The sequence below is a fragment of the Schistocerca serialis genome, chromosome 4, assembly GCF_023864345.2.
Source record: "Schistocerca serialis cubense isolate TAMUIC-IGC-003099 chromosome 4, iqSchSeri2.2, whole genome shotgun sequence".
NCBI lineage: Eukaryota > Metazoa > Arthropoda > Insecta > Orthoptera > Acrididae > Schistocerca > Schistocerca serialis.
This window is the reverse complement of record NC_064641.1, coordinates 253,010,168-253,298,525: the sequence shown is the minus strand read 5'-3', so window position 1 is coordinate 253,298,525 and position 288,358 is coordinate 253,010,168. Positions and strand designations below refer to the sequence as shown.

At 41.9% G+C, this 288,358-nt stretch overlaps 2 protein-coding genes and 1 non-coding gene across 3 annotated transcripts; 1 reads left to right on the top strand and 2 right to left on the bottom strand.

Annotated features, from left to right (window-relative positions):
* Positions 1-101,666: 101,666 nt before the first annotated feature.
* On the bottom strand, positions 101,667-103,374 carry LOC126474019 (uncharacterized). The gene is made up of 2 exons (XM_050101424.1): positions 103,337-103,374; positions 101,667-102,194 (listed from the first exon to the last, which is right to left on the bottom strand). The coding sequence occupies exon 2, from the start codon at positions 102,189-102,191 to the stop codon at positions 101,718-101,720; it is 474 nt and encodes a 157-aa protein (XP_049957381.1). The 5' UTR covers positions 102,192-102,194; positions 103,337-103,374; the 3' UTR covers positions 101,667-101,717.
* A 7,062-nt stretch (positions 103,375-110,436) lies between these two features.
* On the top strand, positions 110,437-238,670 carry LOC126473783 (RISC-loading complex subunit tarbp2-like). Its single transcript, XM_050101052.1, has 7 exons — positions 110,437-111,064; positions 118,308-118,366; positions 124,944-125,076; positions 139,321-139,481; positions 183,575-183,695; positions 213,691-213,983; positions 238,118-238,670. Exons 2-7 carry the CDS (start codon positions 118,309-118,311, stop codon positions 238,126-238,128), a joined length of 777 nt encoding a protein of 258 aa, XP_049957009.1. The 5' UTR covers positions 110,437-111,064; position 118,308; the 3' UTR covers positions 238,129-238,670.
* Positions 238,671-264,925: 26,255 nt separating this feature from the next.
* Trnas-cga (transfer RNA serine (anticodon CGA)) lies at positions 264,926-265,007 on the bottom strand. The gene has a single exon. It is a non-coding gene; the product is annotated as a tRNA-Ser (tRNA).
* Positions 265,008-288,358: the final 23,351 nt, after the last annotated feature.

Genomic DNA, 288,358 nt, shown 5'->3' with positions numbered 1-288,358 from the left:
AGGCTAACTGTAAAAAACTTACTAGTTCCTCTAAGTGTACACGAGCTAAATAATAGTTTCATAAATACTGGACAATTAGCCATGACAGATGAAAATAATTTACACAACAATGATGATAGACTTTGCAATGCACAAGAAACAGAGCTGACACTAGACTGGCAAAAATTTGGATGGAGAACTGTTTATCCTAAGGATATAGTGGATGTAGTCAGATCACTGAGCAACTCCAGAACTGAAGATATACATGGTTTCCCTAACTTATCCTAATGAAAATAATAGATACTATATGAATTCTACTGTCTTATCTTATCAAGAGGATGCTCAGAGACGGAGCATTTCCAGTTCGCCTGAAACTGTTGATTGCCTGCCCATATAGAAAACAAAAACTTACCCAAAAATACAGTCCTGTAGCAATAGTACCATCAATCTGAAAAGTTAATGAAAGTTTAATGAAATAGTGATTAAATGATTTTTTAGTGTTAAAATCTTCTTACAAGGGAATCTCCCCACTGCACCAGCCCCCTCCCCCAATGCCCCCCAGATTTAGTCATAAGATGACCCATTGGACAGCCCATCAAAAACCGATCACAGATCAAGCATGAAAACAGGAAGAAGGTGCACTGAACTGTGAAAAAAGAAGCAAAATAGAAACAGTGAACTGTCTAAGTTCAAGATGTGCAGCAATGAGCATAGTTGTGTAGCTCTGGCATCACGATTATGTGGTCACAGTGTTGGTCTGTGAAGGGGGAGATCTGTGTTCAAATCTTGCTCATGCCCCAAATACTTTTTTTTCTTTTTTTTTTTCAAAAATTATGAACTTTCCATCCTGTCACTGATGTGTCTTTTCTCCTTCTGTAGCCTTAGCAATTGTCATACTACACATTGGTTATAGAATATGTCATGTGGTAAGAATACATTACTGTCACAAGTAAATGTGTTGAATAGTGAGAGCAGACAAGATGCTGTATCAACATTTTACAGACACAAAAACAACAAATAATAGGGTGTGAACTATGTTACAACAAAGGAATTCAAAACTCAAAACTTCAAAAATGGAATGCAAGAGTCATAATATGTGGCACTTGTGTAGAACAAATGGGAGGTGCATACATCTGGAGGTCCATTTCTTACCTCGCTGTTGCAAATGGAAGTTACACCATGACACAGACACAAATCCGAATACAGTGAACGGACACATCAGTAACCTGATGGAGAGTTCATAATTTTCTGGAAAAAGGAAAAAAAGTGGAAATGAGTGAGATTTGAACACAGATCTCCCCCTTTTCAGTCCAACATCGTAAGTACATAACCACGATGCTGTAGCTACGGAAGTATGCACAGTTCTGCACACTTGATCTTGTATCATTCACTATGTCCATTTTACTTCTTTTTTCATAGTTCAGTACACCTCCTTCCTGTTTTCATGCTTCATCTGTGTTGACTAAATCTGATGGAGTTGCAATGGGGAGTTTCCTTTGTTAGCAAGGCCCAAGATGAATTCCAAAGCTGGCTATCAATAATTAAGGCAGTTCAACAAGTTGTATTATGAGTACTACATGGTTTTGAAAATAGACAGCACACCTTTGCCACTCTAGTGGATCTAACCAAAGCATTTGATAGTGTCTCATAGCATTTTAAAAAAAATGGTTCAAATGGCTCTGAGCACTATGGGACTCAACTGCTGAGGTCATTAGTCCCCTAGAACTTAGAACTAGTTAAACCTAACTAACCTAAGGACATCACAAACATCCATGCCCGAGGCAGGATTCGAACCTGCGACCGTAGCGGTCTTGCGGTTCCAGACTGCAGCGCCTTTAACCGCACGGCCACTTCGGCCGGCCAAGCATTTTAATTAAGAAACTTGAAAGATATGGAAAAACTGATACAGAACTACCACAAGTGAGATATATTTGACAAACAGAAACCAAATAGTTGATGTAAATTCGAACAAAATGTAAAATACAGAGTTCCACAACAATCTGTGCTGGAACCTTTATTAATTGTTGTCTAAGTGAATTACCTGCCCAAGGTACTGCCATACAAATGTGTGATGCACACTGTGACACAGCTTTTATCACATCACACAGTCACGTAAATGTTGTCGAAAAAATGAACTACTCTGTGAAGGAAAAGGTATCTCAGTGGTTCCATGAAAATAAGTTGCAATAAATAAAAATAATACTGAATACTCCCTCTTTTCCTCTGGAAGTACTAATAATGTACAAAATTCACTCAAGCATTCTGTAAAACTGTTAGGCATGTAGCTTGATAGTAAATTATGTTGGAATACACACCAGAAAAGCTCTGCAGTAAGTTGGAAAGAGTTTTATATCTCCTTGGGCAACTGAAGGATTGTGTGAAAAAAGAGCTATTGTATATGAAATAGTATGTCTTTTTTTTCATTCGCACTTGCTTTATGGATTACCTCTTTGAGGAAACACTGTTGGGACAACAGAGGCTTTCCTCTGGCAAAAGAAAGCCATTATTGTATTTCTGGTTTGAACAACTTAAATTCTTGGAGACAGCACTTTACAGAGCATAAAATACTTACAGTCCCCAGTTTATACATACTCAAAATACTTATGCAAGCCTAACAGAATATCTATATGTGTGAACATAGATCTAATGTGCACTCATATAGAACCAGAAAAAGGAATTTACTTAACATCCCTTTGATTAATTTAAGTAAGCTGCACAATAGTTTTTTACATGCTGGCAAAATATTTTTCAACAATATACAAATGAAACAAGGGGGTTGTATGAAAATAAATTTAAAATGGTTGTAGAAACACGTTTGAAAGAAAAATCATTCTAGAACACAAATCAATTTATATGTAATGAAAATATGGGGTTGTGAATAAACAAAATTGTAATTTGTGGCATACAGCCTAATTCTTGGTCTGTGCAGTCTGTGTAACAAAACTATTTCACAATAGTCACAACAAAAAGACTGTCAGAAAGTTAACTCTCAGCCACAAGACATTTGTCAAAAATACACACACACACACACACACACACACACACACACACACACACACACATGATCACAGTCTGGCTGCTGAAGCCAGACTGTGGCATGATGGGAGAGGCAACCAGATGGTCAGGGTAAGGAATAGGTCGAGGCAGGGAGGGGATGGATAGCAGGTAGGGGATGGGGATAGTAAAGTGCTGCCAGTGGGAATGTGCAGAGACGAGGTGGAGAGAACTTACAACTATGTGCAATCTGGAGGTTGGATGGTGGAGGGAGGGATGGGGCTGTGGGAAACGAGTGAAGTAAAAAGATTGAGGTTGCATTGGTGGAATAGTGTGGACCATTCAAACTGCCCCCAGATCACCCCTTGTTAACTTTCCTGAATTTCTTAACCTCAAACCTTCCCTCACCATCAATCCCCAAATCTCAACATGCACACCAATCATACATACACAGAAACAACTGCAATCCACCACCCAAAAACTTATCCTGACTTATAATCCTGCCTGCTGATAAAGGCTCCACCACTGTTGTTTTGGACCAAAAAGATTACAGGGCAGAAAGACTCCACCAGCTGTCAGATTGATCCACCTACAAACCATACCACAGTGACCCCATTCCAGAAATCCAATAGAATCTCCAGTCTCTTCTCAAGTCCTTAGGCCCATCCCAGAACCTCTCCCCAGAGTCCATCTCTCTCTCTCACCCCTACCGCTCCCTGCACACCTACCTTCTACATGCTTCTTAAGTCCATATACCCAACCACCCAGGATACCCCATTGTGGCTGGTTATTGTGCCTCCACTGAGAGTCTCTCCTCTCATAAACCAACACTTTCAGCCTATTGTCCACAACCTACCCTTATATATAAAAGATACCAACCATTTCCTCCACTGACTCTCCACAGTGGCTCTCAATCGGTACACCTCTTACTTTAGCAAAAGACTGCAGAAGGTCATTATTCACAATGTTGAGAATGGCTGTGATGTGGAGTCTGATTGGGATACAGTCAAGTGGGGCATGCCCCAGGGATCAGTGTTGGGGCCACTCCTGTTCCTTATTTATATAAATGATATGTCCTCTAGTATTACGAGTAAATCTAAAATAATTCTGTTTGCTGATGACACTAGCTTGGTAGTAGAGGATGTTGTGTGCAACATCGGCTCAGTTTTAAATAGTGCACTTCATGACGTAAGCTCATGGCTTGTAGAAAATAAGCTAATGCTATATCACAGTAAGACTCAGTTTTTACAGTTTCTAACACACAATTCAACCAAACCCGACGTTTTAATTTCACAGAATGGGCATACGATTAGTGAAACTGAACAGTTCAAATTTCTAGGTGTTCAGATAGATAGTAAACTGTCATGAAAGCCCACATTCAGGATCTTGTTCAAAGACCTAATGCTGCGATTTTCGTTATCGAACAGTATCTGAAGTGAGTGATCGTTTGACACAAAAATTAGTCTACTTCACTTATTTTCATTTGCTTATGTCATATGGTATTATATTCTGGGGTATCTCTTCCCATTCCAAAAGGATGTTTTTGGTTCAGAAATGGGCAGGCTGGACAATAAATGGTGTAAGTTCATGAACCTCTTGTCAACCCCTGTTCATGAGGCTGGGTATTCTGACATTGGCCTCTCAATATATATATTCCTTACTGTCATTTCTTGTTAACAATATTAGCTTATTCCCAAGAATAAGCAGTTTTCACTCAGTTAACACTCGGCAGAAATCAAACCTGCATTTGGATCAGACTTCCTTAACTCTTGTGCAAAACGGTGTGCAGTATACTGCTGCATCCATTTTCAATAAGCTACCACTCCAATTGAAAAATCTTAACAGTAATGCATGTGCTTTCAAATCGAAACTGAAGAATTTCTTCATAGGTCACTCCTTCTATTCTGTTGAGGAGTTCCTTGAAAAATTAAGCTGATTCTTGTTGCATTGTTGATTGCGTTTACTTAAACGTATGGATTGACTTTTTTCGGATTCATAAACATTTTATTTTTATCTGTTACTCCTTTTATGTTGTAATTTCATGTACTGACACGTTCCATGACCTTGGAGATTTGCTCCTCAATTTGGTCCTACGAAACTTGATGTGTAAATAAATAAAAAAAGTGAGGACACCCTATCCACATCCCTCCAGAACCTCAATAACTTCTCCCCCATTTGCTTCACCTGGTCCTCCTGAATCCGACAAGTCACCTTCCTTGATGTTGATCTCCATCTCAAAGATGGCTACAATAGTGCCTCTTCCATATCAAACCTAACAACCACCAATAATACGTCTACGTCGACAGCTGTCACGCATTCCATACCGAAAAGTCTGTGCCTCACAGCCTAGCTGCCCATGGCCATTGCATCTGTAGTGATGAATGGTTCCTGTTGAAATATATTAAGATTCTCACTGAGGCCTTCACAGACCATAATTACCTTCCAAGCCTGATACAAAAACAGTTCTCCCATGCCTTATCTTTCTAGTCACCCACCACCCCCCAAAGTCCCACCATCTGGCCACAGGAGCATTCCCCTCACGACTTAGTACCACCCAGGACTGGAGCAAGTAAATCACATTCTCAGCCAAGGTTTCAACTACCTTTTGCCGTGCCCTGAAATGAGGAATATCCTACCAACTATCCTTCCCACCCCTCCCACAGTGGTGTTCTGCTGCCCACTGAACCTACACAGTATCCTCTACACAACCACTGCTCCCAACCCCTTGCCTCATAGCTCATATCCCTGTAATAGAGGTAGATGCAAGATCTGGCCCCCACATCCTCCCACCACCACCTCCTCCAATCTGGTGACAAGCATCACCTATCCCATCAACGTCAGGGCTACCTGTGAAACCAGTCATGTGTCTAAAATATTAGCTACAATCACTATGCTGCATTCTATGTGGACATGGAAACCAACAAGCTGTCTGTTCACATGAAACTAGTCAAGAAACAGCTGCACCTTCACCTTCCCATTCCTGAAAACACCATCCAACATGACATTCTTCATTCCAATGACTGCTTCACAGCCTGTGCCATCTGGGTCCTTCCCACCAACACCAGCTTTTCTGAATTGCACAAGTGGTAACTCTCCCTGCAATACATCCTACGTTACTGTAATTGACCTGTTGCCATTCCAGCACTATACAGACGTCTATTCCACCAACACACCCAGTCTCTTTGCTTCTCTCTTTTTTCTGCTACCCCACCATTCCCGCCCTCTGTCTAACCTCCCGAATGCACACAGATGTCCTACCCTCTCTCCACCTCAACTCTGTACACTCCCAACAGCAGCACTTTAATGTCCCCCACCCCTACCCACTATCCCTCCCCCTCCCTGCCGCAACCACCTCTTTGCTCCCACCAACCGGTTGCCACTCTGGTTGCTTGGAGTCCGGCTTCAGCAGGCAGAGGCTGTGTGTGTGTGTGTGTGTGTGTGTGTGTGTGTGTGTGTGTGTGTGTGTGTGTGTTTTGCCTATTTTCGATGAAGGTCTTGTTGGCCAAAAGCTCAGTTTATGACAGTCATTTTGTTGTGCCTGTCTGCGACTCAACATCTCCGCTATATAGTGAGTAGTTACTGTCCTTTTCATAACATTGATACATTCCATCCTGGATTTTCCATTGTTTGATTTAACAAAATTAATTGAGTATAAGATACACTTGATCTCGGTAACATATTTATATATATTAACCATTATCTGTATAATCATTTGCATAATCTTGTATGTAGTGATGATGTCTTATGCAACATAACTGTTGTTTACAGGCAAATAAACCAGTGCTGTACCCTCTCACTCTCAACTTTTTTTTACCCTGCTTGTCTCACTGACAGCACTACAGTTATGTGTCTGAGCAAAACCAATATTGTTTGATTTTGTTTTAAAGTTTGCTATCGTACATGTATCGTGTTTTATAGTTATTTGTTGTCATGAATTTGTTGTGTACAGCAGTGAAGAATATACAAAGACCACAGTTGCAAAGAACAGGTAGGAAACTGTTGGTGATGAATTCATAATCACATTTGGTGATGCATACAAAAAACTCCACAGGCTTCAAACCTATGCCAGATGTGATGAGAAAAGTTATTTTGGAAGAGTGGAAGCACATGTGGGTCTTCATTCACAAGGTTTGCATTTGGTGCCATGTGTTTCATATGATCTCAAGACATACCTGAAGCAAAAAGTGATACAGTAAACAATGGTGTGTGCTGGAGAATAAAAATAAAATAAAAATTTTATTATTATTTCTAACTTAGCTTAATGAAATCCTTCAGTCCTTCTATCAAAACATTGCATACTTCTGGTACCATGTTGCATATTGATGAATAGTGAACTTTAAAGCAGTGTACTAAACTTCCATATGAATCATCAGAACCAGTAGCATAGTGAGTAGAGAAAAAAGTTCGCTAATGCCCTTGGTTCACCGGTTCTGTTGCAAGATGTCAGCTTCTCTGCTCATGACCCACAGAATTACATGTTACAATTGCAAATGCAGCAAATAGATACATTTATGAAATTTATGTAATGCAATGAAAAGTATATGGACTGAATTAACTTGTAACAAACTTGTAACAAACCATGGCTTACTAAGGGTATAAAAATATCTTGTAACCGGAAAAGGGAAATGTATCTGACAGCAAGAAAGAGTAGTGACCCAGAAACTATCAAAAATTATAAAAACTACTGTGTTATATTAAGAAAAGTTATTAAAAAATCCAGGAGTATGTGTATCATGTCTGAAATCAGCAACTCTGATAATAAAATTAAAACAATTTGGAATATTATTAAAAGAGAAACAGGTCAACCAAGAGCAGAGGAAGACAGTATTACCATCTAATTGAATGAAAACTTTACGAACAAAAAGTCAGAAGTTGAAAATATTTTTAATAATCATTTTCTAAATGTTGTGGATATAGTAGGATCCAGGTGTTCATTAGAAGATGCTAGGCTGTTAATGGAAGAGGCCATACCTACGCAATTTGATACACTTGAAATCTCACCCACTTCTCCCTCTGAAATTAGGAAAATAATAAACTTGCTTAAAAGCAAAAACTCACATGGAATTGATGGCATTTCCAGCAAAATACTAAAAACTTGTTCTCAACAGATAAGTAAGATTCTCAGCCACCTGTGTAATAGCTCTCTGGAACAGGGCATTTTCCCTGATAGACTGAAATATGCTATTGTTATACCTTTGCATAAAAAGGGGGATAGATCTGATGTCAACAATTACCGTCCAATCTCCCTTCTAACAGCTTTATCCAAAATTTTTGAGAAAGTAATGTATTCAAGAGTAGCTTCACATATCTGTAAAAATGAAGTACTAACAAAATGTCAGTTTGGTTTCCAGAAAGGTTTTTCAACAGAAAATGCCATATATGCTTTCACCAGTCAAATTTTGAATGATCTGAATAACCAAACACCTCCCATTGGGATTTTTTGTGATCTCTCAAAGGCTTTTGATTGTGTAAATCATGAAATTCTGCTAGACAAGCTCAAGTATTGTGGCATGAGTGGGACAGTGCACGAATGGTTTAATTCGTACCTAACTGGAAGAGCGCAGAAAGTTGAAATAAGTAGTTCTCGTAACATGCAAAGATCAGCACATTCCTCAAACTGGGGAACTATCAAGAATGGGGTTCCACAAGGGTCAGTCTTGGGTCCTTTGTTGTTCTTATTATATATTAATGACTTGCCATTCTATATTCATGAAGAGGCAAAGTTAGTTCTCTTTGCTGATGATACAAGTATAGTAATCACACCTGAGAAACAAGAATTAACTGATGAAATTGTCAATACTGTCTTTCAGAAAATTACTAAGTGGTTCCTTGTAAACGGACTCTCACTGAATTTTGATAAGACACAGTACATACAGTTCCGTACAGTGAATGGTATGACGCCATTAATAAATATAGACCTTAATCAGAAGCATATAGCTAAGGTAGAATATTCCAAATTTTTAGGTATGTCCATTGATGAGAGATTAAATTGGAAGAAACACATTGATGATCTGCTGAAACGTTTGAGTTCAGCTACTTATGCAATAGGGGTCATTGCAAATTTTGGTGATAAACATCTTAGTAAATTAGCTTACTACGCCTATTTTCACTCATTGCTTTCATATGGCATCATATTTTGGGGTAATTCATCACTGAGGAATAAAGTATTTATTGCACAGAAGCGTGTAATCAGAATAATAGCTGGAGTCCACCCCAGATCATCCTGCAGACATTTATTTAAGGATCTAGGGATATTCACAGTAGCTTCTCAGTATATATACTCTCTTATGAAATTTGTTATTAACAACCAAACCCAATTCAAAAGTAATAGCAGTGTGCATAACTACAATACTAGGAGAAAGGACGATCTTCACTATTCAAGATTAAATCTAACTTTGGCACAGAAAGGGGTGAATTATACTGGCACTAAAGTCTTTGGTCACTTACCAAATAGTATCAAAAGTCTGACAGATAACCAACAAGTATTTAAAAAGAAATTAAAAGAATTTCTGAATGACAACTCCTTCTACTCCATAGAGGAATTTTTAGATATAAATTAAGAAAAAAAAAACACTAAAAAAATAAAAAAAATAAAAAATAAAAATAAAAAAACACAAATAAATAAAGTTGTTATATTAACTTAAGTATGTTGTTAAATTAACCTAATTATGTCATGTATTGGAAAATTCGACTCGTTCCACATCATTACGAAATATCGTATTCATGATCCATGGAACTAGTATTAATCTAATCTAATCTAATCTCATAAGCGGACATCAGTTGTCACCTAGTTTAGGCAGTTTCTGGTTAGTCCTGGAATTTCTTGAAGACTTCAGCTCCTTCCAAATTTTTTTAGTGCCTATACAAAACTAGTATTTCATATAATGAAGGATCGGCTTAGGAACAATATTCATCTCATGAACTTTGCAGCACCCAGTGTTTGATATCTCAATACTAATGTGATCCAAACTATTCAAACATTAACAAAAAAATGTCACCCCACAAACTGTCCACGCAAAGTTTTACTGCGAAAGTGTTTTCCACCTAGATATGAACACTTTAATTGCCTTTTGATGGATAAGTGAGCAATGTTTTTCGTGTAGAATAGCAATAATCTCTAACAGATGTTAGTAAAGAGAGAGGAATCTCAGACAAATTCCCATTCAGAAGGCACAACAACTTGGCGCATTATGTGACTCTTCTTGCTTGATGCACTACGTAACATTCCAGATAATAAACTAAACATTCTTTTGCTGAGGATCTTTCAAGAATTTCTGGCATATGTTCTGGATTAGGCTGAGCTTCTGTGAAGCTGTGTGGAACACAAAGTACTTTTTAAAATTACGTGCTCCCCAAAACTCTGTCTCTGTTCTGCAAATCTCTAGGTGATGTCTGCATCTGGCTCATATATGATGTCAAAGAAAATTCATGTTTGTGTTCACAGTTTCCGCTAGAAGTAAAGAAAGTTTAACAAGAATATGAACACACATTTCATGAACCTCTTAACTTTTTGTACAAAGCATCCTGAGGAAATGAAGAGTTAAGTGCATCCATTAAGCTGTTCATATATCTAGTGAAGATTCCATTGGTTCACTGCCTTCAAATCCTGTTGCTTCAATTTCCCTGAGGACATTTGTTCCACTGGCTCTTGAGTTATCGATAACTCAAGAGCTAATCTTACATTTCTTTGTTGGAATGTGGGTGGAAGTTAACTTGTCACAAACTTTTAATCTGATGAATTCTGGGGAATTACCTCATTCATAAACTCTTCGATTATAGGTGATGATCTCATCACTGAAAAGCATCTCAGATTTATCACAAAAATTATTTCTTATGCATTTTATCGCTTGAATAGTGTCCGAAAATATCCTACTTCTTCTGGTTTCATCAGCTGGATTTGGTACAGAGCAAGTAACTTATTTTTTATGCCACTAATTCCTAGACATTGCTAGACCTTTTTATTTGGATGGCTGCCATCAGGAGTGAATGCAACAATTCTTGTTCTGGTTGCTCTAGCTGGATGTTTTCTTGAAACAATATCTGTGAGATGACATCACTATGAGTTGCACAGAGACTTGCGCACACTGGAACAGATTGGATCCAGCTATGCAGCAGGCAAACAAACATAAACACAATAGCATGATTTGCAAGTTTATTCTTACGGTCACCTAACGTATATTCCCCTAAATTTATGAAACCATCAACTTTCAATGAAGTGTTGTTGAAGTTTAGATCTTCTTGGAACTTAACTTCATCTAAAATCAGCACACATAAGTTTTTATTTTCATCTCACTCTACCCAAAAATAATTCTTAATTGCTTCTATGGCATGTGTGTTGATTACATATTTTCATTTGAGGCCCTTTACTCAATTTCAGAGATGTGTTTCCCAAGGAAGTGGTAATGATCCATGTTTCAGACAATGTCTGTCTCGTTTGGGCAACTTAATTTTTTGATAGCATGCTGGCCCGACTTAGGTAGTTGTCTGTGGCAATTATTATATTTGCTCACAGTTACTGTTCTCTGGCAGTTAAAAAATCTGTAACTGTGTTCCTGACTCCAGTTGAAGGTAGTAGAGCCTGGTGCTATTTCCAGAGAGGATAGTTATTGGAGGGAACAAGTATTTTTGTACTGCTACAGAAATAACCACTGGCCATCATGGGTTCCAGAGAGATGACAAATAATGGGATGTTATTCTCTCCATTTCTTGTAGTTCCAGAACAGGTGTCACTGATATGATGGAATCCAGTATCACGTCCGACTGTCTATTGATCATGTTGCACAACAGCATCATGAACATTGTCCAGTCAGCAAACACAATTCCCTGGCATCCCTGCGACGCAGTAAGTTCATGACACTGATACAAGCAGTACATTCTCTGAGACACACAAAGAATGTTTCTTGGGGAATATCGAAGTAAATGAATAAACTACTGGCCAGGACTCTAAATTTCCATGCTTGACTCGGGTGTCAATTTAAAAAAATTCTTTTTAGGGTTTCGTACCTCAATCAGAAAAACAGAGCCGTTATAGGATCACTTTGTTGCCTGCCTGTCTCTGTCCAAAATGTTAAAAATCATATTTCTTAGGAATGATTACACATATCAAGCTGAAATTTCTGTCGCATACTGAGGTCTATGGTCCCTTGCTGGGTAAAATATTGAAACATCTAGATCAGTGCTGTCAAAAAATAGGGCCATTTACGTTTTATATTGCAATATTCGCAAATACATTTGTGGCGTCGATATAAACATCATTTCGCAAATGAGGACTCTCTCTCCACTTCCAAGTTCTTTGTACGAAAAATTTGAGAAGATTCAGTCTGTTTATGCAACTTGTTGTATGTACACATGTAGATACTTGTACTTAAATATACATATGTATCGAAATATAAAGTGGAAGTGTTTGATTTTGGGATAGTAACCCATCACATTCCCACAGTGGTGACCCTTTTACGAATTTCGAGTACATTACATATCTCTCTCGCCGGTTCATTGTGCTATAAGTAGTTGTTCGTCGCCATGACTTCTCCATATAATGCTTACCTCATGGACTTGGAAGCTCAAACCAACTCCCCGAACATATTCATAATATCTCCCATACTGGAATTTCTCCTGCTGACTACAATCCACATTCATCCCGCTATAATGGCTATTTGCTGCTCCTCCAGCCAGAACAATGGACTCTGGATCTATATTGCCGGATTGTGTTCATCACCATTTGCAGTTCAACTCAGGTGATATTCAGAACAGTGTTTCTTGCGATTGTAATCCAAACGCATGGGTTATGTCGCCTTCGCAGCTGAACATTCATCCACAGTGTGCTCCCGCGGCCGTTACTGTGGAGCCGTGTGCAATGCCGCCATTACTGCAACATGTAACATGTTTCAATCAGCCATTCTCCTCACCCATTATGACTCCCGCGAATACTAACCAAGGATATATCATCACTAATAGTGCATCACAGGTATTCCCCAGGACTTCTTCGCAGGCAATTGGCAATAATAGTGCGAGTTCTGTCTATGGGCCAGTGACTGCAGCTAGTGTTATGCAACCGATGGATGCATACCCCCACCCCATCTGATGACATACACTACCACATAACAAACTTTGCTGCCGCCATGTGTGATGGACGTTAATTCATGTTGCACACGTTTGCAATCCGCCACCCCCCCCCCCTCTACCACCCCTGCCCACACAGAGGGTTCTAGTTCCTGCCATAAACTCGCTCGCTGTTTCCACAGCACCAGCTGTGCCTCCTGCGATGGCCTTCTGCGTTTTCTCCGAAGTCGGCCATTTCAACGCAACGTCCCTGGCCAGCATATCAGTTTCAGGGACCGCGGCTCCTACCTCCCTTCCACTCATTCGTTCCATGGTACTGACCCCGCCTACCACAATCGCCTTCCGCAACCCAAAAGGTATGTTCAGTGATCACACACATGGCTATTGTGAGAAACGTGTTTCTGGACCCATACTCCCCCCCCCCCCCCCTCGACTGTTGCGCCCGTTTTCTCCGCACCTGCCGCACCGGACTGCCGTGCTACCATTCCCTGGCCGTGATATGATTCTGTGGCTCACAAAGACAATTCAGTGTTCCCGGACAGGGGTGCCGACTTATAAAAACTATTGGGGGCAGGGGCATACTGGGGGGTCTTGCCCCGGGAAATTTTCTAAATTTTAGATGAAATATAGTGAGTTTTAAAGTTTTTTTAAGCATTTTAGAGTGATATGGTCAACATTAGAACCCCGAAAACTGGACTCTCGATAACTCGCAAAGCCTGTCAAATTTTTTTGCTTTGAAAAAAGAAACAAAACATAAACATGCACGGTATTTTCGTAAGAAGGTAATTTAATTTATAGTAATAATCATGAATGTAGACTATTACAGAGCAATGAATATATAGCTCTGAAAAGACTGAAATTATATTTAAATAAATCTTAAGCTATCATTAAAAGAATAAAACATAAAATACTTCTGTCACACAGCACTTTAATTAATAAGTGAAATAGCTAATTTAAGCTTACTTTGAATAAGGCTCAGGGTTCATTAAATAAAAACAATATCTCAAAGCTAATGCTTTAATACAGTTAATAAAGTTAATACAGTATGCCTAATACTTTCAGTCAAAAAGTATATAAATACTGGGTGTTAATTGGGTCTTACAACATAAAGATATTTAAGTATTTGAAAATAACTAATACATTACAATAGTAATATAGTAATACAATACTAAACTGGTACTAATATTTCGAAACTGAAAATTTAACATTATGTACGTAATTAATTCTCTATTTCATAAAGATTTTTAATGTTGCTCTAAATGCCATTATTAGGGCTAGCGTGCCTTTAGAAAGGTGAAAATGTCGACCATCTGACTGGATTACTGAATATGAAGTCATTGATGACTGGTCAGATATCCAATTCATCCAAAACATCTCGGTGGGCATGAGTTCAGCAAAGTTGTTCAATCACTTCTGTCCCATTGTTGACCGGAGATATCACTTCAGACATCTACGGGCGCTAAACAACCATACTGCTGTTGCTGTTGTGATTGGAAATATTTGAAGAAGCTTAAAGATGGCGTCCAGTGAAAGCATCCTTTGTGCTAAGTGCGAGAAAAACGTTAAGAATGAGGAATTCAGTGTTTTGTGTGGACTGTGGTGTGGAAAATCGTTTCACACGGACTGTGTGGGGCTCACCAACAGCGAAGATCGCATTCTAAAGTGCTCAAAAGATCCCTTAAAATACGTTTGTGACAACTGTGAAGTGAGGTTAGCTGACGAAATCTCGGAAGACATTAATACAGCGAAACATGAACAAATCTTGTCCTCTAAGCAGCAATGCAGTGTTGATCTAGTTGCATCAGTGAATAATCTTCCGACAATTGTGAAAAAAACTTACCAGTGATAGCAAACAAATGAAAGAAAAACTAGACACTGTGATTGCCACAAACTCTAAGTTAGAAATATTGGTACCACGAAGTGAAAAAGCATTTCAATCATCGAGAAACACAGCAAGACAGTGTGCAGAGGATGTAGAAAACAACATGCCATGTATTATAGCTGGAAATAAGAGGTAAACATCGCTAATCTGAGGCAAAGTTCGAATACTTTGGAGTGTGTCAGAGAAGCAGTGCCTACCACCATCACCAATCACAACAGCAGCAAAAAGCCTGCAAATTAATTACGTGGTAATTTTCCAACAAGAAATAACGTTGAAGACCCAAACATTGCTAGAGTGTCATCTAGTACGAACGTAAACAGTGAGTCTGTCAGTGAAACTCAACCCCACATTAAAAACAACCCAAATACAGACGTAAACAACCTGATGGATGAAAACTCTTCGGAAGGCATCAATACAGACTGGCAAGAAGTGAAAAACAAACGAGGAGACAGAAGAAATTCGACTGTAGCGAAACAAGAAAATGAACTGGCCAGAACCACTGAAGACACAGGAAAAGAAAACAAAGCATCTTACAAGATTGTGCTACAAAATGGAAAATCTGGTCAACAGTGTATGAGGCCCACTAAACAAACGTTTTTGAATGCCAGTACTAATAACAGAAATAAAGTCACAATAGGTATTGGTGATGAAAAAGGAATGCTGTATGGTGACAAAAAAGCCTGGTTCCACCTAAGCAAACTAAGAGGTGGCACCACAGCTGAAACTGTAACTAACTTCTTTCAGAATACTTTCCGAACTCCAACAATTTTACAGTTGAAAAACTGGAAACAAAGGCAATAAATAATAGCTTCAAAATTGGTGTTGATTTCGACCTAAAAGACAAAATAATGGACAACAATATATAGCCGAAAAACATTATGATAAAACGTTTTTTATTCTGGAGGATGCCCAGTGCACTGGTGCAATAAACTGCCAAGACCAAGAACATTCCAGTGAAAAAGGAAATGATATCATTGAAGAAAATACTGTCTTAGTTATAGTGAGTGTAAATGTGCAGTGCCTCAGAACAAAACTTGATACATTATCACTGTTTGTTGATGAAGTGAGACCTGGTGCATTACGTATATGAGAACACTGGCTAGCCCAACCACAAACAGAATACTACAGAAACATTGAATATTTAGAAATGGTGAATGCATGGTATAGAGAAACTACTATCAATGGTGGTGTGATGGTGTATGTATATAGTAAATTCAGTGCCAATAAAATTGACTTAAGTAAATTTTGTGTAGATCTAGACCTATAATTATCTGCTTTAGGACTGTCAGATGCCAACTTAATTGTTGTTTCTGTCTACCATTCCCCAGATGGAAATTTTGAAAATTTCCTCAACCAGTTGGAAAGCTGTCTGTGTTACCTAGTGCACTTAGGGACAAAAATTGCTTTATGTGGAGATTTCAACATTCATATTGGAGAAGGTAATGATAAAGAGCGTTCATGAACTTAGTAAGCAGCTATGGGCTATTCATAGGAAACTCTCTACCAACAAGAGGAGCTATCTGTCTTGGCACAACTGTGACAAACCTAAATAGTTGGGACTACAAAGTAAGTGTGGGGAACCCTATACTAGCAGATCACCATGCAGTAATCATGAAGTTATGGACAAACTCAGTAAGTGCACAACAAATTCCCAGCTGGCATACACATTATGTATTCAGAAATAGAGTTATCACAAAGAAAAGCTTAGATGATTTCAAAACTACAGTGTCTTCTATAGATTGGCACCAAATAATTGATGAATTGCCACCAAATTCTGCATTCAATCACATGTTACAAACCCTTAAAGTGAGATTTGATGAACATTTCCCATTAAAATCCAAGAGATATTCAAATGCTAAATCAAAATGTAGACAAAAAACTAACAAAGTAAAGAGATGGTATACTCCTAGACTAGCCAAAATAAAATGTATTGTCCAAATACTAAATGACAAGGTCAAAGCTGCTAGAGATATAGATATTAAGGATAGGCTGTAATCTAGTTATTTACAGACCAAAAGGATCTACAGAAAGGGAGCAGAAAAAGCAAAGAAGGAAAGCAATGCCAGATTTATTGGAGAAGCTCACAATCCTTGTAAAGCAGCATGGAATCTGGTTAATGAACACAGGAAACTGAGAAGTATAGTACCAGAACAGTACCTTCTAACTGTGTACTATGCAATGTTCCACAGCCACATCAGTTATGACTGTTGTTGTGGGGCCATTCTGCTGGCTGCAAGAACGTGCTTTTACTGCGAAAGAAAGCAATGAGGATCATTACTTCAAGCAAAAAATCAGACCACTGTAAACCAATTTCCCCAGGTTAGGAGTTCTGACTGTTTACAGCCAGTATATATTGAACTGCCTCTTCCACATAAAGAGAAACCATGATATTTACAGAAAGAGAAATGAAGTTCACAAATACAGCACTCGCAACAAAGACAGTATCGACACGCTAAGTTGCAACAGTTCATGTTGACATCGCTGGGCTCACATACCCTGTTATCTGTGCTGTGTAGCTATACAATCTGCCACTGCTGCCCTTACAATACGACAATCCTGGCAGGCATCTGTGCTGTGTGGGCGTTCAGCACATCATCTACAGGTGTGAGATTGTTCACATGACCATTGATACCAGCATCGTTGCACAACTGACACAACACAATAGTAGCAGGGCAAAGTCGCATCACCTCACTCTGCATTGTTGTCAGGTTTATTCAAGATGGCAGCTAAAATGTGGCAAAATCACAGTGATGTCATGGCAGGAAGTTCAAAATTTGGCAGGAAAGTAGATCAATCGAGCTACCTCCCTCCCTTGCCCCATCTGGGAATTGGTGGGAAAAAGACTCAGAGTGTGCTCAGCTGCTGGATAGGATGTACATAACTCTTTATACGTTTACACAGAAAGATGGTGTTCTGAAACTAAATTCTGTCACTAACCAAAGTGTGGTCTCCCAGTTGAATGAATAGTTAGATCGTGATGTAAGAAAGTACATTACACAAGAGCCTGCTGTTGGAGAAATGTTATGTGAAGTCGTTACCTTTATTACCAATTCTGTGTCATTCACCTGCCACAGCTAGACAGACAGCGTCAAGATACAACATTATGAAAATACATGAACACAACTCTACTATGATAGTAATTTAATACCGCAAGACATATTTAAGTTATGAATTAGATTACAATAATATCACAACTATAAAATAGATACAAGTATATAATGAAATTAAATATAACAGTTGCTGTTGGAGTCACGGAACTGAGCTGCAGCTCAAGTAAACACTATGCTGTTACTACAGAAGAATTCTTCAATATTGTAGAAGGGCTGCTGATTTACCTTACACAAAATAGTAGTTTTGAACTGCTCTCATGGTAAAGACTGTATGTGATCAGGTAGAGCATTAAACAATTTTAGGGCCATCATCGGGAAGTTGTTTTGTGTCTTTGGTTCTGTGCCAACAAGGACTAGCAATTAGAGGGCATGAAGATGTATAATCAATTTTTTTCAATTGTTGGAACTCCAAAAGAATGACATACCTGAGTTTAAAGATCGGTTAGGGCATCCGGAGTATAACTGGACGTCCCATGATATTCAAAATAGATCATTGATCCACTAGGAAAGTCTGTGTTGAGAAAGGTACTGGCTTCAGTCAAGAAGACTGAACATTTTTCTATTATGGTTGACGAAAGAAGTGATTCTTCGATTCACGAACAAGTGTCATTTTGTATTTGTACTGTTGATGATTCTTTATTTTGTATGCATTCTTCCCCTCCCTTCCTTCACTCAGAAATTGGTGGGGAAAGGACTCAGTCTATGCTGGTCTTGTGGATAGGATGGATGTAAGCCTTTATTTCGTATGAATTGTTTATTTAAACAATTTGACTTGTCATTGGCAGTAGCTCCAACCAATGTGTTCAGCGTGAGATCTGGAGTCCAGCTGACCTAGTTCACAGTACCGCCACAAGAGGGCACTCACACCACTCCTCCTCTCACCTCCAGTGACGTGTTCCAAGATGGAGGTTTGAGGGCAAATGGCAGGAAAAGAAGTCAGTTTGTGTCCAGCTGCTGGACTGGGAGGATGGATGTAATTGTTTACTGTGTTCAATGGATGAAATGTCTGTGCCAGAGAAGGAGTAGTATATTAGCTGTAGCCATGCATGTGTGGACATGTCGGAAACAATGATATCTGATGAAGATGAATACATTTCATGAAATAATGAAGATGCAGCAGGATGGGACTAGATCACACTTTGCAACTCATGCAAATAAGTACATGTGCTGTAACCATAGATCATTTGATAAAAGTCCAGTCAATCAGTCTTCTGAAGTGCAAGAGGGGAAATTCACCCACTCCAGCATGTGGCGTCTTCCAGTGGGGTCAGAGACTTGGGCAAGGACCATGCCAGCTTACGGCATGCCCATGTTGCAGGCGTATGGTGCGTGCTAAGCATTTTTAGTCATGTTGGAAGTGCCTATGGCCCACCGCCTTCCCATACCCAAGGATACCCCTTGGTGTTGAACACGAATTGCTTCAGGTGTTATTACATCTGGTGTTACGGAATATTGTCACATATATAACTTGAAGGTGTCACAGAGACTAGATGTACCACAGCACAAAGAGAGAGAGAGAGAGAGAGACAGCTCTGCAGATAAGGGGACGATATTCAAACATTTACACATTTTCTTCTGAGAAATACCGCGAACACCACACTTGAACACAGTCTCTAAAAAGATCACGAAACACTTGTGAAACCATCCTTGACGAACTTCGTGTGCTTTTGTGGGAAATACCCTCGTCCTTGAGCATGAGCTGCTTCAGAAGTTACTAAATCTAACTGAATACGTCTCTAAATGCACCTTTAAAAAGATCGTTGCACAGTAGGTTGCTTCAATTTTGCGATGTATACCGCTACTTGTGAAACCTCGTTGAGGCACTTTGTACGCGTTAGTCGGAAATAGATCCCGAAACCGACATCAGCTGAAATATGTGATTTTCCGCGCCAAAACGACGATATTTGGAAGTCGAAATAAATATCTCTGTAACTCTAAACAGGACGCTCACCACTTTTCGAGTTTTAGCTGCTTGTTTAAAGGCACTGCCAGAGAGAGAGAAAACTTTCTGAGTCCTACAGCTGCTATGATGTTCATTACTTTTCTGAAACAGTGAGTGGGCTTAGTTTTATAGCTATTTGCTGCTACTGGAGTCAGGAACGTTATTCTTCTCATTTCTCGAAGCACTGTCTAAACACAGACGGAAAAATCAGAAGGACTGCGCAAACAGAATTCGATGCACTGTCCTACACACGAGAAAAACGACTGGAATTTTCGGTGAATTTTCGATGTCCTACAGCTGCTGGTCTGGACACGGTCTAAAGCCACAATAGTGAGTGAGGGACAGAATGCTGCCAGACATAGATTGTCTGCTTGGATGTGCCTCTGAACACTCGAACAAAGAATGCATCACATTACTCTCAGACGTCACAGAACTTTCCCTAGATGCCCACCCTCCGTCTTGTTTGAACCAGTCTGTGGAGGCTCCTATGCCCCACACAAACGATGTCTTGTGAACAGAGCTCTTACTGAATTTACCTGCAAAACTGCTGCTGTTACTGGTGTGGGAGCACTGTCCGCCGTATTTTTTTATAGGTAGTCCGATTATGAAACTTTCAACGGCAAAACTGTTTTGTACACATTGAAAAACAAAATACAGCAGTCATATTGCACTGCAAGTTAAACCCTGCAAAATTTATCTACTGATGAAATACAGAGACTACAGTCAAAGACACTTCATCAATTACAATGCTCTGCCACTGTCGAGGAAACCTTGAATATTTCAGCATGAAACTTATCTCCAACCAGGCTATGTCACCACAGACCATAAGAACATATCAATGAGGTAAACACGCAATTCGTATCCAGTACCATACAAAATCATCACTTCTGCTCCATGCGTATAGATATCGACCAGCAGACTCTCATACATATACCGCGATGACAGACAGATTTAATAATAAAAAAAAAAAACCAGTACATTCACCGACCGTATATAATCCTCGCAGCACTAGATATTAGCCGCGAGGTCGGTTGGTCATCCAGCGCGGCCATCTGTCCTGACTCAACTATCCCCCATACATGTTGCCCCTATGTGCGATCAGAGCGCTCTCAGTTGACCGCAGCCACTCTCCAAACTATAGTACGAAGGCTGGGCTGGTTCCCCTTGGTACAAAGGCGTTAATGTTTCCGGTCCTGACCTGCTTGTTTGCTTGCTTACTGCCATGCTTTCCACTCCCATCTCCATACACATATGATTCACATGGTTTGCCAGAAAATCATACCATTTACGCGATAGTTCTCCCTATCAACCACATAACAATATCTCTTGCATATTTTAATTCTGAAGACAAAAAGTGGAAATTATTTCTCTGGAAACTGGAAACTTTAGAGAGGTGCAGCGAGGTGGAACTAAAAACTTGTCTCATATGTGAAGATCTTTACGTTAAAACTCGAAAAAATAGAGGAAACTCATAGTTCCACTCACGAACACCGATGTTAGTGATATAACAGATTCCAAACCAACTCTCTGCTTTACAAAGTCTACTAAGGTGTTTCTCATGTCTAGAGAACCAGCAAACGTCTCTTCCAGCCGTCTTTCACCAGCTAGATGCCCACAGCACACACCACAATCGATGTTCTCTCAACCAAATATAGACGGGAAATGTGTAGAAGCACTCAACTAGACAATTTACATGGTAGAGAATAATTGTCCAGCACAAACACAGGCCCCTATTGAATATTATCAAATTTCAACGGACAACACACACGACCACGAAGGCTGCCCAACACATACTGAGTATTAGTTCGCAATTCACCCACCTAGAGGGCGACAGGACTAGGTCAGTTACATTCTTGCACAGCTTCCACTGTAAGCCAGAAAGGTTAATCGTTCTGGCGACAGATCACTGCCGCTGCGCGCCCCCCACCCCAGACAGAATTGTCCTAGGAAACCAGAAACATTTTATCACTACACTTACAATTAAATATCACGATTGCAGTCTCAATCTGACCACATTCGACAATGAGTGAAGTATCGGAAATACCCCCTCCTGACGACGGTGGCTTTGAAAATATCAAAATCTGTAGCATTCTTATGACAGGGCATAATATTCCACGTAAAAAAAATCTTTCATTGCCCTTACAGCTATCACATTTTTCCACGTCAAATCCATAACTTTCGTTAAGACAGGCCGAAGTAATTTCCTTTGCACTTGCCGGAACACTGACTACAGTACACATACTTTAGAAGCCCCCTGAACACAGCGAATCTATCGTGCACCCCCTACTACAAAGTATAATAATTCGCCAATAACTAAATGCTGGCGATACCAAACAATACTGAGCGAAAATCTGCGATAGATGGACATGTCTCATACGTTTTTCTTACGAGTGGTGCCAGTGTGTCTTAGAAAGAGAGACATGATATTCTTACAAGTTGCCAGATGTTAAAAACACGATCGCAACGACTATGTTACTGTCACAAGTGGTCTTCGTTCTACAGGTACACACAAGTATCGCTAACGATATCCACGTTAAAAACTATACAAGTTTCATAAAACGAGGTATGGTATTGCTTCCGAGTGAAGTGGTTTTCCACACAAATACCACGACATTGAATATAGACAGTGATCGCCAGGATATGTATTAACATACCGACAGTGCTGGTACACGTCGCCATCAGTCTAAGCTCGTAATAAAATCACTGAATTTATAAAGTGATTCTGCTAAGGAACATGGTATGAAGCCAGTATTTGCAATTCCCTCATGCCACCGCTAGATATTTCTCCAGCATTTTTAATGCATTCTATCCCGATGCCATGTAACAGTTTCTGTGATATATCCACTGGGTTATAGGCGACGGTTGATTGAGAACGATCACACACAGTAGATGGTGTGCTATGCGACGAATCACTTAAAAAAAAATACAATGCCAGATTGTGGTCGAAAGAAGTGTACAAAATCCTATAACAAATACAATGGCTTTTACCAGATCTATAGTGATATGCTTTCCGGTTGAAATGCTGTCTGCGATTTGGAATCAAGTCTTTCCATTCATCCACATACCTGCATTGGATCCTATGGAGAAGTCGTTTAATGATTACAGCCACTAGTGAATCATATTTGTGGCACTCTTATATCTCGAAGTGAGCCACCTTTTCTGACCTATGTGCTACATCAAAACTCCAGTGCGGTTTTGTAGGCAGCCCCTATACTTCTTGTAACTGTTGCTCAGTCTCTGTTGCTTTGTACGTGTGATTCTTCCAGTTTAAGTCGGAACTGAGCAGAAGTCAGAGAGCGCTATATCTACCACCTTTTGCAACCTGTGTAGAAACAGAGTGAACTGAGCGCTACAGGATCGTGGAAATGAGGTCATTTTGCCATAGCTCCGCCAGTAGTGTATAATGTGTAAGGCTAACACCAAACGGATCTGTTTCCCCCACAACACACACACTGAATGATTTTAAATAAAGATAGTCACATCATATGGAAACTGGAAGAGTTTTGCGGCGTTGAGGACCGTTTACAATGGAAGAGGATTTTGCTACCACATTGTGGTGCATCTCCAAACTACATACAGGTACTGAAGTCTGAAGGAGATCTGTGTCCCTCAGGGTGCATTAACATCTGTCATCCAAACATTCTCTCTATCATTCTTATTTTGTACCATCCAACAGAGAAAAAAGAGAAAAAACTACAGAGTATAAAAACTCCGCTAATGTCATCCAGTAGAGGACTCAATAATATTTTTACCATGTCTGTGTCTTCCGATATTTATATACAGGGTGGTCCACTGATCGTGAGCGGACCAAATATCTCACGAAATAAGCGTCAAACGAAAAACTACAAAGAACGAAACTTGTCTACCTCGAAAGGGGAAACCAGATGGCGCTTTGGTTGACCCGCTAGATGGCGCTGCCGTAGGTCAAACGGATATCAACTGCGTTTTATTAAATAGGAACTCCCATTTTTTATTACATATTCGTGTAGTACGTAAAGAAATATGAATGTTTTAGTTGGACCACTTTTTTCGCTTTGTGATAGATGGGGCTGTAATAGTCACAAAGATATGGCTCACAATTTTAGACGAACAGTTGGTTACAGTTAGGTTTTTTTAAATTAAAATACAGAATGTAGGTACATTTGAACATTTTATTTCGGTTGTTCCAATGTGATACATGTACCTTTGTGAACTTATCATTTCTGAGAACGAATGCTGTTACAGCGTGATTACCTGTAAATACCACATTAATGCAATAAATGCTCAAAATGATGTCCGTCAACCCCATTGCATTTGACATTACGTGTAACGACATTCCTCTCAACAGCGAGTAGTTCACCTTCCGTAATGTTCGCACATGCATTGACAATGCGCTGACACATGTTGGCAGGCGTTGTCGGTGGATCACGATAGCAAATATCCTTCAACTTTCCCCACAGAAAGAAATCCGGAGACGTCAGATCCGGTGAACGTGCGGACCACGGTATGGTGCTTCGACGACCAATCCACCTGTCATGAAATATGCTATTCAATACCGCTTCAACCACACGCGTGCTATGTGCTGGACATCCATCATGTTGGAAGTACATCGCCATTCTGTCATGCAGTGAAACATCGTGTAGTAACATAGGTAGAACATTACGTAGGAAATCAGCATACATTGCACCATTTAGATTGTCATCGATAAAATGGGGGGCAATTATCCCTCCTCCCATAATGCTGCACAATACATTAACCCGCCAAGGTCGCTGATGTTCCACTTGTTACAGCCATCGTGGATTTTCCGTTGCACAATAGTGTATATTATGCCGGTTTACGTTACCGCTGTTGGTGAATGACGCTTCGTTGCTAAATACAACGCGTGCAAAAAATCTGTCATCGTCCCGTAATTTCTCCTGTGCCCAGTGGCAGAACTGTACATGACATTAAAAGTCATCGCCATGCAATTCCTGGTGCATATAAATATGGTACAGGTGCAGTTGATGTTGATATAACATTCTCAACACCAAAGTTTTTGAGATTCCCGATTCTTGTGCAATTTGTCTGCTACTGATGTGCGGATTAGCTGCGACATAAGCCAAAACACCTACCTGGGCATCATCATTTGTTGCAGGTCGTGGTTGACGTTTCACATGTGGTTGAACGCTTCCTGTCTCCTTAAATAACGTAACTATCCGGCGGACGGTCTGGACACTTGGATGATGTCCAGGATACCGAGCAGCATACATAGCGCACGCTCATTGGGCATTTTGATCCCAACATCCATACATCAACACGATATCGACCTTTTCCGCAATTGGTAAACGGTTCATTTTAACACGGGTAATGTATCACGAAGCAAATACCGTCCGTACTGGCGGAATGTTACGTGATACCATGTACTGAAACGTTTGTGACTATTACAGCGCCATATATCGCAAAGCGAAAAAAGTGGTCCAACTAAAACATTCATATTTCTTTGCGACTACAATTATATGTAATAAAAAATGGGGGTTCCTATTTAAAAAAAACGCAGTTGATATCCGTTTGACCTACGGCAGCGCCATCTAGCGGGGCAATCATAGCCCCATCTGGTTTCCCCATTCAAGCTAGACGAGTTTCGTTCTTTGTAGTTTTTTCGTTTGATGCTTATTTCGTGAGATATTTGGCGCAGTCACTATCAATGAACCACACTGTTTATCGAAAACAAATACCGTTTGTGCTGGCATTGAGGATATGTGCCAAGTTCCATTAAATACACGCGTATTGATCCACTCAGTGGCTTGCACAGACAGTGTAAAGTTTCATCGCCTGTATTGTAAGAGAAGTACCATATCCCACAGATTATACTATCAGTTGCAAGAGAAGGCCGCTGTGTCCCTTTGTTGTTGGCTCAAATGGCTCTGAGCACTATGCGACTTAGCTTCTGAGGTCATCAGTCGCCTAGAACTTAGAACTAATTAAACCTAACTAACCTAAGGACATCACACACATCCATGCCCGAGGCAGGATTCGAACCTGCGACCGTAGCGGTCACTCGGCTCCAGACTGTAGCGCCCAGAACCGCACGGCCACTCCAACCGGCCTTTGTTGTTGTTTGAAACAACGTCTTTTTCTGCCTGCAAGTGCTACATGACACAGCTTTGTAAACCACCATACATTTTCTTTTTTCCCCCACAACTTCGAAGTCTGTGCCAAGTTCTAAACTGTCATTAACATGTTTTGAGCCATTGGCTCTCACAAAAAACTGTACATCACACAGTGTAAATTATGTTGCTACTGTTCCCACAACACAAACACTGGATGAATTTAAATGAGAGACGCTCACAACATATGGAAACTGGAAGAGTTTTGCAGCATTGTGGGGTGTTTCCAGACAGCTGTCCGAAAGTGATCGATGGCCTCTACATTTTAACTCATCTTTGTTAGTGAGGGGATAGCTGATGGCTCAGTGTTCCTTTTCCATTGATTCCTCGTATTGTGGTCATGTACGTGATCACTGGTTCAGTACCAGCCATCCCTGGAAGGTGTTGCCCCTCCACCAAGACTCTTTCTCCATCTCAAACGAGTGATGGCAGTCATTCATTATGTGATAATCAACAGCTTACCAGTGGATGGGTGGGATGGAAAAGACACCATCGATGTACTGTAACAATAAGCATCATAGGTGATAGTGTGATCAATTTAAGCAATTTTACCATAATTTCAACACCAACCAATGAAGTGGCAGCATGCTTCCCAGTTTCTGTGTTATCACTAAACCGCCCCTCCACTACTTTGCAAGAACCACATACTTTATTGCGAACGTAGATAGAAGACTACGCAGTATGTCCATTCATTGTTAACACCAAAGCATACTAGACGGTGATCTACATATTTCTAGCACTTCGATCATAATGCGTAATTTACGGTCTTTCCCTATGCAGATGGAGGTCACAGAGCATTCTCGTATTCTTCGGATAAAGTTAGAGATTGAAAGATCTCCTCTCATTGTCTTTGACCAACCCTTCCTGTATCACTGTCACTGATTTAATATGCAGCTGACCAGAAGTAGACTGCTACATTCCGAGGCTTGTTAAGAAACAGAGTGAGCCAAGTCCGTAACTGCTGTTCCACAGCAGTCTTGCTCACAGTACGCATCCAGATGTACAAGATTTCTCCAGATGCGCGCATGTTGAGGATGTTAGCGCCCCTTATTGGTGTATAGTAGTAGATATGAAAATGATGTGATGTAATAGCAGACAGCTAAGAAGAAGAAGAAACAGGTGGTTTTTATGCATGATGGAGCTCCAGACAGACGGATTTTGAAGCAATTTACGTAAATCCAATGCACTATCAATTCTAAAGATTGTTCTAGTGTCTGGGATCAGTACCAAGAAGGTAATGGTAAGAGAGAACATAAACACATGCACTCCTAAGGCACCACGGCTCTACACTTAAAACGAGCTATAATGTTAGAGTGGTGCAGTTTCTGATCTATTAGTCATGTGGAATGTAGAGCTGTCAATATTCCAATTTAATAAATATACACTCCTGGAAATGGAAAAAAGAACACATTGACACCGGTGTGTCAGACCCACCATACTTGCTCCGGACACTGCGAGAGGGCTGTACAAGCAATGATCACACGCACGGCACAGCGGACACACCAGGAACCGCGGTGTTGGCCGTCGAATGGCGCTAGCTGCGCAGCATTTGTGCACCGCCGCCGTCAGTGTCAGCCAGTTTGCCGTGGCATACGGAGCTCCATCGCAGTCTTTAACACTGGTAGCATGCCGCGACAGCGTGGACGTGAACCGTATGTGCAGTTGACGGACTTTGAGCGAGGGCGTATAGTGGGCATGCGGGAGGCCGGGTGGACGTACCGCCGAGTTGCTCAACACGTGGGGCGTGAGGTCTCCACAGTACATCGATGTTGTCGCCAATGGTCGGCGGAAGGTGCACGTGCCCGTCGACCTGGGACCGGACCGCAGTGACGCACGGATGCACGCCAAGACCGTAGGATCCTACGCAGTGCCGTAGGGGACCGCACCGCCACTTCCCAGCAAATTAGGGACACTGTTGCTCCTGGGGTATCGGCGAGGACCATTTGCAACCGTCTCCATGAAGCTGGGCTACGGTCCCGCACACCGTTAGGCCGTCTTCCGCTCACGCCCCAACATCGTGCAGCCCGCCTCCAGTGGTGTCGCGACAGGCGTGAATGGAGGGACGAATGGAGACGTGTCGTCTTCAGCGATGAGAGTCGCTTCTGCCTTGGTGCCAATGATGGTCGTATGCGTGTTTGGCGCCGTGCAGGTGAGCGCCACAATCAGGACTGCATACGACCGAGGCACACAGGGCCAACACCCGGCATCATGGTGTGGGGAGCGATCTCCTACACTGGCCGTACACCACTGGTGATCGTCGAGGGGACACTGAATAGTGCACGGTACATCCAAACCGTCATCGAACCCATCGTTCTACCATTCCTAGACCGGCAAGGGAACTTGCTGTTCCAACAGGACAATGTACGTCCGCATGCATCCCGTGCCACCCAACGTGCTCTAGAAGGTGTAAGTCAACTACCCTGGCCAGCAAGATCTCCGGATCTGTCCCCCATTGAGCATGTTTGGGACTGGATGAAGCGTCGTCTCACGCGGTCTGCACGTCCAGCACGAACGCTGGTCCAACTGAGGCGCCAGGTGGAAATGGCATGGCAAGCCGTTCCACAGGACTACATCCAGCATCTCTACGATCGTCTCCATGGGAGAATAGCAGCCTGCATTGCTGCGAAAGGTGGATATACACTGTACTAGTGCCGACATTCTGCATGCTCTGTTGCCTGTGTCTATGTGCCTGTGGTTCTGTGAGTGTGATCGTGTGATGTATCTGACCCCAGGAATGTGTCAATAAAGTTTCCCCTTCCTGGGACAATGAATTCACGGTGTTCTTATTTCAATATCCAGGAGTGTATTTCCAGGGCATGACATACATTCTCCTAGACATACATTCTCATCATACATGAGATGGAAGTCTTCTGATGACTGAGAGGTTTGCTGTTGACGATCGAAGTAGATAGTGCTTTAAGTCACACACAAATCTAATTACAGGACTTGTATACAGCCATTTCGGTTGCACAAAATTTTTGTTGATTGACCACTGTTTCGATTGCACTAGAGCAATCTTCATCAGAATAAAACTTTACATGGAATACCTGTAATCACACATGGTTAAAAACATCTGAGCAAAATGCTCTCATCAAACAGAAATGTCATAGGAATAAAAACTAAAATGGAAAAGTACATTGTGATTGTCAACCAGATAAAATACTCCATGGAATATAATGACAACTGCAAGTTTGCTTAGGACCAAGACCAGCATACACAGACTGAATACTTGTCTCATCATTTTCTCCCAGACCGCCATCTTGGATTACGACATAGGATGGGAGAGGGACGATAGCATCCTCTGGTGGCAGTACTGTGAACTAGGTCAGTTGGACTCTGGACATCATGGTGAGTACTCTGGATGGAGCTACTGCCTATGACAGCTCAAGTTATTTAAATTAACAATGCATACAAAATAAAGACTTCCATCCATCCTACCCAGCAACCCAGCACAAACTGAATCCTTTTCCCACCAATTTCAAGATGGGGAGGAGATTGGAGGGGAGCAACACATACAGAATAAAGACATGTCCATCTATCTGGTAACTCGGCACAGAACTGAGTCCTTTCTCTGCTCATTTCCAGTTGGGAGGGGAGGGAATGGGGAGGGGGCAGGTAAGAGGGAATGGAGGGGATTGGGTTAGTGGAGGTAGCACAATTAACCTATTTTCCCACCAAAATTTGAACATTCTGCCATGAAATCAATGCAATGTTGCTACAGCTATGGCTGCCATCTTGGATCCGCCATCTTGAATAAATCTGGCAACAAAGCAGAGTGAGGTGACGCCCACTTTGCCCTAATACTCACGACGAACTTGTGTGGTAATTCTCCGAAAGGACCATCCAACCGCTCAGAAGACCATGCTTTAACCCCTTTCAAACTCGCTCAGTTGGCTTTAGGAGGCATGAATGTGCCTCCACTGCATAGTTACAGCTTGTTTCACACATTTACACCACACTGCGCCTATTGGCTGTGAGTATTCCCTATTAAAGGGTAGACACAAGTGGCGCCCTGGTAGCTATGCCACTACGGTACCTGTTGGTGGACGACATTGTAACCAGTATCAGTACATCTACTATACCCCAGGTGGCATATGTCGTCATCAGATCAAAATCGACGTCGTCTTCACAAGTGTGCTAATGTTTTTCTGGCTGGGCCTACTGCTCTGTCTTTAACATGCATCCTAGTAGGAAAACTAAACTGAAAATACTTCTGTGAAGGAACTAATGGTTGCAAAAATAGTTTTCAGTGGGATAATCACAATGAAATACACACATCCAAAAACATTTTACATCAGGCTGGTTCCCAGAACTCCTGAAGATAGACGTTGACTGTGGATATTGTATCACAGACACAGTCCCTTTGACTGTTCAGAGATGTCACTAAACCTGCCCAAAGATGTAAACAACCAAAACAACCATGCATGAGCAGCGCCTAATAGACAGAGGGGGTCCGACAGCTGATCAGTTCCAATCTTTCCACCAGGAAAGAGGTACATGGCTCGTGTTGTCTGTAGTTCAACCATGCCTAGACGTTGAATACCATGGTTCGATTGTGCACGCATTCTTACTTTGTGCCAGGAAGGGCTCTCAACGAGGGAAGTGTCCAGGTGTCTCTGAGTGAACCAAAGTGATGTTGTTCGGACATGGAGGATACACAGAGAGACGGGAACTGTCAATGACATGCTTTGCTCACGCCATCCAAGGGCTACTACTGCAGTGGATGACGGCTACCTACAGATTATGGCTCAAAGGAACCCTGACAGCAACGCCACCATGTTCAATAATGCTTTTCGTGCAGCCAAAGGACGTTTTGTTACGTCTCAAACTGTGCGCAATAGGCTGAAAGATGCTCAACTTCACTCCCGATGTCCATGGCAAGGACCATCTTTTCCACCACCACACTATGCAGCGCGGTACAGGTGGGCCCAACAACATGCCAAATGGACCGCTCAGGATTGCCATCACATTCTCTTCACCAGTGAGTGCCGTATATGCCTTCAACCAGGCAATCGTCGTTATTCTGAACCATCAAACATAAAAAAATTACTCATTTCATCAAATAGAGAACTCGATAAGATTTTTGCCGCATCTTTCTCCTCCCATATATCAAATCAAATACCAACTGTGTGCCGGCATCGAGCACATGTGACGGTCCTACACTACTGGCCATTAAAATTGCTACACCAAGAAAAAATGCAGATGATAAACGAGTATTCATTGGACAAATATATTATACTGGAACACACATGTGATTACATTTTCATGCAATTTGGGTGCATAAATCCTGAGAAATCAGTACCCAGAACAACTACCGCTGGCCGTAATAACGGCCTTGATACGCCTGGGCATTGAGTCAAACAGAGCTTGGATGGCGTGTACAGGTACAGCTGCCCATGCTGCTTCACCACGGTTTCACAGTTCATCAAGAGTAGTGACTGGCGTATTGTGACGAGCCAGTTGCTCGGCCACCATTGACCAGACATTTTCAGTTGGTGAGAAATCTGGAGAATGTGCTGGCCAGGGCACCCATCGAACATTTTCTGTATCCAGAAAGGTCCGTACAGGACCTGCAACATGCGGTCGTGCATTATCCTGCTGAAATGTAGGGTTTCACAGGGATCGAATGAAGAGTACAGGCACAGGTCGTAACACATCTGAAATGTAACGTCCACTGTTCAAAGTGCCTTCAATGCAAACAAGGCGTGACTGAGAGTGTAACCAATGGCACTCCATACCATTACGCCGGGTGATACGCCAGTATGGCGATGACAAATACACGCTTCCAATGTGCGTTCACCGCGATGTCGCCAAACAAGGATGCGACCATCATGATGCTGTAAACAGAACCTGGATTCATCCGAAAAAATTACGTTTTGCCATTCGTGCACCCAGGTTCGTCGTTGAGTACACCATCGCAGGCGCTCCTGTCTGTGATGCAGCATCAAGGGTAACCGCTGCCATAGTCTCCGAGCTGATAGTCCATGCTGCTGCAAACGTCGTCGAACTTCGTGCAGATGGTTGTTGTCTTGCAAACGTTCCCATCTGCTGACTCAGGGATCGAGACGTGGCTGCACGATCCATTGCAGCCATGCGGATAAGATGCCTGTCACCTTGACTGCTAGTGATACGAGGCCATTGGAATCCAGCATGGCGTTCCGTATTACCCTCCTGAACCCACCGATTCCATATTCTGCTAACAGTCATTGGATCTCGACCAACGCGAGCAGCAATGTCGCGATACGATAAACCACAATCGCAATAGGCTTGTGTGAATGCTCTGAAAAGCTAATCATTTGCATATCACAGCATCTTTTTCCTGTTGGTTAAAGTTCGCGTCTGTAGCACGTCATCTTCGTGGTGTAGCAATTTTTATGTCCAGTAGTGTATTAAATATACAGGTACTGATCCATTGTACAGACCAGTTTTAAGTTGCACCGCCTATACTGTAAGCATCAAGCGCATGTGACGGTCCTATTAAATATACAGGTATTGACCCATTGCACAGACCAGAGTTAAGTTGCACCGCCTATACTGTAGGAGGATGACCATATCCCTCAAACTATACTATAAGTCGCAAGAGACGCTCCGTGTGACCCTGTGTGGTTGTTTGAAACATTGTTTTCTTCTGCTCTAACACGATTCGTACACTGCCATACATTTTGTCTTCTCTGCCACGACTTCGAGGTCTGTGTCAAGTTCTAAACTGACATTAACACGTTCTGATCCATTGCCTCTCACAGAAAACTAGACGTTGCACAGTGTAAATCATGTTGTGGCTGCTGCTACCATAACACACCACTCACACTGGTTGATTATAAATAAAAGACAGTTACAACATAAGGAAACGAAGAGTTTGGCAGCGTTGTGGAGCGTTTCCAAACTGCTGTCCGAAGGCGATTGGCAACTTCTACATTTAAACTCATCTGTCACAGTGACAGGATAGCTAATGAGTCTATGTTCCGTTTCGGTTGATTCCTGATACTGCAGTCATGCGCGTGACCACTGTTTCAGTGCTAGCCATCCCCAGAAGGTGTTGCCCTCCACTAAAACTCTTTCTCCATCTCAAACAAGCGATGTCAGTCAATCATTATATGGTAACCAACAGCATACTAGTGGACGGATGGGATGGAAAAGATATCATCGATGTACTGTAATAATAAGCATCACAGTTGATAGTGTGAACAATTTTACAGTAATGTCAACACCGACCAATGATGCGACAGCCTGCTTCCCAATTTCAGTATCATCGCTATACTGCCCCTTCTCTACTTTGCGAGTGTCATTGCGAATGTAGATTGATGACTGTGCTGTACACCCATTCATTGTTAATTTTCGAACGTATACGTTGTCAAAGTATACCAGACAGCGATCTACGGGGGTTGGAACTTCAATAGTGGCAACTATTCATTTGCAGCTCGTACAAAATAGATGCGTGTTTCGAAGTTTTACTGACCTCCAAAGTAGTCTCCAGCTTTGTCTATTTGGGTGGTCGGGTGACTGAGATCAGTACAAGTGTCCTTTCTTTAACCCCATTTTCTTAGCTTAGTAGAGATACGCGAATTGACCTTTCTTTACCGCCAAAATTCAAACTTGGCGCCGGTTCATAAGAAGAAGTGACAGTCGGATGACACGTTAGTGGAGGTAGTCCGAGTGTCCTTTCTTCCGCGTGATTTTCTTAGCTTAGTACAGATACGCGAATTGACCTTTGTTTACTACCAAAATTCAAACTTGGCGCCAATTCATAGGAGGAAGTGGCGGTAGTGTAAATTAGGTTAGTGGAGTTAGCCCAAGTGGCCCATCTTCCCGCTATTTTCTTAGCTTAGCCAAAAGTGCAAATAGGCCAGTGAACCACTCCACCCGACCGCCTTGGTTGTATAAGAAAAATCCGGCGTCTGAGAAACGTTTGGAGATAGAATCTCTATTACACCTCATAGCTAGGACTAACAAGTTCCAAGACACAAGCGATTTAGATAAAAGTCATTGAGATTGTCTCTGTTCGCTTGTTGCCATGGGAAGCGATACGACTTTGGAGAAAAACATCTCTCCCCCTCTCCGAAAACTTAAAAAAAAGCCAGTAATTGGCGGTATCGTTTTTCTCGCAGTCGCAGGTTTCTTAACTCTTGCCCTGGTTGGACAAGAGTTTGTGCTGTCGTGTGGGAGGGGAGATTTAGTGCCTCTAGAGTCCTGTGATTGGCTCAAGACGGCGTGAAGGCAGTGTCGGTCCTGCACTTTTCGGGAAAACGGATTTTTTTTTTCTGGAGAGGTGCGATGCACTCGGGTGCATGACTTTGGTCTGGTAAAAGCACTTCTGATCGGAGCTCTGGCATGTGTGGTTGGTACTTGGGACCTGTCCTGAGACTGACTTCACTTGTGAGTAGCTAAGACTGGGGAGCCTGTCATGAAGTTCTTACTGTACCGACAGTGTGACTTCAAATGTCTCGGGCTACTCGTTTGCTGAGGGCACATTTATTCGTTTTTGGTTTACCAGTCTTGACGTTGGTATCCTTGTGCGCTCTGTCGTATAAGTGAGCCAAATTGGTCCTTGGTATGACCAGCGAACGTGTGTGTCACATACTGAAATCTACTGTGATTTCAGGGCTTTGGTAGACAGTAAGTTGCGATCCGTCTGCCTGATCCCGAGACCGTGAGATTTTTGCATTTGTTTCGTGGCTGCGATCGATTCACTGGTGCCGCCTTCACGTCTTACCTCCGCTGCATACATCTCGCCTGCTGAAAGTTACATCGCCGCACGAAGCAGACAGTGCAACGTACTGCCGCCCTGGCATTGTCAGGGCGTAGAGATCTCAATCGCCACTTGCTCTCTGCTGCCTCTATGTAGAGAAACTACAGTAGATTTGATCAGTCAAAGTCTGCTCAGCGTCAAAGCAATTCAGATTGCGTTATCCACATTTTTAAGGCCAGAGTACTTGACTCACTTCACTAGTTATACTGTCTCTGCCACCCAGGATCCTTGTCCAGTGTAGTCTTGAATCACATGTCAGTTGTTTACGGTATTCAATCAATAACTTGTTTAGCATAACTTATGCCTGTTTTAAAGAAACACTAAAATTAAGCCAACATTCTCAGTCATTTAGACAGTCCCCACCAGGTTTACCTTTAATTGTGGCTCCCCAAGCCAGGATCTTGGATTGATGGCACCTTATGTGGCCGTCAGATCGCGTTGCCTAGCGTAGTCATTCAATTTGACGTCCCTTGCGCAGAATTTTCAATTTATGGCAACTTTTGTTACCGCCACATCGTAGTTGGTATTGCCTAGTAAAGTTTATGTTTCCCATGTTTCATGTGGTGCACTGGTAGAATAGATTCACGTTGCTGGCACCTAGACATAGTACTAACTCTTAATTATTGTATGTGTGTATTTTCATGTTGTGGTTCTGACTTCTGTGTCACTTTGGTTGTTTGTTTCTGACGGCGAACGGAGTTGTGCTGATTTGTTAGGACAGATTGAGATTTACGTTTGTGAGTATAGGCAACCGTGCTGTTGTTTGAATTCGTTGGCAATTACTAGGAATCAGTAGCTCACGGGAGTGTAATTTAGAGCAGAATCTGTGTGGCATAGGAATTGTAGTATTTGAATTCGTCTGGGTCAGAATTAGAGTGCATGCTTACAAGAAGCAAGGCACGTTTGCTACAGAGTAGCGGAAGTAATTGTGTTTTGTTAACCATGGATCCATGTCAGATTATTAGCGGTGACCAGGCAGATATTACACAGGATTCTCAGGTAAATCAGTCGCATACCAGGCAGAAATGTAGAACGTAGAACCAGCAGAGTATGACGACATGCCTCAGTCAGGTGACGAAAGTGAACGGGAGACTGCAGCAGAACGAAACGTAGGCGCTGCTGGTACTAGAAGCACCATCAGTGAGACTGGAAGACCAGAATCGCGAACGAAACGTCACAGAACGATGGGATCTATTTCATCAAGTCCTGGAGGTGTCAGCGGTGGCTCTCAGTTTGAGGCTCTCATGCAATTCATGCAAGAGGCAGACAGGAAGAGACAAAAGGCAGAAAAAAAGAGACAGGAGGAAGAGGAAAAAAGACACGAATTAGTCATAAGAACGGTCACAGATGTTACAGATGCATTCAAGAAAGAGATCACAGGCATCCAAGAAAAGCTAGAGAATGTCAAGAAAACGACAGTAGAATTGCATGAGGTCACGGACAGTATTGGGGCAAGGGTGATAAGATGCCACTCTGCATTGTTGCCAGATGCATCCAAGATGGCGGCGACGACGTCATGCAAGATGGCGACTTGTAGACTTGGCAACAGCGCATGATGTCATCCAAGATAGCAGCCATGATGTCATCCAAGATGGTGGATTTTGGTGGGAAGTTTGAATTTTGGCAGGAAGGTGCAACACCGCCCTAATCCAGAAAAATGGCGGGAAGTTCAAATTCCGACTGGATAATAAATCACATTGCAGTTACCTCTACTAAGCTAAGAAAGTCGTGGGAAGATATCTCACTTGGTCTACCTCCATTAACCTGTCACCTGACCGCCACTTCTTCCCATGAACTGGGAACTGGGGCCAAGTTTGAACTTTGGCTGTAAACAAAGGTCATTTCGCATATCTCTACTAAACTAAGAAAATGGCGTGCAAGAAAGGACACCTGTACTAACCTCAGTCACCCTACCACCACCTCCTCCTAAGGATGCGTGGAAAAAGGACTTGGACATAAGTCTTTATTTAATCATTTTCATGCAGTATGGCCATCCGGTGTGTTCACCATGAATCCCGGACTCCAACTGATTTAGTACACATCGCCACCATCAGAGGGCGCTCTCATCTGTGACGTAATTCAAGATGGCGGTATACATTGTGTTCACCATGAGGCCTAGTACATATTGACACCACGAGAGAGCGCTACCATGGACTTGGAATGAATTTTCGCGAATGCCACGCCCACCTGGACTTGGAAGGAAATACTTAAAGTCCCCACCACGATCCTCAACCAACCGCCACGTCCCCTTACCAGCCCATGTTGTCGGGCTAACGTGTATTAACATGCACTGTGCATGGATGTCATCCAAGGTGGTGTGGGGAAATGGCAGGAAAACGACTCTGTCTATGATGGACATAAGTTTTTATTTTGCAAGCAATGTCTCAACCATGAGATCCAGACTCCAACTTACCTAGTACACATTACTGCCACCAGAGGGTACTGTCATCCCTCCTGTGACCTAATCCCAGATGGTGGTCTGTGGAGGGAAAATGGCGCGAAAATGACTCAGCCTGTGCTGGGCTGCTGGGGAGAGTAAGGAAGGAGTGCACTCTATTTATTTTCGAACATTTTATTTAGGAATGGAATATATTTATCTCACTGACACAAAACACTTGTCCTGATGTGCTTGGGGTCACAATACACAGTCTGCAGACATGCAAACAATTCCTAATTTACCGGAATAATTTCAGTACAGACATTCAGACTCTTCCTAAATAATGCAGTACACAGATGTGCAGATGCGAAATCAACTCACAAACTGCCAAAATAATGCATAGCACAGCCTACAGACCTGCTCGCAAAGTAATACAACAGACATGCAAACAACATACGCAAACACCGCATGCTGCCTCCCTGTCCACTAGACCGTACAGTGAAGTGACGTGGCCATCAGCTGTCGAATAACGCACAGATGCCTGCATGCATGAAGCTGCAACATTCATTTCATACTTGGTACCTGAGAAATTCCTCTCAGAATACATAATCGCCTAGACGCCGTTGATGACACGATCGGAAGGGAGACAGAATATCAATCCTAAGGGCCTGAGTTCCGTTCCTGGCTGGGTCAGAGATTTTCTCTGCTGAGGGACTGGGTGTTGTGTTGTCCTAATCATCATCATCTCATCCCCATCGACGCGCAAGCTGCTGAAGTGGCCTCAAATCAGAAGACTTCCACCCGGCGAATGGTCTACCTGATGGGAGGCCCTAGTCACGACATTTTTATCACATCTGTGTAAGGAATCGCCCTCCAACAGCCTTTCACATTCGTCCATTGTTCGTCACTTTGTTCGATTGTTTGTGTGTGTGTTCGCTATTTCTTTTATCCCCGCAAAGATGAAGACAGTTAACTCCATCTACAACACCTCAGAGTCTAGTGGGAAGAGACTTAGAGTCCAGGATACAGGATTGCCAAGTGAGTAAATAATTTCTATTTTGAGTGTGAATTTTCGTGTTTACGTTAAATTCGCCTTATTAATTCTGTCTCCTTGTTATAGTACAAATCGCGGATTATGTCCTCGAGTGTGTGGAGCGGGCCAGCCGCGGTGGTCTAGTGGTTCTGGCGCTGCAGTCTGGAACCGCGGGACTGCTACGGTCGCAGGTTCGAATCCTGCCTCGGGCATGGGTGTGTGTGATGTCCTTAGGTTAGTTAGGTTTAAGTAGTTCTAAGTTCTAGGGGACTTATGACCTAAGATGTTGAGTCCCATAGTGCTCAGAGCCATTTGAACCATTTTTTGTGAGGAGTGGGCTGGACTCCAACAGGCTCTGGAAGTCCAGCCTCCTGTGTTCGATGCATGGTCGGAATTGCCTTGTGAGTATAATTTTCATTCTAATTTGAACTTCTTCTTCTATATTAGCCATTCAAAATTTTTTCTTATTTCATACTTCTTTTTTTTTTTTGTTTCTAGATCACCTGAAACAAATTCAGATTCAGTTGGAGGCAGAGCTGGGAGATGTTTGAAGTGGCAATGCTGCAGTAGGTAAATGTTTTCAGCCCCCAGCTGTAGATAACCGAGAACAGCACTCACGTAAGTATAGAGAAAAATATCCATGTGTGTGATCTTTCAGTGCAACTAGGCATTCAAAATAACCCAGCTGGGAATCGAACCCGGGACCTTAGGATTGACATTCCGTGACACTGACCACTCAGCTATCGGGGCCGGACTGTGTGTATGCGTGTGTGTGTGTGTGTGTGTGTGTGTGTGTGTGTGTGTGTGTTTGTGTATGTGTGTGTGTGTGTGTGTGTGTGTGCGTGTGCGTGTGTGTGTCATGTAAATATTTTTATGTACCATGTACATGTGTATCATAGAGAGAGAATGTGTGGAAGAGAAAGGATTATATGGAAAAAAAGAATAAAATTTTATGTTTAAGTATGTACACCATGTGTGTGAAAAGAAAGAAAAAAAATCACATACAACAATATTAAAAAAATAGCAAAAAATTAAATGTCCATTTATTTGTTCATATACAAAAAAATACATATAAACACTATGTGCGTGTTTTCTTTTTTAATAGAAGAGCTTTTAAGTTTTCACCTGCCGCTAGCCATCCAAGTCAGAATAGTTTTTCAGTCTAAATATATAGCTCACAGTCCATCAGAATACTTACTGTAAAAAAATCCTTTGATATTGTGGTCTATTGAAATTAGATTCTAAGTGTGTGCAGTCCATCAGAATTATTGTAAAAGCTATGCTACTGGGGCTGTCGAATTTAGTTGTAGTAGTAGTAGTAAAGAAAGTATCTCCACTTTAGTTTTTTGAGCATAGATTTATAAATAAAATTCATACACTGTTAATGTTGTACTGGTTAAGTTAAAAGTATTTCTGCATTGGAATGACAGAGTCAATTTGTACCTCAATAATGCTATATTTTACCTCAAGAATACTATATTGCAACTCAACAATACTACATTGTATTTTTGTGAACTGAATAAAGCAAGAAAAAAAATTAGTTACCATACATCTTTTTTGTTGTCATTTACAAAAACCCTATCCCTATTGTATATGTATATGTATATATATAAAGACTGTACATGTATCAAATGACATTAGTTTTGCTGAAGATGAGTGCTATTAAGGAGATGAAGTTTAACATGCATGCCGGCCGAAGTGGCCGTGCGGTTAAAGGCGCTGCAGTCTGGAACCGTAAGACCGCTACGGTCGCAGGTTCGAATCCTGCCTCGGGCATGGATGTTTGTGATGTCCTTAGGTTAGTTAGGTTTAACTAGTTCTAAGTTCTAGGGGACTAATGACCTCAGCAGTTGAGTCCCATAGTGCTCAGAGCCATTTTTTTTTAACATGCATGATAACAAAATATATAGAATGGTTACATGGAATTACGCCTATCATGCAGCACGAGTTGGGTTATGGGAGCAGGAGGCAAGTGACCATGTCCGCTTCCAAAGATATATAGCAGACATGTCTAAAATTATATCTCCTACGCTTGAAGAAAAGCACAGACATAACATGTGGTTGAAAAACTGTACATTGTCACAATGGGAATAGGGTTGAAAAAAAAAACACAGAGGTTGTGAGGTAAAAATTCATTTATTTCACATCAAATTTAAAAGTAATTTTACATTTTCATAAGCAGATACAGCAACACTTTTTTTATACGTGTTCTTGAGTCGATGGAGAGAAGGACATCCATAGAATTTCAGGTGTTGATTAGTGGCAAACTTAAAAATTCAGCGCAGCCATGAAATCTTCTCCTCCCTGTTCACGTAGACAATGGTATCTGTGTGATCGAATAATTTAAGCACAGTCACCATATCTTTATAGGGTAAACCAGGATCATCCCAGTCAATTCAATGGTAGAAATGTGTTAACCACTTTGCACTCTTCCATGTCTTAGCAGATCTCACATACTTGAAAGACCTTGGTGATGCAATATTTGCTGAGAATGTCTCTATTATTCCAGCATCTTATGTGTACGCTACAAACGCAACATGTTTAAATACTAACTGACTACCCTCACCATCGTAGAAACCCTGAACATGTGCAATGATGTTCACACCTTGAGACATCATTGTGAAATGCTCTAGATATCATGCAGCGCCTATTCATTTATACAGCTCGTTGCACAACACTGGTGAGCGGGCAGTAGTTGATCACGTGGTCATGTAGAACTAGAGCATATGTGGCAGTGTGTTCTGGGAAATTTGTCAAAGATTCAAATTCTATTCGCACATCTATAGGTCCAGACTTAAATATCTAATTCTGTTTCGAGCAGTCTATTACGACGATCGGTGAAAGCTCCTTGAACTTACGTGGACTGAGTAGACACCCTCCTCCCTCTCCTTCGGCTATTTCATAATAAGATGCACGATATCTTGCATACATGTCATAAGCTAGACTGCATACATTTTGATTCCACTGCAGATGTAAATTTTCATATGGGTAGAATTCTGAATTGAAGTAGACTTTGGTATTAGTTAACTTGCAGTTGTCGAACACGGTGGAATCATTTGCTATATTAGCTCTTCTATCAGTCTGAAACACAAGTATGATGAATCTAGGTGTCTATCTGTGAAGAGGTTTTAATAGCCCATGTTTGTCTGCTCTCCATCGGTAACGCTGGGTACTCGAAAATCTCCCACGAGCGAAATGTCAGTGACAGAAATATACCGAAATTCAGGACTTTTAAAAGCTTCAAATGCTCCTCGTTGGATACACTGATGTGAGGCATTTTCCACATTATCTTGCTGATTGTGAACATATTCTCCTCATGAGCTCTTTGAATGTATGAGTTATTGTCTGTTGCACTCCATGCCAGAATGAGTTCTTGTTTAGCGTTTATAATAATCTGTCTCATGTTCTCAAAGTACTCTATAAGCATTTTTAGAGGTATGCATGCAGTAAATCGCTTGTACTCCGCAACTGTTCTATCCTCTGGATCGTCTATGAATCATCCCGCATTTTCTAAACTACGCAAATCTGCGAGTGATGCTGAGAAGTATGTTTTAAGGGTTGATTTTTTTCCGACATTGTGTGTACGGTCGATCTCAGACCCGCTGAGTTCATAGCGTATCTCTTGGAATTGGAATGCTAAAGCGTTACGTGTCAGCTTGGATCCCCCTGTATCGTTGCTGTCGGTTATCTTGAATGACCCCTCTAGATATATGAAACTCTTGCATGGAAGCGTGAGTGTGTCTTGGTGCTGGATGACAATCCAGATTTCATCGTTCTCGATAAAAGTGGTTGAAGCGTAAGGTTTATGAGAGAAGTATTCCTGCCGTATAATTCTCTCATCATACTTTACTGGACTGGTTATATTGAGTGAGGACGTCATTGCACGGTTTCAGACCAACTGATTTAAGAAACTCATAGTTCGCAAGTGTTGTCACGTTGCTGTTTGGTAGCAAAGTGGCATGTTGCGGATTGCGTGCGCTTGTTTTATACCGTATGCCCATCCTGCCTTAGATGAAATCGTACAATAATTTCCTAACCACAAAAGTCAACAAGTTGATTGTTCTGCTCCACAATACGCAGCTCCAAATAGTCCAAAGTCTGAGCTGTCACTGGAAGGTATATTGCATCGGCAGGGATCTCAATAATCTTACACGCCGTTGCAACTGATGGGAAGAATCCGTAAATAGTGTGAATCAGACTATAGTTGAGAAAGGAGTTCGTTGCAATGTTACACTCGACACGGATTGTGCTGACGGGAAGTATGTCCACAGTCTGATCTGACTTGTAAAATTTCCCTTGGATCCTTCTTCAAAACCTGCCTTTTTGGGAAACCCAGCAGGCGCCCTATTGATCAGTTCTGGTTAAAGTCAGTCGTTGCATTTACAGTCCTTATTTCAGTGTATTGATGTTTGCACGTAGTTCAATACCTTTTCCAGACTGTTTTAAGACTTCGTTTAAATCATCGATATGCACGCGGTTCAATTTCCACAATATCTTTTTCCACCGTTAATATCCAGATGCAGTTTATTGTTAGTCTCAGTGATATTTGGGATGCTCTTGTACGTCTCCAGTCCAATCAATGCAATACTCTATTCATCAACGCTCATATCAATTGGCGGGAAGCAATTTGCACGCAATGCAGATGATCGTTCTTTTAGCGTCAAAGTGTACGACATTGCATCGGAATCTCAACTGATGAATGAATGTTTAAATCTCCTCCTTATATAGCACGATTCTTCTTCTTCTTTGTGAAAGCCAAGAGAAAGGTGATGCATAGCTGTCCACAGAGGTGTGTATTAAAGTCCTGATAGCGTCGATAATTGTAGAGCACACGTCTTCTGTGAGTGAAGTAACGTTGTAATTCTTCTGGTGGTTGCAGGTCACCAAATGAGTCGAAATATTGAATGGTATCCGCATTTTTCATAACATATGATACCCAGTGGGTGCTGGGGCCTCCAGCAACATCTAAATTCACTATGCCACATTCACCAGTTTTCCACATGGTCTTCGGGAATGCACCCCTCACAAACACACCACGGAATCTTGGTATCTTTAATTTGGCTCTAACAACCTTTAGAAGATCTGTATTTGCGAGTGGTCGATCTGGTAGGACCGCTAATGTTTTTTTTTAAATTTATGAATAGATCAAGCCCTTTCCTGTATGGTTTCAAGTATAGTCCTTTTCCAATGGCTGCAGCTTCCATCATGCGGTTATGTCTTCTTGCCTCTTCTCACTGTGCTTAGGAGTTTTGCGTGTTCTTGAACCTTCGAGCGATAGCTGCAGCACCACCAGCGCGGGAACCTACCGCCGAGAGCATCTAGAGGGCCGGGATGAGAAAAGGAATAAAACCGCCGGATGTCTTGGGTATTGGTAGAACTGGAGGTACTTTAACGAATCCTCTTCTTTTATTCGTCCCGCATCTTTCTGCTTGAGTGCGTTTTTTGCTGCATACATCGCTGTGAAGATACAGTTCTTCAAACAACCCTTCTTGTTCTTGTTCTTTCTTTTGTTTAGTGCACAACGTGCATTATTGATAACTCGCTTGAAATTCATCACTACTACACCCAACTTAATTTGCAATTGCTGCAATTCGTTGACCTGTACCAGTATCCCTTCTTCTCCGTATCGCCTTAGCCTTATCAGCTAAAATTCTATCTCCAATGTGACGACTTGATAGATCTTTATTTGCAGTGGGGGCCGAGCAGATTAGCCCCCTTATTGCCTTGTGCCAAGCGTTTCTGAAGCTTTGTCCAGGTCCACAGTAGTTATACCTAGGGATGTGTAATTTCACTGGCAGTTTGTCTAGAATACCACCACCTACTCTAAAACCTCTCCTAGCAAGCATGTTATGCTACTGCAGTGGTTGTGGACTATGCACGCCCATTATATAGTAAATCGTTGGTATCAATCCAGCTGTTTTGTGTAGCAGGAAAACCAAGCCAATTGACTACTTACTGCTTTATTTCCACGACGTCTTATGACTCTCTCCATGAGAAAAACATCCGGTTTTGAGCTTTTCTGCAACTCCTCGGTGTAGAAGCAGCCTGCAATTTCTTCACCTTTACTATCCTTCAATATATAAGTTCTAGGTTTCATTCTTTGCACCTTTGAAACTGTAAATATCTCAGTTGACCAGTTCGGTAGGTACGATTTCTCAAATGCTGTCTTGTTTTTTGAGATACACACCAAATCACCTACATTAAATTTCTGTTTGCGCGGATCCAGCATCTTAATGCGATAGTACATTGTATCCATGAGTCCATTACCACGAACATGGATTGGTCTCATTTTTATTGTGGTATGTTTGGTTCGATTGTACTGAGCAATTATTTAAAACGCATCCATATTCGACCTTTTATTGTTCTGTTCAGACACTCCACGATACTTGCTTTCAGGTGAGTGAATGTTGAGTAGTGATGTATTCCGTACCCCTGCATCACGGTCTTCAAATACCTATTGTAGAACTCCCCCCCCCCCCCCCCCCCCCCCCCCACCCTCCACCCGTGATCGGTTTGGAGGTCGTCTGGGCATCGATTTGTCCCTGTCTGTAGCAAATGCTCAAAAATATCGGCGAAATTTCTACCCGTTTTTGTTTTGACAGGTGATGCCCAGGCAGATTTGGAGTATGTATCAATAACCATTAAAATATTTTTGAATCCATTATTCTCATGTGTATATTCCCTCATATCTACAAGATCAGCTTGCCAGAAGTCATCCAGCCCTTTAATGATAACATACCTATGAGAGTATGTTTTGTGTGCTGGTTTGTGCAGTTCTCGAACTACTGTCTCCATACTTATTCGATGATACCTCTCTCTCTAAGCTCCTAGATCACTGAAACAACCTCATTCGAATGAGCTGTAATTACCTGCAGCAGCTGATGCCATGAGCAGCCGTAGTCGATCTATTAGTTCGTTGGGGTGGTCATAATATACACTCCTGGAAATGGAAAAAAGAACACATTTACACCGGTGTGTCAGACCCACCATACTTGCTCCGGACACTGCGAGAGGGCTGTACAAGCAATGATCACACGCACGGCACAGCGGACACACCAGGAACAGCGGTGTTGGCCGTCGAATGGCGCTAGCTGTGCAGCATTTGTGCACCGCCGCCGTCAGTGTCAGCCAGTTTGCCGTGGCACACGGAGCTCCATCGCAGTCTTTAACACTGGTAGCACGCCGCGACAGCGTGGACGTGAACCGTATGTGCAGTTGACGGACTTTGAGCGAGGGCGCATAGTGGGCATGCGGGAGGCCGGGTGGACGTACCGCCGAATTGCTCAACACGTGGGGCGTGAGGTCTCCACAGCACATCGATGTTGACTCCAGTGGTCGGCGGAAGGTGCACGTGCCCGTCGACCTGGGACCGGACCGCAGCGACGCACGGATGCACGCCAAGACCGTAGGATCCTACGCAGTGCCGTAGGGGACCGCACCGCCACTTCCCAGCAAATTAGGGACACTGTTGCTCCTGGGGTATCGGCGAGGACCATTCGCAACCGTCTCCATGAAGCTGGGCTACGGTCCCGCACACCGTTAGGCCGTCTTCCGCTCACGCCCCAACATCGTGCAGCCCGCCTCCAGTGGTGTCGTGACAGGCGTGAATGGAGGGACGAATGGAGACGTGTCATCTTCAGCGATGAGAGTCGCTTCTGCCTTGGTGCCAATGATGGTCGTATGCGTGTTTGGCGCCGTGCAGGTGAGCGCCACAATCAGGACTGCATACGACCAAGGCACACAGGGCTAATACCCGGCATCATGGTGTGGGGAGCGATCTCCTACACTGGCCGTACACCACTGGTGATCGTTGAGGGGACACTGAATAGTGCACGGTACATCCAAACCGTCATCGAACCCATCGTTCTACGATTCCTAGACCGGCAAGGGAACTTGCTGTTTCAACAGGACAATGCACGTCCGCATGTATCCCGTGCCACCCAACGTGCTCTAGAAGGTGTAAGTCAACTACCCTGGCCAGCAAGATCTCCGGATCTGTCCCCCATTGAGCATGTTTGGGACTGGATGAAGCGTCGTCTCACGCGGTCTGCACGTCCAGCACGAACGCTGGTCCAACTGAGGCGCCAGGTGGAAATGGCATGGCAAGCCGTTCCACAGGACTACATCCAGCATCTCTACGATCGTCTCCATGGGAGAATAGCAGCCTGCATTGCTGCGAAAGGTGGATATACACTGTACTAGTGCCGACATTTTGCGTGCTCTGTTGCCTGTGTCTATGTGCCTGTGGTTCTGTCAGTGTGATCATGTGATGTATCTGACCCCAGGAATGTGTCAATAAAGTTTCCCCTTCCTGGGACAATGAATTCACGGTGTTCTTATTTCAATTTCCAGGAGTGTATAGACCGAGCGAGGTGGCGCAGTGGTTAGACACTGGACTCGCATTCGGGAGGACGACGGTTCAATCCCGCGTCCGGCCATCCAGATTTAGGTTTTCCGTGATTTCCCTAAATCACTCCAGGCAAATGCCGGGATGGTTCCTCTGAAAGGGCACGGCCGACTTCCTTCCCCATCCTTCCCTAAACCGATGAGACCGATGACCACGCTGTCTGGTCTCCTTCCCCAAAACAACCAACCAACCAGGAGCGTATATACTGCGGGATTCGATTGTTCACTGCTTTATGCTCAATGTCAATACCATCACTGCTTGATGCTGCTGCTGCTGTTGTTGTTGTTTACGCCTTCAAGTATTGGTGTTATAATGGTTTTATATTTCTTGTTTCTCAGGCTTTTCGTGATCTTGTGTACACCAATCATGTGCAGTATTTCACGGTATGTTTCCCTATCATTAACTGAATAATTTATAGTTTTTTTGGTAGGTCTTAGGAAAATAAGATTCATTAAGCCAGATGTTCTCTCAAACCGTCTATCACTAATCTGTACTGTGTCATCAGTTACAGTTATAGGATGCATACCCAACATGTGCGGTCTTCCCCTGCTAACGCCGAATGTTTTATCTATCTGACCGGGGATGTGACGAATAATGAATTCGTCAGTGGCAAAACCCTCGTTATCGTGTGTTTTTATTTTTGCTGAGAACTGTCGGAGAGATTCAGTAAGCGGCTTAAAGGTCTATCTTAGTGTTTTCTGTCGATCCATATGCCCTAACCTCAGCAACCGTAATTTCTCACTAACTGGTTTCGGAGCTTAAATCACTTTCTGCTTCATCGACATATGGGTGTATACTAATCAGACATATCCGCAGCGTTTGGCTTTATATATCCGGTAATTTTCTACTTTCCCTTACTATGTACAGTCATGCTCAAAAGTGTCCGAACGACCTGAATTGCATTTCGCCATATTCGCATGCAACCCGCATAATGCAGCTGTCTAGCAGGTCTTCTAATTGCTCCTCAGTAAAGTCGTTTGACTATTGAAAATGGTTCCAACAATGCACCACTAGAAAACACTGTACTGTATCGCAATAACTCAAGATGTAAAGTAATACCATGATACTACAAATATCAGAAAACACCTTATCACAGATAAGACTGTCCTCAAGGCTTGTAACCCCACATTTATTAATAAATGACATATCTGAAATGTTACCACTCTCATTATTATGTCAGATAGGTAATGCACATAGTAAGTTCGTCGTATTCATGATTTCCTCTTCAAAGTAACACACCATACTTATTATTTAACACAAAATTGTAATAAAAATTTAAGTTATTCACGAGCAGCTAGTTGAGAATATGTATGAACTTCAGGCGACACGACGAAACGTCTCGTTCTGCATATGGATTCAAACCCAGGTCATGCAGACTAAGCAAAGATTTCGTGACTGACGGAAACTAACAGTCATTCCTGACTAAGCTCTCTCTGAGCGGTATGGGTCTTAACATCTGAGGTCATCAGTCCCTTAGAACTTAGAACTACTTAAACCTAACTAACCTAAGGACATCACACACAACCATGTCCGAGGCAGGATTCGACTTTGCTACCGTAGCGGTCGAGCGGTTCTAGACTGAAGCGCCTAGAACCGCTCGGCCACACAGGCCGGCCCTGACTAGGCAAACAGAGAGTGATATACCTCGATTTTACACAGTATCAGTTAGCAAATATCACCTTTAAATTACATAACGCAAACATTTTTAACGGACGCGAATTCCTACCCGGCATCTATTGTCCCTGTTACTGAACTACTAGAGATGTTAAATATTGTTCGAAATGCCGTGAGGTAAATCTTTGTGTTGGACAGGGATTCGAACCCAGAACCTAATCGGATTGTTATTGAAGCACAATCAACTGTGACATATCGGATTTTCTCGGCAACAGCTAGACGTTTTAACTGAAATGACGAGCGAAACATTAAATTTCCTTCCCAGAACTCCAACTCGGCACCTATCGCTGTTATATTCTAGAGAAAACGAACGTTAAATATGGGTTTGTTACACTAGCAGCAGCATGTGAGCATGTTTGAACTAGAAATAATATGACGAAGACTTCATTGCTGACTGGGAATCGAACCCCACACATATCGTTGTTGACTACACAAAAAGGGACGTCAGCTACCGAATTTTTTCCACCAGCAGCTGGGAATAACACCCTTGAACTTACAGTGATCTCGCAAATAGTTCTGTGTCTCACTGGGAGTAAAAAACGTCAGATATCGTTAATGTTGACAACGAATGAAAATACATTAAAAATCAAAATTATTATCCACCAGCAGATAGGTATTCTCATGCTAGAGCTTGATAATAAATAATGAAAACTTTAGTGCCAGCCCAGGTTTCGAACCCATTCACGCCCAATATGTGGAGCTGTTGAGGAATCTGTAGTTTTGAACAAACAACAAATTGTAGTCGAGCTGTATTGTCACGAATGCCATTATATCTTCTTCACTTGGCGTAGCCACAAGAGAATAGAATCTGTCTCTCCCTATAAAAAATCATCGCCGGAAGTTGGAATCCAACCCAGACCATAATTATATGAACCTAGCATCAATCCACCAGCCCACCAAATCCTCTGCCCTGTGACGCATTTTTCTATCGAAGATCCATTGCGCCACACTGGATGAGAATTCTGACACACAGTCTTCCTGTAGAGGTTTACAGCATGTTCAGTACACTCCTTTATTTGGTTGACTGAATCGCCATGAACTAGTTTCCTTGACTTCCCAGTGCATACATTCGACTCTATTTTGTAATCACCAAAACAAAATCACGTAACTGCCACCTGCACAGAACTGCCAACAGTGAAGGATGCAGAAATTTAAATACGAAGTGTTCCTTTCCACTTGAGCTACTCTATTGCGCTATCTGTTTGTTGAAAATGTCGTGCAGTGCAAAAGAAAAGCTCCAACTGTCTGTCTCTCAGAAGTCTAGATCTGGCCGTATGCAGTATCTCACAGCACTGTGGAATACGGAAGTTCTGTAGGAATTTGTTGACTTCTGGAGCTGCTGTAGCTACGTGTCAACTAGCAGCGTAATCTTAAGCATCGTGCACCGTAGATAAGACGTCACGAGCTCGAGTACATTCACTGCTACGTTTTCTAAAACGCAGTTCTGCTATCTGCTGAAGTTATCAATCTAATGGAACTTTGAACATAATTCCCTTCATTTCTCAACCCAAAATAGTTGCATGTGGAAAAAGGGCTAACTTCTGCGACGTTTTGTTCTTTTTAGGTTTAATAGATGGCCAGGCAGCAGATGAATCTCTAAACTTTTGTATTATGTTTGGGGAGAGCGCATCGTGCCAAAATATGTCAGAAAAGTATTTTCTACATTAGCTGTCGTGTGGTAGTGGCATTTTATTTTTCTTCAAACCTTGTTTGACAGCTTTAACTCAGAACAAGTTTTCTACATGCGTGTAATCAATGAACTGCATGTATATTGGCAGACTGTTCTACATCTACATACATACTCCGCAATCCACCATACGGTGCGTGGCGGAGGGTACCTCGTACCACAACTAGCATCTTCTCTCCCTGTTCCACTCCCAAACAGAACGAGGGAAAAATGACTGCCTATATGCCTCTGTACGAGCCCTAATCTCTATTATCTTATCTTTGTGGTCTTTCTGCGAAATATAAGTTGGCGGCAGTAAAATTGTACTGCAATCAGCCTCAAATGCTGGTTCTCTAAATTTCCTCAGTAGCGATTCACGAAAAGAACGCCTCCTTTCCTCCAGAGGCTCCCACCCGAGTTCCTGAAGCATTTCCGTAACATTCGCGTGATGACCAAACCTACCAGTAACAAATGTAGCAGCCCGCCTCTGAATTGCTTCTATGTCCTCCCTCAATCCGACCTGATAGGGATCCCAAACGCTCGAGCGGTACTCAAGAATAGGTCGTATTAGTGTTTTATAAGCGGTCTCCTTTACAGATGAACCACATCTTCCCAAAATTCTACCAATGAACCGAAGACGACTGTCCGCCTTCCCCACAACTGCTATTACATGCTTGTCCCACTTCATATCGCTCTGCAATGTTACGCCTAAATATTTAATCGACGTGATGTGTCAAGCGCTACACTACTAATGGAGTATTCAAACATTATGGGATTCTTTTTCCTATTCATCTGCATTAATTTACATTTATCTATATTTAGAGTTAGATGCCATTCATTACACCAATCACAAGGAAGGAAATCCCAAGAAAGTACTTTCAGCTCATAGTGCAATGGTGAAAAGCTTACAATGCTGCACAACAGGTAACGCCTCTTTCCGCTGCTGACAAGCAAATTTTGGGTTTCTAGGAACACATAACTTTATTTATGAAATGCCACATTTGCATACCTCTTGAGTATGACACAGCATACCAATTAAACACAGACCCAATCGAAATCTAAGTGAGTAGTATGTTATTAATTCGTACCAATAGATGCACACTTGTGTACAGATACTCAGTTTTATTACAACAGACTTTCGTTGTAAAGTTATTGTGGGTAGTTTTATTTCATTTCTTATAATACAGAGCACAATTTTCGTAAAGTTTCTTTTAATGTTGTCAAAATAACAGTAAACATGAGAGAGAAATTAATCATCAACGATATATGCGAATTCTCTGATGTCATCTGTAATAAAAAAATCGCCAGGTCCTGATGGGATTCCAGTTCGGTTTTACAGAGTACTCTGCTGCATTAGCTACCTACTTAGCTTGCATTTATCGCGAACCTCTTGCCCAACGTAAAGTCCTGAGCGACTGGAAAAAAGCGCAGATGACGCCTGTATATAACAAGGGCAGAAGGACGGATCCTCAAAATTACAGACCAATATCCTTAACATTGGTTTGTTGCAGGATTCTTGAACATATTCTCAGTTCGAATATAATGAATTTCCTTGAGACAGAGAAGTTTCTGTCCACGCATCAGCACGGCTTTAGAAAGCATCGCTCCTGCGAAACGCAACTCGCTCATTTTTCACATGATATCTTGCGAACCATGGATGAAGGGTATGAGACGGCTGCCATATTCCTTGACTTCCGAAAAGCGTTTGACTCGGTGCCCCACTGCAGACTCCTAACTAAGGTACGAGCATATGGGATTGGTTCCCAAATATGTGAGTGGCTCAAAGACTTCTTAAGTAATAGATCCCAGTACGTTGTCCTCGATGGTGAGTGTTCATCGGAGGTGAGGGTATCATCTGGAGTGCCTCAGGGAAGTGTGGTAGGTCCGCTGTTGTTTTCTATCTACATAAATGATCTTTTGGATAGGGTGGATAGCAATATGCGGCTGTTTGCTGATGATGCTGTGGTGTGCGGGAAGGTGTCATCGTTGAGTGACTGTAGGAGGATACAAGATGACTTGGACAGACTTTGTGATTGGTGTAATGAATGGCATCTAACTCTAAATATAGATAAATGTAAATTAATGCAGATGAATAGGAAAAATAATCCCGTAATGTTTGAATACTCCAATAGCAGTGTAGCGCTTGACACATCACGTCGATTAAACATTTAGGCGTAACATTGAAGAGCGATATGAAGTGGGACAAGCATGTAATGGCAGTTGTGGGGAAGGTGGACAGTCGTCTTCGGTTCATTGGTAGAATTTTGGGAAGGTGTGGTTCATCTGTAAAGGAGACCGCTTATAAAACACTAATACGACCTATTCTTGAGTACCGCTCGAGCGTTTGGGATCCCTATCAGGTCGGATTGAGGGAGGACATAGAAGCAATTCAGAGGCGGGCTGCTACATTTGTTACTGGTAGGTTTGATCATCACGCGAGTGTTACGGAAATGCTTCAGGAACTCGGGTGGGAGCCTCTGGAGGAAAGGAGGCGTTCTTTTCGTGAATCGCTACTGAGGAAATTTAGAGAACCAGCATTTGAGGCTGATTGCAGTACAATTTTACTGCCGCCAACTTATATTTCGCAGAAAGACCACAAAGATAAGATAATAGAGATTAGGGCTCGTACAGAGGCATATAGGCAGTCATTTTTCCCTCGTTCTGTTTGGGAGTGGAACAGGGAGAGAAGATGCTAGTTGTGGTACGAGGTACCCTCCGCCACGCACCGTATGGTGGATTGCGGAGTATGTATGTAGATGTAGAACAGTCTGCCAATATACATGCAGTTCATTGATTACACGCATGTAGAAAACTTGTTCTGAGTTAAAGCTGTCAAACAAGGTTCGAAGAAAAATAAAATGCCACTACCACACGACAGCTAATGTAGAAAATACTTTTCTGACATATTTTGGCACGATGCGCTCTCCCCAAACATAATACAAAAGTTTAGAGATTCATCTGCTGCCTGGCCATCTATTAAACCTAAAAAGAACAAAACGTCGCAGAAGTTAGCCCTTTTTCCACATGCAACTATTTTGGGTTGAGAAGTGAAGGGAATTATGTTCAAAGTTCCATTAGATTGATAACTTCAGCAGATAGCAGAACTGCGTTTTAGAAAACGTAGCAGTGAATGTACTCGAGCTCGTGACGTCTTATCTACGGTGCACGATACTTAAGATTACGCTGCTAGTTGACACGTAGCTACAGCAGCTCCAGAAGTCAACAAATTCCTACAGAACTTCCGTATTCCACAGTGCTGTGAAATAGTGCATACGGCCGGATCTAGACTTCTGAGAGACAGACAGTTGGAGCTTTTCTTTTGCACTGCACGACATTTTCAACAAACAGATATCGTAATAGAGTAGCTCAAGTGGAAAGGAACACTTCCTATTTAAAATTCTGCATCCTACACTGTTGGCAGTTCTGTGTAGGTGGCAGATACGTGATTTTATTTTGGCGATTACAAAATAGAGTCGAATGTATGCTCTGGGTAGCCAAGGAAGCTAGTTCATGGCGATTCAGTCAATCAAATAAAGGAATGAACTGAACATGCTGTAAACCTCTACAGGAAGACTGTGTGTCAGAATTCTCATCCAGTGTGGCGCAATGGATTTACGATAGAAAAATGAGTCATAGGGAAGAGGATTTGGTGGTCTGATGGATTGATGCTAGGTTCATATAATTATGGTCTGGGTTGGATTCCAACTTCTGGCGATGATTTTTTATAGGGAGAGACAGATTCTATTCTCTTGTGGCTACGCCAAATGAAGAAGATATAATGGCATTGTGGTCTGAAATTCACATTATACATGATATTCCTTCTCTACCAAGTAGACGTTAGGTTGAACCACAATAAAGTCAGGAGTGGCGACATGTAGAAACTCTATCACCAGTAACCTTTCTTATACTAGTTATTTATTTGTAGTGATGAAACAAACGCTATGTAGGGTCACAGAACACTTATTCCACCTTTTATTGGAGCTTCTGTATGTCGATAAAATTGGTTCTGAACTTGGAATGCAACTCAGACCGCCCTTAACACGGAATTTGATCCCTTCGTGACAATACAGCTCGACTACAATAGGTGCCGAGTTGGAGTTCTGGGAAGGAAATTTAATGTTTCGTCTCGTCATTTCAGTTAAAGGTCTAGCTGCTGCCGAGAAAATCCGATATGCAATTGAGCATCGTACTCTGTCATAGGATTCTCGTAGAAGAGTCTTCACGAATATCACCATGGCCACTGAAATTGTTTCTGTTGACTTTCCGTAGTTTCTCGTACACTGCCCAGGTGTTGGATGTATGTCACTTTATGTTTTTCGTGGTGTCAAGACGGTAAGTCGTGCCATAGATCACGTGCGTCTCGATTTTCGGATTTGTCTCCTATGATTTTAGCGGTCCATGCTTTGGGCGTATGTCGACGTTAAGATTTGGGGAGTTATGAGCCATCACCTGTCGTGCAAGGTAGCCTGTCTCGTGGTGGAATTTTGCCAGCGTCATGTGAGCACCGTCGGCGAAATATTGTGTATGGGGAATTAGTATGGACAAGTAGAACGGCGAACCCCAGACACGGAAATAGGAAGCAGAAACGATATGATGGACCATGGATGAGATATATTAGAAAAAAATAAATGTATATATATAATGCAGTATGCTTGTGTTTAATTTCAGCAGCAGCTGACAGAGGAGAAAGGTGGCATCCTTGTACTTTGCAAAATTACGTGTACACATTCATAAAATGCCACTACAAAGGTTTCAGGCAAACCACCAATACCTGAGTGAGTAGACACACTTCCTGGCCACTTCAGCGTCAGCAGACAACACTGCCGGACATCGATACATAAGATAGCAGTATATAAGGAATAAAATGCATGAAATGTCGCTTTGGTAGTATTAGCAAAGGCTTAGGGTAATACAATAAGTTAGTATTTAGTATTTGGAGAAGTCTGCACGCTTGGTGGAGGTATAGCGGTAGCGCCAGCGTCAAATTAGAGTGCATGACAGGAGTAGAACTAGCCAAAAACCAACAAAAACACGTACACACACAAACAAAAACACCTCACACCACATAATTTACGTCCAAACAACGCTAACAGGGCCCTGCAGTCATTAAAATGTATTTTCTGGATTTTGTGTCTTTAGTAATACAATAAATAAATAAATATATTAAGTAAAAAAATTTTGTGCTCATTATTATTTTCTTTTCTGTAAATTGATTATATCGATGTACTGACATTTGTGAAAGAATATGGCACTTCACGACACTCGAGGATTGTGCAGACTCCGGAACCAAGATGGCAGGCTGGACACCACAGCTCACGCCTGCCAGCGAGGGGCGAAGTGATTGGGCAGCCGTAATGAGTCAGCTGTAGCTGCCCAGATGTGGGAGACCACCCACTGTGCAGCTGGCCACTGCCAGCTGACACACCTACGTCACACAGCCCCAGTGGAGGCAGCACATCTCAAGCCAGCACAGTCAGCACGACGCCACCTCGCGCCGACAACAACCTCCTAGTTGACGACGACCCACCAGGCCGCTAATCGAGGGACAAGCGAGTCACGTGGCACCACAGCTGACGCACGCACCGAGCCTAACCAACTCAACAGGGTGCCGATAGTGACGCCTCCTGTCGACAAGAGGCAAGCTAATCCGATGTCCCACGCCAGCAGGTGCGCGTTTTGATGCAAAGGTGAACAGGAAGAGCAGGGCTGTCCCTCGTCCTGCTAGCGCTGAATGGATTTATACGCCAGGGGGCGGGTTGCACATCCATTGCGACGCTGCCACACCAGTTCCTGACGACTGACTGTGACCTGACCAGGATGAGGCCAAGGGTCCAGCTGCAGTCCCGATGATACAAAGATGCCAGTTTCTGCCAAGATGCCGGGTGATGCCTGAGACGAGAGGGAACGCCAGAGACGTCTGCTGCCACTTCTGGCACATCATGTGCTGAGTGAGAGCCCAGTCCACTCTGGCGCAAATTGCTGATCTTCAGTCGTACCAGTCACGGTTTGTGCGAGTGCATAGTTCCATGTTCTCAATTTGTGTTACATTTTCAATTGTAAAATTTGTCTCCCCAGGGCCTCTTGTGGAGGGAGCAATAGGATAACTTTCTGTAATATCATTACGTAATATCTTTTTGTGTTTTTGTATGTATCAATTGAACTGTCTTGATTGTGAGGTATATATTTTTCAGCATATTTATTAATGCTCTGAATATGTGCCTATATTTGCTTTTTATGTCGTAGAAAATAATACACAAATTTACACAACTTAGGTAATAAGACAAAAAGATTACATATGTGACTTCCTTGTTCATTGAGAATTTGAGAATTTATGTGTTTGATGATTGAGACCAAATGAATGATAGAACAGGGGTAAATCAATGAGTAAACAACAGTCCATACTCCAGGACACTTTAAATGATTAGGGACATTAGACATTTCTGACTTCAGGGTTGGTGTGAATGGGTATATTCTTTGCAGCAAGGCCTTTTAACTGCCTATCAAATGTTTAACAGAAGTCTGTGGTGTGGCAATGACCCTGGGTCTAACGTAATTCATACTACTCACAACAATGTTTTCATGTACTCTTCCTGGCTTGCAGCTTTGTGTGAGTGAATGTCCCCTGGAATGAATGAGGTAAAACTAGGATGTGTTTTAGCCATGGGCAATCGTGATTGGCGAAGTTATCTTTTTCCACATATATATCGGTTATCAGGATGAGATTCTTCTACTATTTTCAATAATTTCCTCTGGTTCATGTCATACTAAACAATATTGAAGTGAGACACTACCCATACAAAAATCAGTGGCAGGTAGAGGGCAGTGACAGAGGACAAGTTACTCTCTCACTTATTTTCCACATACAGAGAATTATTACAGATTTTATTACAACCTGATACACTTTGAGCGAGACTGTAGAAAGTTATCAGCCTGAGCAGACATTGACAAAGCCTGGTAGGGTGCTAAGAGGTATCTTTATGCTTCTCACCTCATAGAAACGGCATGTTAGGAGTTGAAAGCAATTGGCGGCATGCTCATCCCTAAATAAATCTTGCCGGACAGGCCCACAGCCATACAGTGCAGAGATAGGTCTCCAGCAGAACAATGCCGCGATACCTGTTGTGGTGCCAGCAGAAGGCCTGGGCTGAGGCGAAGATCTGAAGGAACACGTCTACATAGTGGAGTCGTAAATCGGGAATTGTGTGCAGAGCCACACATAATAAAAACTCACAAGTTTTCGTGTTTGTCAAAAGTGCAAATAAGCCAGTGAACCACTCCACCCGGCCGCCTTGGTTGCATAAGAAAAATCCGACGCCTGAGAAACGTTTGGAGATAGAATCTCTATTACACCTCATAGCTAGGACTAACAAGTTCTAAAACACAGGCGATTTAGATAAATAACTTTGAAAATTGTATCTGTTCGCTTGTTGCCATGAGAAGCAAGACGACTTTGGAGAAAAACATCTCTTCCCCTCTGTGAAAATTTAAAAAAGCCAGTAATTGGCAGTATCTTTTTTTCAGAGTTGCAGGTTTCTTAACTCTTGCCCTGGTTCGACATGAGTTTGTGCTGTTGTGTGGGAGGGGAGATTTAGTGCCTCTAGAGTCCTGTGATTGGCTCAAGACGGCGTGAAGGCGGTGTCGTTCCTGCACTTTTCGGGAAAACGGATTTTTTTTTTCTGGAGAGGTGTGATGCACTCGGGTGCGGGACTATGGTCTGGTAAAAGCGCTTCTGGTCGAAGCTCTGGCATGTGTGGTTGGTACTTGGGACCTGTCCTGAGACTGATTTCACTTGTGGGTAGTTAAGACTGAGGAGCCTGTCATGAAGTTCTTACTGTACCGACAGTGTGACTTCAAATGTGCCGGCCGCTGTGGCCGATCGGTTTTAGGCGCTTCAGTCTGGAACTGCGCGACCGCTACGGTCGCAGGTTCGAATCCTGCCTTGGTCATGGATGTCTGTGATGTCCTTAGGTTAGTTCTGTTTAAGTTCTAGGGGACTGATGACCTCAGATGTTAATTCCCATAGTGCTCAGAGCCATTTGAACCATTTCAACTTCAAATGTCTCGGACCAATCGTTTGCCAAGGGCACACTTATTCGTTTTTGGTTTACCAGTCTTGACATTTGATATCCTTGTGCGCTCTGTCGTATAATTGAGCCAAATTGGTCCCTAGTACAACCTGTGAACAGGTGTATCACACACCAAAATCTACTGTGATTTCAGGGCCCTGGTAGAGAGTAAATTGTAAATTGCGATCTGTCTGCCTGATCCATAGACCGTGAGATTTTGGAATTTCTTTCGTGGCCATGATCAATTCACAGGTGCCACCTTCACGTCTTACCTCCACCACACACATCTCGCCAACTGCAAGCTCAATCGCAGCAAGCAGGGTAACATACTGCTGCTCCGACATTGTCAGGGCGTAGAGATCTCAATCGCCACTTGCTCTCTGCTGCCTCTATGTAGAGAAACTACAGTAGATTGGATCAGTCAAAGTCTGCTCAGCGTCAGATCAATTCAGATTGCGTTATCCACATTTTTAGGGCCAGAGTACTTGACTCACTCCACTAGTTATACTGACTCTGCCACCCAGGATACTTGTCCAGTGTAGTCTTAAATCACCTGTTAGTTGTTTATGGTATTCAATCAATAACATGTTTAGCATAATTTATGTCTGTTTTAAAGAAAAAATAAATGTTGTTAGAACATCAAAATTATGTCAACATTCTCAATCGTTTAGACAGTCCCCACCAGGTTTACAGTTCAGCATCATCAGTCAGTGCTGAAATTACTGTAAAATTGCTTAAATTGTTTGGAAACGCTCCACAACGCTGCCAAACTCTTCCAGTTTCATTATGTTGTAACTGTCTTTTATTTATAATCAACCAGTGTGTGTGGTGTGTTATGGTAGCAGCAGCAACAACATGTGTAAAATATAATTTTCTGTGAGAGGCAATGGATCAGAACGTGTTAATGTCAGTTTAGAACCTGACACAGACCTCGAAGTCGAGGAGGAGAAAACAAAATGTATGGCAGTGTACAAACCGTGTTACATCATAAAAAAACGATGTTTGAAATAACGTTACATGGTCACAGGGAACGTCTCTTGCGACTTATAGTATAGTTTGTGGGATACGGTTATCCTCCTGCAGTACAGGCGATGCAACTTAAAACTGGTCTGTGCAACCGATCAATATCTGTATATTTAATTGGACCATCACATGTGGTCGATGGTGGCACACAGTCGGTATTTGTCTTCGATATATAGGAGGAGAGAGGTGTGGCAAAAATCTTATTGAGTTCTCTATTGGATGAAGTTAGTGGAGCTTCTATAGTTCGTAATTTTTCTCTGTTGGATGGTACGGAATATCGATGATAACATGTTGGGGTGTTAGACATGAATGGGCCCTGAGGGACAGGGATCTGCTTCGGACTGAAGTACCTGTATGTAGTTTGGGGACGCAGCACAATGCAGCAGCAAAGTCCTCCTCCTTCTCCCAGTTCCCTACTGTCCTTTATACTACCTTGTGTTGCAGGCTTCCTTTGGCGCTGACCTTCCACATCGTACACTGTTGTCAGAGCTATGACAACATGTCCCCATTTCCACTGAATGGTCAAAACATGGTCCTGTTGCAATAACTCAGGTCATTCTGTAGGAGAAGGTGGTAGATACAGCTCTCTCCAACTTCTGCTGAGTTGCGACTTAAACTGGAACGACCACATGCGCAAAGCTGCAGAAATGGCAACAGTTGCAAGAGACATAGGGACTTTCTAAAATTTTCCTGTAGCAGGTAGGTTCGAGATGTGAGAGTTCCAGAAATATGATTCTCTAGTGGCTGTAATCATTAAAATTCTTCCCAATAGGATCCAACACACGTATGTGGTTGAATGGAAAGACTTGATTTCAAATGACAGACGTCATTTCTACCAGAAAGCGTAACACTAGAGATCTAAAAAGCTAGTATACATTTCTTACGACCTCAATCAGCACACCATCTACTGTTTGTGATACTTCTCAATCAACCATCGGCTATAACCCAGTGAATATATCACTGAACCTCTGACGTGGCATCAAGACATAATGCATTACAAATACTGGAGACATATCTAGCGGCAGCATGAGGGACTTGCAAATACTGGATTCATACCACGTTCCTTAGCCAAATCACTTTCTAAATTCGGTAATTTTATTACGACGTTGCACTATCAGCGTCGTGTAAACGCACTGTTGGTCCGATAATATACATCCAGCGATCACTGTCTATATTGTGTCGCGATATTTGTCTGGAAAAACCACTGCATTTATAAAGCCAGTATAGCTTTTAACATGAATACTTGTGAGCACCTGTAGAACATAGACCACTTCTGACAATAACATGGTCTTTACGATCTTGTTTTTACTTCTAGGGGCTTGTAAGACGATTACGCCTCTCGTTCTGAGACACACTGGTACCACTCGCAGGAAAAAATTATGGCACATGTGCACCCAACGCTGATTTTCGCTCAGTATTGTTTTGTATCGCCAGCAATCAGTTATTGGCAAAGTATTATACCTAGTAGTAGGGGACGCGTGATATGTTCGCCTTGAGCATCAGGCTTATAAAGTATGTGTGTGTGTGTTTCAACACGTGCAAAGGAAATAACTATGTCCAGTCGTAAGAAAGGTATAACTATGTCCAGTCATAAGGAAGGTATGGATTTGACATGGAATACTGCGTTAGGAAAGGGAATGAAGTATTTTTTTAAATTTTAGTTGGAAAAGTATGGTACAGATATCTCTATTTCCAGAGTCATTAATTGTAAGTACAGTGATCAAATACACTCCTGGAAATAGAAAAAAGAACACATTGACACCGGTGTGTCAGACCCACCATACTTGCTCCGGACACTGCGAGAGGGCTGTACAAGCAATGATCACACGCACGGCACAGCGGACACACCAGGAACCGCGGTGTTGGCCGTCGAATGGCGCTAGCTGCGCAGCATTTGTGCACCGCCGCCGTCAGTGTCAGCCAGTTTGCCGTGGCATACGGAGCTCCATCGCAGTCTTTAACACTGGTAGCATGCCGCGACAGCGTGGACGTGAACCGTATGTGCAGTTGACGGACTTTGAGCGAGGGCGTATAGTGGGCATGCGGGAGGCCGGGTGGACGTACCGCCGAGTTGCTCAACACGTGGGGCGTGAGGTCTCCACAGTACATCGATGTTGTCGCCAATGGTCGGCGGAAGGTGCACGTGCCCGTCGACCTGGGACCGGACCGCAGCGACGCACGGATGCACGCCAAGACCGTAGGATCCTACACAGTGCCGTAGGGGACCGCATCGCCACTTCCCAGCAAATTAGGGACACTGTTGCTCCTGGGGTATCGGCGAGGACCATTCGCAACCGTCTCCATGAAGCTGGGCTACGGTCCCACACACCGTTAGGCCGTCTTCCGCTCACGCCCCAACATCGTGCAGCCCGCCTCCAGTGGTGTCGCGACAGGCGTGAATGGAGGGACGAATGGAGACGTGTCGTCTTCAGCGATGAGAGTCGCTTCTGCCTTGGTGCCAATGATGGTCGTATGCGTGTTTGGCGCCGTGCAGGTGAGCGCCACAATCAGGACTGCATACGACCGAGGCACACAGGGCCAACACCCGGCATCATGGTGTGGGGAGCAATCTCCTACACTGGCCGTACACCACTGGTGATCGTCGAGGGGACACTGAATAGTGCACGGTACATCCAAACCGTCATCGAACCCATTGTTCTACCACTCCTAGACCGGCAAGGGAACTTGCTGTTCCAACAGGACAATGCACGTCCGCATGTATCCCGTGCCACCCAACGTGCTCTAGAAGGTGTAAGTCAACTACCTTAGTTGACTTTGTAAATTATAAGTATGATCTGGAATCTGGTATATCATCGACATCTGTATTCGCAAGTGGAAATATCAGTTTCCTCAATTATTTTTTGAGTTTTCACGTAAAGGTCGTCGAGATAAGTCACCAGTTACTCAGTGGTTTACGAACGCTCCACCTCGCTGCAGTTTCTGGTTTCTAGATAAATAATTTACAGTCTATATGTTTGGAATTATAGTGTGCAAGCGATCGGTAGCATACTGCTAAGTGCTTGATATAGAGAAGTATCGCGAAAATGGTATGATATTCTGGCACACCTTCTTGTAATCCCAGAGTCTGAAGATGGGTCTAGAAAGCAAGCAGGTAGGGGCCAGAAACACCTTTGTGCCGAGGGAAATCGAAGCAGCCTTTGTAGAACAGTCTTCGCAGTATATGTACGAGTGTCTGGTGGTCGCTAGCTATATGCAGAATGCAGAAGTAATGATTTTGTATGGCGCAGGATACGAACTGTGTGTTTACCACATAGATATGGCACAAGGAGATCGGTTTAACGCTGAAATATTCAAGCTTTCGTCGTCAGTGGCACAGCAGAGTAATTGAGGAAGTGTCTTCCCATATTTGACGATCTGTCAGTGCAATATGGCGATCTTTACAAAATGGTTTTGCCACTGAAAGTCTCGTCTGCAGAAAAAAAAATCGGACAGTGCTCCCATACTGGCAATATCTGTAATTTTGTGGGTAAATTCAGTAAGAGCCAATCAAAATGCTCCATTTAGTCACAAGACATCCTTTGTTCTGGGACATAGGAGCCTCTATGGACTGGTTCTAGCAAGATGGGGGCAGGGCATCTATGGCGCGAAGTTGTCTCTCATCCGCCGTTGTGGCATTGAAACATCTCCAACAGCTGTAGGACACCGAAAATTCCAGCACTTTCCTCTTCTACAGGATGATACTTCGAATTCTGGTTGCGTAATTGTTCTGATTTTCCCGTCTTTGCTTATATAGTGCTCTTTTTCCAAACAACAAGAATGCTTTTATGACTATCAGTGTTATCCCAAGCGTCCACGTACGTGATGAAGGCTTTTTGCGGTGAGAACGTTTACCGTTTCTGAGACGTATGTTGAAAGCAAGATGTCACGATTTCCAGGAAGGGTAGCACGGGATGCCTCGTTAGGACCATCTGGAAGACTGCACTCGGTGTTATTCTGAGCTATTTTCGTAAACAGGTCCTCTTAGGACAAGAATTTCTATGCAGACAAGCTGAGATACCACGAAAGCTCCTACAACAACAACTAAAGCGTTTTTAACTATTTCTGCAACACTTTAAGATTTCTGTGATGTAGACTTGGCTCTTATTTACATAGATATGTGACGTCCGTATAACACTGACAGCCTTTTAGCTGTGCCGGTGAAGGTAAACCGCTATGCAGACATCTATCGCTTGACACTGGACCGCAGGTACAAAAGCTGTGTGTCAGCCACGGTAAACACATGCACAGGTAGACGCATCTCACATGAGGGATGGACTGTCCCGTTAGGATCATTGGGGAGAGTGCAGTCTGTATTATTCTGGGAAGCATTGCAACAGATTTCTGTAGCACGTCCAGAGGGAGACTTAGCATTTCTTTATATAGACGCACAGGCAGACGGCAGCAGCATGAGAGCAATGGCTCACGTCCCTGAGTTGATCTCGACAGCGCTGGATCGCGTCCGACTGGCCCTGCAAAGTGGGGAATGCGGAGTCGGAGGCTTCAGCATCGGGTGGCGGGATATGTTTTTTACTAGCGATCTTTTGTTTAAACTGTATTCCATGGATCTACCCCACTAATAAGATGTTGGGAATGGAGAAAACTACCAAATACATGTGAAGGACATCAATTTAATTATTTTACATAATTAATATCCATAAATTTTTTATATCAACGTCGTTTTAGCGTTACAATAGTTAAGGGGAGGGGTTGAGTGGGAGGCTGACATGGAGCAGAACGCCAGGATAAGTGTGAACACTAGGTTAATTTGCATAATTAATTTGCATTATTTTCTGTGTAAAACGTGGTACTATAGTTTAAGTAGGTGGGGGTGTGTGACAAAGGAGAGTGCGCCGGAAATGGCGTTCAAAAATGTGTGAAATTCGAAAAGTGTACCAGAAAACTGTAGGAGGACATAAATAATTACTTAATTTGGTATATAACGCGGTTCAATAGTGTAAGGGGATGGGGGTGACATGGAAAACCATTTAAAAGGACAATAGGTTAACTGCCGACAAAGGGCAGAACATTACGTGGAGTCACCCAGAGTACAGTGCCGAATATTAGGTTATGTAACAGGTTTGCCCCATGTAATTAATTCTTACAAGACCTACATCTTTCCAAACAGCAGAGAATGATGAGCAGGAGAAATTTAACTACTGGAAACGGAACAATAAGTTTGACCCTGAGTGCATACCTGTCCCTGATGTAGGCAACCCACACTAACGAAACGCACTGGCGTCCTTGTTAGCCTACTACTGACGAATACAGGCATGCATAAATGCAAGAGGACGTACTACTGTGTATTAGAGGTACCAGTGTGTACAAATGGTTCAAATGGCTCTGAGCACTATGGGACTCAACTGCTTAGGTCATTAGTCCCCTAGAACTTAGAACTAGTTAAACCTAACTAACCTAAGGACATCACACACATCCATGCCCGAGGCAGGATTCGAACCTGCGACCGTAGCGGTCTCGCAGTTCCAGACTGCAGCGCCAGAACCGCGCAGCCACTGCGGCCGGCTCCAGTGTGTACAGAAATCTGGACCACCACCTCTGAAGGTCTCGCTGTATGGTGGTACAACATGCAATGTGTGGTTTTCATGAGCAATAAAAATTGTAGAAATGAAGTTTATGTAGATCTCTATTCCAATTTTCTCTATAGGTTCCGGAACTCTCGGAACCGAGGTGACGCAAAGCTTTTTTTGATGTGTGTATAAACTTCTGTACCCTCCTTCAGTCCAGCTTCTGTCCCTGCCACTTCAGGAATTAGAATGAGCGATTAAATCGCGGCCTATGTAATAAACATTGATATCTCGCACGACAGAAACTTCCGCTCGCCTGCATGTGGTGAAAGATGGCTTGGAGAAGAATGTCATATTGCTTTAGCATCAGAAGTAGTCTTTATTTCATGGGATTTGTTACTTCATTGGCAAGTCACGAACAAATGCAGGATAAAATCGTGGAAAATGATTTATCAGTGGTCGCCCTAACATATTAATTCTGTAAAGATATGGGATTATACTCAAGTGGGGAGCAAATGACGAGATTGTGTGCATGGGAAATTGCAGTGGTGGTCTGCTCATATAACTGGCAAACACACCCAAGAATCATACTTCTCTGCTGACTACCAGCTACTATTTCAGGCGCTGGAGAGGAAACACTACAGCATGGGAGGAACGGACATTCAGCAACGCTTTTCTTCAATCCAATTGCACCCGAGGTTTGATCGATACAGGCGCGCAAAACTCAAAAGCGACAGAACACAACCTGACAGGGTCTACATACCGACTTCCAGAGAACAGCGGAGGAGGTGTCCAATTGCGAAAGTACACCCACCACAGCCTACAGCCATCTACTGCAACCTCCATTCTGGCCGCTCATCCATGCTCTGTAACTACTCACACTACACGGAAAGGCCACTGTCCACAAGCCTAAGAATCACTTGCACAAATCAGGTCACTCGGTGGTACTTAAGAGTAGAGGAAAGTAAATTTCACTGAATTTGAAAGAAACCAATCAAAATCATTGTCTGAAGCTATACTTAGCTCTCTCATTTAGTATGCGAACCATTTTGCGAGTGTTAGTTTCACATCCAAAGAGAGAGGGTAAAACAAGTTAGATTCTGAAGCGCCCAATCACTACAAGCCTTATAAATCTTCATCTTTCTGTCTCTCTGCTTCTTTCCAGAACGGCACTCGCTCGGATGTAGAGGGGTAAGAGGTGACCGCTGGATTTGAAACATGCCAACTGAGGTTCATGATGGACGCGTTTCTTGTCTCTTTCCCATCCTGTACTTCTTTCTTAAGTCCAAATCTGGCTCTTTTCTTCGGAGAGGGGGAGAGAAATTTTCGTTAGAATTCGAACACAATGCCTGTGACTTTCTTCTTGGTGGTCCCATATTATGTAATCTCCCTCATCCAAAGGCATCTCTCTCGCTCCAAAGTAAGTCAGGTGGTGGGGAGAAATTTTCGTTTGTGTTTGCCATCTTCCTCATGCAAGGTCCGTCTTTGACTTGCTCAAAGCCGGCCGGGGTGGCCGAGCGGTTCTAGGCGCTTCAGTCTGGAACCACACGACCGCTACGGTCGCAGGTTTGAATCCTACCTCGGGCATGGATGTGTGTGATGTCGTTAGGTTAGTTAGGTTTAAGTAGTTCTAAGTTCTAGGGGACTGTTGAGCTCAGATGTTAAGTCCCATAGTGCTCAGAGCCATTTGAACCATTTTTGAACTTCCTCAAAGTAAGATAAAGTTTTGGCAAGGGAGAAGTTTTCCTTACCATTCGAAAATCAAACCGTCATTCTCCCCCTTACTTTCCCCCTTATTTTCCTTTCCACTGCACACCATGACGCAACTTACCCACACAATCATCGAACTGCAGTTACACATGGAGTGAGGAATAAAGGAAATTATTTGAAATAAAACGCTTACATGTGCCATCTTCCTTCCAGAAGACTTTTACTGCCATCTTCACGACGAAAGATGTACATGGCACACTCAATACAGTGTTACCAGCCTGATGCACGGATGACAGATTTCGTTAACCAATATGAAGGTGACAATCATCTTTCAAAGTTTCTGACCCTTACATTAAATAATTACAATAGTATTACATAAATGGTGATTTAAACAGTCTGAATTATTCTCCACTGATGTCTCCACTCATAACATATCCATACAGATCACCGCACGACGCCAGTGCCACGCTGGTTCTATCAGTTCAGACCACTTCTATGTCCTTAACAATCCATGTCGTCATCTCGCTTCAACTGTTAACGTCTGCTCGCTGCAAGCATGTGATTCATTCATTCACAGCCCACAGTTGACCTTAGCACTCTCTTCTAATAGCTAAACCGCTCTTATCAGTGTCATCACTACAACCTAGTGCACTCAATAATAAGTAGTGAGGTGCACTTAGTCTACAGTCATAACTGCAGCGCCAGCTCCAATCTGACTAGGCACACGTTTCACTCATAAATAAACACTGCTTTACTACTTTCCCTATTATACACTCAGTAACATGTCTTAGTCCCTAGCCTAAGTTTGATTCTGGACAGACGCATTCTTATACATTCTTATCAGGTATGTTTGCAGGTTGAAACGGAACCTCATGCAAATAAAAAAAAATCTCTATCCCTCCCACCTCCACATTGGATTTGAACTGTACTTGTATCAGCACCATCTCTTCAGTTTTGAATTCTGTAGATGATATTTTGCCATCATGCCTCTTCCTTCTTCCTACAGTTTCTCTAGACAATTCCATTTGAGCATTTTCTGTATATCTTGAATTGCACATTTCCTCAGATTTGGTAACTCTGTTTCGTTTCTGTTCACACTGCAATGTAACCGTAGTTTCCTCTGACAATATGCCTCTGGCAGCTTCACGTCCATTGACTATGGCTGAAAAGTGATTGTCGAAAGTAGACTATTTCGAATGTTGTTATCTACACCAGGTTTGCGATTCAACATCTTTAATTGCACTTTAATGTTGAATAACCTGGGGTTTATGGCAGGACCATCTCTCATCTATCATAATGTATGCACAGATAAATGGTTAGCCACATACTACACTTGAGTGATGTCCTGTAATATGATTGTTCAAGTGCAGTAACTTAACATTGTAGTGGCACAAATGTTTGTGTGGGAAATGTGCAATTAACACAGCCACTGATTTAAGTTCATAAATCATTGTCCTGAAAATCTAATAATCAAATCGAAGCAAAAACGATGTGCAACAGCAAGAATAATTTGGAAATAACACAGTTCACAGTGTTATCATATTGGCATAGAAAACACTATTGAAGATTAACACAGTTCATGAATTTAATTATGTGTTCCACAGACAATCATTGAAAACAGTCAGTGAATCCTGTGTGATCTCCCAGACATTAAATCTAGATAATTAACTAGAACGTTAAGTTCACCCCAAAAAATATGATTGCAAATTGAATTTTCAATCATGTTTTCATCTTGTAACTTGTGTTAACTTGCCTATGGTACATTTTGGACACAGCTTTTTCTTGTTATATAACCTTCTGCAGGTGGATATAACGTCCACGTCCCCAGTGAAATAATAAGAAAGGACTTAAAAATAGTATTTTAAGAAGAGACATTTAAAAATTTAATAATAAGTGGACACCAGCCGGTCAGGCGAATATACATTTTTCTCATGGATCCGCACTATAATCATTTCTCTGTGTAAGTTTCGAGGGCAAAGAAATATAACAAAATGATCTAAAGAGAAGACAAGATACGCTCTTTTGGTAATTTTTTAGTCGTCTTCACTTCTTCTCTTGTCTTGGTTGCGTGTAGACGGACATCTTGTGAATGCTGGCAATTGTAAGCATATTTGTACTAATTAAGCAGATAATTAATTTTTAAGATTATTGTTCACTTTTAATTTGTAAGAGGTGATCCAGATTTCATGTCCGCCTTCCTTGAATTAACCTCCATTCGAGTAATTTACAGTGCAACAATCGCAGCGGCAGATGCAGCCAACGACGCCATTACGTGGCGATATTGACTTATAAAAATTAGCGGAAGCGAAAAACTCCCCGCTATTAACATGATATACATTTTTCTCCACACCCGCCCGACGTTGCAGAAAATACGTAGCTTTAAGATTCTTATTTTCAGTACAACAGCCGAGAGCCAGAGCCAGGACTCCAACTACAATGCAATGGTTAATGGAGGTAAAAAAAAATACTCTCGCGCGTGTGTGGGCCGCCATTGTAATTAATAACTAAAGATTTTTTGCTTGAAAGTGAACTGACTAGCCGAGGAAATTAATACGAAAAGTTTATTCCATTGTTCAACTTATATGTTCATGTTTTAAGATTCAGCGAGTCTAACATTTTGGACACAGCTTTTTCTTGTCATATAACCTTCTGCAGGTGGATATAACGTCCACGTCCCCAGTGAAATAATAAGAAAAGACTTAAAAATAAGCTACCACAAGAACTCAAAAATCTTAGCAGTAGCCCAAACGCTTTTAAGTCTAAACTGAAGAGTTTCCTCATGGCTCACTCCTTCTACTCTGTCGAGGAGCTCCTGGAAGAGCTAAAAAATTAAGCAAATTCCAGTGTTACATTCTTGATTTTCTTTATTTAAACTAACGACGTGTCGCCTGAATATGTTTCTTATATTTCATTTTATCTGTTCCTACAATCTACAACTGAATATGTTTCTTATATTTCATTTTATCTGTTTCTACAATCGTGTTGTAATTTCATGTATTGCCTCGTTCCATGACCATGGTGACTTCTCCTTAATGTGGTCATACGGAACAATAAATAAATAAAACTATTGTAATGAATGTAATTATGTATGTGCCTAATCGTTGTAAAATATTTATTCCTATATGAATTCTTTTACATGTACGACAACAAAACCCTCTAAGGGCATCTGGAGAAGAAAAAGTGTAGAAAAGAAAAAGGATTACGTGAAAGACAAATAACAAAGGTAAGGCCTATGTGCAAGCATCCTGTGTAGCTCTGTGCGGAATATCGAACCCATCTGCACATGAGATATCTTTGGTGAAAAAATAGTAAGTAAAGTGCAAATTAAATTGTGTGTATTTGTGTGTTTATTTTTGGAGGGGATAATTATTCGTGTGTGTATCAGTGTTAAAGATTTGTCAGTGGCTTAAAGTGGATTTATTATGGGTAAGATAGGACAATCTAAAGCATCTGTACCAGACAAACAAAATTCTGTTAACATGGAAAGTGAGGATCAATTGCAAAACGCAAACGAATCCCAAGCCACCGCCTCGGATAACATAATTTCCGGAGCGGGGGGCGAGGATCTGTAGACGGTGAATGACGCACCACTGCAGAATGGGAACAGAATAACAACTCCATTGCCTGGGCGGGGGGTCAATCGAGTGCTAGACTAAGCGGGGCACCAGTATGCTCACCGATTGCAGACCCATTTGCAGAATTTCTGCGCAGGTTAGAAGAAAGAGATAGAGAGAGAGATCAGAAATTGATCAGATGCTCTATGAGAAAGAGCAACAAAGTGAACAGAAATAGAGGTAAAAAGAAAGAATGTCAGAACAGAGGGGAAAAAGAAAGAGACGAAAAACTGGCTCAGATGCTACATGTGCAGGAGAAAAAAATAACGCAAAAGCTCCATGAGCAACGGCAACAAAGAGACGAAAAACTGGATCAGATGCTACATGAGCAAGGGAAAGAATTTACTCAAAAGCTCAGTGAGCAAGAGCAGCGCAGTGAAGCGAAACTAGACAGTATCCAAAGAGAACTTGCCGAGATGCGGAACGCTTACAAAGAAATACCCGATCTTGTGCAAAGCTTAGCCGGCGAGATGCAAAAATTACAGATATCGCAGGCTAGGCTTGAAGACAATGTCCAGACTTTAACTAACCGCGTGGATAATGTGGAGATAAATGCACGGAAAAGTATTGATTCATATTTGGAAGTGCAAACTCAAAAAGTCGAAAAAGAATTTAATGAATGGCTAGAAGTGAAGGATCGTGAGATATCTGCAAGGATTGAAAGCGATGTAAAAACAGCTGTAGAACAAACGACTGCCGCCGCGAGTGTAAATATTGACGTTAGCGCTGCCACACTACACGCAGAATTAACACAGATCAAATCCCGTGTGACAGCGGAGTTGCCGAATTTGCAACAGGAGGTCGCACGGAGACTGTGTTGGAAAGCAATGTAAACAGTGGCGGACAGATAATGAATCCGACTCCGCGTACTGATTACTATAATAACGCTGACGGTATGCAGGGTGCGAGCGCGCAACCGCAACCTAATGTGAATTACGGGCACGAACAATATGCGATACCGTGCAGCGCACATCACGAAGTAATGAATTCCACAGAAGGTAGCAATCAGATGTGAAGGAGGACAATGTGATAAAACACAGGCCATTCCAACCCTTCAATAGCGAAAAACGAAATGTCCACCCTATGGTATTCATTGAGAGCTTCAGAAATGTGTTTCCCAGGACATGGACGGAAAGACAAAGAATACAGTGCGTAGTTTCCTTTATTCAAGGTGACGCAGCACTGTGGGCCACCGACGCGTCCGAAAAATGTCTAACGATGCAACAGTTTGAAGGTGCATTCTTGCAAAAATTCTGGTCCTATAGCGTCCAAGAAAGACTACGCAAGGAGTTGTACAGTGTAGAAATATACAATCCTAACTTGGGAACGTTACGCAAATATTTTGAAAAGTATATAAACAAAACCAGGTACTGGGACGAGCCCAAGTCCGATTGTGACATAATCAGATCAATGAAAATGAAGTTGCCCAGTGAAATTAAAAGATATTTCATCAATGTGCTGGAATATGATATAGAACAGTTCATGGAAATAGTGGATTCTGTTGACTTATTTATCGAAGACATGAAAACCGAAAACAAGTGGAACCATGCAAGCTGTAATCAACAAAAAGCCGATTACAATGGCAGCAACGGTAGCGGTAGTAACTCAGTACCAGATGGTAACGGGAATAGGCAAGAGCACCGGCAACAGAATCGAGGCACAAACAGTGGCAATGGTTATAACGACAACGGTTATAACCGTCAAAATCCGAGGAGACATCATGATGGACGCATGACTAATAGATATAATAGTAACGGCAATCCGCAATGGCGGAACAACCGAAACCAGTGGCGTGGTTATAATGAGCCGACACCACAGTGGCAACAAAACACAGTGCTACAATAGAACGCCAATCCAGGTCCATCACAGCACATGTCAGGAAGTTACAACCGACTACCACAAAACCAGAGCCATACTCAGAATCAAAATACATCGGGGAGGCAGGGCGGCCAACCCAACAGTAGCAACAACAACAACCAGAACCACAATGTGAGATTAGTGGAAGTGACAGACAATTGTCAACCCACTAATGCTCATCTGTTAAACTAAAAATAGCAACAATACGCTCTCCGTTGTTGGCTGCAGGATGGTGTAGTGAGGGCACATTCACGGATGACAGCCATAAACATTGTATGCTGAGATACAATGTGGGAATAAAAATAGAAAAGGAACTTGTAGACATGCCGCAGAAATGTAACCGAATCGACAAAAGTGTTGTGCAGGCTATTTTGCAAGCAGATATGTACGGAGCACCAATACAGATAATAGTCGATACCGGTGCGTCAACCAGTGTCATGAGTGCAAATTTTTACAAGTACTTGAGTCAAAATAATAGAATACCAGTATTGCCAGTGAAGGATAGTCGTGAAACGGGTGCAATAGGTGCACAATCTCATATCATAAAGCACCAGGTGCAAGTCGAGTTTACGGTAGCAAATGTAGCAATGAAAAGCTCGTTCGTAGTAGTTAAGGGGTTAGGTGTTGCTTGCATCCTGGGGATGGAATTTTTACACCAGAGGAAAGTGCTCGATAAATATTGCCGGAGCTTTCAGTCTAGATTCGAAGGAATACAGGTAATGAATTCATATTCTGACTTAAGTACAAGACAAGCATATTATAAAGAGTTTATTACTGAAGGCAGAGAGGAAAAAAGGAGACTGATAGCCATGAAAGTCATGGAGTCAGAACATTTGACTGAAGCACAACAAAACGAATTGACTCAGCTACTTAACAAATTATGAGAATGTGTTTTCGGAAAAACCCGGTGTTATCGCGAGCTACATCTATAACATCGAAGTGGTACCTCACGATATTTTCTGTCACGCAAACTACACCATCCTGTGGTCAAAGAAGGAGGCAACTACGAAGGAAATAGGAAAATTCTTGATTGGGGATAATTGAACCATCTCTATCTCTGTACAGCAACCCGCTTGTGGCAGTAGCGAAAGCGGATGAAGACTTTTGCTGAATAGAGCAATATTTCCAAGTGTAAATAATAAGTTAAGTTTATAGTGTATTTTTTTCTGTGTGAAAATGTTCAAATTTTAGTGTAACACGTAAAGCCAATGAGGCACACAGGATTAGTGCGATTCAATTTTGTAGGAATAAAAGTAATTTGAAAGCAATTGAATTTTGAAAGAAAAATAAACGTAGGTTTAAGAATATTTTACAAATTTCATTTTTTAAAAATTCTTTAAAAATATTAATAAAAAAATTTAACAGCACGTAATGATGAAGGAATTTTTCATTAATGTGTCATGAATATTTTTAACTGTAGTAGTAATATATACTATAATATATATGTTATTCCATGTATTTATGTCTATACCGAGTCTGAAATATGATCAATCATAATTTACTATAAAACATAAGTGCAGGGTGTACATCACCCAAGGTACCTCATGTGTTGTGGACAAGGTACAAAGCAAATCAGTAAACGCGTTAACGCGAAGCACTGTTTAAATATGATGCCATCTGCTAAGGCAGAGATTTGCACGAATTTATCGTGTAAACAAAAGTCACAAATCTAACACTAATCTAGGAACTTGCACGCTAGGCCTAGATTACAAAACGTGTAAAATAATGCGAGAGGCAAAGTTTTGTGAAGTAGAGCCTGCCTCTGGAGGGCAAGTACGCAATGAGTAGGCAGACATGATATGGGGACTTACGAGACGGAAATACAATTGTATAGTCAAAAGTCTGAAGGCAGGTACGACTCCATAAGTGGAAAATAGACCGAAGTAATTGGTGAGAGAGACTGGTAAAATCCAGCACGAGCCAAAATCCAGTTCAGACTGAATGAAATACATTAGTGTTTGTGAACTAATCGAAACAGTTACTTTAAGCAGTGTGAAAAACTGTGAAGGTGAAACTGTGATACGGACAGTGAAGTGCTAATATTGAACGTTCAACAGCGGTGAAGACGCCAAACACCAATATTACGCACGAAAAATTGTGAATTTGCTTATAAATGTGAACTGTTGACGTGAAGTGAACCAACAGTCAATATTTTTGGGACAGACTGTAATTTCAGTGAGTACAATAATGCGAGATTGGAATGCGATGCGTGGACTGTTGCAAAACAGCGACCGCAGAAACGGCGAATGTTTGTGCTAAGCTCGTATTGGGACACTCACCAGTGCTTGCGAGTGGGGCGAAAACATAAATAATTTTATCAAGACAAAAACTGACGTGTAATGGAAACAGTATCGCATCAAAACTGCATTCACGGGAGGAGATCCATGTCATGTATTCTGCAAGACAAAGCTGGCTGGACACTCGGAAACGGGAGAAAACTGCCGCACTAATAAATGCTTCTTTCCCACTAGCGTAACCATCTGCAGCGGGAGGGAAATATTACGTTGTTTGCGTGTATGTTTCATGTACTACGTCGGAGATGCGTAGCAGAGCTGACTCCTGCCAACAAGCGCTGGGGGCGGGTATCATTCCACTCCGCTACGCCCGGCCGAGACGGAAATGCATCGCCAACGGTGCAGCCGATCAGCTGATTCTGACGTTCCGCGACGGGGAAAGACACGCTGGCGTCGAGCGGGCGTTGACCTCTCCGCAGCCGCCGCGAACGCCGAGCACCGAACATGCCAACCGGCGCCGTCGCGAGCTAAACGTTGCGGCGTAGATCATCAACGACACCGCAATCAATAACGACGATATATTAATTGTTATAATGACCTCATTTCTTTGCATAGTGCAACGAAAAATTGTTCGTTACGTGTGCACATGGTGTACTCCAATGACATCCCAAAAAGAATTAAGTGAAAGTAACTAATGCGGTTAGTCTGTCGCTCCGCCGAGGTTTTCCCTCGGGTTTCCCTACGGCCGCGCCAAATGGGGAGCGAACAGTTGGACACCCCTGGGACTGCAGGAATTACAGACTAACTCGTAATTGTATACCTTCGAACACTGCATAAGCTGCAACCACAAAAAGAAGCAGCCAAAATAAATGTACGAATGTAACATGTCATAACATAACTGGCAAACTAATTGTATTCTATGTCCTTTTCTTTTATACATGACTATATTCGTAAGCAATTGTATATTATGTTGTTATGTAAATAACTTCATGTGTATTACTTTGTGTGCAACAAACATCATTATGTAAAATGACTAAAATATACGACGTGATATATGTAGACTGTGAAAGAAAAAACTGCGTGTGTGTGAACACTGTGCACACGAAATAGGAAATATTTATGTCTAAAAACACGAACATTTTTTATGGCATAAACATTTCGAGGGGCAATATAGCGTCCCCAGTGAAATAATAAGAAAAGACTTAAAAATAGTATTTAAAGAAGAGACATTTAAAAATTTAATAATAAGTGGACACCAGCCGCTCAGGCGAATATACATTTTTCTCATGTATCCGTATTATAATCATTTCTCTGTGTAAGTTTCGAGGGCAAAGAAATATAACAAAATGATCTAAAGAGACGACAAGATACGCTCTTTTGGTAATTTTTTAGTCGTCTTCACTTCTCTTGTCTTGGTCGCGTGTAGACGGACATCTTGTGAATGCTAGCAATTGTAAGCATATTTGTACTAATTAAGCAGATAATATATTCATTTAATATTATTGTTCACTTTTAATTTGTAAGAGGTGATCCCGATTTCATGTCCGCTTTCCTTGAATTAACCTCCATTCGAGTAATTTACAGTGCAACAATCGCAGCGGCCGATGCAGCCAACGACGCCATTACGTGGCGATATTAACTTATAAAAGTTAGTGGAAGCGAAAACTCCCCGCTATTAACATGATATACATTTTTCTCCACACCCGCCCGACGTTGCAGAAAATACGTAGCTTTAAGATTCTTATTTTCAGTACAACAGCCGAGAACCAGAGCCAGGACTCTGACTATAATGCAATGGTTAATGGAAGTAAGAAAAAAATACTCTCGCGCGTGTGTGGGCCGCCATTGTAATTAATAACTAAAGATTTTTTGCTTGAAGGTGAACTGACTAGCCGAAGAAATTAATATGAAAAGTTTATTCCATTATTCAACTTATATGTTCATGTTTTAAGATTCAGCGAGTCTAACGTTCATTAAAGTAACAAATAATTTCCACTGAAGATTAATATTGTTAAAAAAGAGAACTTCACAAAAGCATTTAATTGTAAATCAAAATGGAATGAAATATCATTTTGATTAAGGCTCACCACGTAAGTCGGCAACAATCACCGTTACCAATCAATTTGTGTAGTAAATATAAAATTAAATTACGACGGCCAACGGACGCGAGATGGACTAAAACGATTTCCAGCAGTTTGTCTTTTATAAATTTACAATAATTAAAACTGAATTTTGCTATTGTTGCTCACTAGCTTTTCACAAATTACAATTGGGGATTTACATTCCTGGGCAAATTTGTACTAAAGGAAAACTTTTCTAAATACAGACTTAAAAAAAAACAATAATTTTTATTGAGTTACCCTAACTAGTTTGCCAAAATATAAGATTCTATTTCAGTAACAATGACTTAGTTAAGAATTTTAATTACTCCAGAATCAAATGAATGTAGAAGTTGCAATCACATTTTTAACATTACCTGTATAAATGCTATAGTCCTTTACATGGTTTTTCAATCTACTTTATCAGGTAGTTAGCAGTCAGGTAGATGTATACATATCAACAATGACAACAAAGTTTTATATAATTGGTATTTTATAATCACAGTTTTTAGGTAAATTACTCACACTAAAGGATTCTAACTAACCAAAAGAATGTGGTAGATAACAAAATTAATTTGTAAGCCCTAATTTAAATATTCGGAATTTTTATGTACTTTTATGTTCTGTGTTCATTCCATATAAATGATCATATCTAAGATATTAGGAAAAAAATTATCTTGAGTGGGGGATTGAATCCACCTGCTTTCTTACCCCAGTACCGATTCTTTCTTCACTACTTCGTAAGGTGTGTGGTCTGTGCTCTTACAGACTGTATGATTGGATGCATCACCAAATAACTTGACATACTTTCTCCATGCCATATGATTATCTCAACAGTAGGTTTTAGGTTGAGATGGTATCTGTTTCATAGACTTCTCTGATGAATTGCTGTCTGAATGGTAAGCTTTTTTTGTGTTGTGTGATGGCCAGGGCTCTACCTCCGGTGGAGGTTGGTTCCTCAAGTGTAAAGAGTAGGGTTACTTACTAGGGCCACCATTTATTTGCATCAAATGAGGCAACATTTTAAACTTTTGGGAGCCTTTGGGCACAATTTATTGACCCTTGATGCCCTCATACCTGGTATTTCTGAAGAGATTTCTCTTATTCTTAAATTTAAAAACAAATCCTAACTTACACTCATATCATTAATCTTGATTTTTGAAGTGATCGCAACTTAATCATAATGTAATATAGCCATTAGTACTTTTACTTTGTGTCAGCGTGCTGGTTCAACTGTAGCTAAATCTTGGAGTTCATTGCATGTACGTCTGAGCCTATCTACCGTTTCGAAAATTTTTCTTGTGATCTCGATGATTTGCGTGTCGACCGTGGGCATGGCGAGCTCTTCAGGAATTTGGTCCGTATTTGTCCACCATGGAGAGTTAAAGGTAAGTTTGAGACATCTGTTTTGGAGCACTTGTAGTGGTCTTCTATTTGTTTTGCTTGTAATTCCCCATGACGAGTAGCCATATAGCATCAAGGGTTGTATAATTGCCTTATATCTGTTAAGCTTAGTGTTTTGGCGCATCTCCTTACTTGTGAGTAGAGGTGCATGAATTGCTCGTGAAATTCGCAGTCGTTTGTCGTCAACGTGTTGTTTGAAAATCATCTTGCTGTCGATCGTTACTCATAAGTACTTTACTTCGGTGGTCCATTCTAGTTGTCTGCTGTGTAGTTCGATTAGTTAGAATTGGTCATGAAGTATGGGTCACCAGCGAGTGACCATGATTGCTGGTGTTTTTTTTTTCCAGGTTGATCTTAACTCTATTTAGTGTAGCCTATTTTTTGGTGTTATTTACTTGTTCCTGGAGTCTTGTTAATGAGGTACTGAGTCGTCAGTGAGCAGCCAATAGTGCCGTGTCGTCAGTGAATTGTGCGATAATGGAGTTTTCTGCGGTTGGAATGTCGTTTACATAGACTGTAAAGAGTGCCGGTCAGAGGACTGAGCCCTGTGGTATTCCTTCTTGTAATATTTTGACTTTGGATCGCTTTCCATCATCTAGTACAAAGCATCTTCTATCCTGCAGATAACTGTCCACGATCTTGATGTAGCAGTTTGGTATGTTCGTACATTCCTTAAATTTTGTATCCAGATTGTCCTTCCATGCTTTATCATATGCCTTTTCAACGTCCAGTAAGATTGCTGCTGGATATCGAGAGTAATTCATGTTTTTTTGTGATGTATTCTGTGATTCTGAATACTTGTAATTGGGTGGAGAGTGTTTCTTGAAAGGCAAACTGTTCTCTTCTTATTATGTTCCCATCCAAGAGTGGTTGTCTGATCCGTGGAAGTAGCACTTGCTCCAAAATTTTAGACATGGTAGGGAGGAGGCTTATAAGTCGGTAGTTTTCTGGCTTTTTAAAGACTTTTCCATGTTTTGGAATTGGAACAATTTTGGAAATCTTTCAAATATCTGGACAGTAGTGTTGTAACAGGCAGGCATTCAGGATTCTTGTAAGAAGGACTATGTGTTTTGTTGGTAGGTGTTGTAGTTCCATGTTGGTTATGAGGTCTGGTCCAGGAGCTGAATTTCTACCAACCCTGCTTATAATTCTTTTAACTACTGCTGGTGTGATGAGTTCTGGTTGGTCGTGAGGCGGTGTTTCTCTTACGTGTCCAGCTATGGCCATAACATGTCGTTAAAACTGGATAGCATCAGTAAGGGGACAAGGGCAATGTCACCCCAAGTACCGTTATCCAAGTTGACATCGATGACGTCATCCAAGATGGCGGCCGTGCTGTCATCTGATGCTGTCATCCAAGATAGTGGCTTTTGGCGGGAAGTTTGAATTTGGCGAGAAGATAGGTCAATTGGACTACCTCCACTAACATACCCCCCTCCCCTCCCCCAGAAAATGGCGGGAAGTTCAAATTCCATCAGGACAATGCAACACACCTCTACTAACCTAAGAAAATGGCGGGAAGATAGGTCACTTGGGCTACCCCCACTAACCTAAGTCATCTGACCACCACCTCTTCCTAGGGAGTGGTGGGAAAAGGACTTGGCCTATGCTGGACATAAGTCTTTATTTTGCATCCAGTCTTCATTTAAACAATTTGATCCAGTACAGCAATCCAGTGTATTCACCACAAGGCCTGGAGTCCAACTGACCTAGTACACAGTACCACCACCAGAAGGTGCTGTCGTCAGGTCTGTGACATAATACAAGATGGCACTCTGGAGTGGAGGAAATGCCGGGAAACAGTGTGGTCGCCATGAGTCCAGTGGACCTAGTATGCAGTACCGCCACCAGAGGGCGCTATTGTCCGTTCTGTGATGTAATCCAATATGGCTGTCTGGAGGGGAAAATGATTCTGCCAGTGCTGGGCTGTTGGAGAGAGGAAGAAGTGTACTTTATTTATTTTGGAACAATTTATTTAAGGATGGAATTGAGGTAGTATATTTATCACAATGATACAAAACAAACGCTCTGACATGTTTGGGGTCACATCACACAGCCTACAGACCTGTAAACTACTCCTAAGTTACCGAAATAACGCTCTGCAGGCATGTAAACAACTGCTAAATTACAGAAATAATTTCAGTTCACAGCACACAGACATGCAGACTCTTCCTAAATAATGCAGTACACTAATGTGCAGACACGAAATCAACTTGTAGACTGTTGTGATTCTTAAAGTTTTCCCGGCCTATTGAATGTTCGATGACATTTCTGGATCTCACCTAGATAACGTTGACACTTGCCACGATATTTTGGCTGGCAATCGTCCGTCCATCTTCAGGCGAGTGTTCGACACTGGAGACTGCCAGTTCCTGGAGTCAACTTTCTAGCAAAAAATTGGCGCGAAAACGCATGCGCATTGGCCTCCATCACAGGAGAGACCTCTATCGAAATCCGCGCCCGCTGGAGCTGCTGTTCTATCTGTAGAGCGCAAGCACACATGCAAAGGTGAGAACTACATGTCCGCCCTCTGTCAGAATGCGCGCCCGCGTCGCTAAAAACAGACTCAGATGTCGCCAGACGTGTCATTATGAATGAACTGTCTTCTCTCAGAGGAAATTAGGGAGATCACCATGTCCCAAGCCCTGTCCAGATGAAAACCGCCATTACGATTTATAAGATTTTGCGCTAGGCATATATCCACAGATTCTTTAATTACTGAATCCCAAAAAGTTTTCGTTGGGGCCAAGTTTTCGTGGCAGAAAAATCCATAGCGTGTCCTGTGGTTATACAGTGCCCAGCTATGGCCGACTTACTGGGCTGCGAAAGGTGAATGTGGCGTTCATGTTGAACGCACCTTTCATGTACTGTGTGTGTCCTCTGACTAATGTAAGCTTTGCCACACTGGCAAGGAATTTTATAGATCTGGGCCTTCTGCAGACCCAGATCGTCCTTTACTGAACCAAGAAGGGCACTAATCTTCCCTGGTGGCTGGAAGATTACTTTAACTTCATGTTTCCTTGGGATCCTGCCTATTTTAGACGAAAGGTTGCCGGTATATGGAAGGAACGCCCTGGATTTGAATAGCTTCTTATCTTCTAGATGTCGTGGGTGGTCACGTTTCTTCCTTCTTAGCACTGTTCTAATCTGATGTAGAGAGTAACTATTACCTCTGAACACCGACTCTAAATGTTCCAGCTCCTTTGTAAGGCTGTCTCCATCAGAAACAACATGATGGAGAGCACCAATGTTCTAAGGATGCTGGTAGTTTGTGAAGGATGATGGCAACTCAACGCTTGCAGGTAAAGGTCCGTATGTGTTGGCTTGGGTAGACAGAATGCCATAATTACCCATCCACTCTCTTAGTAACCAAGACGTCCAAAAACGGCAAGCAACCATTCACAAGAACATCCAGTTTACGATAGAAATAGAGAAGGAAAGTCGATATGGAAGCGAAGGGAATCAGGGAAGCAGTAATTTTTTTTCCATCGAGGCAGCATTATACTGTATGTCTACTGTATTATACGGTATGTCTGCGAACTGTGACAAGGTGCCTTAGACAGCACAGCTGGTATAACAAGATGATTTATACTGTGCGATGTCTAGTTTTCTGTGAGAGTCAATGGATCAGAACATGTCAATGTCAGTTTAGAACCTGACACAAACCTCAAAGTCCTGGCAGAAAAACAAAGTGTATGGCAATGTAAAAAGCGTGTTACAGCAGAAAAAAACAATGTTCCAAATAACGACACAGGGAGCGTCTCTTGCGACTTACAGTATGGTCTGAGGGATACGGTCATCCTCCTACAGTACAGGTGATGAAACTTTAAACTGGTCTGTGCAGTGGATCAATACCTGTATATTTAATAGGATCGTCACATGTGCTCGATGCCAGCATGCATGCGGTATTTGTTTTCGATATATGGGAGGAGAGTGATGCAGTAAAAATCTTCTTGAGTTGTCTGTTGTCTGAAGTTAGTGGTGCTTTTATAGTTCGTAATTTTTTTATGGTGGGTGGAATAGAATAACGATGATAGAATGTTGGGGTGATAGTGAAACGTCCCCTTAGAAAAATTATTGAATTACTGCGCTGATAAATCTCTTACATTAGTTGATTTTCAAACAGCTGAGCAAAACTGAACGTACTCAGACATTTCGCTCTTTACCTATTCTGATCAACACTAAACTGACACACAATATTTTTTAGCGCAACGCAATCTGACTTTCAAAAATCCCTGCAAAAGAATGGCCCTGACTAACTATAACCTATACCTTTCACAAATCACTTACCTCACAAAAATCTTCGTTACTCGAACTACTGCAATACAGCGAGCGCCACTACTGCCAGCTAAATAAAAGATTCAAACTACCGAAGGCACTAACTACTGACAGGCATAGTTAGCAAATGAAAGATTTTGATACAGAACAAACAATGTATTTACCTTAATAGTGTTCAAAAATCATAATATCTATATCAGTCCATGATATCCAATATTACAAATTTACTGTCTCTGTCCAGATCATCCGTTCTCAAAACTCCGCCGTCTCACTCCCCACATCCACCACTGCTGGCGGCTCACCTCCAACTGCGCAACGCTATGCGCTGTTAACAGCCAACTGCCCAACACTACAATAGCAAATTCCAACAATGCCACCCAGCCACAGACTGCACACAGCACAGCCAGTGATTTTCATACAGAGCGCTAAGTGGCGTTACCAGTAAAAAAACCTAAACAGCCTACTTACAATAGATGTGAATGAGCCCTGAGAGATGTGGATCTATAGTACCTGCGTGTAGTTTTGAGAAGTACCACAATGCAGTAGAAAAATCCAGGTCCTTACCCCAGTTCCCATACTGTCTTTTATACTACCTCATGTTGCAGGAGCAGGCTTTGTTTCCGTCGAATGCTCAAAACACAGTTCTGTCGCAGTAACTCAGCTTCGCCTGTTTCTATACGGGTTGCAGAAGGTGGTAGATATAGTTTTCCTCTGACCCCTACTCAGTTCCGACTTACATTGGAACAATCATGTGCGCAAAGCTGCAGGGATGGTAGCGCAGAGTCTGAGGGAGCAGTTCCAGGATGCTTAGGGGCTACCTAAATCGAGGTGGGAATTTTCCTGTAGCAGAAAGGTTCGAGAAAGGTCACTCGTTTCGAGATATTAGAGTGCCAGAAATATGATGCACTTGTGGCTGTGATCATTAAAAGACTTCTCCATAGGATCCAAAGAATGTATGTGGTTGAATGGAAAGACTTGATTCCAAATCATAGACATCATCTAGCCGATAGCAGAGCACTAGAGATCGGAAAAGCTAGTGTACATTTCTTACGACCTCAATCAGCACACCATCTATTACTGTTTGTGATCCTTCTCAATCAGTCATAGCCTATAGCTCAGTGGATATATTGCAGAACCTCTGACATGGTATCTAGACAGAATATGTTACAAATACTGGAGAAACATCTAGTGGCGGCGGCGAGAGGGGGTAGAAGATAGCAGTTTCATACCACGGTACTTAGCCAAATCACTTTCAAAATTCAGAGATTTTATGACGAGGCTGCATCGTGGGCTACGTGTAACCGGACTGGTGGTCTCATAATACACACTGCAGCGATCGCCGTCTCAGTATTTGTCTGGAAAAATCACGTGATTCGTAGGTAACACCATACGTGGATTTGTAAAGCCGATATAGTTTTTAACGTAGATACTTGTGTGCACATGTAGAACCAAGACTGTTTGTGACAGTAACATACAGTAGTTGTTGGGATCGTTTTTTTTAACATCTGGCGGTTTGTTAGGCGATTAAGCCTCTCTTTCTAAGACACGGTGGTAGGACTCACAAGAAAAACTTATGAGACATGTCCATCCATCGTTGATTTTCGGTCAGTATTATTTCGTATCGCCAGCGATCTGTTATTGCTGAAGTATTATACTTAATAGTAGGGGGGTGCATGATAGGTCCGCCTTGAGCGTCAGGCTTATAAAGTATGTTTGTGATCCGATGTGTGCAAAGGAAATGACTATGTCCATTCAAAAGGAAGGTAAGGATTTATCGTTGAGTACTGTGATAGCAAAGGGAAGAGTATGTCAAGACATAAGAATGGTACTGATATTTCTATTTCCAGAGCTAGAGTTGTCAACAGGGTGTATTTCCGATACTTGGCTCATTGTCGAATGTCTTTCAACTGAGACTGTGATCATAACGTTTAGTTGTAAGTACAGGGATAAAATATATATGTGACCGATTTCTTAGGACGAGGGGGAACGAGTCCGAATTTGTAGAACAGTTCTGAGAGCGACTTCAGTCTGCTGAGGGCGCTCTGGTTACCCGTAAGGGACGAATGACCACCGACCTCACAGGGAAATATCTAGTGCTGCGAGGAGTGTATACGGTGCTGTCTGTCATCGCGGTATATGTTCAAAAGATGTAAAAGGGCTGATTTTGTATGGTGCAGGATACGAATTGTATGTTTACTATATCGACGTGGTACACGGTGATATATTGCTGGGTTTGAGATATTTTTCACACTCTAATGTTCAGGCTCCTGTCCTCAGTGGGAGAGTAATGTAATTGAGTAAGAGTCTTTCCGTATTTTACGATCTGTAGGCCACTTTGCAGGGTTTAATTGTCGGTGCAATATGGTTATCTGTACAAAATACAATCATAATGCTATATTCATTCTCAAAACATCCTTTGAGCTGGGACGTAGGAGCATCTACAAACTGATTTTTAGAAGATGGAAGCAAGGTATGTATGGAAAGTTCTGAGAAAGCAAGTGTTCAAAGCCAAGTTGAAGCAGACCATCCACCTCTGGCAGGGATGCCGTCACTCATCTGCCACTGTGGTATTAGGACATCTCCAGACCTGTAGCAGTAGGATACCGATAATTCCCACCATTTTTTTTTCTCTTCTGTAAGACAGTGCTTCGAATTCTGTTTGCGTAATTGTTCTGTTTCCCCTCTTTCCAAACAACAAGAACGCTTTTACGATTTTTGCCAGTGTGCCCAGGCTTTTAGCGGTGAGAGTGTTTAACGTTTCTGAGACGTTTACTAACAGCAGAACGAACATTTCGCGTGATGTGTCAGCCCCGCTGGGTACATGTGCACGTCTAGATGCAGCTTGCATATCCCATTAGGATCGCTAGGAACAATTCGCCCTGTGCCATTCTGTGATGTCAGTATCTGCAGGTATCGCGTCAGCAATGATAAACACACGTGCTGCCCAGAAGTGTCTGGCGTATGGGACCTGCGTGAGCGCGCCTTGGAGTTCAGTGACGTCAGTATAACACTCCAAGAATTCTAACTGTATCCCCTAAAATAGCCCCAACTTTGACCTGCTCGCTGTAGGCAGCAGCGGCGTCAGAGAGATGGCTCGTGCTGGGCTGCATCCAGTGGTGGCTCGTGGCAGCGTCATCGAGCGCGCGCCCTTGGCACGTCTGCACTCTGCAAATAGGTCTTTGATCCCGTTGGGTTGCATCAGCAATGGTGCCTAGGTGATCAAGTATTTCGAGAGGAATTTCTCCGGTGTAAAGTATGACAGGGATGCCGCCGCCGCCTAATGCTTGAGGGATCAGAACGGGCACCGGTGCGTGGCTTGGCAGCTGCCAGTGCATCCCAACTTTTGGGAGCGTGTGTGGTAGCCTCCTGTGCAGTCCAGTGGACGGGGGGTGGCATGTGCTGCATGTGCACGTTGTTTGCATGTTTATTGCATTATTTTGCGAGCAGGTCTGTAGGCTGTGCTATGCATTATTTGGACAGTTTAATAGTTGATTTCGTGTCTGCACATCAGTGTACTGCGTTATTTAGGAGGGATTTGCATGTATGTGTGCTGTGTACTGAAATTATTTCGGTAATTAAGGAATTGTTTGTTTGTCTGTGGAGCGTTATTTCGGTAATTTACGAGTAGTTTATAGGTCTGTAGGCTATGTGGCGTGACCCCAAGCAGCGTCAGAGTGTGTATTTTGTATTAGTGTGATAAATAAACTATCTCAAATTCATCCCTAAATAAATTGTTCCAAAATAAGTAAAGTACAGGCCTTCCTCTCTCCAGCAGCCCAACGCAGGCCGAGCCATTTTCCCCTCCAGACAGCCATCTTGGATTACATCACGGAATGGACAACAGCGCCCTCTGGCGGTACTGTGTACTACGTCAGTTGGACTCCGGAGCTCGTGGTGAATACACTGGATGGCTGTACTGGATCAAATTATTTAAATAAAGACTGGATGCAAAATAAAGACTTACGTCCAGCACAGGCAGAATTCTTTTTCCGCCAATCCCTAGGAAGAGGTGGTGGTCAGATGACTTAGGTTAATGGGGGTAGCCAAAGTGGCCTATCTTCCCGCCATTTTCTTAGGATAGTAGAGGTTTGTTGCATTGTTCTAATGGAATTTGAGCTTCCCGACATTTTCTGAGGGAGGGAAGGGGGGTTAGGATAGTGGAGGTAGCCCAATGGACCTATCCTCCCGCTAAAATTCAAACTTCCCGCCATAAGCCGCCATATTGGATGACGTCATCAGATGAAATCACAGCCGCCATCTTGAATGATGTCATCGCCATCATCTTTGATAATGGGGTGGGGTGACGCCGCCCTTGTCCCCCTACTAGCGTCTTGTTGTGGGTGTTCTCGCACCTTGATTGTGTTTTGTTGTTTGTATGTTGTAGCAAACAATTCCGCCTGGTGTAAGGCATCAAAAACTAGGTTGTTATCTTGTAACAAGGCCGGTTTGGTTGTTCTGGCCCCTTTGAGATTTTTGATTAATTTCCAATCCTCCCTATTCCTAAGTTGAATAATGCTCATTCTATCCTCCCAGACTTCAGCTCTCCATTCTAGTACGCAGCGCTGGATCTCTTTTGTCAGTCTGTTGACTTCTCTTCTGTCTTATGGGTTCTGCGTGCGAAGTCATCTGCGTCTTGCTTTATTTTTTAGGTATTTGAGGTCTTTGGTAAAAGGTGGAAGAGTATGGAGGTTGGAAAGCTGGAAGATAAACTTTGTGGATGCGCGTCTGTATGCTGTTTTAATTTTGTCAGTCAGCGTGCCTATTGCTTGTTCTGTTTTTTTGGTGCGAGCTGAGGTCTAATGTGGGGCGGATGTTGTTGTTGAGCCATCTTTGAAATTGTTCCCAGTCTACTGTCGTTTTGTGGCGCAGTTGAGGTGGTTCTAATGAGTTTCCTATGTCTCCGATTACTAGGATATGGTAGGAAGTGAGCTCTTCTATTGTTCTTAGGTGAAGGTCAGGATCCAGGTTTTTGGTGATGAAGATATCCAACACATCAGGTTGGTTGCGATGGTTGAAGGGAATGTAGATTACGTATTCTGGGGCCGTTATGGCAGCATGCAGGCACCCCTCTAGATCGTGTAGTTGACTGCTGCGCGAATTGTTTCTGTGTGAGTTTCATGCAGTGTTTTTGGCATTTAAATCCACGCCGAGTAATACATGGTCGCGATTATCGAAAATTTGAAGTAGGTCATTTTCATTAAAAATTTCCTTGGGGCTAAGATACGCAGCGACCAGGGTGACCTTGCCTTGCGATGTTTCAATATTGACTATTGTGGCTTCCAATGACGGCATGTGCGGTGTAAGTTCCGGGTTATGTCTGATGTGGGATCGGAGAAAGATGGCTGTCCCACCTACCTGTTTCTTAGTGTGGTCTGTTCTATAGCAAATCATATTTCGTAATTTGAAGGTTTCTGTGGGCCTCAAATGTGTCTCCACTACAAGTAGTTCGTCAGTTTTGTGATTTGCGATAAAATCATTTAGAAGGTCCTTTTTGTTCAATCCGGCGGCGTTGAAGTTGTAGGTTGTGTCGTTTTGTGGGTCTAATTTCCATGTGTGTTTGTGAAAAATTGCATCACTCCCCCAATGATGGCCATAATTTTGGATAGTAGGTCTGGTGCTGTGGTGAATTGGTGGATGGTTGATGTGATGACTGAGAAGATTTTTGTCCATTGAAACTGTTCCCATAAACTTTTTATCTGGTTTATGATGTTGAAGAAGGCTGAGGGTCCGGTGGTTGATTGGCTAGTGTTGGAATTTTGAGCTTGTTGTGGTTGGTTGCTTGAGGTAGTAACATCGTTTGTTTGCATGTTTGCCCAAGTTCTCTTTCCCCTGCGGTAGGCGTCTGCAGTTGTAGGCATTGGAATTTTCTTTATGTCAGGCGGGATAGTCGTGGTTACTGGTGTGGTCGTTTGTGGTCTTTGGGTGTGGTATGCTCTGATGGTCTTTTGGAACTTTTCACATCCTCTAAAAGAAGCAGTGACTGTCTTGTTCACAGTTGACACAATGTGGAGTGGCGTTTTTTGGTAGTTCACAATTTTCTCCACATCGTACGCACCGAGTCGGCACTGAGCAGTAATTAGCAGTGCCGAAAAATCCCTGGCTTTTTTTGCATTGAGGTAAGCCGTCTTTGCTTTGGTAATATTCTATTGTTGCTTTTGTGTCTAATAAATACCGCACGTGGTATATTGCGTCGTTCTCGGGTTTTTTGTAGAAAGTGACGCAGAAGACGTCTGTGGGGCGTAAATCTTTGGTGTTATTGTCCCTCTTCTTGTACTGATGTACGTGATGTGGGTGAAAGTTTAGTAATTTATGATCTTCCTGTGCTTCTTGTTCGGTAACCGTTTCAAGGAGACTCTTTATAACAACTTTCAAGTGTCGTTCGCTCTGTGGTTGATGTGTGTACCTATAAATGTTGTGATAGCGGAAGAAATCCAGAGCAGTTCTTTGGTCCTTGATGTATTTGAAATGGTATTTGAGTGTTAAATAGTGGCCTTCATACTGAATTGTAATTGGTGGAATTCTTGGTTTCTTCAGTGTCGTTTGAGGCGAATTTGACGGTGTTGTTACTTGTTGTGTTCTTGCAGCAGTTCTGGTGGTGTCTGTCGGTTGTACAGGTCCTGTTATGGAGTCGAAACGGTTTTCTGTTTGTACAGTAAACTGTTTGTGTGGTGCGCCCTCGTCACCTGGGTTTTGGTTGTTTTTCGGGGAGGCAGGGTTTGAATGTCCCCTTCTCCCTCGTCTTGTTCCATTTTTTCAGGTTCGGTCGGTTCCGGATCAGATGAGTGATAACAATGGGTGTAACTGTCGTCTTCATCTGTTTGGTTATCGTCGTCTTTGATCGTCTTGTGTTTGTTGTTGTGATTTGGTGTTCTGTCATTGGTTGTCTTGGTGTCGCGGCTGGCTGCCATTTGGGTGTCATGTTGTTGGATCTGTAACTTCTGAATTTGTCACCAGAGCTCCTCTCGACGCTTGTGTCCAATGTGGCGTTTCGGTTAGGCTCAGACCTACATGCGGACTCTGCCTGTTCCCTACTCCTGGGTCTTGGCCTGGAGGAACGCGAATGTAGAGTCCACGGGAGGCCGACCTCCTGTTGGTCGGGCTCCCAGTGCTGAGGCCCTGGTTCCTCTTTGTTCCCTATGGTAGCCATTCCTATCCCCAGCTAGCCTGGCTTATCTCGTTGTCCTATCTCACAACAATTTTGCTCGTAGCACGCAAGGAGGCAAGACGGGTTGTGACACCACGCTTCTTATGTGCACACACAGCTAGGCTGCTCGGAGACCGATGAATGGTAGGGTGAAATATGAATGATCTCTCTATCGTGCTAGTTAATTTATGTCTCCAGTATTTGCTGCAAATTGAAGACCATTGTCTGACAGAATAATCTTTGATTTTCCTATTTCCACTCATCTTTAGGTGTCTCAGTTCGTCTTTTCGCTTAGCTAAGTCATACAATTTTACGAATTTAGAGAACACATCTGACATTACGAGAATGTACCTACCCCCTCCGACATTCCGTGGTAAGGGGTCAAATAAATCAACTGCTACTAGATCTAATACTTCCTCTAACAAGATATTTTGCATTAAGCTTTGTACAGTTTTATTTAAACACTTCAGCCTTTGATATCTGTCACAAATGCTGATACGCTCTTCTGCGTGTTTATTAAATTCGACTGTTTCCTTTAATTTTGCCCAATTTTTTTTTTGTCCCAAGGTCTCCCTTGCTTAGGTGTATATAATCGATCATTTTGTTTATATACTTTTCCAGCTAGCATTTTTTCAATTATCTTCTTCTGTTCTTCTTCTGAATAACATTCCATTGTATATTAGGTAATGTTTTTGCACTTTATCTTCTTCCTGTTCCAGCTTTGATCAAACTAGTCTTCAGGTATGATCTCCATTCTATAACCTATTTAACTATCCACATACTGTCTTACGATTGCAGTACCTGTGTTATTCTGAATTACGATGCGAAGTTCCTCTGGACATGCATGCATGTCCAGTTGAACAGGCACTGTGGCGACTACAGCTATTATGGAATATATTAAATGTATTTGCAGTTGCGTTTATGGGCAAACATCGGCTGTAAAATGGCATGATGACAATGAAAATTTGTGCCAGTCTGGGACTCAAACCTGGATTCCCACTTGTCGTGAGTGGTTGTCTTACCATTTGGCTGTCCCTGCACGACTCATGCCCAGACCCAAACTTCCATATGTTGCCAACCCTGCATCTATAACTTGTATTTGTATATCCGTTATATACGTTCCTGATCAGGTGAGACATTTTACTTGAAAGTCAAGTGACGGCTTGTCCACATTCATTATTGTGAATAGATGTAATGTGTTTCATAATGGCTGTAATCGCCACTGCGCCTGTTCCTTTGGACATGCTAGCATGATGGATGTAGGCATACAGGCTGTAGACGCATGGTTGATGACATGGAAGTTTGGACTGGTCATGAGTTATGCATAGATGGCCAAGTGGTAACGTAACCACTCATGATAAGCAGGAAATCTGGGTTTGAGTCCTGATCCAACATAATCATTCCTCCTACAGCTGATGGTTGTCCATATTCGCAATTTTGAATACATTTAATGTATATATAGTTTAGATCTCAGCTGTCAGTGGGACTCCCTTGAGATAAATAATTTTTTTAATCAGTAGTACTTTCCTCAGTACCAGCATCTACTGGTAATCAGGATAATAATCCAGCAATATATTGTTCTCACCTTCATATACTTTATTGTCAGGTCAATTGTTGCATGAATAGTATCAACCTTAGTAATCTGCCATGTAGTACCCTACGTTCTTTAAGGTACATCAGAGCTTTATGGTCCATATTTACATTTGCCCAATTCCCCCATACATAATAAATAAAAAATTTCAGTCCCCATACGGTTGCCAAAGCTTCCTCTCCTGAGATGGTGTAGTTCTTTCTGTACTTGGATAGTCCTTGACTGAATAATGAGATGACCCTTTGATTGTCAACCATGGAGAGTGAAATTTGACGTCAGGATGACAGTACATTTGTTCAATTAATTAATTTATTCCAGCCCTCAGCCGTAGTATGTCGGGAACAGCTTCTCATATGAAACAAATGATATCTTGCATTACTGGCTGTGCAAAGAGCAGGGCCGAGCGTGACACCACTTGAATGCCGCTGTCATTGATGCATCCGGTTGCAACCCTGATGAGAGCATGGCAGTGCAGTTGATAATACTGTAGGGGTGGCTGTGACGTCTCTCCAGTGAGCGGGCTGCTGTCTGCTCTGGTGGTGGCTCTCTCGTGACTCAGGGCAGGCTGCCCTATCCCATGGTCTAACACACTGCATTCCAGGATATCGCTCTGGGCGTCACAGACTTGTGGTATAGGTTCTGATAATGAGAATATTTCAGTATACGAATGGCTGAGTTGGTTCAAATGGCTCTGAGCACTATGGGACTTAACGTCGGAGGTCACCAGTCCCCTAGAACTTGGAACTACTTAAACCTTACTAACCTAAGGATATCACGCACATCCATGCCCGAGGCAGGATTCGAACCTGCGACCGTAGCAGTCGCGCGGTTCCAGACTCAAGCGCCTAGAACCGCTCGGCCACACAGGCCGGCCCTGACTAGGCAAACAGAGAGTGATATACCTCGATTTTAGACATATAGAATTATTTTAACAATTGGTTTCGTTAATCCGATCGCTTAATCTTACACATTTCTACAAGACCCCTTGCCCTGGTCCTTAACTCAAACACCATGAAACTTATTTCATTACTATTCTCGCACAATAAATTCTAACTCACTATTCCAAAATTACAAGCTAAAATGAATCAATTGCCCTTAATGCTACCCTGTTGTGCGCTCTTCTACTGCTTTTATGCTCGGGGTACCCAATCCAATGGAATCTGTACGACCTCTGGATCCAAACTCAGTCTTGTACTTCGTCTTCTATGTACAAAACAAGGACTACGCTCAGCAGAACAAGTGCTGCTTCGGTGGTTGGAAGGCCAATAGAAAATGTTGTATCTTTCCAATACTGACTTTCCCAAAATAAATTTACATGCAGCAATAAGGTTTTCATGACGACTTGAAACATCTGGTTTTACAGATGTGTTTTTATAGACTGCGTTAATTCTGCCCCTAGCGTTTAATTTGAGCTTGTTAGATCTGCAGAAGGTAGCGCTTCCATGGGCCCGTCTGGCCAATACAAACGAGGCTGAAAAATACTGAGGTGAGTTATCCCTGAAATCGCAGCGGGCAGATGGAAAGTAGGCCCCATTATTTCGCAAGCTATTCCATTTAATAACAAACCGCTCCCATTTAATTCTAGCCTTTTTGCTGACATAAACTTTTCCTGCTTGAAACAACTAGCCACAACTACTATCTTATCAAAGAGAGAGTACAACCAATGTGCCTCGCCCTGCTGAAAGTACAATTCCGGCTCTATTACTTCTTTATTGGATTCTCTTACCTCCATTTGTCCCATTAGCATTTTCATTGCGCAGGAATCCTGCCCCCTCTGTTGTTATCATATTTGGACATACTGCGATTTCTCCTCTGTAGATTATTGTCACTTTGCTTCCTCCATTTCTACATATCTTCTCTTGTCTTTTGCAATTAATAATAATCGCTGCGTTTTTACTCTTACAAATTTCTTCACTATCCACCAGCTGAAAGGATATGCGTGAACTATGCAGCAGTCGTAACGTGATTCCTTCCCTGCTACTGGTATAGAATCAGAAATGTGAACTTTCACTCCACCAGTTCTCTCTGTTACTGTGGCTACCTTGAAATAAAAAGGTTAGTGTTTGTGCTCGAGTTCTAAAACCAACCCCAACTCCAGCGGCAGTTCCTTCTGTATTTTCCTTAGACCGTCTAAACACTGCTCCAGCGACAACAACTTTACCCCTAACTATCCTCTTACAGCCTACTGCATTGCCTCCTGTAGTTCTGTTTCTTTCCCTCATGCTTCTCAACGCTATCTTCTACGGACTGCAACCATTTTCTCATTACTACTTCCCTATGTAAGACTTCTACTTCGGTTTCTAGTTTCCTAATATTATGATTAACTGCCTCTTCTGTAGTTCTGGGATACAGCATTACTTCTCCAGTTAGTTATCGTAGTATCTGTGTGTTATTCAATATGTCCTTCTCTATGCTTGCAATCTGCGTAGTGTGCCAATCACTCACGGGTATGTTCCCTTTTGCCCACTGCTTAACCTCTTCTATGTTGTCGTTCACCCTCCGAGTATTTTCCTCATCAGCAGTGCCAAATATTGTTTTCATAAGTCGCCCTCCCGCGACTATCCAATCCCTCTTCCTTTACGTACGTGGAATAATCCAATATACCGTGGTCATCTCATTCCTGAATTTCTTGTATGTCCCTTGTACTCTCTCACACACTGTGGCACTTCCTTTGAATATCTCGTGTCTTTCCGTTCCCCTACAGAATTCGTCGAATGCTTCTTCCAATCTTCTCACCTCGTTATGCATCTCCCATGCATTGAATACCACTTGTATCACCCAGCGATGACTGGTGACCACTACATCTTCCTGCTAGGTGAACAGCTCTCCACCTTCTAGGTGCTGGTTCCAGAAAACTTCCACCCTGGCAAAGATCAGTAGTCCTGCTATGAACCATAATATCTCGCCTTCTCTGTACCTCACCTGCAGGCAGAAATACCTATCGCTTTCCTGTCCCTTAAATTTATTACTGCTCCAGACCTACTTATACTAATTGCACTTAGCCTATATATAATCTAAACAAAATATTAAATGGCTATGTCCTGGGCCTTAATCCGTACGGGTTCCTTGTTACTGTTTGATTCGCAACATTTTGTGTATCTTCCAATATCTGACTCCTCACTCTGCAACACCGAAAATGCAGATAAAATACCCTCTGCACCATCCAAAATTTTCGCCGTTTAATATCCGTTCATAACTTGCACTGTACCTTTGATTCTGAAGCTGTAAGCTGTATTACAGGAACTATACTTAATACATAATCAATGTAATTATTTTTGACAGTGTCGGCGAAATGGGGTTGGTGTGCAGCTATGCTCGCGCCAATATAGGCTTGCCTCATTCGGTAACCTGCGAGTATTAAGAGCACGGTAGGAGTTGAAAGACAGAGGAACTGCAATTCTGTTGCCTGTCCCATAATTATCCGTGGCTCTGGAGGCGACTAGGGATTCTCGAACAGCAGCAGCAGCAACAACAACAACGGCAGCTCAGCATTGTCATCGGCTACATTCTTCATCATGCACGCAGCTGCAACATCGTGAGACTGTTAAGTGAAAAATGATAAACTTACGTTGGCATTGCCCAGCGACATTTCTTTCACTAAGTATGGATAGCTTGAATAATAACTTACAATAGTTAAAACTTGCAGTGCACCTGTGTTGTCATTGTCCTCAGATGTTATTACCAAGCAGTGTCTCTTTCCTTTCCATGCAATCACCGAGTGTCGTATGAATACTAAAATTGATTAAATATTTACTGCCAATTTATGAGTTTGCTAATGACCAGTTTCAGTCAAAATTTTCTGCTTCAGTAACTGTTCATTCTTGTATTGCATGAGAGAGGCTACTTAGAGTAAAGTAAAATTTCACAGGCAAAACTAATAACTGAAGATACAGCACAAATTAAGAGTGCCCAATTTCATATATTTTGTATTTAGCTTAGTGAGTTATATCTGCTGCTTTGAAGTGTATTTTATCGTTGTTATTTTAAAAGTAAAGCCAGTTGCTCATTTGCTTAAAGTAAATTCAGTTCAATCTTTCGATAAACAAAAGAAAATTACTTGTCTTTTTATAAATTTTGCAACAAAAGGGTACCACGTAATACTTATTACAAAAATCGCTGATAACACAAAGAAAACACTGATTAGCTAAAAAAAAGGGGATAATTAAACGGTCACCAGCCCGCTAGGGCAACGAATCCCCAGAATCATGACAAAGGTAATGACAAAGAAACTTAAGCAAACAAATACTGGTGTGGCAGCAGAAGGTTGTCGCGCTTTTCCACAGCACAACAGTTCACGAGATATTGGTTTAAGAGCCACGTAAGTTGGCATGAGTTGTGCTTAATGTTTTTCTATAAGGACATTTTTGTATGTACTATACATATATGTTATGTAATTTGGATGATTAGATGATGAAAAGACACAGTATTTGGCTAGTGCAGAAGGTATATGTGTAGAGCCACGTAAGTTGGCTGGAGTTAGTTGCAGTAATGAGTAATGAAGAGCCACAGTAATTGGCTAGGAGGTTCAGTAATGTTCTATACAGAATTTTGTATTTTTTCTGGAATATTGTTTGTGAGATGTACAGAGCCACAGATGTGGCATGAGTTATGTTCAATGTTTTCTACAAGGACTTTTGGTATTCTGTACGCCAATAATGATGAGTATTCCTTATATAATATGTGTCTAACGTGTATTGCTTAAACCACAGAAGCTGGAGTAAAGTATTTTCAGTCTGCCAACCGCAATATGGCAATTTTTTGTACACAGGATCTTTGTGAGGACTTTGCTAAAGCCACAGGAGCTGGCAAGGATAATTTGCAGTAATTTTATAAGGACTTTTCTGTAGAATAGGTATTCTTTGTATACAGTAGTATGTAAGATGTGCCTCAGAGCTACTGAAGCAGACATAAGTAATTTTAGTGATTTTCTGAAACTGTTTCATCTTTTTCTGTGTTGTATATAGGAAGTGTTGCTGAGCTGCAGGAGGTGGACGGAATGGTTTTCAGTGCTTGATGATTTTGTATCTATTTGTGTAATGTGTAATGATGTTTTTCAGAGCCGCAGATGGTGGCAAAAGTAGTTTTTCAGTATATTTAATGATGTTGTGTTTTTCCTTTGTGTACAATAGCTTATTAGTGTAAACTCAAGTAGTAAATTTTGTATTCTGGAAGAAAGTTAAGAAATAGTAAAATTTTGAATTAGCAATATTTGTAGCAATAACTTGCTTAACTACACACAGACTTCGAAAATAAGATTTCAATAGTAGTGCGAATTTTGAGTGCACTGTTAAAGTTTTTAAAAGCAGTTAATTCATTTTTCACTGAATTAATTAATACTAAATGTAAAGAAGTGTTGGATTGAAAATTAATATCAATTTGCCTGAAAAAGAATTTGGATAAAAAAGAAATTTCTTTTAAAAAAAGAGTTTTACTTGTAACTTTTGAATTTGAGAGACAAGCTTTAAGAAATATTGTCTGTTAGGATAAATGTTTGTGTTAGGATTAGGCTGTAGAGATGAAGAATGGACGCTGAGACGTACTGTCTATTACAGGTGCTGAGAGAGAACCTAAGGTTGAGACAGAACTGGACGCTAAATACGAGTGATGAGCCATTTTGCGATTCAACTGTAAGTGCTTATGACTTCATTAGTAAAAACATTTGAACACCCCTCAAAGTGTCAAAAATCTAGTGTAATAGCTATAGACGACGTAATGTTTCAACTAGATTTTCAGTAAAGTTTTTGGATGTCATTAAGAGATGAAACAAAGTTAGTGTTCTTTTTTGAACATGAAAGAATTGGATTTAAAAAAGAGTTTGTTGTTTCAAAAACTTTTTTAAAAAAAACTTCTTCATGAATCTTTTGAAAATTAAAAGCATTTTGAAAAAATATAGTAATACATAAATTTTGAAAATTGAATTTTGTTGAAGTCATTCGTTGAATAATAAAGCATTAAATCGTAAATAATCCTGTAAGAACATAAGAACAATAGATGTATTATTTCTTTTCAGCTGATGAAAAATATTTTTTTTGTAAAATTAATTTCCTGTACATCCTCAAGCCCTAGCCATTAACAATTGATGAAAATAGATATGTTGGGATGTTATGTAATTTAAGTAATTTCATCAAATGATTTTTTGGTAAAAACAGTTTAATGAGAAGTGCCAGTGTAGTTAAGAAAAACATTAGAGCAAAAATTGTAAGAAACATAAAAATATGATCAGGAAAATTTTTAGTTTTTTACCGGGTCACAGCTATTACGCGATTTCAGATTTTTGCAGTAAATTTTGTTACGTTATGGCAAGCTGTTCGGGAAGCCTGCAGTATAGTAGCATTCAGCAGTGGCCAACTTGTGGCTTGCCGTATGCACCATAGCTACACCTGTCGCTAAAGCAGACCATGAGAATGCTCACTGTGGTGCATACTAAAATCACTTATTCACCTCACCTAAGAAACTAAATAACTATGTTAAAATTTATCTGTTTTATTCCAAAAGTGGTACATTACCATTTTTTTATTCAGACAAACATAGTGTCAAAATTTGATACTGCTACCTATAATAGTTTCAGAGATATGAAAAACCCATTAAAAAAGTACTTAACTGAGACTTAAGAAAGTAAATTCAGATAGGAACAATAACAGTTTATATTTCTCCTGTTATTTGAAAACAGTAATGGCACTCTCAGTGTGCTGATTTATTTTGTAAGGATTTTCAGTTCTAAGCTTTCGACAATTTTTCTTTTGTAATGAAAATAACAGTTTACAAGTTAATATCTGTATTTTTTATTAGGATGAGAGTAAATGAGAGTGAATGTGAGTGTGTATGGGAGACATATGTCAAATTTCAATTCTATATTGTATTATAGCTTACGTAACTAGCAAGTGTTACGCCACCAGGGTGTCATGAACACTGTATATCCCCCTAACTGGCGGATGACGTATGTCTACGAGTGTTTGCTTTTGTAATAATACAGCCAGAAAGGTAATAAGAGGATAATCAATTCTAAAGTATATTTCAAGCATAGTTTTCTCTTATTTTTCGTTTTGTTTGGTTTGATGGAACATTTTGTTAATATTTGCAGCATGAAATGACATTAATGCGTTTACGAATGTTGATTGGAATAAAATAGTTTAAGCGCGAATATGATCTTGAAAAATTGATCTGATTGGCTGTTCGTTTTGATCAACCAATCAGAGTAAAGTGTTTCACGCGCGTTGCAATGAATTACATGCCTTGAAAGCAACGGCATTCAGACAGTCATGGACTAGCTGCCGGACGAGAAGATCATGTTAGACGTGTCCGAAAAAGTTATTTCTAAAATGAAGAAGTGACTGTTATTTCGCATTCGGTTTATATCCCCATGCAAGCAGATGCATTTACAGACAGTTCGGTGAAGGTTGGGAGATTTTGTAATGTTTGTTGTAGAGAAAACTGCGTGTGAAGCTATTTGCCTTCGTGAAGAATTATTCTGCATGGCATGTTCGTTATGCGTTTACAGAACATTTTTTGGCGAGCATCTTCCTTTGAAGAATCCACTGAAAAGGACCGAGTGTGGAACTCATTTCGTTGCAGAGTATTGACTGTATTAATCTCGCAATATTTCGGGCTGGACTTAGTACAATTCTGGCTGTCTTCGTGTGATATAAACTACATGAACTAGTAGTAGATGTGCTATCGACGTAAATGTGGGCTTGTTGACACCATAACTAAAGACAATAAAAAACATGAGTATCGGAAAGCGGACATTTTCAGTGAAGGAAGGAAGCATCTATTTTTGTCCGTTATTACTAGAGATTTATAGGTTTATTTTGTTACCTGAGTTACGCGGACTATGCAATCGTAAGTATGGACGATGGATTTCTTCAACGCTGCTTTTAACATCGTCTGCATAGTACCTACGAATGTAGAGCAACGGATGGTGAACAATCGCTGTGCTGAGGTAGGTGTACATTAATTTGCAGCTTGCTTCACTCAGTGCTAGCGAACTTTTATGACACAGCCCCGCCACTACGTGAAACACAAAATAAGTTCTGCGATATTTTGTTAACATGCCACATAAAGTAGAACCAATTGGAAGCAAGAATTCACTCTACGTTACAAGCAGAAAGCAAGACACCACACTGTATTTGTTGTGTTCAACAGAAGCCGTTATCTGATGGGTTTTATGTTAAATGTTACACCTAATGAATATGTGCCATTTGTAAGCACAGAACACCGAATGTCTCGAGGACGAATAGTTATTGGTATGGCTTGTTGTAATAAAATGACAGGAAACTTCTCACTGGTGGTAAGGATTTTCGTATTTCATTATAACTCATATGTAATGAAAGTAATCCATTTAGGGCAACGACCCTGTTAAGATTCGTGTAAATGTGTAGTCCTTATTTGGATTTGTTTTCTTAATTAAACGTCAATAACATTTCGGCGATTGAGGTGCAGAAAATAAGGCTGATAAAAGCTAACTTTCAGCATAAAGTAGTTATATGAGGCACCATGATATGGGACTGAGAATAGATGTGTCCTGTTGTATCCAAGGTTTTTTTTCACCTTCGCGTTTCCTAAAAGGTTGTGGGAGTTTAATATGAATTTAACAGAAATACTTTGTGTAATATTTCATGTTATATAAATGTAGGCCTACGTGCACTCTCTGTTAGGACTGTGTTTGTTTGATTTGGTGAAGTTTTATGATCTGATGTCTTCCCTGAGTGTACATCTGTCTTTCATTTTTGTCTTATTAGATGTTCATGGATATTAAAGTTTTTATTTATGTATACCACAGACAAAAATGTTCAGAAAAATAAATTTTCGTTTCAATAGAACTAACGCAGGAATTATACACACGTCCATTTTTGCGAACAAAGCGTATGGTTTGCGAGCCAAATAAAGCCAACAACTGCCACTGGAGAACGCTGAAAGCGCAGAATCACGTCAATCACCTAGTGCCAAGTGCCGACAGCGCTGTGTCTCAAGCAGTGAGGTATCCCATCTGTGTTCACTTGAACATTACCTGCCTCTTCCCGTGTGTCGACAGCTTAAATGATTGGCAGTAGAATCCTGCAACAAACTGTACTAACATGCTAATTTATGGTACTTTTTGTGAGTTAATGTCAATAGTCATTGTTCCATTCAAAAAAGTACCGAAAGGTGTAAGTCACTATGTTCTAACGAAAAACGAAAATCGAATTTCGAAAACCGTTTTTCGCCGTCATGTTCATATGTTAAGTCCTGAAGCGGATTTGCAAGCTCAATTAAATACGGTGTCTAGAAAACAGCTGTTTCAGTATCTGATTTAGTCAGTACAATCGCTATTTACTAGAGGTAAACAATATCATTCTCAGTCTAGTACATATAATCCTCCTTCACTGCACAATAAGTCATCCCGTCCATATTAGACGAATATGACAGTCCAGGTAAGTCTCAAAAACTGTTATGCGTTTACATTGGACCGAACATTGACTGTGGAAGCGGAAAACCGACAGCTAGAAACGGATTTTCAGAATCGATTTTTGCGTTTTACACTTGTTTTACATGACCAACCAGAAACGGTATTGTGAAATTTGTTAACGAAGTCAAGTTCTGGGAATGCCTGTGAACATAGTCAGTGAGGTTATGAGTTCAAATCCGTGATACATAAAGCCATAGTAAAGTATCGCAAGTGAGGAACTAACAACGATAAAGTTTGGTAATGGCCAAAAAAACTTCATAACGTAGATTGTTGATCATGATCAATTTTATGTGGTAAAGTGCTGAGAAGCGAAGCATCTCAAGACACCGACATTTATTTGCTAGCGAAAATAAATACAAGGAAACACATAAAAAAATATTTATAAGAGAATAAATAGAGCCAGTTAACTTTGTGGGGACCTAACACCATGGAGTCGCCCAGAACCATATCGCTGCCCTGAGAAAGCTCAACTAACCTCTCTGGACCTGCAGTTAAGTTCGCTATGATCGATGTATGTGACAACTTACTTTGTACCACAGTCTAAAGGTGCGTTTACACTGCGATTTGTATCGGCACATGTATGAGATACATGTATATGCGACTTTGCGACATGTATCGCGACTTGTATGAGCTGACAAGTATCAACTTCATACATGTATGAGCGTGCGTTTACACTGATTTGTATCACTGTGCGATGGCTTCCGACGACGATTTGGAAGATTTCACATTTTTATGTGCTGGTACACTTGCTCTTTTGGAAGATGATAGGAAGAAAAGGCGGAGGAAGCGTAGATGGTGGCAGAGAGAGTTTCTTCGCAAACGCGCTACTCACGGAGCTTACGCAATGCTCGTTCAGGAATTAACGCTAGAGGATGGCGCATATTTTAGAAATTATGTTAGGATGAGTATGGAGGATTTCCGCGGTTTGCTATCTCTTGTTGCTCCTCTTGTGTCCAAAACCAACACAAACTTTCGGGAAGCGATTCCACCAGAGGATCAGTTGGCAGTAACACTCCGTTTTTTGGCCACTGGGGATTCCTTTTCGAGGTTAATGCATCTGCATAGGATATCAAAAAGTGCCATATGCAACATTATTCTTCGTGTTTGCGAGGCTATTGTGCAAGTTTTATCCCAAGAAGTGAAGGTAAAAGTTTTATATATATATATATCAGAGTATGTAATACATTATATAATTTTTTCATGCATCTGGCGCGTATATCAGTTTTTTGCTATTATTCCGGCGGCCTCGCGTGATAATGTTGGCAACGGATGCTAATGCCGACAATCGTGTGTGAGTCGTTGGCATTAGTAATCGCGTGACAATGCAAATGTTTTGTCATGAAATCTTCGTTTTACGAGGGCAATTACTTTTAACGAGCGGACGAGGGTACATATAAGTAACTGTCAACCAGGAACAGCAGCACAAATTTTCTACCGCGCCGTTGATGTTGCCAACATAACCACGTGAGGATGCTGGAATAGGAACTAAAATTTTAACAGCACATACCTTTTTCAGCATAAATTTCTCAAATTTTGCTGAAATGGGTTAGCTTTTAGTTCTTTGGATCGACTGACATGCTTCACTCAGTAATACAATATCACAATTTCTGAGGACACTTTCTTCACAGTAAAGATATCCAACAACATTAATTTGTATTTAGTTTTATTAAATAGTACTTGACAGCACATTACATGCATATTTCAACGTTTATACATGTTTTTAAAGAATACATAAATTATGTTGCATTTGCATTTATTAGTTCATCGTTTGCCTCCTGCAAACATCTGTAGATTCCGTTCTCAAGTCTTGCCATAATTGTAGTATGGCCATTTTCATACAGAAATCTGAGCTTATTGGCGACCAAGTCACCCAAGTGGGTAAACTGGTCCCTTTTCCTGCCTGCTAAATTGTCGCCAACTTTTCTTAAGGTCTGTAAAAGACCTTCTCGGTCTTCATCCAGGTCTCTCCTGGCTCTCTTCAGTGCACTTGATCTACCACTTCCACTCGGACTTGGAGTGGTACAGGGTGCCACGGTTGCACATCCACTTTCATGTGGAGGCACAGAGATGAGTGGAGTGGTTTCCACTTCCACAATGTCTTCTGGGGGCGTGGCAAATGTCACCTCCTCCATTTCTGTGACATCGAAAGGGAAACTAATGCTTCCTTCTCCTTCTCCTTCACCATCTCCTTCTCTGGCTGGGGCTTCCATGACCTTTAAAATACATAACACATTTCTAAGGCAAAGTGAGCTATATGTTATACATACATTATAATCAAAGTATCTTAATGTATTTAGAATTTCTTTGAGTGTCCATGCGTAAATTAAATTAAAAGAGTAACAATTTTCTTTCCAGCTTCCTGCTACTGCAGAGGAATGGCTGAAAATTGCCAAAGAATATGAAGAAAAATGGAATTTCCCCAGGTGTTTGGGAGCTATAGATGGGAGGCACATTGACACTGTGGCACCACCCAACAGTGGAACAGTTTATTTTAATTATAAAGAGCGCTTCAGCATTGTTTTGCTAGCAATTGCTGATGCTAATTATAGAATAATTTACGCTGATGTTGGCACGCAGGGGAGGATTTCAGATGGTGGTGTCCTTAAAGACACCACATTTTACAAAATGTTAGAAACAAAAACTCTAAATATACCACCACCAACTCCTCTTCCTGGTAGGAGCAAGCCTGTTCCATATGTTTTCGTCGCTGACGAAGCCTTTGGCCTAGAGGAAAATATTGTGAAACCATTTCCAGGTCTGCATGAAAAAAAATAGTTGGCAACGTATTTTTAACTATAGAGCATGCAGGGCAAGAAGAGTAATAGAAAATGTATTTGGGATTATAAGTGCTGTTTACAGAGTGCTGAGGAAGCAAATGCTTCTCAGTCCGGGGAAAGCTACAGTGGTGGCACTAGCCTGTGTTTATTTACATAATTTTCTTCAAAACAGAAAATCTCAAAGTTATTGTCCAGCAGGAACATACGACAGAGAGGGAGATGATGGCAACGTAATACCTGGGTCCTGGAGGGAAACCCCTACTGTGCTGGAGCCACTGCCCAGAACTGGCCGAAGAACTTCATTGCTGAATGACAACAGAAGAGAATATGCTGAATACTTCTGCAGTATTCAGGGCTCCATCCCATGGCAGTATGGAAAATAAGTTGCACATCATTGTTAAATGATGACATAAAGTAATATGCTCTATTCTTCTGCAGTATTCAGGACTTCAAACCATAGCAGTATGGAGAATCATGTTTTTCAGTGAAATTGTAAATATTCACATTATGTGAAGCATTAGCACGAAAAAATGTTGCCAAATATATGATTAATAAAATAATATAACAAATTTACTTACTGGTACTACTTCATGTGTGCTCCTATGAGAGAGTGGTTTGTAATTGTCTTTTATGAACTGCATACTTTCAAAAGCATACCATGAAGTGTGGTACACATTGCTTGTAGCACTTCCACTTCCTTTGCTGCTCTTCCGTTTCGCTAACTCGCGACTATATTGGCTTTTTAAATTATGCCACTTCTCCTCACATTCCTTCCTTGACACGTTAAATGCCTTGGCAATTTCCTCCCACTCGTCGTACCTTTTGTGAGTGTTCTTATAGTCTCGTATTTTCACATCCCATATACAGGGATGCCTGCGCACTGCCTCTATAAAATGCAGTGTATTTTGTTTGGACCAAGAAGTCATCGCAAATTTTAAAACACGCGGGCACAACACATGACAAAATACACAAATAACTACACAACAAACGACAGTCGGCAGCTCCAAAACTCAAAACAGCCACCAAAGAGCCTGGTACTACGCATGCGCTAAACTTCAAAATAAGCGGCAGGCGACAAGACGACAGGAAATGATAGTACTGCGCATGCGCGAGTTCTTAAAATGTCGCTCATACATGTCGCGTATATGGCCAAAAAGCGATATACAAAATGTATACGCGACATGTATGAGCTCGAGGGTCCGCATACAAGTTCCGTGAATTTTTGTATGAGGTGATGTATAGCGACATGTCAAATTGACATGTCGCTCATACATGTCGCGATACATGTATCCCAGTGTAAACGTAGCTTAACATAACAGTCGCGACACTTCGCCTCGATTTTGTTGCCTACAGCGCCAGCAGCGCCCCAAGCGGCTGGTAGGTTGAACTGTGAGTTCGGCGCGATCGTGAAAGCGAATAGTGATTATTTATTTTGATTTATACAATGGTTTTTACCATCGGGAGCGTTTGTAGCGGAATAAATTGCAGCAACAACAGGAAGAAGACACCACAGCTGTCTTTTTTTTAGGTTTCCTAAGGATCCTGAGAGGTATATACCATCATGTTACTAAACTGTATCGTCAGGATTCACTTGCAAACTATATGTGTATAAATGATGAATGTTTCGTTTTAGGAGCAGAAAATGGCTAGTTAATAGCAGACGAGAAGACCTTATGTAGAAAGACTCAGTTTACCTCTACAATAATATTAGGTTTTTGTCCACTACATTTCGAACAAAACCAGCAACGCAGACAATAACAAACTCGTGTGGAATGCAGTACCCACACTGTTTGACATTCAAAATAAGCCACCTCATCTGACGATGAAGAGGAAACTGCCACAAAGATTCGACAGTCAATCTAAAGCTGTAAAACAGTCCTATGACACAGAAGCAGCCAGTTCAACTCTCCGTGTATCAGTGCCAGATTCGTGTGAACATCAACACAGACCTGCTTTGACGATGAAGTGGTTAGATTAAGTTCAGCTGTTCGTGTCTTACAAAAGCGTGTGAAGTGTCAGAATGTGCAGATCTAGCGAAACTATTACGGAACAAGGAAAGTGCCTACAGACAGATTGTTTGAAAATTATTAAAATATGTGGTTTTTCGTGAAATGTAATGTAATCAGGTCATTATAATGTTTTCAGCATATTTCTCCCACTATTTGGCAGTTGCTTGTCCACTTAGAATAATATAGAGGTGAAGGTCGTACTTGTGGCAACAGGTGGCAATGACACACACACAGTAGGCCTACAGAACGATAAACGAGCTGTCGATCGCTTTTGCATGTAGAGGTACATGTCTGTGCTTCTCACATGTGAATCTGTGTGTTTATATTCTTTTGATATCGACGTGGTAAGCTGCAATTCTGTCCAGTGTCACAAGTGTTTCTTCACGAATGTGTTGTAGCTTGCCACTCTATTCATGGTTTTTGTCCATACTTGAGCTTATTTTAGAATCACTTTTAGAAACATATATGCCTTCTGATGCTACACAAACTCTTGGAGGCAAGAAAATAACTCGAATAATTCGGAAATTACGTAGGAAATGGAAACAAACATTATGCTTACGACGCGTCTGACGTTCACCTTACCTGCCACTTGGAGCGCTAGTGTCGCTCCATCTGTCAAACGGCAACAGCTTTTACAGCAGTGAGTGTCGCGACTGTTATGTTAGACTGTGCTTTGTACGTTGTATGATACTGAAATGTATTTGTGTGGAACCTTACGACCTCTTAGTTATTATTATACGTAACTTAAGTCCCATATTTTTTCTTACAAACGGTAACTAATAACAACATAAGCAAATGTATTTTTCTCCTTCATTAGAGATGACTTCTTCATTTAAAATATTATTTAGTCAAAATTACTTCATCGACAATATATATCGTGGGTGACAGCACTGTTATGTTACTACATAACCTAAATAATTTTTCGTGTTCAGATATATAACTTCGCTTGTGGAAGACCACACTATGGAAAAAATATTCAAGTCGTCACGGATTATTTGGAGTACCACGAAAACAAGGCACAAGAATAAAATAAAAATTAAGAAGAAACATTAGCACAAAATCCATGGGACTACTGAAGAATGGGATACAACCTGTCGGCTTTGACCAGTGACGTCAGAATTTTCCAGAAATGATTTATGATACAGATTTAACAACAAAGACAAGTGTTCAGAAACAAAGGGCTGCAGGAGAGAAAACAGGTGGTAGGCATATATCACGTCAATTAATATTTCGATCATAATATTAAGGATATTGCTTGTTTGAGTCCTAGTACATCTGTAAAAAATTAAGGAAAAAAAGGAATAGAAGTGACATTAGCATGGAATACCTCATTTGATATATAAATATGTTGTATTTCGAACTACAGTCGATCTATATAGGTTAACTGCTGTATGGGATACAAATTTAACAATTGTCGATTTCTTTGTTTTCGTTAGCATTAGTATCCTGGGTGGTACAAATTTTACAAGTGTTGCTTCTTTCACCTCAACTACTGCTACCATACATAATATTTGTAGCCCGTACTGCAGTTGGCCTTTACAGGTCAACTGAAGATTGGGATACTAGTACTAACGATAATGAAGAAATCAATGTACGCAACATTGGCATCCTGTACCTTAGCTGAAATACACAATGGCGACCTATATAGGTTAACTGAAGACTAGAATAGTAGTGCTAGTGGAGGCGAAAAATGGCGACATACGTATTGTTTGGATCCTGTTTTATTTATTTATTTATTTGCGTCCTGAATCTTTGAGTTACATATACTATACCCTAGATGTTACACAAAATGAAATTACATTAATATACTGTTACATTGCTTGTATACTTTACATTTTTAAATTGTTACATTGTTATATTGCTATATTGTTAGATTAAATTTTTATATTGTTACAACAGAAATTAACTTATTTTTCAAGATACTGTGTTATTGAGTAAAAACAATTTTCCAAGAGATATGAAGTTATAGATATTCTTGCAGTTTTTAACTGTTGTAGGAAAATACCACTTGATAGTGAAGAATTGCATATATCTAGCAGTGGTGCGAGTATCTGTTCAGCTGATACTTATAATATAGTCTGCCACATCGCCAACTATGGATGAATATTTATTTTTTAATGACTTTATGGTTTTTAACAGTTCTTCTCTACTTATCGGTTGAAGGAACATGGATGTATTTATTACACTATTTCCAGAAATTTCCTCTAATATTTTGTTTGATGTTTTTCCCATTTGTTCCTTCACTAGCTCACCAGCAATATTGGTGTAGTAAGTATTGAAGTGGTTAGCAATTAATTTTGGATCAGTGATCTTGTGGCCCGCCTGTGACAATACAATATTTTTGTGTGTTTCCATCTTTCCAGTAAGTCTCTGTGCCGTGTTCCACATTGTCTTAGCTTTGTTTGATGATTTCATAGTAAGTTTGTCATTTTCCCTTAATTTTGCTTCCCTTATTACATAACTCAGAGTTAACTTGTATTTTTTGAAGTAGTGGGCAAATTCAGGGGTGCTATCTGTTTTTGATAGTGCAAAAAGTTCTCTTTTTCTTCTACTTTGATCCCAGATGTAATCCAAGTATTGGGTTTGCTGGGGCCTTTACAAATTATTTCCTTTTTTGGAAATTCAATTTCAAAACAATGTTTGTAAATTTCCATGAAATTATCCAGCTTTTCATCTGTGTTGTAACTGTTGTAAATTTTTTTCCACAAGTGGGTACTTAGCATATGTTTGAAGTGCTCAATATTTTTATGCTGAATTTTCTCTTGTAGATAACACTTCCATTCCTAGACAAGTCAATACTTCCGCATACGACAAGTAGCTATGCATTGAGGTCACTGTAGCCAGTATTAAAGTTTTCTGAGGTGTGCATGTCTGTGTTTACAAAGATACGATCAATAAGTGTGGCACTAGTGTTTGTTATGTGTGTAGGGGAGTTTATTTTAGTGCACAGGTTTTATTCTTGAATAATATTAAGGAATTTTTCTCTTTGGGAGCTATGTGTTAATAGGTCAATATTAAAATCGTCACACAGAACTAGAGTTTTGCAAGTATTTTTAAGTTTCCCTAGTGCAAGGTCAAGTTTTTTTAAAGAAAATGTTCACATTCCTGTTGGGTGATCTGTAAACACACATTATTATAGCTTTTCCTGATGTTATTTCAATAGCTGAGGCTTCAAAGTGTTTTTCGCTTCCTAACTGATTTACACAGTCTGTTATGTTATATAGTCTATGTTTTCTTTTACATAAATGCAGCTTCCTCCAAGCTTTGATATTGATCTGCAAAATTAGTTCGCCAGAGTGAAACCGGTTATGTTTGAATACTGTAAATGGTCCTTCTCTAGCCAGTGCTCACAAAAACATAAAACTGATACCTCCTTCCACTCATTGCTAAGAAGCACATTTATTTCATCAAGTTTGTTTGGTAGGGACTGTACGTTTTGGTGAACGACTTTTAAAGTGTATGTATAGGTTTGTTCTGTAACACATTTCTCTATGGCATCCTCAGCTACTCTAAAAAACTTCTACCTGTCCCTTGGTGTGTGTTTCTTCCCAGCCAATTATCCAATGTGTTTTGGACCATTTCTGTGTTATTCGTTTTTTCCTTGTGTATCGTCCTTCCTTGTGAGTCCATTTGGATCCCTTTAACATGTTCTGCTTTGTTTTTTGGGCTTTCATTGCCTGTTATGAGCCAATTATCCAGCGTACTGGTAGAGTTTTCTAACGCAATGCTTTACAAAATTATATATTTTCTCTGTTAGGTATTGTTTACCACCACAGTTCTTCACTTAACCTATATAAGTAAATGATACCATTATATATGTCACTTTTTTCATCTAGCTAGCACCAGTATCCCATAGTTCAGTTGACCTGTATACGTCAACTGAAGTACAGGATACAAATTTTATGTATGTCGGTCCTTTCTTCTTCAGTAGTGATAGTGTAGACTCGAAAAAATTGTGGTGATACTAGTAAAGGAAAGGGAAAAAGAACAACAACTGCAAAATTTGTATTCTGTACTGCAGCTGACGAACTCATACTTAACACAGAGCAATATAATACGATAAAGAAATACATCAAAATAGACAAGTTAAGTAGAACAAAAAATAAAAAACTTACCATATGCAAAAGATGGGAAGAAAAATCACATACCCACATATGGAAGAAACACAAAATCACAAAAAAGCATGCATTCATACAAACACATAAACCCAGAAGTTCACATCAAGGAAATGAAATAAAATAATTAAACAAAAATCCACAGATGAAAACTGCTTAACATAAGAAAATAAAGAATGGTGGCTCAACCCCAAAAAAATCCAAATCAATATTTTAACCATCTCGACCAAACCTACTATGTTTCTTAATTATCAGTTACCCCCACTCGCATCCCAACCTGAAATTAAGTAACAAATTTTGGAGGATACGCTTGTCCAACACATTTAAGGAGACACTTAAACAGGCAATATGCATTTGGTATACCACATCTCCATGAATATTCATCTAAATGGCTCTGTAGTGTCGAAATGCGCCCCTCCCTACAACAGATTTTATGGCTGACCATTAACCTTCTATACTATTCGTACAAACCCCAGTTGATGAAGATCTGAATTCAGTGCTATGATTGACGACAAGATGCCTAAAACCTCTATCCCCCAAATCCTTATTTGAAGAAAAACCGTCAGAAATAACTACATAGCCCTCTGCAACATGATCTTTAATTAATTTCACCAACATTTTCTTTGTTCGAGTACAAACTACTTTAAAAACAAAATTGTCACATTCTGGACCTGAAATTACAGCCACCCAAACCCATACTCTCACCACAGGTTCCTCCCTGTTGTACTTGGTTTTGCCAAAGTGAGACTCATCGATTTCTACTCTAACACCCACACCCCCTCCCCGCGCCGAAGGCCCCCTATACTGTATATTCCCCACAAACTTCCCTACAAAACGAATACCAGTCTAAAACGGAGGCTCACTCACACGACATTCATGCACACACAACCACACAGGATACCTCAAACATCAACAATGTAAAATTGTTATTTTATCCACCAAGGCCAGTTTCGAATTCTCAAACAATTTTACTCGTCTAATTGAACGAAATAGCCGATCCTTGCTACATCTTTATATGAATAAATCGTGAGTACGATGTGCAGACACATCTATCAGGCGCGTATGTTCGTTACACTCACTACATCGAACGTAATCAGCAGGAAGACCAGACATTTGCAAAAATCGAATGGTTCCCGACATGTCTATGCCCAAAGCCTGCTTTAAGTCTTTCATATTCATGGGAATAGATAAATTCATACCTACAAACGAAAATAAAAACTAAAAATTCTTCTGAATGAAAAATTATACTTCCAAACAATCTCAAACACACTAGGAATGAAATTAAGTACCAAATGAATTGGAAAGGATCAATTTAAATCAATGCAAACGAAAAAAAACACTATACAATGTCTAGCGCTGTCGTTTAAACACACATTCATTTATTTCATTGTACAATAATAGCGCTTATCCACAACAGACAACCGATTCATTATCTCGAAAGTAGACATAATATCAATGAGTAACCTAGTATAACATACATAAAGAGGGTAACTTCCGATATTAGCAGACGATGACAGTCAAAACTCTCTTTCCGAGACCTTAACGTGATGTGAAGGCAGTGATCTCCATGGAGATCACTGGGTGAAGGGGTCTTTCGACGCCTGTGCTAATTACGCCATTTGAAATGCGTTGTACTCAGAAGGTATTTTTTCAAGAAAGATTAAGAACTTGTGCAGATGATACAGGCTGATTGGCGGAAAAGTGATGATGATCATGATGTCAGCAGCCTTTATATCTTGTGTGACGCAAGACAAGACAAACCGCTTCTTTTCATATGATTGTAATGAATCAAGGGGATTTACAAAGTTCTGTGTTGCTATCGGTCCCGTGGTGGTTGTGCATCATCGTTGATCTCTGGAACTGTATCGTTAGTTGAGGAAAGTCCGGAACATTTGTAACATTTGTTGGGGGGCTGGACAGAAATTCCTGGTAGTGAGGTCGGACAAGTTCTTTCGTTTTCCGATTCTACTCTGTTGCACGTGTCAAAATTAATCATTTGCTGAAAAACATTTGTTTGTGTTTTGTGAGTGTCGTAAATTGGTAGTGACAGCAGAAGACAACACAGCTGATGGACAGAAAAATTAGTTCGCGCAGCTGACCAAAGTATGTGAAATTACTGTTCCTCAAATTAAAGGACTGTAGTAGCAGTATTGAAATATAAAGGGTAACGCCGCAAGTGCAGGTACGTGTCCTGTGAAAGTAACAATTTGTAATTTAAGATTTATAGTCTTTAAAGAATGATTTTGTTGTGAAGAAGAAAAGGAGTGCGAAGCTTTCAATGAAAATTGCCGGTGAGCTTTATAAATTTCATATTTTCTACATTCTGTAGAGACAGTTGTTGACAAGGTTGCCGTGATTAACATACCTTTCTATATATTTTAGGTCATTGGAAAAAATGTGTCTGCAAGGTTGTTTCTCAGTTTTTCGTAAGTTTACTGCTAACGTTAGTGTTATGTAAACACAGTCATAATTTGTTTATTTATTTATTTATTTATTCATTCAGTCATTCATTCAATCAATCATCCTAAAATCTTTCCAGATTGTGGGACACAGAACAAACACAAAACAGTGTGACAACACAGTAAAAATACAGTATCATTTCAGTGTATACATAAAATGCAGTTTTAACCATAAAAGAGCTTGCTCTAATTGTAATAGCTGCTTTGTTTTGTTTTAAGTCTCGTGTTTTTCAAATTTTCTGAAAATTCTGCTACTGAATAGAGGCAATGACCATTTTAAGAATGCCCTAGAGGTTATACAAATGTGTGAATGATGATATGATTTTGACCTTATGTGAAAGACTGCTGTAAATTTGTAATCTTCTGTTTATTCTGGAAGTTTTGTAGGAAGATGTCCTCACTGACTGGCCAGAAAGCTTTCCCTTTTGTGTTGTATCTTTGTCGTGGATATTAAAGTTTTCATTTATGTTTTTTAAATTCATTTATGTTTTTTAAATTCATGTATGTCTTTTAAATTCTTTCTAATGTACAGATTTCTAGTACATACGTTCAGGGAAATGGGAGGACTGACGAGTTTACAATTCTTTTCAGTAGGATGCTATGGAATTGAGCAAAGTAAGCAATTCAGACAGTGCTAAAACTTGCTATAACAGTAATCACAGACTAAAACATACTTTTATTTAGTGTTCTATTTAATTTGTTTGTGTATGCTGTTTAATGTTATTTTGAAGCTGTACGCCTAACAACTTTGTTTCCAGAGAAGATTTAAGTTTTGTTGGAGTTTCAGACTGGTGTTACATGCACCACCTTTTAAATAGAAATTTTGGAGTTGTGTTTTTTGTGTTTATCAATAGTGTTTTTTGTGTTTATCAATAGTTTATTCCCCAGAAACCATCTGTTTAGCTGTACTGTTGTTTTATTTGCTACTGTTGTAGCTGACTTAAGGTGTTCCCTGTTATAAGGATGCTTGTGTCATGTGCAAAAGATTTGTTTGTGATCCACTGTTGAGGTCTAAATCGTTATATGCAGGAGAAAGAGGCTTGGCCCAAGAATCAGTCCCTGAGGGATCCCCCCCCCCCTTTTCTGTTTTGTGTTTGTCAGGTATTATGTGAACCAATTTAGAGCAGTGCCTCTAATGCAACAGTGTGTTGTGGTCCGGGATGTCAAAGGCTTTACTTAAGCCTAAAAAAAATGCCAGTGGTTCTTGGTGTTTTGTCCATTGTTTGCAGGGCATGGTGTATAAAGTCATAGATTGCACTGAGTGTTGATTTAGTTTTCTTGAATCCATGCTGAATATCAGCAAGAATTTTGTTTTCCTCTAAAAATTTCATTAACCTATTATATATTACTTTTTTTATGAAAAGGAAGGTTGCTGCTCACTGTAGAGCAGAAATGCCGAGTCACAGATCGGCACAACAAAAAGACTGTCACAAATAAGGTTTTGGCCAGAAAGGCCTTTGTCACACACACACACACACACACACACACACACACAGGAGACTGCAGTATCTGGCAACTGAAGCTGGCTTCTGAAAATGTGCCTGTCTGAAAAGCTGAATTGACTACATCTGAAGTGAAATGTTTGTAATACATTGCTTTATGATGCATTCTGGAATACTATCAATTCCTGATGAAATTTTCCTAAGAGCTGATGCAACTCAGTTGATTTCATCTGGAGTTGTTCTGCAAACATAGATTGAAGTGGAACAAGACTACACTTTGTCTTCTGTTTCTTCCTGGTATCTGTTTTGTCACTGATTACTAAATGTCTGCATAATAACACCTGAAAAGATTTGTGATGTGTTGGGATCAGTTACACTGTTGTTCTCATTGTTCAGTGATGTTTGCTTTCTTCTGTATTACTTTCCATATTGCTTGGCTTTTATTTGCTAACTCTGTTATGAACCTACCATTGGCCATTTTTTGCATGGTGCAGAACTTTAGTGCATTAAAATGTGTTTCTGAATATAGTTGTTGAGAATGGGAGATGTGTTACGGTTTTTCCTGTATCCAAGCAGTTCTCTCTTCCTCGCACTTGAGAAAGATATCTGTTGTTGTCCATCTCTTTGCTTTTGGGATTGTGCCTCTTATTACGTGCATTATGATGGGGAATGCAATTACAAAGTAATCTCTGAAGAAGCTAGAGAATTTATCAAACTTTTTGTTGATATCATCTGTTTGTAAAACTTCTTCCCACCTTTCTCCTGGTAATAGGGAAGTTAGTGTTTCTATATTATGTGTTGAAATGTCGTGCTGTTACAGTTCTTCTGTAGTTCTGGGTGGGCAGCAAGTACTTTTGGAGAAGTGAAATCTTGAGCTTCATGATCAGTAAGTTTTGTACTTTATAAATTTTGCGGTGCAGCTTGTTTTCACAAATATCTGATCCAAGGCAGTGACAGCAGTTTTTGTGATTCTATCGTTGTTCTGTCCCTTTTTAAGTTAAACATACCTGCACGTACTCCAGCTTATTTAGGAAGGACTCAAAATTTCCATTTGGGGAGTGATAAATACATGCTACAGCTGTATTTGCCTCACAGACTTCAGTGAATGCTAGCTCAGTCGCTTTCTGCATTGATGATGAAACTTATTAATAGATTTTAGACCTTGCTTGATTAAAATTACGGTACCTCCATTTTTATGTATTTATACAGAAACAAGTTGCTAGTATGTACCCTGGTATAGAAAAAAAAAACAATTTGGTCATTCTTGCTTGGTAAAAATTTGTCCATAATAATTCATCTGTGTGGGAGCCTAGAGTCTTTGAATTGTTAGTCTGAATCTTTTCTTCCAATGAGCTGTGGCCCACTTGTGCATAAGAGGGAGATGATTGTTTTGGTGAATGGAGAAGATGTGAAGATGCATCAGTTTCCTTTGATATTGTATATCATATCTCTGATTTCTGTACAGTGGTTTTTGGCAGAACTTGTGAGACATTTTTCTCAAAATTTCACCAATTCAAAGGGTTGCATTTCAGTATTTGGACTGAACATTTTAATATCTGCTCAGCTTCTTGTCCTGATAACAAGCATGCGTGCCCCCCCCCCCCCCCCCCCCCCCCCCCCCCCCCCCACACACACACACACACACACCTGGATTCAGTTTTACTATAAAGAACAACAACTCAACAAGTCTAATTCTCAGACATGGCATTTTGGCGCTGCTTATAAATATGGTAGTAACATTTTGAACTGTATGTGATCTTTTGACACTTACTTGCTCGTGGTGCCTCTTTGTTACAGAAGAGTCCATGTCACAGGAATATTTACTGTTCTCCAGAATAAAAAAATACTTTATTGCAATATTTTTGGGCCTTATACGTTTTCCATTATTCTATGTCTCGGCTAGAAGTCAACCCTTAACTTCGTAACTGTTATTAAGCCACTTTGTTTCCAGCTTTTAGATGTGAAGTTATGGTTCTGCAGAAAGCTATTGACATTTTCAGGAGTTGTGCCACTTTTGATCTGCTGGGATATAGCCGTGCCCTTTTTTCACCATACGGTATTTCTTATTTGTCTTCTGTTTCAGCTATTGTTTCAGTCCTGCTTTTAGATTTGGCATTTCCAGGTGCAGCAAGATTCTTTAGTAGTAAGCATGCATTCTGTCTGGTGCTTTGTAATGCTCTAGTACACAAATGCTTATGTTCTTCAGCCACAGTATCAAGATATTTTTTTCCCGTTAGTACTCACAAAAGATGACATATGTAAAAATGCCATGGAGTTGAGTCTTTACCAGGATATGAGGATACATAATTGTGAACTACCCAGGAAATTAATAGGAAAAAACTTGGATTAGTTCTATTATGGGTTATGAAAGTGATTGGTTGAACCATTGTGACATTATGACCATGGAGATAAAGCAGGCAGTCACTCAAAACAGGTTTGTTATCCATCTTGATTGTATTAATTTTTTGAGATGGCCAGTTTTAGTTGAACATGAACCATCCTCAGATCAGATTGTGTCAGTTACAAGAGTAACCCATCCAACTATCAGCATAATTTACATGCTAAAAGGCAGGTAAAATTTGCTGATATTTGGTTGGGCTACTCTTGCAACTGAACAATCAGGGGCTACTCTTATGACTAATACAATCAAATCCAAGGACGGTTCTTGTTAAATCAAAACTGGTCATTTTAAAAATTGATGCAATCAAGATGCGAAGTAAATCTGTTTAATCCCTGAATATGAGGACTCTTCATGGTTGGAAGTGAAGAATGTAAACTGGTAGTAATAATTAAAAAGTGTCCAGTGAGGAGCAGTGGTCAAGGTTGTTTTTCCTTGTGTGTGTTCACTTTATTACAAATATTTGAAGATATATATGCTAATTAAACATTATTTCATTGTAGTTTCCATACAACACAGACTACAGATATTTTTTATTCAAACTCTTGGACTTCTTTTGTCATCAGTCTTCTGACTAGTTTGATGTGGCCCATCACGATTTCCTCTCCTGAGCAACCCCTTCATCTCTGAGTAGCACTTTCAACCTATGTCCTCAATTATTTGCTGGATGTATTCCAATCTCTGTCTTCCTCTACAGTTTTTGCCCTGTATACAGCTCCCTCTAGTACCATGGAAGTTATTCTCTCATGTCTTGACAGATGTCCTATCATCCTGTCCCTTCTTCTTATCAGTGTTTTCCACTTACTCCCTTCCTCTCCAATTCTCCGCAGAATCACCTGTCTGTCTCTATTACGTACGCTTTTGTAAATACTTGCTGTGAAGCACAGAGCACAGATATGGAGCATCACTGTGTAAGGGTAGTTGGTCGGCACCACTCCTCTTCCTGTGGCAGACAGTAGCAAGACTGGGCTTGCTAACTCCTTTTCTTACAACCGCCTTCTATAAACTGCCAAATGCATGCATAATACACACAACTGGCTCTATCTTGACACCATGACAGACTTTGGGAATGGGTAAATTTCATTATGAACATTATTGGCTCAGCTTTTGACTAATTTCCTCCCACATCCATACTGTTCTTCATTGCTGCTTGAGCTGCTCTTATTGCAGATACAGTTTGTCATGCTAGATGGCAATGGGATTGTTTAAGCTCTCTTCCTAAATTTAATAGCTGCAATAGCTTCATGAGACTTCAGTCTCTTTCCCCTTCTTAATCATCCAACAGATACTTGTGTTGCTACAAGAAATAGAGTTTCTTTGCAAAGGGACGACGACGATGATGATGATGGTATATTGTATAGTTTTAACAAAAGAGCCAAATTTTAAGTAATATAAATTTGGAAATTTTAGGTAGACACCAAAGTAACTTATACTTGCATATTTTTATCTGAAATTATTAACTTTTTTGTTTACAAAGAATAACTTCAGAGGAGTGAAAATCCTGTAAAAGTGCCCAAAAATGTTAACTTTCTACCTTAAACTATAAGGCAGTGCCAAAATACCAGAAAAGATGAGCAAAGAATAAAAAATAAAAAAACATGTGTATCAGGTGCTTCTCCAATTGTTTGTGTCGGTCTCAACATTAAAACCTGCCAGAAACAGTTAAATTTCAACCCTTGCACTAATAACTTTTTCAAACTATTACAATACTATGAAAGGAAAGTTGTCACTCGCCACATAGTGGAGATGCTGAGAGGCAAATAGGCACAACAAAAAGACTTTCACAAATAAGCTTTCAGCCAGCAAGGCCTTCGTCGAAACGAAAATAGATGCCACACACGCGCGCACACACACACACACACACACACACACACACACACACACACACACACACACACACGCACACGTGCGTGCGCGGAAACGCAGACGTAGCTTGGCCAGAGACTGCAGTTCGTGTGTGTGTGTGTGTGTGTGTGTGTGTGTGTGTGTGTGTGTGTGTGAAGCCCTTGTTGGCTGAGAGCTTACTTGTGACAAGTCTTTTTGTTGTGCCCATCTGTGACTCAGCATCTCCACTATATGTTGAGTAGCAACTTTCCTTTCATCATATTGTTACAGTCCGTCCTGGATTTTCCGTTGTTTGATTTTCAAACTGTTAGTAAGATATGCATCTGTTGACTAGTGTTGTGGTGTTGTAATTGAATGTTGCTCTCAGTTCAGTCCAAACATTCACGGTAGCAGAAAATTAAGTTACTCCTATTCTCTGTAATGTGGCAGTATATGCGCACTATCAAAATTGAAACACATAATGCTGTGACACGGTGGTGCTAGAACATAAACATGGCAACATGATTTGAAAGCATAAATCATTTATTAATGTGGATATTTTACAGTAAATGTAGTTTGCTGTGTGGCATCTGATATCCCATTCCTGATAAAATTTAGGGTCCAAATAACTTTGCTGTCTCTGGCAGTTTTTAATAGTTACTTGGACTGAAAATAACCTAGACACTTATAGTTAACTGCTCCTATTGCTTTATCAGTAGCAACTGCTATGTCGGAACAGAAGTCGCCGTAAGGACTTAAAAACTGTCTGTAGAAGAACTGGAACAGTAGTAGCTTTGTAATGGAACTGCTGAAACTGTAATCTGTAACTGAATTGTAATCTATAACGGAATTGCAGGAAATGTACTCAGTAACTGTGTGATGGGGACTGAGCTCTGTAAATGAATATCGGGAATTGAATGAGTGTCAGGTGTGCATTGTCTTTTGTGCCCGTTGAGAACATCTCCATCTGTGCCTGTATTTCTTAGAAGTGAAGTAACCCGTGGTTGACAGTGCTCTCAAAGGCACTAGCAACACTATCGGCCGATAGATTTGATATGCACGGTGAACATGGTGGGGCAGCAGCAGATAGTCGTCATTAGCAAGTGCCATCTGGAGATTGCCGCTTGATACTGGAAGGCACCTGGCGAGTGATGTGTCTGAGTGCTGGTGACCTCTTGTGGTGTTACTCTGTACCTCTTGAGCTATGTAGGCACCAACTGGATATTGAAGTTCTAATGTTTACTTATAAATTTCATTCAAAGTACCACAATTTTTTTTGATGAAGTATGTTTTTTGTTGCAGGATGAATGCTGCTAGGGCAGCCCAGAAAGTCTGTAGGCTAAATGTGAATGGTACCACGGGTAAGTGTATTTATCAAATAAAAATATGTATTAATGCTGTGTAAGTAATGAAATTCGGTTTAAACATCATAGCTTAAAACTGGTGGATTATATTCTCATGCAAATAGTGCTTTTATTCTGCCTTAGCTTGAATTAATATGACATTAACGTGTGGAAATTGTAGAAATGAGGTGTTTTGTTTTTTTGAGGTAGCTGCAGAGGGAGAGCGACAGTCTGTAAAGATCATTGGCACTCTAGTACAAGCATAGCAAGAAAATATGAAATATTCACTTTTCAACATGTAGAGAACAATATTAACATGGGATACTGAATTTTGGTACTTCATTGCATTTGTTTACACAACTGACACATTTATTTGTATCTGTTGTTTGCTTCTGTGTTTTTCATGTATTTGTCCTTTGGGAGTATTCAGTTAAGCTTTGTTCATTGTCATGGGATGTAGCATCACTGTCTGCAGCTGGACTGAGCCAAGAAGACATGTCACTCTGATACTATCCATGATATACCTTAATTATTGTCTTGTACGGTCACCTTCATTCAAGTTTCTTGATGTAGTGGGCCTGCTAAGCAGTGCCACCAATTCTTGCTATCTTCTTCTTCATCTACAGAGGGTCGAGGGCTGGAAGAGAGCTTTGAACTTTTCAAGCTACTAAATGATGTAAACATCTTCCAGTAACTGTTTGCTGTATTTCATCTCCAATATATATCAACATTTACCACAGTGGGTGTACAGATTCTTGTGAATCGATAGAACAGATTGCCATATCCAAATAGGTTCTTAGAACAGAATAGAATGGAATGAAATTTCTCTTAAGCTTCTTTCAACTGTTTTCGGGTGTTGATTGTCGGCAGCACCTCTTGTTCTGTGCCTCCAAAACAGCACCAAAGTTTACTTAAATACTGTACAAACAACATTTTTACATGAACGGCTTCCATTGGCTTGAGAGGAAGAAGTGTAACATGTTATTCTGAATGTACAGCACATCACACCACAGTTTCTTCTCAAATTCTGTTGAGAATAATTTCAAGTTTGCTCTTACAGTATATTTAATGTTCTCCATATTGATAGGGAAAGACTCCTCCACCTAATATCTCTTAAATTTTTCCACATTACACTAAAAGACATAATATATCCATAACTATTACAATTGTCTTATACTTTCACAAATCCTTTATGCAATAGCTTACTCTTATCAGAGACAGTGTGCGTCTTTTACACTAATTTCACTTCTGATTTGTTAAACAAGTTAATAGCACACGACACTCATGCTGGTGACAACACTAATTCCATCTACTGCAGCCAAACATGAATGTTACACTATTTAATTTTCACTGAGCTGTTACCGTATCACAGTCCCCTTTATGAATAATGTTTGCTTCCTTCCTTTACTCCCCTGCCTCTGTCCCCCACCTCCTGCTCCCCGTTTATGTGACATCACTCAAATGTATTTTAGATCACAATACAAATGATCCTTTAGCTTACCACACAAAAAAAATACTGTCTGTGCCAGTATGTCTTTGTCTGCTACTGTGGATTACTTGTAACATCTCTCAACTTTACCTGTGAAAACAGGTTGTAGTTACCACAATGTGAATTTGAAGCCATTTTGACTAATTTTTGACTGTGACTGTCTCAAGAAATATGTAAAGGTTTTTTTAAATTACCGCTACCAGTCACAAACTATGTCAACTATTGTATTACTTATTTATTTAGCGACATGTTTCGAGGACTATACCTCATCTTCAGGCTAAATGGCATTACAAAAACAACTTTACAATAAAGTCTTACTGATGTTACATAGTCTTTTCGTAAATGCTGTGGTCATCTTCGTTCTTCTGGCGTGGCAGTCTCGTTGTGATGTGTTGAGGTGTTTCCATTTCCGTGGCTCTCTTGGTCACTGTTCACAAATTGTCACTAACATAGCAGTAACTTTGAAACATGATCACAAACAGTTCTGTAGTGCATTGGACCGCCATCTTGTCCACTGCACTACAGAACTGTTTGCGATTGTGTTTCCAAGTTACTGCTATGTTAGTGACAATTTGTGAACAGTGACCAAGAGAGCCACGGCAATGGAAACACCTCAATGCATCACAGTGAGACTGCCACGCCAGAAGAACAAAGGTGACCACAGCATTTACGAAATGACTATGTAACATCAGTAGGACCTTATTGTAAAGTTGTTCTTGTAATGCCATTCAGCCTGAAGATGAGGTATAACCTTCAAAACATGTTGCTAAATAAATAAGTAATACAATAGTTGACAAAGTTTGTGACTGGTAGCCGTAATTAAAAATATATATGAATAGAGGGAAGATAGAATTGGTACTCCTGTTGTAGAAGAATGAAATGAAAGGTAAGAAAGATACCCTCCTTGATGGGTTCATCAGTGAGATGCTATAGAATGAAGTGTGTGTGTCATACTCTACTGAGCGAACATGTCTCAGTGATACTTGTAAAAGCCCCAACTGATCCAGACTACACCCCAATGTGGAGCCAGTAGGTTGGGCAACTCTCTTTCAGTAGTAACTAGTTTTCAGTCATCAGTCTGCAACTCGATAGTCTCTTACTATATTTTAGCACTTGTCAACCCTGTCAGATGGCACACTATGAATTTCTCTCCTGTGCCAACCTCTCAGAGCAGCACTTGCAATCTTTGCCCTCAATTTTTTCCAGATGTATTCCAATCTTTGTTTTCCTTTATAGTTTTTACCTTCTACTCCCATCCCTTCTTCTTGTCAGTGTTTTCCACATATCCCTTTCCTTGCCAATTCTCCAGATGACCACCTTGTTCCTTACCAGTCCACTTAATTATCAACATACTTATGTAGCACCATATCTCAAATGCTTTGGTTCTCTTCTTTTACTTTTCCCACAGTCCATGACTGAGCAAGGTGGCGCAGTGGTATAGACACTGGACTCGCATTCGGGAGGATGACGGTTCAATCCCGCGTCCGGCCATCCTGATTTAGGTTTCCCGCTCCAGGTAAATGCCGGGATGGTTCCTTTCGAAGGGCACGGCCGACTTCCTTCCCCGTCCTTCCCAAATCCGATGAGACTGATGACCTCGTTGTCTGGTCTCCTTCCGCAAACAACCCAACCCAACCCCCACAGTCCACGTTTCACTATCATGCAATGCAATGCAATGCTCCAAATGTACATAATCAGAAATTAAGGCCTATGTTTGATACTAGTAGTCTTGCTGTGTTCAGGGATGCCCTTTTTGCCAGTGCTAATCTGCTTTTTATGTCCTCCATCAATCATGAGCTATTTTGTTGCCTAGAAAGCAGAATTCCCTACCTTCATATACTTCGTGATCACCAATCCTGATGTTGTTTCTCACTGTGCTCATTTCTGCTGCTTCTAATTACTTTTGTGTTTCTTCGATTTACTCTCAATCAGTATTCTGTACATCACACTGTTCATTCAGTTCGTCAGATGCTGTAATTCTTCTTAACTTACAATGAGGAAAGCATAAGTACCTCTGTACTTAGTGGCGTGCAGTACATACTTCACATGTTATATTACCTAAAACGCAACCATTATTCATAAGAGAAGAGGAAAGGTACAAAATCACACATACAAAGCATACAAAAGCAGTTTACTTTATTCAAAGCTTGTAAACTTTATCTACTAATGTATGTCCTTTATACTTAAATAATGTACTTTTCTTCTTATTTTCATGCTTTAGGGTAGGACAGTAAGAGATGGATGTAGATTGCAGACAATAGGGTAGTCGAAGAAATTGTTTCATGGAGAAACTAAGTATGGAGTAACAAAGTGATTAACTGTGACTGCCATTGAATTTGCAAAGTGTGCAAATTCTCGTGGGGATTTAAATTTCTTAATGTTGTTAATATTGTAAGTCTTTTCTCTTGCCCTGCTTTAGGTTCAGTCATAAATACTGCTTTTGGATGTGATATATTGACTATTTTAAATGGTCCTCAGTGTCTTGGAAAAATTACTAGTCTCTTTTTTTTTTATTATCTGAACTATGATGATAACCCTTAAACAGTACTAGTTCATCTATATTAAATGTGTTCATTGTGTTTCTTTAGCTTCTGTGTGTTTGTGTAGACTGTTGTCTACCATTTTATGTAATTCGAATATAATAGAGGGAAACATTCCACGTGGGAAAAATATATATAAAAAACAAAGATGCTATAACTTACCAAATGAGAAAGTGCTGTTAGACACAGTAAAAAACACACAAACACACACACAAATTTCAAGCTTTCGCAACCCAAGGTTGCTTCATCAGGAAAGAGGGAAGGAGAGGGAAAGACGAAAGGATATGGGTTTTAAGGGAGAGGGTAAGGAGTTATTCCAATCCCAGGAGCGGAAAGACTTACCTTAGGGGGAAAAAAGGACAAGAATACACTCACACGCACACACACATATATCCATCCGCACATGCGAATGGATGTGTGTGTGTGTGTGTGTGTGTGTGTGTGTGTGTGTGTGTGTGTGTGTGTGTGTGTGCGCGTGCGAGTGTATACCTGTCCTTTTTTCCCCTAAGTTAAGTCTTTCCGCTCCCGGGATTGGAATGACTCCTTACCCTCTCCCTTATAACCCACATCCTTTCGTCTTTCCCTCTCCTTCCCTCTTTCCTGATGAAGCAACCTTGGGTTGCGAAAGCTTGAAATTTGTGTGTGTGTTTGTGTGTTTTTTATTGTGTCTATCTAACAGTGCTTTCTCGTTTGGTAAGTTACAGCATCTTTGTTTTTTATGTAATTCATGTGATTCTGTCGGTAAGTTACAGCATCTTTGTTTTTTATATATATTTTATGTATTTCATGTGATTCTGTCTTTATAAGTGGCCATTCAAATGATTTTAACACTTGTTCCTCAATAAAATTGACAGGGGATAATCCTGTAGGCATGTGTGGTAGTTTGTTTGTGAGTCATCTGAGACTAAGTGATATGTTTCTCAGAACAATATGTTCTACACAGTCGCTTTATCTGTTTTGTTACTCATCCACGAGGGTTGGATTGAGGAAATACTCATATGTTTGACACCTTCCCATGCTAGAAATTGCTTAAAACTATTACTTAAGATCTATTACTTATCTGTTAACAACCGACGAGGTTTCCATGTATCAGAAAAGTATTCTTTCAAACAGTTTATTACAATAATCATATTTGCTTATTTAATTGGGTGTAGTTTTACATATTTAGACCAGAATTCAACAAGGACAAAACATAAATCGCTGATCTTCTACCTTCAGGCAATTGACCAACAAATCTGTTAGTTAAATCGTGTAAAGCCTTCAATATTATAATGTACAGTTTATGTGATACATCCATGTTATCTTCTTAAACTGTTTGACCAACATGCCATGTTCTTAACACTCTTCTGCTTAAATTTTTGAAATAATAAAGTTTATTTATATGTTGAAATCACTTATGTATTCCAAAATGTACATATCCTTTATGGATAAAGCATATTAAATCATTTTCTGTATCTTTTGTTAATTTCCATAATAAAACATCTTTGCCTAGTGTCTGTAGAAATTTTTCATCTGACAGTAATTGTATTTGGTTACATCGATGTAGCTTACCTCTAAAATATTCATCTGCCTTCAGGTCTTCTTTTATCCTTAAGGCTAACCTCCACACTTAATCATTGGTATAACTTAGAGGTAGAAAATGTATTGATAAAATAATGGCTGGTCCTCCTGTTCTAGTTATTTTGTTCATGCAAAATGACAGTTGTGACAATGCATCCAGCACTTATTTTGTAAACCCTTTATGTACACGATTTGTATTTGGTATCCCTAAGGAAACAATACCCATTGCATTAATTGGCTATGCAATAACCTACTTTCCACAAGGAATGCTAACGTTTAATGATCTGTATCTATGGTTATTTCAGAGCACCAAATCAACAATTGAAATTTTTGTATGCTGCATACAATAGCCAGCAGTTCTTTTTCAGTTGCAGTATAGTTGATATCATGTTTATTTGAACTTTTACTCGGAACGCAATGGTTTTATGTTTGTCTATCTCAGGATACCATTCACCTTGAAAAGAGTTCTCATGTTATACCGTGTTTAGAAGCATCTGTAGCTAATTTAAATGCTTCATTCATTACGGGATGTTTTAATATTGGAGTGTTTACTAGAGGTTACTTAGTGTTTTGAAAAGTTTCCAAAGTCCCTTCCTTCCGTAACCACTTAGACCTTTGCTTTAACGTGACAATTGTCTAGGATTGTTCTTAGGTTGACCTTGTATATAGTGACGGGAAAATCTGACAACCCTTAGAAAGATAGTGTTTTACAATTTTTGGTTCTAGGCATTCTCTAATTCCCTTCATTCTCTCCAGATCTGGCCTTATCCCATGATTCCTACTAGATACCGTGGAAAACTTCAGTTCCTCTGTTTCATAATGGAATACATCAGTTGTATGTTTCACCACAAAGTTCATTTTTTACTGGCTCTGTGTGTGTCTGTGATAATACTCTTAACATTCTTTCATGGTGTACTTATGTCATAATATTTTTTGTAACTAGTTGTTATTACTTCTACTTACATAGTATGCTGTTTATTAAACTATTCCGTATTTCTTTATTTAGTGTCAGGAGAAGGGGCAACAGAGGAAGAAGCAAGAGAGAATGTCCTTAAAAAAGTTAAAGAAATGGTCCGTCATTCGCCTGTTTCTCCATCTGGTGAGATGCTGTCAGTGGATATGAACTCAACACACTTCGGGTAAGTGTAATGAACGTAGAAGCCAACATGATCTAAATACTTAGGAAACAGCAATCATTGTGGGGAGTGATTTTTGCTGTAGCTGTCGGGAAAATAAGAAAGTGAAGGTACAACATTTACATAGGAAGAAAATGGAATCAAGAGATCTCACTCAGAACATAGTTTGAAGATACGGATGCAATGGAGAGGGATGCAATGTGTAGTAAAACTGGAAGTTGACATAGTGTGGAAGATGAAATTTAAAATACTAAAGTTAATGAAATACAAATGGAAAAATTAGTGTTCTGTTTCTTCAAAAGTCAAACAAAGGCCAGATATGAAATTTGTCGACAACTTCACAAAATGAGGGGAAAAAATTGTGCAAACGGAGTGCAGAGGTCTAGAGCATTGGAAGCCAAAAAAGAGATTAACAAGAATTAGTGTAGCTGAAGACATTATCAACTACACTTTACACTTTTTTCCTCCATCTCCATATTACCAGAAAAATGAACAGCAGTTCATAAAGTAAAGGGTACCTTAAACATATGAATGTCTTTTCCTGATCTACTTCCCAGTTTTTGAGTTTTAAGTACACAAATTTTGTTTTCTACCTTCTCTTTGTACAATTCAATCTGTTCATGAGATATAGCATACCGAAGTGGATATGCAAGTACATATTTGACAAGACTAATATCATGCAGAAGGAAAATCTGTTTTCCAGTAACAACTGCCCAGATGTTGCGTTAGCCGACTCAGTAAAGTTAACGAGCTTTAAATTATGTAAAACAAGTACAGATGAGGCAGCTAAACACCTAAAATACAGTGTTTCTATAAGTAAGTCATTCATTTTCAAAGTTCTGTATTTTACAAAATATCACATACACAAATATGATTGATGCTTTGTGTCCACCAGTTGTCATTACCTTGACAAAATGGTGACAAAGCTACAGGATCAACATTTCATCTCAGAGCTGAAGCAACCTTCCATTTATCTGTAACAATTAATCAGCAAATATGAGAGTGTGGTACTGATAATCCTCATGAAATTGTTGCGCATATTGAGATGTGCTGAAGGTTAAAGTTACCTGTGCAGTGTTGTGGACAAAGCTGTATAGGCTATTTTTCTTCTGTGGAAGTGTCTGTCACAGGTACCTCATACATTACTACAAAACCACAAGTAACTGCTGATTCCGAGAATTAAATCTTCCAACCAGATGCACCCCCCTTACTCGTCCTCCATTGGAGCATAAATGTTTGTTGCTACCTGAATGACTAACTTCTGCATCCCTGGATTGAGTGTATTGGTGAAGATGATGAGGCTCTGTTCCTTTGCCCCTCCCTCACCCTAGTCACCTGACTTAATGCTTTGTGACTTTTCCTTTGGCACCCCAAGGGGCTTGTCACCCTTAGGTGGGTTCGTGCTTGGCTACCATGGGGCCCAAGCTTTTGTAGCACCTTTCCCCTTCCATGCTGCATGTCTAGCCTCTTGTTATTCTTTTTCCCCTTCCTTTGGGAACATGTCTGGGATGTTCTTGGGAATGTGTTCTGTATTTTCAGTAGCCTGACATTGGAACAGTCTCTCCATGTTTTTTCTTTCTTCTTTCCCCCTTCTCCTATTCTTCCTCCAATTTGGTGTTTGAATTTCCTCTTTTTTTTCTCTTCTTCTTCTTCCTCCCTGTGTGCTACTGAAGGCTGGCCAACACGTATGACGCGTAATAGGTGATTGGGTAATGCTTCATTCCCAACTCCCGGTTTACAGGTAGGGTTCCCACGTACCTCCTGGTACAGGGCAGGTCCAAGGAAGGGGTGACTGCTTCAGCTGTTACTTTTGCAAATTGCCAATTTGTCCCTCTGTCAGATGTTTGGGAGGTGTCACCTGAGGTGTGAACAATCACGTAAGTCAGATGCACCCCACTCTGAGTGGGTACCCTCAGTTGGAAGGAGCATACCAACAAAGATCCTGGCGATAATGGGTGATAGTCTCTAAATGAGCCAATCACCTTCATCATTGTCTGTGACTACTAAATATAAACAGAATGAGGCCAATGATTCAAAGACCCTCCCAGCTGCCCCACAGTTGCTGAAGGAGGCCATTCCTTTGCAACAGTAAGTCCATTTCTTATTGAGAAAAGTGTTGATCAAATTGCTGGCCCTGTGAAATCCTTCTCTTGTTTGCACAATGGCATTTTGCTTTTGGAGACTACACTGATTCTTAAGCATAACAGTTGCTTGCAGCTTTGCTCCTTAATAGCTATCTTGTTCATGTTGAGGCGCATCGAATGCTGAAGTCCTTGCATGCTGTTATTTACACTAGGGTCGCTAGATGCTCTGACTGAGGCAGAAATTCAAGTGTACCTCTCTCATTGGAGTGTCATTCCAGCCCATCGGGTGACGAAAAAGGTAGCTGCATCTTTAGTGCCCACATGAACTCTTTTTCTCGCATTTCATAGAGTAATGATTCCATCAAAGATCAAAGCAGGCTCTGAAGTTATTACTGTCAGACCCAATGCACTGCTACCAGTGACATTGTTACTAAACTCAAATGTCCTGTCGACACCTGGTCATATGTGTAACCGGTGGTTGGGATGCTAATGAGGGCGATTGTCTCCATCTTCCTCCCTGCTGTATCAATTGCAATGGCAACCACGCAGCCTCCTCCTGATATTGTCCCATGTATCTCAATGAGTGGGCCATCCAGGAGATCCAAGTGAAGGAGAAAGTGCCATACCCCGTCACTCAAGTTGTTGGCTAGTCGGAAACCATGAATTTAACATCTGGCACTTACAGTGCTGTTCTTGCTACATCTCGCTCCACAATGGACATAGCAGATATGCAACCTCAAATTCAGCACCATGGTTGTAAAGTCATCCAGTGTCACAGTAGATCTCAGTCTCCTCTTCCTCCGACTGTGCAACAAGCCAGCAGACTTTCACCTCATGGGGTGAAGTCACGTGCTACACAACCGGCTGGCCGGCAAGGACAGAAGGAATACCTCTTCAAAGACTTTATGTCCCTCCAGCCAACGAACATCTGAACTGTCATCTGCCACTCGCAAAGGCTCTAAGAAATCAAACTAAAACGAATGGTCTTCTCCTTCCCCGACTCAACGATCTTCTTTAGTGGTTTTGACATGTGATACCCTCACCCAGCCGACTTCAGTGTCACCGGTGTGCATTGCCAACCATTTTTCTGCCCTGGATGCTGCAGACCGACAGAGGGAGAATGCCGATGCCTCTGTAGATCTCGTGGAAAGTGATCCTCTAGCTTCTGCACTCCGTAGCAGTGAGTCTTTGAAGGCTGGCACTCAACAACCATCCCCTATGGGTCCAGGGGTTAGAATAGGCCCGAGGTATTCCTGCCTGTCGTACGAGGTGACTAAAAGGAGTTCCACATGTTTCGGCCTTTGTGTGATGATCCCCTCGAGGGTTTGACCTCTGTTCTTCAAAATTTTCCCAAAGAGCGAGCCAATTGGGGAAGGGCACCTTACAAGGTGCATCTTGTCCATTGTGCATTGAGATTTTTAGCCTACTTTCTTGTTGTCGCATTGCAGTCCTGTCCATTTTCCAGCTCTTGGGCGAGGACACCTTCTGGGGTGTATTTTCCACCATGCACTAAGCAGTGTCGATTTCTGCCTTGACGATGACCATGGACTTCTTTGCACCTTATATCCAGCACGGTAGCCAGTGCGTGTGGTGGGGCCACCATGTACCCTGTTGGTTGTAGCCCCTGACAACACAGGGATCGCTCTGCTGATGCCTGCGCCGTTAACTCCCTACATATGCCAAGGGATAGATGCCCATCCCCGTGGGGCATCGGGACTCCCCGCAATGGCCAACCTGCCAGGTGGCCTTTGCTGGGTCTGGGTGGCGCCCATGGGAAGGGCCTTTGGTCGGAGTGAGTGGCATCAGGACGGATGACATGCGATGAAGCGTAATCCGTCAATGGTGAAACACCAGCAGTCTCTAAGCAATCACGAGCTCAATTCAACACACAGAAGTATGATCCCAAATCGTTCCCCTCCCTGGCCACTCCATGGGAGGATCGTCAGGCTAAGGACGGCTGCGGATCTTATTCGCCATGGTACCTTGTATGTTAGAGAGCTGATGGGGAATCTTTCTTGATGATGAAGCCTCAGTTTTTTGTTGAGCATTTAGGGGACAAGTTAAGGGGGTGTGGAGGGTTTGTCCAAAATGAGATCTGGGTCAGTCTTGATCAAAACAGCATCCTCTGCACAGTCATGGGAGTTACTCGCTTGTGACAAGCTAGGGGATGTTTCTATATCCATCACACAGCATAAGAGCTTAAATATGGTCCAGGGTATCATATTTCACAGAGACCTTCTTATGCAGTCCGAGGATGAGCTGCGTGCCAATTCAGAGCAGTGAGGTGTACATTTCGTCCAGCGTGTCCACCGGGGTCAGAAGGATAATCAGGTTGCCACCGGTGCCTTCATCTTGGCCTTTGAGGGTGATACGTTGCCCGAGAAGGTCAAGGTGATGGTCTACTGGTGTGATGTAAAGCCCTATATCCCTCCCCCGATGCGGTGCTTTAAGTGCTGGAAGTAGGGCCATATGTCTTCCTGCTGTACTTCCAGCGTCACATGCTGAGATTGCGAACACCCATCACATCTCAATACTCCCTGTGCTCCGCCTCCCATCTGTGTCAACTGCGGAGAGCACCATTTGCCTTCTCGCCTGACTCCAGGACTCTCCAGAAAGAAAGGAAAATCATGGAGTACAAGACCCTGGACTGACTGACCTACACTGAGGCTAAGTGAAAATTTGAATGCCTTCATCCTGTGCATATGACATCATCTTAAGCTGCCACTACAGCAGTTGTGGCACCATCAGCTCCGCCAATCTAGGTCACCCCTCAGAGCCGGAAGACTACACCTGCCCCCTTGATGGTGGGGAGCACTTCCCTCCCTGTTCCTCCTGCACCACCCCTTTCGGGAGCAACACCCCCCCCCCCCCCCCCTCCTCAAATGTTGGGGATGTCCGTCCCCACTTCTAAGCCGGAGAAGCATAAGTCTTCTTTGGCTTCTCTCGCTAGGAAGGGGTCCCTTGGGTCACTCCCTCCCAGGTTTCTTCTAGTGGGAAAGACAACCCCTGCCAGTGGCTGAAGAGCCCAAAAGCAGCTGGTTGTAGAGCTTCACGCTCATCCTCAGTCCCAGAGATTGAGCCAGTGAAGTCCTTCCATCCAGGGAAACCCAAGGAGCAGCGAGAGAAATCCAAAATGAAAAGCACGAAGACCAAGGAATTTGCGATGGCACCTACACCACCGCTACCTACAAGCTCTGCGGCTGAGGATGGGATGGAGATTTTGGCGTCCGCTGAGGACCTAGGTCTTGCCAGACACGCCGACACAAAGGATATAGACTGCTCAGGCAATAAATCGGTGGCAGCAGGTGACTGAGACGCAAACAGCCTCATCGAATGTGTCATGTCCCAGTCTCATATCATCACCCTCCAGTGGAATTGCGGCGGTTTTTTCCCCCTCCTGGCTGAGCTGCGGCAACTGTTAAGCTTTACACCTGCTATCTGCATTGTCCTCCAGGAAACCTGGTTCCTAGCAATGCGGACCCCTGCCCTCCGTGGCTGTAGGGAATATTACAGGAACCGTAGTGACTATAATTGAGTGTCAGGTGGAGTTTATGTTTATCACCTAAACTCGGTCGGTAGTGAACATGTGCCCCTTCAAACCTGTCTTGAAGTTGTGGCTGTCAGAATAAGAACGACGCAGGGAATAACTGTCTGCAATGTATATCTTCCTCCAGATGGTGCACTACCCCTGAATGTATTAGCTGCACCGATTGATCAACTCCCTAAACCTTTCCTACTTCTGGGAAATTTTAATGCCCATTTTTTTGGGGTGGTACCGTGCTTACTGGCCAAGGCAGAATGTCGAAACTTCACTGTCACAATTCGACCTCTGCCTCTTAAATACTGGGGCTGCCACACTTTTCAGTGTGGCTCATGGTAGTTACTTGGCCATTGATTTATCAATTTGCAGCCCAGGACTTCTCGCATCTATCCACTGGAGAGCACATGATGACCTGTGTGGTAGTGACCACTTCCCCATCTTCCTGTCACTGCCCCAGCATCAGACACTCGGTCGCCTGCCCAGATGGGCTTTGAACAAGGCAGACTGGAGAACTTTCACGTCTGCTGTCACCACTGAATCTCCCCCACGTGGTAACGTCGATTTGTTGGTTGAGCAGGTGACTAGCACAATAGTTTCTGCGGAAGAAAATGTGATCCCTTGCTCTTCTGTGTGCCCGAGGTGTAAGGCAGTCCCTTGGTGGTCACTGGAAGGTGCTGAAGCAATTAAGGAGCGTCGGCTAGTTCAACAGCGGCATAAGTGGCACCCTTCCTTGGAGCAACTCATAGCCTTTAAATGGCTCAGTGCCAATGTTCGCTAACTTATCAGACAGCGGAAGAAGGAGTGTTGGGAGATATGCATCTCCACCATTGAGTGCCACACATCACTTTCCTAAGTCTGGGCAAAGATCAAACATCTTTTCAGGTACCAGGAACCAACAGCTGTCCCCGGTGTTCAAATGGCGAGTTATGTACCGACGCAAATGCGATTGATGAGCACTTTGCTTGAGCCTCTGCGTTGGAGAACTACACCCCCCCCCCCCCCCCCCCCCCACCCCCCCTCCCAGCCTTTTGCACACGCAAACGGAGGCTGGAAGGGAAAGTCCTGTCATTCACTACATGCGGTGTAGGTGATTAAACATCTCTCATCTGACTACAAGCGACATCTTCTCTTCACCTACAACTGGCTCTGGTCTGACGGCATCTGTCCATTGCAATTATGGGAGAGCACCATCATTCTTGTGCTCAAACCTGGTAAAAACCCGCTTGATGTGGATAGTTATTGGGACATCAGCCTCACCAACGTTTTTTGTAAGCTGCTGGAATCTATGGTATGTCGGCGGTTGGGTTGGGTCCTGGAGTCACGTGGCTTGCTGGCTCCATGTCAGGGTGGCTTCCGCCAGGGTCGCTCTACCATTGGTAATCTCGTGTCCATTGAGTCTGCCATCCACACGACCTTTTCCAGACAGCATCTGATTGCCATCCTTTTTAACTTCCGTAAAGCATATGACATGACTTGGTGACATCATATCCTTGCGACAAGGTATGAGTAGGGTCTCCGGGGACCACTCCCGATTTTTATCGAAAACTTCCTGTCGCTCTGTACTTTCCATGTCCAAGTTGGTGACTCCCATAGTTCCATCCGTATCCAGGAGAACGGAGTCCCGCAGGGCTCTGTATTGAGTGTCTCTCTATTTTTAGTGACCATTAAAGGCTTCCAGTTTTCAGCCACAAAGTCGTCAGTCATGCACTTCTGTTGGCATCATACCGTTTATCTGGAACCCGCACGTTACCGTAATGACAATCCACTCACTGTAGTGGAGACGTATCAATTCCTAGGACTGGTTTTCGACACTTTATTGACTTGGCTCCTTCATCTTGGTCAGCTTAAGCAGAAGTGCTGGCAGCACCTCAATGCCCTCCGTTGCCTGAGAAACACCAATTGGGATGCAGATTGCTGTATGCTGCTGCAGCTCTACAGAGCCCTTGTCCAATCCTGAATTGACTATGGGAGTGTGGTTTATGATTCGGCAGTGCCTTTAGCATTGCATTTACTCGATCCTGTGCACCACTGTGGGGTTCGATTGGCGACAGGAGCTTGTAGGACGAGTCCGGTGACCAGTGTACTGGTGGAGGCTGGTGTCCCTCCACTGCAGATCAGACGTGCACAACTGCTCGCCAGTTACACAGCACACATTCATAGCTGCCCTGAGCATCTGAATTACAGTCTCCTTTTCCTGCCCGCAGCAGTGCATCTGCCGCATCGGTGGCCCAGATTGGGGCTAACGATTGTGGTTCACGTGCGGTCCCTTCTCTCCAAACTGGTGTCCTTCCCTTTACACCTCTACTTGCGGTCTGGTCACGTACGCCTCCATGGTGTACGCCTCGGCCGCAGCTTCATCTGGACCTTCTGCATGGCTCTGAGGACTCTGTTAACCCCACCGCTCTCCACTGTCAGTCACTTCCTCTAGATTCTTGACATGTTTTGGGCCTCTGAAGCGGTATACACCAATGGCACAATGTCTGATGGTCACATAGGCTTCGCATATGTTCATGGAAGACATAGTGAGCAGCACTCCTTGCCAGTTGGGTGCAGTGTTTTCACTGCAGAGCTGGCGGCCATATCTCGTGCTCATGCCCTGGCGAGTCATTTCTCCTGTGTACTGACTCATTGAGCAGCGTACAAGCTATCGACCAATGTTACCCTCGCCACCGTCTGGTAGCCTCCATTCAGGAGTCCATCTCTGCCCTGGAACAGTCCCACCATTCTGTGGTGTTTGTGTGGACCCCAGGACACGTCAGAATCCCTGGCAACGAACTTGCTGACAGGCTGGCCAAACAGGTGATGTGGAAACCGCTTCTGGAGATAGGCATCTCCAAAGCTGATGTGCGTTCTTTCTTACACCACAGGGTTTTCCGGCTTTGGGAGACGGAATGGCATAACAGCACGCACAACAAACTGTGTGTCATTAAGGAGACTATGAATGTGTGGAAGTCTTACATGCAGGCCTCTCACAGGGAATCAGTTGTCCTCTGCCAGCTCCACATTGGCCATACGTGGCTAACGCATGGTTACCTACTCCATCGCAAGGACCCACCTCAGTGTCACTATGGCTCCCAAATGACAGTTGTCCACCTCTTGCTGGACTGCCAACTTTTAGCCACTCTGTGACAGACTTTTAAATTTCCCAGCACCCTGCCTTCGGTGTTGGGTGACAATGCCTCCACAGCAGCTTTAGTTTTACGTTTTATCCATGAGAGTGGATTTTATACTTCTATGTTGGTTTTAGCACATATCCTTTGTCCCCCTGTGTCCTCCACCCTAGTGCTTTTAGGGTGGCGGTTTTAATGTGCTGCTGAGTGGCTGGCTTTCCCTTTTTATTTTCGTGGGTGGCCAGCCATTGTAATGTGCTTTCATCTCTTCTGTTTCTAGCGTCTCTATTATTTTCTTGTCCTCTTTTGTTTCTTTTAGTGTTTGTTGCCTTCCCTTCGTTGTTGTGGCTTTTCCTTTCTTTCTGTTTTGTGTTATATGTTTTGTCTGTTTTATTCTCACACTTGTGGCATTGTTTTATTAGGAACAAGGGACTGATGACCTAGTAGTTAGGTCCCTTCTCCCGCCTTTAAACCGACCAACTCAGCAGTCACTGAGAATACATTCCTTCATTTTTTTCCCTCCTCCCCTTTCCCTGTCACGACTATCCTCTAGTTGATCGTTTGCAATCTTAGATGTAATGAGGAGGAATTACTGCTGCACTTGGAATTGCAGCATCCACTTTTCCTCTTTCTCCAGGAAACAACATTCCGTCTTCACCATCGCTTTGATCTCTCGCATTTCTTTCTGATCTGCTTTGACCTTCCCCCTGGGGCAGCATTCTGTCTCATGGGGGAGTCATGCTGTTCATCTTGAATGACATTCGTAGTCAAACCATCTCCCTGACTGTCCAGTTTCAAGTTGTTGCACTCTGCATTTTCCTTCCTCACTTCACCTTCCTTTTGTATTGTTTACATCCATCCATCTTCAGTGTCACCAGACAGACTTCCTCCACCGTATTGGGCAACTCCATCATGCCTTTCTGCTGCTTTGTGACTTTTATGCACACCATCCAATTTGGGGCTCTTCCAGAACCTGTTAGAGAGATGCCCTCTTGGCTGACCTTATCACTCAACTTAACCTCATTTGTCTTAACACGGGAGCACACATGTTCCATTCAGACTCCATGCACACCTCTTCCCATTTGGACCTCTCATTCTGCACTGCCCACTTGCCCATTTTAAGTGGTCCATTCTCTGTGACATGTACTCCAGCAACCATATCCTGTGTGCTGTCAGTTTGCTGACTCCTACTCCACCTACGTGCACACTGAACTGGCAGTTTTCTAAGGCTAGCAGGAGGCTTTACTCCTCCCTGGCAATCTTCGTTGAACAACCTTCCCCTAGTTGTGGTGTCCGGATAGACTATCTTTGAATGTTATCCTTACAGCTGTAGAACATTCTATTCCTCGCACTTCATTTTTACCACACCGTGTCACGGTACGTTGGTGGACTGAGGCGTGGTGTGACATAATTCGTGCATGGAGATGTGCTCTCCTGGTTTTTAACCGTCATCCTATGAAGATGAACTGCAGTCGTTATAAACAGTTGCATGTGCAGTGTCGTCGCGTTCTTCTGGAAAGCAAAAAAGCTAGCTGGGTTTCATTTACTAGTTCTTTTAACAGTTCCACTCCCTCTTCCATCATGTGGGACAATCTCTGACAGCTATCTGGGACCCAGGTCCATTCCCCATTTTCCGGCAGATGATGTCATTATGGACCCAATTGCTATCTCCATACTTTGGGCCGCTATTTTGTAGAGATTTCAAGCTCCACACACTATCACCCTGCCTTCCTCCATCAGAAGTGGAGGAGGTGTAGGCGATAACCTTCTCTTCTCAGAAACGTGCCACTATTACAGTAAGAAGCTAGATCATGTTCTCACTTCATCCTCATCCTCTGCCCCAGGGCCAGACGATGTTCACATTCAGATGTTGCAGCACCTTTCTGTAGGGGCAAGCATTTTCTCCTTCAAATGTACAATTGCATCTTGGCAGAGGGCACGTTTCCCAGATACTGGCATGAAGCCAGTCATACCCATACCTAAGCCCAGTAAGGACAAACGCCTTCCTTCTAGCTTCCGCCCCATGCTCTCACCAGCTGTGTTTGCGAGGTGCTGACATGTGTGATTCGTGCCTGGCTGGTATGGTGGCTAGAGTCTCGCAATTTACTAACCACTGCAAATGTGTATTTCGAGCACACTGTTCTGCTGTTAACCATCTCGTCACTTAGTCAACCCACATCATGACTGGTTTTCTGTGGAAATGTGGCCATGTGTTTTGATTTGGAGAAAGCCTACAACTTCTGTTGTCCTCCGTAGTCTCTACACGTGGGGCTTCTGAGGCCGCCTGTCCCGTTTTCTTCAGGAATTTTTAAAAGACAGTGTTCAGTGAGGGTTCTGCCTTGTTGGACCCTTTATGCAGGAAAATATTGTGCCTCAGCCAACCATGCTAAGTGTCGTTCTCTTTCCTGTAGCCATTAACCTTTTATGGCCTGTCTCCAGCCAGGCATCTCCGGCTCCCTTTCTGTTGGGGATTTTGTGGTCTATTGCAGTTCTCCACAGACTTGTCCCCTCGAGTAGTGTCTTCGGCATTGTCTTGAGCATCTTTACGTGTGGGGCATCGACAGTGGCTTTGCTTTTCCATCACAAAACAGATGCTACCTGCCACTTTCCTAATGGGTGTGAACCCTTTACAGCCTTGGCTTCATGTGGCTGCTCGTGTTCACCTTGGCCTTCATTCATTTCCTAAGGACACTACTCCAGACTCGTTCTATCACTGTAAGTTTCTCGATCTTCACACGGAACTTCGTGATAATACCTTTGTGTACACTGACAGCTCTCAGGCTGACCATGGTGTTAGGTGTGCCTTTGTCATTGGCACTGACAATTTTTGGGATCTGCTTCCGGAACACTGCTCAGTTATTAGTGGGGCTCATCGCTCTGTATCAGGCCATGCAGTACATTGGTGACACAGGCTTTTCAATTGTCATTCGCTCAGACTCACTCTCTGTGCCCTTCAGAGACTCTGTGGGCTTACACTGTCCATCCTTAGTGGAACGGGTCCAGGAAAACTTTCACTTGCTCACTCTTGATGGAGCCATTGTGCTGTTTTTGTGGGTCCCTGGTCACATCAGACTGACAGGAAACAAGGCCGCTGACACTGCTGCCAAGGCTGCAGTCCTCCTATCTTGGCCTGCTAGTACTTCAATTCCCTCTGATTATCTCTGTGTTGCTGTCTGTCATCAGGTGGTGTCACTTTTGCGTGACCATTGGTCTTCCTGTCGTGGGAACAAACTCTCGGGGATTAAACAACCCCCAGCAGCTTGGCTGGCCTGCTCTTGGCCCTCTTGCCCTGAGGAGATCATTTTCACTAGGTTGAACATTGGATACTGTCTTTTTAGCTATCACCATTTGTTAAGTGGTGATCCGCCACTACTTTCTGCTCATTGTCCTCAACCTTTGACGGTTTGCCATTTCCTGACAGAGGGCCTTTTTTTAACCACTTACACTCTAATTTATGTTTGCTGTCTGAGTTATCGGCCATTTTAGTAAATTATGAGTGGGTTGTCAATCACTGTGTGCTGTGATGACCATTGATAGGATGTTGCTGCATAAGGTATGTAACAAATTTGAGTGCTGCTTGGATGTGTGTTTTGTGTTCAAAGGGTACAATTGTAGGAAGTTTCTAGAGTGCAAAATGCGCACTTGGTGAGCTTATGGCTCCATTCATACATCACTCATATTTGTGCTTGTAATATATTAGAAAATATAGAGCTTTGAAAACAAATCGTTTGTAGTAGGCCGAACAGTGCTTATGTAAGAGCTGGTATTCAACATGTTATTTCACAGGTAGCTCTCCCTTTGATAGTATATGTTTTGCCATTTGCGAGGTTGGTATGGTTGCTGGAGGGAATTGGCAACCACATCTACACACACACACACACACACACACACACACACACACACGGCATCTAATTCCCTCAAATTCCGGGAAGGTGGGCCGATAAGCTCTGACGCAGTGTCCAATCACATCAGAGATGTGTTGGATTGTGTTCAGCTCTGGTGAGATGGGACAGCACAGCAATGGGAATTCACCACTGTTTCTCGAACCATCCATAACACTCGTCTTCTTGTCACATGGCACATTATCTTGTTAAAAAATTTCACTGCTGGCGGGTAACATGATCATCACAAATGGGTGTACATGGTCTGCCATCGTGGTGCCTTGCAAGAGCTCCAGTGGACCCATGGATGCCCATGTGACTGTTTCACAGAGCATAATGGAGCCACTGCCAGCCTGTCTCCATCCCACAGTACAGGTGTCAAGGAGCTGTTCTACTGGAAGATGATGGCATGACGAAGGAGGTATCAGGATTCATCAAACTGTGTAGCACTCTGCCACTGCGCCAATATCCAGTGCCGATGGTCACGTGCCAATTTCAGTAGTGGTTGCCAAAGTCGTGGTGTTAACATTGGGATGTGCGTGGGTTGTCGGATGCAGAGGCCGTCATTGGGGGTGTTAGGTGCACTGTGTGTTCAGACACACTTGTACTGTGCCCAGATTTAAAGTCGGATGTTAGTTCTGCCACAGTTTGCCTCCTGTCCTGTTTTACCAGTCTGCCCAGCCTATGACATGGCCGCTCAACCTCACGATGTCTGGATGTGGTCTCACCATGGTGTTGCTACATGCTGAAAACGCTCGTCACAGCACTCGTCGAACACCTGACAAGGTGTGCAGTTTGAGAGATGCTCATGCTGAGCCTGTGGGCCATCACACTCTGTCCTTGATCAAACTCAAGATAGTGTGCCTTCCGCTTTTTACACATTGCCTGCATACTCGCTGATACTACAAGAACCACGCATTTGTCTTGACTAGCAAGTCATTCCTCGGCAGGTGACACTGCCGTCGCCTGGATGGGTTTCTATTGATAGAAGGTCGGTGGTCGTAATTTGCTGATTGATCGGTGTAGGTGATGGTAAGAGGGTGCAAGGGGCAAGTCTTCTAGTGGGGGCAGTCACAGAGGCAGCGCACGTAGGGGAGAAAAATATGTGCAGCAGGAGCATAGGGTCTGAAAGTATATTGCAGAGATTGAGAGGATGATGAAAAGCTGTTCTAGGTGTGGTGAGAAAAATATGACAGAATGGACCTCATTTCAGGGCTTGAATTAGGAAGTCATATACTTGTTGAAGTAGCTGATTAATACATTCGTGAAAACAATAACACTGAGTGACAAGAGGTGTACTAGTGAGTTGTTTTTTATATATAGGGATTGAGAGTATCTAGATTGGAGGTGATGCCCTAAGAAATTTGCTTTTGAATTGGGCTGTTTGGTACATTCAAGGCCTCGCCAGTCCTTTTTCTTCACCCATCAATCTCACTGGCTCCAAAAGCTTGCAGATTTTAATATTTTTGTATGTGTGTTATCCTGCCATCATTTGGTGAGTAGATTTTCGTTATATTCTTTGAAATTTTTTGAGTTCGTGTTTTATCCTAAACGGAAAAAACTTAAACATTTTTTGGGATTTTGTGTGAGATTATAGAAATGCAATATTTATTTATTGTTTTAATTTTCAGATCAGGAAGACCAGCAAATGTAAATATGGTTGGAAGACTCCAAGAGTTTTGTGTAGCTAAGCATTGGCCTCTTCCTGTATACAATTTAGTAAACGCTCAAGGCCCTTCACATATGCCTCATTTTCACATGATGTGCAGTGTCAGAGATTTTGTGGCAGTGGGTAAGTTGCATCTTGTTGCCCCAAATAAATACTGGTGTCGAAACTTTGTAGTACAAAATGTTTAAATATGTTGTTGAAAGGTAACTTTGGCTACTAACTTACTTTCAAAGCATAACACAAAATATTGGAACTGTTTGTAGTTGAATGTCACTTTACATTTTCTCCATTGTTGTAGAAGTGACATTGATGATTTTTGCCTCTTACATTCCAAATAGCTTCATCACACATGAAGGAACATAACTGCAGTAGTCTAATTAAAGGAATGGCATACACTTGACTCTGGTTTTATCTTCACTATATTACACGAGGATCATTCAGTAATTAAAGAAACAAATTAATCTGGAGAAAAAAGTGTTTATTTTTTTCAAAGCAATACTTTTTCTACTTTTCAACACAATCCCCTTGAACATTTATGTACTTGTTCCAATGGGACAAGCTTTTTTATTCCGGATGCAAAGAAATCTTTATCTCGACATTTGAACCAATTTCTCACAAACTTTTTCACGTCCTCGTTGTCCTGGAACCTTTTCCTATGTAATGCCTCCTTCAGTGCACCAAACAAAAGGAAATCACTAGGTACTAAATCAGGACTGTAAGGGGGATGAGGGGGCGGGGGGTACAGGGTGGTGACAGGAAGGGCATCCAGCCACCCCTTCAATTAACCACACCAAATCTGACCGTAACCGTGCCGACCTTGCGAAAACTGCGGGACAAAGGCACAAGCAAACGAATGTTGACACATCAGCTGGTCAGGGCTCATCCCAGTGATGTCAACTTAGAGCCATAAAAGTATCAACCTTGCCCTACTAACAGTTTTTTCCCAGACCAATTGAATGACCCTTGTAAAATAAAGCTTGACAAACTTTTACATACCCACTTATTGCAGACTGACTTCATTGCAGATCCAGACTATCTGGACACTTCCTTTGACTCAAGACTGGACTCGACAATATTGCACAGAAGTGGCAGGCTCCACAGATTATAAATCAGCGTAAAAAAATCAAGTTTATGAATTATTGTTATAAAATATAATTAAACTTACAATTCAGAGAGAGTGTGTGTGTGTGTGTGGGCGCGCGCGTGTGTGTGTGTGTGTGTGTGTGTGTGTGTGTGTGTGGGCGCGCGTGTGTGTGTGTGTGTGTGTGTGTGTGTGTGTGTGTGTGTGTGGGCGCGCGTGCGCGTTTGTGTGTGTGTGCGCGCGCGTGCGCGCGTAATTCTGATGAAAGCGTATTTGACCGAAAGCTTATTTGTTTGACAATATTTTTGTTGTGCATATCTGTGACTCGCATCTCCACTATATGGTGAGTAGCAATCTATCCTTTTCATAATATTCTTGTTATTCCGTCCTCCATTTGCCATTGTCAGTCTTACATTTCCTAGAGAGGTTTGTATTACAGGGTCAAATCTAAAAACTTCATTATCTGGGGATAAATTATCCAAACCTAGAACCCTGTTACCTAACAAGATTTCAGATTTTTAAAAAAGTGTCAGAGTTCAGAGTTGTCATGCCAGTGTCATATTGATTTATCTGCAGCATCTCAGAGGAGTAAGGTTAATGTGTGAAAGCATCCAACAGCTTGATGGGTTGTAGAAGAGCCTGTGGAACTAAAGGGTCACAGCTATTGTAGTTTTGCTGGTTACTATTGTGCTTCCCATTGGAATAAGGTTTATTATTTATTGAGCACAAGGCATTTGTACTAAGAGCATGGATGACTGCCACGATCAGGATATTGGACTGGTGGCTGCATCAACGGGATCAGCCAGATAACTAGCACCATCTTTAATGAGCTTTATGTCATTGTCTTTTTGTTAAGAAACCTATCCACAAATGGGGGCTGTTTGCAAAGAAGTTAACCACAAACAAGAACTGAGCTTATATATGACACACATGTTTAAAGTTTTGTATCGGACAGATAAAATTGTTGCTCTGACTAATTATTTGGCCAAAAACGTCAGTATAAACTTCCTATTCCCAATAAAATATTTAAATGTGTTTTTAAAGACTTCATTTGTCTGGCCATAGTATGGAAAGTTACTTTACCATTATTGAACTTGTTTTTAAAGATATTTTAAATCCATCCGTGGAATTACAAGAAAGTGTGCAGTTTGTCACCAAACATATTTCATTTTATTAATATAGTTTGAAGAGCTCCTGAACAAAAGCACCCTATGATACTGTCAGCTATGAAAAGGAATTACACCCTTACTTGGAATCACCAACCGTTGATGATGATAAGAGCATCATAAATACCCTGAAGAATAATAAAGCTCATAGGGAAGAACTCTTGAAGTATGCGAATGAGAATACAGTCGTCGAACTGATACAAACTGGAAGTAAAATTTGGAAAGAACAGCAACTTCCAAAAGGATGAACATTAACACTAATACATCCTGTACACAAAAAGGAGATAAATCGGAGCCTGGGAACTGCAGAGGAAGATCATTAATACTAGTGGCCAGTAAAAGCATTGCTGAAGAGAGTAGATAAGCAACAAAATCCACAAATTGGTGAGTACTAAAGAGGCTTCAGAAAGAGAAGATTATGCGCAGAACAAATTTTAAATCTGAAACTGGTAATCATGTATCAAAAGCAGAGATGAAAAATTTTCGTTCATGCATTTATAGACTTTAAGAAAGCTTAATATTCATGAGATAGACGAACATTGTTCCAAATTTTAGAGGAGATTAGTTTGGATTGAAGATTCGGTGAACTGATTAAACAGACTCTAAGTAACACAATATCCAATGTAAACTTCAGATGAAGTCTTTAGAAGGTCTTAGAGATTAAAGATTAAAACTGGATTGAGACTGTGTGCTTGATAAGGTGATGATTGTTTGGCAATGAGAAATGAAAGGAGTGGGTGGAATACAATTGGGGGGGGGGGGGGGGGGGGTGAGAAAAGGAATATGGATAGACCACTAACATTCGCAGATGGTATTGTGATATTGTCAAAATCATGCAACTAGAGAGACAAGCAATTAAAGCAGGCCTGTAGATCTTTATCAAGAAGACGTAGTATATGACATAGATTAAGGCGGCTCCTGGGTGGATGATAGTAGGAGGAGGGAAACTTTGGAAGGTGTAGAGGTTTAAATATGTGGGAGTATCAATAGAAACTGGGCTAAGAGAAAAAGAAGCAATGGAAGCACGAATAAACAAAATGAGCATACAAAGTAAATAAGGTCAGCAACAATAAGAAGAATGATTCAATCAGTACAAAACTGAGACAGTACCAGACAATGATCCATCCTAAAGCCTTATATGCAGCAGAGAGTTGTGACCTAGTAAGAATGAAAGTACTTAATGAGACTAGAACTGGTGGAATGGAAGATTCTCAGGAGGATATTGGGACCTCGAAGAACAGAAGATGGTTAGTTTAGAAGACAAGTGAACGAAGAATTGTATGCCAAGATAGAGAGAATCTTTGACAAAATCAGAGAATGAGCATGTTTTTCAGACACATCCTTAGAATGGTCCATGGGAGGTTAGCACAGCAAATGATAGTTTCTGGTGAACAAGAGAACCGGAATATGCTGGACCCAAGAGGTACAGAGGGATTTAGAAGAATTCAAAATACAGGAACAAGAGATGTACAACACAATGATTATAAATTTAAAAAATTCGGGCTTTCACAGGTTTTGAGGGCTGAACTAGACCCAGATCAATATAACCATGGGCAGAAGAGCGATGGATGTTGCAAAGTATGAGAATGAAAGAATATTCGACAAGGAGAAAGATCAGAAGAGACGAAGTTGACTTGAATTAACATGGTCCTCAGGTAGACAAAACAAGAAGAAGAAGAAGAAGAAGAAGAAGAAGAATATAAAATATCATTAGTGGTGGTATTTTAATTACAGTTCCCACTTGTTCATTTCTGTGTTATCTTCGTCTTTGGAATGACTGTTTTTTTTGCATAATCCCACATTGATTTGCAGCACTACACATTTCTTGAGGTGAAATGCAACACAAACAGTAATGGGCTGTATTACCACATTTCATCTCGTACTTCATTGTTTGAGTAGTGAGAAATTTCTCTCCTGCCAAGATAACATCAGTACTTTCTACATAACACTGCAAATGAACTTGACAGAGAGGATGATTCAGGGTAATTACAACAAGCACTTATAAACACAAAATTGTGGATAGAGGTCAGCATATTGGAAATAGTGGTAGCAATGGGTTTTTGTAAGATACCTGAATCCATATGTCCATTCAATGCAGCTCCCTTTGCAAAGTTTAATTGGAAACTGGAAGAGGTGGATATGCATCCACTGATGGCAGGAAATCCTGTTTTATTTGAAACTGATTGTCATCGTTAAGCATGACACTCACATCTAATGTTAAGTCCAGTGAAGATAAATTGCCAGTAAAGAGTAGTTATGTTGTTGTGCTCAAATGAATTATAGTATAGAAATTTACAACAATATGGAAAGGACAGAGCTGCTCACTACATACAGGAGGAGTTGTCGCAGACAGTCACAATGAAATTGACTGCTAAAATATTAAAGCTTCGGACAAAGTGCTTCTTTCGAAGTAGAGAACGCACATGCATTCACACAAAAACAACTTGCACATATAAGGCCACTGTCTCTGGGTACTGTGACAATTTGTGCTGACCTCCTGTGTATACTTTCGATAGCCTCCATTAGTCCTATTTGATACTGGTACCTCAACTTAAACAATGTTTTAATATGGAATGCCCAAGGAGACAATTAGGTTTTGTGGCTGTTCAGGATTTTTTGCTATTTTGACTGTAATAAACACATTCTGCAGTGTTCATGTCTGGCATGCCAATGTGAAAAAATTTAAGAATTCGGCTAAGTAAAAAAATGTGCATTTTAGACATTCATTTACTTGTAGGACAGGTCCAACTTGAAATTCTGGGTTCTGCACTCTGTTGTTCTTTTCATTTTTACATAATCTTTCATTGATTGTGTCAAGGTTTGTGCTTATATTGATGCATTTGTATTTTCAAACATTTGTGAGTGCTACACAAATTCATACTACTTCATTGGTTCGTGGGTATTGTGTCGGATAATGTAGTGAAAGCTGTACAATATTTCAACATAACAGCTGCTTGTCATCTTTAGGTACTTAATTGTGTATTACTGCAATGGCCCACCAATACATATGCTGACTCGCTAGAAAAACGCAGGTGCCAAGGGGTGGGGCTATAATGTCCTCATAGACAGATCATAGGGCAGGGTGACATCTACTGCCCGCAGCTTGAGAAACTGGTCATGACCGTCACTTTCATGATGTGGTAATAGGGTGGCTGCAAATTGTAGCCGAGCTTGCGTACAGGCAGTGTTGGCACTCAGCTTAAATGTGCAGACTCTGATTCTCCATCTGTGTTGACTCGAATTCGTTTGTCTGTGATCGAAGATCCCTTAGTACTGCCAGTGCTGATTTCCATACCTTGCTGAGTTGAAATCCCATGTCTCTGTTGATCAGGTCGTAACTTATATGTATTTTGACGGATAATTTAATGATGGGGGTCCCAGTATGTGGAGTGGACGAAGACTTTTCTGGCTGGTCCTGTCTGTTGTGACACCAAGGTTCAGTTCATCTGTCCTTAATTGTGCAACACATCTGACCAATTTATGATAGCCCACACTGGCACGGGATTTTATATGTCCCTGGTCTCTTTAACCCTAGGTTGTCTTTAACAGAACCCAGCATAGTTTGCACTCGTGCTAGAGGGTAGAAGACACATTTTATTTGATGTTTCTTCAACAGCCTGTCAATCTTAAAGGTCATGCCACCGACATAAGGTAAAAAAAAACATCGTCTTGGAGCTCTGTTTATTCTGGCTGTTCTTGAGCTTTAGTGTGTACAGGTTTATCAGAGTAAGCTCCATGCATCTGAGATAACTCCTGCGCTATGATTGAGAGGCCTTAACACACCATTGTGTTGAGATGGGTGATGGCAGCTCGTAGCTCATAGATTTAGGCCAGTGAGAGTTGGTTTACGAAACACACTGTGACCCAAGGAACTATCTTCTTTTCTGCAGACCAAGACACCGAAGAATAGGGGGTGTCTATTTTCCTCCACTTCCATGGTGAAGCAAATGCTCGGATGCAGGGAGTTCGTGTTCCAGAAATGCATTGCTGCTCCATGTGGCCAAAATACAAAGGTGTCATCCCAGAAACATGTAGGCTTCAGTACTACTGATTGAAATGCTTTTTCCTCGAAATCTTCAATAGAAAGGTTAGCTACTATGGTAGCCCATAGCAACACTTGTCAGTTTGTTCAAAATATTGTTCTTTAAATAAAATGTAAGCTGAGGAAAGCAAATGTTTGAATAGATTTAAGATGTCCTCATCCAACTTAATTCCTATAAGTAGTTATGACACCACCGGAGGTACTTGTGTGAACAAAGAAACCACGTCGAAACTCACTAATACAACTGGCTCGAGCCACAAAGTCTTCAGTCATTGTATAAAATCTCCTGAGTTTCAAAAGTGATTCATATTTTCCTGCCAAATGGCTCAGAGGCGAAGCCAAATATTTTGCTAGGTAATATGTCGGGGCTCCAATGTGGTTCATTCAAATGAAACCTGGTCAGTGCGTGTACCTTTGCCTTACACGTAAAGTGGCACCACATAACTGCGGGTATGGTGGCGTCATCTATTGGTAGAGAGACTGACACGTGCACACAGTTTGGTGTTGCATAGCGCCAATGTGGTTTCACACCAAAGAGAAGGTGGTCACAAAATTTATCGTCTACTACCAAACATGCAGGCAAGTAAGCAGGAGTGATTCAATTTTTGCCAGTGGAGGGAGTTGCAGACTGTCAAATGTATTGACGAGTGAAGGCTGAGTGAATACAATCTGAGTTGTTAAAGTGTTGTGGAATGGCACAAGTGATTCCTTGAGGGGCGCAAGTCATTGGCAGACGATGCTCGTCCTGTACAGGCTCGTCATGTCATCACACCAGAAGTGGTTGTGGAAGTGAATGCTTTAGTCTTGGACAACCGCAGAATCACTGTGTGAGAGATCCATCAGTTACTGCGTATTAGCATAGGCACCACCCACACCATAATGCACGATGATATGTATGACTGGGTCCAGGCCTGGATAAGACAGCAGCCTACTGGCTTCTTCAAGGATGGAATCGACCGACTAGCGTGGCAATGGGATAAACGTGCCAAGAGTTTTGGCAACTATTTTTGAGTATGTGTATTGTGTATAATTACGTTTTTGAATTAATAAAACTGTTATCTTTACTTTACACTAGTGACTGCGTTTCATTTGAATGCCCTTTATACACACATCAAAAAAAAAAAGTTTTGCATCACCCCGGTTCCCAGAACTCCTGAAGACAGATGTTGACTGTGAATATTGTATCACAGACACAGTCGGTTTGACAGTTCAGAGATGTCACTAAACCCACCCAAAGATGTAAACAACCATGCATTAGCAGCACCTCTGCACAGCTTCACTCGCGACATCTCTGGCAGCCATGCAGCGCGATACAGAGAGGCCCAACAACGTGCCGAATGGACTGCTCAAGATTGCCATCACGTTCTCTTCGCCGATCAGTGTCGCATATGCCTTCAACTGGGCAATTGTCAGAGACGTGCTTGAAGGCAACCCGGTTAGACTGAACGTCTTAGACACACTGTCCAGCGAGTGCAGCAAAGTGGAGGTTCCCTGCTGTTTTAGGTGGCATTATGTGAGGCCGACGTACGCTGCCGGTGTTCATGGAAGGTGCCGTAATGGCTGTACGATACATGAATACCATCCTCCAACCAATAGTGCAAACATGTCGGCAGCATATTGACGAGGCATTTGTCTTCATGTACGACAATTCCCACCCCTGTGGTGCAGATCTTGTGAATGACTTCCTTCAGGATAACGTCATCGCTCGACTAGAGTGGTCAGCATGTTCTCCAAACATGAATCCTATCGAACTTGCCTGGGATGACTTGGAAAGGGCTGTTTATGGGCGACCCACCAACCACTCTGAGGGATCTACGCCAAATTGCCTGTTGAGGAGGGGGACAATCTGGACCAACAGCGCCTTGATGAACTTACGGATAGTATGCCACGACGAATAGAGGAATGCTTCAGTGCAAGAGGATGTGCTGCTGGGTATTAGAGGTACTTATGTGTACAGCAATATGGACCACCACCTCTGAAGGTCTCGCTGTATGGTGGTACAACATGCAATGTGTAGTTTTCATGAGCATTAAAAAGGGTGGAAATGATGTTTATGTTGACCTCAATTTCAATTTTCTGTACATGTTCCAGAACTCTTGGAACCAAGGTGATGCAAAACTATTTTTGGTGGTGTATATTGCACTGGATGGGGTGTACTGGGACCTCTTCCTTATGGATCTTACACAGCACTGAAAATACTATATCGTGAATTAGAAGCTGAATTTGAGATTCTTATAAACTTTTGATAGTGGAATCCTTATTCAAAAACAGTTGTTCCCTTGTTTAATTGTATATCTGTGTGACAGAAAAGTATGTTTTTGAGAATTTTCTAAAGCTTATGAATGTTGTGATTAATATATTGAGTAGTTAATTGTTAGCCACTCTTTGAGCAATATTTCCACTCTATTCTGCTCCTAGACCTGGATCTTCAGTCAGTGTTTCAATGTTTTTGATAATAATATAAACTTAGTAGGGTTATAAATACAAAATCAAATTGGGGTAATGCAGGAGTAGGTTTAATAATGAATAAAAAATAGGAGTGTGGGTAAGCTACTACAAACAGCGTGGTGACCACATTATTGTGGCCAAGATAGACATGAAGCCCACATCTACCACAGTAGTAAAAGTTTATATGCCAATTAGCTCCGCAGATGGTGAAGAGATTGGTGTAATGTATGACGAGACAAAAGAAATTATTCAGATAGTTAAGGGAGACGAAAATTTAATAGTTATGGGTGACTGCTATTTGATAGTAGAAAAAGGAAGAGAAGAAAATGTAGTAGGTGAATATGGAATGGGGATAAGGAATGAAAGAGGAAGCCACCTGGTAGAATTTTGCTCAGAGCATAACTTAATCATAGCTAACACTTGGTTCAAGAATCTGAAAGGAGGTTCTATACATGGAACAGGCCTGGAGATACTTGAAGGTTTCAGATAGGTTATGTAATGGTAAGACAGAGATTTAGGAACCAGGTTTTAAATTGTAAAACTTTTCCAGGGGCAGATGTGGACTCTGACAACAATCTATTGGTTATGAACTGGATATTAAAACTGAAGAAACTGCAAAAAGGTGGGAATTTAAGGAGATGGGATGTGGATAAACTGACAGTACCAGAGGTTGTAGAGAGTTTCAGGGGGAGCATTAGGGAACGATTGATAAGATTGGGGAAAGAAATACAATAGATGAAGAATGGGTAGCTTTGAGAGACGAAATAGTGAAGGTAGCAGAGGATCAAGTAGGTAACAAGATGAGGGCTGGTAGAAATCCTTGCGTAACAGAAGAAATATTGAATTTAATTGATGAAAGGAGAACATATAAAAATGCAGTGAATGAAACAGGCAAAAAGGAATACAAACATTTCAAAAATGAGATCGACAGGAAGTGCAAAATGGCTAAGCAGGGATGGCTAGAGGACAAATGTAAGGATGTAGAGGCATATATCACTAGGGGTAAGATAGATACTGCCTACAGGAAAATTAAAGAGACCTTTGGAGAGAAGAGAACCACTTGTATGAATATCAAGAGCTCACATGGAAACCCAGTTCTAAACAAAGAAGGGAAAACAGAAATGTGGAAGGAGTATATAGAGGGTCTATACAAGGGCAATGTATGTGAGGACAATATTCTGGAAATGGAAGAGCATGTAGATGGAAATGAAATGGGAGATATGATACTACGTGAAGAATTTGACAGAGCACTGAAAAATCTAAGTCAAAACAAGGTCCTGGGAGTAGACAACATTCCATTAGAACTACTGATAGCCTCAGGAGAACCAGCCCTGACAAAACTCTACCATCTGGTGAGCAAGATGTATGAGACAGGTGAAATACCCTCAGACTTCAAGAAGAATATAATAGTTCCAATCCCAAAGAAAGCAGGTGTTGATGACTGCAAAATACTGACACGAATTCTTCACAGACGAAAGGAAAAACTGTTAGAAGCCGACCTCTGGGAAAATCATGTTGGTTTCCACAGAAATGTTGGAACATGTGAGGCAATACTGACCCTACGACTTATCTTAGAAAATAGATTAAAGAAAGGCAAACCTACGTTTCTAGCGTTTGTAGACTTATAGAAAGCTTTTGCCAATGTCAACTGGAATACTTTCTTTTAAATTCTGAAGGTGGCAGGGGTCAAATACAGGGAGTGAATGGCTATTTACAATTTGTACAGAAACCAGATGGCAGTTATAAGAGTTGAGGGGCATGAAAGGGAAGCAGTGGTTGGGAAAGTAGTGTGACAGGGTTGTAGCTTATCCCCGATGTTATTCAATCTGTATATTGAGCTAGCAGTTAAGGAAACAAAAGAAAAATTCGGAGAAGAATTAAAATCTTTAGAGAAGAAATAAAAACTTTGAGGTTTGCCAATGACATTGTAATTCTGTCAGACAGAGCAAAGGACCTGGAAGAGCAGTTGAACAGAAAGCGGAATGGACAGTGTCTTGAAAGGAGGATACAAGATGAACATCAACAAAAGCAAAACAAGGATAATGGAATGTGGTTGAATTAAATCAGGCGATGCTGAGGGAATTAGATTAGGAAATGAGACACTTAAAGTAGTAAGAGTTTTGCTCTTTGGGGAGCCAAATAACTGATGATGGCCGAAATAGTGAGGATATAAAATGTATACTGGCAATGGCAAGGAAAGCATTTCTGAAGAAGAGAAATTTGTTAACATTGAGTATAGATTTAAATGTCAGGAAGTCATTTCTGAAAGTATTCGTGTCGAGTGTAGCCATGTATGGAAGTGAAACATGGACGTTAAATAGTTTGGACAAAAGGAGAATAGAAGCTCTTGAAATGTGGTGCTACAGAAGAATGCTGAAGATTAGATGGGTAGACCACATAACTAATGGGGAGGTATTGAATAGAATTGGGGAGAAGAGAAATTTCTGGCACAACTTAACTAGAAGAAGGGATCAGTTGATAGGACATGTTCTGAGGCATTAAGGGATCACCAATTTAGTATTGGAAGGCAGCATGGAGGGTAAAAATCGTAGAGGGAGATGAATACACTAAGCAGATTCAGAAGGATGTAGGTTGCAGCAGGTACTGGGAGACGAAGAAGCTTGCACAGGATAGAGTAGCATGGAGAGCTGCATCAAACCAGTCACTGCACTGAAGACCACAACAACAGCATAAACTTATTTCTTATGGATTCAACTGCTGTATTACAGTACTGTGTTTTGTTCACATTATAAGTGTTATGTGCTATTCCATATCGTAGTTAACAAGTGGACATTGGTTATACGTTAGCACTGTTTGCAACATTGTTGCATGTGTATTAGTGGACGTACCCTAAACAAAAGTACAACAAACGATCTTTGAGAAATCCGTAAATTTCATAAAAGTGTTTTTTCAGTATTAAATCACCTAGCCAAATAGCTTGAGATGCAATTTTCCACTAATACTGAAAATGAAACTGAGCCAGTGAGGCAAACTTCACTTATTGGAAAGTGTGCTGTGATTTGGGTAATGGAAAAAAGAGTTCAAATGGTCTGGTGTCTGTTACTGTCAGCAGTTCAGATATATGGTGAATAGTGTAATCTTCTATGAAAATGGCATCAAGTGATGGGAATGGTTACATTGTGCATTCTGCATGCATGACCGGAAGCTTCATCGGACATATTGAAGAGGCTGTTCTGGCAGCCATTGAGGGAGCCATGTGCAACCAAGTGCAGAGTGTGATGCATGCTGGAATGAATGATGCCCATCATTTGGTGCCCAAAGTCATACATGGATCAGTCTAGTGACTGGCAGAAGGTTGAAAAGACCAACCTTGCTCACGGAATTTCAACAAAGTGTACAATCTGCAGCATTCTTCCCTGAACTGGATGGGACCCTATGGTTCTGAACCTTGTGCAGAAGGCTTGAATCACAGACTTAGAAGGTTCTGTAATAATACAGGCTTTGATTTCCTGGGCTTACCCACAAGTAAGTGGGTCAGGTGCAATACGTATCAGAGGCTGCTAGCCTGGTGGCTGTCTGTATGTGGAGTGCACAAAAAAATATTTTAGCCTGGTTTGTTCAGATAATGATGATAATGAGACACACAAGTAGTGGTGTACTACTCAGAGTAATGGCCTACACAGATGAAATGATTAAAATCTTAGCCATAAATTGCTGAAGCATTCACAACCAAGTCAAAACTTTGAAACAGTGGAACCCATAATGTAAAGTACAGAAAATGGACAAAAAGCCATAATTAACAGCAGTTAGATTCTTGGAGTTAACCTAATTGTATACTGAAAAGATACGATAATGCGAAATAGAAGCGATGTATTTGTCACAATTGACAAGAAACTCAAATCCACTGATGTGGAAATTGAAGCTGCATGAGAGAGTGTTGCAGCAGGACTCAGCATTAAGGGAGGGCACAAATTACTTACTGGATCGATCTAATGAGCGCAATACACAGCCCCAGATGTAACCAAAAACTATGGTGAAAACCACAGTTCTTTAATACACATTTCCTCCTATCATGCTGTCATCATTGAAGGATACTTTAATTACCGAACAAGTGATTGGGATTATTGAAGTTTTTAAGAAAGGGTTGCCTTACATGACAGCCTCCTGACTATCTAAAATTTACTTTTGGATTCCATTCATGATGCAATTATATTAGACCTAATGGCGACAACTACACCTGACCTCTTTGAGGCTGTCCTTACTGAAACTGGTAATAATTGCTGCAGCAAATGCCCCATGATTACTAAAACTGAAGTATGAAGGGCAACAAAAACAAGCAGAAAGATTCGTATGTTCAGCAACTACATGGAGATGCAGCAGCATCATGTCTTAAGCAAGAATTTGAAAATTTGATACTCCTGAACAGAAGCATGTAAAAGAAAGAAACAGTGCCTACTGTGTAATGGATGTAAAACAAAGCATAGGACTACAGGTAAAGCAACAGTGACTGAAACTAGTTTATCTGTTAAGAGAGCAATGCATGAAATCTTCAGTGACAGCTGTAGCAGAATCTTAGCAAATGATTTCTCTCAAAACGCAAAGAAATTCTGGTCATTTGTAAAGGCTGTCAGTGGCACAAAAGTTAGTGGCTAGATCTTAATGGATGAACAGGAAATCAAAATAGAGATTAGCACAGCAAAAGCAGAAATGCTCAGTTCTATTTTCAGGTGACCCATGTAATGCACCTATTTTCTTCCTGCACCACTATGAAGATGGGTTGGTCGTGTTAATAAACAGCTAACATCAGTATAATTATACTAGGCTACACAACTCACTAGAGCCCCTATCTGCTTCTATACAAAATTACAGATTTTGCTGTTAGTTCTCATTTTAACCACTGCATACCTCTTGAATTAAAAAATGGCCAGTGAGTAGAAAGTGGACAGATCGCACTGTGAGAAAGCAACAGAAGTGATCCACAAAACTACTACCCAATCTTATATACATCCATCTGCTATAGAATATTAGGGCATGCTCTGAGTTCAGACGTCACAAGGTATGTTGAACGAAGTGATTCCCTCCATCCCAAGCAGCAAGGGTTGCGAAAACAGTGATCGTGCAAAACCCAACTTGCATTTTCCTAAAATGACATTCTGAAAGTCACGCATGGATCAAGACTGTCAGTTGAATGCTGTATTTCTCAAAATGCATTTGACTTAGTGCTTCAAATATTTATTAACAAAATTAAGACTACATGAGAGAGTTGAAAGAAATTTGTAACTGGGTTGAGGATTTATGGGTAGGGCAGACTCTGCATGTTGTCTTGGACGGATAGTCATTGACAGAAGTATAAGTAATGTCTGTCATACCCCAGTGAAGTGCACCATTGTGTTACATTAAAACCTGGCAGATAATGCTGCTATCTGTTATGAATTACTGCCAGGGGGCGTGGGGGCGTGCGAGGGAAAAGTCCCTGCAGGCGCGCTATCCTCTGTGCCCTCAGTGGCTCAGATGGATAGAGCATCTGCCATGTAAGAAGGAGGTCACGGGTTCGAGTCCCGGTCGGGCCACACATTTTCAACATGTCCCCCATGATGTATATCAATGCCTGTTTGCAGCTAGGGTGTTGATTTCATTATCATTTCATTCAAGAGAAGCTGCACGGTCATAAATTGTATCTGTTCTTTCGGGAATATGAGTAATCCGGTAAAACGTCAAATCTCCCAACGTCGCTGTGGCCGGGAAAAAACCCTGCAAGAATGGGACCAACTTTGACTGAAGAGAATCGTTAAACATGACAGAAGTGCAATCCTTCCTCGAATGGCTGCAGATTTCACTGATGGGCCATCAACAACTGTCAGTGCATGAACCATTCAACAAAACATCATCAGTATGGGCTTTCGGAGCTGAAGGCCCGCTTGACTGCACAGCACAAAGGTTTACACCTTGCTTGGGTCCATCAACAGCAACAATTGTTGACTTGAAACATGTTATGTGGTTGGACGTGTCTCACTTCAGATTGTATCGAGTGGATGGACGTGTGCAGGTACGGAGGCAACCTCATGAATCCATGGGCTCTGGTACATCTAGATACGACTCTGACAGGTGACACAATTTTAAGCATCCTGTCCGATTGCCTGCATCCATGCATGTCCATTTTGCATTCCGAAGGACTTGGCCAATTCCAGCAGTACAATGCGACACTCCACATGTCCAGAATTGCTACAGAGTGGCTCAAGGAAGACTCTTCTGAGTCAACGCTTCTGCTGCCCACAAAACTCCCCAGACATGAACGTTATTGAGCATATCTTGGATGCCTTGCAACGTGCTGTTCAGAAGAGATCTTACCCCCTCATACTCTTACGGATTTATGGACAGCTCTGCAGGATTCATGGTGTCGATTCCCTGTAGCACTACATCAGACACTAATAGAGTTCATGCCATGTCATGTTGCAGCACTTCTGCTTGCTCGTGGAGGCCCTACAGGATGTTAGGTGGCAGGTGTATCAGTTTCTTTGGCTCTTTGGTGTATAATAATGTATATAAAGGAACACAACATGGAATCATAGAAAACTATTTAAAGATAACAGTAAATGAAATACTAAAATAGGGAACATTCACTGTGATTTTAAGGGGACCACACCATGGTTCAGGTAGAAAAAAATCGATTTTTGGTTTTCATCGTATTTCAATAGATTAAGGTTTTATTTAAGTACTCTGAAAAGGATTCTGCTGGAAAAAATTTTTTTGAGCATTTTCCTACCACGTGTGTTTATGTGCCATGCCCACTTTTCTGTCACCCACTTTTCTGCATATATTTTAGATCTTTATATTCCCTACATTGCACATTAGGGATTTTATTTTATTTATTTATTTATTTTTTTTTAACAAATGTTAGATTCTACGCATTAGCCCCATTTATTAAGTGCATCTCTCCATCACTTTGGTGCCTCCTAGGTTCTCCAGTTTTCATTGCATCCTGGTCATGGTGTATACGACCCGGGTCAACTGGGAGATCTGGGAAAAACCCAGGAATTTTTTCATCTGGGAGAAAACCTGGAAAAACCTGGGATTTTTTTAGAAAACCAGGAATTTTTCATTTTTTAGTTTTCAGTTAAATTTTTGTAACTTTGACTGGTAAGAACCAATACTCTAACAAAGAATGTTACTGTATCTTGCTACTGCAGAATAATACTGCAGCAATGAAAAATGAACGAGAAAAAAAAAACTTAAGTCGTTAAGGAAATGCGCCATATACAACAACAAAACACAGTGCTCATACAAGCGTTTGCCAACAGCAAAATGTGTCAAAGGCTATAGGAAGACTATGCGATGTTTCAAAACAACGAATTGCGTCCGATGAGTGTGATGTCACAACTGTTTACATCAGATTCGTTTGAGCGATTGTGAGCGAGCTTATGTGCATGTGCACTTGGGTCGCGTTTGAGTAGAACCTTCTCCCGCTTCTGGCTACAGAAGTGTTGCACTTAGCAGTAAAAGTACTAGCAGCAATCAGCCAGATGCTATCCGGAAAAATTTTACTGGTGCGCCAAAGCTGCCAGATCACATATGCGCAACAGGTCTGGAACTAGGGGGTGGAGGCAAACTTGGGTATCTGCCCCTGGTGGCAGTTTGAGGGGGGAGGGGAGGGAGGCACCAAATTCATATTATTAAGGAAATAGACCTTGTTTCACAAAGCACCTAGCATCCAGCACACGTTGGTATATCGATTACTCATATGATTTTGAACGCATCCCTGTTGGTTTTTGAACATTTTTGAACAAATTCTAAGTTGGTTTCTAAAATAATCGTAAGCTGATATTTGAATGCGTGCATAGTGTACATGATGTCTCTGCCAGGGGAATCCCTGTCGCATCTAGAAATAAACTTTCCTGCAGACCAAAGGAGATGGGTCTATACGAGCTGAGCGGAATAAAGCCGAACGGGTGAATGCCAATCGCCGTTTATGTGGTTCGTTGGGTTCGCAAATGATCAGTGTTGTTATACTTACTAGCGAATTCCATAGATTCAGACTACCAGAGTGGAAATAAATGACTAAAAGGAATAACAGATAACAAATATTGCATATTGTCTCCTCCGTGTATCCAAGAAAATAAAATTTTGCCTGAACATTTTTGGCCAGACCGCTGCACTACTAAGGGCCAGTTATACAGTCCCTGGCTAGCAACCGCTAAAGTTCTATTCTGGGAGTAGTGCGGAAAACGCGTTGTTCGAACAGGTAATAACGCCTAACTGGAGAATAAATGCGGGATAACTAAACCAATGATTGTGGCAGGGTTAGTGAAGTTAACCAGGGAATAAGTTTTGACACTGGCAGGAATAGTTACAGAATTAGTGATGACAAGATTGTTTGTTAGAACAAGAAAGGAGAAGAAACGCAGACTCACACAAATTACGGAAGAATATGACGATTCCAAATTTATATAAAAAGTTCGTACTACTTTTCGATCAAATGCTTCAGAAGCTAGAGAGTATGAATGAAATGTGAAACTATTTCCTGACATAAAACTTTTTGCTTGTAGTGGGGCTAATAGGCATTTGATGTTGGTACTTTGTGAATTATATTCTGTCGTGTTATAAAAATGACCATTTGTGCCAAGACAGTCTTGTTTACTTGGTGTGTGTGTGTGTGTGTGTGTGTGTGTGTGTGTGTAACAATTGCTGCAATATTAGGCAGGCCTCTTTCGTTTTATCTAGCAGTGACAGAATACATGTAATCAGATTGAGAAACCACACCAGTCTTGGGTACAATTTGTATTAACAGCTTTTTTAGTATTAGACAGCAGCATTTCTTTTTTTCCAAGTGGCAAAACGTTTGATGACGTTTGATGAGATAATAGATCCTTTCACAGAAAGGAAAGGACACCATGTAAAGCTGCAGCAAGGTTAGAGAGAAAAAAAGCTGGGACTTAAGGATTGAAGAAATGTGTACTATCTTGCTTGTCACTTGTCTTTACTCGTTTTATGTATCCTATATTTAATTTTATGTCACACAAAACAGCAAGTTATTAGCTAATAGGCAGTAAAGACTGCAAATTTTCTGAAGAGTTCTTGTTCTGCCAGTTACAAATAATCCCATCCAGTATTAATTGCGAGATTTTTTTAAAGAGGGGCAGGATGTCAAACCGGCAGACTGGGAGCAGGAGAGGCACCACAGGACATTTTAATGTCCGCTGCCCTGAATATAGTTTGATGGCACCCATTACAAAATATTACATGTTTGAATTCCACAGAGCGAAATACAGAGACGTGCAATAGAGGAATGCTGTGTGAAGAGGTGTGGTACTGCGCTTTGGCACACTTAAGACCAAATAACATGTCTTACGTTCCCTCGAACATATATGTTTTATGTATCGGACTCTTCAGAAAGATGTGCCTACAAAATGAAGATATTTTATAAAAGCCAATTTTTTTAAAATCTTCGGTGTCCAACCTCAAACGCTCGAGGGAGGGGGAGGGCCACTATCTAGTATTGCCCCAGTTTGGAAATATCATAGATCCCTACCTGATGCACAGAGCAGTCTGAGTTGTATTGGGGAGGTGGTAGTCTCTACGTGACCCATGTTTACGTGAAGAGATTTTGCTGTTTTCCCTTCGTTTATTGTTCTCACGCCAAATGAAAACAAAATGGATGTCTTGGCCGGGAGCTATCAAGTGAATTAAAATACATTCACATAATTATGGAAGGCTAAAATGTGTTGTTAGTTTCAGATTGTATTTTGTTTCCACCTTTCTGACAGTCAAGCGTTGATTGCCTTGCAGAACAATGAAGTTATTTTTGTCGGTTTGTTAAAGAAATTTGACTTTTGTTAATCTTTTCTGCTGAGGCAGTCAATTTATTTGAAATGAAGTGTTTAATTCCACATTATTGGCTAGTTTCAACTGTTAGCTGCATTTCAAGTTCATGTTTTCATCATCTAGCACATACGACATTATGCCTTAATAAAGAGCCAAACTTTAGATGATACAGTACTGGTACTCCAAGGAAATTTACATCTGAATCTGGACATACGAATGTGCACTTTAAGCCGAATGATGCATTTTATTATGGTTCACAAAATTCCCATGCTCTTGGAGTATCCTCTAATGTCTTGTTTCTTTTATGACATAATGTAAGATCTTTTAATGTTTTACATGTACGAATGTACGGGCTTCCTGGGTCACCGTAGCTGCGCAAGTGTGGCGACGCCTGTTATCTGGCGCTCTCTGGCAACTGCTGAAACGAATCTATTTCTAACAGGTTGTGGGAAAATATTCCGAATGGTTCTTTGAAAGCATTACTTTCAAAGTAAATTTCCTTTTACGCAAGAAGAACTCTGTGGGTGAATGTCCGATGAATTTCTTAAATCACAGAGCATTTGACTCTCGTTCAAAAATCAAATCTTTGAGGACGACCATTTACAATATTTTCGAGCCTGGGAGATCAGACACTTATGTCGTTGTTAAAAATTTTACTGGCACTTTGTATGATATATCTTAAAGTGTAACACGCAAAAAAAAAAAAAATCAACATTATGTGTGAAAGCTTAGCTTCTCTTGCAGCTTATTAATCTTAGAGACCAATATTATACGTAAAAGCTTTTCTTTCATTGTAGCAACACTGTGTATATTAATTTAAACCATTACCTTTTCCCATTTGTGTGTTAGCGCTACTTAACAGTGATGTTGCTTTTGGCTGACTACATCACGTGTCCTATGCTCTGAATATCCGCTGTCATCGGCCGGCGAGATCGTTTGTCATGAGCTACGACTGGCTTACAAAAGCGCATCGCAATCTCTATTTCAGTCCTTCGGAAAGTAACATGCGGTGTTTAGTGGAATTGGAATTTATACTTTCGTAATATGAAAATATGCAGTATGCATGTGGCTGCACATCAGACATCTTTCCAAAATGTGTTCTTTCCCCTGAGTTTCGTTTTCTGAAGTGCCTGGAAATTCTATGTCGGTGTATAAAACCACAACAACTGAAAGGATTTATAAGTTTTACAGTTCCGAGGAAAATTATACTGTTACTTAACACGGAAAAAGTGTATCTTCACTCGGGAGAAAGTGCATTTTTAACCGGGAAATCCGGGAAAAATCCGGGAATTTTTTTTTTTTTTTTTTTTTCTCGTCCACGTATACACCCTGCTGGTGCTGGTTCCTGTTTCAGGACCGTAAAGTGTTGATTCGTGGTCTTCCTCCAAATGTCCACTCTGGTAGAGGGGGTGGCATTCAGATTCTGCTGGTTTAAAGTGTTCTTTAAATGCTGCTGCAGTGGGTGGCTGGAGGGGAGATGGCAGCAAGGTGGTGGATCTTGTCCGGAGTTTTGGGCTTCAGACATTGAGTGATGAGTCTGGTTGTTTCATTGAGGGCGGCATCAACTTATTTTGCATGTGCTGATCTGTACCAAACCAGATGCACATACTTGCTGGCAGAGTGACAGAGGGCGAGTGCTGAGATTTTGAGAACCCTGGGTTTGGCTCCCCATTTAGAGCTTATCAATGGGCGTATGATATTATTTCTTGCACTAACTTGTAGTATAGTGTTCAAGCAGTGCTATTTGTCTGTTGGGACCCTATCTAATGTTACACCCAGGTATTTTGGGTTGGTGCAATGCTCTAATAGTATCCCTTTCCATTTGATCTGTTTGGTTTGTCAGTTTTCTGTCAGCCAGCATGTTCCAAAGGTTTAAGGCACACACTTCTGTTTTCATTAGATATGGCTTCAACTGGTTATTTTGGTAATACAGATCTATCTCTTTTAGGGTCTCATTCAGACATTGTTCCAATCCTCTGATTTTCCCCCCTTGTGTTGTAATTGCCCTGTCATCTGTGTTTACTTACAGGGAGGAGTTGATCATTGGTGTAGATGTGGAAGAGTAGTGGTGTCAACACACCTTCCTGTGGCAGTCCATTCCTCTGGTTTCTCCATCTTCTTCGTTTCCCTTAAATGCCACTAGGAACCTCCAATTCTGGAACAGGTTTATGATGATGTAAGGTTAATGTCTTTAGTTTAGTGTATACCTTGTGCATCAGGAGTTGGAGATTTATGGTGTTCTATGCAGCTGTAAGGTCAGTGAAAATGGCACCCATTACATAGCCCCCTGGGAAACCGTCCTTGGTGTGGTGAGTTACATCTTCTTTCAGGTTAGAATCCAGCCTGTTGCGGTATGAGGATAGGATCTACTACCAGTGTGCGCGGTTTTGTATGTCTTTTGAAAATTTTATATGTGTGGCATATTGTGGAGATTGGGCAGTAGCTCTTTGTGTTTCTGGCTTCTTTATCTCATTTAATAATAGTGGCAGCAGCAGGGAGAGGGAGGTGCTTAGTATGAATACTTAACTACAAAGAGAGATTGGATAAAACGGTCAAGAGCATGAATATGTTTACGTGCCAAAATTTTTGGTGAGGAAGCTGGAATGAGGATTGTGGCAGTTGATTCACCACTTTTCTGTCACAGTCTTTTAAAGATGAGTATATATCCTTTTTGTGTATTTTACTGCTGGTAGGTGCAAATTACTTCATAAAATCCTATGTAAAAAATTTCAAAAACCAATATTAGGTGAAGAAGAGAGATATTCTTGAGCTCCCTTTGTATTGTTCCTGCAAGGATTGTAATCATAAGATTAGACTAATTCCTGCATGCAAATAACCATTCTTCCTGCACTCCAAATGGAATTGGAATGGGAAGAAACTATTACATGTGGTACATGCTAATAAGGGGATTGCACAAACTTCCTCTCATTGATATTTTCCTATTGGCTGGGTGTGTCGACTACAACGTGGATTTCAGCACATGTACACAGGAAGAAACAACTCTCGACCGTTTTTTAACCCTGCTTACACACTTCATTTGGTCACTAGCATTCAAATAGTTCACAGCTGAGCAAGTAAGTGGTTAGTTTCATGAGGTCCCTGGATTGAATCTGGCTCCTGGTACTTTTTTCATTCCTATGTTATGCTGGCAACATGCAGTATTAAAGTAATCCCTCCCAAATGTACTCCACTTGGGAAGCCTTGTGATGTTTATTTTTACATGCAGCAAAGAACTACAGAATTGCAAGTACATCATCAAACTGGGTAGACAGATAGCTACTAGAGCAGATTGCACAAAAATTCATCAACCGTACACCATCACCAGTATTTGGTGATATGCTTTGATATGCGTGATACACCACTAAAATGTGTAATGACTGACAAGCATTTGTTTAGCAGGGCATATCTTGAAAAATAATGCATGTGCGGAACTTTGGCATTCATCACATGTACTGTATGCCACAATAATTACTATTTTCCATGTTTCTATGATGAATATTGTCCTGATTCGTGCAGTACTCCTTAGGTTAGATATTATACTTATCACAAATGTAGATGTTGTTGTTGTTGTTGTGGTCTTCAGTCCTGAGACTGGTTTGATGCAGCTCTCCATGCTACTCTATCCTGTGCAATCTTCTTCATCTCCCAGTACCTACTGCAGCCTACATCCTTCTGAATCTGCTTAGTGTATTCATCTCGTGGTCTACCTCTACGATTTTTACCCTCCACACTGCCCTCTAATGCTAAATTTGTGACCCCTTGATGCCTCAAAACACGTCCTACCAACTGATCCCTTCTTCTAGTCAAGTTGAGCCACAAACTTCTCTTCTCCCCAATCCTATTCAATACCTCCTCATTAGTTACGTGATCTACCCACCTTATCTTCAGCATTCTTCTGTAGCACCACATTTCGAAAGCTTCTATTCTCTTCTTGTCCAAACTAGTTATCGTCCATGTTTCACTTCCATACATGGCTACACTCCATACAAATACTTTCAGAAACGACTTCCTGACACTTAAATCTATACCCGATGTTAACAAATTTCTCTTCTTCAGAAACGATTTCCTTGCCATTGCCAGTATACATTTTATATCCTCTCTACTTCGACCATCATCAGTTATTTTACTCCCTAAATAGCAAAACTCCTTTACTACTTTAAGTGTCTCATTTCCTAATCTAATCCCCTCAGCATCACCCGATTTAATTTGACTACATTCCATTATCCTCGTTTTGCTTTTGTTGATGTTCATCTTATAGCCTCCTTTCAAGACACTGTCCATTCCGTTCAACTGTTCTTCCAAGTCCTTTGCTGTCTCTGACAGAATTACAATGTCATCGGCGAACCTCAAAGTTTTTACTTCTTCTCCATGAATTTTAATACCTACTCCGAATTTTTCTTTTGTTTCCTTTACTGCTTGCTCAATATACAGATTGAATAACATCGGGGAGAGGCTACAACCCTGTCTCACTCCTTTCCCAACCACTGCTTCCCTTTCATGCCCCTCGACTCTTATAACTGCCATCTGGTTTCTGTACAAATTGTAAATAGCCTTTCGCTCCCTGTATTTTACCCCTGCCACCTTCAGAATTTGAAAGAGAGTATTCCAATTAACATTGTCAAAAGCTTTCTCTAAGTCTACAAATGCTAGAAACGTAGGTTTGCCTTTTCTTAATCTTTCTTCTAAGATAAGTTGTAAGGTTAGTATTGCCTCACGTGTTCCAACATTTCTACGGAATCCAAACTGATCTTCCCCGAGGTCCGCTTCTACCAGTTTTTCCATTCGTCTGTAAAGAATTCACGTTAGTATTTTACAGCTGTGACTTATTAAACTGATAGTTCGGTAATTTTCACATCTGTCAACACCTGCTTTCTTTGGGATTGGAATTATTATATTCTTCTTGAAGTCTGAGGGTATTTCGCCTGTCTCATACATCTTGCTCACCATATGGTAGAGTTTTGTCATGACTGGCTCTCCCAAGGCCATCAGTAGTTCTAATGGAATGTTGTCTACTCCAGGGGCCTTGTTTCGACTCAGGTCTTTCAGTGCTCTGTCAAACTCTTCACGCAGTATTTTATCTCCCATTTCGTCTTCGTCTACATCCTCTTCCATTTCCATAATATTGTCCTCAAGTACATCGTCCTTGTATAAACCCTCTATATACTCCTTCCACCTTTCTGCCTTCCCTTCTTTGCTTAGAACTGGGTTGCCATCTGAGCTCTTGATATTCATACAAGTGGTTCTCTTTTCTCCAAAGGTCTCTTTAATTTTCCTGTAGGCAGTATCTATCTTACCCCTAGTGAGACAAGCCTCTATATCCTTACATTTGTCCTCTAGCCATCCCTGCTTAGCCATTTTGCACTTCCTGTCGATCTCATTTTTGAGACGTTTGTATTCCTTTTTGCCTGCTTCATTCACTGCATTTTTATATTTTCTCCTTTCATCAATTAAATTCAATATTTCTTCTGTTACCCAAGGATTTCTATTAGCCCTCGCCTTTTTACCTACGTGATCGTCTGCTGCCTTCACTACTTCATCCCTCAGAGCTACCCATTCTTCTTCTACTGTATTTCTTTCCCCCATTCCTGTCAATTGTTCCCTTATGCTCTCCCTGAAACTCTCTACAACCTCTGGTTCTTTCAGCTTATCCAGGTTCCATCTCCTTAAATTCCCACCTTTTTGCAGTTTCTTCAGTTTCAATCTGCAGTTCATAACCAATTGATTGTGGTCAGAATCCACATCTGCCCCTGGAAATGTCTTACAATTTAAAACCTGGTTTCTAAATCTCTGTCTTACCATTATATAATCTATCTGATACCTTTTAGTATCTCCAGGATTGTTCCAGGTATACAACCTTCTTTTATGATTCTTGAACCAAGTGTTAGCTATGATTAAGTTATGCTCTGTGCAAAATTCTACAAGGCGGCTTCCTCTTCCATTTCTTCCCCCCAATCCATATTCACCTACTATGTTTCCTTCTCTCCCTTTTCCTACTGACGAATTCCAGTCACCCATGACTATTAAATTTTTGTCTCCCTTCACCACCCGAATAATTTCTTTTATCTCGTCATACATTTCTTCAATTTCTTCATCATCTGCAGAGCTAGTTGGCATATAAACTTGTACTACTGTAGCAGGCATGGGCTTTGTGTCTATCTTGGCCACAATAATGCGTTCACTATGCTGCTTGTAGTAGGTAACCCGCACTCCTATTTTTTATTCATTATGAAACCTACTCCTGCATTACCCCTATTTGATTTTGTATTTATAACCCTGTATTCACCTGACCAAAAGTCTTGTTCCTCCTGCCACCGAACTTCACTAATTACCACTACATCTAACTTTAACCTATCCATTTCCCTTTTTAAATTTTCTAACCTACCTGCCCGATTAAGGGATCTGACATTCCACGCTCCGATCCGTAGAAGGCCAGTTTTCTTTCTCCTGATAATGACGTCCCCTTGAGTAGTCCCCGCCCGGAGATCTGAATGGGGGACTATTTTACCTCTGGAATATTTTACCCAAGAGGACACCATCATCATTTAATCATACAGTAAAGCTGCATGTCCTCGGGAAAAATTACGGCTGTAGTTTCCCCTTGCTTTCAGCCGTTCGCAGTACCAGCACAGCAAGGCCGTTTTGGTTAATGTTACAAGGCCAGATCATTCAATCATCCAGACTGTTACCCCTGCAACTACTGAAAAGGCTGCTGCCCCTCTTCAGGAACCACATGTTTGTCTGGCCTCTCAACAGATACCCCTCCGTTGTGGTTGCACCTACGGTACAGCCATCTGTATCGCTGAGGCACGCAAGCCTCCCCACCGACGGCAAGGTCCATGGTTCATGGGGGGGTAGATGTAGATGTAGATGTAGATGTAGATGTAGATATAGTAATATAAATAAATTGACTGTACCAATTTCTATATCTAAATCTCTGTATGTACTCTGCAGGCCACCATACATTGCTTGGTGCAGAGTACCCTGTACCTCTATTTGTCAGTTCCATTCCTGCTCCCCTTGCAAGTAGAGCGTGGGGAAAAAATGTCAATGTATAAGCTTCCGTATGAGCTGTAATTTCTCATATCTTAGCGGTCCTTCTGCAAAATGTATGTTGGCTGCTGTAGAATCGTTTGGCAGTCAGCCTCAAATGGTGTTTTTCTGAATTTTCTCATTTGATCAAGAGACTCTTATGAAACTGTGTGCTAACTTGCTCCCCCTGTGGAATGCTTGGATACTTCAGACTATACAAGGTACATATGCACACCTAAAATTCTCAAACTCAATTTATAAGGAATGTGATATGAACTACTTGTGGAAGAAAATTTCCATGGTATAATCCATTTGAGGTACGCCGATGATATTGTAATTCTGTCAGAGACAGCAAAGGACTTGGAAGAGCAGTTGAACGGAATGGACAGTGTCTTGAAAGGAGGATATAAGATGAACATCAACAAACCAAAATGAGGATAACGGAATGTAGTTGAATTAAGTCTGGTGATGCTGAGGGAATTAGATTAGGAAATGAGGCACTTAAGGGGAGCCGGAGGTGGTCAGATCCAAAAAATTACGATTTTTTTTTTTTTTTTTTTCCTACCAAAATTTAATTGGAACATTCCTCTTTAATGTAAACCTTGAATTATTGTTCTACTCGCCCTAGAAGTGGAGTTATTACCATTTTCCCCCATGCCTGCAGAGGAAATGGGCGGCCGCTGAATGCATCTAACACCCTCTCGTGACTTCCTGGTGAACTGCTTGGGATTTTCTCGGCCTGTTACGCATACAGCGCCTTATGTTACGCATACAGCGAGTGTGCAAGGGTTGGCTACATTGTTTTCTGTGACAAATGAAGCGCTAAGAGCGCGGAACATCGTCTCTTTGCTGTTTACCGTTTCGAATTAGTTCAGTGTTGTGCCTGTTGTTTGTAGTATTATACTTCTTGTGTAAAGTGTTGTTCTGGTTACGATGCCACGTTTTAGTAACCGGGTATATGAGAAGAGGAAGAACGTAGGGAAAAGAAAATTAACACTAATACCAAGTTGCGATACTACAATTACTGAAACAGTGCGTTCTTCTGCTAAGCAACACATGGCCGGCCATAGCCTTGTGACATCTTCTAGCAAGAAGCTGTGTGGTGGAAGTGACAGATTTCGTGAATATGTTAGTGACAGTGATTATATTAACGAAGTACTGAATATTGGATTATTATCTTCTGTGCTGAAAGAAAGTGTTATGTGCAAAATGTGTTCAAGTGTAGGAGTGGGACTAGAGATAACAAAGCACTTTGGTTTAGCTTGTGAGATGAAGGTAATCTGTGCATGTTGCAAGTATCAAGTGACTTTCTACAATTCACATGCCAGTCTCTTTGGTGAAAATGGATGATCTAGAGTGTTTGATGTGAATGTTCGACTTGTGTATGGTCAACCATTGGAAAAGGGTCTGCTGCTGGTAAACTGCTTTGTGGTATTATGAACTTGCCATCGCCTCCAAGCAAATGGGTACTACTGTGAACTGGTAGGATCCTCTGTTGAAGATGTGGCTTTGAAAACCATGAAGGAAGCAGTGGAGGAATCTGTAGAAATGAACGGTGGTTCTAGGGATTTGGTAGTGGCATTAGATGGTTCCTGGCAAAAGAGGGGTCATAAATCCCTGAATGGGGTTGTAACTGCTACTTGTGGTGATAGTGCAAAAGTGATAGATGTTGCAATATTATCAAAACATTGTAGGTGCAAAAATAAAATCAAAGGAGAGCACAGTGGAACCTGTGAGGCAAATTTTAGTGGATCAAGTGGAGCAATGGAAGTGGATGGAGTGAAACAAATTTTGAATGTTCAGTTCCCAGATACAATGTTAGGTACAAATACGAGGGTCAGTCAAAAAGTAATGCCTCCTATTTTTTTTTTCTACGTTTAATTGTCAGGAAATTTAAATGCAATTACATAGGTTGAAAACCACAACATTGAGGATCATTTTGTCATTTTTCAATGTAATCTCCGCCCATCTCTACAGTTTTGGTCCATCTTTGAACAAGGGCATGTATCCCAGCACGGTAAAAATCACAGCTCTGCTTCCTAAGCCATTGACGCACGGATGTTTTGACGGCCTCCTCATCTTCAAAATGAATCCCACGATGAGCTTCTTTTAGTGGCCCGAACAGATGGAAGTCTGATGGTGCCAGGTCAGGGCTGTATGGGGGATGAGGCAAAACTTCCCATCCAATTTTGACAATCTCGTCAGAGGTGTGACGACTGGTGTGTGGTCTTGCATTGTCATGCAAAAGAACAACATCTGCCATTGATTTTGTTGGGCGAACTCGCTGAAGACGTGCTTTAAGTTTGTTGAGGGTTGTGACGTATTGAACAGAATTTATTGTGCATCCCTGCTCCAAAAAATCAACCAGAATCACACCCTCTGTATCCCAGAAAACTGTTGCCATAACTTTCCCTGCCGATCGCACAGTTTTGAATTTTTTCTTCCTCGGCGAGCTTGTGTGACGCCACTCCATTGACTGCCTCTTTGATTCGGGTTCAAAAAAATGCACCCATGTTTCGTCCCCGGTCACAATTTTTTTCAGAAACTCATCTCCCTCCAAACGGAAGCGCTGCAAGTGTTGGGAGGCTATTGTTTTCCTTGCCTCTTTATTCTGATCGGTTAACATTCTTGGAACCCACCGTGCACAAACTTTTGAGTACCCCAATTGTTTAATAATCGTGATCACACTGCCTTTACTAAGAGAAATAATGCGACACACTTCATCTGCAGTCACCCGACGGTCACCACGAATGATGTCATCAACTTGCTGAATGTTGTGTGGAGTCACTGCACTCACCGGCCTGCCGCTCCGCTTTTCGTCAGTCAACGGTGTTTGCCCTTCAGCTTCCTTACGACGACGAACCCATCGTCTAACAGTGCTGACATCCACTGTCACAACACCATACACCTTCTTCAGTCTTTCATGAATGCGTATGGGCGTTTCACCTTCTGCATTCAAGAATTCAATCACACAACGCTGTCTCAAACGAACATCGATGTCGGCCATCTTACAAACTTCTGCTGTGCTGCCACCTGTTGACACAGAAAGTTACTACTGCAGTGGATTGCAGAAGAAGGTTTGAGGAATGGCGCCAAATTCAAATTTTTCACTTAACTTAATTTCTTTTAGTAGAAAAAAAATGGGAGGCATTACTTTTTGACCGACCCTCGTACTACCTTGGGGATGGTGACTCCAAAGGTTTCAAGACTATAGAGGCACTGAAACCATATGGAAATGAATTTGTAGTTGAAAAGTTGGAATGCATTGGGCATGTGCAAAAGCATATGGGTGCACGGCTTCGAAGGCTCAAACAAACAAACTTTGGGTTCAAGTAAGCTCAGTGATGGAAAGACAATAGGAGGGAGAGGCAGGCTTATTGATGAGGTGATTGAACGTCTACAGAGATACTATGGGTATGCTATAAGGCAAAATACTAGTAATGGTAGTGACATGCGAAAAGCAGTGTGGGCATTGTTCCTTCATACTGCCTCTTCCAATGAATACCCTCAACACAGCCTGTGCCCAAAAGATTCCTGGTGCAAATATAATGCAAAAAAGGAGTATGATCATAAACATGGTTTGCCAGCAGCTGTGATAAATGCCATAAAACCAATTTTTCATGACTTAGCACAGCCAGAATTGTTACACAAATGTCTACACGGAAAGACGCAGAATCCTAATGAGAGCGTAAACAATTTGATTTGGAAAGTGATTCCTAAAAGGGTGTTTGTAAGCATAAAAACACTGCACTTTGACATTTATGATGCAATAGCAACCTATAACCAAGGGAACAGAGTGAAGTGTGTAGTTCTGAAGGCGTTAGGATTTACAGCTGGGATGAACACTGTTCGAGCACTAAGAAATATTGACAGAGAAAGGATAAGAGGAGCAGAAAGAAGAAAGGCATATGAAGTGTGAGGTAACAACAGGCCAGAAAAGAAGACAGAAGAGGAAGCTTTTGGAGGATGAAGAAGAAGACCCTGATAATCCACCCTATAGTGCAGGAATGTATTGAGAAACTTTGATAGCCATTTCCCGTAAATTAGAATTTTTCGAATATAAGGAACATTTTCTCAAACTCCACTCAAGCTAGAGAGATGAAATTTTTATACAGCACTCCTAGTGGTCAAACTTACATTGTAACACAGCCATTTGGCAATATGTTCAGTAGTTTCATTTCAGTTTAATTATAAAGCAATTATTTGTAAAAAAAATTTGGGTCATCAATAAAAAAAATAATTGGAAGGAAACTAGAAAAGATACTCCAAAATCCCTCTGTCATAACTGCAATACTAAACCACTCTATATGTAAAAAAAATTCAAATTTTTCTATTTGGTAGTTTATTCATAAATGTTCCTCAAACTTAGTGATTTTAACATGGGCAGCATAGGCACCTCCAGCTCCCCTTAAAGTAGTAAAGGAGTTTTGCTATTTGGGAGGCAAAATAACTGATGATGGTCGAAGTAGAGAGGATATAAAATGTAGGCTGGCAATGGCAAGGAAAGTGTTTCTGAAGAAGAGAAATTTGTTAACATCGAGTATAGATTTAAGTGTCAGGAAGTCGTTTCTGAAAGTATTCGTGTCGAGTGTAGCCATGTATGGAAGTGAAACATGGATGTTAAATAGTTTGGACTAGAAGAGAATAGAAGCTTTTGAAATGTGGTGCTACAGAAGAATGCTGAAGAGTAGATGGTGGGTAGATCACATAACTAATGAGGAGGTATTGAATAGAATTGGGGAGAAGAGGAGTTTGTGGCACAACTTGACTAGAAGAAGGGAATGGTTGGTAGGACATATTCTGAGGCATCAAGGGATCACCAATTTAGTATTGGGGGGCAGTGTGGAGGGTGATAATCGTAGAGGGAGACCAAGAGATGAATACGATAAGCAGATTCAGAAGGATGTAGGTTGCAGTAGGTACTGGGAGATGAAGCAGCTTGTACAGGATAGAGTAGCATGGAGAGCTGCATCAAACCAGTCTCAGGACTGAAGACCACAACAAAAAATCAGTTTTAAATCTGACAGAATTTGCTGTTGTCAGTGGATGCAGAGCCACCTCATACGATTTCCAAGTGACCATTGTGAACGAGTGGGCACCCAGAGACTGTACAGAATATCATTGCTCCCAGTTGTATATAAAGCTGCTTATATTCAATGGGTTAAACAGAGAAGGCACGTATTGTGATCCAACAAGTCACACATTGGTCTCTTTTCAAGTGGTGTGCAGAGTCATGAGGCATTAAACTTGAAGTGTGTAGAATGTGTAGTTCAGGCTGGAGGTAGTTCTGTGATGTTTTTGGGGAGCTTTTCATACTATTAATTGGATCCACTTATTTGATTATGGTGAATGTGATCTTGTATGTTTGTTTCAACATCCTCAATAAAAAGTGTTGCATTTTCTTCTGCATCCTTGTGATGAGTTAGCTGTTGATGATTCAAACCTTTGATATGAAAAGGATTTAACAAGGTTGCATGTATGCATTTCTGCTGACTGGCCTTTTAAATCACTCGAACTTACACCCACAGAAAATGTCTGGTCCAACAGTGTGGTGATATGATCAATATGAAATAGCAGGAAACACAATAACGGTCAAGCAATGAGTTGCTCTTCCTGAATATGAAAAAAGTGTTTTACATATTACATCACCATTCTTAGTTTAGAGTTGAAATAAGCTATTTGTATCCTCTCTTAGTGTGATTTGTTGATGATTTTGCTCCATTGAGCCTGGATCTTTGTTGACTCAGTCCAAGTCAGTATGTAAATTTACAAGTGGTATGTTTTAAACCAATATACACCAGCATGGGCAGCATCTGTATAATGTGGAAAATATCATAAGAAATATCCATATAAGTGCGAGTAGGACTCGCACGCCAAGGGTTTTGATTACGTATATAGATGGTTCGTCCATCCCAGGAATCAAGAATTTGACCAGTTTTAGCCTGTTATTGACATCGACACTGGCATGATATTAGTCCTGGAAATTTGAGGACTTCCAAGAATGATTTAATTTTAAGCTTAAATATTTTATATAATTTAATATTTGCTATTGGAACTTTTCATTTATTTTATTAATTTTGGAATTATATTAAAATATTATTATATGAACTTGCTATGCTTGCGAAGCCTGTTTATGGTCTCCTCATCTCTCATTTTCATTTCGGCTGTCTCTTCTATCTTCTGCTCCCACTGTTTCTCTCTCTGCCACTGCCTATCACTGATCATCGTTATCTCCTTTTTCTTTAGCTCCCACTCCCATTGTCTTCATCCATCTCTTTGCCTTTCGCTCCACTTTATACAACCATCACTACCTCCTCTCTCTTCCTTTCCCACTGGCACTGTCTTCTCTCTCTTCCATTATCACTGTCACTCTGCTACTCTCTTTCAGCAGAAAAAAGTGTAAATATATTCGCATGCCTAAATGTTCGATGAAGAGTGCAGAATGAGGATTGCGGAAGCCAGTTTGTCTCTTTCAACAGTCTTTTAGACAAGCATACATGTCTCTTTTTGACTCCGACACGAGCATTTTTCAGCTGGTTCTCTTCTTTTCCCTATTATAGCATGGTGTGCTGCTTAATAAAAACAAACTCTGTAAGTCAGTGAAATTTTGAGCTTTTATTTATATACTTGGACAAATTTATATAAATTGAGTATAAACGACAATTAAGTATGCATAATATAAGATTAACACACAATTGTCTCTTATCCAATGCAAGTTCTCTTTACACTACTTTACATAAAAATACACATTTTGAGGCTCCACTTACAGTATACAAAAAATGCCATGTTTGATTTCCAAGTACAAGGAATTTTGCATGACAAAATAATTTTTTGTAGGGTGCTTATCCCACCAGGTGGCACCACTGAATAATTTCCTGGTCAAGACAGCCTGTATAAGCATGAAATCCCCCTTTTTTCTTTTTTTAAGGCAACTGCCCAGAAACAAATGGTGATTTTTAATCTGCCTAAGACCCATCCTAGGTCATCCCTAATCCAAAGGAACCAATCAATTTGCTAGGGATGGAGGAAGTGTGTAAAGTTTAAATTTTGTTTTTACCCTGTAGTGTAGGATAGCTACAATACGTCCATTCTTCCGAAATGTCACTAGAATGGGCTATCCAAAACAATTGACCTCTTATCTCTGTAATAAACAGAATCTGAGGTACAACCCCATGAAAATTCCCATTTTCACATGCGGCTTTTTGGGGCATACTGGGTACTGTGCACTTTTGTACACTGACGATTGCCTCTTCCAAAAGTATACCGATTACACAGCATAATGCAGGTTGATTAATTATAATTTTATATCTCATCACATTTAACTCTTCAAAGTTTTGGCAGTGATGAGATGCTGGACTTCATCATCTCGGGATGGATAAATACAAGTCCCATTTGGTTTTCAAGGGAACCTTATACCATTCTTCCTTCAAGATAGTGACAAGTTTGGGTATGATGATAGAGGTGGATAGTGATCATGCACCCTTCTCTACAATGTAAACCACAAAGGCTCCATAATATTGAGATATGGTGAGATGAGATGATTCATCTGCGTGCTTGCAAAACCAGTCGTGTATGATGTGAGCTGTGTGATCAGGGGCCGTGTCATCTTGGAACCCAGAATTACCGTTGGGGAGTAAACATTGTACCTTGGGATGGACCTGATGAGCCAAAACGGTCACTTAATCCTTGGCAGTAATGTGACCTTGCAGAGTAGCCATGGGGCCCATGGTCTACCACTATACCGGGTGTACATAAAGTCCAGGAACACTTTCAGTTATTTATTGCAAAAGAAATAATGTGTAGATGTCATACATATTGCATTTTGAAGAAAAACTCAGAAAGTTTTTTTTTACAAACATAAGATATGCGAACCATGGGTGACCCGGCAGATGTCAATACGGTAATCGAATTCTTGCCATACCAGTCCCAGCATGGCATCGTCGACTGTGGCAGTTGCTCCCATATTCTCTCCCGGAGATTTGCTACATCACTTGGTAGAAGTGATATATACACCAGCTCCTTAATATATCCCCACAGAAAAGTCACATGGAGTGAGAGGTCTGGCGATTGGGGAGGCCATTTCATGAAACCGATTTCCTTGTACTCCTGATGAATGTCTCTTGTACGTGCTCCACATTTGTTTCACTCACACTGGATCGTCAACTTCTCTTTGCCGGGTACAAGCTACCAGTCGTAACAAATTTGTTATGCCAGTAGTAAATGGTCTTCCTTGTTGGTGGCTTCTTACTGCTCTTGTTTCTAAACATCTGTTGAACTACTGTAGCACTTTTTTTTAAAAAAAGCTCCAACACACAGAAAGCTCACTCTGCACCTGAACTAGGCATGTTTGCTTTCCTTGTACTCCTGATGAATGTCTCTTGTACGTGCTCCACATTCGTTTCACTCACACTGGATCGTCAACTTCTCTTTGCCGGGTACGAGCTACCAGTCGTGACAAATTTGTTATGCCAGTAGTAAATGGTCTTCCTTGTTGGTGGCTTCTTACTGCACTTGTTTCCAAACATCTGTTGAACTACTGTGGCACTTTTTTTTAAAAAAAAAGCTCCAACTCACAGAAAGCTCACTCTGCACTTGAACTAGGCATGTTTGCGACTAGCGCTGACTATCGGCAAATTACCAAACTCAGCTGTGGGCTTCTCTTCAAAACGACATATGTGTGACATCTGTACAATGTTTGGTTCTTGTGCAAAAAATAATTGAAAGTGTTCCCAGACTTTATGTACACCCTGTATGCCAGTCTAGATCATCATCATCAAACCCCTGCCATTTTTGTTCTTGTGACATAAACTCTGCCAGACATTGGAAACAGTGTGAAACAAGACTCATCTGACTAAATAACTTTCTTCTAGTGCTCCATAGTCCATGTTTCATGACTTTGGCACCGCCTTTCCTATTGTGGTCAGTGGCATCACTGATGAGCATTTTTTGGAATTCCACACATACTTAAGAAGTATAAATCTTCGATATGGTGCCTTTTGAAACATCAAGCACTTTGACTCCCTTGGTTCCAGAGCTATTCATTATATCAGCATAATATTCCCACAGTCAAATTCACTTAGTTCTGACAAAAGGTTTTCACAACTATGCCAACATTATTCTAACCACAGCTAATGAGGAAATGGCATATGTACCATTTGTGCTCAAACACAACAGCACAACCCGCAGGCTTTGCTAGCATTTACATTTATGTTCAAGCATGCATTTCTTGCAGTTCTGTCCCACCCCTGTAGGTCTATAGTTTCCCATTTGATCATTTGTACACACTTGATGAAATGTCCATACTTCTGTTGATCAGGAAAACAGTCATCATCAAGAGACATGTGTTGATTGTGAAGGAGAATGGATACGTGACACTATGATGGACAATTTTTATCTTCATTGTGGGAACCGCATCTCATCCTACAGAGTATCACATTTGTCACGAACAGTATGATTTTTAAGATTTTCACATCAGAGGCTTTCATGCAGGGAAGCTTGAATCCTGTGCTGTATCACTGTCGTAGGATTCCATTTCATGGTGATAAATGATCTATTTATGTTTTTCTCTCAATTTCACTGCTAACTTCAAAACAAATAACAGAGCAAAAATTTGATTTCTCGCTCACTCTCTCACCCCCCGGTCTTCAACGACCCCCACTACCGGTCCCCCCACCCCCAATACTGGTCCCCCCCCCACTACCAGTCCCCCCCACTACTGGTCTCCCCTCACTACTGGTCTCCCCCCACTACCGGTCCCACCCCCACTACCGGTCCCCCCCCCACTACCTGTCCCCCCCCACTGCCTGTCCCCCCCCCCACTGCCTGCCCCCCCCACTGCCTGTCCCCCCCCCCCCCACTGCCGGCCCCCCCCACTACCGGCCCCCCCCACTACCGGTCCCCCCCACTACCGGCCCCCCCCCCACTACCGGTCCCCCCCACTACCGGTCCCATCCCTCCCCCCAACTACCGGTCCCATCCCTCCCCCCAACTACCGGTCCCCCCCCCCCCACCCCGCTACCGGTCCCCACCCCACTACCGGTCCCCACCCCGCTACCGGTCCCCACCCCGCTACCGGTCCCCACCCCGCTACCGGTCCCCACCCCGCTACCGGTCCCCCCCCCGCTACCGTTCCCCCCCTACTGGTCCCCCTCCCGACTACCGGTCACCCCCCCATTACCGGTCTCCCCCCACTACCGGTCTCCCCCCACCCCGCTTCCGGTTCCCCTCACTACCGGTCCCCCCCCCCCCCCCCCCCCGCTACCGGCACCCCCCACTACCGGTCCCCCCCACTACCGGCCCCCCCACTACCGGTCCCCCCCACTACCGGTCCCCCCGACTACCGGACACCCCCCCCTATCGGCCCCTCCCACTACCGGTCCCCCCACCCACTACCGGTCCCCCCCCTTCCGGTTCCCCCCCACTACCGGTCCCCCCCACTACTGGTCCCCCCCACTACCGGTCCCCCCCCACCGCCGGTCCCCCCCACCACCACTACCGGACCTCTCCCCCACTACCGGTCCCCCCGCTACCGGACACCCTCCCACCACTGGTCCCCCCCAACGGTCCCCCCCACTTCCGGTCCCCCCACTACCGGTCCCCCCTACAACCTATCCCCCCCGCCCCCCACTACCGGCCCCCCCACAACCTCCCTCCCCACTACATGTCCCCCCCCCCCAATTGCCGGTCCCCCCCACTACCGGTTCCCACCACCACCACCACCACCACCACCACCACTACCGGACCTCTCCCCCACTACCGGTCCCCCCGCTACCGGACACCCTCCCACCACTGGTCCCCCCCAACGGTCCCCCCCACTTCCGGTCCCCCCCTCTTCCGGTCCCCCCACTACCGGTCCCCCCTACAACCTATCCCCCCCGCCCCCCACTACCGGCCCCCCCACAACCCCCCTACCACTACCGGTTCCCCCCACCACCACTACCGGACCTCTCCCCCACTACCGGTCCCCCCGCTACCGGACACCCTCCCACCACTGGTCCCCCCCCCCCCCCAACGGTTCCCCCCACTTTCGGTCCCCTCCACTTCCGGTCCCCCCACTACCGGTCCCCCCTACAACCTATCCCCCCCGCCCCCCACTACCGGCCCCCCCACAACCCCCCTCCCCACTACATGTCCCCCCCCCCCATTGCCGGTCCCCCCCACTACCGGTTCCCCCCATCACCACTACCGGACCTCCCCCCCACTACCGGTCCCCCCACTACCGGACCTCCCCCCCACTACCGGTCCCCCCACTACCGGGCCACCCCCCCCACTACCGGTCCCCCCCAATACCGGTCACCCGCCACCCCCACCCCACTACCGGTCACGACACCCCCCCCCCCCACTTCCGCCCCACTACTGGTCACGACACCCCCCCACTTCCGCCCCACTACCGGTCACGTCACACCCCCCCCCCCCCCCCCCCCCCCCCCCCGCCCACTTCTGCCCCACTACCGGTCACCCCACTTCCGCTCCATTACCGGTCACGAATGCCAGACATTTGCCACGCCGGACATTTGCCACTCTTGTCCCCTCACCAGGTAGTGATCCCTCAGGTAAGGGACACCCTTGCCCGTACTACCTCACTCCGCTTTCAAACCGCCGTCTCCACATCTTACTCGATACAACCAGTTCGTAAGGGGTCTTCTTCTTATACATCTTGTCCAAATATAGAGCTTCTTTCCCGTAATCAAAATATTTATAACTTTCGGGAAACGAAAGCAATACCGACGATTATGTCAGTATGTAATTAGTTCTGCCAAGTATAAATATAGATTCCTCTGTCTACGGTAGCTTCCTTTCATGCTTACTGATTGCGATACAAACAGTCCATCTGCATGGAAGCAACAAGAAAGGAACGATGTAACGAGAATGCGAATGTACGCTAGTCATTTCTTTTTGAGCACTGCATTTGTGCCGACTATAATTACTACAACTGCACACCCAAAAGGCAATAGGGAAAGAATAAATGGGTATGTGAATTTTTGAAAAGAAGAACGACATACTCCATATTAATTTACTCTCTAAAACATTAGTTAATAAAGTGTAGCGGGCAATGTTCAAAACATAACTGAAAACACGTTCACTAAATAGCGATAAGAACATATATGATTGAGGTGTCATCTGAAGTCGACTTACAATTTTAAAATGTTAGAAAAAAGGAAATGAAGTAATACAGAATGCTACGCATGTAACGTACGTTGTTGTTCTACATTGTTTAGCTCTGGTATTTGCAGGGTCACAGAGAAAGCATCTTAGGTTCTGGAGGGAAAAGCCGTAATTGTAATTACCTGCACTACAACAGAAATAAGGAGGACAGTTTACGGGAAAAAATGTAAGTTCACAATCGACTTTGAAGCAGATAGTTCCTGTGACTTAGTATGGGCAGAGGTTATATTCGACAACCGGAATAAATTAATAACTGGATCCTTTTACCGCCCCCCTGTCTCAGATGAAACAGTTACTGAACAGTTCAAAGAAAACTTGAGTCCCATCATATATAGGTACCCTACTCATATAATTAAAGTTGGCAGTTACTTCAGTCTACCTACCGCATGTTGACAAAAATAGATTTTCATAAACCCTATTGTAAATAGAAAACAACTTCCGTAATTGTTCTAAATGCTTTTTTTAAAATTATTTTTAACAATTAGTTGACGAGGCCATCGTTACGAAAACGCACTTGACCTCTTAGCCACAAATAATCCTGAGCATCACGACGGGTATAGGGATTAGTGAACACGCAGTCGTAGCGAGGCTCACATCCGTAACAAAGAAATTCATCAAAACTAAACGCGAAATATATCTATAAAAGCAGCTAAAAATTCAGGTGACATCTTTCTAAGAGATAGTCTCCAATACTTCCACACTATGTAAATGAGTACCATATGTGGCGTAAGTTCAAAGAAATAGTGTCAACAGAACTCAAGGTAGTTGGTACACAAAACAGGACAGAAAGCTGTTGCAGGAGCACCGCAAAAGGCACGTATAATTTGGACAAACGCAAAATCTCCAAGATTGGTGAAGTTTTACTGAGGCTCTAAATTTGGTGCGGATTTCAATGCAAAATGCATTTAATAGTTTCCACAACGAAACTCGCTCTAGAAATGTGGCGGAAAATCCAGAGAGATACTGGTCCCATGTTAAGTAAACCAGCAGAAAGTCTCAGTAAGTACCTTTACTGCGCGACAGCGATGGTAATGTTACTGATGACAGTGCCACTAAAGGGGAGTTAGTAAATGCATTTTTCGAAATTCCTTCACCAAAGAAGACGAAGTAAATATTCCATAATTCGAAATGAGAACAGCTGCAAACATAATTTAGACGTAGATATCCCTGGTGTTGCAAAGCAACTGAAATTACACTTTCAGAGACAGAGGAAATGATCAAATAACTTTTCAAAAAGTCTCTAATGTATAAGAAAAGTAGGTCTAATACATTTGATTCTGGTGTTCTTTAGTAACAATTAATTTTCAGTCGTAAGCTCCTTGCTTTTACTGACCTGTTTAAAGATAATCAACAATTTAGTAAGAAATTTTAATTTTTAAAGGACTATATGTAAATGTACTTAAGTAGATTTACATCTACTTTAAATGTTTGCAACTAAACTTAAATAAAAAATATTTGAGGTGCCAAAATTGTCAACCTTAGCATCAGATCAGTTGTGGGATGTCAATTTTAGGTGCAATTCAAAGGTTTAGTTCCCATTTTCTTTTACAAAAGCGTATACTGTCAGTTTAACAAAGCATGATATTTTAGGTGATAGTCGCGATTCTGAAGCTTCAGTAAATTATTTTAGAACTCTCAATTATTTAACAGTATGGTCATAATATTGGAAGGTAGAAAAAAGTTATCTTAACGTGACAACAATAAGGATACTTTTGTGAGGCTTGAAACACTTCTTAATTTTTACATTAAGAAACTGATTCACATCATACTTTGCACAGGCTTTGGACCGTCAAAATGATAAATGACCTTTTACCATTCTTGCGTGTGTAAAATCAGCCTAAACACACCGAACGAATGTACATTCTATTTACAATTCCAACTTAATATTAGCTCCGATAATGCTGCTTCAGTGTTTTGATAATTTTATCTCAGTAATCTGCGAGGACTCAGTGGTCTTCATAATTTTTAATACATTATTTTTAATGTATTTTAGTACAATTTATGAATATGGGCAATGGCTTTCAAGCAAGGCCTAATGTTGCCTGTCTCTTCATAATTCTCTATCCTGTCGTCCAGCTTCATGTACTACTTCTTCCTCTTCTTACCTTCAAGATTCATTTCCAATTTCATGTGCATGCAGTTTGTGAGCTCTACTTCCTTTTTCAAGCACTCCACCAAATAGTTGATTCTTGGGTGAGGGTTTCCAATAATACTATTTATTTTGTTGTGCCACCCTTCAACAGCATTCGTCGTTCGTTGCCTGTTTTCGTAACAGTCCCACATTTCTATTGCGATATCCTCATTCTCTAGCCAGTTATCCACAAAGTCGTCAAAAAATTGAGAGAACCTTCCGTTATCAGGAGCTTCTGCATGAATCTCAATACATCTGGTTTTACAACTGCCAGCGCTGCACACATGCTGACGTGAAGGCTTAAATCCTCGTTGTAGCGGTACTCCTCAGTTAGACTGAGAATTTGAATTCTTCCCATAAACTCTTCTTCATATGGAAATAGAATCCATTTATTTCAGTTGTGGGAAAAACTTGACGTATGGCCGATACCGCAGCTGCCTCAAAGTCCACCTTTACTTGTTTAGGACACCGCTCAGATACTGCCTTTTTTATCAAACGAAACAGACGAACATATGTGTCTTTCATCTTATTAGGGAGCAGTGCAAATACAGTAGGAAGAATGTTTGTTTCTTTAATTGGGCCTCCTAAGTCTATGTGTATGGTGTAGATTTGTGCAAACTGCTTGCTGCATCTCTTAAATGTTCCATCCATAAAAAATGGGAACATGTTTTTAAACTTTCTTTTCCTTTGCTTCCACTAAAAATTATTATTCTCACCTCTAATATATCGTCTTCCAGAAGAAAACTACTGCCATCTCCCATTTTTAATTGATCCTCATGAAGATCAATTTCATAAGAGTTCTTAGGCTCTGGTTGGTTCCCCCGCTCTTGACTCCATCGACGACGCATGGTTCTCTTCATAGATTCTGAATTAGGCATCACTGTAACAAAGTCATAAACTTTATTATGTAGATTTCGCATTTCATCCGCGTATATCTCCGATAACTGAGTAGTTTCTTCTCGGGACCTTCTCTTCGCCCTTTCCACTTGCTTTCTCACTTTCAGAGCCGCATCGTCAGGTGGTCCACAGAGATGTTCTAATATGTTCAACACTTTTCCGTTCCTCTAAAGCAGCTTTCCCTTGCAATGATCCGCTTTTCGGCGTAAGCACATCCATGTAACAACACCTTCTTTATATTCCCTCTGTTTAAGATATGCGTAACCTTTGTAATGAACAGGAGGCATGCCCTTGTTCATTGTAATAACTTCCATACTGATGGTCACATTAGGAACTTCGAAAGCAAACTAATGGCTCTGAGCACTATGGGACTTAACATCTGAGGTCATCAGTCCCCTAGAACTTAGAACTACTTAAACCTAACTGACCTAAGGACATCACACACAACCATGCCCGAGGCAGGATTCTAACATGCGACCGTAGCGGTCGCATGGTTCCAGACTGAAGCGCCTAGAACCGCTCGGCCACACTGGTTGGCCAAAAGCAAACTGGGCGGGCGGGTGAGGAGGAGGAGGAGTAGGAGGAAGAGAAGGGGGGGGGGGGAGAGACAAGGGACCTGACCCTTCGGAGCAGGTAAAATCATGGCAAATGTCCGGCGTCACAACTGTCCGGACACAACGGGTCACGACCCCCCCACTCCCACCCTACTACCGGTCACGACCCCCCCACTCCCACCCTACTACCGGTCACGACCCCCCCACTCCCACCCTACTACCGGTCACGACCCCCCCCACTCCCACCCTACTACCGGTCACGACCCCCCCACTCCCGCCCTACTACCGGTCACGACCCCCCCACTCCCGACCTACTACCGGTCACGACACCCCCCCACTCCCGCCCTACTACCGGTCACGACACCCCCCCCACTCCCGCCCTACCACCGGTCACGACCCCCCCCCCTCCCCCCCACTCCCACCCTACTACCGGTCACGACCCCCCCACTCCCACCCTACTACCGGTCACGACCCCTCCACTCCCACCCTACTACCGGTCACGACCCCTCCACTCCCACCCTACTACCGGTCACGACCCCTCCACTCCCACCCTACTACCGGTCACGACCCCCCCACTCCCGCCCTACTACCGGTCACGACCCTCCCCCACTCCCGCCCTACTACCGGTCACGACCCCCCCACTCCCGCCCTACTACCGGTCACGACCCCCCCCCCACTCCCGACCTACTACCGGTCACGACGCCCCCCCCCACTCCTGCCCTACTACCGGTCACGACCCCCGCCCCCCCCCCCTCTCCCGCCCTACTACCGGTCATGACCCCCACCCCCCCCCACTCCCGTCCTACTACCGGTCACGCCCCCCCCCCCACTCCCGCCCTACTACCGGTCACGACCCCCCCCCCCACTCCCGCCCTACTACCGGTCACGACCCCCCCCCCCCCCCACTCCCGCCCTACTACCGGTCACGACCCCCCCCCCCCACTCCCGCCCTACTACCGGTCACGAACCCCCCACTCCCGCCCTACTACCGGTCACGACCTGCCCCCCCCACTCCCCCACTCCAACACTACCGGTCACGACCCCCCCACTCCCCTACTCCAACACTACCGGCCACGACCCCCCCCCCCCCCCCCCACTCCCGCCCTACTACCGGTCACAAACCTCCCTCTCCCGCCCTACTACCGGCCACGACCCCCCACTCCCGCCCCACTACCAGGCTCGACCCCCCCCCCACTCCCGCCCCACTACCCGTCAACCCCCCTCGCCCCCACTACCCATCAATCCTCTCGCCACCACTACCGGTAACCCCCCCCACTCCCGCCCCACTACCCGTCAACCCCCCCTCGCCCCCACTACCGGTCACTCACCCCCGCCCCTCACCCCCGCCCCTCACCCCCCGCCCCTCACCCCCCGCCCCTCACCCCCGCCCCTCACCCCCCGCCCCTCACCCCCCGCCCCTCACCCCCCGCCCCTCACCCCCCGCCCCTCACCCCCGCCCCTCACCCCCCGGCCCCACCCCCGGTCACTCACCCCCTGCCCCCCGCCACCGGTCACTCACCCCCTGCCCCCCGCCACCGGTCACTCACCCCCTGCCCCCCGCCACCGGTCACTCACCCCCTGCCCCCCGCCACCGGTCACTCACCCCCTGCCCCCCGCCACCGGTCACTCACCCCCTGCCCCCCGCCACCGGTCACTCACCCCCCGCCCCCCGCCACCGGTCACTCACCCCCCGCCCCCCACCACCGGTCACTCACCCCCCGCCCCCCACTACCAGTCACCCTCCTACTACCAGCCTGCCCCCCCCCCCCGCCCCCCATTACCAGCCCCCGCCCCCCCGCTACTGTATCCCATGCCCCCCTGCCCTGCACTACCAGTCCCCCCAGCCCTCCGCACCGGTAGCACCCCAACCCCCACCCCCCACCTGTCCTGTGTGTGTGTGTGTGTGTGTGTGTCCACTCACTAGTGCCCCACCCCCCATTTCTTGAAATGAATCTACAAATCTATTATTTGCAGTACACCTGGTGACTTTCACTACTTGTTTATGCTTAAACATTGAATAAAATTCTGATTTTGTTTACTTCTTGCTTCATTATGCGTACTCCTATTACATTTTATTTCCTGTTATCTATTCTTTACGAAAATCATCTTGTATTATTTACCAATAATAGCATCCATAAAGTACACTTAGATTCAGTTGCAAAGTTATTTTATTTTTACTTATATTTGTTGTACAAGAGGGTTGCTCCTGCATTTGAGCACAGAGCTCCATGTGTAAAGTGTGCTTTCATGATTGACAAACTGTCAAAAAGTGAGTCATCTTAAGTTGAAATCCTTGTCTGTTTAATGAGACTAAAATAGAATATCAGAAGCTAAGAGAAAATGAAGTTTTTTGTTTTCACATAACAGATATTGAAAGAGTGAATGATTGGAAAGTAAAACATTGATACATTATTGTTGTAGATATTTTGTCATACAGTTGTCCTCATACCTTCTCTATACATCTCCTCTTGCTCCTCTGGTTTATTCTCCCCCCCCCCCCCCCCCAAATTTTCTTCGCCTCCCTATTTTTATCCCTTTCTTAACTTTAAATCACACCTTCGTAATCTGCTGCACCAAACTCTTTTTCCCACTACACCATATTTTCGTTTAACATGCAACATTTATATTTTTCTTGGTTCACCTTGTTTCACTATACAAGGATATCTCCTACAGACTCAATTTACTTCATCCCAATTTCATTTTTAGCACTACATTTATGTAGTTTGTTATCCATCCCAACAGAGATGAAGGGTCTTGCACAGGATAGACTAGAGTGGTACAACAACACAAGCATGTTTGTGCAAGCAGCAGTGCATGAGCTCAGTTTGTGATGTGTTTACTAATTGTAAAGCTAGCTTCTGAAAAGCAATGAACATGTTATTGCATATTGATTTATGGAACACATATATTTATTTTTACCCAGGTAATGGTAAAACCAAGCAAGAAGCAAAACACTCCGCTGCCAAGAATCTTATGGATTTGATTAGAGAAGCTGGAAATCCAGACCGAGGATCAGTCCCTGTGGGTCGAGTTCCTCCTCTGTGGTATGTTGTTGTTACTTTTTTTTCGGTTAAAAATGTAGATATCAGAAATGTTTGTCGCGGACTTTTCGGTGAAGTACTGACTTTCAGTGTGATATGAAATAGGATTAAACATTCTTAAAATTTACTCATTAATTTGTTTTACGGTGAGGTATGTTGGAAATATAAAAAAAATAGGAGTCATATGGTGGCTACTTAAACTGATATCAGTCATAGCATTCTTATGAAATTTACTGGTTTATTTTAGGATTTGAGGTGTGAACAGTAGCAAAGCAAAAACTAAAAATGATTGAGAAATTTATCCTTTTAAAATATTCACTTTTGAAGTATGCATTCTCAAGTTGGTTACTTCACTGTCCACAATACACGAAAGGTTTGTGCCACACATAGCCACCAAATTTACATATTATTGTAGTCCCCACAGTAAATTTTAACATTGATGAGTTAGATGAAAATAAGCTAGCCACTGCCAGATCTCTTCCTACACACACACACACACACACACTCGACTACAAATTTGAATCAGTGAGCCTTTTCGCATTGAATGCCCAGTTCGTGTATGAGGGTGTTAAAGGTTTTCAGGTAATGTGAAAATGGATATTTGGGAGCACTGACCTTGGGAGTGTTGCTCTCAGCCCACAGTTGAACACCATATTAGAATAAACATTGTCATGAAATTTACTACCGCACAGTTTGGAGAAGTACTCCTTCATTACCCTAGCGAAGTACTAGTTTAATCACATCAAACAGGATGAGTGTTCAAAACATGATCCACTCTTGCCATTCGGACACCAGCATCACAACACAGGCCATTGAAGCTATTTGTGAGCTTGTCAATGGTGATTGACATTTCATTGCATTTGAAATACTTGTAAACCTTTAAATCAGCTATTGAAGTGTTCAGACCATATTTAGGATGTGATTCGTCAAGCTTTCCTGGCAGGTATGTTGTAGTCTTCACGAGTTTGCTGCTGGATCACATTGTGCAAATTCCACAATATTTCCTCGGAGCAACTGTCTGACATCTTCAGGTGGTTCAATCTTGCTGGTGGCTAGGTACAATTGATGGTATCCATACATCGATGCCCGGTTTGTAGAAGACGCGTGTGAATAATGCGCAGGTGCTGAAATCGTGAATGCGCAAGTGATTTGTAGATGGTACCATATTCAAATGCCCCTACCGAAAATTGCAGAGCGGCTCTTGTGCGGATGCGCTGTACACTGCATTTACTAACAGTGTGGCCAGACGTAACCCACCAAAGACCATACTAGACCAATGTTACGACGGTTTGTTATCAAAAAACCATGATTTTTGTGTCGTGATTTAATAGCAGCCAATGCAGGGGTCCAGGCTGTGCTCAGTTGAAATCCTGCGTCCCTGTTGATGAGATTATCAGCTGTACATATATGTATTGGTTCCCTAATGACACAATCCCAGAAAGATGATGCCGGGGGTAAGACTTCAGTCTTTTCATGAATCATGCGATGTCCTGTATTTAGACAGTGTTCCTCAATTGCCGACTGATCAGGTTGGCGAAGGCATGTATGACGCTGATGTTCATCGCAGCATTCTTGTACTGTGAGACATGTCTGGCCTATATATGCTGTCCCACATTGGCAGGGAACCTTGTACACACCACATTTCCTCAGGCCAAGATCTTCCTTAACCAAACCCAACAGGTTTCTCAGTTTTGCAGATGCTTGAAAAACACACTTAATGCCATATCTTCTGAGGACTCTTCAGATTATTGACGACATGGCACCAAAATAAGACAAAAGGGCCAAAGTGATGGGTGCCTTCGTATCTTAATTCTGCTGCACAGATGGAACTCACCTGGGCCTGAATGCATTACGTATCTCTCAGAATAACCGTTTTATCGGAACACTGTCTCCAAATGTTGTATTTCACTCGACGGGCATACAGGATCAGATACCACATTTGCTCTATGAACTAACATATGTAATGCACTATCGCCTGCACATTCTTCGTGCATGTGTTCTAGAATTGCGGCATTTACGTGCGGATACCATCAGTGGGTTCCTAGCCACCAGCAAGGTTGAACCACCTGAAGATGTCGGATAGTTGCTCCGAGCAAATATTGTAGAATTTTCACAACGTGATCCAGTGGCAAACCCGTGAAGACTATTTACAACATTTAGGATGATTAGGGATTCCAAAAAAGTCTTCTTCCCTCAAATTGTGGAGTGGCAAAGAAGAGGTGACATGGTAACACTCATAGCCAAACCATACCTGTGCACTGAGGACATCATAATAACTTTGTTGTGATAATACAAAGGCATTCTTTTGGTTGAGTTAGTCAGGTGCATCAAGCCATTTGTGCTGCCTATTAATGCGCTCTACATCATGAAGTTTAAGTTACCACCCAGTTAGAAAGTTGTGGCACTTACATAAGATTTCTGTTGCTTCTTCAGGACAGTGTCCCCTGACTACAGCAATAACACAATAGGCATTGGCTGATATGCGTCGTACTATCCTGCAGTATCCATCTTCCAGCCCATATCTGGTACAGTGAGACTACCAGATATTTGGGCTGCTTCTGGTGCTGTGGTTGAGTTTATGCTCATTGTTCACTTACCACAGTAATCTCCACATGCCTTCAGCCTGATTGAGTTTCTTAGTGAAGAAAAACTGCTGGAAACTGGCTACATTGTGTGTGTCCCTAGACTGCATTTTATTAACTGTTAATCTGTTGATAGTTTGTTCTGCACATAATGTCTAGGTTCAATAAGTACGTGATGAAGGTGCTTGGAAAAATAACCGAAACGTGTTTGCAAATAGAAAAGTACCACACAACTGCCACAAATCCATACTATAACAAAGATACATATCTGATGCACAGTTCATTCTACATGTTCATCTATTCCTTCACTCTTCGGTTCATTCACACGAAACACTCCTTAGCAGTCAGTATCCGTATCGAACCAACAACTTTCTAATAAGAAATCACAACAAAGTCTGTTTGATGGTAGTCAAATGTTCACACAGTATTCAGCAATTAATTGTGAGGAACCAAAATATTACACATTTATTTAGTTATTATCAAACTAGTGTGTCTAATCAAAATCGTGCCATGTGATGTTAAGACAAGTAATAAGAAAGGCAAAACCAAATAAACTATCATAAACATGTTCAGAGCCACTCCTGGTACATTCTTACTTTCTGAAAATTACATCCTGTCTCCTCGATACTTGACCCTTTTGCAGTCAGTTGTTTTGAGTGATGGATGATAAAAATGTAAAATATCTTTAAACTGCCGTGCAGTGTTCTACTTAAATTGTCTTATATCATGCTGCATTTGATTTAAAACTATGAAAAAATACCACTTATTCACAAAAGTATGTAGTTTATTATGATGTACCCAGATTGCCATATTGCTGTGTTAATTGTTTACAAGTGATGAAATAAAAAGTATTTTTTTAAATAATACAAATTTGGTTTTCTTTCTGTGTAATTAACACTAAACGTGATTTTAAAGAAAGCTCACTAATATCCATAAAATCTATACAAATTTCCAAATAAAATGACATAGAAGGAATGAAATTTTTAATATTATTTGCGGAAATAATAATTGGTAAGTACATTACAATCTAACTGATGTATCTAGTTATCACCTAACACTTGTGTTTTCGAGCGCAATGCACTTCACCAAATCATGGAAATGAATTAGATGGTTTTGTGCTCCAGTATGAGGAGGATGTTGGTCTTTCATTGAGTCCCATATTCAGTAAGTGTGCTAATGAAACCTTTTACCTCGTCTGTCGTGACATTCTTCCATTTTTTGTATGAGCTGAACAAAGTAGCAACATGTTTAAATGTAAATTGCGTAGATGAATGATTTTTTGTTTTGTGACAGTTGAAATAAGGTCCACAGCTCGTGGTCTCGCAGTAGCGTTCTTGCTTCCCCAGCATGTGGTCCTGGGTTCAATTCCCGGCGGGGTCAGGGATTTTCACCTGCCCCGAGATGACTGGATGTTGTTGTCATCTTCATCATCATCATCATCATCATCATCATTCATCCCCATTATGGTCGAAGGAAGGCAAGGGCAAACCACCTCCATTAGGACCTTGCCTAGTACGGCGGTGCGGATCTCCCGCATTATTCCCGTATGCTCTGTCAAGAAGCATGGGACTTCATTTCCATTTCCAGTTGAGGTAATACAGTAGTGGAAAACAAATTGAAATATTCAGGTGCAGTAGATCCTAGTGTTGGCATATGCTTTGGTCCAGGCACCTCATGAAATTGATGTGGTAGCGGCTGTGGCGTTTCAGGTACAGTCACTTCAGTGTACTGCGTATTTGCCATTCTGTCTTCACTTTCCATCTGTATTCCAGCAAGAACATCACTGTCACTTTCTGAACCACTGCTGCATTCCCAAAATGCTCTGTATAGCTACTGTTTTGGAATAACTCACAAATTTCATTGTTGGACACATTTTTAAAAAACAAATTGCAAAAGTGAATGAAGTATACAAACTGAAAACATTGAACTTAAAGAAAAATGAAAACAATATGAAACAACTGTATTGCACAAAACCAAAAATGTCGGATGACATAACAAAATGTAGACAACTATTACGAAGCATGATGTCAACAAATGAACAATGTAGTAGCAGAGTTATAGATTGTCACTATTTCCCTGTAATGACACTCAGAAGTCGTCTAGAGGTAAATTTCACAAGCTAAACAAAAGCAATCAGAGTACTGATGAATTGGCGCTCTCACAGTACTGTCACCAATAGGGAGTAATGATAGATTGAAACTTTGACATTCAAAGTGTTAAGTGAAGGCAGACTATCTCCCAGCTCCAAAACAAGCTATCCCCAAAGTGACTGAGATAAACTATGACCCATGAGCATTGTATTTGCACTCATGTAATTAGGTACGTCACCTGAGTCATAAGCCTTAAATAAACTAATGTATTTTGCAAAAAAAAAAAAAAAAAATTAAAAATAACTTTGTTTATGGACAGGATTAAAGATAGTATTTTCTTGGTGCAAATATCAGCATTTTTGCATTATGCCATTCACATAGTGTATATGATGTACTCCATAATTGCACAATATCAGGTTCGTGATAATTCTGTCATAATCACTTACGATTTAAAGATTCATTCTGCACAGCACTCTTCATTCACTCCTCCACAGAGTGTATAAGATGAAAACTCTTTATTGTTATTCAGACAATATTATGAAGGCTAGATTGCTACTCACCATATAGTGCATATGGTGAGATGCAGAAGGGCGCAACAGAGAGACTGTTAAACAAGTAGTGGGAGAAGGAAAGTGAGGGGCAAGGGGTACACTGGGATGGGAAAGCAACAACAGGAGGGAATAATAATGCAGCACCAGTGAAAGCTTACCTTGGTACAGGCGGAGATATAATGAATATAGAGACAGCTGAGCAATAAGTAGACCGTTTTATTAACAATATCTAACTCCCAACCATTTTCCTTTCACTGCCACAGCTACTGTTGAGAGTTTGTAAAATATCGCGTGCCATGCGTGGTAATTGTTGTTGTTTTTTTTTTTTAATTTATCAGATTGAGGAGAAGTGAGGCTTCAGGTGTTCATCCTACAATTCTTTTAACCATTTCTTATTTGTGGAGATTTTAGGCCATATAAGGTTCTGGTGTAGTACCTCTTGTCTCAGTTGTCAAGCTTTTGAACGGCTTTGTGATGTTGGGAGACCTGCAAGTTCAAATGGCTCTGAACACTATGAGACTTCACATCTGAGGTCATCAGTCCCCTAGAACTTAGTACTACTTAAACCTAACTAACGAAGGACATGACACACATCCATGCCCGAGACAGGATTCGAACTTGTGACCATAGCAGTTGCGCGGTTCCGGACTGAAGCGCCTAGAACCGCTTGGCCACATTGTTAAGGGCCATTGTCAGGTATTACATTCTTGTTACACTCTTTCTTTCCCTTGCAGGCATAAGTCAGAGGGAGGTGATAAAAGGTTCATGCTCCTGTGACCACATCATGATTTGGATACTCATTTCAGACAGAGGATGCAAATAAGTTTAAATTTGTTATAAGGTGGGGCTTAACAGCTGTCAAATAATTGTGAAATATCATTGTAGATGGCCTTCACCCGTTTAGTTTAAAGCTCAGTGCTACCAGTTTCAATCAGTAGACCATTATCAAGGTGAAGCAAAGCTTAATCAGTGTGTCACTACAACATTTGAAGTGAACAACTTCAATGTGGGTAGAAAAACATAGCTTCTGTTTCAAAATAATCTCCAAAAGACAAAGATATGTAGGAATAGTATGAAAAGGATAGTTGCTATTTACCATATAGTGGAGATGCTAAGTCGCAGGTAGGCACAACTAAAAGACTGGCATGCAATAAGCTTCTGGCCAACAAGGGCTGTGTCAAAAATAAACATCTCTCTCTCTCTCTCTCTCTCTCTCTCTCTCTCTCTCTCTCTCTCTCTCTCTCTCTCATACTCACACACACACACACACACACACACACACACACACACACACACACACTACCTCAATCCTGGCAGCTGGCTACCTCAATCCTGGCAGCTGGCTTCAGCTGCCAGAGACTATGGTCATGTGTGAGTGAGTTGTGTGCGTGTGTGTGCGTGTGCGTGTGTGAGTATGTGTGTGTGTGTGTGTGTGTGTTTTACAAAGTTCTTGTTGGCCAAAGCTTATTGTGTGTGTGTGTGTTTTTCTTGTGCTATCTGTGACCCAGTATCTCTGCTATATGATGAGTAGCAACTATCCTTTCCATAATATTCTTACATTGCATCCTGGATTTTTCGCTGTTTGAAGTAAATGTAGGAGATACACACAAGCCAATCATACATTTTGTGTGCATATCAAGTTGTTCACTTCAAATGTTGTTGTAATAAGTTGGTTACGCTTTGCTTTGGCTTGATAATAGTCTGCTGATTGAAACTGGTACCACTGAGCATAAAAATAAACAGCTGATGGTAATCTACAGTGAAGCTTCATGCAAGGAAGTTGCTGAAATTGGAGCTGGGCTAGGCAAAACAGACATCGTACACCCAACAGGCTGTGTTCAAACAAAGGCAGCTGTGGAGAGTGTATGTTAATAATATAAACACAACCACAAAGCTGTTAAAATGTCCTTATACTGAAGTCTTCTAGCCAACCTTTTCGCTGGTATGAGGCTTCTTTACTTTTTAAAAAAGAAGAAAACATAGTTATATGAAAAACTTTGTTGGCAACAGATACAACAATGTTTGAATGCTCTTAATACTGTGGGATCAACTTATGTACTCCTGTGTCATAGTAGTTTACTGTCTGGGAATGGAACCAGCACATGAGTTGTCTTCAGCTCATCATCATTGTGAAAATATTGTCTAGAGCACAAGAATTTCTAAAGGTGCAAGAAGAAATGGAAATAGATGGGAGCAAGATCATTGGGGTAAAATGAGCAACCCGTGTCCCATCACCTGTGACATTCCTGTGGAGGAATTCTTTGCCATCATTAAGGTACTGCTGCAGAAATGTCAGTGAACCTCATAAAGTGATTTACTTTGTGTTTAGGTATCAAGTTTTTTGAACACACACTCTTGAACAGCAGCTGCTTAATGACTGTTTCTTGCAATGTGGATCACAATGTCTGTGGAAGACTGCTAGTGAGATCAGTAGTCATGGAATTATGGCTTTCCGTAATGGACTACTTTTACAAGGTTGTCTTCAGTATGGACACTTTGACTTCAGAAAATTGTGTACACTGGAGATGCAGCAGGGCCATTCCGTGCAAAGTGGTCTAATTTTGGAAAAAAAGTTCCTGCATGACCATCGTGGATTTTGCTGAAATTTTTATTTGATCATTTGCACATGTTCCCAGTGAACATTGGAAAAATGTTTACTTTCACCAGTTTAATACTTGCAGAGATATAGTCATTTGTGTGACCCCATAATACAGCTATCAACAGTGCCGCAGTGAGTTTTCAGCAACTTTGAGACATATTATCTCCAGCAATATTTTCTTGGAGGAAATAAAAATATACCATCTTGTACAACTCCTTGTGCTCTCTTAAGCAAAATAATAATAATAAAAAAATCTTGAAGAATGATTTGCATATCAATAATTTGAAGCAAAGTCAACTGAAAAATTATGTGCACAAAAAAATGTGAAGTTCAGCTTTTTGTATCTCAGAAAGTAATTACAGGATACACCTGAAACTTTGCACATGACAATGTACCAATACAAAGTCTCAGAATATAACATTTCATTCTCCTAATATTTTCAAATAATTTACTAATTGAGGGCAAAGCTGACAATTTTTAAAAAAATCCCAAAACGGCTATTTTTGATCAACTTTTACAAAAGAGTGTTCTGCAAACTCTTAAGCTGTTTTCATTAGAAAGACCATGTTTTAAACCACCCAAAAACTAGATACGGTTTTGAAACGCAAGCATATAAGGCCCTAAAAAATAACGACATAGTGAAGGTGCATTGAAAATAGGCTCACATCGCACTGGTGCTCAGATTAAATCTGACATCTTTTATTATGTTGTACAGTTGTTAAGTACCCTCTGTGGAAGATATCAAAAGCCCTGATGACCAGAAAATAATGGAATAAAGAATCCAAAATAGAGTAGACTCTCTCTCCCTCTCTCTCTCTCTCTCTCTCTCTCTCTCTCTCTCTCTCTTTCCTGTAGTAATTTGAGGTAATCACATTTGAAGATTCAAACAATGAAAACTGCAGATTGGAGTATAAAGTCTGGTGGAGCATGCAGGGACTAGACTGCCAACAGATTCAGTGTCGAGGGGCTGTGGGGCTGCGGAGAAAGATGGATGGCTGCATTGGCACAGATCAGCACGTGGAGGATGGGAGATATGGGAGACGACAATAGAGAGGAGATGATATGACAGAGGGCATGGAAACTGTTGGGTGGAGGGTGTGGGGACAGTATGTTACTGTAGGTTGAGGACAAAATAATTTCAGGGGCAGAGAATCTCTTGTAAGGATAACTGCTATCTGTGCAGTTCAGAAAAGCTATTGGTGGAGGAGAGGATCCAAATGGCTTGGGCAGTGAAACAGCCATTAAAATCAAGCGTGATATGTTCAGCTGCATGCTATGCCACAGGGTGGTCTACTTTGCTCTTGGTCACAATTTGGCGGTGGCCATTCTTCCTGGTTTACAGCTGGTTGGTGGTCATACAAATATAAAAGGCTGTGAAATGATTGCAGCAGAGCTGGTGTATGACATGTATGACATTGCTGCTTTCTCAGTTGTCCTTGTTTCTGATGGGTTAGGATATGCCCGTGACAGGACTGGATAGGACAGGTCCTGCACCTGGGTCTTCCACAGGGATATGATCTGTGTGGCAAGGGATTAGGATTTGTAGTGGCGTAAGGATGGACTAGGATGTTATGAAGGTTGTGTGGGTGATGGAACACCACTTTAGGTGGAGTGGGAAGGATTTTGGGTAGGATGTCCCTCATTTCAGTACATGATGATAGTTAATCAAAGCTCTGGCAAAGGATGTAGTTCAGTTTTTCCAGTCTGGTGTGGTAATGGGTGACGAAGGGGCACTCCTTTGTGGCTGGTTCATCGGGATGGTGGGAAGATTGTGGTGTAGGGGGGAAATGGCACAGGAGATCTGTTTGTGGACTACCTACTGTCATTATGGTTAAGCAAAGTGCTGTGGTCCAAGACAGTGGTCATTGTGTGTGTGTGTGTGTGTGTGTGTGTGTGTGTGTGTGTGTGTGTGTGTGTGTGTTTGGAAGGCCTTTTGGCTATAAGCCCACATGTGTAGCAATCTTTCTGTTGTGCTTTCTTTGACTCAACATATCCTCTGTATGGCGAATAGCAATCTATCCTTTTCACAATACTGTCCATATACGTGCCTGTTTTTTTTTCCTTAGTGGTAACCAAACCTAGGTAACTAACAGAGCAGTTCTGTTCTAGATACGTTTCTCCATTCCATTTCCAGCTTGGTTCAACAACAGTAACACAATTTTCAAATAAAAAGGTAGTCCCTGTTGCAGGTTTGCGTTTTAAAATTGACGCATTTTGCACTAGAAACACATCTTGTGAAGATCTGTGAATTAATAACATACATACATACATATACATACATACATATCACATAAAGTTGTGTGACTTTGAGCCTTCCAACCCCTGCTATATAGATATCGACTTAAGAAACTTATAAAAAGAACTTGCTTTAGGCATGTAAACTGCACTAGCCAAAAAGTAGACAATGAATGGAGCATAACCACAGTCATCAGATATAAAAAGGGAAGCCTGTGAGAGCAAATAAATTTCTATAAAAATTCATTCTAATTCAGATTAGTACTCAGATGGACTTTCTGTACTGAGAGGTAATAATCGCACTCACCAAATCATGGAGAAAACTAATGAGAGGATGAACTTGGGGTCTACAGGCATATTGCACAATAATAAACAGTAACTGTGCTATACAGAGTGTTGGTTGTGACAGTGAGATGCATACTTGTCCATCTTGAATGACCAGCTGATCATAAGTGGCCAACGATGGTGCTAGTTGTGCCAGGTATGTGGCGAACATTTACATATTGAAGGATAATTAAAAACAATGGTACAAGATAGTGTTTAGATTACATAGTTCAAGTAAATTAATAGTTAGTAAATAGTGCCTTAATAGTAGCGAAAACAAATATGAAGTTGAAAATGAAAGGAATCGGCATGAGGTCATAATTGTGAGTGACAAACAGCAATCCTGCTGGTAGGTACTTAACCATAGAGGAACCGGGTACTGAAAATTTTTGTAAAGCTGTCGTAGTGCCATAAGAAATTTTGTTCTTAGTGGCAAGTTGCTCACTGAGACTCAAATCTTCTGAATGCTTCAGAAAGTTCGTTATTTCAGTTTCCTCTTTTACTCTTAGTTGTCATGTGAAGGATTTGTGAAGAGTCTGTTGTTGGTTCTTGTCTACTAACCATTAGGTGCTCTGCAAATTATTTTTCTTGCTCACAAGAATGTGTTCTAACCACACATCCTGTTTGTCTGATGTATGCATGAGAGCATTGGGCACATGTTGATTTGTAGAGCTCAGAATTAACAAAGTGATCTCTACTAGGCAGTCTATTGTGATAAACTGATATTGAACCCATTCCCTGATGGAATAAGAGTGTCTAACCCCATCCTTCTTAGGGAGACCTGAAAGCCTGTGTGATATGTTAACCCACAAATGGCAAAGTAAGATTATGAGAACTGTGAAGCCTGTTATTTTGGCTTATTTCGTGTGGTGCATCCTATCTGCCAGACCGACTTTATAGCCATGTGATATATTTCAAACTATCCATTTCAAGTTTTAAAGATTCGTGATGTATTGGAGTACTAGTTGTTGATCAGACATGGACAGAAAGAAACTGTTTGAGCTGCATAGTGACATGGGCCTGCATGGATTGCAGAATCACTTGTAAGGGGTTTATGGAAAATGTCATACTTGGTGTGCCCTTTTACTAATTCAAGGTTTAAATCCAAATACCTCAGTGACTCACTACTGTTGTTCATACGTATGATGATTTAGTCTGGAGTGCAATTATATTAAGCAGAAATCTCACCTTGCACAAAAAGTAAGTTACTGCTGTAGATGTATGAATGTTGATGTTTTTTCAGTTTCAACCGTCCTGTTGAAGATGTAATTATACTCTCGTAGTTATTTTAGGCTTGCATCCTAAACTATCTTTTACATGTGAAGTAATGGAGCCCAGTCAGTCAGTGAACTGTATAGATTTAAACCTTCAGTGAGTAGAACAGTGCGTTAAGAGGGTGTGTAGGCCCTGGAACAACTGAGAGAAACCTGGGAATTTTTTCATCCTGGAGAAAACTGGAACAACAGAATTTTTTAGAATTTGATTGCTAAGAACTAATAGTCTAACAAAGAATGTTACTGTATCCCGCTACTGCAGAATTATATTGCAGCAATAAAACATGAATGAGAGAAAGAAATAAAGTAAAACTTCAGAGTTGCAATGAAACACACTGTACAAGTTAGCATCTGTCAACAGCAAAATGTGTTAAAGGCCTTAGGATGAAAGACAATGCAATATTTCATAACAACAAACTGCTTGTGATGAGCGTGATGTCACAACTGTTTACATTAGCTTCGTTTGAGCAGTTGCCAGCGGGCCCATGCGCCAGTGCAGTTGAGTCTCATATTAGCAGTATGTTCTCCTACGTCTGGCTGCTTGAAGAGTGGCTGTTGGCTGTACTGGCCGTAGCAACAAGCAGCTGGATGCTACCCGGAAAAATTCTTCTGGCACACAGTGTTTACATTAAGTGATTTTGCTGTTTCCTCTTCGTTCACAGCTCTCACGTCAAATGGAAACAAAACGGATTTCTGTGGCCGGGAACCATCAATTGAATTAAAATACATTCACATAATTATGGAAGGCTAATATACGTTATTAGTTTAAGTTTTTTGTTTCATTTTATTTCCAGGTTTTTGACAGTTGGGCATTAAGTGCCTTGCACAACAATGAAGCTATTTTCGTCGGTTTGCTAAAGAAATTTGGCTGTTATTAATCTTTTCTGCTGAGGCAGTCAATTTATTAGAAATGAAGTGTTTCATTCCAGCCTATTGATTTGTTTCAACTTTTTGCTGGATTTCAAGTGCATGTTTTCATCTTCTGGCACTTATGGCATTATGCCATAATAAAGAACCAAACATGAGATAATGCAGGACTGGTAGACCAAGAAACTTTACATGCCGAAAACCACACTGAAAAGCTTAATATCAGGTTGGGGCCTACTTTGTTGTGAATCTGTACATATGAATGGCCACTTCAAGCGGAATTACATGTTTTAGTATGGTTTACGAAATTCCGTTACTCTTGGAGTCCTGTTTCTTTTATGACGTAATGTAAGATCTCCTAATGCTTTAAACGTACGAGCATACATGTTTCCCACGTCGTCATAGCTGCATACGCGCAGTAATGATTGTTTTCTGTGGTCACTGGCAACTGCTGAAATGAATATGTTTCTAATAATTCACGGGAAAATATTGCGAATGGTGGTTTGAAAAGTGTCACTTTCAATGTAAACTTTCTTTGATGCAAGATGAATTACGTTGCGTATGAGAATGTGCGTAATTTAAAACTTAACTCTTTGAGGATCAGCCACTTAGAAGAATTTCGAGCGCAGAGAACTCGACGATTATGTCGTCGTTAAAATTTTACTGGGACATCTTTGTGTAACATGCGCATAAAAGACCAACATCATAAGTGAAAGCTTAGCTTTTCTTGTAGCTTATTAATCTGAGAGACCAATATTATATGAGAAAGCTTAGGTTTTCTTGTGCCTGCACTATGTATATTAATTGAAACCATAAACTTTTCCTATTTGTGTGGTCACGCTAGTGATGTTGCTATTGTGTGACTACATCAGTTGCCCCATGCTCTGAATATCTGCTGTGATTGGCTGACAAGATAGTGAGTGACACCTGCTATGACAGGCTTGCAAAATCTCATCCCAATCTCGATTTCAAAGCTTCGGAAACTAACGTGCTGTGTTTGGTCGAATTCGAATTAATGGTTTTGTAATATGAAAATATGTAGTGTACTTGTTGCTGCAAATCAAATATCTGTCTTTTTTATTCTGCTGATGGTTATTTACTACTAATGTTCTGGGAGTTTAAAGCCGGTGCATAAAACCTTAACCCTTCAAATGATTGGTATGTTTTACAAATGCAAGGGAAAGTAAACTGTCACTTAACATGGAAAAATTGCATTTTCATCCGGGAGAAAGTGTATTTTTAACCAAGAAACATACGGGAATTGTTTTTTCTTGTCAGCGTATACACTCTGATTAAATATGACATTTTTTGCAGACCCACAAGGAGTGATCCTCATGTCACCCTGCTGCTCATAAACACAGGTTATTTTTGTCAATGAGTGATCATGTGACTAGTATTCCACTAATTCATGAATCTTTAAAACCTGAAATTGATAATTCGAAATATATTGCATGCCACTCCAGCCTTATTGACAGGATGCACTGCTTGAAATTAGCCATTATGAATTGTAGGCTCCACAATTCTCACAATACATCTGAGTATATGTATATCACTATACCATTTGTGGGTAACACATCATACAGGCTTGCAAGTCTCCTTAAGAAAGATGGGGTTAGAATCTCTTATTCCGCCTAGGCTTCGGTTCAATATCAGCTTATCGATAATGAACTATGTAGCAGAGATTGTTTCGTGAATTTAGGAGTCTACACATTGGCATGCACCCAGTGTCCTCGTGCATACATCAGGAAAACAGGATGTGTGGGTAGAATGTGTTTTCGTAAGCACTTACTTACTTCCTGGAAACAGGCTGTGAAGAATAATTCCTTGTTTGCAGAACATCTGATGATTAGCAGGCTTGAACCAACAATAGATTCTTTACAAATCCTTCATGTGGCAAATAAGTGTAAAAAGTTAACTCTAATAGAGGACTTTGAAATAACAAATTTTTGAAGCATTCAAAAGATTTTAGTCTCATTGAGCAACTTGTCACAAAGAACAATAGTTTTGTTGACACAATGATGCCAGCTTTTGAAAAATTTCATTACCCGGTTCCTCAGTGGCCAAGCAAATATGTAAATGATTGATACATACCAGCCACAACTAGCAGCACTGTTTGGTGCTTACAATTAGCTGTTCATTCATGTTAGATCAGTATGCGGCTCGCTGACACAACCAACAGGTGCAAGTGCAGTTATTGTGTAGTATGGTGTGATATGCCTGTTCACTGCAAGTCCATCCGTACATAGATTTTCTCCATGATTTGGAGAGTGTGACTGACTGTTACCTTCCAGTTAGGTTCTCCATGCCCATATACACAGAATTTTCATTCCAGAAGTAAACTGTTATAGAAGGAATTTTTACAAAAAATGTTTCTTATTCAGGTTTCCATTTTTATGTTTAATGATTGTGATTACACTCCATTCAGTGTTTACTTTGTGACTAATGTGGTTTACGCTGTCTAAGGCAAGTTCTTATTATAATATTAGAAAGGAAAATGCCTCCTAAAGTTCTACAAAATTATATTTATTTGGTCACGATCCAGCAAGGCTTCTCAGGTCATCACCAGGTGACAACTGAATATCACAAACAGATAAACACGATGTGCGTCTTACACATGTATTATTTGTATAGAAAATACAGAAGTGACAAAATGCTTACATAACGAAATATTACAATAATTACATTAACCAAGAAAGGGGTAAACAAGAGTTTTAGGTAGGGAAACGTGTAACAATTGTTGAGAAATAAAATGAATTTTCAGTTTGATTCTAGTATTTGTAACAAAAACTTAATTTAACAAAGGGGAAAATGGAAATCGTACACTAGGATGGCATTCTGTGTCCTATGTTTGTTGATTTCCATTATTTTAAGTAGGGTCAACCCCCCCCCCCCCCCCCCCCCCCCCTTGAAAGTTCATATAGCCTAACTGCCACAGCTCTGCCTGGACTGACCAATATACACTTTTTCACACTGATTTTTATGTACACCAATCTGTGCAGAGGGCTGCATTTTATCTTTAGTACTGAATAAAAATTTTGATATGTTATTGGACAATGGAAAATCTAGAATGGAATAATGTCAATCTTACAAAAAGGGTAGTTGCTACTCACCATATAGTGGAGATGCTGAGCTGGAGATAGCCACAATAAAAAGACCGTCAAACAAAGCTTTCTGCCTAACAGGTCACACACACAGAGAGAGAGAGGCCTGTTTGGCCAAAAGCTTTGTTTGACAGTCTTTTCTGTTTCATAATATTGATACGTTATTGGTATTATAAAATGGAGGCCTCCAGCTGTGAGACTTTTTTGCAACACTGTCTGAAATGTTTCCAAGGTATGGAATTTTCCATCAGGCTTTGAGACTGTTGAGTGATTGCTGTTGCCCAGAGTATGGAAATGGTGTAATTTTATTCATTTTCTTTTTTTGTAGGATATTATCAATCAGAGGAGAGCTATAAACATAGCAGGAAGCGATTTGTGTGATGGTTTGTAGTTCTTTTTATAAGTTGCGTAAGTCAGTTGTTGCAGGGGTTGGATAGGCTCATGGTCACAACTTTATGGAACACAGAGGTTATTGGTAACTTACAGAAATTCTGAAGACGTGTGGTTAGTGCAAAACATGCCAGTTTTAAAATAAATACCTGCAACAGCAACTGACTTTTCAACAAACATAAAAAGTTGCAAGGAAACCTTTATTTGGTTCACTTTATCAGTTTAAGCTGTTGAAACCAGTGAAGTGAACCAAATAAAGATTTTCTTGTGCATCTTACGGTACTTTTTATCTCAGTTTAAATGTTCTGTAGCTGGTGAACTACAGCTATGACTGTTCTGTTCTAGTTACAAAGAAAAAAAAGTTATTTGGGTGCTTACTACTTAACAAGGAGGCATAATTATTTGTCATATTCATGACTTTTAAACAGAATCAGAATATCATTCACATAAAGTTTGTAGTATACACTTTTGTCATTCATTATATTATAGTTTTGGAAAAATTAGTTTCCTATATTGCCTGTTTTATTTCTGCTAAGATACCTGCTGAGCTAGTACCCACTGTGAGCCCATCTTTTTGATGATAAATTTTCCAATTAAATTCAAAATTGTTGTAACTTCGCGTTAAGTCTAGTACTTCATCAGTTCGACGACTTTGCCTTCCTTATTGTCAGCAAGTTATCCTTAATAATCTGTAAACATTCTTTTATAGGGACATTAGTGTACAAAATGGTAGTTTCTAAAGCTGTTAGCTTTGCATCATCTGGTATTTTATGATCTGTCTCCTAAAATTTTGAAAGTTGATAACTGTATTGTACCAGAAAGAAGCTGAAAAGCATAGGCTTCTTTTAATTTCTTATTCAACTCTTTAATTTGGAGAAGTAATGTTATTAACAATTGGTCTGAAGCAGTTTTCTGTTTTTGTTTTTTCTTTCAGACCTAAGTACAGTTGTGTGAACAACTGAAACTAGTTATCAGATTTAACTTTGTGTATTGTTTGGGATCATAGACAGTTCAGAGATTTTGTATAAAATTTTTTAAAAAAGTTTGAGAACTATTCCACAAAATTTTGGGACAACTGCCGGATGTTTGTAACTTCCTGCCACAGTATTTCGGCACAGTCTTCTGGCCATCTTCAGGTGATACTGGTGAAAACACACTAAGCTCTGGTATTTAAGGCCCCACCAGCACATGCATGGTGGATTCACTTGGCTTGCACATGTGGTACTTGAATGGGTTCACTTCTGCTGCGCCACATGCCCTCTGTGGTGAAAACTTGCTGCATCAATATCAATACGATTGTCTACCTGTGGTTCCATCACAGAACTATGCTGGCTATGGAGGACGCAAAGTTTTTCAATTTTTGGATTCCACGCCAAATTCAACTGAAAACCACTGTCTCAATTAATAAAACTCACTGCCAGACAGTCATATTTCCATGGATTCATTAATAATAGAACCCCGAAAGTTAGACATATGGGCTAAAATTTTTGTCTCTCATGTAATTCATTACATGACCAGTGGAAATACAGTTTTCGGCGATGGCAGACTTACAAGGCTAAAGGAGGCAAGTATGCTGCTGATGTTCGACATTGTGATCCTGTACAGTACGCATTGATTGCCCTATATAAGATTTGCTACATTTGCACGGAATCCTGTAAACACCTGCCTTGTGCAGCTGTAGGTTGTCTGACAGATCCCAACAGTGATGAAATTTTTGCAGGAAGGCAAAAGATTGCTTTCACCTTATATTTTCCTAGTATTATGATTATTTGCACTAAAATATTACCAGTATATGGCAAACAGGCAGTTGTTTTAAAGGTCTCTTCCTCTTCTTTGCTCTGTCATTTACAGGTCTACAGCGCTCTCTCCACTTGCTGGGACAAATAACCATTCTTCAGAAATACAGTCTGCAGGTGTTCCATTTGCAGATTATCAGTGTCAGAGATGACGTGGGCTCAGTGAATCAAGGTCTTCAAAACTCTCATAGTTTGTGCCGGATGGTGGCAAGTAGTGGCTTGCAAGTAAAGGTCCGTGTGAGTGGGCTTTCTATATACTAAATGGCCAAGTGTGCCATCGCTCTTGCGTCACACCAATACTTTTAAAAATGGCAGGCAACTCTCCTTCTCCACCATCATAGTAAATTTTATGTTTTCTTGTATGGATTTCATATTTTGAGGAGCGAGCACTTGCTTCAACCACCTTTAAACCAACAGTATTTTGGTGATATGTTGTTGATACATTCATAGTTTGATCTCATGGTTTGGATCGTCTGCTAGAGTTCCTACAACATCTGAACTCCGAACACGAAAACATAAAATTTACTATGGAGTTGGAGGAGAGGAGGATTGCCTGCCGTTTTTAGATATCTTGGTGACGTAAGAGCAATGGCACACTTGGCCATTCAGTATATAGAAAGCCCACTCACACAGACCTCCTTCGCTGCCATTGCTGAACACTGTATCTCCACTGGTAATGTAATGAATTACAGTGAAACAAAAATTGTAGCCCATACTTCTGACTTTTGGAGTTCTATTATTAATGAATCCGTGGAAGTACAACTGTCTGACAGTGAGTCTCTTATTAATTGAGACAGCAGTTTTCAGTTGAATTTGGCATAGAACCCAGTCATTGAAAAACTTTGTGTCCTCCATAGCCAGTATAGTTCTGTGATGGAACCATGAGAAGACAATCAAATTGATGTCAATGTATCGAATTTTCACCACAGAGGGCGTGTGACGCACCAGAATCAAACGCGCTCAAGTAGTGCACACACAACACCAGGTAAATCCACCATTCGTTTGCCGGTGGAGTCTTAAATATCAGTGCGTTTTCACCAGTATCAGCTGAAGGTGGCCAGAAGACTCTGTGCTGGAATATTGTGGTAGGAAGTGTGAGGTCTTGCCCAGTCATTGCTAATAGGGTGCCTATGGAATGCGGCGCTCTCGGAATGCATTGCAACAATTCCAAACAAATAACATTAGTAGTTTTATTTCAAGAAAGCGAGTTGACAATACTTTCTTTACAGCAAATGTTGCTACCGAGAGGTGACATGAAAACAGTACAGTTCTTCCCCCCAGGGGGTCCACAACTCTTTTGTGGACATGTGTGTAGCGAGCACAGGACCCCGAGCTAATGTGGCCTTCCTTCCTTTCCGGGCTGCATACCTTCCCTTTCCGCATCCTTCCCCATCCCCCATCTTCGCCGCCCCCCCCCCCCCCCCCCAAAAATCACCTCTGGCTCTTTCCTTCCCTTTCTCTCCCTCTGGGAGTATGGTTTGTGCCTACGTCCGGAGACGGACGCTCGTAAATGTACCGCATTCTTCGCCTTCCTTGCTTGTATGTCTTCATCCTTCCTTTGTCCTTCTCTTTTCCTTCCCTCTTCTCTTTGCACTTTTCTCCGCTGCGGCGTTTGAGACCCCTCTTCTTTCCTTTCCCTTTCTCTTTTTTCCTCCCTGTGCGTGTCTGAAGGCCGACCCACGCACTTCCATGCGTAGCCAGTGACGGGGTAACGCGTAATTCCCCGTCCCGGGTAGACAGGTAGGACACGTACGTACCCCCTGGTAACGGCCAGGCCCAGGGAGGGGTGATTACCCGAGCTGATACCTTCCGAAAGTGCCGATTGGTCCCTCCGTCTGTTTGTCGGGAGGTGTGGCCTGAGGTGTGAACAATCACCTAAGGCGGGAGTGCCCTCAGAGAGGGCCCCCACAAGGGAGGAGCGCGCCATCGGAGTTGCCGGTAATCATGGGGGATTCTTCCACAATGGTTTCCTCACCTTCCACTATGTCTGCTCACAAGCGTAAGTTCACCGAGTCTCAGCCACAGACAGTTCTTCCATCGTTGCCACAGTTCCTTGTTGTTTCTCGGTCTGATGAAGGTCACGACTTCTCCACGGTCAACCCTTTCATTATTCAGAAAGGTGTAGACGCAATTGCAGGTCCTGTAAAGTCTTGTTCCCGATTACGGAATGGCACCCTGTTGTTAGAAACAGTCAGTGCCCTCCAGGCACAAAAATTGCTGCGTACCTCACTACTACACACCTTCCCTGTCCGGGTGGAACCGCACCATACTTTAAATTCCTCGCGTGGAGTCGTTTATACACGCTCCCTCGATGGATTGTCTGACGAAGAAATTCAGCACTACCTGTCTGACCAGGGCGTAACGGCTGTTCATAGGGTTATGAAAAGGGTTGACACGAACATCATTCCAACCCGCACTGTCTTCTTGACATTTGACAAAGTTCAACTCCCATCGAAAATCAAAGCAGGCTATGAGATAATTTCCGTTCGCCCTTACGTCCCAAACCCTACGCGTTGCTATCGGTGTCAGCGGTTCAATCACACCAGCCAGTCCTGTTCCAATCCGGTCAAATGTGTTATGTGTGGCAAGGATGCCCATGAGGGTGCTTGTCCACCTCCATCCCCTCGCTGCATCAACTGTATGGCTGACCACGCTGCTTCCTCTCGAGATTGCCCTGTTTTTAAGGACAAAAAGCTCATCCAGGAAATTAGAGTGAAGGAAAAGGTGTCGACCTTTGCTGCTCGAAAATTATTCGCCAGTCGACAGCCCACCGTGCCTCAGACAGGAAAATACAGCACAGTCCTTGCTTCTCCTTGGCCAACAAAGGAGGCAGCCACGCAGACTTGCGACCTCACCTTTAGTGCCATGGTCGTCAGATCGGCCAGCGCAAAGATCGCCCGTTCAACCTCACCACTTTCGCCTGCCTACTCTCTGGCTCACCTATCGTCGAGTTCTGCTAAATCTCGAGCCCAAAAGTCAGACACCAAGACTTCAAAAAAAGAGCATACTCGTGAAGAGTTTTTACGTACCGCAACTTCCCAACCATCGGTTCCTCCTTCATCTAAACATCATGCTTCCAAGAAGGCTACAAAGAAACCCAGTTCCTCTCCTTCTCCGCCAAGGCGTGTCCCATCTACAGCACCACCTGGCGGAAATCGTCCTAGGCCGTCTTCCGTGTCGCCGAGGCGCACTGCTGGCGGCCGATCAACCGGCCGATCGCTGGTGGCAGGAGCTGCTCCTGACCAACCTATGGATCAGGATCTTCTGCCTTCGGCTGAATGCCATTCCATGCTGTCGGTCACAAGCTCTGAGCAGTCGTTGATGCCAATTTAAAATATAATTTATTTCATGACATTTTTGTAAATGCATTTGAAAACTGCTTCCCCAAGAAAATAGTTAAATATACTCGTAAGAAACCTTGTAACAAACCATGGCTTACTAAGGGTATAAAAATATCTTGTAACCGGAAAAGGGAAATGTATCTGACAGCAAGAAAGAGTAGTGACCCAGAAACTATCAAAAATTATAAAAACTACTGTGTTATATTAAGAAAAGTTATTAAAAAATCCAGGAGTATGTGTATCATGTCTGAAATCAGCAACTCTGATAATAAAATTAAAACAATTTGGAATATTATTAAAAGAGAAACAGGTCAACCAAGAGCAGAGGAAGACAGTATTACCATCAAATTGAATGAAAACTTTACGAACAAAAAGTCAGAAGTTGAAAATATTTTTAATAATCATTTTCTAAATGTTGTGGATATAGTAGGATCCAGGTGTTCATTAGAAGATGCTAGGCTGTTAATGGAAGAGGCCATACCTATGCAATTTGATACAATTGAAATCTCACCCACTTCTCCCTCTGAAATTAGGAAAATAATAAACTTGCTTAAAAGCAAAAACTCACATGGAATTGATGGCATTTCCAGCAAAATACTAAAAGCTTGTTCTCAACAGATAAGTAAGATTCTCAGCCACCTGTGTAATAGCTCTCTGGAACAGGGCATTTTCCCTGATAGACTGAAATATGCTATTGTTATACCTTTGCATAAAAAGGGGGATAGATCTGATGTCAACAATTACCGTCCAATCTCCCTTCTAACAGCTTTATCCAAAATTTTTGAGAAAGTAATGTATTCAAGAGTAGCTTCACATATCTGTAAAAATGAAGTACTAACAAAATGTCAGTTTGGTTTCCAGAAAGGTTTTTCAACAGAAAATGCCATATATGCTTTCACCAGTCAAATTTTGAATGATCTGAATAACCGAACACCACCCATTGGGATTTTTTGTGATCTCTCAAAGGCTTTTGATTGTGTAAATCATGAAATTCTGCTAGAGAAGCTCAAGTATTGTGGCATGAGTGGGACAGTGCACAAATGGTTTAATTCGTACCTAACTGGAAGAGTGCAGAAAGTTGAAATAAGTAGTTCTCGTAACATGCAAAGATCAGCACATTCCTCAAACTGGGGAACTATCAAGAATGGGGTTCCACAAGGGTCAGTCTTGGGTCCTTTGTTGTTCTTATTATATATTAATGACTTGCCATTCTATATTCATGAAGAGGCAAAGTTAGTTCTCTTTGCTGATGATACAAGTATAGTAATCACACCTGAGATACAAGAATTAACTGATGAAATTGTCAATACTGTCTTTCAGAAAATTACTAAGTGGTTCCTTGTAAACGGACTCTCACTGAATTTTGATAAGACACAGTACATACAGTTCCGTACAGTGAATGGTATGACGCCATTAATAAATATAGACCTTAATCAGAAGCATATAGCTAAGGTAGAATATTCCAAATTTTTAGGTATGTCCATTGATGAGAGATTAAATTGGAAGAAACACATTGATGATCTGCTGAAACGTTTGAGTTCAGCTACTTATGCAATAAGGGTCATTGCAAATTTTGGTGATAAACATCTTAGTAAATTAGCTTACTACGCCTATTTTCACTCATTGCCTTCATATGGCATCATATTTTGGGGTAATTCATCACTGAGGAATAAAGTATTTATTGCACAGAAGCGTGTAATCAGAATAATAGCTGGAGTCCACCCAAGATCATCCTGCAGACATTTATTTAAGGATCTAGGGATATTCACAGTAGCTTCTCAGTATATATACTCTCTTATGAAATTTGTTATTAACAACCAAACCCAATTCAAAAGTAATAGCAGTGTGCATAACTACAATACTAGGAGAAAGGACGATCTTCACTATTCAAGATTAAATCTAACTTTGGCACAGAAAGGGGTGAATTATACTGGCACTAAAGTCTTTGGTCACTTACCAAATAGTATCAAAAGTCTGACAGATAACCAACAAGTATTTAAGAAGAAATTAAAAGAATTTCTGAATGACAACTCCTTCTACTCCATAGAGGAATTTTTAGATATAAATTAAGAAAAAAATAAAAAAAAACAAAAATATTAAAAAAAATAAAAAAAAATAAAAAAATAAAAAAAATAAAAAAAAAATAAAATAAAAATTAAAGAAAAACAAAAAAACACAAAAAATAAAGTTGTTATATTAACTTAAGTATGTTGTTAAATTAACCTAATTATGTCATGTATTGGAAAATTCGACTCGTTCCACATCATTACGAAATATCGTATTCATGATCCATGGAACTAGTATTAATCTAATCTAATCTAATCTGACAGCGACCTTGGTCACATTCCTCCATTTTCTGTTCACCCTTTGTCCATTATCCACTGGAATATCCGCGGTATTCGAGCCAATCGGGATGAATTGTCGATCCTCTTACAATCCTACTCGCCGGTCACCTTCTGTCTTCAGGAAACAAAGCTGCGTCCCCATGACCGCTTTGTTCTCCCTCATTTTTAGTCCGTCTGAAATGATCTCCCCTCTGTTGAAGGCACTCCAGCACATGGAGGACTCATGATTCTTCTCCATGAAACTCTCCATTATCACCCAATCCATTTAAACACTTCCTTCCAAGCTGTCGCCGTCCGTCTTTCCCTTTCCGGTTACACGTTCTCTCTTTGTACTGTATACATTCCATCGTCCACACCAATGGCACGAGCTGATCTCCTTCATCTTCTTGGTCAGCTTCCACCCCCCTATTTGCTGGTTGGGGACTTCAATGCCCACCACCCGCTTTGGGGATCTCCATATCCTTGTCCACGTGGCTCACTATTGCTAGACGTCTTCCACCAAGCAGATCTAGTTTGCCTCAACACTGGGGTCCCTACATTTTTGTCTGCCTCCACAACAAATTTATCTCATTTGGACCTTGCGGTCGGTACTGTTCCGCTAGCTCGGCGCTTCGAATGGTTCGCCCTTGATGATACACACTCGAGTGACCACTTTCCATGTGTCCTTAGACTGCAGCCTCAACTGCCATACATGCGCCCGCGACGCTGGAAGTTTGCCCAAGCTGATTGGACACTTTTTTCGTCTCTAGCGACATTCGATGACCGTCACTTTCTCAGCATCGACGATGAGGTCACACATATTACTGACGTTATTCTTACAGCTGCGGAACATTCAATACCACGCACCTCTGAATTGCCCCGGCGCCCCCCAGTTCCTTTGTGGAACAAGGCATGCCGTGATGCAATACGTGAGCGGCGACGTGCTCTCCGCGTTTTCCGCCACCATCCTACTTTGGCCAACTGTATCCGCTATAAGCAGTTCCGAGCGCGATGCCGTCGTGTCATCTGCGATAGCAAGAAGGCAAGCTGGAAATTCTTTATTAGCTCATTTAACACCTTCACTCCCTCCTCGGAAGTTTGGAGTCGGCTTCGACGGTTCTCAGGCGCGCCTAGTTTCTCCCCAGTCTCTGGGCTCACTGTCGCGCATGACACACTAGTGGACCCCGTCGCAATTTCTAACTCGTTGGGTCAGCACTTTGCTGAGATTTTGAGCTCTTCAAATTACCCGCCAGCATTTCTCCCGAAGAAACATGCAGCGGAAGTGCGACCTCTTGCTTTCTCCTCTCAAAATCGCGAAAGCTACAATACTGTTTTCTCCATGCGGGAACTCCAACATGCACTCTCTTCTTCTCGCTCCTCCGCCCCAGGACTGGATGGTATCCACGTCCAAATGTTGCTGCATTTATCAACCCATAGTCTGCGTTACCTCCTTCGCCTTTATAATCGAATTTGGATCGACAGTACTTTTCCCAGACGATGGCGGGACGCTATCGTCGTTCCTGTTCCGAAACCTGGAAAGGACAAACATCTCCCCTCTAGCTATCGCCCCATTTCTCTCACGAGTAGTGTCTGTAAGGTTTTGGAGCGTGTGGTGAATTACCGTTTAGCGTGGCGGCTGGAATCCCGCAGTTTTTTAACACCTGCCCAATGCGGATTCCGAAAGCATCGTTCTGCAGTTGACCATCTTGTTGCTCTCTCCACTTATATCATGAACAATTTTCTCCGGAAACGCCAAACAGTAGCAATATTTTTTGATCTGGAGAGAGCATACAATACCTGTTGGAGGACAGGCATCCTCCGCACACTGTTCTCTTGGGGCTTTCGAGGTCGGCTGCCACTTTTTCTTCGCGAATTTATGGCAGAGCGCACATTTAGGATGCGGGTGAACACTACTCTCTCCCGTACTTTCTCCCAAGAAAACGGGGTACACCAGGGCTCCGTGCTGAGTGTTGTACTGTTTGCCATTGCCATCAATCCAATTATGGATTGTCTCCTTCCTGATGTCTCGGGCTCCCTCTTTGTGGACGATTTTGCGATCTACTACAGCTCTCAACGGACCAGCCTTCTTGAACGACGTCTTCAAGGATGTCTCGATCGCCTCCACTCTTGGAGCATCGAAACCGGCTTCCGTTTTTCTCCCAGTAAGACCGTTTGTGTTAATTTTTGGCGACATAAGGAGTTTCTTCCGCCCTCCTTACTTCTAGGTCCTGTCAACCTTCCGTTTTCAAATGTCGCTAAATTCTTGGGTCTAATGTTTGACAGAAAACTGTGCTGGTCCTCCCACGTTTCCTATCTTTCGGCTCGCTGCTGCGATCCCTTAACACCCTCCGTGTCCTGAATGGTACCTCCTGGGGAGCGGACCGAGTGGTTCTTCTCCGCCTCTATCGCGCCTTAGTGTGCTCGAAATTGGACTATGGAAGCATAGTCTACTCCTCTGCTCGGCCGTCTATTCTTCGGCGTCTCGACTCTATCCACCACCATGGATTACGTTTAGTGTCTGGAGCTTTTTACAACAGCCCCGTGGAAAGCCTTTATGCTGAGACTGCTGAACCTCCGCTGTCCAATCGGCGAGCAGTCCTTCTGAGTCGTTATGCTAGCCATCTGTCTTCCATGCCTGCTAATCCAGCCCATGACCTTTTTTTCGACGCCTCCTTTGATGTAGGGTATGCAGGCCGCCCCTCTTCCCTACTACCACCGGGAGTCCGCTTCCGTCAACTGCTCCATTCTCTTTCCTTCCGCTTTCCTAAAACCTTCTTGACAACTTGGGGTACAGCACCGCCTTGGCTCCGTCCCCGGATCTGCCTGCTCCGTGACCTTTGTCAGTTTCCCAAGGATGGTACCCCTTCACTTGTGTATCGTCGGGCATTTGCTGCTCTATGTGCACAAATGACGGACGCCACATTTATTTACACCGACGGCTCGAAAAAATCGTTAGGTGTAGGGAGTGCCTATATTGTTGGCGACACCCCGAATCACTTTTGGCTTTCCGACCAGTGTTCAGTTTATACTGCGGAGCTTTACGCTGTTCTCCAGGCTGTCCACTACATCCGCCACCATCAGCGGATACAGTACGTTATCTGCTCAGATTCTCTCAGCTCTCTCCTCAGTCTCCAAGCTCTTTATCCTGTGCACCCTCTGGTCCACCGGATTCAGGACTGTCTGCGCTTGCTCCACCTGGGGGGCGTCTTGGTGGCGTTCCTCTGGCTCCCGGGACACGTAGGTATCTGTGGAAATGAGGCGGCCGATATTGCAGCCAAGGCTGCAGTCTCTCTTCTTCGGCCAGTTATTCAATCGATTCCCTTCGCCAATCTACGGAGCGTTTTATGTCGTCGTGTTGTTCATTTATAGCACACGCATTGGTCGACACTTACCCATAATAAATTGCGGGACGTGAAAGCTCTTCCTTGTGCTTGGACCTCTTCCTCCCGAACGTGTCATCGGGAGGAGGTAATTTTAACTAGACTCCGGATAGGGCACTGTATTTTTAGCCACCGACATCTTTTAAGCGGCGATCCTCCCCCACTCTGTCCCCACTGCTCTCAGCTGTGGACGGTAAGACACCTTTTAATTGAGTGCCCCTATTTTAATCCGTTACGCTCCCGTCTACAGCTATCGCCTGATATATCGTCGATTTTAGCAGATGACACGCGCTCAGCCAACCGCGTTCTCAAGTTTATTAGTGCCAGTGAAATGACGTCAGTCATGTGAAGCTTTTTTTGGGGACAACCAACCCTTTTCTGTAGTGGATTTTTAAGCCTTCCTTCTGCTTTTAGTTTCTCCAATTTTATGACTTTCGTTCCCATTGCTGCTGGTTTTCAATTTCAGTTTTTTACTAAGTCACGGACTGGGCGCTAATGACCATAGCAGTTTTGCGCCCTAAAACCAAAACAAACAAAAAAAAAGAAAAAAAAAGTACAGTTCTTGGTATACACAGAGTCTAAGGAAACATTTGATACTGACAGCGTAGCACTAACCACATTGCAGTCTTGGGTCGATCCTGTGCGGCCGAGGCTAGTAGGAGCTGCGTTTATATCTACATCTACACGATTTCTCTGCAATTCACATTTAAGTGCTTGGCAGAGGGTTCATCAAACCACAATCATACTATCTCTCTACCATACCACTCCTGAACAGTGCACGGGAAAAACAAACACCTAAACCTTTCTGTTCGAGCTCTGATTTCTCTTATTTTATTTTGATGATCATTCCTACCTTTGTAGGTTGGGCTCAACAAAATATTTTCGCATTTGGAAGAGAAAGTTGGTGATTGAAATTTCGTAAATAGATCTTGCCGCGACAAAAAACGTCTTTGCTTTAATGACTTCCATCCCAACTCGTGTATCATATCTGCCACACTCTCTCCCCTATTACACTGTTGTAGGGGGCGCACCTGGCGCGGTCCAATTCTGTGCACCATTGGTCGCCAATTATTCACAGCCTTCTCTGCCCTTGTGTGCCGCCTCTTCATATCAGTGTTTGTGGTTATGCCAGAACAGGAAGTTACAAACATCCGACAGTTCTGTAATTTTGTAGGACAATATGTACTCCGGGAAAGTTTTAAATATCACAAATCTTGAGAAAATACTTGAGATTGCTTTCTACGTTTCCTGATATCTCCGGTATTGCAATGAATACTTCACACCACTGCTTCGTTGGCATACATGTGTCCATATGAGACAGTTCAACGAAGGACATATTTAAGTGACAATTAATCTTCGATTTTATGAAAGTATGAGGCTAGTTTGGTATGTACTGTAGAATTCTGTGTAATCTCTGAACTCCATTTTAAACTTCTAAGCATTTTTTCCAGTGTTTGCAGAGCTGATGCCTTCACAGCTTGTAATACATATGTTTTAATTGCAGTTTCAAAATATGCACAGTCCCCTTTCAAGAAACAAATACCCTAATAATATTTCAGTTTCTGTTATTGATTCAAAAAGTTACGTCAAACTAACACCTTAATCATAATTTCAGAAATGTTCCCTGCAGACTACTGTTGGTATGATTAAGAACTATTGTATCTGAAGTGACAGTTTGCAGCACGTATTCTCTTATCACATATCATTGTAAGATGCTTATGCAAGTAGTATCTTTGTAAGACTATTATTGAAGCTCTCTATCCAGATTGTTGTTCATACCTATAGTCGAGTATGCGTAAGAAGTAGGCAACATTGTTATTAGCTTTCAACTGCAAATTGCAAACAGCTGCAGGAGAAAACAGTAGCCGTCTATAGAGACCTGGTAACATTGAGGTGTTGGTTGCAATAGAGGTGTTTCCAAATTAAGTTAAGTGATTGAGGTAGGCACTTGAAACTGCATCACCACACCCACTGCAACTATGAGGGATCTTTTTTTGCGACTCGACAACAGAGTTTGTTAGCAGTTGTTTTCATACACATTAACTGCTTAAGTACATGAAGTATTAAATTATGTGATAGAATTGCTAGCAAGTGTTTACCCACAGGAGGTGATATATTCAGCACTGCCAATAGACACATAATAATAAAAGTAGAGAAGTACCCTAGATTTGAAAATATTAGTTCACTTACTCGTGGAGGAGAGAGTGATAGGTTGTAGAAGGTTAAAAACAAAGGGTAGGTCGCTTGGACTTCAGGATGAGACACCACTTCTAGTGAGGAGGAGGAGGAGGAGGAGGGGGGGGGGGGAGGTAGACAGTGATAAAGGGAAGGTGTCTGAGAGATGGTGATCTGAGAAAGTATACTGGTCACTACTGTGCCATCTTCAGTCCAGAGATGATGACAGAGTAAGAAGTAAAGCTAAATTAAGAGGAAGAAAAGTGAATAGTATAATTAAAAGCCATGAGGTGGGAAAAAGAAACAGAAAAAAGGTGGAGATCGAAGATGAAAAATCAAAAGCAGTAAGGACAGTAATCAAATATGATCTAATAACATATGAAATATATGGATAAATGTAATGAAAAATGGATTATGATAATGTTGAGGGGAGGGGGAATCTGGATGTGGTGGAGGGCAAATTTCCATCTCTGTAGTTCAGGGACACTAGTATCTTGTAAAAGAGTCCAGGTCAGCTCCTGTGGTGTTGCAGGCTCTCATGTGCCTGGAGTTGTACTGTAAAACATGTCCAGCAGCTGAATACTGGATATCCCAAAGGCAGACAGTTTTTCTATGCCCCCCAGCTGTTTGCTCATGGTGCTCTATATACTGAAGTGAGTATGTCATATTAGAAAGAAGCAGATTTAAATTTCTGTACCTGTATTAGAATTTTATGCTACCATCTGTGGCCCCATTTTTTATTACAGTTGTGTGTTCTCCATTCTTTCTTTATTGTACCATGGTGGTTTGTGGCAACAATTTATCTTTGTTGTTTGATTTTTATTATTCATCCCTTTTTGTAGTATCATTGAAATAATGCTTCTGCTTGCAGTCTGATATTTTTCTCTTTTTTTTGAACTTGATTTCGTTCCTTATTTTTATATGCAATGTGTTTTTGTATGAATGTGATATTTCTTTCTTTTCCTTTAGTGCACCAGTACTGGTAAGTCGTCAGGTGGACATTGTATACAGAGAGCGACGAAAGTTCCAGAGTCCACATTTACAGTCAGTGCCAGTCTTTGAAGACTACCGTGAAACTTCTCCTTTGCGTAGTCGGCCACTCCTTGCACTAAAAGGGAAAGAAGACAGGGATAGATGCTCTGCTGCTGAAAGGCTACCTCGTCCCATAAGTGAAGCAACAGAATGCAATAGAGAGGCAATACCATTACCCTCTGTTGAAGACTACTTATGTGGACGTTTCCAGGATCAGTTGAAAGTTACTGGTGAGTATCTCTACACTGTGTTGTGACAGTTAGTTTACTGATATTATTTTTCTCTTTTCTTTTAACATTATTTTATTCCTTATTTATGTGTAGTGTATTTTTGTATCAGTGTGATACTTCTTTCTTTTCCTTTAGTGCACAAAAACTGGTAAGTCATGAGGTGGACACGGTTAGGTTACTGAGTCACATTTACTTGTGTATAACAGAAATGCTGAGGGAAAGCAAGACTCGCAACTTCTCCCACCTCCGTCCTTCCCCTCCTCTTTTACATGCTCAGCCTCCTCCACCTACACTACATCTCTTCTCCTCCCTCTCCCACTCACACATTTACATGCATACGTATTCTGGACTCATTACCTCTAATATTTGTGGATGATTCACGGACAGTTCAGGTAGTTGTCGGCTTTTTGTGTGAAAGTGGCTTTTATTCTCAGTTTAAAGGCTTTAATCTACCTCTGGAGCAGGGGGAGAATGGTTGGGGTTGGGATGTGTCCTCCTGTGTTTTGGGGCTAGGGGATCCCTGACCCTACCTCCTTGGCCAAGCCACCCTTTTATCCCTCTGTACATCTTTTGATTCAGTTTGCGTCCCATCTGTCGCGCCCACTTTTCCATTCTAGCTGTCACACTCTGTTGAATAGTGGGTGTTCTTGAGTGTTATGGATCAAGGTTGGGACAGCTGTGGGTGGGAACAGGGCTGCCACAAGTTTTGGAAATTAGGGAAGTCATCCAATATCAGGGAATTTCAAACAAATCAGGGAAATCTGGAAAAAAAAACACACAACAATCTTGGTTTTGGCTCAACAGATAAGATGGTGTACTTACGGCAATACCACACATCATTGCTGACTGAGCAGAGCTGAGTAGCTGCTGGGTGTCATGTACCCCTTACGTACTCCACCCTTCGTACCACCTCTCACTTCCCTGCTGCTCCCCTCAGCTTGCAGTCAGCCTCTGCACCACTACTTCTACATCCATACTTCGCAAGCCACCTGACGGAGTGTGGCGGAGGGTACCTTGAGTACCTCTATCGGTTCTCCCTTTTAATCCAGTCTCGTATTGTTCGTGGAAAGAAGGATTGTCAGTATGCCTCTGTGTGGGCTCTAATCTCTCTGATTTTATCCTCATGCTCTCTTCACGAGACACTGCTTGACTTCTCGGTGAAGGTATATTCTCGAAACTTCAAAAAAAGCCCGTACCGAGCTGCTGAGCGTCTCTCCTACAGAGTCTTCCACTAGAGTTTATCTATCATCTCCGTAATGCTTTCGTGATTACTAAATGATCCTGTAACGAAGCGCGCTGCTCTTCATTGGGTCTTCTCTCTCTCTTCTATCAACCGTATCTGGTACGGATCCCACACTGCTGAGCAGTATTCAGGCAGTGGGCGAACAAGCGTACTGTAACCTACTTCCTTTGTTTTCAGATTGCATTTCCTTAGGATTCTTCCAATGAATCTCAGTCTGGCGTCTGCTTTACCGATGATCAACTTTATATGATCATTCCATTTTAAATCACTCCTAATGCGTACTCCCAGATAATTTATGGAATTAACTGCTTCCAGTTGCTGACCTGCTATATTGTAGCTAAATGATAAGGGATCTTTCTTTCTATGTATTCGCAGCACATTACACTTGTCTACATTGAGATTCAATTTCCATTCCCTGCACCATGCGTCAATTCGCTGCAGATCCTTCTGCATTTCAGTACAATTTTCCATTGTTACAACCTCTCAATATACCAAAGCGTCATCCGCAAAAAGCCTCAGTGAATTTCCGATGTCATCCACAAGGTCATGAGAATGACATGCTGCATTCTGTTATCTAGGAATTCTTCAATCCAATCACAAAATTGGTCTGATAGTCCATATGCTCTTACTTTGTTCATTAAACGACTGTGGGGAACTGTATCGAACGCCTTGCGGAAGTCAAGAAACACGGCATCTACCTGGGAACCCGTGTATATGGCCCTCTGAGTCTCGTGGACGAATAGCGCGAGCTGGGTTTCACATGATCGTCTTTTTCGAAACCCATGCTGATTCCTACAGAGTAGATTTCTAGTCTCCAGAAAAGTCATTATACTCGAACATAATACGTGTTCCAAAATTCTACAACTGATCGACCTTAAAGATATAGGTCTATAGTTCTGCACATCTGTTCGACATCCCTTCTTGAAAACGGCGATGACCTGAGCCCTTTTCCAATCATTTGGAATGGTATGGTCTTCTAGAGACCTACGGTACACCGCTGCAAGAAGGGGGGCAAGTTCCTTCGTGTACTCTGTGTAAAGTCGAACTGGTATCCCATCAGGTCCAGTGGCCTTTCCTCTTTTGAGCGATTTTAATTGTTTCTCTATCCCTCTGTCATCTATTTCGATATCTACCATTTTGTCATCTGTGTGACCATCTAGAGAAGGAACTACAGTGCAGTCTTCCTCTGTGAAACAGCTTTGGAAAAAGACATTTAGTATTTTGGCCTTTAGTCTGTCATCCTCTGTTTCAGTACCATTTTGGTCAGAGTGCCTGGACATTTTGTTTTGATCCACCTACCACTTTGACATAGGACCAAAATTTCTTAGGATTTTCTGCGAAGTCAGTACATAGAACTTCACTTTCGAATTCATTGAACACCTCTCGCATAGCCCTCCTCACACTACATTTCGCTTCGCGTTATTTTTGTTTGTCTGCAAGGCTTTGGCTATGTTTATGTTTGCTGTGAAGTTCCCTTTGCTTCCGCAGCAGTTTTCTAACTCGGTTGTTGTACCACGGTGGCTCTTTTCCATCTCTTACTAGCTAGCCTTCATAGAGCAAGGTTTCTCCATTAATAAAAAATGTATGATAGTCGGCCGAAACCATCTCTCTGGTAACAACATGTAAAGTACATGACAGTCTGAAATCGACTAGCATTGTTTTCAAGATTGGCATTAACAAGAGAATGATTCTGAACTGTAGCAATGCTCGAGATGGGTATGGTGAGTCTTTAAAGCAGATGCAATGTGAAGAAAATGAAGCTGAGAGAGATAGGCATAAGAGGTCCATCCTCTAGCTAGTTAATGAACTGAAGGCCAAAAAACTCAATAGGACTCGCACTCTGAGCGTTCTGCACAGTTAAGTTTGTGCATAACCCTCAGTGTGTGTGTGTCCTACTCACTCCTGGCCAAGTTTTTTGGCCTTCAGTTCATTAACTAGCCAGAGGATGGACCTCTTCCACCTAGGTCTCTCAGCTTCAGTTTCTTCACATTGCATCTGCTTTAAAGCCTCAAGATACGGATCTCGAGCATTGTTATACTCGAAAATCATTCTCTTGTTAACGTCAGTCTTCCATGTACTTTATGTGTGATTACCAAAGAGATGGTTTCTTGGCTGACTATCATACATTTTTTATTAATAGATAACTGGTTATTAAGATTAAGGGAGTTTGAATGTGGTATTATAGCTGATGCACGAGCAATGGGGCCCAGCATCTCTGAGGTAGCAATGAAGTGGGGATATGACCATTTCATGAGTGTACTGTGAATATCAGTAATCCGCACTTAGACAACAAATCTCCGACATCGGGAAAAGATCCTGCAAGAACGGGATCAACGACAACTGAAGAGAATTGTTCAGTGTGTCAGAAGTGCAACCCTTCAACAAATTGCTGCAGTTTCAATGGTGGGCCATGAGCAAGTGTCAATGTGCGAACCATTCAGCGAAATGTCATTGATATTGGCTTTCGGAGCCGAAGGCCCACTCGTGTACCCTTGATGACTGCATGCTTTACACCTCACCTGGGTCCGTCAACACCGACATTGGACTGTTGATGATTGGAAACATGTTGCCTGGTTGAACAAGACTTGTTTCAAATTGTATCAAGTGGATGAACGTGTACGGATATGGAGACAGTCTCATGAACCTATTAACCCTGCGTGTCGCAGGGGACTGTTCAAGCTGGTGGAGGCTCTGTAGTGGTGTGGGACGTGTTCAGTTGGAGTGATATTGGACCCCTGGAACGTCTAAATGATGACTCTGACAGGTGTTGTGTATGTAAGCGTCCTGTCTGATCACTTGCATCCATTGCAATGGACATTGGCAATTCCAGCAGGACAATGTGACATCCCATGTGTCCAGAATTGCTACAGAGTGGATCCAGGAACACTCTTCTGAGTTTAAACACTTCTACTGGCACCAAACTCCCCAGACATGAACATTATTGAGCATATATGGGACGCCTTGCAACATGTTGTTCAGAAGAGATCTCCACCCCTCGTATCATTACGGATTTGTTAACAGCACTGCAGGATTCATGGTGTTAGTTTTCTCCAGCGCTACTTCAGACATTAGTCATGTCCGCCCCGTGTGACGTCGTGTTGTGGCACTTCTGCATGTTCGTGGGGACCCTATACCATGTTAGGCATGTGTACCAGTGTCTTTGGCTCTTCAGAGTGTGTGTGCGTGCGTGCGTGCGTGCGTGCGTGTGTGTGTGTGTGTGTGTGTGTGTGTGTACATAAAATCGTGCAGGAGGTAGGTGACTGTTATTACAGTAATCAGCAGTTCTCCATTCAGGTTGATTTGGTCACAATCGTGAAAGTCAAACATCAGCCAAAGAACTACTATATTGTTCAAACAAATTTTGGGCTTGCAGCCGATCGTTGTTCAATACTTCGCACAATATTTCAACTGGGCACCTGCCAGTCATCTTCAGGTGAGCCGTCGCAGACTGCTGAAAATGTCCTCCATTCCACAATATATAGCGTACTGTAACTATTCTGCGCATGCGCCGAAAACTTGATAGATGAACCGCACTGTCCACCGGCAGCGCCCTCGCTGGTGGAATAGCAGAACTCAGTTGCCCTCTACGTTGCTATTTGCCACGGCCGTCAACGCACTCTGTCGTCTTCAATTAGAGCAAATCTTGGAGATGATGGGATTCCATGCACTGTCCAGTTGGCAGCCGCTGTCACAGTTTAACAGATTTTCTGCCAGTCGTATTTCTACGGGTTATTTAATAATGGAGTCCCAGAAAGACGTTGCTGTGGACAAAATCATTGTTTTCTCATACTCCATTGAATGTCCAGTAGAAATACAATGTTCAGCAATAGCGGACTTGCTCAGCTGCAAAAGGCGGGTGTAACGTTGATGTTCAGTGCAGCATTCTTTCACGGTGCGTGTGGTTTGACCTATGTAAGCCATACCACATTGGCATGGTATCTTGTAAATTCTGGCCTTTAGTAATAACAGATTGTCCTTGACTGATCCCACAAGGTCTGCAATATTCGATGGTGGGTGGAAAACCACTTTTATTTGAATTTTTTGGAGGATTCTTGCTATTTTAAATGAAGTGTTGCCAACGAAAGGAAGAAAAGCTTAAGATTGTTCCGGCATGTTCCCCTCTTTATTCACTTCCTGCTTCTTAGTTTTTAACTGTTAGTGCCCTGTTAATCTGCTGGATGGAATACCCATTTTCGCTGAATACTGTCTTTAGATGGGCGAGTTCTTGAGGTAAGCTATCTAGATCTGAGACAGTATGAGCTCTATGAACAAGTGTTTTAAGCAAACTCATGGTTTGCAATGGGTGATGGCAGCTTGATACTTGCAAGTACAAATCAGTATGAATGGATTTCCAGTAAACTGAATGCCCTACAGAACCATCATTCTTCCTTCGAACCAGGACATCCAAGAAAGGCAAACAACCATCTTTCTCTATTTCCGTGGTGAACTGGATGTTGCTATGAATGGAGTAGAGGTGATGTAGAAACTCCATTAATTTATCTTCTCCATGAGGCCACACTATAAAAGTGTCATCCACATACCTCCAAAAAACTGTTGGTTTCAGGGCAGCTGATTAAAGTGCCCTCTCCTCAAAAGCCACCATAAAAAGGTTGTCCACCAAAGGAGACAGGGGGCTACCCATGGCGACACCGTCAGTTTGTTCAAAATATTCTTGATTAAACATAAAATAAGTTAAGGAAAGAGCGTGCCTGAACAAAACAGTGATATCAACAGGAAACATGTTACCAATCAGTGTCAAAGAATCTGCAACAGGAACTTTTGTAAAAAATGAGACCACATCAAAACTTGCTAGAAGGTCTACACTGCTAAGATGAAGAACCCCCAGTCTATTGATAAAATCAGCAGAATTTCGTATGTGATGTGAGCACTTGCCCACGAAAGGCCTCAGTAAGGAAGTGAGATGTTTAGCTAAATCATATGTAGGTGCTCCAATGTTGCTCACTATTGGACGCAGAGGAAGACCCTCTTTATGAACCTTCGGAAGGCCATAGTGTCTTGGAGATACGCAACCATGTGGTCTTAACCTCTTGATGGTCTCTTGCGGTAAGGAGGAGGAATTTAATAGTGCTGAAGTTTTCCGTTGCACTTGTCCTGTAGGATCGTAATCAGTCCTCATATAGGTAGAGTCACTTAGCAGACCATACATCTTATCTGTATACACACCATGAAGTAACAAAACGGTTGCATTAACTTTGTCAGCTTTCAATACCACATCAGGGTCCTCTCTCAGATTTCGTAATGCAGCCCTTTCTGCAGAGGTTAAATTACTGCATTGAGGAGGAGCCTTCAACAGAGCATGGCAAGTTTCCCTTCTTATTTTGTCTGCAGCATCCAAAGGAAGACATCGTACAGCTTCTTCAACACCACTCAGAAAACTTATTAATGGCGGTGCTGTAGGTGTAGGTGCAAAATGGAGTCCCTTGCTTAATTCAGACAGTGTCGCGTCGTCCAAATTCTTCTCCGTGAGATTGACAATGGAATGTCGTACCATTATCCTTTCTGGCAATGGCTTGTGTGGCAACAGGCGGTCAAATTTTGATATCTGCCGATAATTAGCATCCTTGTGGATCCACTCGAACTTGGCCGAAGTCACTCCATCAACCCAGTCCCATGATACAGGAGAAAGATACCTTGCAACCTTCAGATGTAACTGGTAAAGTTCTGCTGAAATAGCATCTAACCTTCGTCTTGTATAGCAAATCCTCTCCTTGACAGTAGCATGACTAGTCTTCTCAGTAATCTTCCATGCAGCAGCGGTCTTAATGAAATGAGTCATCTAGCAAATTTTGGTATAATGCCATGGTCCTGACATCTCAATAAATTTTAAAATCCTCATCAGATGCCTTTACGGGGAGGGGATGGCCTCACGTATCCGAAGTTTCGAGAAGCTACGTGGTAAAAGAGCAAAGCTTTTAAGTTCTTTAACCTTTTTATTGAGATGTCGGGACCATGGCATTATACCAAAATTTGCTAGAGTGACTCATTTCATTAAGAGCACTGCTGCACGGAAGATTACTGAGAAGGCTTGATTTTCTTCATAATTCTTGGTTGTGTTAGTCACCTTTCTGTAATTGCCTTATTTGCCTAGAGAATATGTTAGGTTACCTTGCAACGGAATTGAGCCATGTTGTCCGTAAAATTTTATTTCACCAAAATTGAAAATGTAAGCATAGTATTTTGGATTTTTTTAATGCTAATCGTAAATTTCATCCAATCTGTATACAATGAAGTGGGATATTCTAGGTATTTTATGCTATATTTTCAGTGCAGACTGGATTTCCATCTTTCACATCACACTAGCCTGACACAGTTGGGATGTTGCTGTTACTTCTGACACCCAATAATGCAGCAGGCTTCCAACACTATCCCACATGGCATGGTCACCTGTCAGCCCACTTGGGGCCACGTGCATGCTGCCTGTTACACTGTGTGCCTTGTTCTGTCATGTGCAGATATCATTTGCCGACCTATTTCCATGGACATTAAGGACATTAAGCTGAGGCATATGGTCACATAGGCTGCTCAATTGCCTGCATGTCAGCTGTTCGTATACCACTTCTGCCTGCAGGTGCCCGGGCATCTGTGGATGGGCACTTGGGCTGGAACAGCCAATAATAGTGAGGAGTGGTTCAGCAACTTACTATTACCAATCACAGATGTATTGGACAGCAGGCATCCAGTTAATTTTTCCATTCTGACCAAGTTGTGAATTTTTATTTAGTTGCTGAACCACTCCTCACTAGAGGTCAGTCGTTTTATACTGACACTAACAGCAGATGATTTAGCAAAATCTTTAATTAAAAAAAAAATTATTTTAAGTGTGTAACCTCAGGCAGTCATATTAATTGATTAACCCATTTCAGTTCGCAGTCATCAATACACATGAACTGCTGGATTTGCTGTTTCAAGATCATCGATGGTGGGGATGATGACAGCATGCTCAAAGTTGTCGCTGCATCCTTATTTCACTTCACTTTCCATAGTGTCAGTAACCCGCTTCTTTTTTGCTAGAATCAAAAACACGTGTACTTATCTGAAGCCATTTTTACATTTGATTTACTTACTGTAGCGAATTATGCATTGTTGTGAATAGTTGAATGACAAAATAAATTGCCAAGTATTAGATGACACTAACTTCAAATTATTGTGTTTCATTTATACCTGTACTCTGCAAACCAACGTTGAAATACATAGCAGAGGGTATATCCCATTATACCAGTTATTTTGGCTTTTTCTCATCCCATTTACATATGGAGAATGGGAACAATGGTGGTTCAAATGCCTCTCTCAAGAGTCTGCCAGTTCAGTCCTTTCTACACCTCTGTGACTGCTGTAAGTCATACAAACCTTTTGACCATTTGTACTGCCTTCTCTGTATCCATTCAATATCCCCTGTTAGTCCTATTGTAAGCAGTCTCCTTTGTAGACTGATCGCAGTTCCCCAGTATTCTACCAATAAATCTACCAACTGCTTTACCCACAACGTACACTCTGTGATCATTTCCTTTCATATCTCTACAAAGTGTCACACCCAGGTATTCGTAAGAGTTGACTGATACAAAATGTGATTCATAGATATTGTAGTCATTGGGCATTGTTTCTTTGTTATATGAAGTGCGCAATACATTTCTGAACATTTCAAGCAAGTTGCCAATCTTGGCACCACTTTGAAATCATATGTATGAAGATCTGACTGAATATTTGTACACCTTTTCACAGAGAGTACTCCATTATAGATAACTGCATCATTTGTGAAAAGTCTGAAGTTATTGTTAATATTGTCCATGAGGGCATTAACATACAACATGAATAGCAAGGCTCGCAACACACACAAACTAGGGCACAGCTGAAAGTTACATCTACATCTTTCGATGACTCTCCATCCCAGGTAACATGCTGCAGCTTCCCCACCTAATAATCCTCAATCCAGTCACTAATTTTGCTTGATATAGCACACTGTTGTATTTTTGATAATAAGTGCAGATGTGGTACTGAGTTACATGCTTTTTGGGACTCAAGAAATACCGTATCTTCCTGACTGGCTTGATCCAAAGCTTTCAGTTTCTCGTGTGAGAAAAGTGCAATTTTGATTTCACATGATCTATGTTTTCGGAATCCTTATGCTGGTGGCATAAATAAGGTCATTCTTTTAAAGAAACCTCATTACCTGTGACCTCGAATATGTTTTAAGATTCTACAACAAATTGATGCCAACAATATTGGACAGTAGTTTTGTGGACCATTTCTGCTACCCTTCTTGTAGACAGGTGTGACCTGTGCTTTCTTCCAACCACTGAGCACAGTTCTGTGATAGATTGTAGTTAATGGAGGAGCTAATTCAGCAGCAAATTGGGTATAGAATCTGATAGGGATTCCATCAGAACCTGGGACTTTCTTCAATTTTAACCCCAGCACTGACCCTAATACTTACTTCACTCTTGTTCTCAGTGTCAAGATGATTAAATTGGGACAATTCTCCAGGATTTCTTCTTTGTACAGAGACATTTAAACTCAGATTTAAGCATTTCTGGTTTTGCTTTTGCTTTGCTACACTCAGATTCAGTTCAGTTCTTGTCTCATACACAAATGACTGGACTGTAGCTTCGGTGTCCCTAACAGTGTTAACATATGACCAGAATTTCTTTGGGTTTTATGAAAGAGCATTCAACAATATTCTGCTACAGTAGTCATTGACAGCTTCGTGCTTTGCTCTCTTGACAGCCAAATGTGTTTTATTCAACATCTCTCTATTCTTTTACATCTATTCTGCACCAGTCTCTGTTTCTTTAGAATGCCATGGAGGAGCACTCCTGTCATGAACCATTCTACTGGATACATATTTGTCAGTGTATGATCAACTATTCTTTTAAATTTTAGCCATAGTTCCTCTACATGATCCTGTCCTGAGCGAAAAGTTTAAAGTTCCTCATTGAGATATGACACTAGTGCCTCTTTATGTAGTATGCTGAAAATATATATCTATCTTCTTGTTTTAATTGCCCTTTGTACTTTGTTGATCATAGTTGCCGTTTCATCTAATATATTTCCATCATAAGTGGGGTCTGAACTGTCTGTAGATTCAGAAGGGATTCAGTAATGTTTCAGTATTTACTAAACGGTAATTATTCCAGTTGATTGTTGGACTATTAAGGACACCTCCAATGATGACAGTATGATTGTTGAACTCTGTTGTTTCCCCAAAAGTTTTTGATTACATCAAAAGGCAAGTCTGGTGGTCATTAGAAGAATCTAATTACAATTGTATGCCCATCCCTGATACTAATTCTTCCCCAGTCTTCTGTTTCTATCTCAATGGATGTGAATATCTTGTTTACTATGAAAAATGTACCACCTCTATTAGCACACCCTTTTGATATATACTTCATTTTTCCTGTTCTCAACTTCAGGCTTTAACCAGCTTTCTGTACCTAGTGTTACGTAAGTATCACTGCTTTTTAGAACCACTTCAGACTCTGGCACTTTGGAGTACTCTGGCAATTAACCACTAGAATTTTAATACTCTCACTTTTGGTGTACATTTGTTTGAATCTTACACCGATAGTTCTGGGACTCCTACAATGATAGTCATCTGGACTGCTGGAGAGTTGCCCAGTCTAAAAGACCTTTGTGTGCAGGCCACACACAGCCACCTACTAGGGTAGCAGCGTTACAGCATACCGGGCGCATTTAGGGGAACCCTACAACCTCAGACCTATGGTAAAAATCTAGGAAGTCAGAGCTGAGCTTGTCACAGAAGCTGTCTCTTGTTCATGGTTTGTGTTCACCTCCCCTTTTCACGGGACAGAGCATGTTTACAAACAGATGAAGTGAGTCTCACTGGCTCTGTTTTGCTTTCAGTGGAAGAAAGCACCTCAAACTTGTTGGTTAGGGGGATGGATGTAACAGCCCGAGTTTTCCCTCATCTCTGTCTCCCATATAAAGGATGTCTTATCACTGACACATCACTCATAGTCAGGTGGACAAATAGTGATAGATCCCATATTTCCTGCAGAGGAGACAGTATCCACAGGAGAGAATAGTACTTGAAGCACCTTTGATACGTGACTCTCAGTAGCTCTCCTAACACACCCATTTGCAGCAATTTCCAGTTGCTTAATGGTAGTGTGGGTGATTTTCAGCCAGCATACACAGTGGGGCTGCATTGTGCCTGCTGCAGTATTTCACAGAATAGTTAACCCACAAATAACATTAAACTGAGCTTGCTGGTTGTTTCTTACTTTATGGGTCTGATATATTGTAAGTATGAACTGTAGCTTTTTAGGAATGAAGCGATTTACAGCCATTAATCCTCAGTTAATGACCAGCGTCAAAACCGATATAGGGATTAGTGAACACAGGGTTGTCGTAGCGAGATTGAATATTGTAATCCCCAAATCCTCGAAAAATACAGATAAAAATTCACTTGACGCCTTCCTGAGAGACAATCTCCACTCATTTCAAATTAATAATATAAGTGTAGACCAGATGGGGCTTAAATTCAAAGAAATTGTATTGGCAGCAATTGAGAGGATTATACCAAATAAACTAACAAACGCCGGAGCTGATCCTCCTTGGTACACAAAATGGGTTAGAACACTGTTGCAGAAACAAATGAAACAGACATGCCAAATTTAAACAGACGTAAAATCCCCAAGATTGGTGATCGTTTACAGAAGTTCGAAACTTAGCGCGGAGTTCAATGCGAGACGCCTTTAACAGTTTCCACAACGAAACTTTGTCTCGAAACCTAGCAGAAAATCCAGAGAGATTCTGGTTGTATGTGAAGTATGTTAGTGGCAAGAACATCGCCTGCTCTGCACGATAACAATGGAGATACTATCGAAGACAGTGCTGCCAAAGCAGATTTACTAAACACAGCCTTCCGAAATGCTTTCACAAAAGAAGACGAAGTAAATATTCCAGAATTCGAATCGAGAACAGTTGCCAACATGAGTAATGTAGAAGTAAATATCCTCGGAGTAGTGAAGCAACTCAAATCACTTAATAAAGGCAAGTCTTCTGGTCCAGACTGTATCCCAGTTAGGTTCTTTTCGGAGTATACTGATGCATTAGCTACATACGTAACAATCATATACAACCCTTAACTCGACGAAAGATCGGTACCCAGAGACTGGAAAGTTGCACAGGTCACACAAATATTCAAGAAAGGTAGTATGAGTAATCCACCAAATTACAGGCCCATATCGTTAATGTCGATATGCAGCAGGATTTTAGAACATATATTGTGTTCGAACATTATGAATTACCTCGAAGGAAACTGTCTATTGACACACAGTCAACATGGGTGTAGAAAACATTGTACCTGTGAAACACAACTAGCTTTTTATTCACATGAAGTGCTGAGTGCTATTGGCAAGGGATTTCAGATTGATTCCATATTCCTGGATTTCTGGAAGGCTTTTGACACTGTACCACGCAAGCGGCTCGTAGTAAAATTGCGTGCTTATGGAATATCGTTTCAGTTATGTGAGTGGATTTGCGATTTCCTTTTAGAGAGGTCACAGTTCGTAGTAATTGACGGAAAGTCATCGAGTAAAACAGAAGTGATTTCAGGCGTTCCCCAAGGTAGTGTTGTAGGCCCTTTGCTGTTCCTTATCTATATAAATAATTTGGAAGACAGTCTGAGCAGCCGTCTTCGGTTGTTTGCAGATGACGCTGTCATTTATCGACTAATGAAGTCATCAAAAGACCAAAACAAACTGCAAAATGATTTAGAAAAGATATCTGAATGGTGCAAAAAGTGGCAGTTGACCTTAAATAATGAAAAGTGTGAGGTCATCTACATGCGTACTAAAAGGAACTCGTTAAACTTCGGTTACACGATAAATCAGTCTAATCTAAAAGCCATAAATTCAAGTAAATACCTAGGTATTACAATTACGAACAACTTAAATTGGAAAGAACACATAGAAAATGTTGTGGGGAAGGCTAACCAAAGGCTGCATTTTATTGGCAGGACACTTAGAAAATGTAACAGACCTACTAAGGAAACCGCCTACACTATGCTTGTCCATCCTCCTTTAGAATACTGCTGTGCGGTGTGGGATCCTTACCAGGTAGGACTGACGGAGTACATTGAAAAAGTTCAAAGAAAGGCGGCATGTTTTGTATTATCGTGAAATATGGGAGAGAGTGTCACAGAAATGATACGGGATTTGGGCTGGAAATCATTTGAAGAAAGGCGTTTTTCGCTGCGGCAGAATCTTCTTACGAAATTCCAATCACCAATTTTCTCCTCCGAATGTGAAAATATTTTGTTGACGCTGACCTACATAGGGTGGAACAATAGCCACGATAAAATAAGGGAAATCAGAGCTCCTACAGAAAGATAGAAAATGAGATCTGTTATGGTGACAGAAAAATGTAATCAAATTTTACAGTTTCTCTGAAATCTTTTTCAGGGTATATTCACTAACAAATTTGAAAGTGGTGTTAACATAGGATTAATGCAGACAATACAAGCGCGTGTTAAAACACAAAACTAATGTGAGCCAGTATGTTGGTAATTTACAATATCTGTAACTCAAAAGTCCTGATTTACTACAAAATAGCTTATGAACAACACTCATAACTTAATGAAGTATCCAAAATTTTTCAAAAATGTATGTTTATTCAACAGTATACACTGAAATTCCGTGTGAATGATTCTTTGAACTAGAATATTGCTGCTAGACTTGTACATTAGACTCAAATGTTGATTATAGCTGATGCTATAGCTCAAAGTATGTTTCTCGTGACATAGTTTATGAAAATACTCCATATATCATAACATTCTCACAGGTCGTGATACTATCAACATGAAAACAAATTTAAATTTTATGTCACATTTTTGTGGCTAAGTTTTTAAAGTGATTTTTATCTGAAACATGTGATTTAACTTGGCATACAGAGAGAGAACCAGAAATCAGCTTATGTACATGAACAATTATGTGAATTGCACAGTTTTTTCACTTTGGTCATTTTATGTTGCCTTTTACACTAGCATGTTAAAGATGAGTGCTGCAGCATTAGTATGCCCCACAAAATCAATGAAAAATGTGGAGCAACAGCAATGCAAGTCTTCCACGTGGGAGTGGCTAATTAGTCAACAGTTGTGGAAGATCTGTCATGACAATTGCTTAAGTTTATCAGGTGTACCAAAACAAATGATTTCTTTGATTTATCGAGGCTCTTTTCAAGGGACGGGTTTTCTATTTCCATTTATTTAGAAATTAGATTTATTGACGTTTGTATTAGCAACAGTGATTTTTTCACACACACACACACACACACACACACACACACACACACACACACACAGTTTCAAATATCGTCCCTCCTACGTCAGCATCACAAACATGCAGAAAACAATCCATTGAATGCTCTCAGTTCACTGTTCAAATATGGATGATCTACATACATTGATTGGATGTGCCAACAATTTTTGTGTGCAAGTGTTGCCCAGAATGCTCTAGCTGTTCATTTATGTGCTCAGTACATTACAGACAGGTATTTAGGACAACTTAAATAGCTACAAAGTACACCAATATATTCAGAAGTCTAAATGGTTCCAATTCTACTGGAATCTCACGTGGTCTAGTGAACAGTTTTAGTCTTAAAGTTGTGATGAAATACCCACCTCTAATGATGATAAAACACCCACCTCAAATGATAATGGCCACATTGTTATTGTGATAATGTCTAATAAAAGTAGTTGCAATCAGGATGAAATTATCAAAGTGAAAATGTAGTGAAACTTCATCACTGTGATTCTCATCGTAGAATATAAATGTAGGTTTTATAGTAGCAAAATGTCGAGATCATTCTCAAATACATTTCCTGTTATGTTGTTGTAATAGAGAGTAGGCTATTAAAGTTAATGAAACATTTCAGGAAATAAAAATCAAATAACAAGAAATATAAGAGATTGCCTTCCGTTCCATGAGAGCATACAGTTGTGAATTTTCTCTTATCAACTTCCAGTGTGGTGGAAGCTTTGGTGTTAAATGCTTTTTCAAAACGCTGTTACAGTACTGTTGAGTAGTACAAAATTGTCACACACTGACAACATTGCAAACTGTTAGTACATCTTGACTTATCCTACCACAGAATCACTGTCAACAGAATTTATAATGAAGGTTTCTTGACTCAAGCCTGAATATTACTGTGATGTACAGCAACAGTAAAGCCAGATTTGAAAACCATAATTGCAAACCAATGTCTCTTACAAACCGCAAACAAGTATCCCACAAGTACAATAGTTAGGATTCTTAGACCGATGAAAGATCAGTGTCATAAATGTTCCAAATGTAATCTGCCAATGGGGAGGGGGAGAAAGCTGTTGAAACATGATGATGATGAAAAATATTTGTACGGAAGAGAACTGGCTCAAAAGAAGCCCAGTGTTTATTATGTACAACTCAAGTGTTGTGGCTGTGTAAATTGATCTAAAAGTTGTTGTTCTCTCGAAATGGATCCTGTGACTAAATATTATACCAAAGTAAAATTGCTGGCTTATAATTTGACTTTACACAATCTGAGAATTGAAGATTTTACTTGTTAGTCGTGGAATGAGACAGATAATAATAATAAAAAGTGTGAATTAAAATTGCCACGTGTGTCTACGCTACGTCATGGTGTGTCAAATAAGTGATGATGGTGTTAATTGTATGTGGTGGTCAGCTGCATGAGAATGACCTAAAATTGCATTCCGTTCATCAGATATTTTTGAAACAAGTCACACAGAAATGAAGTGTGACTCTGTTGACTCAAAGATAAAGTATGTGCTAGTACAGCTTCCTGAAGGTTGGGCACACGAAAAACTGTGGGGGAATTTTATCCTTTCATTGTCTACAGTATGTTGTAAGACTACTCTTCTCATGTTTAAGCATCTAGGAGGACAGCTCCCAAAACATCAATGCACGACTTTTACATAATACGCTGTGAAAGAAATTAAACTTTTTCTTAAGACAGAATTTGATGGTGACAGCACTGATGTACCCTCAAAAAGAAAGGAGCAGCATTCTGGATGTGTGTCTATTTCTATGGCATATGTGAAAACATTCAGATTGCTGCATAAAAATTGAAGGATCTGCTCACAATGTGTCAGAAACAGATGACTTATATCATGAACATTGACGCAGTCTGTTGAATAATGAATCTGTGTGTGTCACATTGCCTGGACACTCAAAAGGACCCTGAAGTACTTCGAAAAGGACCTTTACACAGAATAAAGGGTTTTTAAGTTTGTTTGTTGACTGCATGTTGTTGGTAATATATCTTCATTTGTTGCTTTGTAACAGACATTTTGAAGCTATAGAATTGGAGTGATACCCACTTTATCAACTTTGCCTTATATAAATGGTGCTTCTAATGCCAGAACAATGAATGTGCAATACCTTTAAACTAGTGTGTGACAGCTATAAATCTCATATCATAAAATTCCAAGGTCTGATGTCAATAAATCAAATGCAAAAAGATTCCTCTCATTCCCACCATCGATTTTTAAAGATCTGCAAATCATTCAGGGGCCTCTATCTCAAAACTAATAAACTGCACTTTCATTGTTTCAGGAAAAAACGGGACAAGCCCCCCTGCAGATCTAGGGATTCAAATAGGCCTGAGGTATTCCTGCGTGTCGTACGAGGCGACTAAAAGGAGTTTCACACGCTTGCCCCTTATGTGATGGTCTCCTCTAGGGTTTGACCTCCATTCTTCAAAATTTTCCCGAAGAGCGAGCCAATAGGGGAAGGGCGTCTTAAAAGGTGCATTGTGTCCATCGTGCATAGAGATCTTTAGCCCACTTTCTTGTCGCCGCATTGCAGTCCTGCCCATTCTCCATCTCTTGGGCGAGGACACCTTCCTGGGTGCGTTTTCCACCATGCAGTATGCAGTGTCGATTTCTGCGTTGACAATGACCATGGACTTCTTTGCACTTGATACCCAGTGTGGTAGTCAGTCTGTTGTGGTGGGGCCGCCATGTACCCTGTTGGTTGTAGCCCTCTGATCACACAGGGATCGCTCAGCTGTTGCCTGTGCCGTTAACTCCCCATGTATGCCAAGGGGTAGATGCCCTTCCCCTTGGAGCATCGGGACTGCCAGCAATGGCCATCCTGCCAGGTGGCCTTTGCTGTGGCTAGGTGGCACCTGTGGGGAGGGCCCCTGGTCGGAGTGGGTGGCATCAGGGTGGATGACATGCGATGAAGCGTGGTCCGTCATCTCTTGCTGGTGGTGAAACACCAGCAGTCTCTAAGCGATCACGAGCTCAATTCAACGCACAGAAGTATGACCCCAAATCGTTCCCCTCCCTAGCCACACCATGGGAGAAATGTCAGGCTAAGGATGGCAGTGAATCTTATTCGCCCCGGTACCTTGTATGTTTGAGAGCTGATGGGGAATCTTTCATGATGATGAAGCCTCAATTTTTTTGTTGAGCACTTAGGGCAAGAGTTCGGGGAGGTGGAGGGCGTGTCCAGACTGAGATCTGGGTCAGTCTTGATCAAAACAGCATCCTCTGCCCAGTCACGGGAGTTACTTGCTCGTGACAAGCTGTGGGATGTTTCTGTAACCATCACGCCCCATAAGAGCTTAAATATGGTCCAGGGTATCGTATTTCACAGAGATCTTTTTTTGCAGTCTGACAATGAGCTGCTCATAAATTTAGAGTGGCGAGGTGTACATTTCATCCGGCGTGTCCACCAGGGTCCGAAGGATAATCAGGTTGCCACCGGTGCCTTCCTCTTGGCCTTTGACGGTGACACATTGCCCGAGAAGGTCAAGATGATGTAAAGCCCTACATCCCTCCCCTGATGCGTAGCTTTAAAAAGTGCTGGATGTTTGGCCATATGTCTTCCCACTGTACTTCCAGCATCACATGCCGAGATTGTGAACGCCCATCACATCCCAATACTCCCTGTGCCCCGCCTCCCATCTGTGTCAACTGCGGAGAGCACCATTCACCTTGCTCGCCTGACTGCAGGATTGTCCAGAAAGAAAGGAATATCACGGAGTACAAGACCCTGGACTGACTGACCTACACTGAGGCTAAGAGAAAATTTGAATGCTTGCATCCTGTGTGTATGACATCGTCTTACGCTGCCAACCCAGGTCACCTCTCAGAGCCGGAAGACTACACCTGCCCCATTGATGGTGGGGGGGCATTTCTCTCCCTGTTTCTCCTGCACCACCTCTTTCAGGAGCAACACTCCCCAACCGTCGGGGGCGTCTGTCCCCACTTCTAAGCCGGAGAAGCGTAAGTCTTCTTCGGCTTCTCTCAGTAGGAAGGGGTCCCTTGGGTCACTCACTTCCCGGGTTTCTTCTAGTGGGAAAGACGACATCTGCCAGTGGCTGAAGAGCCCAAAAGCAGCTGGTTGTAGGGCTTAACGCTCATCCTCAGTCCCAGAGACTTAGCCAGTGAAGACCTCCTGGCCAGGGAACCCAAGGAGCAGCGAGAGAAATCCAAAAAGAAAACCCCTAAGACCAAAGAAATTGCAGTGGCACCCACACCACCACCTACAAGCTCTGCGGCTGAGGATGGGATGGAGATTTTGGCATCCGCTGAGGACCTAGCTGACCTGGCTGAGCTACGGCAACTGTTAAGCTTTACACCTGCTATCTGCATTGCCCTCCAGGAAACCAGCATTGTGGACCCTTGCCATCCGCGGCTATTAGGGATATTACAGGAACCATAGCGACTATAATGAAGTGTCAAGTGGAGTTTGCATTTATGTCCTAAACTCGGTCTGTAGTGAACATGTGCCCCCTCAAACCCCTCTTGAAGCTGTGGCTGTCAGAACAAGGACGGCACAGGAAATAACTGTCTGCAATGTATATCTTCCTCCAGATGGTGCACTGCCCCTGAATGTATTGGCTGCACTAATTGATCAACTCCCTAAACCTTTCCTACTTCTGGGAGATTTTAATGCCCATAACCCCTTGTGTGGTACCGTCCTTACTGGCCGAGGCAGAGATGTCGAAATGTTACTGTCGCAATTCGACCTCTGCTCTTAAATACTGGGGCTGCCACACATTTCAGTATGGCTCATGGTAGTTACTCGGCCATTGCTTTATCAATTTGCAGCCCTGGACTTGTCCCATCTATCCATTGGAGAGTACATGACAAGCTGGGTGATAGTGACCACTTCCCTACCTTCCTCTCACTGCCCCTGCGTCAGGTACACAAATGCCTGCCCAGATGGGCTTTGAACAAGACGGACTGGGGAACTTTCACCACTGAATCTCCCCCACGTGGTAACATCAATGAGATGGTTGAGCAGGTTACTAGCACAATTGTTTCTGCAGCAGAAAACGCGATCCCTCGCTCTTCTGGTGGTCGCCAGAAGTCGCTGAAGCAATTAAGGAGTGTCGGTGAGTTCTACAGTGGCATAAGTGGCACCCTTCCCTGGAGCACCTCATAGCCTAAAAAAAACGGCCCTGTGCCCGTGTTCACTACCTTATCAAACAACGGAAGGAGGAGTGTTGGGATAGACACGTCTCCACTGTTGGGTGCCACACGTCACCTTCCCAAGTTCGGGCAAAGATCAGACATCTTTTCAGGTACCAGGCCCCAACAGCTGTCCCCGGTGTTAAAATAAATGGCGAGTTATGTACCACGCAAACGCGATTGCTGAGCACTTTGCTTGAGCCTCAGTGTTGGAGAATTACCTCCCCCCCAGCCTTTTGCACACTCAAATGGAGGCTGGAAGGGAACGTCCTGTCATTCACTACATGCTGTGGTGAATCCTATAACGCCCCATTTACAGAGTGGGAGTTCCTCAGTGCGCTTGCACATTGCCCTGACACAGCTCCTGGGCCTGATTGCATCCACAGCCAGATGATTAAGCATCTCTCATCTGACTAAAAGTGATATCTCCTCGTCACCTTCAACCGGATCTGGTGCGATGGCATCTTTCGATCACAATGGCGGGAGAGCACCATCATTCTGGTGCTTAAGCCCGGTAAAAATCCGCTTGATGTGGATAGCTATCAGCCCATCAGCCTCACCAACAATCTTTGTAAGCTGTTGGAACGTATGGTATGTCGGCGGTTTGGTTGGGTCCTGGAGTCACGTGGCTTGCTGGCTCCATGTCAGGGCAGCTTCTGCCAGGGTCACTCTACCATTGATAATCTTGTGTCCATTGAGTCTGCCATCCGTACAGACTTTTCCAGACAGCAACACCTGTTGCCATCTTTTTTGACTTGCATAAAGCATGCGATATGAGTTTCCAACATCATATCCTTGCGACATGGTATGAGTGGGGTCTCCGGGGACCACTCCCAATTTTTATCCAAAACTTCCTGTCGCTAGGTACTTTCTGTGTCCAAGTCGGTGACTCCCATAGTTCCATCCATATCTAGGAGAATGGAGTCCCGCAAGGCTCTGTATTGAGTGTCTCTCTATTTTTAGTGTCCATTAAAGGTCTAGCAGCAGCTGTCAGGCTCTCTGTCTCACCTTCTCTGTATGCAGACGACTTCTGCATTTCGTACTGCTGCTCCAGTGTTGTTGTTGCTGAGTGACACCTCCAGGGAACCATCCACAAGGCACAGTCATGGGCTCTAGCCCACGGCTTCCAGTTTTCAGCCGCAAAGTCGTGTGTCATGCACTTCTGTCGGCGTCGTACTGTTCATCCATAACCCGCAATTTACCTTAATGACAGTCCACTCACTGTAGTTGAGACATATCAATTCCTAGGAGTGGTTTTCAATGCTCAGTTGACTTGGCTCCCTCATCTTCGTCAGCTTACGCAGAAATGCTGGCAGCACCTCAATGACCTCCGTTGCCTGAGCAACACCAATTGGGGTGCGGATCGCTGTACGCTGCTGCAGCTCTACAGAGCTCTTGTCCAATCCCGAATTGACAATGGGAGTGTGGTTTATGGTTCGGCAGCGCCTCCAGCATTGCATTTACTCGATCCTGTGCACCACTGTGGGGTTCGATTAGCGACAGGAGCTTGTAGGACGAGTCCGATGACCAGTGTACTGGTGGAGGCTGGTGTGCCTCCACTGCAGATCATAAGTGCACAACTGCTCGCCAGTTATGCGGCACACATTCATTGTTGCCCTGAGCATCCGAATTGCCATCTCCTTTTCCCGCCCGCGTCAGTCAATCTCCCGCATCGGTGGCCCAGATCAGGACCAACGATTGTGGTTTGTGTGCGGTCTCTTCTCTCCGAACTGGAGTCCTTCCCTTTACCACCTCTACTTGCGGTCTGTTCACGTGCGCCTCCATGGTGTACACCTTGGCCGCAGCTTCGTCAGGACCTTCTGCATGGCCCTAAGGACTTTGTTAACCCCGCCGCTCTCCGCTGTCACTTTCTCTCGATTCTTGACGTGTTCGGGGCTCTGAAGCAGTTTACACGGATGGCTCAATGGCTGATGGTCACGTAGGCTTCGCATATGTTCATGGAGGCCATATTGAGCAGCACTCCTTGCCAGTTGGCTGCATTGTTTTCACTCCAGAGCTGGCGGCCATATCTCGTGCTCTTGAGGACATCCGCTCATGCCCTGGCGAGTCATTTCTCCTGTGTACTGACTCATTGAGCAGCGTACAAGCTATCGACCAGTGCTACCTGGCCACCCTCTGGTAGCATCCATTCAGGAGTCCAGCTATCCCCTGTAACAGTCCCGCCATTCTGTGGTGTTTGTGTGGACTCCAGGACACGTTGGAATCCCCGGCAACGAACTTGCTGACAGTCTGGCCAAACAGGTGATTCGGAAATCGCTTCTGGAGATAGGCATCTCAGAAGCTGACGTGCGTTTTGTTTTACACCACAGGGTTTTCCAGCTTTGGGGGACGGAATGTCATAACAGCACGCACAACAAACTGCATGTCATTAAGGAGACCTTGAATGTGTGGAATCCTTCCACGCAGGCCTCTCACAGGGAATCAGTTGCCCTCTGCCAACTCCGCATTGGTCATACGTGGCTAATGCATGGTTACCTACTCCGTCACGAGGACCCGCCTCAGTGTCGGCTGTGGCTCCCAAATGACAGTCGTCCACCCCTTGCTGAACTGCCCACTTTTAGCCGCTTTGCGGCAGACTTTTAACTTTCCCAGCACACTGCCTTCGGCGTTAGGTGACAATGCCTCCACAGCAGCTTTAGTTTTAAATTTTATCTTTGAGAGTGGGTTTTATACTTCTATGTAGGTTTTAGTGCATGTTCTTTGTCCCTAGTGCTTTTAGGGTGGAGGTTTCAATGTTTGGCAGAGTTGCTGGCTTTCTTCCCTTTTTATTCTCGTGGTTGGCCAGCCGCTGTAATTTGCTTTCATCTCTTGTGTTTCTAGTGTCTCTCTATTGTTTTCTTCTCCTCTTTCGTTCCTTTTAGTGTTTGTTGCCTTCCCTTTGTTGTTGTGGCTTTTCCGTTCTTTCTGTTTTGTGTTATATGTTTTGTCTGTTTTATTCTCACACTTGTGGCATTGTTTTAATAGGAACAAGGGACTGATGACCTCGTAGTTTGGTCCCTTCTCCCGCCTGTAAACAAACAAACAAACAAATCAACCAACCAACCAACCAACTGGGACAAGTCACAGAATTCGAAACTCGTGCTCAGTGTTAAATGGTAGTAAAGTTTGCTAAAACACTTTGTAACTAAACACGTGCCTACTGAAGGTTTCCTGATCAATTTCTTTTCGGTATATTTTCATGTATTGTGAAGTGAACAGTAAACAAGTGTTTTTGAAATTGTATGTTTGGTTGATGAATAGTCAGATTAAAAAATATCTGTAGGATTTCTCCAATAAATGTCACATAAAAACTAACCAAGATTCCTTTTAAGGCCTTGGTTGCAGTTTTGGCAAGTTAACTTCAGAAGTGCAAAGGTATTACTGGTCAGTAAATGCCCTTTAGAAAACATTTGGAATTTCATTTCTGAAGGATTGATAAACAGGAAAATGAAAGAGGTGAAATGGTGGTTTATTTTATTTTCCATTTGCGATTTCTATCAATCAGTAATTTGGAGGATTTCTAAGTTGTTCTCTTATTTGATGATAAGTTTTCCTGTAATCTTAAGAGTGACTTATCATTCATTTTTATCCATAATGGCTAGGGTGATGAGTGATTTACATTTGTAAGATATAGAGGAAAAGAAAACACCAGCCTTCAATAAAAAAAAAAGCAGGATGCATTTTGAGCACTGGATGTCTATCTTTTAAGCCCTTAGCACATTATTTTGCCATTATTTGTACATGATAAAAGCAGTAAGTAAATTTTGATAGTTACTTATTTTACTCACATTTGTTTCATGATCAGATTAAAATAAAATTATAAACAGGATGAACAAGAAACTGTTATTTGCATATGATGTCAAAATATGTAAGCATCTGAAGATGGGCTGCAAGTGCTCAAAATGCATTAGACTTGAATTAAAAACCATATTTTTGACTGAAAGCTGCTTTTTTATGAATTTTAATCAATTCTTTTTTACATTTTATCTGTTAATAAATTTGTAGCTTTAGGTAGTCTCATTTATAATCTTTGTTGCTATCAAACCAACTGACTAAGTTTTTACCAGGTGCCTTGAAGTCAGTTCACATGTAGAAATTGTGATTTAGATTTTGAGTGTCTTAAATGAATGTGAATGCCAGAATAATTTTCTCACAAAGGCGAAAGATGATGTGGCCTCTCATTGTTCAGTTCAGTTAGTATTCTACCTTTTTTTTGGTGGGGGTGGGGAGGGGTGGGGGAGTGTGTAAGGCTTTTACTTGTGGCACAACTTTTTATGTAACTCGTTGCTATAAAGTTGCCTGTAATTTTGATAAGTGTATCCACTTGATCAGTTAATATAACTGGATTTATGTCTCTTCAAATTCCATTAATCTGTTTGTTTATTGGTGTGTGAAATTATCTAAAAATCCGTTCAAAATCTGTTTCAGATCAGATGTAACTGAGAAAAGAAGCCTGCATTTTACTATGTATATTTTGTGAGGGTCGTGCCTGTGCTGGATATAAATTCATTTTGAAGCAAGAAATTGTTATACAGTTGACATTTTCACATTGTAATGAACAGAGTTTATAATATATTTTGATGTTAATGCTCAGTAAAATTTTTTTAGTTAAAGTGGAGGCTTTTTTCACAACTGAAGTTTGAATTATTTCCATCTGAAATAACTGTAAGAAGCGGAACATTTTACGTTGCATAGGACGCTGATAAAACTAAACAGTCATCAAAATGTAAGTTAAGGAATTTCTGATGGCACAACAGTGCAATGAGTTCTAGCAGTAGGACAGAAATGTTATGTAAAAAATATATACTTATTAAAAACTTATTGCCAGTTTGTTGGCTACATTTTTAATGCTTTATGTGTGTTATATGTGTGAGAAGTTTGCAGAGTAATTTTGAAGCCAGAGAGTTGTGTAGTTTAGGCTTCCACATTGTACTGAATTATATTTTTAATGTAAATATTAAGGAATAAATTTTTAATGAAACTGTAGAATTTTTTTTTGTCCCTGAAGTACATCCTATTCCCATTTGAAATAAGTTTCAATAGTGCAGCATTTGACATGGCAAAGGCCTCTCGAAACTGTGCAATTTTCAAAAAATAAGTTATTGAATGTCTTGTGTGAAAGTGGGTTGGTGCAGCACATTGTTGTGTTCCATAATCAAAACGCATGAGCGCGCGCACACACACACACACACACACACACACACACACACACACACACACACACACACACACACACACGGACGTTTTAACAGTACATTGAAACTGAGTAATACGACACATTATTAAAAAATGATCGTGGCTTTGTTGTTGTTGTTGTTGTCATTGTATTAGTCATTTGCAGCTCTTAGACTAATCTCTTCTGTGCAAGTCTCTTCGTATCTGCATAACCACTGCAACCTACAAACATCTGAACATGTTATTTTATTTACCCCTGGTAACCTACTATCATCCCTCCAAACCCACACTCCGATCCGATATCTTACTGATGATTTCTTCATAACTCTGGATGTCTGCTATCAACAGATCCCTTCATTTAGTCAAGTTGTGTCATAAATTTCCTTTTTCTGTAATATTATTCAGTACCTCTTAAATAGTTACTTGGTCTAGCTACCTAAACTTAGGCATTCTTCTGGGGCTTCTGTTCTCCTCTTGTCTGGACTGCATATCTTTCACATTTCACTTCTGTACAAGGAACCGAGATCCTGACACTTAAATTGATGTTAGATGTTAACAAATTCCTCTTTTTCAGAAATGCTTTTTTTACTAGTGTCAGTCTGCATTTGTATCATCTCTACTTCGGCTATCAACAGTAATTTGGCTGCTCAAATAACAAAGCTTATCTAGTACTTCCAGTGACTCGTTTCTTAATGTAATTCTGCCAGCATCACCTGATTTGCCTACATCCCATTAGCCTTATTTTACTTTTATTCATGTTCCTCTTATCTCTCATCAATACACAAGCCTTTCCATTCAGTTGCTCTTCCAAGTTTCTTTGCTGTCTCAGAATTATCACATCATCAGCAGACCACATAGTTTTTATTTCTTCTCCCCAAAATTTAACTCTCTCTCCAAATTTATGCTCTGTTTTTACTTGCTCAGTGTGCAGATTGAATAGTATTGTTGATAGGCTACAACCCTCTCTCTCTTCCTATTTAACTATGATTTTCCTTTCACATCATTAAGCATAACTACAGTATAATTTCTGTACAGATAATAAATAACATTTTTGCTCCCTGCATTTTATCCATGGAAACTCAAAATTTCAAATAGCAGTAAACATTGCTAAAATCATTCTCTTGATCTATAAAGGTATAAACTTATGAATATAATAGAAAGAAACATTCCACACGGGAAAAATATATTAAAAAAGGTGCTGTGACTTACCAAACGAGAAAGCGCTGGTAGATAGACACAATAAAATCATGAAAACACACACACAAATTTCAAGCTTTCGCAACCCACGGTTGCTTCATCAGGAAAGAGGGAAGGAGAGGGAAAGACGAAAGGATATGGGTTTTAAGGGAACGGAAAGACTTACCTTAGGGGGGGAAAAAGGGACAGGTATACACGCGCGCATGCGCGCGCACACACACATATCCATCTGCACATATACAGAAACAAGTAGACATATGTAAAGGCAAAGAGTTTGGGCAGAGATGTCAGTCGAGGTGGAAGTACAGATGCAAAGATGTTGTTGAGTGACAAGTGATGTACGAGGGGCGGCAACTCGAAATTAGCGAAGGTTGAGGCCTGGTGGGTAACGGGAAGAGAGGATATATTGAAGGGCAAGTTCCCATCTCCGGAGTTCTGATGGGTTGATGTCAGTGGGAAGTATCCAGATAACCCGGACGGTGTAACACTGTGCCAAGATGTGCTGGCCGTGCACCAAGGCATGTTTAGCCACAGGGTGATCCTCATTACCAACAAACACTGTCTGCCTGTGTCCGTTCATGCAAATGGACAGTTTGTTGCAACTACCCTCCCGACCTGGTACAGAAGCAAATAACCAGAGCCACCTCCTCATCCCCTCAAACCTAGAACCTTCCACAGAACCACCCCAAAAGTGCCCCACTTGTGACAGGATACTTTCTGGGACTGGAACAGACTCTGAATGTGGCTCTCCAGCAGGGATACGACTTCCTCAAATCCTGCCCTGAAATGAGATCCATCCTTCATGAAATCCTCCCCACTCCACCAAGAGTGTCGTTCTGCCATCCACCTAACCTTCATAACCTCTTGGTTCATCCCTATGAAATACCCAAACCACCTTCCCTACCCTCTGGCTCCTACCCTTGTAACCGCCCCCAGTGTGAAACCTGTCCCATGCACCCTCCCACCACCACCACCACCACCACCTATTCCAGTCCTGTAACCCGAAAGGTGTACACAATCAATGGCAGAGCCATGTGTGAAAGCACCCACGTGATTTACCAACTGACCTGCCTACACTGTGAAGCCTTCTATGTGGGAATGACCAGCAACAAACTGCTGGTTTGCCATTGGGGCTCTTGATATTCATACAGCTATTTCTATTTCTTCCAAAGTTCTCTTTAATTTTTCTGTAGTCAGTATCTATCTTTTCCCTAGGTTCTCAGCCTCATATTTATCCTAGAGACATTCTGGCTTAACCATGTTTTAGACACCTGTATTCTCTTTAACCTGTGTCATTTGTTGCCTTTTTATATTTTTCCCCTTCTGTCAATGAAATTTGGCATTTCTTGTGTCAGCCATGGATTTTCTTTAGTTTCAATCTATAGCCCATAACCAATAAATTAGCTGAGTCCACATCTGCTCCTGCAAGCATCTTAAAATTTAAAATCTGGCTTCAGAATCTCTGACTTACCATTATATAATCAATCTGAAACCTTCCAGTCTCCACAGGTTTCTTTCATGTAAAAAACTATAGTTCACAATTCTTAAAAGAAGTGTAACAATGATTAAATTATCCTCTGGCAAAATTCTGCCAGGCAGCTGCTCCTTTCATTCCTTCCCCCAGTCCATGTTCCTTTCTTTTTCCTTCTTTTCCTTTTCATACCATCAAATTATAGCCACCTATAAAAAAATTAAATTTTCGTCTTCCTTAACTATGTGAATAATTTCCTTTATCAGATCATAACTTCTTCCAGCCCCTTCATCTGCAGCATTTGTTGCCGTATAAACTTTTATTACTGTGTTGGCTTCATGTCCACCTTGGCTATGATGATGCTTTCAACTGTGGTGTTCGTAGTAGCTTATCTGCATACCTATTTTGTTGTTCATCGTTAGGCCTACTACTGCATTACTCCTGTTTGATTTTGTGTTGATAACCTCAGTGACTTGACCAGAAGTCCTGTGCTTCCTGCCACTGCACTTCACCAATTCCCACTGTACCTAACTTCATTGTAGCTGTTATAACTCCAACCACAGTAAAAGATGTGGTTGTCAGAAACCAATTGTTTATTATGTTGTGGCGTGACAGCATAAGTACAATACAGTTTAGAGAAAATGTTTAGGACAGCTAGTCAGAGCTGGTACATGGCTATATAAAAAGCATTTGCCCACCAGGGGCTACTTGCTATTGGCAGCAGGTGATAGAGGTGCCAGACTTAAGTTCGGCTGCCTCTGGTGGAGGTCCAGAGTGGTTGAATGGCATGCTGCATAAGTGAATGCGCATATTGACACACGTCATGGTAGTAATGGCGAATGTGCAGTAACGTCTGGGTTACCACACCCCTCCTTCTGGAGAGGTGGTGGTGGTGGTGGTGGTGGTGGTGGTGGTGAGGGGGGGGGGAAGGAGTAGAGCAACCAGATGCCTAATTTTCCATGGTGAACTATGGTTGACACATCCATATTCTCTGGAGCGGGTGTACTGGTTGTCAACAGGAGTGGGTGGACTGGGTGTCAACAGTTCCTGATCCACAAGTACCAGTGAGTAAGGACAGAAGTCGTGTGAATGCAAAAAGGTGTGTGTTCTGCCTCCTCCAAGAGAGCAGGTGGATGACCCAGCACCCTGTAGGCAGGGTTCATTTCGAAGTTGGACTCTTCTCTAAGTGCCATGGGCTTGGGAGCTGCAGTGTCTGGTGGTTATGTAGGAGCATCAAGAAGCCAAGCCAGGTGGGGCTGGTCCACTGGTGGAACACCTGGATATGACATTGGTAGGTTTTGCAGCCCAAGACAGCATGCTGCCCACAGCAAACTGCGATGTCAGTGGGAGGGATCGCTAGCATAATGAACCACAGGGAAGCATCTATCCCCACCCGAGGGAGCAGCTGATTGTAGTGGCGTGGTACGAGGTACTTCTTGGTACATTCCATGAAAACACAGCTGTGGATGATGCCTGGAAATCCAAAGCAGGTGTTGGCCGAACCATCAGGCTAAGACTGGAGTTATGGGTGCAAACTGTGATGATGTTGGTACAAATGCAGGATGAATGTCCAGCAGAAGGAGATAGAGCAGTGTCCGCAGTTGCAGGCCATACGGGAGTTCGGCTGGGCTCTTGTCCCTGATTGGAGTCATTCTGTAAGAACTGAGAGAGAATGTAAGAGCCTCCTCCACTGGAAATTATGTGACATACTTGTGCATTTATATTTTGGACATTAGGCCCTGCCATTAGATTGGAGAGGAAAGGGAGGCACTGTGATGTGGCAAATGCCATTGCATGAACAAAAGTTTTTAAGGGATTGGGCCAAAAATTGAGAACCACTGTCCATAATCAATGTGCAAGGTAAGCCTTATGTGCTGCAGTAGACAGACAGTGAGCAACACAAGTGACTTGGAAAATGGATCAACAATCAACAACTAAAGAGTGTCTGTAGAATGTATAGCAAAATCAGTAAGCAAGCTTTTCCATGGTAGTGTGGGCAATGGCCAAGGGAGAAAAACATTGTGTGGTGTCACCTGTTAATTTGAACACTTGGCAGCAGGCTACAACCTGGTACTCCACCTTGTGATCAATGCCTGGCCAGAAAACATGCCAACATGCCATTTCTTAAGTACAAGAGGCTTCCCAATGACCTTGATGTAACAGTCTGAGAAAACCCTAGGCAATGTTGCTGGAATCACAACACTGGGAATACCCTGTTCTGTCGATAAGATAATGACACCATCTAATGGAAAGATAACAGAAAGCATAATTCTGCAATGGGATGGCTGCCTGATCCAGTGGATGGTCAGACCATGCATGGTGTATCATGCACACAATTTGTTTAAGCACACTGGTCTGGAGCTACTGTAAATGCAATGCTGGTGCTCATAATGGGGAAACCATCAACAGTCTGCCTACTTTCTGCTTCAAGTTGGAAACAACATTGCTTCCCTGATCAAACAGGGGATTGGGCCCCATCGGCAGTGCTGCAGCATAGGGTGGAAATGGACCTCGTAATTATACCTTGACAAAAATAATGTCCAATATTGAAGATGATGAGAGGCTTTGTTAGGTAAAGCGGCTGAAGGGCGGAACAAGGAAACTAAAGAATTTTGACCTGCGAGTGAGTGGAATTTTTTACCTTATAAGAATCAGGGTGTAAACGACCGGAGACAACCGGGAGATCCGGGAAAAAACCGGGGATTTTTTCATCCGGGAGAAATCCGGGAAAAACCCGGGAATTTTTTAGAATTCCGGGAATTTTTGGTTGTTTTAGTTTTCTGTTAAATTTTTGCAATTTTGACTGGTAAGAATCGATAGTCTAACAAAGGATATTACTGTATCCTGCTACTGCAGAATAATACTGCAACAATAGAACGAGAAAAAATATGAAAATAAAACATAAATTGCATATGAAATGTGCGATATACAACAACAAATCACAGTGCTCATACAAGCTGTTTGCCAACAGCAAAATGTGTCAAGGCTTTAGGAAGACTATGCAATGCTTCATAACAACAAATTGCCTCCGATGAGCGTGACGTCACAATGTTTACATTAGATTCGTTCCAGCAGTTAACGAGCGGGCTCATGCGCATGAGCAGTTTAGTGGCGTATAAGTTGTACCTCCCCCTACTGGCTACAGAAATGTGGCTGTTGGCTGTGTAAGCAATCGCAGCAAGCAGCTAGATGCAACATGGAAAATTTTTACTGCCGCGCCCAAGCTGCTAGATTCACGCATCCGCAGCAGGCGCGGATCTGCGGGGGTGGGGGGCAAACCGAGGTATCTGACACGGGTGACAATTGCGCGGGGGGGGGGGGGGGGTGTCACCAAATTCATATTCTTAAGGAGAAAAAAACCTTGTTTCACAATGCGCTTAGCATCCAGTGCACGTTGGTCTATCGATTACTCTATGATTTTGAAACACATCCCTGTTGGTTTTTGAACACACTCATAAGTTGATTTCTGAATGAATCATAGGTTGTTTTTTGAATGCGTGCATAGTATACGTGATGTCTGTCAGGGGAATCCTCGTCGCATCTAGAAATAAACTTTCCTGCAGGCAGAAGGGGACCGGGCTGTACGTGCTGAGCGGAGTAAAGCCAATCGCTGTCTGATTATATTGTTGATTGGGTTTGCAAATGATCAGCGTTGTTATAATTACGAGGGAAATCCATAGTCAGAGTACCAGAGTGGGAATGGAAATGGCTCTGAGCACTATGGGACTTAACATCTGAGGTCATCAGTCCCCTAGAACTTAGAACTACTTAAACATAACTAACCTAAGGACATCACACACATCCATGCCTTAGGCAGGATTCGAATCTGCGACCGTAGCGGTCGCGCGGTTCCAGACTGGAGCGCCTAGAGCCCCTCGTCCACACCGGTCGGCACCAGAGTGGAAATAAACGACTAACAGAAATAACAGGTAAGAAAGATTACGTATTATCTTCTCGGTGTATCCAAGAAAATGAAATTTTGTCAGAAAATTTTTGGCCAGATCGCTACACTAGTAACTGCCAGTTTTATAGTTCCCGTCTAGCAGCCGCGTAAGTTCTATTCTGGAAGTAGCGCGGAAAATAGTTTGTACGAAAATAACAACGCATAACCGGAGAATAATCAGGGATAACTAAACCGGTGATTCTGGCGGGGTTAGTGAAGTTAATCGGCTAGAAAGTTTTGACAAAGGCAAGAATAGTCATGACAAAATTGTTTGTTAGAACGAGGAAGAAGAAGAAGCGGGGACATCACACAAATTAGGGAAGAATATGACGATTCCAAATTTATATAAAAATCTCGTACTACTACTTTTCGATCTCATGCTAGAAAAACTGGAGCATATGAATGAAATATGAAACTATTTTCTAACATAAAGCTTTTTGCTTGTAGTAGGCCTAATAGGCATTTTATGTTGGTCTTCGTGAATTATATTCTGTTGTGTTATAAAAATGACCATTTGTACCAAAACAGTCTCGTTTATTTGGTTTGTGCTACATTTCTGCAGTGTTAGAAAGGCCTATTTTGTTTTATCTAGCAAACAGTGACAAAATAGACGTAATCAGATCGAGAAACCACATAAGTCTTGGGTACTATTTGTATTAACAGCTTACGCAGTATTAGACAACGATATTTCGATTTTTCATGTAGCTAAACCTTTGACGAACTTTGATGAGGTAATAGGTTCTTTCCCAGAAAGGAAAGCACTCCGTGTAAAGCTGTAGCAAGATTAGAGAGTAAACAATGCTAGGAGCTAAGGGTTGTAGAAATGTGTACTGTCTTGCTTGTCTCTTGTCTTTACTGGTTTTATGTATACTATATTTAATTTTATGTTACCCAAAACTTAAAGTTTTTAGCTAACTGGCAATAAAGAGTGCAAATTTACTGAAGAGTTCTTGTTCTACCGATTACAAATAATCCCATCCAGTATTAATTGCGGCCACCTGGAGTGACCGTGCGGTTCTAGGCGCTACAGTCTGGAACCCTGCGACCGTTACGGTCGCAGTTTCGAATCCTGCCTCGGGCATGGATGTGTGTGATGTCCTTAGGTTAGTTAGGTTTAAATAGTTCTAAGTTCTACGGGACTGATGACCTCAGCAGTTAAGTCCCATAGTGGTTGGTTGGTTTGTGGGATTAAAGGGACCAGACTGCTACGGTCATCGGTCCCTAAGTCCCATAGTGTTGAGAGCCATTTATTAATTGCGAATTTTTTTTTTAAAGAGGGGCAAGAGCGACTGGGAGCAAGAGAGGCACCACAGGACATTTTAATTTACGCTGCCCTGATTATAGTTTGATGGTATCCAGTACAAAATATACAAGTTTCAATTCCACGGAGCGAAATACAGTGACGTGAGATAGAAGAATGGCACACTTAAGACCAAATAACGTGTCTTACATTTCCTCGCTCATATATGTTTTATGTATCAGACTCTTCAGAAAGATGTGCGCTACAAAATGAACATCTTATGGCAAGGGGGGGGGGGGGGGGGGGCACTATCTTAGTATTGCCCCGATCCGGAAATATCGTAGATCCGGGGCTGATGCGCAGAGTAGTCTGAGTTACAATGGGAAAGTGTGTAGTCTCCACGTGACCCGTGTTTACATTTAGTGATTTTGATGTTTCCTCATCGTTTACTGCTCTTACGTCAAATGAAAACAAAACGGATTTCTGTGGCCAGGAGCTATCAAGTGAATTAAAATACATTCACATGATTACGGAAGGTTAATATATGTTATTAGTTTCAGATTTTATTTTATTTCCACTTTTCTGACAGTCATGCATTAATCGCCTTGTAGAACAAGGCAGTCAATGTGTTTGAAACGAAGTGTTTAGTTCCATACTATCGGCTAATTTCAACTGCTCGCTGCTTTTCTACCGCACATTTTCATCTTGTAGCACATATTGCATAATGCCATAATAAAGAATCAAAAATGAGTTAATACAGTACTGGTACTCCAAGAAAATTTACATCCCGAAACCCACACTGAAAAGCTTAATATCAGGTCGAGGATTACTCTTTTGGGAATCTGGATATACGAATGTGCTCTTTAAGTATGCACTTTATATGTGCCATTTTAGTATGGTTCACGAAATTCCGATGCTCTTGGAGTAACCTCTGATGTCTTGTTTCTTTTATGACATAATGTAAGATCTTTTAATGTTTTACACGTACGAACATGAGGGCTTCCTGCGTCATAACAGCTGCCAAAGTGCGGTAGCGCCTCTGACGGTGGCGCTCTGACAACTACTGAAACGAACCTATTTCTAAATGGCCGCGGGAAAATATTGGGAATGGTGATTTGAAAAGCGTTACTTTCAAAGTAAATTTCCTTTGACGCAAGTTGAACTATGTGCGAGAGTGTACGATGAATTTCTTAAATCACAGAGCGTTTGATGACGAGCCATTTAGAAGTATTTCGAGCCCAGAAGATGAGACATTCATGTCGTTTTTATAAGCAAATTGATGTAGTGGCACGGGAAGCTCTCTCTCCTCTGCAGTAGCTAATTTATTTGTAGAAACCTTTGAGGACAAGTCAGTGGACTCGGCTAAAACTTTTCCTGGCACATTTGTGTGATCTATCTTAAAGTGCAACACGCACAAAAAATATCAACATTATATGTGAAAGCTTAGCTTCTCCGGCAGCTGATTAACCTTAGAGACCAAAATTATGTGTGAAAGCGTTGCTTATCTTGTAGCAACAGTATGTATATTAATTTAAAACATTAACTTTTCCTGTTTGTGTATCCGCGCTATTTTTGATGTTACTATTAGCTGACTACATCACGTGTCCTGGGATCTGAATATCCACGTCATTGGCTGGCGAGAACACGTGACATGAGCTATGACTAGCTTACAAAAGCGCATCGCAATCTCGATTACAATGGTTCGGAAAGTAACATGCGGTATTTGGTGGAATTCTAATTTATAAGTGTCAGGAAGTCGTTTCTGAAAGTATTTGTATGGAGTGTAGCCATGTATGGAAGTGAAACATGGATGATAAATAGTTTGGACAAGAAGAGAATAGAAGCTTTCGATATGTGGTGCTACAGAAGAATGCGGAAGATTAGATGGGTAGATCACATAACTAATGAGGAGGTATTGAATAGAATTGGGGAGAAGAGGAGTTTGTGGCACAACTTGACTAGAAGAAGGGATCTGTTGGTAGGACATGTTCTGAGGCATCAAGGGATCATCAATTTAGTATTGGAGGGCAGTGTGGAGGGTAAAAATCGTAGAGGGAGACCAAGAAAAGAATACACTAAGCAGGTTCAGAAGGATGTAGGCTGCAGTACGTACTGGAAGATGAAGCAGCTTGCACAGGATAGAGTAGCATGGAGAGCTGCATCAAACCAGTCTCAGGACGGAAGACCACAACAACAACAACTTTCGTAACATGAAAATATGCAGTGTACATGTTGCTGCACATCAAAAGGGGTTTTCTTCCCTGAGTTTCGTTTTCTAAAGTGCCGAGAAATTATACGCCCGTATATAAAAACATAACCATTCAAAAGGATTGATAAGTTTTACAGTTCCGAGGGGAAATGTACTGTCACTTAATAACGCGGAAAAAGTGTGTTTTCATCCGGGAGAAAATCCCGGGAATTTTTTTTCCTTGTCCACGTATACACCTTGAAGAATACATGAAACTTTAAAGCATAAGCTATTTCAAGGATTTCTTTTTCCACCTGCGAATAGTATTGCTGAGCTATGTCAGCAGGGGACTTTTCAAGTTGTTGGAGGCTCTGTAATCGTCTGGGGCGTGTGCAGTTGGAGTGATTGGGACCCCTGATATGTCTAGATGTGATTCTGATAGGTGACATGTACGTAAGCATCGTGTCAGATCAACAGCATCCATTCATGTCCTTTGTGCATTCTGAAAAACTTGATCAATTCCAGCAAGACAATGCTACACCCCACACATCCAGGAATGCTACAGAGTGGCTCCAGGAACATTCTTATGAGTTTAAACACTTCTGCTGGCCACCAAACTCCCCAGACATGAACCTTATTGGGCATATCTGTGATGCCTTACAACATGTTGTTCAGAAGAGATCTCCACCCCCTCATACTCTTATGGATTTATGGACAGCCCTGCAGGATTCATGGCATCAGTTCATGTTGAGTGGCATCAGTTCATATTGAATGTTTTCTTGGAAGGTCACAAAGCAAGGTGTAGAGTGTAATTTGTTTTTAAGTTTTACAAATGCTTGCTTGCAGGCTATTGACCACTTGAAAGGAACTTTGTATGAAGCAACTGGTGCAGAGGGTGAACCAGAGTGGCTGCACCTGGAGTAAACCTGTGTGTATGCTATTTTATCAAGGAACTGGTTGAATGAGGCAAAGCCTTAAGGGTGGCAACATTCTGTTTCAGGGGTTGAACTCATTGCCAAGAAATTTCATGATCGAAATACGTAATAGAGGGTTGAAAAAATTGTGACTTAGTAAGACTACAATGAAGGCCTGTGGTTTGCAAAACAGTGAAGAGAGAAAGGAGGTTACGTAGTATTCTTCCAAGTGCCTCTTACTGTGATATCATCAGGTAGCTGATGCAGCAAGAAACATTTCACATAACGTGCCTCAAAAAGTGTTGATAGATAGCTGGGGCACTAGCTACTCTAAATATTAAATGCTGATAGTGATAAAGACCAAAAGTTAGTTAATTACAAGCGAGTGTTTCATTGCATCATCTAATGGAACCTGCAGGTAGGCCTCAGCTAAGGCAATCTTAAGAAAGAATTGCCCCCTTGCTGATTTTACAAGTACTTAATCAGCTCAAGGCAGAGGGTATGTGTCAATAACAGACAGTGCATTTACGGTAACCTTAAAGCCTCACAAAGTTGGGGCTGATAGGATGCTATATTTTACAATAACTAGTGGTATAGCCCATTCATGTGTTGAAATTGGTCAGATAACTTCTAGTGACAACATCTGATCCAATTCAGAGTTAACTTGTTCATCACAGGTATGGTCCATGCCTGGAAAAAATGCAGCCGAGCCAAAGGTTTACGTGTGATACATTCTGTGAAGTTGTTCATGCGCCCTAATTCATCGGAAACAAATCCAAAAATTCAGAACACAATGAGTCTTGGTTGCAATAAGGAACCTGATGTGATAAAATATGCACAATGTCAGTAATAGAATATTCAAAAGCATCTAACCAAAAAAAATTTTCAATATGAGGGTCGTTAACAACCATATGTGATAGGATTAATTACACATTTGCAAGCTGTGGTGGCAGTAAATTGATCAAAAACAGGAGTAAGCTATTTCTTACCAGATGGAATATGACCGGGGCCAAGGGTGAGGGGCCTAGCCTTGCATACATTTGAGTGTTGAGAAATGAAATAACTGCTCCAGTGTCCACTTGTAGCCATAATGATTTTTTCAATGAAGAGCTTGTTCTGACCTGCAATTATGAAATAGAATGAACATCAACATCCACTTGTTCTGAGGATGGCCTTGAACGACAGACTGAATGCAATGTGGCTTTTCTTGTGACACTTGCGATATGATGCCCACCACCTAGGCCATGCGGCTCTCTCATGCTACACAAAGTAAGAGGAGCATGACAAAAGTGCCATGCGGTGTCCTTGTTACTGACGAATTTGTCCGTTGTGGCAAGATTTCCTGGCTTGAATTGCATCTACTTCCTCTTCATTTGGCGAGCTTGTTGCTATATGCCAAAGTGGTTTAGTATCAACATTGGCCCATGCTTCAGTTTGGTGGCCCGCAGCGTGAGAGACTTCAGAGGACTGAGAAATGTGTAAAACTTCGTCCAAGGATGGGTCTTCACGTTTAAAGACAAACTTCCTTATGGGATGCTAGGCAGATGATTGCATCTCTTGGCAGAGGAGTCTACATTGAATTTTTTGGAGATTGTGCTAATAAAGTGACTCTTATGGCTCAGACCCTGCAGCTCTGCTGTCCAAGCCCAATAAGACTGACGTGCCTTCTTGCGGCACCGGTAAACTTAGATGCAAGCGGCAATACAAGACACATTTCGTGTTACTGTACCTCATAACTTTCTGCAGTATAGTAATAATAGTACTGAGGCTGAATGTGGTAATTGAGGGTTTCCACACCTGTCATGTTGTACTGTTTAAGGGATTATTGGACTCGTTTTGTTGAGGTTTTGTAATTGCTATGTGGGCTTCAGTACAAATTTTCATCATGTTGCTTTCCTTAAAACAGTAGCCTGACACAACAACAAGCCAGGTTCTACTATATCATAGGCCACACGTTGCAAGGGTAAACACTTTTCCTTGGAATGGTTTTAGAAGCTGCTCTCTACAGAGGCATCAGCAGATAAGTTGTATGCCATACAGCCAGTGAAGTGGATAGGGAAATCAATCATCTACACTTGTTGAATGGCCTTCCCCAGTAAGCTTCATGACATTTTCATTTGTCTGGCCCAGCTATTTATGGTGGAGATGGTGAGTTTGCTGTAGATGATCACAATGTGATCATGATCCGCCCCCCTGGCTTATAAAATCACGGTGAGAGATGGAGAACAGATGGAAAAATCGACAACTTAGTTGTGAGAAGATGAAGGTACCGCTGTGAGTGAGAGTTCATTTAGTAAGCTTCTATTGGTGAAAGGATTGCTGAACTGATTCTGAGGCATGAGTCTGAATGTCACCATAAATTACATAAGGTGGGTGGATCTGCAAGAGCTTCCTGCAATAAAACTTTTAATCATTAGTTCTATGTTATATCAGTCCTTCTTAAATGACCCAGAATCAGAAACAAATTTGCTGGAAAATTTCAAGGATAAATTCACATTTTGATGTTAACTTCAAAAGCTTTTAGAGGCCACACTGCAGGTGTTATATAAATACTAGGTTCTGTTGCCGTTCTTACACACAGTCTCTAACCTATATTTCATGAGTTTTCTTCAGGAGGTACACCTGAAATCTTCATCGAGAGAGGAAAGGCAAAAGCATTTCATTAATTCACATACTACAGGGCGGAGAGTAATACTATTGACAGTTCACAATAAATCTGTTAAAAATGTTTGACATGTGGCAGTCACATCTTTTTCCCTTTCTGCCCTGTCAGCTGTATTTTCAAACAGAAGAGTTGTAGATATGAATAGAATGTATTTCTCATAGTACTGTGAAAAATGATACATCTCGTTCCACCAACTGGGAAAAGATTATCAATGGATTCATTGCCATATTTGGAGATTGCTGTGATTATGAGTAGACCTACACTTATAAAAACTTTAAGTTCAAGAACATCAATATCATGTGACAAAACATATGTTCTTTTGACAGTAATTTACCAATTTTATTCTTTGATGCTACTGAATCTTGTCTAAAATCTCTTGAGGTAAAAGTAGACCCCATACTTATCCTACATTTGGACTGCTACCCGAGGCATTAGCCCTAAATCACAGACCAGGAATCTGCAACACTGTGTTACATTGTCTTGTTCTGATATTAGTTGGTGATTGTGGCTTTCTCCATTTGAAGCAGTTTCCCCTATCATAAAAATGGGAATTACTCGGATCATCTTCACCTGTTTGTATGTCCTCCATCGCATCACCATCATCCTCTTCCTGTTTTGAATTCATATCATCATCACTTTCTTTCACATAATCTGGATCATTATCACTGTTATCAAAAACTTCATTACTCATTTTTTCCAAATGCAAAGTTCAGTTCAACTACTCTGAGAACTTGATAAAAATAACCAGTCTCTTCAGGTTCTTTCAAATTATTAGAGTGACCTGGCAGAGGCTACATTTTGTGAAGAAGACTAATTATGAGACACTGTCAATAATAACCATAATATATTGCACCAGAATCATCACAAAAAACAAAATGTTGATGAACGGGTCTGACAAATATGTGATCACGCCTGTCTGCAAGATGTCATGGCAACTGTGCTGTGGATTTACTGAAGGTCCAATAGTGCAATACAATCCCCACCTTTACAGTGAGAAACCAGCACTACAATTGAAAGTTACACAAAGGGATAAGGTGAAACAACTTCAGATATGGAGGGGATGTCCACCAGAAAGTGGTGTAATGTTCAGATGAGTGGAGTAGTAAACAGAAGGTGCAGAGTTCAAAGAGACCTGTTTGCATGTTTTTATCCTTTGTAGAAATTCTTTAGACAGAGAAAAATGGCTAAATTTTGGTAAATTTTACCAAATATTTTTCTTAAAAGTAGTTAAAGTTTCCATGAATCTGATCTGATTTCCTGTAACTGTCGGATATTTCTTGCTTTGAATATAATGATGAGAATTTTTCTCTGCTCAAATTTGTGATGATAATGCAGTATTTTACTGGGACTTAAGCCTAATCAATTAAAGGTAGTGATGTATGTTTTTCATTCAGTGAGAGAAATTTGGAACTTAACGCAATGTAATGAGGTTGCTACAGACATGATAGTAATGTATGTGTGATGCCATTTTTACCCTTACTTGTTGATGTTCCGTGACTAACTATTCTGGTAATAATCAAACATTGGGAGTTGATGCAGGTCTGCTGATAAATTTTCCCATAGTGGCGTAGCTGTCTCGTGTAAGAGTCTGCGTACCATGGAATGGGGTTACTTTGATTCATGGGGTAACGGATAAAAATCTTATAATTTGTAAAATGAGGAATTACTTCATTTCTGAGTGCAACTGTATGATTTTGTTTTTTGCGTTGGCAGCACGTACAAAAGGATCAGTGTCGGAGAATTTCATAAAAAACTTTGAGTATTGCATTTTAATTATTTCAAAGGCTTAAATAACTTAGAGTGTACCACACTGGATATGAAGGGGGTTAGAAAAAAATGATAGTTTATGATGCTGTGTGTTAATTAGCTTGAGTAAGAAGTCTTGTTATGTATTCTAACCTCCTCAAGCATTTCATTCATTGATAATTTCTTTTTATGTGGTGTCACTGATCATAGGCTTGGGGTTCTTTGATCATTGATCAGTCTCACCCCCAGACCTAACAATTTGGCTGTTTTTATCATTTTCAACATAAACTATCAATATATTTTCAGTTTTGACTTCTTTTTCCTATGCTATGCCAAGAACAAAGCATTTAGGTGCTCTTGCCTATTGCAATTATAATGAGGAAGTGTTGGAGCAAGCTTTAATAGCTGTTGCAGAAGGTCATATGACCCTGTATATGTGGCTTTTGAAAGAAATAATAATAAGTTTGCAATAAGTGCCATGGAAAATATGTGAAAAAGCCAGGAGCTCAGTCAATATTTTCTGAAAATGAAGAGGAATCTGTATTGAAAGCTTCTGCCAAATGTTACTGAGGATGTCCTGTACAATCTTGGAGAGCCGTGTGGCTCGATCAGCGATATTCCACTGCTGGTATGGGTGATATTTCTGGTGGTGTGCACAGAGCACGTGGTGGCGCCACCAACTGTGCCGATCAGGGATCAAGGGGTACGCTCTAGCAAGTAGAGAGATTTTTGCTTTGGAACGCCTAGCAGTAATGTCGTTTGGGAAGTCTACGGATAGTATAGGTGCCGTGCGAGGCAGCAAGGAGAGCACGTCTAAATGGGGCTGTTTTATCCGGGTGGCGGCACCATAGCAAATGTAGCCAGTGTGGAAGCATTCACGTTACTGGGAAGCTGTTGGTATATTTCGCTTCCTGCATGTCTCCTGGCACCGGGATCTGAGGCAGCTGGCTTCATTGAACAAGAGGGTAAGGGCCTTGCCTGTGCTGTGAATTCTGGCCAAAATCAACTACTGGGTTCAATGTTCTTGAATTCATTTTCTTGGCTGGCCGTTGTTACTCCTACTGAGTCTGTCCTCGAATGTGTTAATTTCAACTTGCTTAGTACGCAAGGTTATAGTGAGAGCTGTATGTGATGTGATGATTAACATTTACTAGGGCCTGGATTGCTGATACATTCTGTTTGTAGATTGCTACTGTCAGTGTTAACTGCCATTAAAACAGTTTGACTGGTCCATGTCTAAGTGCCGCCTGGTAATTGTATTTATATCACACGATGGAGTTAAGCCGGCCAATTGCTATGGATATACAAGGATAAAATTCCCCCTGGATATATTTTGTTGCAAATTGCAATAATATTACTGGTACGTTTCTATGTGAAGTGATAGTGTGTCTGAGAGACACATGTCTAACTCTAAATGAGTAGTTTTATAAATTCTTACAAGTTACTTAGAGGCCAGTTGTTATTGTGAGTTTAAATAGTTTGAAACTGATTCTATTAATGAAAGTACAAGAATTCATTCAATGACAGTATGTGGATATGGTAATCAATTCTGATTTAATCACAAATTGAAGTGTGGCTTTTGCTGTAAGTCGCCTTGTGTTTTGTGTCGGGGGAGGGGCACTCCCGATATACTGGGGGGAGACCGGTCTCGATATACCGTTAGCCTGCACGCTAGTTACTTGCATTTGATTTTGTTTTATTGGGACTTCTGCTGTTTATCTTGGTAGTGGGTGTGGGGTCCTGGGTTGCATCCTGCTTGTGCTGTTGTGTATTTTCTGCCCCCTTTGCCCACGCGTGTCGGCTAGCCATGTATCTAGTCTGCTCGCGGCTTAATGTATAATTGGCCTTACACAGATGAGATAATAGATTTGTATTGCTTAGCTGATGTTCGTTAATAAGTTGATTAATTCTACAGATGATGTGCTGTAATGAATCATTGTGTTTCTAGTTACTTAAGGCAGATGTCAGTCTGTTGTAGATACCCACTCGTTCTGGGATTTTTCATGCCTATTCATGACCGTTGCTTCTCCCGTTTGGGGTTCCATGCCGAGCCTGTATTGGAAACAGCTGAGTGGGTGGGTGTCCGCTTCTGGGCATAGTTGTTCTATCCCATGAGGTTGCTAGGTCACATGAGATTTTATGTTTTATATCCTAAATTGTTGGGTGCCTGCCATTTAAGTAACATGGTTGTGTGCCATGGTATCTGATTTGTTGTTGCCTGTACTCGGATACCAATCACTGCAGTAATGAAGGACTACATTTCCTCGTTAAATTTTAGTAAATTGTTCTTCAGGTTGATGATAGTTTTTGAGTAAATAATTTTTAACTCATTTCACTAAATGTGTAATAGGCCATAAGTGCCGTGGTTTGTGAACGTTTAAATTTTGAAGTAACTTGCTCTCACCTAAATGATAAATTTAAAAATGTGTTGATGGTTTTATTTGTTATTGTCTTGTTTAAATGTGCCAAATAAATGTTCAGTGCAACTATCAATGGTGATTGCCTGATGTGTCACTTGGTCCAGTCCTACCACCCCACAGCCTATTGTGCTGAGCTTGTGTTCTCACGTAAAAGTTGAATTCCATGCTGTGCTGACACATCATTGGTAGCAGAGTGTGGTTGTGTTTCTGGGTCCCTGGGTCAGGCATCACTATCCCATTGTTGTATCTGGTGATGAATTATGTTATTTATCTTAACTTGTATTTTCATTGTTTGAGCAATCTCTGTTGGCTGTATTATGGTATAGGATGATGAAGCCAGTCTCTGTTTTGCACGTCTTCGTGAACCTCTGCCTCGTCTCGTCGCCAATTTCACAGTCATCTTCGTCTGATAAGACACAGGGACGCTGAAAGGCGAGCAGCAGATGCAGTGAAGTACCACACACATTTCTTCTGCTTCCGTCATCGTAACAAGCAAACATGTCGACTCGATTCATGTAGTATTGACTTCTCTGACGCTAGAAAACCTGTGCTATATCGATGCCACGTGCAACTCGTGTGCAGAGAACGAGACACAAGAAGAAGTGAGCCTCTCCACCGTGTGAAAGGCAGTATCTAGCAGATACACACGGTAAAACATTCGACTTGCGTTAGCTCATAAATTGATACACGTCATCGTCTGCAAAATGGACACGTCTGCACTGCCCAGAGAGGCGACACTTGTATTGACACCTAGTGGACGGCTGTGAGACGAGGAGATGAGCTGTGGCTTCTGGGCGCGACTGTAGCGCTGCGCCCTGTAGCCAAGAACACTGCACATTGCTGGCGACCCACGTGTTTAGTAGTGACGCCACCGCTACGATGCAGCTGAACGTCCATCTTCTGAGAGCGAGAAAATTTTCGCAGTCGGCAGGACTCGAACCTACGCTCCCAGAGAGAATCTGATTTCAAGTCAGACGCCTTAACCACTTTTTTTTTTCTTATTTTTATCTCATTTTGTTCTTTATTGTTCGTTCCATTTGTTCGGGGCGGACGTCCTATGACAGCCATTCAGGTTCATCGTTGATCTATTAACTCAGTTTTTTGTTACAGAGGGCGACTAACCCTCTGACCGAACACGCTGAGCTACCGTGCCGGTAACCACTCGGCCACGACTGCCGACGGCTAAAGGGTCTTCCGACAAGTGGAAGTGCCACCTTTAGAAGCAATCCGATGGGAGAAAGCGGCGTGGCCTCACTCTTTTCTCTAGTGGGTCTATTGCCAGCACATTAGCCGTTACGAAAGTGTATTAATTTTCGTCCAGACAGGGGCTTGAACCCAACAGCCTTTGGTTGAAAACCTAACGCTCTATCGACTGAGCTATCGTACAGCCGCGTGGTGTGCGAGTGATTCGCATGTCGTAATTACTGGCTTCTGGCTCCAATGGCGACTTCACCGACTTACCGCTGACGCTAGTTTTCTGTCGTCTTAAACGATGGACACACTTCCAAGCAGCTGCGAGATCTCACGAAAAGAAACGCTGCGCCACTGTTTTTTCTGCACTCGAATGACTCAATTGCGATTCTTAAAAAGAAATGCATGCTCGCTCTGTCCAACACTTCCAAGCACATCCGTGTACTCACAAACTCGGCGTCGGCGCGAGAAAATGACGGGAGTGCACTCGTGGGCCTGCGACGGCTTTCTGCAGTCCCAGCGTCAGTGCGAGGCGAACCGGCAGCCACAGGAAGCAGCGGCCGTCGCGAAACTCAGTATTCTTCACCGGAAATTTTCGTCTTGTTGAGAATGGCGTCATTGGTTTGCACCCGCGTTCATGTGTGTGAAAATATTTGCTCCTCTTTTCGCAAAATCGCACGCAGCCGGTAGGACTCGAACCTGCGCAACCAGGGGGAATCTGATTTCGAGTCAGACGCCTTAACCACTTTTTTTTTTTTTATCCTCCACTACATTCCACCGCTCTACCAACTTTTTTTTTAGACGCCTTAACCACTTTTTTTTAGATGCCTTATCCATTTTTTTTACGCTCTAACCAACTTTTTTAAATTTTTTTAGCAGTCCAACGCCTTAACCACTTTTTTTTAAACCAGCGCCTTAGACCGCTTTTTTTTATTTTTCCCTGTTTCTTTTGACGCCTTAACCACGTTTTTTGTTTTATTTTTTTTATTTTTTATTTTTTTATTTTTTTATTTTTTTAATTTTTTTTATGAAAAACGAAACCCTTAACCTTCTATGAAAATAAATTGGAATGGTGAAAATGACAACGAAAAGACTTCGCCCTTGGGCATAGTAGATGTGCTGCTCGAAGAATAAACGTAACATAAACACAGCTTTTTATCTCACTCAATGAAAGTTCCTGTAGCCAGTGTCCAGCGAGTCAGTGAAGGCGGCAGTGTGAGGGGGAGTCCAGACGCGACACAGAAGCAGTGGGGCCTCTTCGCGGCACTATTGGTGTCCCGCGGCCCGGCCTCACCCCTTCACACTCAGTTGTCCTATCCGATACCCATGCGATGAAACGCTATTTTAAGCATATTGCCGAACAGTTTCCCATGATTCGGGTACGTGCATGTTTTGGCGAATTCGATAGCCATAAACATCCTGAATTACAAATAATTGTCACCGCCAAGATTATTAAAGACGTAGCTGGAATAGGTACCCAGCAACCACAAAACTGCATTGTTTTTCGTCTGCGGATAAAAATGCACATCGGGACGAGACAGTAGTGCTGACGAAACATTGGCGGTTGTTGTCCTGGTAATAAGAGCTATTTTTTCTCGAAGCCAAACCCAGTTCTGGAGACGTTCCCCGCAGGTGTAACGGTGGATAATTGTATCCGTCAGTTGGCAGCGACGACAGAGAGGGATGTCACTGAGCCCGATTTTATGTAACCTCTCGTTCGTGCTAACCACATCATTGATGGCTTTGTACCAGGCAGTGCGAGCATCGGAACTGAGGACACGGGAACTGACATTGCGCCATACGATAACCCAGTTCATGCCACCGAGCTTCGTTGCCAATGGATTCGTTCCTTCGTGTTGTCTCCAGTCCGCTATTATGGCTTGTGCAGTTAAATGTTGAGAGTTTATGACCTCTTTACTGATGTAGCTCCGGGAAAGGTAATAATCTCTGATATGTTTTAGCCGATAACTGATGGGCTGAATATTCAGCGGTGGGTCAAGACTTTGCGGCCTGACGGCAGTGAATAATTGCGCTGTAATGCCGGAAGGATCATTGTTAATTATAGCGGCCGTCCTTGTAACACAGAGAGCCATCGCTTTCACCTTGATATCTACTAATCCCATCCCTCCATTCTGGGGTTGGAGTGTCGCAGTTTTGGCAGACACGCGAAAAATTTCCCCTCTCCAAATAAAATTGGTTACCTTCGACATAATTTGCTTAGCAATGACTGCAGGCAGTGGCAGGAGCTGCGCCGTGTAGAAGGCTTTGGATAAAATACAGGAGTTGACCAGATGAATCCGATCAAATTGATTGAGGCTTCTGTGGGAATTGTCAATGAGAGCACTGTTAAGTTTACGCACTATTTCCCTCCAGTTTGCCGCCGCCATCTTTAAAGGGGACGCCGTCAATATGATGCCGAGAGCCTTGTGGACGCTGACTTCCTGAGCATAGCCAACTCGCAAATGCTGGAGGCCACAGAGGTTAATAAATTTACTTTTCTTGTCATTCAATTTAGCCCCCGACGCCAAACAGTATTGCTGGAGGTGAGCTGCTAAAGTGGTGACATCATTCTCATTGCGGACAACCACACCCACATCGTCGGCATAGGCGCCTACGACAGTTTTTTCTCATGAAAGTGTTAGCCCTGTGAGTTTCGCCTGCAGTTGGAGTAACAGAGGTTCGAGTGAAAGAACAAAAAGTAACATGGACAAAGGGCTGCCTTGTGGAATCCCTCTGTTGATTTGAATCGGTTGGGTTAGTTGCGAGTTGACAGAAAGTCTTGCGTTGATCTCCAGTGCCATGTTTGTGATCATGTCAATCGCGTTCTGCAAGAAACCGAATCTTTTCATGGTTGCAAGGAGGTACTCGTGAGTAACGAGGTCAAAGGCTTTAAAAAAGTCCAGAAAGATCAGCCCACACTTCACGTTACTGGCGTTCGTTAAAGCAATGATATCCCGGTAAAAAGCTGCCGTTTGCAATACAGTTCTCCCGAAGGCACATGTCTGCTGACGTCCAATGAATTTAGCAGTGACTGGCATCATTCGCGTGTTGATTGCACGGGCGACTATTTTATAATCGGAGTTTAACAATGAAATGGGGCGGAAGTTGGCGATATTTTTGGTACCTCTGCTTTTAGGGATAAGAACAATTGTGCATTCCTTAAAGGCAAGTGGTATAGGCTTCCCTTGAAAAACTTCGTTCACTAATTGGGTGATTTTGTCCCCGATGATGTGCCAATACCTCCTGTAAAATTCAATGGGTAATCCGTCAGGACCAGGGGACTTCCTGATCGGCGAGTGGCAGACAATCTCCAAAACATCTTTATTACTAAATTCCAAAGAAATGGTGTCATTGTCTTCTCTAGTTATAGTAGAGGAAATGGCACTAAACAGTTCGTCATAGCAGTCGTCATGAGTAGCCGCTGACGTGTAGGTGTCAACAAAATAGTCGTGTAGTGCCTTGAGAATCTCTCTCTGGGTGTCGACAGTCGTGCCATCACCGAGTTTCAGGGCCTCAATAAAAGTCCTCCTACTGTTCTTAGCATGTTTGACAAGGTGGTATAGAGCGGCTGTTTCATCGTCCCTGACCGACTTCACTTTAGATTTGATCTTAAGACCTTCCAGTTGCATCCTCTTAAGATTGATTAATTTCGCCTTTATTTTTCGAATGTCGTCTATTCTGGTGTTCGCGGCGTCGGCTCTATCACAGAGGTCGCGTAAGATAGTGTAGTAGAACTCCATCGTCTTCTTTATCGCGGCTGCTCTGTCAATACCGAAGAATATAACAACTTTTCGCAGTTTGGGTTTTGCATGCTGAGTCCACCACGCTATGGTGCTGCGAAAGTTTGTGGTAGTGCGCAAGCACTGCTCCCAAGCGCGTCGCACCGCCGCCTCTAGGTCAGCATCCGTTAATAAGGAGACGTTCAAGTTCCATTGATTTTTATACCAACGCGTTGGTTGTGGCACCAAATTCAGGCACGCAACGACACCACTGTGATCAGAGAAGCTGGAGAGTATTGTTTCAATTTGTAACAAGACATTCTCTAAAACGTCGGAAACATAAATCCTGTCAATTCTGCTGCAGGAATTCGCGACAAAATGTGTGAATCGTACCAAGGTCGGGTACCTAATTTCCCACGCGTCTTTCAGTTTGAGGTCGGTCACGAGACGCTTTAATTCAGGCGAATAATTAAAATTCGGGGACTGATCTTTCTGGGATAAAACACAATTAAAATCACCTCCAATGATAACACGTTCGGGATTTTTCCGTAACAAATAGATGATTTGTTCCTTAAAAAAGTTTGCTCGTTCCACTCTATAGGTACTGCCAGAAGGCGCGTACAAGTTAATGATGGTGACGCCAAGAACGGTGACACCCACACCTCTACTGGAATCTAACTTGTCAACCTGAGTGGCGGGAATGCCTTCTCTAAGCAAGATGGCAGTCCCCACGTTCGAGTCGGGGGAAAAATTTGTAATAGCAACAAAACCAGGAAGAGTTAAGTGTGGCATGGACACCTCCTGCAAAAGAGCGATATCTGTTCCCGACTCATAGAGATATTGTTTTAAGGCACTCAGTTTCACCTCCGACCGGATTTTATTAATATTTAATGTCGTGATCGTATAGGCCTGCGACATAATGACAGTACGTTGGAGAGGCGGAAGGAGCAAATATCTTTAAAGGGCAACATCTTCATGCCATTCCATATTTGTGGCCGGGAAATTCGTGTCTGTGACGTCACTGAGTTGTATTCTTGCGTCTTTGTTCTTACTCTTTTTACGCACAGCATTTACATTAGGTTGCACTCGGATCCTGGGGCGGACACTGTGGAGCACCTCCGCAGCCGGCGGCGTGGGAGGGTCGTGGGTGATGTCAGGCTGCTCTCCCGGCACATCCCGCGAAGGGATCGCACGCGGCGACACCGCCGGCGAGCGAGCAGCTGAACTATCACCCGCACTATCAGCCTGTTTGGCAACATTCTCTGCCCGCAACGGTTTGTTGTCACCGACAGACCCGGACAGCTGTGTTTGTATTATTTCCTGGAGTTGTTGACATTCCCTTTGTTGTGAGTCCTGAACCGAAGCGGCTGCCACGTGATGTGTACCGTCGGCGCTCAGAGATGTTTGTATACCACCATCACAGGCCTCTGTGTGTGTACTTCCTGCAGGAATGTGAGCCACACGTACAGGTTGGTCGGCCTGTGTTGGCTGTCGCGGAAGATCTAAGGCACTAGCCAGCGTTAACTGCTTAAGTTCCACGGAAGTATCGGCACTTGAAATTGTGGGAAGAGAAGCGTCCACAATAGCCTCACCTATTGGAGCTTTCGCTTCCGAGCCGGATTCCCGATCGTCCTTTTTCGCGGCCTCATGCGCACTAGAGGTGTCGTTATCAGAGCCACTGCTGTCACAAGTTCTGCGCCTCTTATTGGTCGCGGCATCGAGTTTTGCAGGGGGCAACGCACCTTTTTCTCTCCGAACCAGAACCGGAAACTCATCAGAGCGAATTTCTTGTTGCTGTTCCGAAGGCATTTCAGAACTAGGGAGCCCAATCTCTGTCATCGTCTTGGCTGCCACTACATCCGCCAAAGTAAGCCTTTTACGCTGCTGGAGGGAATTCTTTAACACAAACATGCGCCTGGGGCAGTCTTGACGCAAGTGACCACTCTCATTACAGATATGACAGGTCGGTGTTTGGCCAATGTAAGTAACGTGAGCCTTATAGTCACAAACAAGTATATGGGATGGAATATTCTGCTTGACATGCATTTCTACAGATCGAACGCCACTGTAACATTGAAACCTATGTTGACTTGACCACCGTTCATGTCGAATCTGTTTAACGTCACCGAATGTGGACAGTACCTCCTTTAGATAACAATTTTCTACTTCAGGGGGTAAGTTAAAAATACGCACGTTCGTGTAGTCTACATCGGCATTGGAAATGAGCACTGTACTTACAGAGTCGTCCCGGTGTCGGAAAATAGCACTTCCTCCGTGCTTCGTCATGATCTTCTCCAGTAATACAGGATTCAGTAATTTAACAAAGAAGCAATACTGCTCGGTATCATAATAGGCGGTGTGCACTTGGTCAGATGTAATCCCAATAACATCAACGATCCAATCATGTATCTCCAGTGAACTCGGTTGCACAGATCGGGTGGACTTGTCGAAATCAAAACGGAGTGTACACTTTCGCGGAAATAACCTGGACATTGCAGCAGATAGCGAGCGGTTAACCCGCTACAATAAGACCGCAACAAAAATACAAATGGAAAACGATATAAACTGCAGAATAACACAACACTTGCAAACAGAAATATGAGTGGAAAACACGCCTTGTGAACACGCGGCGGAGCGGAGCACTGATACGTCCGACCAGCACGGTGTCGCAAGCCCGACTGAACCACTCGGCCACGACTGCCGATGGCTAAAGGGTCTTCCGACAAGTGGAAGTGCCACCTTTGGAAGCAATCCGATGGCAGAAAGCGGCGTGGCCTCACTCTTTTCTCTATTGTTTCTATTGCCAGCACATTAGCCGTTACGAAAGTGTACTAATTTTCGTCCAGACAGGGGCTTGAACCCAACACCCTTTGGTTGAAAGCCAAACGCTCTATCGACTGAGCTATCGTACAGCCGCGTGGTGTGCGAGTGATTCGCATGTCGTAATTACTGGCTTCTGGCTCCAATGGCGACTTCACCGACGCACCGCTGACGCTAGTTTTCTGTCGTCTTAAACGATGGACACACTTCCAAGCAGCTGCGAGATCTCACGAAAAGAAACGCTGCGCCACTGTTTTTTCTGCACTCGAATGACTCAATTGCGATTCTTAAAAAGAAATGCATGCTCGCTCTGTCCAACACTTCCAAGCACATCCGTGTACTCACGATCTCAGAGACGGCTTTCTGCAGTCCCAGCGTCAGTGCGAGGTGAACCGATGGGCACAGTAAGCAGCGGTCGTCGCGAAACTCAGTATTCTTAAACGGAAACTTTCGTCTTGTTGAGAATGGCGTCACTGGTTTGCACCCGCATCGCCCACGCATGTCACATGTGTGCGAAAATTTTTGCTCCTCTTTACGCAAAATCGCACGCAGCCGGTAGGATTCGAACCTACGCTCCTAGAGGGAATCTGATTTCGAGTCAGATGCCTTAACCACTCTGCCACGACTGCCGGTAGCGCGGTGTTGTCCCGACACATGCAACTGCTACCGTTTAAAGCACTGTGGTGTCAGAAAACGGCGCAGCAGCATTATTATCCGTAGCGTTTCCACCGCCACCAGACGAATCGCTACTAAAAAATTAAAACTTCCGCCCGTACAGGGACTTGATCCCTGGACCCTTAGGTTAAAAGCCTAATGCTCTACCGACTTTTTTTTCATTTTCGATTTTTTTTCTCATAACTTTAGACCGAAATATGGCGAAAAAAAATAAAAATACAGCTGGACGCAAACACGAGACTAAAAGTTTAGAACGCACGACGAATACCACATTTTTTTTTTAAACCCATTAATAAAATTGAACTAAAAAAAAGGCAAATGCGACCGCCACTTTTCATCCTATAACAAAAAAATCTGGGCCACTTCAGGCGTTGGCTCCTTACTAAACCTACCCCAGAGAGCTGCCTATGTACCAGGGGAAATATGGGAAATCAAGGTTAGGGCTATCCGTACAAACAAAACAAAATCTTCCTTTTGCTGAATTTTATTTTTATTGTTTTTTTTATTTTATTTTATTTTTTTTTTTTTTTGTTTAGTTTTGTTGTGTAATTGATCAGAGGCCTTCTGCGCCCCGCTGGTAATATGTTGAGTCACGTCTTCTCGAAATTGATGTGTTCCGTTCAATTGTTCAGAAATGTTCATTGGTTCAAACAGGAAACCTTCTTCTCTCTGGCTTAACACATTCCAACTGCGAGGCGGCTCGTGGAAAGCACTCCTAAGGAATTTCGAGAAAAATTGTCTGTATTTTGGGTGACGGACAACGACATAATGACGGTCATTGAGGTGTGTCCAAAAATCGAGTACAGAGTTTACAGTTTGTCCAAATAAGTAGTGAATGGCATGTCCGCGAATCCAATTCACAGCATTGGTCTTTGTCCGAGGAAAATAGTCACGTTCCGGAAATAATAATGAAAGGGGAGTAATCCGATCCGGAATGTCCCGCGTTAGAAAAGCCACAATACGTCGAACCAAGTGCCAAACCTCCGCCGCCGGTCCGCAAACAAACCGATGTTCATCATTGTCTGGCACTCCACACGTGGAGCATAGAGGTGATTGGGCGAGGTGGATACGATGAAGGCGAAATTGGTTGATTTGCTTACCATTGACAGTTAGGTACCAGACAGATTGAACATTCGTGTCAAGGTAACTGGCGAACACCGCGTGCCATACATGACGCCAGTCAACCTGGGGGAACTTTTGTTCAATCGGGTTAGGTGGACGACCTAATTGGAGGACATTGTATACTGCCTTCGTCTTGAGTAAAAGCTGTCTTGGTAAGGTGAGGCGTAGATAACTGAGTTCCAGAAAGAAGTACCGTATATAATGGAACTGGGCCGGAACATCCGAGATCATCACTGGGGCTGACAGTGAGACCGGCGAATATGCCGACCACTCCACACGTGGAGCATAGAGGTGATTGGGCGAGGTGGATACGATGAAGGCGAAATTGGTTGATTTGCTTACCATTGACAGTTAGGTACCAGACAGATTGAACATTCGTGTCAAGGTAACTGGCGAACACCGCGTGCCATACATGACGCCAGTCAACCTGGGGGAACTTTTGTTCAATCGGGTTAGGTGGACGACCTAATTGGAGGACATTGTATACTGCCTTCGTCTTGAGTAAAAGCTGTCTTGGTAAGGTGAGGCGTAGATAACTGAGTTCCAGAAAGAAGTACCGTATATAATGGAACTGGGCCGGAACATCCGAGATCATCACTGGGGCTGACAGTGAGACCGGCGAATATGCCGACAGGAGGAGACCAGTGAGGCTCGTTGGGCAACGTGTCCATACCGTCATCTGGGAGCTGACAAATAGGGCGCGAGCTCTATCCGGCACGTGAAACAGACCTATCCCACCTCGTTCACGGGGAAGAGTAAGGGTTGCATAGTTAACTTTGAACAACAGCCCAGAGCTGACGAAAGATGCCATCGCTGCCAACATGCGACGTGCCACAGTAAGCGGGAAAGGTAGTGCTACATGGGGAACTCGGGATGCGATATATATATTGACATATCGAACTCGTTGGAGAATATCTAGGGATCGAAGGCGATGGTCCATAAGACCTGCTCTGATCATTAAAAGGAGGCGTCGGCAGTTGATGGTGGCTGAACGCCGGAGATCAGATGAAAAATCTATTCCCAAACAACGAATGGTATCAACGGTGGTGAGAGGTGTAACGCACTCCACGGGAAGTCCCGTGCCAATGAACATAACTTGTGACTTGCGTACGTTTAAAGAGCTACCCGACGCCTCACCATAAGTCGCTACCCACGTCAAAACAGCTCGAACCTCGTCGGCATTACGTAAACAGATGACTACATCGTCAGCATAGGCCGTGCAACAGAATCGGTAGCGAGCTATGGACAACCCTACCAAACGTTGTCTTAGTCCACATAGCAAGGATTCCAAGGAAAAGGCGTACAAAATTGCTGATAGAGGGCAACCTTGGCGTACGGATCAACCTATTATTATCGGTGGAGTGAGTCTGCCATTGTACATAATCCTGGATGAGGCACCCCACAGAAGGCGCATCACTACCGCGATAACGGCGACTGGGAAACCCATATGGTGGAGAACGGCTGTAAGGAACGAATGGTCAACCCTATCAAAAGCTTGACTAAAGTCCAAAGACGCAAGTGCCCCAGAGAGGCGTTGTGCCTGGGTAACGGCGATCATATCCCTGTAGCGGCATAAAGCCGTGCAGATATTATTATCCCCTCCCAAAGATGCTTGGTCTGGCGACACAACATATCGGGCAACGTTTTTAAGTCGTGCTGCCAAAAGGCGAGTGAAGATTTTCATATCACTGTTAAGGAGGGTGAGGGGCCGATAATCACTGATATTGTTGCCACCGTGCGGTTTATGTACAGGAATAATAATTCCTTCCATGAAAGCGTCCGGCACAGGTACTTCCGGAGACATTATTTCCCGACAGATGGAGGTGAAGGTGGACTCTAACAAATCACAGAAGGTGCGATAAAATTCGAGGGGAAGACCGTCGGGTCCTGGGGAGTGATTGATGGTCCCTGCCCAGATCGCATCGCGGACTTCCTCATCAGTCACCTCTGACATCAAGCCAATCGCCGCATCTCCTGGGATACCACCGAGGTTGAGCTGTGAGACTTCCTCGATCAACTCTGGGGAATGTGGAATTGCCGCGTAGAGCTGCTGGTAGTGGGCGTGAAGCACATTCCCTATTGCAGATTGGGTTATGTAGCGACGCCCTTCTTGATCTGTTAGGACGTGAATCAATTTTCGGCGTCGATTTTGTCGTTATTGGATGATATGGTACATCGACGGATGTTCATGAGGCATGCGATCAGCAGTACGAGATCGTACTATCGCTCCTTCCAAATGCCTTCGCATGAGATTGGAGATTTGGGCCTTAGCTTGGTTCATCCTTGTATGGCGCTCAGGGGAGACTGGCATCGTGGAGCATTCTCGTAGGATCCTGTAGTAAAAGTCCATTCCATAGTGCTCTTCCTCCAGGCGACAGCATCTTTGCCATACCGGATTAAAATTTTTCGAAGAGCAGGTTTTGCACACTGGATCCACCAGGATAAGGTAGCAGGATACGTGCGTCGGCGTCTATTACATGTGATCCAAGTGTCTTCTATTAGAAGTCGACAGTCAGGTGAATTAAGAAATGCCGTGTTCAGTTTCCATAAACCACGTCTGTGCCACACTGCCTGTCTGGTGAGAACAACATCACACAAGTAAGCCTCATGATCTGAGAAAGCAACAGGCCAGATTTCAGCCTGTCGAGTGTGTTGACTTAGGGATCGCGAGATGTAGATGCGATCCAGTCGGCTAGAGGAGTGCGCAGTGTAGTACGCAAAGCCCAAAAGATCACCGTGAACATGTCTCCACGTGTCGACAAATTGCAGCCGCGTGACGACTGTTTCCAGAGCTGCGCATGGTGAGTGACGCGGCAATTGATCCTGAGGTCGCTGGGTGCAGTTGATGTCTCCACCCATGACCCAGTCATCGTCTGGTCCCATAAAAAGGGGTGTAACTTCATTCGCGAAGAAGGCATTGCGTTCACGACGGTAGCTGGAGCCCGACGGCGCATAAATGTTGACGATGCGTACACCAATGAGAGTAAGGGCCATACCTCTGCCGTTGGGGAGGTATAGGACATCTTCGGCAGGAAGACCTTCGCGTAAGATGATGGCAACACCACTACCGGTGTCCGAAGCGGGAGAAAGATGCACCGTGAAGCCATGTGGTGGTGAAAAATCGGCGACATGCACTTCCTGAAAAAGCGCAATATCTATGTCCGCATCATAAATCATACCGCGGAGCAGCGCTAGTTTGTGGGGCGCACGAATGGTCGCGATGTTAATCGTTGCGACACGATAATGCTGGTGTTGGAGTCCCACAGGCACAGTTGGGGCTTCTTCTTCAGGAGCGAGAGGTCGTCGATCTTGCCGGTCCGCTGAAGAAGCTGCTATTGTGGAGAGTTTGCGGGCGCGGGCGCAACCGATGGGGGTGCCCCATCATCAGCAGCGTCCACCCCAGTCCCTTCGATCTCCACGTCGTCTGCCCAGGAGATTGATACTGCGGTAGGGCATCGGCTGTGCACATCATCCACGTGGAGAGGAGACGTAGTTTTCGTGTCATCGGATAGGCTCTCTTCAACGTCGACCTGTGGGGGCGACGACGCCAGTAAGGAGGGGTGTTCGTTGTCAGTGGTCGCCTGTGGCGGGTCTTTCGCATCAGACTTTTGGTCATCAAAGAGCGGTTTGTCGTCCGTCTTCGGGTCTGCATCCCTGGTATCCATCCGTAGAATGGATTCATCAGGGGGTGTATGGCTACGTTTCTTTCTCTTTCGTGTCGACCCTTGTTTTCGAACAGGTCGTTCAGAGTCCAATTGCGGGTGGCTTTCGTCTGACTCCGGACCAGTCTGAAGGAAAGCAGAAGTAGGTACTACTCCCGGATCAACGTCCATCTCAGTAGCATTTTCAGTCACAGTGCTGCAATGATTCGGCAAGTCAGGATCTGGCGTCTGTAGCACCTCAGAAGGAATCTCAGGAGCGGTTGCATCTACCTGATCAGACGACGTCAACGGAGCAGGAAGTGTGTAGAGGTGCTACCTTCCTGGGCAACCTTGGCGTATGTGACAGGGATCTGAGTCATCACCGCTGGGGACGCTTCCTCGCCGACCGGCGTCTGGATCAGGCGGCGTCGCATGCAGGCGGACCTTGAATGGTGGCTACACTGAGCCACAGCGCCAGAGGGTTTTGTTTCGCCGCCTCCACTGGCAGTGATTATTGAGAAGTAGCGGAGGACAGTGCTTGTTGAGAACTCGTAGTAGGGAGTGCTTGCTGAGATGTCGTAGTGAAGAGTGCTTGTCGAGATGTGGCAGTAGTCAGTTCTTGTTGAGATGTGGTAGTAGCGAGTCGGTGTGGAGATATATTGTAATGATTAGAGTGCTTTTCGTCAATATATGAAGGTAAAAGAAAAAAAATTTTTTTCCTTTTCTTTTTATTATCTCAATGTCTTCTATAATGCATCATTACAGGTTCAGTCAACAAAGCATCTGGCTTGTGTTCTTGTATTAGAGTGTAATTCTGGTTTTCTTGCGCAATTATAGTATTTCTAATTTTTTTAACACGTCAGTATAAATAGTATTTGAAATTTCTTGTCTTATTGAAGAAAAACCGTGCCAGATGTGTACGTTGAGTCATACTTCCACACACAGAACAGTTATACTTGTGCATTGGTTTCGTAGGTTTTATAGTTGCTGGGGACTTAATTAATTAATTGTGTTAACGAAAATTTTCATTTCATTCTTTGTTGTTGTTCTATGCAGTCAGATTGCGTAATAATACTAGTCAGGGCCAACCGTTTACGAGACACAGCGTAATCGGACATACAGCTACGAAAAATAAAAATTATTTTCAAATTAAATAATTAAGCCCCCATGCACATGGCGACCCTGCCAGGATCGTCCCTTGGAATTCTTCTGATTGTAAAAATAGTAGACAGTAGTATTGTTGTAGTAATTCATAGTTTAGTAATTGTAGTCTATTTTGCATGTGTAGATTTGGTAATTGTCATTCTTCTAATGGTATTTCAAAATTTAATTTTGCTGTCTTGTATACGCGTTTGACAATTTAATGCAATTATTTCAATTGTTCGTTAATCGTGTTTGAGGGAAACATTTCGTGTGAATGGTATTGTTGGAGATAAGGAGTCATTGTGTGTAATTTCCGTACAGTGACGAGTTTTGTATGTTTTGTAAATGATTACGCGATCGATGAAAAAGGCAAAAATGATGGATAGTGAGAATGACGAAATTGTTAACATGGCGAACTCGCCAACAGAGGAAAACAGTATCATGAATAATGAAGTGGAAAACAATTTAAGAAGTCGGGAAAATAGTCCGGAACCATTTCAAAATTTCTCTCAATCAGAAAATTCACAGAATACGATATTAACGATAGAAGATTCTGAAATAGTATCGAACACAGATAGCTTTATGGCTATGCAGAAGTTAGTTTTGTGGGAAATGTTAGGGGAGAAAAGAATTTCGAACAGGCTAATAAGGAGCAATTGATGGGTGCAATATTAAATCTGGGATCACAGTTGGAATCTAAATTTAAAACTGAGATGGGAACTGAGATCTGAAATTAAAACAGATAGGGGAACAATGGAAACACGGTTAGACTCACTGGGATCACACAATTAAAACCGAGATGGGAACTTTGGGATATGAATTAAAAACTGATATGGGAACAATGGAATCACAGTTAAGATCTGAATTAAAAACAGTAGGATCACAAATAGGAACAATTAAAACAGAGATGGAAACAATGGAAACACGGTTAGATTCACGAATAGGGACGTGTTTCAAAAATATGAAAGATGAATTAAAGAAAGAAATCAGAGAAGAAGTACAACCAATTTTGAATGCTCACAATAATAGATGAATTGCAGTAGAAATTAGACAAAAGGAACAGGATAGAGAACAGGAAGAAAGAGATCGCGTGATAGTACAAAAATTTTCAGAGTTAAATTTACAACGCGCACAAGATAAGGAAGAAATATTTGAGAGAATCGAGGAATCCGTACCAAATGACAGAATAAATAACCTAACACAACAATATGAACAGTTAACTACCAAATGTGTTAATACTGAAACCCGAGTCACGACACTTACAGAAGACGCAAATAAACAGAAAGAACAAATAGGTGATTTATCGGAAAGAGTTGAGCAGAATTCAGATAAACTGACAAATCTTAGTTTACATGGGGACAGAGATTTGGATGATACAGCTCCATTACCATTTGCCGAAACCGAATCGTACCAGAACATAAATAAGCATGTTGAAAATCAGGGAAAATTTAATGAACGCGTGAAAAGGGAATTTGAGGCATAAAAAAAGCAAGTCAAACAAATTGAAGGAGAAATTGTAGGAAAAGACAGCAAAAGAAATTTGGAATCACAGATAGCAGAGGGGTTTGAAGAAAATAATTTGTTTCATTTACGAGATGCAACAAGAGAGCGCCAGGCGCGCGAACTTGACAATAATCGACATTGGGACTGGGACAGACGCGGTAGGTCTTTGTCGCCACGAGGCGAAAATTTTGACTATAAACACTTTTTGACTGTTCGGAAATTTAAGATCTTTCGTAATTCTAAGAATGACATACATCCATGTTCATGGTTAGATCAATTTATGTACGCACTTCCGCGAAATTGGCCACTAAGTCACAAACTAGAAATTATGTGCGGCTATTAATGTCCTCAGGGGATTCACTACACTAAGTGAATATGTGCCGTAGCGTGCATAGGGCCCCGAGCTGTAGTGGTGCTATTTCCCTTTTAGTTTTCTGCACCGCTGCCTACTCTTTTACTATTCTTTGCATCTGTCAAAACAACTCTTCGACTATCAATCTATCTAGAGAATCGTTAAAATATAACCGGATATGACTATTTTACCTAAAAGTGATTTCGAAAATTACCATTTAGACTTACTGTACCTTCAGTAGCATTCATTCGTAGTTTAAATGAAATTTTACCTGTTTATCTTCGTGACAATATTACTTCATATGTTGACGACATTCTTATTGCTAAACATTCTTGGAGTGAGCACAACAAAATTTTGGATTCATTATTATGTATTTTTGCAAGAGTTGGCATTACAGTGAACTTAGAAAAATCTGAATTTGGTCGTTCACAGGTGAAATTTCTCGGTCACATTATTTCTACAGAAGGTATTCTTCCTGATCCAGAGAAACTAGACGCTATTCGTAATTATGCTGTTCCTACCACAAAACGTGATGTTTGTAGTTTCCTTGGTGTCTGTAATTTTCTTAGACGCTTTGTTAGATTGGATGATTTGGCCACACCTCGTTTTTGCGATCTATCTGGAAAGTTCTTTTTTTTAACGAAAATCGGTCGACAACTCTGTTTGGTTAGTTTGTATTCCTGATGAGTGGGTTAATAAGCTGATTTGGTATACGCATTTCAGTTATGCACACTTTGGTCCCAGGAAATGCTTTCATAAATTACGGGAAAATTGCTACTTCAGTAATATGGAAAAACGTATTCGATCTGTTCTTGCCAAATGCAAATTATGTCAAAAGGAAAAGCCGCCAACTATTTCTCACAGAGCACCGTTGTTTCCTATCATTCCAGCGAAATTAAAGGAGATGGCCGCAGTCGATTTTTTCGGTCCAGTGGTTCGTTCTACTAATGGTTTTGCGTATATTTTCGTAGCAAAGCAACAGCTCGCTCAGTATCTAATGCTTTCATTAACCATTTTCTTAAAGAAGTTGGTCATGTTGATAAGGTTATATCAGATAATGTATCACAGTTTCGCTCTAAAATTTGGCTTCGTACTCTACGGCGTCGTAAAATTAAACCAATTTTCATTTCACTTTTTCACCCTTGATCTAACGCTTCAGAGAGATGGATGAAGGAAATCAATAAATTGTGTCGTCTTTATTGTCATCAGAATCACAGAACGTGGGATCAGTATCTTCACATTTTTCAAAACATTCTGAATGAACTTCCTAATGACTCAACTTCTTTACCGCATATACTGATATTAAAAAACAAAGCACCGACAAATCGCATATCTGAAATCGTTCCTTTTCCGCCTACACGGAAACTGCGGCATTCTGAAGTTGTCAACCTGGCTCTTCAAAATATTGTGTCTGCGGCTGCTAGAAGAGAGAAATCAGCTAAGCGTCCTGGTCGTTTAAAAACTTTTTCAGTTGGCCAAAAGGTGTTAATTAAGTCTCATCGTTTGTCTCACAAAGGAAATGGCTCGTGTTGCAAATTTTTTCTGCTTTATAACGGTCCATATAGAATTCGCAAAATTATTCATGATAACACTGTTGAAGTAGAAACTCTTAAATCTCGACGCTCTAAGGGAATACATCATATATCTAACGTTAAAATTTTTGTGGAATGACATACTTTTGAGAAACTAACAGCTTGATGTAAACATGCAGAGAATACAAGGATACCGCGCTGTGTTTTGGCGGCGGCATATACTCAGAGCAACAGTCAAGTCTGCGCGCCGCACGAGGCAGTCGTTGACCGCAAACAATTGCTTCCTACGTCACGCGCCTACAGCTGATCGAGCGCTCAGTGTGAATGCACTGACAGCCGTAAACAAATACACAATCTAATTTTTCCGATTAAATTCAGTATAAAGCTATAGTGACTTGATGAATTATGTTATTAACGTTCAGTATTTTTCAGGATACGGTTGTATAAAATATTTAAGAACTTCAGGTAAATTCTGTGTGTCTCTGACGTTAAGAGGACTTGCTATCGAGAAAATTTCAGAAAGAATGTAATTTCCAAGAAGAAACTAATAAACTAAAATGGTAACTATTAATTGAGTTTATTTTTCAGGTAACATATTTCCACTTAGGTACGTACTTTAGACGTAATTTGCTGCTCGAAATTACGTGATTCATACTGTGTGCTAATTTCATGTTCTATGAATTTACTTGTGAAGCGACGTGCTTGCGTACATTTGCTGATTTTTGTCAATGTTTTATTAATGAACAGGGTTGTAACTTGTGTATATTATGCATCGCTTGGCTGCAATGCTTTTTCACTGATGTCATATTTTTCTATTATGTGTCTGCTGTGCTTATTTATCTAAATTATAATTGTCACCTGATTAGTTGTGCTGATATGTATGTAAGTTATACTTTGTGATTTATCTGCTTGCGCCTTCATGTTTACTTATTAAGATGACATATGAACATTTATTTGCTTATGCTGATATGATGCTAATGACCTGTTTATTACGTAAGATATATGTTTGCTGCTATGCGTATGGATTGCATATTTATACATTTCTGTTTGTTGTCATAACTACTCTTTAATTTTGTATATAGAAATGCTGATATACTGTGTACAAACATAGAGTTTAGGTCACATTATGGTATTAATTATAGATTGTTCGCTTGGCAGAGCCTCGTTGTAAGAGTTGTGCTGCATCCACTTGTTGACATTCTGTTCTCTACTGGTATATTTACTCGCTATTGCATGTTTTGCTTTCGCTCAGTGCCTTATATTTTTAAGATAAGAAAATGAACTGCTATAATTCGACATAAACGACATCAGTAGAAGAAACTTCATAGAAGTCACATGAGCTGGAGGTTTTATGGAAGCTGTATAAATTTATGCTAATAGGAAGGAAGCTAACGACATGACATACCAAAACTAGGTTTAGACCATTGACAGTTATTACACTGCATTTTTCGTGAGCAATTGAAATAGGAAGTGACACTTGACACAAGAAATACTCCACATGTTTGCTTCTGTTTGCCATAATTCTTGAAGTGGTGTACACACTGTGAAATATTATGATCATTCACACTCCGTAATCGTACTTAATTACTGAGAGTTATTTGAACTAAAGACTGTTAGAGGTCATGTAGGCATTTCTTTTGTTTATAATTCATAATGAGTAGAAGATTTGGGTCAGATGGATTACACAGAGGTTGTGTGTTGACAGTGTGTCTTCGGATTGTATGGGATGATGAGGTTTGCATTAGGATTTTATCTGTACTTGTTCAAGGAGACTGACTAGAGGAAAGAGTTGTTATGGAAGTGAAATGATATAGGCGATATGGTTTATATGTGTCGACGTATTGAAGAGGTATTATTGAGGTATTGAGATTATATGAAGTTGATGATTATTGGAGTTTTTGTGGACAAGAGGTAAGGCAAATGATATTGATGATAAGATTTATATGTATCGGCGTAAGAGGTATTATTGACGTATTGAGATTATGTGATGCTGATGATTATTGGAGTTTTGGTGGATAAGAAGTAAAGTAAGTGAGGTGCATATTTTTTTTTGTTGGTTTATATGGAACAAGGAGGATGAAGATGCAGACTAGAACACTCAAGTAGAAGGAAGATTGTCTACACACACACTTTGTTAAATCACTAAGCAGTATATACTTTTTTTTGGAGAGACGAAGTAATTGCATATCTTCGCTCACTGACAGTTGTTCAGCAACCGTACATTTTGATCTGGCTTGGCAAACATTGGTCTTGACATGATGACTATGACGTTGACTTAACTATTATTGACTGTTATACATTGCTGCCACTACTACTTGATACACATGATGAACATCAAATTTTGACAGAATTGCATTTACACAGTTAACACTATTCAATTACACAGTAGTACTTAATGTGGATGAAAGATGAGTGAGTGTGTTTAGTGTGTTTTCCTTTCCTAATCCTACCCACCTATCTCCTAAATATTATTTTATTTATTTGTAGTGGCTTGCACTGACACCCATAAATATTATAGGTTTACTGATATTTGAGTATTTGTAATAGTTAATATGACAATTATCTGATATCATTTGTGTGTTTATTAGAATTTGTATGTTTAATGTAAGAGCATTGAGAATAATTTTGTAGAAGCATTAGTATGTGCATTCAAACTATTGTTCATGCCTGAACTGTCTGATTAGTGATAGTGAATATTATGGACTGTTACCTGCACTTTTTCAACATAATGGGTGCCACTTAGAAATGATTAATTTCTGCTGATGAACTGTGTGATTTGGATAGTGAATATTATGGACTGTTACTTGTACTTTTTCTACATGATTGGTGCCACTAGGACATGTTTAATTTCTGCTTATAAACTCTGATGAACAGTGTGATCAGTGATAGTGAATATTATGGACTGTTACTTGTACTTTTTCTACATTATTGGTGCCACTAGGACATGTTTAATTTCTGCTTATAAACTCTGATGAACAGTGTGATCAGTGATAGTGAATGTTATGGACTGCTCTCTGCACCTGTTCAACATTGCTGGGTGCCACAGATGGACTGCTTGTACTGAAATAATGTCACTTGTTGGTGTCTGCACCTGTTCAACAATGCTGGGTGCCACTAATGGAACTGTTTCTGCTGAGTGATGTCACTTGTTGCTGTCTGCACCTGCTCAGCTTTGCTGGGTGCCACTGATGGACTGCTTCTACTGAAATAATGTCACTTGTTGGTTTCTGCACCTGTTCAACATTGCTGGGTGCCACTGATGGACTGCTTCTACTGAAATGATGTTGCTTCTTGCTGTCTGCACCTGTTCAACATTACTGGGTGCCACAGATGGAACTGCTTTTATTAAAATGATGTCACTTGTTGGTGTTTGCACCTGTTGACCATTGCTGGGTGCTGCTGCTGGAACTATCAACTATTTGTTTGTTTTTTTTTTTGAATAATTAAAAGTATTTTATGTGAACATTTGTATAAACTGATTTTTTGTGTATTGTGTAAACTATTATGTAAAGCCACATGTATGAAAGAATTTGTATTGCCTACTGTATTTTATATATTAGTTTATTGAAAGGTCAGTGCAAAGCCAAAATTTTATCTAATTATGTGATATTTACGTATGAATATTATCTTTTATTTTTGTCTGTATTTTTGTGGACGAATTTGGTGGTATTTTCACCACCAATGCTGGCAAAAATACCATCAAATTCTGGCCCGTGGAGGAAGGGCATATGAAAGGTGGCTACACTGAGCCACAGCGCCAGAGAGTTTTGTTTCGCCGCCTCCACTGGCAGTGATTATTGAGAAGTAGCGGAGGGCAGTGCTTGTTGAGAACTCGTAACAGGGAGTGCTTGCTGAGATGTCATAGTGAAGAGTGCTTGTCGAGATGTGGCAGTAGTCAGTTCTTGTTGAGATGTGGTAGTAGCGAGTCGGTGTGGAGATATATTGTAATGCAACCTTGTACCACAAAGCATTCGTCTAATTTACGAAATGCTTCGGTGGATAATGTAAATTACGCACTTCTATATTGGTTACAGTATTGTTTTAGTTAAAATATTTGCGTAGTTTTCCTTGTATTTTTTTAGTACACATCAACTTTTGATACTCAGTTGTAAGGTATACCCAGAAGTCCTCCCTATTGCTTGATTCTTTTGTTAGGATGGAATGCACCGTTTGGCCTTTCAACCAGTTGATTGCGTTTCGTTTTGTTTTAGGGTGAGGTGAAAGGGTACAGTACCACCCGACACTGAAAATAGGTACAACATACTTCATTATTTTTGTCAGAACAACACATTTTTTTGTAAAATAACTCAATTTCAATTATTACAGCAAAGCCGGATACCAGTGTGGGAAAGAATGACAATTTATTTATTTAATTGATCACATGTGCACTCCCACAAAGTAAATCCCTACATCCAGTTTGGTGAGATCTGTGAAATGAATGAATGTATGGTCGTCTGCTAACCGCAGATAGTGAATGTGAGTATATGATCATCTTTGAGTCGATCCTTTGGCCACCTTTGGTGGGACCAAAGAGATGAAATTTACCAGAGCTTTGAGCGCCTGAAATGTGGCTGACCAATACGATAGCAAGGTGCTTCCCCCACCCCGACAGAGATGGGAGAGAACCTCAGGAACGGCCATGTTTCAGCACTCTGCCGCTGGATCTTGTGCTGTTAAGACCTGTTTTAGTTGTGCTCCGTAATGACGAAAGAGTGGAGACATGGTATGCATGTGTAGTTTGAAATAATAATTTCTCTATTTCAGGAACTTTTGTGGGGAGAATTAAATGTCAGGCAGGTAATATTAAAGGGATTGTAGTAATCTTCGGAAGTGACCAGCAGTCACAATGAAACCATGTGTAGCAATAAGTTGAAATACTTCCGTGTGCTTAAGTTAAGCTGAATTACTAGCGTGTGTACAATAAGTTGAAATATTTAAGAAATAGCGTGTGTACCATAAGTTGAAATATTTAAGAAATGGCGTGTGCAGGACTTGAAATTAGAGACAAGTACTTCCACGTGGTGAGTACTGTGTGAGTCTCAATCTGTGTATGAGACAAAGGATAAAGAGAAGTACTCGTCCATGGTATCAGTTGAGGACCCGCGTGTGTGATGTTCTTAATATTACTTTGCGTGATATGATTCCGTGTGACGCTTGATTCAAACTCTGAGAGAGAAGCAAGGTGAGTCGGCCGTCTACCCAGCAACGCCACTTGGCTTGCATTGCACAGGAAGACGTGCAAATATCTCCAGAGTTCATAGTAGGAAAGTAGAATTACGAAGTGGGGCAGTGTCGTGTGAAACTGGGATAAATATTAATTGAAGTGGGAAAGCTGAAAGTGATAATGTTGTGACCATTCTCTGTGTAGTATTTCATGTTGTAGTGTGGTGTATGTCATGTAATTTGGGTATGTGTGGTTTGCACGGGAGAGTAGCGAGGTAGTTTCAGAAGATTAGTGGGTTATGCTTGTTCCTTCGGTACCGCTCGGTCTGGAGGAAAATTTAGTGATGATTGTGAGAGTCGAAGTGTGAGGTACAATAAAAGATTCACCATCCTATCCAGATAGTGCACTGTAGCGTTAAAAATAATTACGAGACCATAATATAGAGATTCACCATTGTAAAGCCATGCCCACTGGGCGGAATTTCTCATGTGTTATTGTTGTAGGTTGTAGAATTTGTGTGTTTAGGTTAGAGAATTTATCGGAATAAATAAGATAGTGAAAAGAAAAAGATTGGTGGACTTTTCCTTCGAATTGTATGTTGTCATAATGTCCCGAATTTATAATGTGTGCGCCATTCATATCCAGTGCGGTGGCCACGTGTTGACAAAAGCCGTTAAATAAAAGACAAAAAGAAAATGTGGTATTGCCAGTGCGTAGTGTACAGTCAGAGTTCTGTAAATTACTGATAGTCAGATGAGTGTTTCCATTGCGTATTAATCATATAGGTGGATAACTGGTAACTTAAGTGTGAGTACTAGAGTTCATGTTACTCGATAAATAAGAATGAATCCACTCGCTTGGCAGACCACTCATCTTGCAGACCTGACTGCTTGATGCCACAGTATGAGCAAGGCATGTGGGTGCCTCTCATAATTTCGACCCTGCCAGGATATTTTGTTGCCAGGATAATTTGGCCAGGAGATATTTTGCCAGGATAATTTGGCCAGGATATATTTTGCCAGGATTTATTATGCCATGATATTTTGCTGTTAAGATTTTTTTTATTTTTTGATGGAATATATTGTGATAGCGCTAAGAAGAAAAATTTTTTCTGTTTGCAATTTCTTTCTGGACTGGTGAGGATCTTTTATTTTTTTATGTAATTAATTGCTATATCGTCCAAGGCTGGAAGATCGTGGTATAATTTTTTTTGCGTAATGTCTGTAGTAACTAGGTCACATTCGAAAAGTGTAGCCACCATGGAGAATAGCAATTCTGGGGTGGACGTAGCAGTGCAGCAGGAAGTAGCTGTTGACCATGGGTTAATGAGCGGGGACGGCAAGCACTCAGAAGGGGCTGAATTGTTCAGTGGACCGCTGGTAGGTGATCCTTTATGCGGCGGACTTTGTCCACAAACGCGGGCTTTTCCCGACGACGCGGGCGAGCCAGGACTAGGTCAGGTATGCAGTGAAAGTGCAGCTATCCTTAGCGAAGCTACGGTTTCTCAGGCGAACAAGGTGAGCGCGTCGAAAGTAGCAAATGACAATGTGATACTGCAGTTTTTACAGAAGATGGATAGGGAGTTTAAGGAAATGGTGGACGCGATGCGTAGAGGTAATAAGGAAAGATGGGAAGCGATGGATAAAGATAGTGAAGAAAGTATGGAGGCATTGGATAAGGGAAATACAGAGGCAATGAGGAAGCTACACACAGTTATCGATGAGCGTCTGCCCACAGTTAATAATCGGTTAGATGAGGGGGAGAAGAATCTGGGGGCGTTGAAGGAAGTATGTGACGCCGTGAGAGGAAAAGCCAATAATTTGGAGGTACAAGTATTTGCAATAGAGAGTGATACTACTGAGCGTATGGACGTGTTGCCGGATGAGCGAAACAAGAGGTAGTGGTCAGAATGAATGTGATTAGTGCAGATGTAGAAAAGATCAGTATAAGAGGCGAGACAGGCTCTGACCAAAGAGATGAAATTTACCAGAGCTTTGAGCGCCTGATATGTGGCTGACAAATACGATAGCAAGGTGCTTTCCCCACCCCGACAGAGATGGGAGAGAACCTCAGGAACGGCCATGTTTCAGCACTCTGCCGCTGGATCTTGTGCTGTTAAGACCTGTTTTAGTTGTGCTCCGTAATGACGAAAGAGTGGAGACATGGTATGCATGTGTAGTTTGAAATAATAATTTCTCTATTTCAGGAACTTTTGTGGGGAGAATTAAATGTCAGGCAGGTAATATTAAAGGGATTGTAGTAATCTTCGGAAGTGACCAGCAGTCACAATGAAACCATGTGTAGCAATAAGTTGAAATACTTCCGTGTGCTTAAGTTAAGCTGAATTACTAGCGTGTGTACAATAAGTTGAAATATTTAAGAAATAGCGTGTGTACCATAAGTTGAAATATTTAAGAAATGGCGTGTGCAGGACTTGAAATTAGAGACAAGTACTTCCACGTGGTGAGTACTGTGTGAGTCTCAATCTGTGTATGAGACAAAGGATAAAGAGAAGTACTCGTCCATGGTATCAGTTGAGGACCCGCGTGTGTGATGTTCTTAATATTACTTTGCGTGATATGATTCCGTGTGACGCTTGATTCAAACTCTGAGAGAGAAGCAAGGTGAGTCGGCCGTCTACCCAGCAACGCCACTTGGCTTGCATTGCACAGGAAGACGTGCAAATATCTCCAGAGTTCATAGTAGGAAAGTAGAATTACGAAGTGGGGCAGTGTCGTGTGAAACTGGGATAAATATTAATTGAAGTGGGAAAGCTGAAAGTGATAATGTTGTGACCATTCTCTGTGTAGTATTTCATGTTGTAGTGTGGTGTATATCATGTAATTTGGGTATGTGTGGTTTGCACGGGAGAGTAGCGAGGTAGTTTCAAAAGATTAGTGGGTTATGCTTGTTCCTTCGGTACCGCTCGGTCTGGAGGAAAGTTTAGTGATGATGATTGTGAGAGTCGAAGTGTGAGGTATAATAAAAGATTCACCATCCTATCCAGATAGTGCACTGCAGCGTTAAAAATAATTACGAGACTATAATATAGAGATTCACCATTGTAAAGCCATGCCCACTGGGCGGAATTTCTCATGTGTTATTGTTGTAGGTTGTAGAATTTGTGTGTTTAGGTTAGAGAATTTATCAGAATAAATAAGATAGTGAAAAGAAAAAGATTGGTGGACTTTTCCTTCGAATTGTATGTTGTCATAATGTCCCGAATTTATAATGTGTGCGCCATTCATATCCAGTGGGTGGCCACGTGTTGATAAAAGCCGTTAAATAAAAGACAAAAAGAAAATGTGGTATTGCCAGTGCGTAGTGTACAGTCAGAGTTCTGTAAATTACTGATAGTCAGATGCATGTTTCCGTTGCGTATTAATCATATAGGTGGATAACTGGTAACTTAAGTGTGAGTACTAGAGTTCATGTTACTCGATAAATAAGAATGAATCCACTCGCTTGGCAGACCACTCATCTTGCAGGCCTGACTGCTTGATGCCACAGTATGAGCAAGGCATGTGGGTGCCTCTCATAATTTCGACCCTGCCAGGATATTTTGTTGCCAGGATAATTTGGCCAGGAGATATTTTGCCAGGATAATTTGGCCAGGATATATTTTGCCAGGATTTATTATGCCATGATATTTTGCTGTTAGGGTTTGCTGTTAAGATTTTTTTTATTTTTTGATGGAATATATTGTGATAGTGGTCTTAGGGGAAAGGACGATCATTCCCTCAAGGAATTCTTCTGGACACTTGAATGCCAATTAACAATTCATTTATCACCTTCATTAGGATAGGCTTTAATACATCCCAGTTCTCAAGGTAAAATTCTAAAGGGATCCCATAAGGCCCTGGAGAGTTATTTCCTGCAGACGATTTGAGTACATCTGTCATGTCCTCTGTTGTGATTTGGGGGAGCAGATCGACATTCTCCTCACGTGTAGTCAGGTTTTGCATTTCTCCCGTGAGTACATGTCTTAGTCGCGGTGTTGCAAAGCGTCTATAAAATGACTGAAAATGTCAATACGTTTGTCCTTCTCATAGGTGAGTCTCTCCCTGCTCTCCAGTCTAAGCCACTTGATTAGTTTGGTAGTACCCCGTCTCCGCTCTCTTTCTATATGGTGGATAGTCGGTGGTTCGTCAAGGGTCCCTACGCAGCAGCTTCTAAGTGAGGAACCTTGAAGATCATGTGCCTGCAGTTTAAAAATTTGAGCTTTGACTGCTTTAAGGTGGGTTAGAAACTGCTCGTCAACAGTAGCCGTTAAAGACACGGCATCTTTTAAAGGCTGATAATAAAATTCTCTTGAATTACAAGTCCTGGCGCAGTGGAAGAAGATATACAAACTCTAAACGCTGTGGGGATATCATGTGGAGACAAATTAAGATCCTGTGTAACAGTTGGAATAATTTTCGGGTATTTGTTATGTTGTAGAAATACCTTTGTATAGTACAAAATCTCAATAAATAAAATAAAACGCATATTTATATATGATCACAGATATACAACTACTAGCAGATATTTTCGAGAAATTCCAGAGTGCATGCATGACTACACAATCTCTGGATCCTACATTTCACTACACTGCAACAGGATTTTCGTGGGATACAGTGTTGAAAATGACACATGTCGAAATATAATTATTGACTGATTATGTGCTGTTCTGTTTCTAACATGGGATTTATGGGGGACTTCGCCGAGCTGAATAACTTACAAATGGGAGGACAGTTCATAGCATCTGAGGATGAGGATTGCATCAAGTTCCTTGATGTCAATAACTTACACAAACACACTATGCAACAATATCTACCTGTTTGAGAGTTTCAATGGCTGTCCAATGATGATATCCACAGATTATGTGGTTTCATAGGTGTGACAGCTGATTCTGCTGATGTCATGGAGGCAGGCATGGCTTATACTTATAGAATGCATGAAGCACACAGCGCTTTGCCTCTATGCCTGGAGTGCCTCGTCCCATATTACAGTTCTATCCCCAAACTCATAACAACGCTGGGGGGGGGGGGGGGGGGAAGGCTCGGGAGAAAGAGATATATCATGTGCTATAGGAAACTTCAGCGGCACATACATTTCAGAATGGTACCACTTCGAGTCATCCATGGCATCGCCTTGAAGCAGACTCGTTGGATGAATGAGTCTATCGATGTTAATACTGAACAGAGGATCCTTGTGACGTGTGACTTGGAGTCGGTTTTTTTAAAGAAATCAATGAATAATATTATTTTCAAGAAATCCTTGGAGAATTTGAGAGACCACCGCAAAAATCGACTAAGGTTATCGTTGGGAAGGACATTGCGGCACCAGGATTATGTCGCCAAGCTGGATTTTAAACGGGTCGGGTATCTCCAATGAAAAATTAGTAGATGTGAAGATCCTGAAGTAGGGTAGCTAAACAGAGAAGCTGTTGTTGTTGTTGTTGTGGTCTTCAGTCCTGAGACTGGTTTGATGCAGCATTCCATGTTACTCTATCCTGTGCAAGTTTCTTCATCTCCCAGTACCTACTGCAAACTACATCCTTCTGAATCTGCTTAGTGTATTGATCTCTTGGTCTCCCTCTACGATTTTTACCCTCCATGCTGCCCTCCAATGCTAAATTTGTGATCCCTTGATGCCTCAAAACATGCCCTACCAACCGATCCCTTCTTCTAGTCAAGTTGTGCCACAAACTTCTCCCCAATCCTATTCAATACCTCCTCATTAGTTATGTGATCTACCCACCTTATCTTCAGCATTCTTCTGTAGCACCACATTTCGAAAGCTTCTATTCTCTTCTTGTCCAAACTAGTTATCGTCCATGTTTCACTTCCGTACATGACTACACTCCATACAAATACTTTCAGAAACGACATCCTGACACTTAAATCTATACTCGATGTTAACAAATTTCTCTTCTTCAGAAACGCTTTCCCTGTTATTGCCAGTCTGCATTTTATATCCTCCTTACTTCGACCATCATCAGTTATTTTGCTCCCCAAATAGCAAAACTCATATACTACTTTGTCTCATTTCCTAATCTAATTCCCGCAGCATCACCCGACTTAATTCGACTACATTCCATTATCCTCGTTTTCCTTTTGTTGATGTTCATCTTATATTCTCCTTTCAAGACACTGTCCATTCCGTTCAACTGGTCTTCCAAGTCCTTTGCTGTCTCTGAAAGAATTACAATGTCATTGGCGAACCTCAAAGTTTTTTATTCCTTCTTCATGGATTTTAATTCCTATTTCGAATTTTTCTTTCGTTTCCTCCACTGATTGCTCAATATACAGATTGGATAACATCGGGGAGAGGCTACAACCCTGTCTCACTCCTTTCCCAAACACTGCTTCCCTTTCATGTCCTTCGACTCTTATAACCGCCATCTGGTTTCTGTACAAATTATAAATAGCCTTTCGCTCCCGGTATTTTACGGTTGCCACCTTCAGAATTTAAAAGGGAGTATTCCAGACAACATTGTCAAAAGCTTTCTCTAATTCTACAAATGCTAGAAACGTAGATTTGCCTTTCCTTAATCTATTTTCTAAGATAAGTAGTAGGGTCAGCATTGCCTCACGTGTTCGAATATTTCTACGAAATCCAAACTGATCTTCCCCGAGGTCAGCTTCTACTAGTTTTTCCATCCGTCTGTAAAGAATTCGCGTTACTGTTTTGCAGCCGAGACTTATTAAACTGATAGTTCGGTAATTTTCACATCTGTCAGCACCTGCTTTCTTTGGGATTGGAATTATTATATTCTTCTTCAAGTCTGAGGGTATTTCGCCTGTGTCGAACATCTTGCTCACCAGATGGTAGAGTTTTGTCACGACTGCCTCTCCCAAGACTGTCAGTAGTTCTAATGGAATGTTGTCTACTCCTGGGGCCTTGTTTCGACTCAGGTCTTTCAGTGCCCTGTCAAACTCTTCACGCAGTATCATATCTCCCATTTCATCTTCATCTACATCCTCTTCCATTTCCATAATATTATCCTCAAGTACATCGTCCTTGTATAGACCCTCTATATACTCCTTTCACCTTTCTGCTTTCCCTTCTTTGCTTAGAACTGGGTTTCGATCTGAGCTCTTCATGTTCATGCAAGAGGTCTTCCTTCACTATCTGAATAATTTCTTTTATCTCATCATACATTTCATCAATCTCTTCGTCATCTGCAGAGCTAGTCGGCATATAAACTTGTACTACTGTGGTAGGTGTGGGCTTCGTGTCTAGCTTGACCACAATAATGCGTTCACTATGCTGTTTGTAATAGCTTACCCGCACTCCTATTTTTTTATTCGTTACTAAGCCTGCTCCAGCATTACCCCTATTTGTTTTTATACCCCTGTATTCACCTGACCAGAAGTCTTGTTTCTCCTGCCACCGAACTTCACCAATTACCACTTTAACCTATCCATTTCCATTTTTAAATTTTCTAGAATACCTGCCCGATTAAGGGATCTGTCATTCCATGCTCCGATCTGTAGAACGCCAGTTTTCTTTCTACTGATAACGACGTCCTTCTGAGTAGTCCCCGCCCGGAGATCCGAAAGGGAGACTATTTCACCTCCGGAATATTTTACCCAAGAGGACGCCATCATAATTTAATCATACAGTAAAGCTGCATGCCCTCGGGAAAAATTACGGCTGTAGTTTCCCCTTGCTGTGAGCTATTCGCAGTACCAGCACAGCAAGGCCATTTTGGTTAATGTTAAAAGGCTAGATCAGTCAATCATCCAGACTGTTGCCCCTGCAACTACTGAAAAGGATGCTGCCCCTCTTCAGGAACCACATGTTTGTCTGGCCTCTCAACAGATACCCCTCCGTTGTGGTTGCACCTACGGTATGGCTATCTGTAACGCTGAGGCATGCAAGCCTCCCCACCAACGGCAAGGTTCGTGGTGCAAGCGAATATAGCTCAAACATTTCGAAGGGTAAACGTAGACGTAGGTATTCAGAACAACAATAGCTCGGCTAAGGTGCTTATACACTTTGTTGGCAGTGTGATAGTTTTCTGAAATCAAGTAATTATAAGATAACATGCAACGACAGTGATCGTGTATACATAAGCCAAAAAGAGTTACTTTCAAGGAGAGATACCATGAACGCACATCTTTGAACACAATCAAATTTTCATCCTTCAACGAACATCTACGTACAGAAAACCATAATGTTATTAGTATTCAAAGACATCTCAACATACTGTGTACGTTAGACGAAGGACGTGCTGGAAGAACTAGAAACCCATATACTGTATATATGCTCTTAAGGAAACTGGAACATTATTGAACGAGCAGCGTTTAAGAATAAGGCGTTTGTCGACTATATCCAAAAAATGTTGTAACAAAACAGAGAAGGAGTAACCATTTCACATTGCTTGAAACAGGTTTTCATGTCCGTGTATTTCCTTTATGTAAATCATAGTGTTGTATGCACGGGCCGAGTAGATCTCGATGTCAGGCCTGTGCATATGTGAATTGTTTCATATCATCACTTTTGGGTTTCGTTACCTATGTGCAAGAAAGGTCACGTTCGTTTTTGGAACGTATGACTGCTTTTTGTACATAGTAACCGGTGCTCTCTCTTAACACTGATTTGACTAACGTAGCGCCGGATACATCATTGGCTGTGATGTTTACTTGGTTGGCGGCCAAGTGCCAACCAGTATTTGTGTTCGCAGAATATTTGTGTGCTCATGTTCCGCATGTGTGAGCTACACTCCTGGAAATGGAAAAAAGAACACATCGACACCGGTGTGTCAGACCCACCATACTTACTCCGGACACTGCGAGAGGGCTGTACAAGCAATGATCACACGCACGGCACAGCGGACACACCAGGAACCGCGGTGTTG

Bases quoted from the DNA above. Each gene is read 5' to 3' on its own strand.
- LOC126473783 (XM_050101052.1), top strand. From the start codon at position 118,309: ATGAATGCTGCTAGGGCAGCCCAGAAAGTCTGTAGGCTAAATGTGAAT. The intron at 125,077-139,320 runs GTAAGTGTAATG...TTTAATTTTCAG, and splicing joins ATGAACTCAACACACTTCGG to ATCAGGAAGACCAGCAAATG. The intron at 183,696-213,690 runs GTATGTTGTTGT...CTTTTCCTTTAG, and splicing joins GGTCGAGTTCCTCCTCTGTG to TGCACCAGTACTGGTAAGTC.
- LOC126474019 (XM_050101424.1), bottom strand. From the start codon at position 102,191: ATGGAAGCCCCAGCCAGAGAAGGAGATGGTGAAGGAGAAGGAGAAGGA.